This window comes from Streptopelia decaocto (assembly GCF_964273445.1).
Source record: "Streptopelia decaocto genome assembly, chromosome: 2".
NCBI classification, from domain to species: Eukaryota; Metazoa; Chordata; class Aves; order Columbiformes; family Columbidae; genus Streptopelia; species Streptopelia decaocto.
In genome coordinates this window covers 73010454-73243750 of record NC_138655.1, presented here as the reverse complement: position 1 = coordinate 73243750, position 233297 = coordinate 73010454, and the positions used below count along the sequence as shown (strand labels likewise).

Genomic DNA, 233297 nt, shown 5'->3' with positions numbered 1-233297 from the left:
GTGTACTGAGGGCAGATGCTGCCCTTCCAGGAACCTGACATCCTGCATCATTCTCTGAAAGACAGCCTAGAAAACTTCAGGGAGTTTTCAAATGTCTGGTTTTTCCTCCTTGCTAACTCTTTAGCAAACTTTCTCTTTTATTTGGGAGTGATCTTGATTTGTGTAGTCTTAAGAGACATCCCTTCCACCTCCAGCACAGGCAAACCTTTGTCAGCAGAAAGTGGCTAAGAAATGTCATTTTTTACTCTTGTTCAGTACTCAGAGAATACAGTATGGAGACAAAGTATGCAGAAGGAAGGAGAATCACTAGCATGTTTCATGTTAGATCCATTGCAACACATAATGGAGCAAAATACCTGCCTATAGCTTCTGCTGAATTCTAAGGGATAATATTTTCAGTTTCCCTCTGTCTGCAAAACACCAGTCTAAACCTCTTCCCATTGCCCACTGAAGGAAAAATCAAGAAAGCTGCTCTGCATCTACATTCCTGACTTGTGAATTATTTACAGGCAGTTAATATTTGACATTGCTTGCTACTTCTCTCTCTTGATATGTGTGTTCAGCATGTAAAATCACACTAACCTTTCATCAAAATTATGATTTATTTACCGTTATCTTGCACAATAATCCATAGTCTACATGTTATGTAACCACAGACGTCAAGAAAAGGAATTGAAGTAATAAATATACTGTATTAAAAAAAAATAATAAATAAAGCTTGACTCAAGATTCTTCAACTGCAAGTACAATGCATGTCAAGCATATTCCAAGCCTGCAACATTGCCAAGGTAAAGGAAGTAAGTGAATGTTATGTTAAACAGGGCATTAATTACATCACCGCCTTACAAGGGAAGACACTTCCTATTTACTGCAAAAACATTCAAAATAGTGTTATCTATTCAATGGACTCTTATAAAAAACCATTGGTTTCTACCAATCCTAGGACAGCAAGCTGTCACAAAAAGTCTGACAGTATTTCTAGATCCTCAGGACAGTTTCTCTTCAGCCATACAGCTTACAGCTCTGCTGGCTGCTGCTATTGCTACCCAGGAAGACAAGCTGTAAAACTGATGGCAAGGTGAGCAGAAGCACCCTCAGCCAGCATGTGGAATGAGGGACCCAGAACATGACACTACTTCTTGTACTTACTTTGTAAGATTAATGACGCTGGCTTCCTTATACCATTTTTAATACCTAACTGCTTTGGCCAGCTATGAAATTTGCCTATATTTATGTGTCTTTAAAATGACTACTCATGAAGAGGTCTTATGTCAAAAATTGCTGCTCCAAAATTGCACAACGTACTTTTAAGAAATATATATTGAAAAGGATAAGAGAGATGCTCTTGAATAATTAGAAAAATATTGGCCACAGGAGCCTCCAAAATAAAGAAAAAGTTATAACAACAAAGACTGAGGTTTTGTTTGTTTGGTTTTTTTAACCTTGGAAGGAAATGTGTGAGGAAGCCACAGTAGTAACAAATGAGTAGTTCCCCACTCAATCTTAAAGGCATTTAAGGACTAGTATGCAGTTATTACTAGAATGAACAGAACAACATTCAACATGGTAACAAATTAGTAAAAAAAGGAAAAAAAAATGATTTAAAAAAAAAAAAAATGAAGACTAAATAGGCAAAAAATATGTTTGTATCTCATATTCTTGAATAGTGCTAGAAAGGAAATCACCCAAAGCCAGGAGAATACTCATTAGGATGTACAATAGAAATATGCATCAATAACTTCAAAAAGGAAGAGGCAGGGGTAGGCACAAGAACAACCCAGGGCATGGATTCATGCAAAAGTTGTGTGCCATGGGCAAATATTCTTGAGTTCAGCCTTGTAACTACCTAAGTTGCTGGTAGGGCTACAAAAAATCCTTACACTTGCATACAATCATATATACAAATTTGTGTGTGTGTCTTATCTTTCATTAGCACAAAAGCTCTGGGTTTTATTTTTTTAATTTAAACTTTCCGTCACAATGAACATTATTTTCAGTAGCCTAGCACAATAAGGCACCTGTCCCAACAGGTGTGGCGGGCCCCAGACCCGTGGTCCCACAATACTTACTCTGGAATCAACACCCAGGTACCTGGTCTCCAGGTATCTGAACATAATGCCACAATATGAGCCCATTTAAAAGCTTGGCAGGCAGGTGGATGAGCAGACACGTCATCATCCCAGTCAGCAGGACCACAAGAAAATTTCTGGCATGTAACAGGAGTTTAACATATATCAGCATGTGTTTACATACCCACCTGAGTAAAGGCTGTAAAGTATTACAGTATGTCATCATTCTCAACAAACATGACAAGGAAGGCATCACTAAATAATTAAATTCTAGGAAATAGTAAAAAGAAGGATTGTAGGGACAGATGCCAACATTAAATATAAATTTCCTTGGAGCAAAAAGAATACTGGAGAGACAAAAGATTATGCCAGAAGAAAAACCATCAAAATGTTAAAACAACAGAAAGAATGGACAAACATGGGAGTACGTGGAATGTGTGCATCCAGTGAGAGCTGGCTGGTTTTCCTTCTGGCTCAGGCCACATGGCCAGTGGTGAAACTCTCAGGACTGAGACCAGGCCCTGCTGCCAGCTGGGCCTGTTTGGGGATGCCTGTGCTTGCACCTCTTGATTGGGGTGTGAAATGTTTTCTGTTTCAGTGTTCACATTCCTTACACATTTCAGCATGGATCACAATTATATTTGAAACTCAGTTTTCGTCACACTTTCATTAGGGTATCTGCCATATTTTTCCTTTTATTTACCATTGACTTGAACAGTAAATTTATGTAACATAAACAGTAAATGGTAAAAATTGTAATTTTATTCCCCTTTCCTTTTCCAGCTAAATCTCTACAGACAGTAGCTTTATTTTCATAATCTTCTTGCTCTCTGAGCCCCACCAGCATTGAAATAATTTTTGCTGTTCTACATTTAGCCACACACAAAATTGTAATGTCAATGTATGGAGATTGGTCACTCAGAATCACAGAAGTCTCTGTGTCACTATAAGAGAACAAGCCAAATGAAACCAGGCTACAGGAACGGAAGAAACAACTTTTCTAAACTCTTGACAATTTCAACAAAATTGGCTTAAGTACATGTCAATTAAAATAGAATTACATTTAGCATATTATTCTGCATTTCTAAACACTCACAAGCTTAATACTTAACAAATCATGTGGATTTGTCAGATCAGATTATCTGGTGAAAGTGCAGAGGTAACTTCACTTAGAGACATTAGTGAGTTTCTCCTTACCTGTTTGGAGATTTCACTCATTTTGCAGGCACTTTGGAAAGAGGTGTTTTCTGTTTCCTGTTCTGCGAGGAAGAGGTTACTATAAGCAACTAAGGAATTTAAATCTCAAGAAATTTATAGGGTTTTTCCAGTAACCCTCTGGTCTTCATTGCTACTGTGCTTGCCTTGTACTTTTTTGTTAATCATTAACCATGCATAGCATGTGTAGCATAGCTTTATCAGTCACTCTTTCTCAATAAGTGAAAAAAAGAAAACTTGTGAATTCATTTAGTGGCAGTTCATAGGCAATAGGATGGGAGGGACATGGGACTTAACACTTACAGAGTCTCAAGTGAAAATACACTGGGTGTCAATGAGACATGCAATAGAGAGACCCAGAAGCCCCATTAGATACTGGCTCTGCTGATTTGAAACCAGGGAATTACATTGACATAACCGTCTACAAAACTGAGATGTCTGGCAGTTCATGCTAGAAAGCAAGTGGGGCAATTAAGGACAAAGCAAAACCAAGTGGGACAATTAAGGGCACACCAAAGTCAGACCCCCCCAGGGCAGTGGGCATGTCCAGGTGCCTCCTGGCCGGGGTGAGGCTGGATGGCTGCCCCAGCTGCCCTGGTGCTGCAGAAAGGTGAAACCCTCACACTCACACACCAGAGATGTGCTGCCCTTGGCAGGGACTGGGGTGGGACATGAGGGGGCGGCCACCCTGCTCAGATGCAGTGGTGTCTGAGTTTACAGGGCAAGACTCCTTTGTTTACCTGATAGAATTCAACAAGCTGGATTAGATCACTGAATTTGGTGTTCCCATCATCCAGGCTGAAAAATATCTGTCCATCATCTTCACACTGGGGAAACAAAACATCCTTTTCAAGTTTAGGCTGCACATGAAGAGATGCAAGCGTGCCAAAACATAAAGAGTATGGGTGTGTGACATAAGATAAATGCCAGGCATTGCCCAAACAACCCAGTGCCCAGAGATCTTCACAGAACCATGCACAGCACTAGAAAGGGATGTACAATAACGCAACCTGAAATGGGCAGAGTAATTGAAAGTTATAGAGACAGCACCAGTCTTCATTATATAAAACAAAAACATCTCTAAAATATAACACATTAACAGCATATTAACAACATATTAACTCCTCCACGTTTTACCCTCTAGTAACGTGAACTTTAAAAAAAATTCTGCATAAGGCATTCAAACTTGGTTTTCATAGTGATGAGAAATAAGAACCTTTCCAAATCACTGGATCTTTTAATAAATTTCAGCAGGAAATAACAGTTCTGTTACTTTTCTCCTTATAAAAATGAGGTGATTGAATTCAAGTCATGCTCCTCATTGAACATGATAAGTTTTAGCCACACTAGGAGCTAGAATGGTGGGAAAACACCTACTCATTTTCTTCCCTAGAGGCACAGTGCTGAAGTATAACAACATTGCTTACTGAATATTCTAATTTAAATGGTGCAGATAATTTTTAAACAGGATAAGATATGACTATGGAAAGTTAATCAGTAAGTAAATAAAAAGCAGGGTCATGGGCACAGCCTTGGAGCATAGCCTTAATTTTCGCTGACTATACACCTTTAATGATATTTCAGTGTTCCTTATAATCAAACGCTTTCCATCCCCCACTAGTGTTAACTGTCTAAGGGTTAATGTTATGTGCCAGTACCATTGCATACAAGTACCATTGCTGCCACAGGCCACACTTCAAAGAAAGATTCCCATCAGGATGCATGTCTACCTATTGGGTAAGAATAGCTAATTCTGTACACTCTGAAGGTTTTTCCTTGCCATTTAGGAACATTAGTGCCTAGACCAGTGTAACCAATTTCTTCAGAGCAAGTGCCATATTCAAGGCACAATTCACTACAACTGTCTGATCCTCTGAGCGCTTTCCCCACTATGCAAAATTCTGTATAATTAGGAAAAGTAAAGGACAGCTGAGAAGAAGCACCTGGAATTGTCTGGGGACTCAAACTCTTACTATAATTGTTAATGTGTATTAAACATGAGTCAAGTCAAGTAACTGGAGAGTGGATTATGATAGTCAACAGAGTTATTAGCTCCACAGAAATCAAATATGCATCTTGTAACTGGGATTGCTTCTTTCATCTTGATTCACACTATGGTTAATGCACCAGCTTTTGTAACAACTTAAAATAATGATTTCCGTACTGTAACACAGAATCTCTTACAATTAACAAATGAGATAACATTTGGAGAACACTCAAAGAGATGTGCTCTGTCTTGGAAGGTGACCACTTAATTTAGGTGGAGAACAGGTGTTGTGTTTTCATACCCACAGGCCTAGGAGTCTGATTTTGCACATTCAGTAGAAAACCAACAACACTGTAAGTTTACTGCAGAGTAAAGGCAAGTGCACTATTAGTCCAAGAGCTGGCCAGGAAAGGTCACACCACTCTGAATTAAAGCTCAGGAGAAGCTGAGCATGCTATGAAAGACATCACTTTCTCAGCTGGGTCCAATAAGGTAAACATCAGCGCCTCCTTTGAAATACTCTGCAGCTCTGGCAGTTTGCAGCAACATGGTTCTCAGGCCCTGATAGAAATAGAATGAAGGGATTTGTTTTTTCTGGGTTTCAGAACTGTAAGTTTCATGAACCCCCACTTCATGATGAAGAACCAAAGTTTCCATAACTGAAGGTTAGTGCCAGTCTGCTTCCATAATTTCAGGATGTGTCCCGCAGCATCTCTACTCTCTGAGGCGAACACACTGTTGTCTGGAATGACTGCTGGGCAGGAGACTATTTCACTGCTGTCAATTTAACCAGCTCCCAGCCTTTTTTCTTCTCAGACAATTACATGGAGCTTTGAAATACTTTCCAAACCTATCCATTAGCACAGCAGTTTTTGAAATCCTCAAAGGCAACTGCTTATTCTTATTTCCATTTTCCAAGACAATCTTCTTTAACTAAATGCAGACATCTGGCCCATGATAAGGGTGCAATTAAACCAAATCAGAGCTTGTTATTGATGGAGTGATGAACTTCACTTGCAAGAGAGAAGCAGCAATGTGTTTATTGATAACAAAGTTTGACAGTAAATACAACAGTGGTTTAACAACATTCAGTGGCAGGGGACAGAGTCAGACAAGACTGTCAAGGAGACCCTCCCATTAAGTCATGAGGTTCAGAAAGGACCTGTTTGCTTTTTAAACTCTTTCTCAGAGAGGAGCCCAGGTGCAGCTGGATCCAGACTTAGCCTCAGACACGGTCAACAGTTTATGTCTAAAGGATTATATATGTGCAATCCATCCCTTATGTCACTTAGCTAAGATTACAAAGTTTCAGTGCACTTGCTCCGAATTCACTGACTGATACGATAAGGATTCTCTCAGCCTCAAGGAGTAACTTTGAGAAGTGTCCCTACCCAAGGGGAGATCCTGGTGTGCAGCCTGCTGCAGTGCAGGAGAGCTTAAAGGGCTCTGGACTGTCCACTATTAAGCAAGATGATTGACTCATGGTCATATTTCCATGCTGACCACAGATGTCAGTTTCTTCCACATATGGCTTGAGTCTGACATGGACTAGTGCTGTGGCCAGGTAGGTACATTATGACAAATTAGCCTACTGGCTGTTGTGCTTTTATCTGTCTCCCCCAAATCCACCTTGAGCCTTGAGATGGATGCAGCCATCAAACCAGAGGCACTCATCACAATCACCACAGGTGGTTATCACTTGATCAGAGTTATGGGAAAAGACAGGGTCAAGGGGGGTGGGAAGATGAGGGAAGCACACATCCACAGTCTCTTTTTGGACTTAAACATTTTCACCATTGAATGTTGATACCCATATAAGTGATGATATGATTGCACTCAGGACTTCTTATACACAGTATATGCTGCTATGCAAACACAATCTGGTAAATACTTCATGTTAACCATTAGTAAAATGGCTTTCTTGCCTGGATTCTTCTTCAGCAAGATCGAAGATAGGCAAAATTCTTCCCAAAAGGCTCATCTCTGTTGATATAATGAAAATGCTTTGTGTCTCATCCTGTCTGTATTGTTTACAGACACAGGGTAACAATCATCCCCTTTGCAGCAGGTACATTAAACAGTTGAGTTCTGTTGGCATTTGGCATTACAAAACTACCTAGACTAAATAAATGCCACTCTTCTACTCTTTCTAAGAACATTCTGTTGGTTAGGCTTGTGATCACTCCTGTGAGTTCACATCTATCCTGTGTTGTGGGACCCCAAACCAGACAGTGCTCATCGGTGATAAGGGATGAAACTCAAGCAAAGTAGAAGGACTGAATATGGGTGCCAGGGTGGAAGACAGGTGAGCTTTTCATTGGGACATGGCGCTTGTTTTCTCTTTTCAGTTTGTAGGCCATCTTCAGCAACATTGTTCTGAAGTTGCTGTGTTTTCTCATCTTTGTTTCAGCAGCAGAGTTATGCAGTGGAGCCTCTCTCTTCCATCACTGAAGTCACTAATGAAAATAGTGACACTGCTGCAGGACAGACCCAAGTGTGTTGTATCAGAAATAGTGTGGCCATCAGGACTAGGGAAGTGATCATCCCCCTGTACTCAGCACTGGTGAGGCTGCACCTCAATTACTATGTTCAGTTTTAGGCCCCTAGCTACAAGAAAGATATTGAGGTGCTGGAGTGCATACAAAGAAGACTAACAAAGCTGGTGAAGGGTCTGGAGCACAAGTCTGATGAGGAGCAGCTGAGGGACCTGGGGCTATTTAGCCTGGAGAAAAGGAGGCTGAGGGGAGATCTTATCACTGTCTACAACTACCTGAAAGGAGGCTGTAGCATGGAGGGTGTTGGTGCCTTCTCCCAAGTAGCAAGTGATAGGACAAGAAGAAATGGCCTCAAGTTGCACCAGGGGAGGTTTAAATTGGATATTAGGAAAAAATTCTTCACAGAAGGGGTCGTCGGGCATTGGAACAGGCTGCCCAGGGAAGTGGTTGAGTCACCATCCCTGGAGGTGTTTAAAAGACATGTAAATTAGGTTCTTAGTGACGTGTTTTAGTGATAGAGCTAGCTTAACGATCAGACTGGATGATCTTGAAGGTCTTTTCCAACCTAAATAATCCCAAGATTCTATGAAATGTTCTTTGATGTGGCCTTGACATTTGTCTATAACTGCAGTTGGAATATCATTTTACAATTAACTGTGCACTAGGGTTACAATAATTTAATAATTTCTGTCTTCAGAATATATCTTCTGAGAGTTATAAGATTCAGAGAAGGTAAGATATGTCTTGTATTCATATGCCAAGGCACATTACCTGTTCTAGAGGAATATTAGATTGTTTTCTTGTGAAGAAAGTTGCAGCAGCCAACAAAAGGCCATATTGTTCTCTTTCAGAAGCTGAAGGAAGAGGAAAGTGAATGACAGCTGCAGAGATGCTGACAAGATCACAGAATCACAGAATGTTAGGGACTGGAAGGGACCTCAGAAGATCATCTAGTCCAATCCCCCTGCTGGAGCAGGAACACCTAGATGAGGTGATACTGAATGTGCTTTTTGGCTGACAGGGAGATGAAACAGTGCTTCCTCACTCTGGGTTCTGGGAGAAAGGAGAACAACTGCAATTTCTCCACCCGGGCATGACCGGAGGTAACAGCTAATTTTTCTCAGGTTCTGTGATTAGTCTGAAATAATTGAGCCAGATGAGCTCAAGTGCTTTTGCTAGACATATATTTAGGACAGACATAGCAAGACTAAAAAATTCCTTGCTCAATCTATCATATATAAGGTTTAGAAATTTATGGAGAAAAAATTATCAACAACAAATGCACTGAATTTCTGAATTTTCAAGGGGAAGTAAAACACCTGTAGTGTTGACTTGATCTTTTTTATAGCCTGCCACCAGATGGAGATCTTTTCCCAAACAAGTCTACCCAGTTTCTTAAGGAAAGCCCAAGTGTAGTCAAAGTTATGTTGCCTTGTTTGGTCACTTAAAATCATACAGTATTAATGCCTCATTACTGGTATTTTATTAAGGATTATTTTTGGTTTGTTGGGTGGACTTCAATTTTTAAAAAGTTTTTTTGGGGAGCTCTGAAAACCAGTCAGACATCTCTATAAGGTCCTATGTAACAAAGACTGGATTTTTAAAGATTAATACTACCTTATGTCTCAGGTTGTAATATTACACTGAGGATAGGAAAAGAGGTGAAAATCCCAATACAGTGCATTTTTCTTGAAACAGGTCATCAGTCTCAGGAATATTTCTAGCAGAGTAAATGAGCAGCTATGAGCAGTGTCCCAGCCAGAAGATCCTGAAAATGCATTGAAATGTAGATACACAAGAGGTAGTTAAAAGGAGCTGAGTCCAATTAATTCAAGAATCTCAATTCATTTGAGTTTTGCTTGATAGCAGATGGCATTTATTGCTCTCCTCGTGTTGCCCCACAAATAGAAATCATCAGCAGTATCGTAAGAGGGTTGAACACTTGGCACTGCTCTTACCCCAGTGGTGCAGGGACCTTCTCCTGATCCACTTGACAGAAGTCCCAGAAGACAGAACTCCTACGTGCTGGGTAATTAGTTAACTTTCTGGGTGATCCTTTGGCTAATGTTTGACTGAGTTGTCTGGGCAGCATAAGCCGTGCCTGTTTGTGTTTGGCACTGTAGGCAGTTTTCGTGACTGAAGAAACCACTGGACTGATTTCTCCAGAGAAAGAATTCTCCAGAGTTGCTGAAGACACCAGGCCCTTGAGCACATTCTATGACCCCATGAAGATGATTAAGGGAGTGGAGCATCTCCCTTATGAGGAAAGGCTGAGGGAGCTAGGTCTCTTTAGCTTGGAGGAGACTATGGGGTGACCTCACTAGTTTTTACAAATATGTAAAGCGTGAGTGTCAGGAGGATGGAGCCAGGCTCTTCTCAATGACAACCAACAGTAGGACAAGGGGTAATGGGTTCAAATTGGAACACAAGAGATTCCACTTAAATATGAGAGGAAACTTCTTCACAGTGAGGGTGACAGAACATTGGAACAGGCTGCCCAGGAAAGTTATGGAGTCTCCCTCTCTGGAGACATTCAAAACCCACCTGGACGCCTTCCTGTGTAACCTCATCTAGGTGTTCCTGCTCTGGTGGGGGGATTGGACTAGATGATCTTTTGAGGTCCCTTCCAATCCCTAACAGTCTGTGATTCTGTGATTCTATGATCCTTGGGAACAACAGCTGCTCAGCGGGCCTTCTCGGGAGAACAGCTCTGCTCAAGGTCTCAGCAGCAGCAGCTGGACTCTCTGGCAGAGGGACGAGATGAGTAAAATGATGCCTCACAGGGAAAAAGATGGTCGCCCAGGGGGATGTCTCCTATGAGCTAAATCTGGTCGTGGAGTCCCTGGCTGGATCACACTAACACACGTTCAAATTAGAGCACCAACCTAGATGCAAATTAGCACACTACACTGCAGTTACACCTCTGGTATTAACATAGTCATTTCTGTGTGGGCGAACTTTTGATTTCTTATGAGAAACATTTCTTACAGTCACTGTCAGGTTTTTGTTAGATGTCAAGCTTGTTATACCATTAGTGCAGACAGCATATTAAATTGTCTGTGCTGCTATGCAAGGTGTCATCTAAGACCCAATCGGGCAAACATTTATAGCTCGTAACACTGCTGCTGTGAGGTTTCCACAGAGTTGTGCTCGCCTGATTTCCCTGGGGTGGGACAGGGGCAAGGAGTGAAGGCTCCTGCAGCTCGAGGTCCCCTCGGGGACACCGGCTGCAACCGGGCAGGGCTGACGAAACAGGACCCTGCCTTGTCCTGCCCGAGGGCACCTGAGCTGCAAACCAAAGCTGGAGCTGGGCAGCCGGTTCCAGTGGTAGATCCAGCTGCAGGAGTGCGCAGAACTTTACCCAAGGGTGGGTGTCCTGCTACACTCAGTGGGGTGAGGGCAAGGTTAATGTTGTTTTAATATTTTGTGCGGTTACCTGGAGTCATGACAATTACTCGAGAGGTTCAATCAAATAATGAATTTACTTAAAACTCAGCAGAATTACAGCAGATAGTGACTTGGCAAAACTAGTAACTATATCCTAAAACCTAACAAGATTTCAACAACATAACTTGTAAGGAAAAAGAAACCTTTATGTACTGAGAATGAAGTTAGAAACAGAGAGATAGATAAGAAAAGAGGAGATGAAAGTGAAGATATCACCACCCCAAGGATCCAGTGACACTCTCTGTTGTCTTCAGGTGGCGGGTATATGCTCAGCCTCCCGAGTGTTTTAAATACCTTCATCTGCATTCAAAATAGAAGACAGTGGCTCATCTTCTTCCTCCTCTTGCTTCTCGGCTAATTAAGGATGCTTCAGCAGTTGTAGACTTAGGTTGTTCCAGAAGTGAGTCAATGGTCCCAGAAATCAGTCAGTGGTCCCAGATGTGAGTCAGTTGGTCCTCTAGGGATCTCTAGTGGTTCATGATTCCCCCTGCAAAACGTGACCGCTGTACAACCCTGCTTTTGTACAAACGTGGTTGGTGCCTTCATTTCAAGGTTGGTTCCTACGTTTTGCAAAGAAGGAGTGGGCATCAAGGAAAGGATTCCGTTCTGCCTCCACAGCGCTTCTCTCTTCCTGCCCGGTAGAAGTTGCAAAACAAATCATTTAAGGCGTAACCAAATTCACATACTCTGTTTGTCACAGCGGACTTTGACCACTGTTATGGCCAGGCATTTTTCAGAATCATGTTGCTGAGGAGGAATCTTCCCACAAGAACTCTCATTTACAGAGTAATTTCTTCGAAGAACACATTGAGAAAAAATCACTGAAGGTGAAAAGCAGGACACTGACGTGCCTCGAATGGTAAAGCTGGTCCCCTTAGAGTGCATCTGCATGAACAAAATGGGAAAAGCTTGGTTAAGAGCAAAGACAGACAATAGTCATATTTTTTTTCCATTTATTAATGCTGCCAATTAAAACTATTATGTGTGTTTAATAGACTTTGGATACAGATTTTAAAGGAACTTAACAGCTCACAAATTATAATAAAAATACACTAAATGTCTGATTATTTTTCCGTTTAGGTCATACAGACTCTACATATGCTATGTAGATATTATTGTTGTTGTTGTTGTTGTTGTCGTTGTTATTAAATCTGCCCCTGCCACCCTGGTCTTCAGAGTTCTCAGTCTTATCTCTCATTTGCTCCTGTATTTCAGCAATTCAAGTTTACATGTCTCAAGGTTTAGACTGCTGTTGTAAGACAACTGCAATGTATTACTCATCAAATGTGGTATCCTTACAGGAGACAACAACAGAAAACAACAACCATGAGCAGAATCTTGTATGTAAAGGCAAGAGAAAATTAGCTGCTAAATAATCATCATGCAGTTCAGACTATAATATATTAGCAATACTTTCATAAATCCATATATTTTCAATATTTCACCATCAATAGTAAAATCTTTTAATACTCTGTCATTATTATTAAGAATATAAGTATTGTACTAGCACTCTACTAATTTAAAAAAATATGTATGGCTATGGAAAAGTTACTTTTTTCCTTCCATCTCTAGTATCTGCATTGTCTCCCTTGAGATATGGGCACTCTACTAAAGTACAATCCTGTGATTCTATAATTATTTTTAACATTAAACAATATTAATCGGCACAGACTGTATTAGCTTTTACACACAAGGACCTAACAATATGACTCTATGAATGAATTATCACGTGGGGAAAAGAGAGTATGAGAGACTAAATACAAAGGTGACCATCACTAATTACATATTAAAATCATCCAGAATTTCATAAAAACTAGAACGGTGAACTTCAGATTTCTATACTGGGCTGGCCATGTGGAAATGCAATTCCATGGGTCTTGTCACCGCTGTTTATTAGAAGATTTACTTATGGCACTTCTTCAAAAACAAAGTAATTTTTACTGCATTCATAATATTTTAAATTAACCCTTGTCCTAAATTCTTTACCAAAATGAGTTTTGGTGTCTGGACAACAGCCTCTTCTAAACCTGATACCCATAGGCTGAAAAATGTTTAGTTAAATGTCTGTTTTGGCAACATTTTCCCACAAATGTCTAGAGGGACCTGTGTCTAATTCTGGGCTGTTGGGGACATTTCGCCTTTCCTGGGTCTGGGTGTGCATCTTGCCCGCGTCCCTGTTCTGCAGCAGTTTGAGGCTCACACAGGCGGCATCATCCTCCTCTGCTCTGGTTTCCATGGAGAGGATTTCCACCAAAATCCTCTTACGTTCAGTCTAGTGTTGCCTTAACTTATGCATTTCTTTTCTAATACTTATTAGTCTGATCTTAATTTCAATTATAGTCTCATAAGCCCAAAGCAACTCCATTTCCTTTCAGTGGAATTACCCTGCATTTACCCTAGGATACCTTTGATCAGAATCTGACTTTTATTTTTTTCCCTGGACAGACCTGCTTATATATTTCACATCTAAAATACTGGTCTGTCTCATAGAGAAAGTGTAATTCTTCTGTGGCTCCTAGATTGTAGTGTTTTCATCATGTAAAAGCTGTAAAATTGTATCAGTGTGGACTAATGGATGAACATTGTTTCCCAAGTCATGAGAACAGAATAATGTTGCTTTAGAAAAACTAGTAACAAATAAAGGGAACAACTGCCAGCATTTTCCGCTCACTTCAGTCTGCCAACCTACAGCATTGTGCTACAGCAGAATAGCTTGATTTCATACTGGTTCTGTTAAAGTGCATGTTGCTATCAACATTTCTGATACTGTAGCTGAGAGTAGTGTCTTGCAGAAAGGCTCACTCAGCTGCTTGAATATTCCTTGTTTTTGCCAGTGTGCTGAGTTGGCCAAGAAAGGGTTAATTTCCATGGGAACCTGTGGGCACAATACAGCCAGGACACCTGACCCAAAACTTGTCAAAAGGATATTCTATAAGGTCATGCTTAGTTTAAAACTGGGGCGTGGCTTAGGGGGAGGAACTCTTGTTACTGGGGAAATTGTGGTGGTCCAGGGCACTCTTTCTTCTTGGTGCTATTGTGTTTTGAGCATGAGCTGCTACTCAGGATGGGCTAGGGGTTTTGGCATGAGCTGTGGTCTGGAGTTCGTGACTGCTGCTTGGGGGAATGGCTTCTCAGAAACAGGCTGCACATCAGTGTTGCCACATGGTGAGAGATTGCATTGTGTACCCCTTGCTTTGTTTATGCTTTCATTATTGTTATTATTGCTATTGGATTTTTTCCTTTCCTTTTTGCTATTCTGTTAAACTGTTCTTATCACAACCCATGAAATTTGCCCTTTGTTTCTTGATTCTTCCCCCCATCCAAGCAGGGGCAGGGGAGAGGTGAGCAAGGGGCATGTGCTTTTAGTTGCTGCTTGGGGGTGGGGGGACCTGGGGATAAACCACAGCAGTCCTTTTTGTCATCCCAACATGGGGCACAAGGGGTTGGGATAACCGAAGATCCAACCAGAGTGTGTTAAAATACATATTTACTGTGTTAGTTGTCATGATGTTGCTTTGTTTGTCCACATGGCTGTGTTATGTAAATTTTTACATGCCTTATGTATTCCCCACAGTGCTGTTTACCACCTTGGGCAGAAGGATTACAGTTACCTTATTGCTGTCCTGTGTAATATCAGCTTGCCATGTGGCTAGGCTGGTATTTATATGCAACACTGTTTTCATTTCTGTACCTCGGACACCATCTCTTGGAATTGATTAGTAATCACACCTAATTTAGAGGGGAGATAGAGGAGAGGAGGATCTTTGCCTCACTCTTTCACCTCTGCTTTCTCCTTCAGGATAGGTACAACAGTTTTTGAGAATTTCAAACACCCTAGGGATATTCAATCTAGCATACTCTTATTGCTGTGTCTCCTGAATGTGTTGTAAATCACAGATTACAAAAAGATTTCCCGGAGATTTCCCTTGAGGCAGGATGTTCATGGGTGGCATAGCATATGGGAGAATATGGGCAGGTGCCTAGAGAATTTCTCACCTCCAGTGGTCTGGAGTTTCACTCATGAACAACTACTGGACCCTGATGCAGTGACAGAATATATAAAATGAAAATGCCCTGGCTATTCCAAAGACACACAACATGGTGCACTGTGCTGGGCTCTGTCCATTGTCTACCAAACACGGCTCAACACCACACAGCACCCTCATAGGAAACAGAGGTCCCCTCTACACATCATGCAACTGATGCTACATGGAGTAAGTGGGTTGCACTGATCACACAACAGGCTTGAATGGGAAACACCAATCAACCAGGGCTCTTAGAAGTGATCACAAACTGACCAGAGGGCAAAGATTTCAGAATAGCACCAGAAAAGGAGGTGACAAATCCCAAAGAAGCCCCACTGTATTATAAACAGGGAAATGCCCTGTTCACTGATGGGTCCTGTTGTATTATGGGAAAGCATCGGGAAGTGGGAAGTTGCTGTGCAGAGTCCCACCCAATGAGTCGCAGAAGCCACTGAAGGACAACATGAATAGAATCAGTTTGCAGAGGTGAAAGGCATCCAGCTGGCTTTAGACATTGCTGAAAATGAGAAAAATGGCCAGTGCTTTATCTTTACACTGACTCATGGATGGTAGCAAATGCCCTGTAGGGGTGGCTACAGCAAGAGAAGCAAAGCAACTGGCAGCACAGAGGTAAACCCATCTGGACTGCTGAATTATGGCAAGATATTGCTGCCTGGCTAGAGAACCTGTCTGTAAAAGTGTACCACATAGATACCCATGTGCCTGAAAGCTGGTCCACTGAAGAACATCAAAACAACCACCAGGCAGATCAGGCTGCTAAGACTGAAGGAGCTGGAACAGATTTGGACTGACAACATAAAGATTAACTATTTCTAGCTCTGTGGGTCCATGATGCCTCAGGTCAACAAGGCGGGAATGCAACATATGGATAGGCTCACAATTGAGAGGTGGACTTGAAAATGGACATTCTTGCACAGGTGAAACATGTGCTACAATCAAACAAGCCAAACTTTTAAAGCCTGTATGGTATGGAGGGCAATGGCTAAAGTACAAATATGGAGAGGCCTGGCAGATGGACTATATTACACTCCCACAAACCTACCACAGCAAGCACTATGTGCTTACAATGGTGAAGGCAACCACCAGATGGCTAGAAACATAGGCTGTGCCCCATGCCACTGCGCAGAACATTATCCTGGGCCTTGAAAAGCAAGTCCTATGGCAACATGGCACCCCAGAAATAATCAGTCAGACTACAGGACTAATTTCTGAAACAACCTCATAGACACCTGGGCAAAAGAGCATGGCATTGAGTGGGTATATGACATCTCCTACATGCACCAGCCTCCAAGTGGTATAATGGACTGTTAAATACTACACATGGAGCAAAGAGTGGTGAAACCTTCAGAAACTGTGATTCAAATTTAGCATAGGTCATGTAGCTAGTTAACACTAGGGGATAATATTTGTGTGTATATGTGTGTGCATACATATATATATATGTGTATAGGAAAAATGGTACTAATTAACTATAATGTATTGGTAAGTGTAAGACCTGAGCATGACATAAGTGGTATAGAATAAGGGATGGAATGTGGTGGGTTGACTGAGATAAGGTTAACTTCCACAGGTAGTTGGGGGGATGACGCAGCCAGGACAGCTGACCCAAAACTAGCCACAGGGATATTCTATATGGTATAAGGTCATGCTCAGTTTAAAACTGAGGGCTGGCAAGGGGTATGGCAAGGGGGAGTGAATCAGTCTGGGGAGGTCTCAGTTCTCTCTGGACTGTGCACATCAGTGCTGTTGTGCTTTGAGTACATGCTGCTGTCTGGGACGGGGGAGGTTTTGGTGCAAACCGTGATCTGGAGTTTGTGATCCCTGCTCAGCAGAGTAACTTCTCAGAAATGGGCTTCACATCAGTGTTGCCACATGGTTAGAGATTGCATTGTGTATCCCTCACTTTGTATATGCTTTCATTATTATTATTGTTATTGTTGGGGTTTTTCTTTCCCTTTTGTTATTCTTTAAACTGTTCTTAAACCATGAATTTTGCCTTTTGTTTCCTGATTCTCTTCCTCATCCCACCAGAGGCAGGGGAGGAGTGAGCAAGTAGCATGTGGTTCTAGTAGCCAGCTGGGTGTAAGAGGAGTGGGGGCTAAATCACAACAGCCAGATTAATTTGTCTTGCCTCATCTGTTACCTCCAAGATCAATTCCTTAAATCAACAGTAATCAGCTTTTCCATCTGGGTGGGTAACATAGTCCCTGGCTAGCCTTACAGAGGGTGGAATGCCACTGCCTCCCCTAGTCACATAGCTTGACCTGCTGGAAATGCAGAGCTTGGTCTGTTTTTCAGAAGTGTATGGGTTTGTGCACATCTTTTATGTACCAATTGGATACACACTAATACTAATCCTTCCCCAGTTTGCACTGCAGAAGTCAGGTGATTAGGAATCACCAGAAAAATGCACATGGTCCATAGTCAGCTGCCTTAATCCCTTCTGGAGAGACAGTGGGTAGGAGCAGACTTTGTGCCAAATCCACCATTTGGGTCCATGTTTCATGGTCTACATGCAACTTTCCAAATGTAGGTAGTATACTTACAAGAGAGGGAGGAAGAAAGTTGAATAATTGTGCAAGTTGTTCAAGATGCTGCAGAAGTTAATATAGCCCCTAAAAGGGGAAAAGGAAAATAAATGCAAATGTAGAAATGGTTCCTACAGATTATTTTTTCTTGGAGTACCTATTTATTTTGTTCTTCTTTACAGAGAAATAACTGTTAGAAAATTATGCTTCCAAAATGGCAGAAGTACTTATTAAAGTCAAACACTGTTCCTGATTTGCATTTCACTTGACTTGCATTACTACACCTGCCTTTGACACAATGACATATCAATGGTTTGTGTCAAGTACACATTATTTGACTTCCTCTGAAGGTTAATTGTTTTTCAATATTTTCATATACCATGCTTCACACTTAATGGAAGAAAACCACTGATAGGGCCACCACAGTATATTTTGGGGTTCTCTTAATTTCTGGTTTTATTGTAATTTGTTATCTTGTTTGTTAGCTAATTTGAGAAACAAATAGTAACTTTTTTTCAATCACAGTTCTTAACATCCTTTGAAAAAGATTTATTACACAATTAATTAAGCAGAATAGTAGCCCGAAAAGAAGTCACAACTCTGTTTCACAGAACTTAGGTTTCAGGCTTTTTTCAAGTAGTCAATGCTTATAATAACTTGGCTAATATATGGAATACCAGGTAGGACATGGCTTTTAACAGAACTCTTAAGAAGGAGCTTTTAAGAGGCCTCACTAGGAACCATCAAAGGGAAACCCAACTATTTGCCAAGATGTGACAAAATGGCTGTTTTAAAAGCAAACCCTTTAGAAGAAAGTAGAGAACATGCCATAAGGCCAGCTAGAGTTCATTTAGTGCTCTCTCCCCTCAATATGAATATGTCACGAAGGAAGTCTTGAAGTCCTAACTTCACATATTAAATGACTGCAGCAAGTGTGTCGTGACTTGATAGTGCCCCAAATAATGAGAACATCTGTGTGTGCCTCTTTGGGTAGGACCTGAACGCTGTTAGCACCCAGTTACTGAACTTCCCCTAACTTCAATTCTTTCTGAAGTCACAGTAATGTTAAATTAATTGGTTACAACAGTTTCATCTGTGAAGAGAGGAGTGGCTGTGCTAGAGGTTAGTGGAGGGAGCACTAACCCTTCCATTTCCATTGCCTGGTTCAATAAATGCTCTTGATTACAAAGTGGTAAGAAGACAGCTCAAGCCCCCATGATTATGTGCATCCTGGAAACAGGCAAGAGAAGGAGTGCAGCACAGAGAAGGAATGAGTAAGGCTACAACACAACTTGCTGGCAAGGGGTTTGCAACTGCAGCCGGGCTATATAAGAACAGGTTTTGTATTTTTTTCCTACATAATTTCACTTTCCCACCTGCCCCTAAAATAAAGCTTGGTAACACAGAGAAAGCCAGTTGATTTCCTCCTCCCCACTGCTACTTCACTGCTGGTGCTGCTGGAGGTGTTTTTGCTCCCATGCTTTCAGAAGATCAGTTGCCAGCTGTGAGATGTGCTGCCAGGCAAACTTGACATGGGTGGATTCCACGGTGCGGGAACAAATAGCAAAACGTAGCACAAACTTCTCTCGCAGGTGGCACGGGACCAGATGAATCTTCTTGGCCTCATTTATGCTTTTAAGAAGCTCCTTATTTAGTTCATTTGAGCCCTGAAATCATTGTAATTCAATGGATATGGTGATAAATTCCAGAAGCAAGTTTCGAATATATAAATCGCACCAAGCAGCCAAGCCCAAGTGCCTCTAGTAACATGTAACCACTTTTGCATCTCCCAGTGCTTTGTCATCAAAGGATTACAAAAAGATAATGCTGCAAGAGAAAATTTTTCAGCCACAAAAAGACTCATGGATTAACTGGAGTTTAGAAGCAGTGTTCACTCTGGGGCAATTGTGATAGCCAACTGCTTTTTTGTGACCTAAGGATGTGAGCTGTGTAGCTTCATGTAGAAACATTCATTATCACATCCATTTCATTAAACATTCCTTAGATTAAATAAAACTAACATGGGAGGAAAGTTTGCAAAGAACTATACCAAGATTTGTAAGACAAACCCTCCAGTCTTCCTTTGAGCATGACTGCTGTGAGAGGGTCTTTTGAATATGAAGATGGAAATCTTACCCTTAGTAAAGAAATAATAAAGGTAATGTATCCCTCATACGAGTAAGCTTGATACTACCAGTAGAAACCCTAAAAAACTATTCACCTCCCCCTAAAAAACATTCACCTCTATAGGAAATATTCACTACAGAATCCTACAGAGTGAGTTTTTCAAGGGGTTTTAGAAACACGGTACACTGACCCTCCCTCTGGAAGTAAAGAGCCTTCTGCATTCCAGGAAACAAAGATATAAATGTTAAGTATCTCAGAGAAGGTCCAAGGGACTTTACACTCATGCAGTATTGAATTTTATCTCCTTCTTGTGTCCTTCATTCTCCCTGTGCTCAAATAGCGAATGTGAGGATTTCCCTTGGAGCAGCTGTAAGCATTTAGTATCAACCCCCAAAAGAAACAGGACTGCATCATTTGTAGGTTCAGCTCATGTTGAATCAATGTTTTTCCTAGTTTGAGTCCATTACTATTTGAGAAAATAACAAGAGATGTCATCAGATTTTCAAAAACAGAAGTAAATTGCTTTCAATGAAAACAATGAAAGAAGGGATCCCAAAAATCTTGGGATTTTTTCTCACCTAGCGACACAGAATATAGTGCTAGCTGCATGCCTTTTTCAGTCTTTGTTACCCAGAAGAGTGAGTGATGGCTTCAGCTTCTCTGGGTAGTTTGCCATAATAGCTTTGGACATATCACATTGATCTTGAGTTCTATATTTTTATTCTTTGGACAAGTATCTCAGCTATTATACAACCTTTGCTCTTTCTATTACACTGCTGGTAATACAGAATTGCAAGAGGTACTAGGAGCATCTGCACTTTTACCACAGTGTTCACTTACTGAATGTTGACTGCAGTAAAACAGGCATAACTGGACAAATCTGTCTGTTCAGCAGTAGCTTTGTTATTGTAGCAGTGTAGGTCTTCTTGAAAATATCCATATCAGGAAACATGTTCTACCAAATCTGCACAGTTGCACTTAGCTTTTTCTATGTAAAAACAAAGCATAAGGTAGACACAGTTTCCCATTGACATTGAGGATAAATGTATTATTCTCATGGTTTTTGACTGTACTAGTGTTCAAGCTGAACCTTGATCCTACATAGCACAAGTTGTCAGAGAATTTGGACAAGACCCTGAAACCCATGGCTTAGTCTTAGTCTTCAAGGAAATATTTATGCAATTGGAATGCTCCTAACTAAGAAAAATATCATCTTTGGTGTTTTCCAAGTCCCCAGCCATCATGGGTCACTCTGGTGACAATGATATACTACTTTCTTATCAAAGGCAATCCATCATTCAAATGATGATCCTTGCCTTTAATATGAAATGCACAGCACTAACTTTCAGGCAATACAAGGGGTTATATGACGTTAAGTTAATGCCTTTGGCTTGGGTGAATGGGAGAGTTGAGAAAGATTTATATATCTGTCTTCTGTTCTACTCTCACAGCTGCATGTAGGGGCTGCTGTGACACTTGGGTGTCACATCAAACTGAAGTTAGAAGTGACTAATCCTCTCCCAGAACTCTGAGAAGCAGCAGCCAGCTCTGATTGAGTCTGTCAGCTTCAACAAGACAGTATTCTCACTCCCTGGAGAAATGACTAGCTTGACTTGTGTTCATCTGCAGACATGACAAGGAGGCCAAAAATTAACCATTTTGCATGATACATTTGATGAAATAGTTATGATATGAGCAAAAAAAAATGAAAAATGATTTCTCAAGAACAAAGGAAGGAAAAATACTTCATACTTTTACAGCTGTGCAGCCTTGCAGTTCAAGTTCCCTGTCCCTCAGTCCTTCTGTATTTACATAAATGTTACAAGTATCCTATTTCTAAAATGCATTTTAATATGAATTACATAAATCACAGGAAGATTTATTAAAGAGTGATTTAAAAAATCAAATAAAGCTGAAAAAAATAACTATAAAATGTTCTTCATTTAAAAGCGTGTTAGTTTTGTTTTCTTTTTGTTGGACAGAGAAGACAAGCGATTAAAACACTGCTGTTTCAACATTGGTTATTCTACAACTTGTTCAAAAGTTTCTTAGCTAGGTGTCCAACAATTGCATCCTCTTTTAAAAAATTGTCTTTCCCTGTAGACCTGATTTTTTTCTATGGATCATCAGGGACAGGAGAACAGACATAGATCAACCACTGGTCTGATCAAAAGTGACAATTCCTGTGTTGCCATATTATATTTCACCAAGGCTGTTCCTTTAAAGTAAATGTAGAGCACTGACTAACAGCTGTCTCTGAATCTGAAAAACTAATGTTTGCTTGTTCCATGTGAGAAGGCAGGCGACAACTAACATTTTGTTTTGAGCAATAAAAGCCAGAGAACCTATTCCTCAAAATCTTTAAAAAGTTCTTGTTAGGAAAGAAATTCCATTCATGTTCCCACTTACAGGAAAATCTCCATGTTCTGTAATCAATTTGATTCCCTGCAACAGACCATTTATTTTTATTTTATTTTAAACAACATAAATTCAAGCAAATATATTTTCATATTCCAGAGAAATTCACCATTACCTCATTGCTAAAGATTCGTTAACTCCTTCAGCCAATTGCATCAAACTCAGGTAACTGGGGCAACTGAGTGACTGAGAAAAGAATTTGTGAGAAGAAGTGGTACCACACTACCCAGAAGGAGCCAAGATGCGCTTGTGAGCCTTCAGAAAAGCTATAAGCTGATTTAGGTATCATGTGAACCAGTGTTGTTATTATTATTATTATTGCTTGGTGTTCAGATTCAGTGTTACAATCCAGCCCTTCACAGAGGCTTTAGTTGCAAGCTCTTCTGTTAAATGAGTTCTTTACCCAAAACAACACATTGATCCCTTTGTAATGTCTGATGCAACAGGTGAACCCTCCCAGCTCCTGCAGCTCTTATGCCCTGAGTGTGGAGTGGGTTCTCTAATTTTCTCTTGGGGGAGGTCTCTATGTCAAGGAGTTTGGCACTTACAGAGATTTTGGGGAATGAAAGGCCAAGAGGGGCCGAAGGATCATGTTCAGCAAAAAAAGGAGACCAGGGCCAAGGGCAGCTGCAAATGTGGCTTCCTATGCAACCAGTTCTTACTCAGATTGTGCTCCAATTTGTCCAGTCTGACCGTAGGATTTTATAAATGAAAATGTATTCTTGAAAGAAAACTTTAAAATATTTACTACTCTAGTCTTCATCCATGATAGTCATTATATATATAAATATATATGTAATTATACATTAAATATACACACATAAAATTAAGTTGACAAGAAACATCTAATACACACACACACATCACATACAAAGGTCTAGGAAGATATTAATATGTTAAAATAATAAATTTCATCAAATCCATCAAACATACAACAGTAATTGTGTATGACTGTGTAGACTAAGACCATTTGTTTGTTCTTAAGCATATGATTAATTTTTAACAAAATTCTTAAGCTTCTTTCCTTAATCTGCTTTAATTTACATGAACTCCCACTACTTTCCTTAAAAAATAATTAAATATATTAACTACAAAGACTATGTTCTATTGCAGGTTATTCTGTTTCTATAAAACATGACAGAAGACATAGGAGGTCTCAGCTGCCTTACCTTTAGCCGAAAACAGACTAGTCCCAAGACAACCTCAGCACAGATCTCAAATCTTTCATCCTGAAAGACTAAATCTTCAAACTGATGTGACAGCCTGATGTGCTGAGAAGAGAAAGATAGTATCTGTGTTGTATAGATTTGATTCATCAGTAGAAAAGATGTCCTAAATTGTTTCAATTTCTAATCTTTCTTGGTTCCCTCGTCTGCTATGTGGTAATTTTCACGTTGCCATCTGTTTATGTTAACTTACGCCCTATTTATTACTTTCAGAGTTCATATTGATCCATTACTATATTAGCCATACTAGTCTGTTTCTTCATGAATCATTTCAGCTTGGTTTTATAACTGTCATGATACCAGATTAATAGTAAATAATTATTATAACTCTTCTTTAGGCCTTCTACCTCTCTCAGTTTTGGTTGAGAATGGCTGAAGAGTCCAAAACTTCTTGTGGGCAAAGAGGGAGGTGCACAGAGGTATATAGAGAAAATTATCATGATTCCAGTGCAAAATAAGCTGGAAAGATACGCTTTTTAAAACGGTTCACTTAATAGGAGAGTAAATGTGAAGGAGGATGGAATGCGCTCACTCCTCTGACCTGAGTGTTCAGGTTCCGTTGCAAAGTGGTGACAGTATAATCAGGAAAGAGGACAGTGAACCTCAGCCAACCTGTTTAAAAATTATTGGGGAATGAAAAGTGACATTGGACACCAAGACAGAGCAATTATTTTGAAGCATATGGAAAAAATACATGAAATATTCACATGTCATAATCATCTTTTACTGCCTCCTCCTTCCTCATATTCTATAGCCTTAACCAAACTTGTGTCTTTTATACAGCTCCACAACATTTCACACTGCATGTACTAGCTCCTGGAAAACAAAACCATGAAAAAAAAATCATGTTCAAGAAGATGAGAATCTCACAACTGTTCTTCTGAATGCAATCAGCAACTGAATTTAATTTCCATGGATAAATACTAAATAAAACAACAACAACAAAAGAGATTTGGTTTACTGCTTGTAGTTTGTAAAAAAAAAAAGACCAAAAAACTCTGGTATTTATTTGTCTATGTCTCACTCTTTGCACTGAAGAATTTTTCAGGGATTTGAAAGAAATAAAAGCTATGAAAAATAGAGAATAGTCAGTAATACACAAATCAAGCCTTTAAAAACTAAAATAAGTTCTGATTGAGAGGACATTCTCTGAAGCATCAGGGTACATTAATGTGTGTATGCAAATCAGCATACCTGCCTAGCCTTGACCACTTCATATGTTTCTTCCTATAGATTTCACCTCTCTGCCCACCTTAGCTCACATCCCACTACACACTGACAAAAGAGTCTTCTCAAGAGTCACTTGGACTGTTCCACTCCCCAGTTGGAACACTTTCTCTGGCATTGCTATTCTGTACATTTCCAGTTTCTCAGTCTCTGCTGTTAATTTGTAATGGAATTCATTATCCTCAGTGAAGAAAGAAGAATGCAGTACACTGATTTCTGCTGGTCCTATGGAGGATTTGTCTGAGTTTGAATACTTGTGGGGATCACATATAAAAATATTAACTGCTAAATTTCTCAAATTATTTCTGAGCTCTTGGAGGGCACTTAAACCAACAAAGGCATGACACACAGTCAAGCAGTTTGCAAATGGGCCATTTACAAATAAGCCATTGGGATGTCACGTTTATACTGACTTTCATTTGCAATCAGTCCAGAAGACTGCTGTTGTTGACATCTCCTCTGTGGTTGTGGGACTTACCTCCAAAATCTGTAATTTTCATTCCCCACATCCTTCAGAGATGACTGTCCTCCCCTTTACCACTGCTTTAAAGCCTATACTTTGCCATAGGTAAGTAAAAATTATGTGCTATGTGGGAAAGGAGTGCATAACTTGAAGGTTTGGAAAACAAAAGAAGTTACTGCATCTAAATCCAAGTCACACATTCTCGTCTCCCAGGAATATTTTAGTTCCTAAATGCCTTTCTGAGAAAAAGTAAATGCAAGGTTACATCTAGTCATTTTGATGCAGACCTTAAGGCTGCAAACATAACAAACATCTTTTTCATAAAACATACTAATAAAAGAGAGAGAGAAAAAAAAAAAAAGGAAAAAAGAAAGCGACAAATAGTTTTCTTGTGACAGTTCGTGAAGATATTATTGCAGATGTCTTTAGTCTTCCATGTAGAAGCTTGCCAATCACACAGCAAATAGTGTGGCTTCTTAAGGATATGCAGTGTTTCTTCCCCACTATATTGTTAGAAGCTCATCACTGTTGAAAATCTCAAATCACTCTGTAAGTAACACCTACTTGTGCAAAAGAAGCCTGACTAGCAGTCTATAAACACTGGACAAATCTTCCTAGATTTTCTGATTATAGCACAGCAAGCACTTTTGGGCTGGATAGTCAGGGAAATGTCTTGGAGACAGGGAAAGAGGGAACTCGTTGAATTTAAATACTGACCTGTGCAAATCAGCCTGATAAAAGACCATGTATTAATATGGGGTTTCCAACCTCCTCTTTTCCCAGTGAGAGATTTAGTGCTACTTAAAAACTTTTGGCATCGTATTAAAATAATTGTAGTCTCCAGAAATCTGATGTGAGAGAGAAACCCACTAGAAACTGTAATGGTGGCCTAGTACAGTGATAAAAAGTTCATTTTCCCTTGCCCTCCCACTGCGGGTTACCCAAGAAAGCAAATCGCAGTCACCTTGCGGATGTGCTCCTGCAGTCCCCTGACCCCGTACATCCTCAGCACAAACCAGAGCTTCAGGGAGCGGAACCGCCTGCCCAGGGGGATTTGCCAGTGCTGCAAGGCAAGGAGAAGGGAGGGCACCCACGTTAGAAATCACCACTACAGTGATGCTGCAGAAATAGTACATTCTGCAATGATTTGAGATGCTTCACATTGCCACATCGTACAGGCAGTTGCTGGAGGTGGGTCAGTTGGTAATAGAAATGTCAAGTCCTGGCTAATTCCCTGTGTGACTGTTTCATATTTAATATTTTCAAATGAAAATTAGAAAAGGAGGTTGGTGTCAGAATGGTAGGGTTACAAGGCAAATCAAATTTTCTTTGTGCATCCTGAATTCTCCTTGAAGCTCAGGTTGCTTACAGTTGTGGTGCTCACATCTACAATGACTGGCCCATTTTCCATTTCAAAACAACAGTGATTTTATTGGTTAAATGTTAAAACACAAGTGCATTTTAAAAAAATGTATTATTTACTCCATTATGGAAAAAAATCTTTAGGACATTTCCTTCTACTGCTTAAACCTTGAGACGTTACACATGCAAGATGATTTCTGCTTTTAAACAATTCCTTTCAAAAAGATAGAATTCACAGTTTTGGCTTGCAGAATTCTACAAATTTAGAAAGCTGCATCCTTCCTGGAAATAAACATCAAGTTTTGAGGTCTGTTATAGTAAGAGAAAATAAAAGTCCTAGACATATCGGTGCATACAAGTAATAGTGTGAGTTATTACATTGATGCTGTACTTACCCGATAATCTGTTACAAGGCCTAGAAGTTAAAGAGAAAAATGTTCATATTGCTTCATCACAACAGCCAAAACTTACAATCATTCTAATGCTATTAAAAAGCTATATCTTTGCTGTCCTTTATGTTTGCTACCAAGTTCAGCATCATCAGTGTCAACAGGAGCACTAACCACCTAGTAGGATACCTGGCAGCACAATAAATAGAGGTGCTTGTAAGTGAGCTTCATTCCTTAGCTGGTCAGAATATACCAGTAACAAGTTAAACAGTTTTCACAAGAAGAAACACAGTTTTCCTTTCTGTTGTACTTCAGATTCTGTGTAGACAATGGACTAAAAATTGTGTTTTCCTCTTGTAAGGAGAAGAATTGGTAGATTAAATTGCAATTATTCCATTTGTTCCCATTTGTGGACTTTAGGAAATGAACCTGGTTGTCTCAGCTCAGTAACAAGTTAATTTTATAACATTCATATTCTTCTGCATCGTAGCAGCCATTTTTATTTGATGGCTGCAGGACTAGTAGCAAAGAGAGTAAAGCAACTGGTGATAGATAAATAAACCTACATTCCTGCAAGGAGCTGTGTCTAATGATCCACAACAGCTTTCACAAGCTGTGGAGCAGAATACAGTCAATGATGAGTCCTTGATTACAGGCCTTAGTCTCACATCTGTATCGAACCAGGAGGAATTGCATTGTGGGAGCGTATGTGGCATTCACAACAGAGTGTAAAGCTGCATTCTTCCAGCAGTGCTACTAGAATCTGACCTAGATCCTGGGTTGCCATGAAGCTAGTATAATCTTCCTGGTGTGATGTGCAAATCACATAAAATTATAATTAATGACAAAATAAAGACTTTCCCCTTGGGGGCACACATAATTGCCAGATGGTTATTAAGAGTAATTGCTCACAGATAGAGATACTTTTCTGCTCACTTAAATTCTTGAGTGAGAGAAGAGCAAATTCAAAAATGCTGCTTCATTTGCCTTGTAAACCATGATGGGAATTCTCAGACCTGAGACCTACTCAGAAAATAAGACCCTGCATGAGACAATTCATGTTTCCAGGAGTGCTGACGTCCCATAAATCACAAAGGAATCAACAGGGATTTAATAGCCTAGCACCTTTGCAGATTTGGCTAATTTTATCCAAAGCATAAGTGTGTATTTGATTTAACAGTTTAACTAGAAGCACTTGCATTTGCAAAGTGTAGTCTAGCTCTTTGGAATATAGATATATAGATAATAGATAGTGATAAGTATATTTGCCATAACTTGTATTTTTCATTAAAAAGGCAGAAAATCAGAGTTAACAATTCTAGCCTTTGGAGGGTGAACCTATGCTCCAGAGTTACTACATTGTCATGTGTATTGCACTGTTTTATATTTGTGTTTCTTGGAAATGTAGAAAAGGAAGAAAATGCAGAATTTCAGTTAGTTCAGGACCAAGGCATGAGAATCCTCTTTTCCCAGGGCTTTTTAGTGAATGGTGGAATTCTGGATGGTATTAATTTATATGTCAATGAGGTCATAGCCATAATAGACAGAAAAGTACTCGGGATACACTTGTGAACACAGATCAGCACCAGCAATTCCAGGAAAAATAGGAGACTAAAGCATAAGAACATCCACTTGTGATTCACGCTCTAGAGAAAGTTATGAGGGAAAGCATAAGTGTGTGTTTGATTTAACAGTTTAACTAGAGGCATTTGCATTTGAAATGTGTAGTCTAGCTCTTTGGAAAATAGATATCAAATGGGAACAGACTGCAGAAAAATTTAGCATCACTAAACTGCTGGTACTCAGCTGATCTATTGGGAATCATTATGCCCAGACTGTATAAAATACTTTCACAGCTTCTGAAGGCAAGACAAAGGCTGAACAACTTATTATCCAACTGGGGAGATAAAGATTGCAGGTCAATTAGGTGGCCTCACTGAAAGCACGTAGTTTTAAGAAAGGTTTGATTTTCTTCTGGTGTTGCTTAACCTTGGGAAGACCCAAGGAGGCCAAGAAGGCTAACAGCATCCTGGCTTGTATCAGAAATAGCATGGTCAGCAGGATTAGGGAAGGGATTTTCCCACTGAACTCAGCACTGATAAGGCCACACCTCGAATCCTGTGTTCAGTTTTGGGCCCCTCACTGCAAGAAAGATACTGAGGTGCTGGAGTGCATCCGAAGAAGGGCAACGAAGCTGATGAAGTGCACATCTTATGAGGAGCAGCTGAGGGACCTGGGGTTGTTTATCCTGGAGAAAAGGAGGATGAGGAGAGACCTTATTGCTCTCTACAACTACCTGAAAGGGGGTTGTAGTATGGAGGGTGTTGGTCTCTTCTTCCAAGAAGCAAGTGATAGGACCAGAGGAAATGACCTCAAGTTGTATAAGGGGATATTTAGATTGGATATTAGGAAAATGTTCTTCACAGAAAGGGTTGTCAGGCATTGGAACAGGCTGCCCAGGGAAGTGGTTGAGTCAACATCCCTGGAGGTGTTTATAAGACATGTAGATGAGGTTCTTAGGGACAGGGGTTAGAGGTGGACTTGAAAATCCTAGGTTACCAGTTGGACTTGATGATCTTAAAGGTCTTTTCCAATCAAAACAATTCTATGATTCTGTAATTCTATGATTCTTAGATCAGCACTGTCAGTAGTCACATGAACATATTTTCACTTGTTTTTCTCCTGAATATTTTTCATGTTAAGTAAAAGCTAGTGACTTAAGTACATTTTCCATAACTTGTATTTTTCATTTTACAAAACAAAAAAGTAGTGTACATATATTTCCTTTAGCAATTCTAGTCCTTTGGAGGGTGAACGTCAGCTCCAGAGTTACTACATTGTGCTGTTTATTGTACTGCTCTATATTTGCATTTCTTGGAAACGCAGTAAAGGAATAAAAAGCAAAATATCTGCTAGTTCAGAATTAAGAAGCAGGAATGTATTTTTCCCAGAGCTTTTTAGCAAATGGTGGAATTCTGGATGGTATTAATTTAAATGTCAATAAGGTCATAGCCATAGTAGACAGAAAAGTACTCAGGATACACTCCTCAACACAGATCAGCACCAGCAATTCCGGGAAAGATAGGAGACTAAAGCATAAGAGCATCCACTTGTGATTCACCCTCTAGAGAAAGTTATGAGGGAACTTGCACCACATGCTGACACTGCGCTGCTGTGACCTTCTCCACAGTAGATCAGTTATTAACCAAATGTGTATAAACCATCTTTAGGATGGCAAATGCCGCTCTGCAGTGCCAGGTATGTGCATGGAGTGACACTAATCCATTAAGGAGCTTTGTGCAGGGCCTAAGATTTGTTGGTTCTTTGCCAGCATTTTGTGAAGAGCTTTCGTGAGCATTTTGTACTGGGCAGGCAGTCTGAACATACCTCCCTCTGCAATCAATGTAAGATCATGGCAGCAACAGGATAACGTCCCAGATTGCTGTAATTCAAACCAGAGCACAGGTATCAAACACAGCTCACCTTTGCTGTGTGGCTTCAGGGCATGTTTGGTCTTGACAGGGATATTTGAAAAATTGAATCAGAGCTCACATGCATAGATAAGAAAAAAGGTCACAGACCTCAGAAACTCGAAAACCAAACCAGATCCTGAAACCATTCTGGAGAAAGAGATGTTGGCAAGGGCAGGTGAAGGGACTCCATGCACAGCAGCCAATATGTTTATATGACTATCAAAAGATGATTAAGAATTTTCTCAATGCTTCTAAGAAGAGTCAGTGGTAAATCTGGAGCTGGGAAAATCACAATACAAAAATATTCATATGATGCTTTATAAAATGGCTTTCCATCAATTCCTTTTTTATACTAACTAAAGTCTCACTAGATATCTGTTTGTACTTCAGTAAGCTTTACTCCCTGGGACACTTGGAAATGGAAATAAATTCCTAAACAATTTAGGTAGTTTTAAGAATTTCAGTTTTGATCTTAAATTATTTTCCCCATTAAATATCAGTGTGCAAACAAAATAGTAACAATCTCATTTAATTACAAAATTACCGGAGTCCTGATGCTGATGCTGCAGGTAAAGAGGTTCCAATTTAAAGACACTTGTTATATCAGATCTTTTTTTCACCCTGTGTAAGAAACGGGGCGGGGGGGGGGGGGGGGGGGGGGGGGAGGGGGGGAAGGAATAAAATTGAGAAATTTAAAAATTAAAATTTAAGGGATTAAATTTCCACAAGAAGTGAAGGCAAATTGAATGTGTTTAAACTGGCGTATTTCCTGAGCACAGCCTGTGCCATTTTCAGTCCTTTTCACAGCCGTGTCATTACTGTACTTACAAGTAGTTAAGTGCAAGGCTCAGCAGGAATAGGCAGCATGACTGCATGACTGTATATTTAAAAACAGACAAGATACAGACACAGAGGATCTTTTTATGGTGATAGACACTCACACCAGAATGTGTGACTAGCTGAAGCAATGTTCATGTTTGCAGTCAACAGAAATTGCCTTGAAATTACTGCAGTACAAAGCTGTGTGGGAAGAGCTGTGGCTTCGTAGACACAGAGTGCAGATGCCCTGAGTCTTTAGGGGTGCTGAACATGGTCTGTCTGTGCTGGGCCACCCAGTGCAGACTTGGGCTCCCCTCTTGTACCACCATGCCCTTGGGTGGGTCCAATACGTGAGTACTGACTGACATACTACAGCACAAGGTGAAACTGAAGTGTCCTTCCTATTGCCAGCTTGTGGGTGGTGTAACTGGACTGAATATCAAAAGCCTTTTAGAAGGAATAAACTACATTTTGCCAGTGGGTGATAGCAAGATTTTGCTGATTTAATGATTCACTTAGATTTTATAATCTTTAAAGTCTTTTCCAACCAAAACAGTTCTCTGATACCACATGAAAGATTGACTCACCTCTACAAATTATGATGTTTACAGAAGCAGAAAAAGAAAAAAACAGAAATCAGGAAGGGAGAGACAGGTAAAATCATTCCAAATACTCTCAATAAAAACAATTAATAATGTATTTGTGTGTTGGAAATATCTTGTGGACAGAAGGAAGAAACTATTATGTGAAAACAGATTTCATTATGGTAGATGTTGTGAACAAACCCTAATTTGTTCTACTGTCATTTATTTGATACATTCATCTACTCTGGTATTTTTATGTTTCAGTAGTTCATTCCATATACAACTAACCTTCCCAACGAAAACTTAACACTTAAATCTTGAAAAGCGTAACAGAAGTAGATGATTATTTTCACTCTCTCTGAAAGAAGACACTTTCTCCTTTTTCATAATATTCCAGAGCACCAATTAAACAAGTCAGGCAAAACTGACTGGTAGTGTCAAGGTACAGTCTCCAAAGGACCCTAGCATTTGACTATGGAAAATATAACCCTCACAGAGTGGTAATCTTAAATTGCTTTTTTATAGGAAGTTGACTGCTCTTTTCCATACATTGAGAAGCCTGAGAATATTTTACAAAAGCTTTATAATGTAATTGCCTCCAAATCCCCAACAGTATCAGTGCTACATCTTGCACTAAGTAGTTAAATAATTACATTACAGATCTAATGGCTAGGTCGTCTTAATTAGCTGGCAGAAAAGAAATGGAAATGTTTATTGGAGAAGGCATTGAGGAGCCTGAGTGATTTAGAAGCCTGTCCGTCAATGGGTCTCAGTTTCGTGTGATTCTGAAATGGAGTTCACTGTCTACTGAGCTCTTTCTGTCTTATGACAATACCATGGTTAATACTTCTCATGGATCTGAAGAGGACTAAGTATCATTCACAGTTACTTTTTCTCACCAGGTTCCCTAATCATTTATTGTTCCATTGCACCTTTTCAGGCAGCATTACAGTTGATAAGAGAGGTGAATTTCGGACATGGGTCTTAGACATAGTTGGACAATGGATTTGGCTTCAAGTAAAAGAGTTTAAGTGTATGCTTCATTCTTTATTAAGTGAATAATGCCTTGCTGAAATGGAGCCTGAATGGCTACAGTTGTGAAGTTTCGCTTTGAGTGAGGAGACATGATGCAAGGTCTCTAGAGATTCATTGTAATGGAATCATCCTACATGTGAAAATTAGCATTTCTGCAATGGCTTATTAAAATTAAAAAAAAAAAAAAAAAAAAAAAAAAAAAAAGAGAGAGAGAGAAACAAAAAATGCCTTCCCAAGTCTTTCCAGATGGTGTGATTGTCTATACCTTGTTTTCCTGGAAAGCCAGGTAAACCACTTTTAACACAGTTCCACAGGTTTCAGTGGAAAGCAGACTTACCAAGAAATTAAGCTGGTAGGGACTAGACTCTGGGCCCTAACTGTCCTACAAATATTAAAAAGAATGATGGTGTATTTTCTCATTTCTGAGTAGCTACTTTGTTAACTATGTCTTGGAGTGCTAAGAAAAATAAGTGAGAAACTACCAATTATTTTCTCCCTGTTTCCGTGTACAGACGGCTAGTTAGGAGGTACCTATCAACTGGAGTCTTGGGTTAATCATTGCCACTACTGATGAATCAGGATCCAAATGTAAGCCACTTACTCTAAGGAGTACATTGGGAAAATTCTTAAATTCAAACATGTAATGTATTATCTAAATAATATACATATTTGTGCAAGAGCCAGCTTTGCTACGGATTTTTAAAAGATTGAAGGTTAACCAAAGGCAACTGAGAGATCACTGTTCCACATTTCTTCTTCTTTTAAATAAGCTGACCTATTTCTGGATGATGTTTTAGAGCCTTAACACTCAGTTTTTTCTTCTTTTTTCATTTTTGCAAGTTTTGTTCTATTATAACTGAAATTAATGTTTTCTTTTATTTTGATAAATAGTCTGCATTTACTGAATAGCTGTTTTGCTTATTATATCATTAGTTGTGACACTGGTAGACACTAGGTTCTAGAGATTCCAGTTTGAGACACAATCGTATCATCTATTATGGGATGTTGTTGTTACTGTTATTATTACAGCTATGATAGTTTGCTTCAAATTATGTCTATCTTCTTTGGTGTCTTTTTATATCAAAAGGTCATCTCTACTGTAATCTGGGGAAATTGAAATTCAGTACAAAATTGCATAAACAGTCCTTTTCAAAAACATGCTTTTCATCAGCAAATCCCAAGCACTTTTAGAAAGGCTTTTGAATCAAGGTTCAAATAAGAAGAAATCTTATGGAAAAGAAGAGAAGGTTCTGGCTAGCATGCTCTTCGCTGCATTAACATCCTTGATTTAAGTTTTTTTATTTACGTCCCAAATGGAGCAAGTATGAATCTGCAGACTTTTCAGGATTTCCCTGTCTCTGGAACATAAGGCAGACCTCATGCCTATTTTTAACCTCTATTTTTTTTGAAACATGGATTAAATGAAAGAGTGAATTTCGTACATAATTTACAAGAGTTAAAGCTATCCAGAACTCCTCATTTCAATCAAGAAATGTAAATAATGTCTACTGCTAGGAAGGCAGAATAATTTAACATGGGATTTTTGTCTCTTGGAAAGTTTTCTTTTACTGTCATACTTACCACATAGCAGAGCAGTCAAAATTCACTAGGAGCCATTTGTGAGGATTAAACATAAATGAATCTGCAAACTGAGAATGAATAAATAAAAAACAGAATTATGAAAGAGAAAAGAATCCATAAGCTAATAATACAAGTTTCTCAAATTGTCTGAGTACACCTTACCTACAAATGAATTCCCGAATTGGGGCTTTAAAGATAATATTCACGCCAACGTCACCTTGCTTAATAATTACTGTTATTAAATCTTCATTTATTTGGGTGCTGGAATTCAGGTTAGATGTGCAGCTAGGCTATCGGTATTATCAACATATTGAGAATTTGGTAACAGTTATATTTTTTAGATTCATATGTTATGGTAAAGTACATATCTGGGTGTAAACTAAAAAGAAGTCTGCATACTCAGGACCATCACCTGTGGTTCATATCCCAGTTTCCAAAAACAACTCAGTAAGCTTTCAATTTCAGGAATATTAAGCACATACACACAAAACTCATGCTTAGAGACAAATCATATCTTTAGTTCAGAATCTGCATATTGCATTCATTCATAAAACTACAACTGACCAGGAAATTACTTTTTTTTTTTTACACTTTCCTGACAGGGTGTTTTCCTTGAGTAGAAGTCATTTTTTCACCTAAGTCAAAAGAAAAACCAACATAGAATAAGCATTCACAATAGATGTTTATATAAATCATGTAACAGGCCCATTTCACTTGATGTGAGATTATCTGTCTGCCTGTCTATCTATCTCACTGTACTATGTAAGGCAGGAAACCTACTCATGATTGTTAATTATTTACACTTGTGACAAATGCTGGCCCAGACAAGGGATGCTGTTTCATCTCCTTGAGGAACCAATAACAATATTTTTAAAAATATTCCCCCACAGAAAATTACAAGCAGCTTCATTTGCTGATAAAAAATGAGTCAGAAAGAAATGCTTTATTTGTGAGGGGCTTTTCCCTCCCTTTCTTCATTAGCCACTGCATATCAGTGCTGTGTTTGAACTTCTGGCTTTACCAAACAGCAATATTTTCTCCACTGACATGGAAGACATGGACTTATCTGACTGTCTGAGGGAGCAGCAGGAAATTGAAGCATTCTTATCTGAGCAACTGAATGCCGAGTAGCTCAGCGAGTGGGGAAAAGGAGCAGGAGTGCTGTTGGGGGAATATTTCATTTAGTTCTCTTGGTTATTAAGCCCTGTCTGTTTGAGATATAGCTACTGGCTGTATCCTATATGATTTCCAGGATGAAAGCAAAATATCAGACATAATGAGCTCATTAGCTTGTTCATCTTTCCTTTTTTTTTTTCTTTTCCCATGTAATGTAGAATTAGGGAATTATAAACATGCCTTTTTTGATATCTGAGGAAAAAAACTCCTCTTTCTATTTTGTAAGACACTTTGTTGATTCATGACTACTTGCTATTCTGAATTACAAACTTTTACATTCTGTGGTACCTTGTATATTCCCAGGAAAAAAAAAAAAAAGTAAAAAATATATTACATTAGTGATATAGTAGAATATAGAGACAGGCTACTGTAGAAGAAACACTTCATTCACCTCTACTCCATTTAAAAGATGCCTGAATTCAGGGCAGATGAATGCACTCCCAGCATAGGCTGCATCAATATGCATCCAAATACTTTCCTTATTGCCTTTAAAAAAAAAAAAAAAAAAAAAAAAAAAAGAAAGGTAATTAAAGGGGAAATAAACTGAACAGCTGATTAAAAAACCCTTTTAATTTGCATCAAACCAATTACATGATAGGTTTTTCTTTGATGTTATTATTTTCCCAATTTAAAATTAAATTAAGGGATTAAATGTTTCTACCATATGGGTTTCTAAACAGTATGTTTTACATGTTGATAGATGTGCATGCACATGCTTTTGAACTATCTGCAGCAAAATAAGGACTGAGACACGTATGCAAGAGCAAGCTTTGGAAGGTTAGGAAAGCACTAGTTTTAATTAGTCACTGAATGGTTTCTGCAGAAATATTTTAGCATATGAGCCTCCCATATATTCTCTCTAATTTAGTATTCACACTCTGCTATACGTCATCTGTATTAATGCACACAGTAACAATTTTGGTCTCTGAGTTGACGATTGAAGCCCACATAAGATTTTTACACTGGTCACGAAATAATTCTGATGGTTATTTTCACATACAGAGATATATCTATTCAGATCTGCAATTAGGCACCATGTTCATACTGGAATTGGCATTCTTGTGAACTACATTTTCTTTATGCATAACTGTCTGGAAAAAGTTACTAAAATATTATGAATAAGATCCAGACATAGGTTTATTTGAAAATATGTTTGAAGTTCAACTCACTACTTATCTTTAGAAATACTTGGTTTGAGATACTGCCTTTATTTTATGGGAGTACTGCTCATGTATATGAAGATGAAAATTCACCTGCACGCCAAAAAGCTACCATGAAACTTGTGATTTGAGTAGTGCGTACATCTTCTGCTGGTTTCTGCTTCACTAGTAGGAAATCATTGAGAGCAAGTGGTGAAACACACAGGATTGGTTGCTGTTCCTAAAAGTATTGGTATCAGTATTTTAATAGGTCAGGTCTACAGGAATAACCTGAACAGCAGAATAACTTCTAGCTGCTAAGCAGACTACTAGAAAACTTTTTAGAAAGGAGGACTGAGAGAAACTGAGACTCTGGAGTTTATGCTGAAGGGCAGGAAATCTCCCAGAGCAAGTCACCACCTCACAAACCCCTGATGTTCTAAGCCCCACCTGAATAAATTAACAGAACATCAAATCGTTCTGTGTTCCTGTGAGGCTGCTTCCAATTGCTTGTAGCTATACATTTCCTGTTCTAAACATACACTTGACTAGACACGGTGCAGTTCTGTTTCATTGTTATCAGCTAGCAAGTGAGTTCTCTTGACCAGGCCTTGCTGCAGATCAAAGCTGGCACAACGGATAGAACAGAAATATTATGAAGAGTCCAGGGCTCGACCACTGTATTAAACACCCTGGTACCTGTCCTGTTTTCTCGCATGAGGAAGGAAATTGGGGAAGGGAGAGGAAGGATTAAGGAGATTACACGCAGGTTTTTTGAGCATATTTCCCTGCTTTTAATGGCCGTTAGATCCAGACAGAAAGGAAACACTTGGTGCAGAGGAACATTGGAGTTCAGCTTTTTCCTGATCTTCACCATTGCCTTAAATGTACTGTCAGGGAGATGGGCTTGAAGATAAATGTTACAAACCAATATGGTCTAACTGATAATTTTCCAACATACACCCCCCGAAAAAAAAAAAAAAAAAACCAAACAAAAAACACCAAACAAACAAACAAACAAACAAAAAAAAACAAACAAAAACAAACCCCCAAAAAAACACCCTTGAGGTTTTTTTGTCCTCTCTACTGTTTCACAAACTTGCTGCTTGGCCTAATGTTAGAAAGAGAACTGTAACTAAAGGTCTCATCTATAAGCAGCCTTATTGATTTTGGCCACTGACACTGCACAATGACTTGGAAATGGCTCAACATGGCTTAAACTGGTATCTGCAGTTTAAGAAAGTAGCAGTAAAGACTTACAAATAGGACCCAGGTCAAACAGTTTGTCAAAGGAGCAGCAAGGTGTGGTTCCAAGTGTTGCACAGAACTGCAGAGACCAAAAAAAAGGTAAAAAAAAAAAGTGTTACAGAGAGAACAGATTTCATAGGGAAAATAAAGTGATTTTAGCCAATACCCATCCTTCAGTGGAACTTTTGAGAATCTATTTTCTTTTTCAAAGCTCCCACAAGACAGATGCACATATTTGAATATTAATATGAAAGTGACCAATAGGTAATGTAATATAGTCACACTATTATATTCATGCTATCTCTTACATATATTCTATGTGTTCCACCTGCAAGGTGATCATGTTATATCAGCTTTATAATGGATAGGATTGTTAAATTATATTGTACTGTATCTATGCCAACTGCAGCATATCAGTGTTGATTTATGAAAGACAGCATAAAGCTCATAGGCCACTTATATACATTCAAGTGAACTAGGCTGGAATGCAGCAGACCTCTGAATTTAGCAGTGCTCAGCTTAGTGGTCTCCACAAATGAGAATCCAGCTCAACATCCATCCAACAGAAGCCTGTCTCAAGCTAGGAAAATAGGGCCCAACAGAGAGCAGCATTTACGCTTGTACTTAACCACCAGTTAGTATTAATTGAATGAACCTGACTTCAGTATATGCGTTACAGCTCCCCCTCAGCTGGTGGCCAGATGAAGGGCTGCATATCAGCCACACTTAGAAACTGCTCCTCAATAAATAGAGGCAAATTTACTGCCTCAACACCTTTAATCACCTACAGTATGTGGCATTGTTTTTTTGTTGGTGGTGGGTTTTTGTTTTATTTTGTTTTTTTTTTTTTGTTTTCTGATAAGGGAGACTGCATCAGCTTGGATACAACCATGGTCTCTTCATTAGGAATGATGTCTCTGCTGTTTCTTCTGGCAGAATTTCTCTTGTTAAACTTTCTGCTTTGATGCTGCATTGCTCCCCTTAGTGAAGGATCAGTGAATACAGGGAGACAAGGAATAAAGTGGCCTAAGGTGTTTCCTTGGCAATGCGCATATCCCTGTCACCAGAACAAAATAAAATAGCACCAAAGTACTCAAGAACAGAAGAAATGGAAAGGCTTTTGGAATCTACAAGCCAGGAAAAGGAGCCCCAATACAGTATGTGGACTGTTGCTCAGCACAACAGAGAATTAGCACACCTTTTGAGCTGAGGCCCACCATAAAGATAATAAGATCTAGTTTAATCTAAGCTGACATGTTTTGCATATACAAATAAATGGAAGACCTGGCACGGGCCATATTCACTCAGACTGAGCCTCTCCTGTCTTTGAAAGCCTGTTAGGCACAGCTAAGCAAACAGAGGAAGAAAAACAACAGTTAAATCATCCTTTGTAAAGGTGTCACTGAATGCATAAAACAGAATTTTTTATTTCTTCTTGCTACACATGGAAAAACTGATAAGGAACAAACATTTATGTGAGGCAAGTTGCATTTTTTTTGTTATTGGACCAAAGGTGAAGAAAACCACATTAAATTTGTATTTAGTGCACGGAAATGTGATATAGTGATATATTGTACTTTAAAATTAACAATAAGATAAACAAGTAGAATCTTATCTAGCATATTATGAGCTTGTACCGGGTAACAGAGAAATAAAACAAGCCTTGAGAAACATGTTCACTTCAATAGGTGCAGTGCAGAGAAAAAAGTTCATTTAGGCAGCCTCAGAGATGCTTTGTTTCTCAGTCATAGTCTTATTATATTGGAAAGCAATTGATGAGATGTGCTTGGACATCCCAAGGGATCACTAGTTACAGGCAGGCTAGAAATCTGCATTCTGCACATATGAAAAACACTTTTCACGCTAGTCATCTTCATACTACATAAAAACAGACACTAAAGGTTAACAACACGAAGAGGAAAAATATTACATTTTTAAAAGAGCTTGTCAAAACTTAAGCTTCTTTGTCCTATTTGGCATTTATCCATGACTACAAGCAAGCTTAATCTGCTATTTCTTCTGAAAATAGTTAATAGAAATATGTCACATTAGCCCTTTTCAAAATGTTACCACATGAAAGAAAAGAATAAACGTCCATCAGACATGACTTTTCTGAAAAAAAATTGTGACATATTTTAGACTCTTAAAAAATCCCATTTCTAAAGTTCTTGATTTCTAAAACAGGGGGTTTTTCTTCTATTTTTTTCTTCAGTGGAGACAAGTAAAAGCATAGTATTGGTACCATATTATACCCCTTTATAGATCTATGCAGATCATGGTCTATATAAAGATCAATAGATCAACAGATCAGTAGATTAAGGTCTAGATAAATACCTGGCTGCAAGACTGGTGTCACAGGCAGAATTTTGTGGTTTTTGGTTGTGGGTCAGTCTACATGACACCAGGCCTGCTGGTGACAAATGAAGTGCACCTGTCTCAAAGTGGGAAAAGGATCATTGGACGGGAGTTAGCGAGGCTCGTTAAAAGAGCTTTAAATTAGATTTGAAGGGGGAAGGGGAGAAGTCCAGATACAGCAGAGATGAGCCGGGGGATGGCATGCCAAAGTTTGAAGGATGGGGTGCTAGCAAGGTCCTTTGGTCTGCTGTCTCAGTGGAGGTAGATGATGGAGAGCTGTGTGGCATAATAGCAAAGACACAAGGATTATAGATGTGTTAGAAACCACGGAAGTGCCTGAGAAAGGTCACAAAGGAATCAGGGCTTCTCACTGCAAAAAAGGTGGCTGAAGTGCATCTATACCAATGCACACACCATGGGCAACAAACAAGAGGAGCTGGAAGCCACTGTGCAGCAGAAAAACTATGATATAGTTGCCATAACAGAAACATGCTGGGATGACTCACACAGCTGGAGTGCTGCAGTGGATGGCTATAAACTCTTCAGAAGGGACAGGCAAAGAAGGAGAAGAAGTGGGGTAGCCCTGTAGGTTAGGGAGGTGCTTTGGCTGTCTAGAGCTTAATAATGGTGACTAAAGGGTCAAGTTTTTATGGTATCATCAGAGGAAAGGCCAATAAAGCAGACGTCCTGGTGGGAGTCTGTTACAGATCACCCAACAGGATGAAGAGCCTGTTGAAATATTCTGCAGGCACCTGGGAGAAGTCTCATGATCATTAGTCCTAGTTCTCATGGAGGACTTCAACTTACCAGATGTCTACTGGAAATACAACACAGCAGAGATGAAACAGTCTAGGAGGCTCCTGGAGAGTATGGAAGACAACTTCTTGACACAACTGGTCAGTGAGCCAACTAGGGAAGGTGCCCCACTAGACCTGTTTTTTGTGAATAGAGGAACTCGTGGCTAATGTGTTGGTTGGAGGCCACCTTGGGCATATCGATCATGAAATGACTGAGTTTTCTTGGAGAAGTCAGGGAGGCAGACAGCAGAACTTTGGACTTCCAAAGGGCAGACTTTGATGTGTTTAAGAGGCTCATTGGCAGAGTCCCTTGGGAGGCAGCCCTGAAAGTCAAAGGAGTCCAGGAAGGGTGGTAGCTCTTCAAGAAGGAAGTCTTTGAGATGCAGGAGTAGGCTGTCCATATGTGCCAAAAGATGAGCTGGTGGGGAAGAAGATCGGCCTCACTGAACTCAGGAAAATATATGACCTTTGGAAGGAGGAACACACAACTCAGCAGGACTACAAGGATGTTGTGAGGTTATGCAGGGAGAAAATTAGAAGGACTAAAGCCCAACAAGAGCTTAATTTGGCTACTGCTGTCAAAGGGAACAAAAAATGTTTCTATGAAAACATGAATAACAAAAGGAGGGCTGAGGACAATCTCCATCCTTTAGTGGATGTGGGAGAAAAATATAGTGACAGAGGATGAGAGAAAGACTGAAGTCGTAAATGTCTTCTTTGCTTCAGTCTTTAGTAGTAAGACCAGTTGTGCTCAGGTAACCAGCCTCCTGAGCTGGAAGACAGTGATGGGGAGCAAAATGAAGCCCAAATAATCCAAGGAGTAATGGTTAATGACCTGCTACACCACTTAGACACACACAAGTCTATGGGGCCTGATGGGATTCACCCACCCATGGGTTCTGAGGGAGCTGGCAGAGGTGCTCACCAAGCCACTTGCAATTATTTATCAGCAGTCCTGGCCAACCAGGGAGGTCATGGTTGACTGGAATTTGGCAAATGTGATGCCCATCTACAAGAAGGTCCAGAAGGAGGATCTGAGGACTTACAGGCCTATCAGTCTGACCTCAGTGATGGGGAAGGTCATGGACCAGATCATCCTGAGTGACATCATGCGGCTCATACAAGACAATCATCAGGCCCAGTCAGCATAAGTTTATTAAAGGCAGGTCCTGCGTGAAACAACCTGATCTCCTTCAATGACAAGGTGACCTGCTTAGTGGAGGAGGGAAAAGCTGTGGATGTTGTCTACCTAGACTTCAGTAAAGCCCTTGACACTGTTTCCCACAGCATTCTCCTGGAGAAACTGGCTGCCTCATGGCTTGGACAGGCATACTCTTCACTGGGTAAAAAACTGTCTGGATGGCAGGGCTCAAAGAATTGTGGTGAATGGAGTCAAATCCAGTCTACAGCCAGTCACAAGTGGTGTTCCCCAGTATTCAATATTTGGGCCAGTTCTGTTTAATATCTTTATCAATGATCTGGATGAGGGGATTGAGTGCACCCTTAGTAAGTTTGCAGATGACACCAAATTGGGTAGAAGTGTTGATCTGCTTGAGTGTAGAAAGGAATCTGGACTGGCTGGATCATTGAGCTGAGGCCAATTGTATGAGGTTTAACAAGGCCAAGTGGTGGGTCCTGCATTTGTGTCACAACAACTCCATGCAATGCTACAGGCTTGTGGAAGAGTGGCTGGAAAGCTGCCCAGCAGAAAAGGATGTGGTGTTGTTTATCAACAGCCAGCTGAATATGAGCCAGCAGTGTGCCCAGGTGGCCAAAAAGGCCAACAGACTTGTATCAGAAAGAGTGAGGTCAGCAGGACCCAGGAAGTTATTGACCCCCTGTATGCAACATTACTGAGGACCCACCTCAAATACTGTGTTCAGTTTTGGATCCCTCACTAAAAGACAGGCATTAAAGTGCTGAAGCGTGTCCAAAGGAGACCAACAACGGTGGTGGGGCATCTGGAGCACAAGTCTTATGGGGAGCAGTTGAGGGAACTGGGGATTTTAACTTGAAGAAAAGGAGACTGTGGGGAAGGCCTTACAACCTCTCTACAACCACCTGAAAGGAGATTGTAGCATGGAGAATGTTGGTCTCTTCTCCCAAGAAACAAGCGAGAGGAAATGGCTTTAAGTTGCAGAAGTGGAAAAATAAGATGGTGTTTTAAACTGACAGGAGGAGTAGATCTGATGAATAAGTAAATATTTGTAAAAGAGGCGGTTTCGAATTCAAGTGTTAAGAGATTATAGCATTGCAGGATTACATACAACTACAAAATTTGCATTCATTTATTCAACTGTTTAATATAACTTTAAGTCATTTTAAAAATCATTTTTGCTGAGAAGTGCAACCAGCTACTCAAATCAGTGGCTTATACTTCACAGAAAGGTGTGTGAAGAACACTCATGGAACCTGTCCTAGCATTCGAGCTAAGCTGCCTATCGATCCCTGTGTTAGGGATGAGATCATCTACCCATGTCAAAAATAGCTTATCAGAAGCAATAAATCCACTGATAAATTAAAATCCAGTACTCACAAAGAAGGGGATAAGACCTGAAGCTTTGTCTTCATCCAAAACTTTCTTTAGGGATGAACCACAAACACTGAATTTATCATCTGAAGAAACTTTTTTAATCTTCACACCACCAATTAATGCAGCCTTTTCCACTGATGAATGAGCCTACAAAGAAATTCGCAGGTTTTAAGACAAATACATTTTATTAAAAAGTAAGAAGTTAATTTGTATTTGAAAAGACAACATAATTTCTTTCAAATGAAGCAAGTACTTGAGATCCTGGGTCTGTTGTCAATACATAACAGATATGTACACCTCCCTCTTTCATATAGATAGACAGACAGATAAACAGATACAAGTACATACACATATATATGCATACATACACACACACACTCACACAAATACCCTAATAGAATAATAGAAATCCTGAAGTATTCTTGAAACCATTGCCATGGCATCATTCAGGCAAGAGTTCAATTAACCTTAGTTAAAGCTTTAATTAACATGTTCACACTTAGGCAACATTGATTAAGAGCTTCAGGATTTGGCTCCAAATCAGTCAAAAGCAATGCAGATAGTCAGCTTGCCTAATAAGTATTAATTTGCTCCCTAGCATATTTTTATGGTGTACAGCATTGCTGAACCCTAAAAAAATATACATTATGGTATATTATACATTGAGATATTTTCTTATGTTATGCTTTTTTTAGATTGAGGTTCAGTCATTCATGCATTTTTGTAGACAATTAGGGATCATTTCCAATATGTTATTTGATTTACAACTCATCTTACTTGAACTGTCCTTAAATAATACTTTTTATAACATAAAGTGTCAGTAAATAAAAACCAAAATATCACTAATAAATTATTATGAAATTCTGAAGTATAATACTATAATAACTCAAGAACTCTATTAACAGTGAAAGGTATGCATAGCCACAAAATAATCTCCTTTAGAGCATGACTAAAACCAAACAAAAAAGAGCTATTTTTCCTTCCACACCTCCTACACTTCCATTAATCACAATTAATTTGAAAGAGAAAAATTCCCCATGTTTTCATATCATGACTCTTGTCATTCATAATCTCTGTCCTACTCTTGTACGGAGTGCTAGTGCCTCCAAGAGCACTAATTCTATTCTAACTTAGCACAGAATCACAGAAAAGATTAAGCCAAAACACAGGTTGAAGAAGACCACGTGAAGATAAAATTTATTCCTTTCTACTTCACATATCCCTGAAATGGCATACTACTAACTTGTATCTCAGCAGGGCCTTTTGTGAAAGTACTTTGCCAAACTAATTAGGCAACAGCTTGAGAAAGTATAGAAGTCTAGAGCCGAAATGAAACTAACTGCTTTTGAAGTGAAAAACTATTTATGTACCATACCAAACTTCATTCAACTGTACAATGGAAAGAGATATTTTATAACTGATTTATACAAGAATTAGAAATAGCAAACTATAATATTACACTGAGGTTGTTACCCAGTCAGAACCTCGGAATTCCTTCCTCAAGTCTCCAAAATCGTACTAAGGCTCTCTGGTAACTACAACCATTCACAAGCTTCAGGTTAAAACTGCCAAGATGCTTTCGCATTAGAACAAATCTTCGGTGACCTGATGCTGCACGGAATTCCTGGCGCTCATAAAAATACTCAGGAATCTCCCATCACCCTCAAGAAGAGCAAGGAACCAAACAGAAATGAAATGAGTGGGTAGCTGCTTAAAGTAGCCAAATAAACATGTCAAAAAAAAAAGACTGATAAAGAAAATGGCCTGAGAAAATTTGAGAATATCAAAAAGCTACCCTGACTTCTGTCCTGGTCCCACTCAGGTGTCTCCTGTCAGGGGTAACTGGATGTTCCTCTCAGCTCTGAGGATGTTCCTCTCAGCTCATATTGAGTATCCCTTGCAAGAGAAGCCTCAGCCAGGATAGCCCAAGCACTAAAACCAACAGGGATCCTCTTCTGTTGTCCCCAAATGCCCAAATAGTTATTGGGGAAAGCTTTGTTGCCAGTCCTGCTCTGTGCTCATTAACACACAGCAAAATCATTTCAATGGGATAAAGATTTTCCCAAAATGCCAAGAAGCTAAAACGATCTCCCCTCATTTCCAGCCAACTTGTTACCTCCCTCCTAGTGCATTCTTGCAGTCTTGTGCTCTGTCAGTGCATGGTTTTCTCTCCCTGTACTGGTTTAAGTGAAAGCAAGTTAATTTTCTTCATGCAGTTAGAAACTTTTCGTTTTCATAGCTAGCATGGTTGTTGTTTGGATTCGGTTTGAGAATAACGAGATAACACCCTGGGACACTTTCCAGTGTCTTTGAGTTCGAACAAAGAGAATATAAGAGCTTACTGTTACCTTAGTTGTTGTCTGAGAACCAAGGTCTTTGAGCTCTTTGCCTACAGGTTGGAAGCAGCTGGGAAGGGGGGCATAGATAGCGCAGAGCTTGGCTGACATCCAGACTGATCAGTAAGAATATTCCATGCCATTAGTGTCATGCTTCATACTTAATGAAAGTCAGATTTTCTGGCTAGGGAGACAGAGACCTGTTCTGGTTCTGCTCCATTGCGATTGAGTTCCATTCAGGAGTTTTCCTTTAGCTCGGCCTTTTGCCACCCTGCTGTTCAGCAGAAGCCTCTGGGCCTTTTTGTCTTTTTCTGTCTTCCCCCAGGATCAGCTGTTCAGGACCAGGGTGCTCTCTTCTTGGGAGTGGCTGCCCAGCACAGACAGAGTTCTTAAGGAATTGCACTGAGTATCTTTTATTTTATATTCTGTTTTCGATTTTATATATATAAGTAGTAGTAGTTATATATTAGTGTTATTTTGTTATTTTATTAAACTGTGTTAATCCATGAGTTTCTCCCTTCCCTTTCGATTCTCTCATATATTTGGGATGGGGGGTGGTGAGTGAGAGAGCAGATATCATGGTTAGATTTCTAATGTGGGTTAAACCGCAACACTCCTGCAGAATGGCTTAGGCTTACTTCCATTTGTGGATTACTGCTTATGAGTCACACAGGTCTGTTCTTAATGCAGAAGGACCGGTGAGCTCTGCAACAATCTGCTTCAAAAGGTCAACAATATCTTAAGGCAAATCCTCCTGTAAACATAAGATTGTCTGCCCTTCAGTGGATAGGAAGGCCTGTCTGTCCTCATTTCAGGTCAGCTATTTACATGGGAGAAAAACATGAAAAAAAAAAATAGAAGAATAGAAATACAAGAAGAATAGAAAGAATATAAATAGAAGAATAGAAAAGAGAAGCAACACAGACCTTTAGGTCCCAGAAAAAACAAAAAGGACAAATATCCTCTGTGCTTTTTGAAAACAGTTCTCTTTCCTCACATTTTCTTGTTCCGACTTTTCTCACGCTGCAAGGGTAGCCCCTCTTTGCACCAGCAATGGGCAAGTGCACTTTTAACTTGTTCTCCAGTGCTTTTTAACTTACATTTAGTATTAAATCAAGGTAAGCCTGAAACTTGGTCGTTTTATTATGCAGAATCAGATATTACTTAAGCTAAACATCAAGGATTAAGGAAATTTCTTCTATCTCATTGACATTTAAATAAGAAAATGTCACAGCTATCAAGAGAAGCAACATTGCTTGGCCCTTCAGTAGGATTAGGCAGTCAGAAAGATCTCACAAAACTAAAATTTGCTTTCATTAACAGTAAAAGCCTCTCATGGTCCTGGCCTGCTGAGAATTTACCCTATCTCAGTCTGCTAAATACCACTCACAATCAGAAATCAAGGATTATGTTTTCTGTTTTCTTACAAGATAGCTTAATAGATAACATGGAGTTTTTAGGAGTTGTTTTCTTTAAAAAATAATGATGTTTTGGACTTCTTCAAGTACTGTGACCAATTGGCTTTATATTCATGCACTACATTTTTCTGTGTGCATGCACCTGCACCCATGCATGCATAGAGGGGCAGAATGTATGTTTATTTGTTTGTCTGTGTATATGGGAGGAAAATAATGTGTGCACACACAGATACACAAGCCTAGATGTAACAAAAGATGGTCTAGACTTACTCAACACAACTGAATTTTAAAACCTTACTCAAGTATCTTTATTTACTTCAAACTAGCTCTTTTTATACAGAATCAATACTTCATAACACCGACCTCTGGATATTTGTTCTTTGTATTATGCTAGCACAGATGAGGTTCCAGCCTACTTATGATGTTCAGTAATATTTAAACAAGCAAAATCAATCAGTCACCAACACAAAGAGTTTATACTTAATTCACCGGCCTGTTGAGATGGCTGAAATGGTTAAGTATAGACCCCATATCTCCATGGTTTTGAGAGGTACTCACCTGATCAGATGCATAGGCCACCAGCCTGCCCATGATGTCAGCTTCTGTTAGCTCAGGCTTTTCTGACTGTACCAGTCTGATGGTTTTTGTCCTTGCAGCAAGCAGTGAAATCAGGGTGGCCTCGCTTGCACTTCCCTGTGGGACAAATTGAAGGACGGTTCAAAAGAAAGATATTCCAGAAGAAAGGCAACATTTTCTTCTGTATGAACCTGCAAAGTTGTTAGCAGAAACTACTTAGGAGAAAACATGCAATCTCATGTTCTTAAGGATATATGTGACAGCAAGGGAAGAATATTTGATCTTGGTCTCCTTGATGCCTCTGTCTGCTCTCTTTAATTTCTGTGCTTGTTCAGTTTAGGCAACAGCTTTGCAATCAGTGCCAGAAAGCTGAACACACAGACTAAAACATATGTGAAAAGGCTCTCAAGACAGCAATTAATAATTTGTTAACCAGTAACCATGGCAGAGTAACTGTTGATTTCTGTTACTCTGGATTTCCGCACAGTTAACTTCCATCAGAATCTGACTGTCAACTCTCATTTCTGTAAGCATTACCAATTGAAAGAATAAATCCTATCAGCAACTGCTAACCTAAAGATACATAAATCCTGTCAGCAATTACTAACCCAAGGATATGTAAATCAGTGGACAAGTTTTGGGTCAGTCTGCTCCTTTAACAAAGATAAGAGTGATTTGAAGAACTCCTTATGAGGAGCTCCTGTCCTTCCAGTTTGAACATCCTGGAAACTGCACAATTAGTTGAGTTTGTTTAACATATATCTTGTAAGCTGTCAGATAGAGTGTCATTTAGATGACCTTTGCTCATTATAAGCTCACTATAATACAAAAAATTGCACCCACAAGAGCAAAGACCCCTGCCCAAGTGAAGACCCTAACCCATGAGCATGCATATACTAGAAGAAAATAATTGTGTAACCATATGTAAATTACTCACCAGTACTGGAAAAAGGCATGTAAACCTGGGGCGGTACTAACCAAAATCAGAAGTATAAATTATGTAAATTCTGTGAAGGTGTGCTAGCTTTGTGGTTTTATCACCTAGCACACAACATCGTGCAATCTCATAATAAAACAATATCTCGACTCTTTGTGTATATTCAGCTGCTTGCACACCAGGCAAAGAACCCTGCTTTTGGGACATTTTCTGGCAACCCAGAAGGGACATGCTGACTGCCTTGCCTGGTTCATCTTCACACGTTTGCTGGGGAGCAGGACACTGTCTGGACTCCAGCACACACCGACGATGTTTGATCGGGGACTCCAGTGGTTCCAGCTCCACCTCAGTGCGCTAAGCAACACAAATGAGCAATGCCATAGAGATATCGACAACAGAGAGTAACGAGTAGGACCGGTGAGTAAGAAGATTTCTTTCTGGTTTTTGGATTCTCTATATAGCTCTGCATAGGACATTCCATTAAAGAATCACAGCAGGTACTTGAGCTTCTACATATAGACGGGAGGGAAGATAGAAGTATTCTGTGTTCTGGCTTTTGGATTGTGTGTTCTCTCTTCCTAAGTAGCCGAGTGTATGAAGTTTTGGCTAAAGAAATCTTTCCTAGGAAACACGGGCTCAACTTCCTCCAACAATATATCACTTTGTAACAATGGCAGAGTAACTGTTGATTTCTGTTACTCGGGATTTCCTCACATATGACTTCGATTAGAATCTGACTGTCAACTCTCATTTCTGTCAAGCAACATGCAAAATTATAACACTTATTTAATATTTAGAGTTACCCTGGGCAGGTCAGTTATTGTGGCTAAAAGAGAAAAAAAAAAAAAAAAAAAAAAAAAACACTGGAAAGGCAAAAAAGCTATGATCAAATATGGCTAACTGTATTTCAGAGTCTTAGTTATGTGTGTTTTCTTCAACAAAAACACACAGGTGAAATGAATAGTCACACGCTATTTCTAAATTGCACTTTGACTAACAAAATATGAGTTTAAATTGTGTCTTTGATACTTTGTGACAAGAAAGAGAGAAATTTTTTGTATCAATTGATCTGTAAATTTCACAAGAGAATACAAGTTCCTGCAAATTCTTTTTATGTTTTTCCTCTAGAAAAGGCAGATGGAATATGCTCTAAGCTGCTCTTCTAAACTATAAGGAACAATTTGTAAACACGTGTTCATAAATTTCAATGGTTTTGGGTGTTCATATACAAAATAAACTTTTTAGGTACTTTCAAAGTTGAATAACTGTCATGTGAATCTCCCTCTGCCAGGCACATAACGGTGCAATGAACAGTTGCTTATATTAATAAGTATGTCTCAGAAATATCCCCAGCATCAACAAGCTAAATTTCATAGAATGTCCTGAGTTGGAAGGGACCCACAAGGATCACCAAGTCCAACTCCTGTCCCTGCACAGGACAACCCCACAGTTCACACCATGTGCCTGAGGGTGTTGTCCAGTCTCTTCTTGAACACTGTCAGGCTTGAGGCTGTGACAGCTCCCTGGGGAGCCTGTTCCAGTGCTCCACCACCCTCTGGGGAAAGAAGAACCTTTTCCTAATGTCCAACCTAAACCTCCCTTCCTCCTGCCATTCTCTTGGGTACTGTTATTGGCCACCAAAGAGAAGAGATGGGTGCCTACCCTTCCTCCTCCTCTTGTGAGGAAGCTGTAGACCACAATGAAGTCTTCCATTAGTCTCCACAATTTGGAGTGATGTTTCTTTTCCTGTACCAAAATGTTATCCTCCCTCTGTTGAAAACCTGTGTATACTCACTAATTACAACAAACGTTTAAATATTTGGCAAGTCTTATTTCTCCCTCATGTGGGCCTGATCCTACAGATTTCATACATGAGAATGATCCCAGTGAAGTCATATTTTCTCCTAATACTGCAGTGACCCCAGCTTTTTATATGAGACAAAGCTGCTCTCACACACGTCGGTGTCTCAACAGTGAGTGAACTCAATGCAGCTGAAATTCAACAGCGTCATGAACAAAGTAATTAGGAAAAAGGATAGTCATTAAAAAAATGCATTGCTGTGACAAATGTATTTTATCTGCCTTTCCCGTGGTGTGGGACTTGAGGACTGTAGACCCCAGGGTCTACATCAGAGCACAAAGACAAGCTAGAGACAGTTTTGTGCATTTTTTTATAGCTACTGCTGCTGCATACAGCATTATGGCAACTGAGGCAAATGGTAGAGGTACAGAATGATACAGCAAAACAAATATCCCTCTTGGGTCGAGTAAGGTAGAGCTTTCTTGTGGAGGCAAGGGGTGAAGGAAATTCTGTCCATTAACTACAGAAAAGATAATTTGATAGTCTCCCACTTTAATCTTATTCTGCATGTGGTCTGTAGCCAGATACTTAGAATACTCATCAGAATATTGAGAAATCATGCCTGGCCGTAGTTCTCGAAACTCATGATGCAAGAGTATATACACAGAATTATATTCATCTTACACATAAAGAACTTCCAAGATCTGATTCATCTCACTGTATCTATCTAAAAAGTTAAATATCTGAGATTACATAATTGTTTAAGGTCCCTTGGTATTCAGTGCAGAGAGATAAGCGTATCCAAAAAGCAATAATTCCATCTATTTTGAGCTAATATTCTAGACTGAGATAAATGGTTCTTCTAAATGTACCTTCTTGTATGTGCAACTTTATCTGACAAAATGTGAGAGGAATCTCACACAGTGTAAGTTTCCTGAAGAGAAACTTCTCTCATCATGTCCATGTTAATAAAACAATTTCCACCATGCTCAGCACAAGATTATCTAAGTAACAGTGAAAAAATTACCTGTGCTTCCTGACAGTCAAGTGACTAGAATATAATGACTCAGGTCCTGGGCATCCAGCAAGTGTGAGAAATGTTTTACAGCAAAGAACATATCTTCTGTGAAGCTGGGATTTTTTTCCTGTTTTGTTTTGTTTTGTTTTCCAAGCAGTATATAACCTTCTAAAGAACTCTGCATAATCAGAAGACCAGTATAATGGCCATATACTCTCAGACAATGTTGCCTGAAATAATCCCCTTTCCAGCAGTTCAACAGCTGGCAATACTTTTCATTTGTGCAAACCACTGGAACTTATTGAGATGCTCATATAGGTTTTCAGGTAAGTTGTATGTCCTCATAATAAAGTTGGGCAAAATAAAGCCTGTGTGCAAGACCTAAAACCATCTTTTGTCAGGCAAATCACTCAAAACAACTTTAAACCTTTTTTTTTTCACACGAAAGATTTCTCTAGCACCTTTGCATTTAACATGTGAGAAACAACACTAATTAATAGTTTTATTACAATATATCTTTAAGAGGATACATAAAATCTTTAAAAGATATATGGAGAAAATGGGGTTATTCTTTTTTTTTTTTTTTTCTTGTAATGATAAGGCCCTGTAAAACCGGTAGAGTCTTTCCAGGACATGTAAGGAATATGCATATTGAAGCAATGCATGCAAATATATAAAATTAAATGGCTGTAGGAAATTCCAAAGGTTAAGGCATTAATTTGAGATCTGGAAATTTAAGCTTCTATTCTGGAGACTGCCTGGCTGGGTGAGAAAATGACCTAGAACAGCCTCAGCCTTCTGAGGAGAGCCACAAGATGTCCTGGGATCCTGGCTGTTCACCCAGGCTGGTGCACAGTTCACGTATGCGACAGTTCTTGTAGGAATTTCCTCACACAGACATAAAGATGAACAAGAAAGGGCCTGTTGCCTCCTGATCCAGAGCTGGGACACAACCTAAAGGCTGCTTGGCTATCTGACAAGAAAGATGCATCAGCAATGGCTTTTGCCAGGCCCAAGATAGACTGTCTCATTTTGTTTCACCCTTAAAATAATTTTTGTTGTAGAACAATAAAACAGTTTAAAATTTGAAGGAGGTACACTTTTCAGCAGTTTGTCTAGAATGAACAGCAGGACACAAGCTTCAAGAAGAAAGCTGGTTTCTCACTTATTTTTAAAAGCTGTTTTTTCTCCTCTTGAATGCTGTATTCTACATTAAGTGAAGGATGATGATACCTTTCCTTTTACCGTAAGCAAACAAAGGTTGCCATGGCAAGCAGGCTCAAGAAGTGGAAGAAATAGCAGCAAGAGCTGATGTTCATGTCCACCAGCAGTCTGAACTGAAATTTTCTTTCATCTTTTGCCATTTTCAAGTGTCATCCTGCACACAACAACAATGTGCTTCATAGTGACATAGGCTTTCAAATGTAATTAAGAGCCAATTTTCATAGGCTCGGTTTTACCATTATAATTACTTGGCATTTACCAAGAGAATGACTGCCACTTTCACATGCTCATGTTGTCTTTGCCTCACACTCTCTTCTTTGTGTTGGCTTCTTATGACCAGACTCCAGTGATTACCAAAGGAGAACAGAACAACTGCTTAAAATTCAGCCCTTTTCATAGTAAATATCTATTGTAGTTAGATTAAAAGCTGTGACCAGAGTCTGCAGAAAGACCATGTGCTAGTGGAGCTATGGTTGATAAACAACATAGCTTCATTATGCATGCAAGCTTTTCCATTGATGATATATTCATTATCCTACCGATAGTCTGTTCAGACATGGTAGGCATTCATTAAGCACTGAACATCAAAGTTTGGGCACTATGTTCTATTTCAGATTCTCCACCATAGTCTGAAAGTTGCATTATCTACTGATAGAACTGTTTGGGTCCAAATTTTAAACAGCTCTTCATTTTATTTTAATATTCCAATATTTTATTTTGTTATAGAAGGAAAACTTCATAAAATAATTTCCACTTCTTTGACAAAGATTGATAGACTCCCAATCACATTCTCTTACTTCTATTAATAGAAGATTCTCTCCTATGTTCTTATTCATTACTTGATCTCTGACACTTTTTTTTCTGAAGAAAAGGAAGTCTGTTTTGGAAACTGACTGAAGTAAACAACTGAACATGTCTAAGGTGGCTTCATGGAAGCCTTCGTAACCACTATTCTGGATGCTGTACTCAAAATCCTCAGATATATTTCTAGTTAATAAGCTTTTATTTCTTTTCAGCCATGAAACATTGCTGCACATTGTTGGTATGAGCTCACTTCACTTGTTTAACAAATGAAAGTTTTCATCCTACATCCTTTTAAACATTAAGATTTTAATTTTAAGCCCAAATTGTGCTGTTAAGTTGGGCTACTAACAATTCTTCACAGAGTGTTTCATAATTCAGCTGCTCTGAAAAGAAAACCATTACTTTCATCAACAATCCTATCTACCTATGAACACTCTCGCAGAGCATCAATCTTTCTGAAAATCTGAAAGGAACCCATGTGGCAGAAAAAATACACCTTTCCTCTATTAGTGTATTGGTATTAAGGTTTTACAGAATCCTGCAATCTACGAACTCATCCTGTGTTGTTTTTTCATTTCTCCCCTTACCTGAATGACTCCTCCACCTTGGCCACCCTTCTCAGCTAAAAATTCTTCAGGCAAATTAATCATCTTCCCTAGCCAATCCATCATGACAGTCTCCAGCTCTGTGCAAGCTGGACTTGCAGCCTGTGTTGAAAAAAAGAACAGAGGGAGTAACCTCACTAGACCATGAAGAGACATAAGATCCACAAGAGCAAGAACTTTCTGCCTTTTGACTATAGAGGAAGAGACTAGCTGACTAACTTTTACCAGCTCCATTAGGGACCTGAAGACCATTTTGTGCATGTTGTTTCTAATATTTACTAAAAAAAACCCATCAAACTGGGCCTCACATAGAAGCATGACTATCAAATGTCAAAGCTAGGATTTGCATCTTGTGTATTTTTTTTTTACATCAAGTACCAAGCTCTTTTGAGAAGAGCCAATCTCATATGAACATGGGGTTTTAAACACAGTTTTCTATTCATCCAGGTGGTAAGAGAAGTTAAAACACCAGGTGACAGGCAACAAGTCATACTGCTTAATGAATTAGTAGTAAGTTTGCACTGCTACCACTAATTCTAAATGCTGGTGATTTCTCAAAGGCAAAATTTCTAGGAGGTAATACCTTTTAATACTGGAATCCTTAGGGTGTCTATATGAAAACACTTAATTAGTCAAGGCAATTTTACCTATAAAAGTAGTCCTGTGACTTCACTGTTACCTATCAATAATTTCTTTGAAGAATGTTACTGAAATGCTTAGAATCTTGGCATGGTGAAGCACCGTTACCACATAGCAGTACACACCCCAGTAAACTTACCCAAGAGAAGCCCACACATCCTATTCCTCCACACAACATATCTGCAAGAAGAGCTGGGAAGGAAGAGGTTGAGGGGAAGTAGGCAAAAAAGTAGGGACTGTGCCAGTGAGTCACCTGTATTAAGGGAAAAATTGTTATTTTTAACTAATGCAGGAAGCAGAAACAAATTGTTACAAAATCAGAAAAGATTAGAGGTTTGGACCAGTTAACAGTTCTCTACTCCCTGGCTGTAACACAGGATGTCATTTTTCAGAAAATCTTGTCTTGCTTATTCTCAATTTTTTATCTATCTTTTAGGTAGAGTTCTTCACCCTACCTCTAAACAGTGCCAAAAACAGAGTTCTCCAGTTGTCTGCCTAGAAGACAAGAGTTACATCTGCAGTGGCAATGGGAGTTTCTGTGCACGGCACTGTTTTTGAACCTCTGCTTTCAGTGACTCTGGTGTTTTGTTCTTTCATCTCTGTCATGAGACTGACTTAGTAAGGGTGTCTTCAGTGCAGCTGAGCTCCATGGAACTCTCTTGGCCACTCTCTAGAGTTATTTGCTAAAATCCAGGCACTGAGTCTGTCCAAATCAGCCTCTGCAAGACAGCACTCCAGGAACACCTTATTGTGGCCTTTTGGTACTTAAAAGGGGCCTATTAGAAAGATGGGGACAGACTTTTTAGCAGGTCCTGATGTGATAAGACAAGGGGTAATGGTTTTAAACTAAGGGAGGGGAGATTCAGGCTAGACATGAGGAAGACGTTTTTTACAATGAGAGTGGTGAAACACTGGAGCAGTTTGCCCAGGGATGTGGTAGATGCCCCATCCCTGGAAACATTCAAGGCCAGGCTGGACAGGGCTCTGAGCAACCTGATCTAGTGGAGGATTTCCCTGCTCACTGTAGGCAGGTTGGACTAAATGACCTTCGAAGGTCCTTTCCAACCAAAACTATTCAATGATTCTATAATTCTATGATGCTATGACATGTTCCATGCTAAAGGGAAACTGTCTTAACTGTTGTATACACGATGAATCAGATATCACTTTCTCTGTTGTTGTATACCATTTACAATATTTTGGATTTCTCATATGAAACCAGCTCCTATCCACTACAACTTTCCACTGTATAAGCTAGCCCTGTACCTAGTATGTTCAAGATTTCAATTTAAACAGTAAATAGCTTCAAACCTACTCAAATCAGGTATCTGAAGACAAGACACTGTGAACATTTTAGCTGTAGCTCTTGTAACTGGCCAGGATCTCTTTGTTTGCTACAACAAAGTTTTAGAGGAATTGTGTAGACTTTCACTGACGTGCATAATGAGCCAGACCTGCCACTGCTCATCTCCCCAGTCCTAATCCTCTGTGATCTGTAAGGCTTGTGACATTCATCTTGGGTTAATCAAGTTAAACTGCCTACTTCCTGGGAGCCATTTGTTTGATGAAACACAGCAGATTCCAGTTGCACCACTCACACAAAGCAAAAAAGCCAAAAGCCCTAGGGCAAGTGCAGCTGCAGTTCTTCCTCCTGCTTCCTCTTCCACTTTGCTTGAAGCAGCTGTAAAATTCATTTATATTCATTTATTTTGCCATGTTGGAACAGACACAGTCAAATATTGCAAATAACATGACATGATTAATGCTTGTTTTTTCAACCCTCTGCCGACAAACTGTGGTACACAAGTGTCTTGGGGTCAGTAATTACCACTCTAATGCTACTCAGAAACATTTTATTTCCCAGATTTCTGGTAAGAATGTCTGTCTTTCTGTGTCTTGCTTAGTCTAAGCAAGAGCCTATCACACGCTAAGGACAGGCACTTCAGCTGAAAGGTCACAGATTAATGGATCCAATGTGAGGAAAATTAGCATCTTCAGTACTGCTATTTGTAGTCATGACTAAATTTGGTCATTTGGAGTTCTAAAAAAAGAGAAGATTTATTTCAAGAGAACAAAGCAAGTCTGAGGGAGAAAGGTGATATTTTTATATGCAGATCCCTTCCATTTTGGCTTCCTAATATGGCGATGAGAGTTCAGCAGCTGTTACCTCAGTCCCTTTGTTAATATTAGGAATGTAGCACCACTATGGCCATTGTCACTTAGTGGACGGCCTTTTGAAGGTCTACATCTAGTTTCACAAGAAGTCACCATGAAGAAGCTTTGCCACTCATGAAAGCTTGTTCTCCTATGGTGTAAAAATAGGAATGGACACTGCATTATTGCTTTACACAATTAATTGGTTCTTTCTCCTCTGAAGGAACACCATTTTCACATTTTCAGTCATCTAATAAGTAGCAAATATCTGAGTGAAGGAAACAAGAATCACTTATGGGACACTGACAGCTTATGGGCAAACCAAGGGTTTATGACCGCGGTCATACTACTTATTCTGTCTGAAGCCCAGTTCCTCATTTTTAAAATGGAGATAAGATGTTCCCTGGTGAAACACTGGGAAAGCACAACAGCTGAGAAACACTGGAAGTACCTATAAATGCTACCCTTGTCAGGAAAAAGATAGGAAGAAGATTATGGGAAAATGTAACGGGGATAGCACAACTACAGGCTCCCAAGCACAAATACAGGCTGGGTGGAGAAGGGATTGAGACCAGCCCTCAGGAGTAGGACTTGGTGGTGTTGACTGATGAGAACCTCAGCATGACCCTGCAATGTGCGTTTGCAGCCGAGAAAGCCAATGGTATCCTGGGCTGCATGAAAAGAACTGTGAACAACAGGTCAAGGGAGGTGTTTCTCCCACTCTGTTCTTGTGAAGCCCCACTTGGAGTCCTGTGTCTAGTTCTTGGGCCCCAAATATAAGAAAGACATGGACCTGTTGGAACGAGACACATGACATGGGACACGGCAACCCTGACTGTACATACAGACTGGGGGACAAGAGGCTGGAAAGCAGCTCCACGGAGAAGGGTCTGGGGGTTCTGGTCAATGGCAAGTTGAACATGAACCAACAGTGTGCCCTGGCAGCCAAGAGAGGCACCCCTGTCCTGGGGTGCATCAAGCACAGCATTGCCAGCGGGCGAGGGAGGTGATTGTCCCACTCTTCTCTGCACTGGTGTGGCCTCACCTGGAGCACTGTGTGCAGTTCTGGGCACCACAGGATAAAAAGGGTATAAAGCTGCTAGAGAGTGTCTAGAACAAAGCAACAAGGTTGATGAAGTGTTTGATGAGGAAGCCCTATGAGGAGCTGCTAAAGTCACTTGGTTTGTTCAGCCTGGAGAACATGAGACTAAGAGGAGACCTCATCGCAGTCTACAGCTTCCTCACAAGGGGAGGAGGAGGGGAAGGCACAGAACTCTTTAGTGACCAATGGCAGAACCCAAGGGAATGGCAGGAAGACGTGACAGGGGAGGTTTAGGTTGGACATTAGGAAAAGGTTCTTCCCCCGGAGAGTGGTGGAGCACTGGAACAGGCTCCCCAGGGAGTTGTCATGGCCCCAAGCCTGAGAGTGTTCAAGAAAAGACTGGACCACACCCTCAGACACATGGTGTGAACTGTGGGGTTGTGCTTTGCAGGGACAGAAGTTGGACTCAATGATCCTTGTGGGTCCTTTCCAACTCAGGACATTCTATGATTCTCAGAGGTAATGGCTTTAAACTGAAAGAGGGTAGATTTATATCAGATAGAAGGAAGAAATTCTTCACCATGTGGGTGGTGAGGCACTGGAACAGGCTGCCAAGAAAAGTTGTGAATGCCCCATCCCTGGAATTGTTCAAGGCCAGGATGGATGGAGTTTGAGCAACCTGGTCTAGTGAAAGGTGTCCCTGCCCATGGCAGTGGGTTTGGAACTAGATAATCTTTAATATCCCTTGCAACTCAAACTATTTTATGATTGTCCCTGCAGCTAATTTCAAAAGTCCCTGTGGCAGTTGCACTCTTCCCCCCTCTAAGAACTGCTATGGCAGTTGCACTTCCCCCCTCTGAGAACTGCTGTGGCAGTTGTACATCCCTTTCTCCTTCAATGGGGCAGTTAATGGTTCTTTTGTGGGACCCTGAGTCGGTTAGACAGGGTCGTTAGCAGAGTAGGGGGGTGCAGAGAAGCCAAAAACTTCTGGAATGCCCACAGCCAGATCTGATCAGACTACAAAACGGGGTTCCCACCGAAGATTCCCTTTGTGTGATCTTCTTGGAGCTGCGGGTCTGCCAAGCCGAGAGTCCTCCCCTTAGACTGGGACACCGTCTAAGGAAACTTCCCGGGATTGGAAGTCCCTCACCTCCTCATTTGGGTGAGTGATAATCTATGTCCTTGCCACGTCAGGCAAGTGTAATTCCTTGCCAAACTCAGGCAAGTGTAAGTCCTTGTCTAGCCAGTGTAGTCCTGGCTGGACAAGCAAGTGTAAGTCCTTGCCTAATTCAGGTGAGTGTAGTATCCTGGAGTCAGAGAGGTTTGGCTTTGTTTCTTGTGAGTGCGTGCATGCGCACTGTGGATCCCCATTATTCTCATTTTGCTGCACCCCAATAATCTCCTCAACTGATATATGAACCTGTATTTTATGTTACTGGAGTGCTAACTAATTGTATAAACCCTTTTTTGGTCAGCTTATTTGCTGTACTTTTTTGGCAAGAATAAAGTCTGTTTTGGACCTTGTTGTCCGCCTAAAACTGACTCTGGAGTGCCTCCATGACAGTACCTAAAACCAACTATAAATCATTTTAAAGGTCTCTCAACCAAACGTGAACAAGTCTTTCTATGCTACGTTCTTCTATGCTCCCTGCCTCCATGTGTTTGTACAGTACCATCATTTTCACACTTCAGTTTCAGTAAGCACAACTAAAATAGGCGGTCAACAGACAAAGCTGTTTGTGCAGCAGTATGCACAGAAGAGGTTCAGAAACCTTGCTAAGGTTAGTGTACGTGGTCTCTGCTGTGATGGTGACACTCCACAGGGCACATCACAGGTCTCAATCCAGACTAAGCTCTTGAGGCTTTGCAGCTTTTCAGGGTCTGTGTCACCATGTAAAGGAGCAGCATAAGGAGGTCAGCAGATAGTGTAGTATCAGAGATGACAACAAGGAGATTGAGTAGATATTCTCTGAGACATAACACAAGGTAGCTCAGAAACAAGAGCCTGAACCCTGAAATGTACCAAAGGAGATGCAATCAGAGTCTCTTCTTATTCAGTTGGAAAATGCAGTCCTGTGATAGTGAAGGACGAACCTTGCAACTATGGCACTAGAAAGAAGGCTTCTGCTCCACCTGCAACTTTCAGAACTGCAACTACAGAATAGGTTCAGTGTCCTGGTAGCAGATGGGTTGGGAGCCCCGCTGTGTCTCGTAAAACACTCAAGCAACATGAGTGTTGATCCTGGTGTTGACAACAGGGATCTAGATTTTAAGACCAGTGGGACCCTCTTTGAGGATCAACTGCTAGGAAGAGAGAGGATCCCCTGAACAATTGGGACAATGGATATTTGTAGACAGGCTGACTAACCTGTTAAGGACAGCTTCAAACTATGAATGATGTGAAAAGGAAATGAAAACCAACAGTCAAGACAGGAAGATAGACTGAGTTGGTAAGCAAAGGGTGAAGGGTAATGTGTACAAGAAAGATCTTGAAAACAAGATAGGGCTAAAGCAGACCCACCCCAGGTGTATGCACATAAATAAGGAAGTGCTGAGAGTATAGCATTAAAGAGGGAAGCTCTCATATCTTTTCCAGGAAATCAGCACAAGTGGGTGTCTCTCTGAAGCACCTGTATGCTACGGCATGACACACACAGAACAAACAGCTGGAGGCCAGTGGTATGCCCTAGGAATCAGTACCCTGGCGTATCTTTTTAATGTATACAAACACCTAATGGGAAGCTGTAATGAAGATGAAGCCAGATTCTTTTCAGTGGTATCCAGTGACAAGACAAGAAGAAATGTATACAAATTGAAATACAGAAAATCCCACTTAAACATAAGAAAAAGCTTTTTTGTTTTTACTGTGAAGGTGGTCAAAGTTTGGAACAGGAAAACAGAGAGATTGTGAAGACTGCATCTTTGGAGACATTCAACACCCAATTCAACAAGGTCCTGAGCAACTTGCTGTAACTGCCTCTGCTCAGAGCCGTGGGGTGAACTAATCTCTACAAATGCCATCCAAGCTCTACTAAGCTATGACCTTCTGATTGTGTGCTCATGTGAGTCTTCAGTATTTAGTAGAAACAACACAGGGATTTACGTCCTTCTGCTCTTTGTGTCACAAACACTAATATTTCACAAGAGCAAAAGATTGGATAGAACATTTCTTCTTCAGATTGTATCAATTTGTAAAAGTAAATTTTTTGCAGAACAGGTAAATATCAAGGAAAAACCAATTTAGTTGAAAGAGAACATCATATGTTGATGACTTAATTGGAATTGAATGTATCACTTTCTATACACAAATCATTCATTTCTTATTTTTTAATATGTTATTATTTTATTGAATGTTATCAAGTGTTCAAAACAAAGTGTTTTCTGTTCTACTTCACAAAAAAAAAAAAAAAAATTGATCAGTGTCTTCATTCAATGAAAAAGGAAAGGCAACCATACTTGGGACCAGCAATGCAAGTGTTTGCATGTGTTAGACATAATTCATTAATGTAGTCTACGTTGTTTTAATTCTCCAAAGGAGAGATTACATTTACTAATAATCCAGTCCTCTGTGAGCTGTTTACAGGCATTAGGATACAAGCATATATTTAGAATAAAGAATGTATATCATGAGTGGAAAATTAAGAAAGATTCAGAAATGGATACATGCCAGACACTGTATTTTACACTTTCTGTCCAACACTGTCTATCCAAGGACTAATCTTCGGTAGTGGCTGTCTGCCTTAAAAGGTACTAGAAGAAGCTGACATTTAGGAGAGTAAGTCAACAGAACAAGTATTGGGAAGAATCCTTTCTAGTCAGCTCTGCAATAAAAAGAAGTCTCCAAAGAGAATTTTAACATTTAAAGATCAGCTTGAAGGAACACGTGAGGCAGATCAGACCAATACGAATCCCATTCTATAAAATATTTACTGTGCTTTGCAAGTCACAAAAAAAACCCGACATGAAACTGAAAGTTATGAAGCTTTGCATTAAACAATTCAAGGGAAGAAATGGAATTATTTCCAAAAACAAGCCTTGCATGAAGCAAAAGAATGATTTGATAATTTCTATCAAGAACAGAAAACGTTAGTTCTGTAAAGTGTTAGATCATATTGAATTATGGATGTAAAGCAGACTCCCGCCTTCGCAAAGCTAGTCAGTGTGGACACTTATGTTCATAAGGTCCAGCTGCACAGGCTTCAATCTACACTTTCCTTAAAGTCTTTGAACACCTAAATGCAGTGTTGAACATTGCACTACAGATCCATTTTTCTTACCCCTGGCATAATGATCTTCTCAATGTCTTTAAAGACATCGTCAAAGCTCTCAGGATCCTGGGGTGCACAGTCTGGAATGAGGGGCCTTAGATATCCTGGTTCCACATCTGGGAAGACCTGTCTTTTATCTATGTTCTCCAGGTAATCTGCAATATAGTCCACCATCTCCTTCCCTCTCTTGCGGAACTCTGCAGCATCCATGGGTATCCCAGTATGGGAAAACCCTAAGGAAAAAAAAAAGGGGGGGGGGAAAAAAAGGTCACTTTAAGTGCTGCATGTAAGGCCAATGCCCATACAGTGTTGCATTTGCATTCTACAGTGTTGTATTTGCGTTCTGCTCCACTTCAGAATTACTTGGACATGGTACAGAAGTAATTCACACTGTTAAATCTTTGATGTCTGGATCCTGATGTAGATTAGACTAATACAGATAGGCTGGATCTTCAGCGGAAGAGGCACATTGTTGAAGATTCAGAAATCACGGATTTAATCCCTACTGTTGCTGGTTGACACAAGGATGCGGCACCATTATGTGGCACATAATCAGCTGCCTCCTGCCTTACAAAGAAGAGGTCTAAGGAAATAGTAACCTGTGTGTTTCTGTTAGAATCAATAATAGCAAGCTATAATAACCACAGTTATCACAGTGATCCACTGTGCTGCCCTGTCCTTTTATCTCCTTCTTGCCTCCTTTCTTGCCTCAAGATTTAGCTTCTTTACTCTTTTTCTGTAAATGCACATGCTGTGCCATTTACAAAACCTTATTTCTTACTGAGTTTTAAGTTAGAATCCACTTAGAGTTGATCTGTACTGAATTCTGCAGGAGGATGTGAGGAAGCTTCGTCTGGGGCTGTCCCTATTTCCAAGATGTTGGACTGGAGCTCTTCGTGTCCTTTGAGCCCAGCAGAGACTGTCTGAGCACACCCAAGCGATGTTTGGCTCAGCTGACATGAGCTGGACTTTGCCTGAAAAGTGCTTTGCAAACTTAAATCCATATTGCTGGGGTGCCTGCTCCTGCCATCCTGGCCCTCCCAGCTTCTTTAATGTATGTGCCTTTGAATTTTGAGAGCTCAGTGAATACAAGGTTGAGGCCACAGTGACTGAAAAGCATCCGAGAATCTTTATACACTCAGATCGAGTGAGTGATATTGTTCCTGGTGTCCAGTAAGAAAACTGACAAGTGAAACAAAGATTCTCACTGCTTGTGTAAAGAATTACTATACTTAGTTCACGTACCTTCAGATCTTCGCTTTGAGCACAGTGTGAATATTATGTTATAAAAGATAATTTCTTAGATATCAGTTATTTGTGCTAAGGATTTCTAACTAAGAACATCATTTCGAGAAAAAAGAGACCCTTCTAGGCTTCATTATGTTTAAGTTAGTACTGCCACATGACCAAAGAAAAACATAATTGATAAACACCATCCTAGAAACAGAGAATCTGGAATTTGTGTGCAGTGTCTGCAGCTGCTATTTAAGAAGGAAGGGTGCTGCTGTAGGTCAGGAACCACTGGGAAAGCAGGGATCTGCACAGGGGGGACTTCTAGATCCCCAGAGAAAAGCTGTTCTTGTTGCTGTTTTGTCAGATTTATATTACTCTATTTCGCCATGATGTTTATTTGGCCCTCTCTATGTCTTTCTGAAAGGGGAATTAGGGCCTTTCTCAGATCTTGCTGCTAAGTTGCCAGAAACGCATTACCAGGAGTTGTTATGGGTCTCAGAGGGTTCTGGTGGGCAGTGTTGTGTGTCATCTCCCCTTTGAAAGACTGTGTTTAAGCAATCAGATTTGTTGATTTTAGTTAACCTCTAATGAACTTTAAGTTCAGCTTCATCCAGTGAAATACATCTATCTGCTTCAATCTGAAGCAAAGTATTTCTTTCTTCTTTCCCCCAAAGACAATACTGAAAAATTAAAATTTTTCTAAACATCTGTTTTTCTGTAGCCATGCATGTTCTTTCCTAAAAGTCTTTGCCTGAAAATTTCTTACCTACCACAACACACAAATCTCACCAGACACTGTGAAGCCATTCTCCTTGCAGGAACAGAGTGGTCATCTAAATTTTCCTTTTCACTTCCCCTTTTACGTCTGTTCTTCTGTGAGTGACAAGACCCACTTACACTCTCATCCCTACTTGTATCCTATTCCTCGACTGCTCCTTATAGAGCTCACCTCATCTGCTTGAAAGTATTACTTGGTGCAGAGGCCGATAGACCAAATATCTGACAATTCTAATGCTTATCAGTTAGTACTCTAAAAATGCAAATTACTTCACCTCTTTACCAGTACAGAATATTTCTCTCTTCTACCTCTCACATGCATATTCAGCACACATACAATGCAGCAACACAATGCATAGAAGTACCATCTATGCCAGTATATTTTAAAAATACAGAATGTGATTTTCTAAGAATATATCTTAGTCACCTCAGCTGTTAGGGTCTAAAATGAAAACACTTTTTGAGAGCATCCATGTTTTCTGAAGGGCTGAGTGTTAGAATCTGTGTGTACTCAAAATATCCACTTAACTTGAAGGGACTTAAACAGCAAAATACCGCAGGCTGAGATTCCAAAACTAAATGCAAATTTCAGAGAAACTGAACCTCTCTCTAAAGTATCTAATAGTGGTCTGTTTTCCTGAAGGGCCATAAGGAGTGAGAAAGGCTCGATGCTGTCAGGGATGCCACACCTTCCAGGATGAATTTCATTATATTCAATGTCTGCCAGATGAACCCCAAGTGAGGAGAGCACAGCCTCTCAGAAGGCACCCTGCCTCATTATCAACCTCTACCACTTTGTAAGCACATTCTGTATCCAAGTTCATCATATTCATCACTCTGATTGATAAAATAAAATTTTACCAAACATATATTATGTCTGAGTGCTTTTGTTCCCAGCAAGAGTCAATGGATATTGTCACCACTGCATACTTCTTAAATTCAAGTCCTACTTTACTGAGGAAGATCGAGTTTTGCTCTTAACTTCAGATAAAAAGAAGAACAATCATGTTAAACTTTATATTATATCAATGTAACTTTCTGATTTTTATTATCATTCATCTATAAACTCTTTGCTCTATAATTTTGCTGGAATTTGTCACAGGTCAAGGACACAACACAATCTAAAGTTGGCGTATGCTTTGCTGCTTTGCTTAAACTATTCCTTCTACCTCAGTGCACAGAAATTAGAACATGGCAACATTTTATTTTAGTGAAGTCACTGAAACTACCTGTTAGTCTTTATATTGTATATTCAGTATAATGTAAGCAGTTTATGTACAATTACATGCTAAATACATTTATACTTTAAATATTATGTAGATAGCATTCAGCTTATTCATTATTCCTCTTAAAAAGTATTGTCTGTGATTTTAGACTCTGTTTTTCCTATCAGCTAAATAGAAATGTAAAAGATATCAAAATATTACCAGGATATATGTTATGAGGAAGAAAAAGAGAAAAAAAGGAAAAAAGAGGAAAAAGAGAACAAATTATGAGAGAGGTGTGTTCAACATATTATAGTTTTATGAGTGACTGTTCTCCAGTTCATCAAAGTACAATAAAAAATAGCTAAACAGAATAAAATCTTTTAGCAGCTCCTACTATTAGATACAGAAAGGAAGAAAGCAAAGACACATTAATAGCACCTCAAACTGATAGCTGCATTGGCTCAAAAAAAAGTAATAACTGTGTATCTTTCCAATAAATGAGACAAGTGCACTTTCTATTCTGCCAACTGATTGTTGCAGAATATAATGTAGTTTGAAGGCTTGTGGTGCTGTAGTGACACCACTGAAGCCATGAGGACTTTCTGCTGTTGAACACACCTGAAGGTTTTTGTAGCTCTTGTACAGTTAAGCTCAACTTCTACAATTGGCAATAGGAGTATTGCCTGAATAAGGACTGTAAGACGAATTCTATCTCAGCATGAGTAAAATGAACTGGATCTACTCTGTACTTCTACCTTTGCACAAGCCAAGAATTAAGTATAAATGTTAGAGGCCCTACATGTCATTTAAAAATTTCCTTTTCCAGTTAGAAGTTGCTGGTTTTATTCATTACTGTCACTGGCACAGAGCCTGTGATTTAGGAATTATCCTTTCTGAGGTGCTATTATAGTGATGGGAGAGGGTGATTTCTAAAGAAAACCTTACCCTAAAACGTCATGCATTAAATTTATCCTGAAAATATCAGTATTCAATATGTTGTGCAGAGAATTCCTCAAGGTCTGCTTAGTTGTTCGGACAAACTTTGGGAAACCTGGGATTCTGTATAAATGTACAGAAACAATTATAACTGACATACATCATATGTAAAATCAAGCAGACACAAAATGAGAGATGCACACTACATTGTGCAAATTTAGGTTAAAAAGAACTGCTTTTGAGCATCCCAGATTGTCCCTTAAATAGCAGAGTCTGTCTGTTTATTAGCAGAGCTCCACCTCTAAGTAACCAATTGTTGCATTAATCCAAAGGCACCTACTTGAATTAAACAATCACAAAGCTTTAAGGACAAACAATGTTACTTACAGTGAGCTGGTGAGGATTTTCCTTCTCCTCTGTCTTCTCACTGTCTTTCTTTGCTCCTCTGTGCCAGTTGTAAAGTGCAGAGGATGCAGCTGCCGGCAGATATAGGCAGAGAATCCACGTCCCTCAGCCTATCACAGCCAAGTGCTTTGCATTGAACATACAGCAGCATCTCCCCCTCCTCCCACGCCTCCTCCAAAATATCCTTGGCAAACAAGCTGCTGCCCGAGAGGCCGACGGAGCTGAGCGAGGAGCGGCCAGCGCCTTGTTAGCTGGGAAGTGGCTGGTGTGTGTTTCCTTCCATCAACCCATTAACGAGTCTGACAGCCAGTGTTCGGTCACACGCTCCAGGACATTTCTGCTCTGGCTGTTGCTGTTAAAAGCAAGTGCTTCAAACCACTCTGTGAAACCTTGTTTTCAGGACAGAAACACCGATACGGTGAAATAGCACTCAAGTGACTGCAGACTATGAACAGGGTACATGTGGGATTAACATCCTCGGCTATGCTGCATCTAACTTTTCCCCGTTCCTCCCTTTCATCATACATATACTTAAAAGCAATAGTAAATGTTCAAGTCAGTTTTATTTAGTTCAAGTTTGCTTTAAAGAAGACTGTCAGTGTTTCATGATTCTGAACAGCTTATAGGCAGGCAGTGCAGCAGGAGATCGGGACAGCCTCAGCTCCCAGACTGGTCTCTAGTGCACTGCAGAATTACAGCCAACCTTTTTGTGAAGGAGGAGGAAGTGCTGGCTGTCATATATTTTAAAGCTGTCATGGCTGTGTTTCCTCTTATAATGCTATAAGTCCAATTATAACTCTGCTACTATTCAGAAAAAAGCCTGTTCAAAATAGAAAAAGGACCTAAACTTCACAGATCAGCTTGAGGGTTTCGCTGCACTTGCTGTGCTAGATGTTACTCTGGTACTGACTTGCGTTTTCAGTTCTTGGAATGTGTCCGCATAGTGACCAGTCTATAATCTTGAAAGCATCCAGAAATCCCAGCGTTAGTTGCCACTGGCTCTCAGTTGTTTCTCATTGCAAATTAACTCCTGAGTGTGCTGGGTCACAGCCTGGGGAAAATGGGACCCCATCAGAATGGAGATTTTCCTATTTTTAATTTCTCCCTGAATTTGACTGAAAATGCTGAAAATTCAAAATACGCTGTAAGGGTATAAGAGATGCAGAAAATGAAGATGTCTCTAGTAAATATAAAGATAATTCAAATCTAACTTCAATGATTCATCCAAATGGCTTGGAAAAGGGAAATATCTTTCGTTTGTGATTCTGTGAAATTAAATTTAAAATTGAAACTAACATTAATATTGGAGTAATAAAATGCTGGTTTAATCAGAGTGTTGAAATACCACCTCAGAGTTATCTGATGTGTATTTACTTCTCTGCTCTATCTTTAAGTTACCTTAAAAGTTGCTGTGACCAGCCAAAACTGCATTTTATATTAAAATAAATTTTTTTTTAATTCCTCGGGAAGAAAAAGGAACTAAAATGTGAGAGGTACAACAGGCAAGTTGGAAAAAGGGAATTAAATGCCCGTCTAAAAGCCATATGCTATGTCTCTGTGTAATTCTAATAGTTCTTCTGGCTCATACTACTTTTCATAATTCTCCTTATCACTAATTCTTTCCTTAACAGAATCTTTCTGTTGGGGACAAAAGCAAGATCATGAGGTTTTCGCTAACAGGTGCTGGCTAAGGCAGAGCTGCTGTGGCCCCATGAATGTGCTCCAGACCCTTGGGTGTGCTGGCTGCTTCACAGAGAAGTTCTCTTACTGCTGCCACACAAGGAACAGAGATCTCCCCTGTACTGCCAAACTGTTTCAAAATTCAAGACACCAGCGCATGAGAAATAACAGATGACCCTAAAAAGTTTAAAGGATTGTTGATGAGCAACCAACAGGTCATATTAGTCACAGATAACACAAGACAGGCTTCAACATGATTTTGCTATGTCACCCTGTTGATGATATATAATGATGCTGTGCCCATGCAGTAATCACGCTGATTTGTTACCATTGCTGAACTCTTTAGTTTGCAACCAAGATGGGAGAGATAACGTGTTTGAACAGGATGCTCCAGCACAGCACTGGAGAGTGATGCAGACAATGTGTTATCCGTCACTTTGCAGTTCCCCTGCCAGTGCAAGTGCACAGCCATGGATCAAAGCAGATGGAGTTAAACAGTTTGTACCCAATTTCCAACACTTTTCCCCTCTTGCATCATTGTATAATGCAGATTAGAAATAAAAGCCAGTTTTCCCCAGCCTTAGGTTCAGTTATGGCTAGCATTACTACCACCGTTATTTTTCCCCCATGTGAATAGCACAACACCCACCTCATGCCAGCCTCCTAGTGTGACTCTGGTTACTAAATTGGGTCAAGATGTTTGTGCTGAGCCTAACATCATTTGAACAAACCTGTTCTGAGCTATAAACTGAAGGCTTCAAATTGACTCAGATATCATGTACATCTTAGGTGTTGAGGAAATAACTTGAAACAATTAATTAGGAATTGTACAAACACGATGTTTGTGCATGTTTTCAGCATTTGCTATCAAAGGAACAGTCAGTGTTGCCTAAGCATAAGGAAAGACATTTGTTGCTTAATATTATGTTGGTACAAAAGGAATTGCGTTTTTTTGCATTGTTGAAATTTGCCATTTGATATTACAACACATCCTGAAATAAATGTGGTTACGTTATACACCATTTTGATGCGCTTTTCCCGCTTTATGTATTTTTGCTACTAACTTCTTACTTGCTGTTTATTTTATATTTATTTTAGACTATGGAAATAATGTTAGACAAAAAGCAAATTCACGTGATTTTCTTATTTGAGTTAAAAATGGATGGTAAAGCAGCGGATACAACTCGCAAAGTCAACAAAGCATTTGGCCCAGGAACTGCTTATGAACGTATAGTGCAGCAGTGGTTCAAGAAGTTTCACAAAGGAGATGAGAGCCTTGAAAATGGGGAATATAGTGACCGGCCATGGAAAGCTGACAATGACCAATGGAGAGCAATCATCGAAGCCGATCCTCTTACAACCACATGTGAAGTTGCCAAATAACTTAGTGTCGACGTTTCTACAGTTGTTCAGCGTTTGAAGCAAATTGGAAAGGTGAAAAAGCTCAATAAGTGGGTGACTCATGAGCTGACCAAAACCCCAAAAAACTGTCATTTTGAAGTGTTGTCTTCTCTTATTCTACACAACAACAACACTTCTCAATTGGATGGTGACATGCGACGAAAAGCAGATTTTATATGACAAGAAATGACAACCTGCTCGGTGATTGAACCAAGAAGAACCTCCAAAGCTCTTCTCAAAGCAAAACTTGCACCAAAAATGGTCATGGTCACTGTTTGGTGATCTGTTGCTGATCTGATCCAATATAGCTTTCTGAATCCCAGTGAAACCATTGCATCTGAGAAGTATGCTTAGGAAATCGATGAGGTGCACTGAAAACTCCAACACCTGCAGCTGGCATTAGTCAACAGAAAGAGCCCAATTCTTCTCCACGGCAACACTGGACCACATGTCACACAAACAATGCTTCAAAAGTTGAATGAATTAGGCTATGAAGTTTTTCCTCCTCTGCCATCTTCACCTGACACCTCATCAACTCACTACCACTTGTTCAAGTTACTTGACAACTTGTGACAGGGAAAATGCTTCCACACCAGCAGGATGCAGAAAATTCTTTCCAAGAGTTTGTCAAATCCTGAAGCGTGGATTCTTATGTTACAGGAATAAACAAACTTATTTCTCATTGGCAAAAATGTTTTGATTGCAAAGGGTCCCTATTTTGATTAATAAAGTTGTATTTGAGCCTAGGTATAATGATTTCAATTTCACAGTCCAAAGCTGCAATTATTTTTGCACCAATCTAATATTTGGTTTACTCCTTATCTGTAGTTTGAGGATGCTATTTGGAAGTTGCAGGCCTTTTTTCCTGCTTCCCTCACTTGTTGCTACTAATAATTTTCTGGATCAAACAGAGGATGTGTTCTCTCTGGAAGAAAGTAAAGATTAAACAAAGCCTTCACACACAAATAGATGGATTACTTGCACTGTGTGAGGATGAAAACTAAGTCTTCTGCAGAACATAAGTAGACTTTGCAACAGATTAGCCAGGAGATGAATCTCAGACAGAGCTGACAAACTGGGGAAGTATCTGTCACATCTTTCTTGAATATTTTATGTGTGACTTGTTTTCCCAGTTCAGTTCCATATTGCTGTCTGTGTGAACATGTGAAGGTAAACCAAAGAAGGATAAAAAGGATAAAACTGGTAATGAAGTGAACATGGACGCAGACTCAAACAACAGCTTTGGAGGAGTTCATGTACCACTTGCTGGATGGAGGCAGCCTAAGCACTTTACTCTTCTGGAAGCAAGCCTACCGAAAAGAGAGAGGTTGTAATGAACCAAAAAAGTGTCAATAGAAAAATTGACAGGCTGTGAAGAGTCACAGAGACAGTGAGAACAGGCTGCAATCACAGCAGGCTCTTCCAACACAGAGGCAGGAATAGCTTCTGCTGTGAGCTGCGAAGATGTGCTTACCTTGGGGTGCAGGTGCTGCTGGGGCACTTGTCCAGGCAACTGTTGCTCACAGAAAGGATTTCCTCAAGTGTTGACCACTGTGAGCCTCACAGAAGCTGTGGCTGACAAATGAACTGCTATCAGGGCTTAAATGGAAGGAAAACAGCCAGCCAGGAAAGACAACAGCTCAAGCTGCTGCAGGTAGCCTCACTGCAGTACCGCCAGCCATATCGCCACTCAGAACTGCCTGCCCTCTGGTCCCCTTATGATGCTGTTCACTTCCACACCTCAGATAATCACAGCTTCCCCATTATCATTAGGAGACACAGGCTCCCATTTAAGCAGGATTTACATGTGACTGGAAGTGACAGGCAGTTAAATAAGAATAGTCTGATGCATCAATTACCTTTGTGCTCAGACACCTTAGTTCAAGTTCTTGTTATCAAGTACAGATGCAAGTCTTTGCAATATGCTGTACAATTCTGAGTAAACCCTCTGGGGCAGCTTCCATAAAATATTTTGCTAGGAAGGGTTGTTCTTTTCCAGTTTATTTTTCTGTGTTACCACATTTAGCTCCAACTTCATTTGGAATCCAAATGGCATAAATCTAAGCCAGGCGTGAAGTGGCAGCACCTCCACACCCACACGCCGGCAGAGTTTGTCTCTGCTCAGAGGCACCAACATTGAACCTCTGTGTACTGAGGGCAGATGCTGCCCTTCCAGGAACCTGACATCCTGCATCATTCTCTGAAAGACAGCCTAGAAAACTTCAGGGAGTTTTCAAATGTCTGGTTTTCCCTTCTTGCTAACTCTTTAGCAAACTTTCTCTTTTATTTGGGAGTGATCTTGATTTGTGTAGTCTTAAGAGACATCCCTTCCACCTCCAGCACCGGGCAAACTTTTGTCAGCAGAAAGTGGCCAAGAAATGTCATTTTTCACTCTTGTTCAGTACTCAGAGAATACAGAATGGAGAGAAAGTGCAGAGGGAAGGAGAATCACTACCACATTTCATGTTAGATCCATTGCAACACATAATGGAGCAAAATACCTGCCTATAGCTTCTGCTGAATTCTAAGGGATAATATTCTCAGTTTCCCTCTTTCAACAAGACATCAGTCTAAACCTATTCCCATTGCCCACTGAAGCAAAAAAAGTAAGAAAACTCCTCTGGATCTACATTCTGCACTTGAAAAAAATGGAAAAATGTTGACTGCAGGAACTTCCAAAATAAAGAAAAAGTTGTAAAAAAAAACCCTGAGATTTTATTTTACTTTTTTTCTTTCTTTCTTTCTTTTTTTTTTTTTTTTTTTAACCTTGGAAGGAAATGCGTGAGGAAGTCATAATAGTAGCAAATGATTAGTTCACTACTCAATCTTAAAGGTGTTTAGGGACTAGTACACAGTTAAATTATTACTGGGCTGAACAGAGCAACATTCAGCATGCTAACAAATTGCTGTAATGTTTTGGATTTGGTTTTTTGTTTGTTTGGTTGGTTGATTTTGGATTTTGGTCTTTTTAAATGGAAGACTAAATGGGAAAAAAAAAAAATCTGTTTGTGTCTCATATTCTTGGATAGTGTTAGAAAAGAAATCACCCAAAGCCAGGAGAATACTCATTAGGATGTACAATAGAAATATGCATCAATAACCTCAAAAAGGAAGAGGCAGGGGTAGGCACAAGAACAACCCAGGGCATGGATTCATGCAAAAGTTGTGTGCCATGGGCAGATATTCTTGAGATCAGTCTGGTAACTACCTAAGCTGCTGGTAGGGCTACAAAGAATCCTTACACTTGCATACAATCATAATAATGTATTCAAATTTATTTGTATGTCTCATCTTCCACTAACAACTAAGCAACTAAGGAATTTTAATCTCAAGAAATTTCTAGGGTTTTTTCCAGTAACTCTGTGGTCTTCATTGCTACTGTGCTTGCCCTGCACTTTTTTGTTAATCACTAACCATGTATAGCGCTATATTATTTAGCTTTATCCGTCACTCTTTCGCAATAAGTGAAAAAAAGAAAACTTGTGAATTCATTTAGTGGCAGTTCATAGGTAGTAGGATGGGAGGCACATGGGACTTTACATTTACTCACAGAGCCTCAAGTGAAAATACACTGGGTGCCAATGAGACATGCAATAGAGAGACCCAGAAGCCCCAGCAGATACTGGCTCTGCTGATCTGAAACCGGGGAATTACTTTGATGAAACCACCTACACAACTGAAAAGTCTGGCAGTTTACACTAGACAGCAAGTGGGACAATTAGGGACAACCCAAAGGCAAACTAACGGGTCAGCAGCTGCCCTCGCTGCACCCAAGGGTCTGTCAGTTGGCAGCTCCCATATCCCAGTGCCTCCTGGCCGCGGTGAGGCTGGATGGCTGCCCCAGCTGCCCTGGCACTGTCGAAAGGTGAAACCCTCACACTCACACACTAGAGACATGCTCCCCTTGGCAGGGACTGGGGTGGGACATGAGGGGACGGGCACCTTGCTGCTTTCAGGGTCGGCCTCACCCCAGGCAGCACTGCCAGCCGTTACCCAGCCGTTGGCCAGTGCCGCCATTTGCAGCAACTGCCACACAGGAGGCTGGTGAACACCCAACCTTTGCTTACAGCTGTTTTACTGCTGTAAACAGCCTGGGGTGCTGCCCTTCTCAGTGACTGTCATAAAACAAAGCAAACCAAAGAAAGAAAGAAAAAAAAACCCTCACATGTTTAACACAGGACCATGAGACCCCACTGACTTGGGGTCCATCACGGGGCCCATTCACAGCCAACCTCTGCCAGCCTGGCCTGGCTGCCGCGGGCAGTGGAGGAGACAGGTCAGGGGGACAGAGGAGTGGACAGGGGTTCCTCCCTGCCTGCAGCTCTGGCATGCAAACCCCAGCTTCCTTCAGATCGGGAATGACACAAAGTCCAGGCTATGTTTCAACTGGCGTGCACTGATGTGTCAGACATATCTATCTGTCTACCTATTTATTTACTTATTTTTTCTAAGGAGGGCTGACCATTTTGTCCTGAGTCACTCCTGGACATAAACCAGCTAGAAATGGAGACCAGGAATTAGCAAAATGGGATTTTCCTGTCCTTCCCCGCTGGACGGGTTCTGAGTCCCTCAAACAGCAGCAGGTGCCTGGGGCCAGAGACTACCTGGCAGGCCCTGTGCCCGACCACTGTATGGTGGGAGCTGTAGGGTGGCCCTTTGGAAGTCAGTGTTCCAGAGATACTCTGGGATGTAACTGGGGTGTGAACCAGCATTTGCTCTTTCCATTCTCTCCCTGTCCGAGCAGCAGTGGGTGGCTGGGGAGAGCCTCACAGGATGCCCTGGACCCACTCAGGTCTGGCCAGCCCCAGCGCCGGCCCTCTCTCCCTGTGCTGTTTCTGTGAGAAAACACTGGGCTCCAGCAGTTTTGTGCCCCATTCTCTTTCTCATCTCCCTCACAGGAGGAGAAAAAGCAGCATTTTACCTAGAAGAAGCCTTCACAACACAGGCCTGTGCACTACTGAACAAAGAAGTCCAGCGATACCCATTTGCGTGCACCTGTCAGGATACCTGCTCCTGACTTGCAAGTGAGCAGGATCTATTCTCAGTCTAGCGCTCATTTCAGAGGACGTGGCATAACTTTGCTCAGTTCCTGTCATTTATCACTTTGTTTTGGACCTAAATCAAGCCAAACACTACCCTTGTACAGCTTCAGGGCCCCAACGGGCTCTGCCCAGCTGTAGCAGCTGAACCAGGCAGCCCCTGTGCCCCAGCAAACCCTCCCAGTGGCAGGCTGGTGTGGGGGGGACAGCTGTTGCAGACCCTGGAGGCATCACCTTCTGGGGTGGTAGTGTGCAAATTCAACGCTTACATGGCTGTTTCTCTGAGGACAGCCTTAATTCAGTCAAAGGGAGCCTGCAGTTGATTGTAGCACAGGCTTTTCTTGGTCATTCCTCAGCTGTTAGCACTGCCTCCAGCTCTTCCTGTATGAGCTGGCCCTCCTGTGGACACGTACTGCATCAGATAAAAGATCTCCCTAGCCCAATACCTTCCCTAACACTTGGTAATGGACATACAAGGAAGAAAGAGTAGAAATATGGGCAGCAAGGTAATGATTCTTCCCCTAAAGGCTGCTCCTGGCACTTGGTGACATGTGGCCCATGATCTTCCAGAGTGAAAAATGGTATTTTGTAGTTAATGTCCATTAGCTGAGTTTTCACTGTCCTTATGTCTAAGCCCTCTGTGAACCCACATGAACTTTTGCCACATGCTACATTTTGTGGTAGAGAACACTGGAGCTTACACAAGCAATCTGTGAAAAAATACTTCTGGTTTTCCTGAACTGGGCCCCTGCACACTTCAGGTGATGCTCTGCAACATGTGTACTGAAAGGGATCATAATTAAATGTTTCGTATTCTGCTCATCTGCCTATGTTTTTCTGCAAGTCTGTTATACTACCCTTAGTCTCTGATTTCTGGTTGGCTGAGCCATCTCACTATATTTGATGGTTCCTCTAATCACCTTGTTTGCAATTCCTTGTACCTTTTCCATTGCTACTGCATCCTAAGCCTCCCTTCCTGCTCCCGTCCTAGGAGTTCCTGCTCCCTCATCCTTTCAATGGCAGCAGCTTCTGGGATTTTGTTTGTGAAGGTGCTCATGCAAGCAAGAGGATACAATGTCTTCTCAAACACACTCTGTTCTTCGCAGTGCTCTGTTTTCTAGAGAAGGTCAAGCACTTCTTCCAGCAATTGATTGTAAATATTTTGAGGCAAACTTTGTAAGCCTTCAACAATTTTCATCCTTGTTTAGCCAGCTGTTTTCGCAAACCACACAGTCTTCAGTGAAAAACCAAATTAATTATTCTACCTACCAATTCTGTAATTATTCCATGACTAGTTGTGTTGTGGGGTAATTTTTCAGGAAGCTCTAATTCTCACAGCTTGCCTCATTTCTGTGTTTGTTTTTGTCTTGGACCTGATTCTGAGACTGCTACGGTAACCTGAAAAACTAAGAACTGGTGAAAGTCACACAGAACACACTAATATCCTGCACAAATTCAGCAGCAGTATTATGGTATTCTTATGATACTTGCAAGTGTTACCGAAGAAATCAAATACTAACTAAAAAAATTTCAAAATAGGATGTATCTAGCATTCTTTGTAGGGCAATGAACTTGTGCATTTTCAGTACTGAGCTTAGCGATTTGCTTTAATTATTCTCACCATTGTTGGCAGAACCCTACTTTTACCTTCCTTTTCTCTTGATGGCTGTTGGACGGACTGTTTTGGAGAATGGGCAGGCTGTAGAGAACACCAATTTCATAGCTAATTCTATGCTCAGTAACCCAAAATGCCAACCCTCATACCTCTGGACAATGTGTTTCAAAAGGCAAATAGAAGTGGAAGCCTGTACGTAGAAGTGTCTTCACAAGTCTGAGGGAAGAAGAGGGGAAGCTGACTTCAAGGGACTGGTGAGCAGCACTCAGACGTCACACCACTGTCTTCACTGTGTTCCTAGTCACATCCACGCCATCACTTGGACCATGCTGCCCAAGAGTAATTCTTTTCTCCACTCCATTTCCCTCCCAGTCTAACTCTTCTGAGCTCTCTTTTCTTGAGAGTCACAGCTCTGATTGCAGCTGAGCTGAGGTTCAGAGCCCATGAACCCAGGCTGGATTTTGACTCAGAGCCAGAAGCTGCGCTGATAATTTCCCCATCCTGTTCCCCAATTGTAGGGCCATACTATTGCAGCCAACAGATAGAAAGCACCTGATCATAGTAAAACATCCAAACCTGGGTAAACAAACAAGTGTTGTAAGACCCTGTTAATCAGAGCTCAGTGTCTTGTGATGAACCAATCTTTCTTGCTTAAAAATCTGCAAGTGTCTGTTGAAAATGATGAGCAATGATAACAGAGTGTCTTCAGTCTGAGTCTGCAATATGAGTATTAAACAAAGTAATATATTTTGAAATCTCAGATGTGACTAATCACAATATGTAACAAAAATCCTATAGCCCTTGGACATAGTTGTGGTTGTATTTGCTTTTCAAATACTAACTACATTGTGCTACAAGCTAAGAAAGGAAGATGTAAGTTTTAGGATGCAGAAGCAACCCAATTTAAGGCAACATGGATATTTCAAAGGAAGATCTCTCTTTTCTCCATTTGCCGATGTTGTTACTGAAATTTCCAAGATGTTAGACAAACAATGCCCAAGACACAAAGCAATATACAAGGTGGACATTAACAAACCAGATAAAAACATCACTTGACAGGACAAGAGGTAATGGTTTTAAAGTAGAAGAGGGGAGGTTCAGGCTAGACATGAGGAAGAAATTTGTTACAATGAGGGTGGTAAAATACTGGCCCAGGTTGCCCAGAGAAGTGGTAGATGCCCCATCCCTGGAGACATTCCAGGCCAGGCTGGACGGGGCTCTGAGCAACCTGATCTAGTTGAAGATGTCCCTGCTCATTGCATGGGGTTGGACTAGATGATTTTTGAAGGTCCCTTTCAAACCATACCATTCTATGATTATTTTCTATGATTCTAAATTAGAAGTAACAATCCCACGGCCATCTAAAGTTCAGTTTACTTGAAGGGAAATGGCTCATCTCATGATGTTTTACTCATCTGGTTTTGCAGGTACAGGTCAAAGAAGCAATTTGGTGTTAACATAAACCAAACTTTGGGGTTCTGTGTATCCGGATAAAAGTGCTGCAGACACATGCTGTAAAACACTAGCCTGATATTCACTTACTCAGAGATCCAAATGCATTTAAGCTGTTTTGCCAGGTGAACTTCACACTAGGCTTCATGTGGAGTCAAGCGCCTGATTATATCTGTTGTCCTCCAACTAATATAAAAGCAAGTCATTAATTGAAATCTGTGCCATAGACCCATTTCTGAGCCAGACTGATTTTATTCTGATAGCACAGGTACCTGCTGTTAATATCTAGGGTCAGATTTTACAGGTAACATTTTGCACTGGCGACAGTTGTGGGAGTTTGGACAAACATGCAGGCAACTCTGACCTGCCACTGGGTGGGTTTACCAACACCTTGTTACCATGCTGCTTCTTTTTCATGCCATCTTCTTGTCTGCTCCAAACGTAATAAATGCAATAAAGTAAGGTGGGGCTTGGGGTTGGGTTTTTTTTTTATTACAGTTTTGTGTGGAATTATAGTCCTTGACTTTTAATGATTACAGAGGGGGGTGGTTTCAATGTCAGCACAGCTTCCTTTAGCTAAGCAAGAAGTAGGCACCTTCGAACTTTTTGTAAGCAAGCAGTTCCCTTTGCGCAACCCAGTGGAAGAATAAGTTGCTGCATGCAGGACAGCGAATGCTAAGCACTTTAACACATACTTCCAGATAGAAACATTTTTGGAGTGCATTTGATGGCCTCTATAGATTAGCAAGGCACAAACAGGAAAGGATTTTGTCCAACAAAAAAGCGAAACCTTGCCAACTGTCTATTATTGTATCTACCAGAAGAACCACCAGTCTCTGCCCCCTCCCTGTGGCTTTTCTAAGCAAAACCATGTTTTGTGCAGATGTGCTTTTCCACCCAAATGCTGATGGGCCACTCAAATATAAGGATTACAAGGGTAGATAAGTGCTTTCTGAAAGTACTATTGAAAAGTTTTCTGATCCAACAGTTATCATGCCAATAAACTGCTTTATGCAGAATGCACATTTTCAGTGAGTTATAGCTTTGGGTCATAAAACAATAGATGCTCATGCTGTATTTCCTGATTTGATTCTAGCAATCTTCCCAAATGAACATTGTACATATCATAGCAGAATATCCCCAACAATTTTCCTCAAATAAAAAGAGTGAACAAGTTATTTTTTAAATAAAGGTCGGTCTGTCATAATAGGAATCGTAAGACAGAACAATCAGAATAAAGATATCTTGGGGATTCTGTTTTCCTCTTAACTCTTCTTAAAGGCTGTTTAACATAACCCACCCCAAATCACTCAGCAGTCAGGCGAGAGACACGTGGTGTACAGATATATCCAAAAGAAGACATTCATTCCAATATAAAATGAATAGCATTGTATTAACGTTTATTTCTAATTACAAGAAACAGAATATCAGTCCCTTATTTGTACAAAAATACCTGAAAGATTACAATTAGGTTCACAAGCCAAAAAGCTATTTACAGTATGAAGCAAAGCATATTGAATAAAGGTTTTGTCTCTTAAGTTAATACCTTTTGCATTCCCTGAAACTTTAAACTTTATTCCATTTTACAGTCACTAAATCTTGCATTGTGACAATATAATTTACGATAAGCAAGTCTTGCCACTGGAAAGGTGCATTGATTGGTCAAACTGTCAGGTATTTAGTGCAGAAAAGATAAGACAAAACATCTAAACTGAGGCACGTGTTTCTTCAAGATTAATTAACAAATAAAAAGTTTTTTGTACTTTAACACCTATCGTAACATAACTTAACTAGTAACCTCATTACCAAAACGGTTTGGCATTTTCCTTCTCAACATATTCAAGATTGCTACATGAAGTATTTATTTAGAAAATAAAATCACAGGCAAAAAGATAAAAATTCAACAGGCTCCAAAACAACCCTGAGCATCCCCTTTACATTCATGTCATTTAAATACAAAAATAAGAGTCAAATGTCCTTCAGTCCTTGGTATTCTGAGCTGGCAGCCAGCTGAATCTGTTGGAAAACTAAGGTGGTATTGACTGTTTTCCAGCAGAAAGAACACAAAGCAGTGATCTGCTTAAGTAAGATTGTTGCCACTTAGAAGGTGGTCACTTTCTCTAAACAGCTCACTTTAGCTGGGAAAAGTACAAAATACTAAGTCAACCATCTACATAAAAAAATCATGATTCATAGTCAAACTTTTAGTCTCAATTTAAATAAGATGCAAGGTTTTTTTTATAAATATGAAACACTGCAAATACTATCCTCCTACTGGGAAAAATGCATGGTTGTCACTAAGCTATGTAAACAGAAGAACTTAAAACTACAGCATAAATGGTCTTATTTAACTGGTAATGTAGTCAATACAAGGATCTTTTTTTCTCCTAATAGGGGCCAAATAGAAGCATGCAAAGTGAAGTCAGACTTAAGTTAGCTTAATTTCAAGGTTTTAAAATACATTGTCTAGAAAGCAGGAACACTCATTTCACTATGTACAATTAAAAAAAAAAAACAAAAAAGGCTACTAAAAACAAAATCAAGTTTCTTCATTTTTAATATCTAGACATTAAATGGAAAAAAAAAATACTACATGTGTTCTGTAAACTAAAATACAGTGTTTCTATACCATTGACATAGTTACAAGCTGATATGGACAACTCAGGCAGGTTATGGTTTGTCTTGAGCTATTCTCAACACTACATGAAGACCTAAAGGTGTAGGATTGGTTTTCCTTCTTTACCCTTTCAGATGGCTAGGATTTCAAACCCAGTGGCAAATATCAGTATGGATGAAGTAGCCTGTGGAAATAATTTACCACCCTCAGAATGCTCCATTCTGCGCTACGCTCTGCAAGTTCCCAGAGTGGAATATCCTCGCTGTGGCCAACTGCACGAAGTACTGGGAAGTGAATTCAGTAGCAGTTCCTGCACCAACCGCATTGCTGAAAGAATCAAGGTGGGACGTGTCTAACTTTAATACTGCTTTATCATCAGAAAGAGTTATTGTGTAAACATTAAATAATCGATTTAAACATTAACAATAAAGTAGTTCTGATGACAAACCGGGACCAGAGCAGGATATGTGCTTGTCTGCCACAGGTACTGGCGTGCTTTAGCGTGTGTGACACAGGGATCACCAGTTCCCTCGATGGATGATACTGCCAGCAGCTAGTTTACAATCAAATATGTTTCCATTCCCAGTATGTTCCTTCTCATCATGTAAACTTTCATGGCCCTACCACAAACAGAAGGTGTACAGTTCTTTTTGTGCCCTATTCCCCAGGAGAGCTTTGTGTCACTGTAGCTTTACCGTATGGAAAAAGCTTTGAAACATTCTGCAAATTCAAGGAGCTATAAAGCTAAAAACACAGGTTGGTTTTTTGTGTGTGTGTTTTTGTCATACTAAGACTACTTGCAGAAAAATCTCCTCACAAAAAAATGGTTTCAAATGCAGGTGTAGTCACTCAGTCCTATTCTATTTAGTAACAGTAATTTTCCTCAGGAAAACAGACAAAAGGCTGTAAAAAACAAACCACCACTCCAATAATAAAAATTTGTGCATAGAATCTAATACAGTCTTTCCATGACCGGATGCCACTAGTATGCCATCAACATACTACAGCCATAATGCTACAAGTCAACAGTTTTAAGAGTATGTATATGGTGGTATGTTCTCTTAGAATTGTATCTTCATTGCTTCTTCAAAGACATCTGCAGATCAACGAACCTCAGGTCTCCAGAGAAGTTTGAGACACACAAGTGCGCGCGCTCACACACACACACACACACACACACACACACACACTTCTTGATTTTCTTCTAGATCCTTTTAGGCTGAAGCATTCCATACATTTTAGGGTGCAGATTACTACCCAACTCCTGCATGAATTTTAAAAGCCACATCAGCTCCTAATATAGGCTGCATACAATATCCGAAACAAAGTAGGAGTGCAAAAAAAGTGATCAATACAAAAAGTAAACACACTAGTCTTAAATTGTCAAGATTATTCCAGGGCAAGAGTTCTTTCCAAAGATTTCTCTTCACACTTGTTCCTGTTAAGTGGCCCAGCCAAGACAGTTTCCAGTTTTCTTTCAAATTTACTCATGGTTTCACATACCCTCCCCCCATTTTTGGGATGCTGGGACACTCAGCAGCAATCACTCTTAGGCGTTAGACAAACCAGCAAGCTTGGTCTGTTGCCACCTGTCAAATCCATCCCTTTCAGAGTCCCAAGGTGCATAATATTTTTATTTGTTTTTACCAGCTTACAAATCTGCCAATTCCCCAGTGTCAACGTTCTCTTACAATTACTCTTCTAGCAAATCCAGTCTTCAGTGAGAGTCAGATTTGAGGTCATAAGGCCACTCGGATGCAGTGGTGTTTGAGTTTGCAGGGCAAGACTCCTTTGTTTAGCTGATAGAATTCAACAAGCTGGATTAGATCACTGAATTTGGTGTTCCCATCATCCAGGCTGAAAAATATCTGTCCATCATCTTCACACTGGGGAAACAAAACATCCTTTTTAAGTTTAGGCTGCACATGAAGAGATGCAAGCGTGCCAAAACATAAAGAGTATGGGTGTGTGACATAAGATAAATACCAGGCACTGCCCTAACAACCCAGTGCCCAGAGATCTTCACAGAACCATGCACAGCACTAGAAAGGGACGTACAATAACGCAACTTGAAATGTTTTCTTAATTAAAGGGAAAGCTCATGGGGAGAGTAATTGAAAGTTGCATAGGTAGGCAAAGCAAGTTGCATTGGTAGTCAAAGCAAGGGTAGAAGGCTTGGACCAATAGAGAGGTCAGTGTGATCTTAAAACTTCTGGTGCTCTTTTTGATCAAGATAAAAATCAAATAGTTCATTGACATCTCAGTGTAACGTTACTTTAAGCCCAATGATACTGTATAACCTTCAGAATAAAAGTTTTTACAGTTTCCCTAAGTTATTCTACATTTGCCTAAGTGACAGGGTGACAACTGCCACTGTTGCTGCTCTCAGTCATAGAGAACAAGTTATTTGCATTACATCTGTATCTAAATGACTTACAGTGTTTTTTCAGGCAATGTTAACAAAGAATCTTAATCAGGCATTTGACAATTCTAAAGAATAGCTGCTAATATAGTTGCTAATGGAAACATCCCTGTTAATTACATCAGTAATTAATACGAGGTCTCTTCAGATGTTGGCAAAGCTTTCTAAGTTCTTTTTTTTGGTGATCAGTATCAAAAATAATCTGCTTACCGGCAAGATTTGAAAATGCTTTATTTTTTGATGATGGCACAGCGTAAGTACAAATGCCTTTGGATTGCTTTGGCTGTCCCGGAGAAGAAATAGTCTAGGAGAGAACATTTTTAAGTACACACTGAATAACACAATCCATTTCTTCATAAATAATCAGAACTACTAAGTCATTTTGTGCTATTGCCTAACTCTTCTTTAGTTGCGTTAACAGGCAACTGGTAATTTGCTTTCAATTTTTATACCATGGCTATATAACAGTAATAGATGAAGAAATTAGAACTGAAAGATACATGGCAGTAGTTCTTCCCCTACGAATGTATGTATGAGGCTTTTTAAAAGGGTCTCTAACTGAGCTTTCCGTTACTGATAAGGTACTCTTGTGAAGAAAATGTTCTCATTTAACTCCAAAGCAAATCTGGATTTCTGTAGATGGGAAAGTAATACATGAAAATCTCTTCCCACTCTCCAGGATCTTGCATCAGTTTACAGAAATCCAGTATTAGCAAAATTACGTTTAAAATAAATGGCCACAATTGCACAGAAACTCAATACTTTCTTAAAACAACTTATCAGTTAAGCAGCATCCACATAATCAAGATGGGGAAAAGACACACTGTTTTTTCCTCTAAAACAGTCACTGTCTTTTTCCTTCAGATCACTGGAAATAGGAGTATAGCTAGCACTATACAACATAACACTATGCAACTGTCAGTTTTAAGTCAACCCACAAAACTGGAGTCCTACCTCAAATAGTTAAATACATACTTGGAAGAGGAGAAAAAATTCTAGTAAAAAAATGTTTCCTCCCCATGACATTTATGAACTAAAGAACCTCTCCACGCCACAGGAAACAAGAATATACCTTTGGCATGAGTCTCACAGTGCTAATCACTAGTGGATTTGTGAGATGGCCAAGCACAGTGCTGGGGGAGGCCTCAAGTCCTCCTAATTGCTAACCACTAAGCCAGGAACACACCTGTCCAAGGCTGAGTTGCAAGAACTGCTTGTAGTCTTACGAACCCAACAGAACTTACTCCAGCTCCTCAGAACCAATTGAGCAATGTCAATACCACAAAAATGCACCATCTTAACCAGGGTCAGTGCACTACTCAGAGACAGGCATGTCTTGCCACCACCGGAAACCATGCATGGTATTTGAACATTCCTTTTTAGTCCTAGCAAGACCAGATGTGTGGAAAAGGGACCAAGGACTTTACACATCAAGATCCATCTCTTCCCTGCTCTGTGGCTGCTGCAGTTCATGCAGTTATCTCTACATTATCTTGCATCTAGCCATTTCAGATAACGCCCGGTATCATAAACTGGTGGTACAAAGCCAAGCTCAGCAAAATTGATCCTGCAGGTGTTTACTCAACCTCTGGAAAGCAACAGGCTGTCCACACAAATTATGACTATACAGATGGATGCATGCTCAACAATAGCTTCCAGAAACAGTCCAATGACAGCAGTATAGCTGTCTATATACATTGCTGAACATCTTACACGAACCATCAGAAGACTATTAACTTTCCCCCTTCTTTTGTTCAAGAACACACAGAGCAGGAAAACACAGACTGGACTTTTTCTGTCCTGAAAACCATGATCCTTAGAACTCAGAGCACACAGGTAACATGGTTCTTCTGCCACTGCTGACTGACCTTGTCACAGCCAAACTAACTAGTTTTCACCTTCCACAGTGAGTAAGATGGCTGGGCACCAATTCAACACCGTCTTGAAGGCATTAACACAGTTATGAAGACCCCAAGAAGGATGGCCCGCTAGATTCCTAAGGCAACCAGTCAAAATGAGCCTCAGATTGTAAAGACGATCTGTAGCGCGACAGAACCAGAAACCCAACAAGTCAGCAGTGGTCCTTTGCTTCCTCAGCTTTTCTGTTTGACCTGCTCAGCTAAAACCCAATAGCTTAAGCCCAGCAAAAAACTCAAAACAGTAAAAAAGCTCTTCTTGAGGAATATGCACATGCATTAGCAATTGCTACTTCTGCAATGTATTTCATCCTTCAAAGATTCGTGATGCTGCTGAATCAGAAAATGCCAAAGAAAGGTTTGAACGTGACTGTCTCCTGAGAAGCCAACATAAATTTCTACGTTAACCCTGTCAGCAGTGAGACGAATGAACTGAAGGCAACCGTGCTCTCCCCATTCCACAAATAAAGAACTGCTGAATACAGTTCAAGCAACTTCCCTTCTATAACCATAACTACATACAAATAAGGGAAACAGAGATGCTCAGAAGATACTTAAATAAGTACAGACATTTTAGAGACCGCTGGCACAGGTGCTTTCTTTGCTCTAGAACAGAAATAAATAGTGAGAAATCATTGTTAACTGCTCTGATTCATGTAAGAAAACCCAAATGGCTGATTACAAATTTGTGGGCAATTGGCTAGGTACCGCTTTGCCTGAAAAATGTGTCTTCTATGCAGATCACAGGAATTAATTATAAAGGGACTAGTCAAGAATCAGGCTACTCAAAAGTGCTCACAAGCTTGTAAATGCTTACAGCAGCAGTTTTGCTCTTGTCTGTAACACTTACCATCAGATCATAAATACTAAGCAACAGGAATACCTACCCATCCACAAGCCCTTGTTGCTTAATAATCCTGTGAGATTCTTCTCTAGAGATTCTGCCGTGAAACCAGTGCTGTGTCCTATGAATAACTGGAGGCAAGAGGGAAAAGAGGGAAAGAAAGGATGGTTAAAAACAGTAACGTGCAACAGTTTTTTCCACACACTAATTATTTAAACATTTTAAAAGTAGGTACAGTTTCATTACAGAATATAAAATATCTTTCACCTATCTATATAAAAATGAATCAAAACGAAAAAAAATGCATCAGCTACTGCACCTGCTTAATATACCAAGTAGATGGCATTATCTCCATGTATTTTCTGGTTTGCATTACTAAGTTACAATATTGCCTTTTCATAACTTCTTGAAAGTGTTGGGACTAAATTCTTAGAATACAATGTATAAGCTAACGAGTTAGAACTAAGTCACTTTAACTCTCAAATAATGAAAAGCACTGCAGTTTGTGCTTTCAAGGGTGGAGTTACTCCCAGATATTTTTATGTTTATTATTGTTTTTCAAATGGTATTTTAAAATTCTGTTCAACAGAACAGAAACAGGGAATAGCTGTGTTTCCTCCAAGAAGTCCAGCATATATTAATAATGCAATTTCCTATTATTTTGCAACCTCAAAGAGATATTCAGGACTCACATTAAAGGCATCCATAACTTTACATTATTCAATTAGTATGGAATGAATGCGATTTTGAAGATTTTTACTCTTTAAAGATTAAGAGATCACTCATTGACTTTCTTTGTCTAAAAAGAAGAAACGACTGGCGGTTTGTGTTAAATGTAACATTTATGGTGTCTTTATTTTTATAAAATCTGGATTTAGAAAGATTAATATTGAAGAAAAGCTTGAGCGTGCCTCCAAAGAAAAACAAGTTCCTTTTACTATCTCTGTACGGGTAAGCATGTTAATGACACAGAAGCTACCGATAAACATTGTATTTGACATTGTTGCATTAACACTACATGACTGTACTCTGTCTCTACATGAAATGTAACTTTTATTTACCACAGAGGCCTCTGATGTTATGCTTACAAACCAGCAGAATTTACCTGTACTCAGCGTGGAAGGATGGAGTGGACTTTGGCTACCCAAGATGTTCATTCTTGTGCTACGTTTCTATAGAGAAAATGAATTACCATTAAAACCACACTAAAGCTTTAACAGAAGAGAATTAGTGCACATGCAATACAGATTTAATTTACAGGAAACTGGGGGCTGGGCAAGTTTAATGCAAGAATGAGAAAAAGAAATGCAACTTTGAAGGGGGCTAATCTACAAGCAGCGGCTCATTTCAGTTGGCTTAAAACACAAGCCAGATGTTAATGATGAAAGCTCAGTATCTAAAAAAAAAAAAAAAAGGGAAAAAAGAAAATAAATTTTTAAAATGACAGAAAAAAGAAAAGTCTGATATGTTTCTGCTCAGGCAAAACACCAGGCACTCAGTAAACCAAGCAGTATTTCCCTCCCATACATAAAAGCACCAGGTAGTGCTTCAGTAATGACACCTATTCCCTAAGAGACGAGCATGTGGGAAAACTTATACTGCAGCTGTCTGTCCACAAGACACTATAAACAAGTTACATCAGTTTTCATTGCAAGAGGTCCTGCCTCTTGTATATTCTGCAGTTAAACTTACTGGGAGCAAGCCATTAGTCAGAGCCCCAGCCTCTTCCATGTGGGGAAGCATTTAATTTGACATATTCCTCCTCAGAGACTGGTTTTGCAAACTGGCAGTAAAGTTCTGGTGGGTCTGCTTTCCCCCTCAACTTTCCTCTGGACACTAGGGGGACAGAGAAGCAGTGGTAGAAGGTTGTTGTGAATGTGACAGTTTTGCTAAAGATGGATATTGACTTTCAGATCTGCATGCTTGCAGTGTGATTGCTTCAGGTTGGAGCTAAGCTAGACTGTGACCAGCACTGCACTAACATGATAGCACACTCCGTGGTTTGGCTCTCAACAGACACTAATACAAAAATAGAAAAGAAGAGAAGATAGCTACCCTCCAAGCATGTCCTTCTTCCAAGGCAGCACTCTGTGCTTCAGCAGGATTTTCAATAACTCTTCCTATTTGCCCCGAAAAATCCATTGCTACTAGTGAGTTTTCAGATACACTTCTCTGAAAAGGAATTTTCACTTGTTTCAAAAAACAGGGAAAGAAAAAACCAGCTTGAGAGTTTAATTTCAAAATGTTTTTGGTTTCAGAAGACTGTCCCAAGTTAGCCTTCAACAGCACAGAAAATACATCGCTTTTTTTTTTTCCCCTTCCAAAAGATTCACAAACACAAAAAAAAAGACGGCTTTTCTTTTTCGGCTGTAGGAGAGGGAGAGGATTCAATGGCTGAGAATAAAATCTGTCTTGCTCAAGTTGCCCACTTGCCCTGTTACTATACTCCAGTCATTTTCAGGGCCAGTTGGGATCCAAATTTACGATTTTCACTTCCAGATAGCTAACAGTCAGCTCTTGGCCCGACATATTTTAGGAAATGTACATGTTAGTTTTGCCAGACCCAAGCTGGCTTCTGCAGAGACAGCCAGATGTCTCTGTACTGTACTTCTCAAAGCGCCTGACGTACCCAGGATTTTTCAATCATGTGGATCACGTAAGCCTAAGATAATGGAGAGCCAACCATGTACACCGTACTCATGCAAAATGGGAACTTTACGTTGATTTGCTACACAATGCTGGATTTACATTTGTTAGCGTAAAATTTTCCACTTTTAAAATGCAAGAGCAAATGCATCTTTTCCAACATCATACATTAATGAGGTAAAGTTCATTACTTACTACAGGAGTGGAAAAGTGTGGAAGCATGGCTTTTCTCTGCTGAGGAATTCTGTAATTCTGATACAGTAGCATTCCATACTGCCAACAGAAATGCAAGGACATTATTATTCAAATATATACTCTAGGAAAAAAAAAACTGTAGTGGTTTCATAATACCACTTACACTGGAGCAAGGTATCACCAGTTTATTATTTTCAGGATCAGAAGCTGTCCTAAAGCAATTTGCACTGAGTAACAGTGATCGGCAGGTGGCAATTGAGCAGTAAATACGCACGACAAGTTTTACTTAAAAGACAACACTTTCACAAGCCTGAGTGAAATACACAGGTAATTTCTGCCACTATCAGATATCACCATGTTTACCTTGTAGAATATAAGCGCTCACTCGAGGTCAGAACACATATTTTAACTCCCTGTCTTTTTACTCTCCTAGTAATGTGAACTTCAAAAAATTCCTTGTAAGCCGTTCAAACTCAGTTTTCATAGTGATTAAAAACTAAGAACCCTTCTAATTCACTAGATCTTTTAATAAGTTTTGTCAGGAAATAACACTTTGGGTACTTCTCTCATCTTAGTAAAAATAAGGTGATTTAATTCCAGTCCTGTTCCTCATTGAACATGATAAATTTTAGCAACACTAGTAACTAGGGTGGTAGGAAAAAACCTACTCAGTGTCTTCTTTAGAGGCACAGTGCTGAGGTATAGCAACATTGCTTACTGACTGTTCTAACTGAAATGGTACAGATAATTTTTTAAACAGGGTAATATGTGACTACAGCAAGCTAAATCAATAGGTAAACAAAAAGGAGGGTCACAGCCACAGCCTTCTGGCACACCCTTAATTTTCCCCCTGCAGCATTAACAGCTTAAGGGTGACTGTTACGTGCCAGTATACAGTGCTGCCATACAGCACCGTTGCTGCCACAGGCCGCACTGCAAAGAAAGATTCCCAGAAAGACGCATGTCTACCTGCTGGGTAAGAAGAGCTAATTCTGTACACTCTGAAGGTTTTTCCTTGCCATTCAGGAACATTAGTGCCTAGACCAGTGTAGCCAATTTCTTCAGAGCAAGTGCCATCTTCAAGGCACAATTCACTACAATTGTCTGATCCTCTGAGCGCTTTCCCCACTATGCAAAATTCTGTGTCATTAGGAAAAGTAAAGGACAGCTGAGAAGAAGCACCTGGAATTGTCTGGGGACTCAAACTCTCACTATAATTGTTAATGTGTATTAAACATGTGTCAAGTCAAGTAACTGGAGAGTGAATTACGATAGTCAACAGAGGTATCAGCTCCATGGAGATCAAATATGCATCTTGTAACTGGGATTGCTCCTTGCATCCTGGCCCACACTATGGCTAACACACCTGCTTTTCTAACAACTTAAAATAGGAACTTCTGTACTGCAACACAGCACCTCTTACAATTAACAAATGAGGTAATATTTGGAGAACACTCAGAGATGTGCTCTGGCTTGGAAGGTGACCATTTAATGTAGATGGAGAACAGGTGTTGTGTTTTCACACTCACAGGCCCAGGAGTCTGATTTGCTTTCCCTAGAACAGGTAACTGTAGCAAACATTTGTCATGTCTTGACGATAAACAAATGAGAGAAACTATCTTCGAAAGGGAGGGGAGGAATAAACAATGCTTAGGCAGCAATGGGAATCTCTGTGGTTTCTCGCAGTCAATGCCACATGTGGACTTGGGAAGCGATAAACCTCATGCTCCTTCTGATGCCCCCACACCCTTTCAGCTCCTTGGACACGAGCTGCAGGACTGCACCTTCTTCAGCAGGTGGTTGTGAAATGCTGCTGGGGAAAGCGGCATTTTGGCAGAGAGGGGTGTGAAGGTTTTGCCGATGCGGGCTGCCACTTAAGCTGGAATAGTGACTGCTCATTCAGGACCGAGAGGACAACTGCTCACAGTGCCCCCGGGTTACACGTCCCATTTTGGGCACAGTCTGGCACACAGCAGCCACCAGCAGGACACTGGAGCATTGACCGCAGCAGACTGAGGAACAGCCGTGGCCTCATTTCCAAATCTGAAATATCTGTTTGCTACAGGGAGAACCAAAGATGACTGAGGTCAAGGTTCTCCACCCTGTTTTGGTGGACATGTACCCAGTATCAAGTACCACACTTTGTGCGTGTCTCTATTTTTTATCACATTTTGTATGCTGCACTCTAACACAGAATATTAGAGAGTGGGATAACTGTGCAGAAGAGAGGTGAGATTTTCATGTGAAACACATTAGCTATCATATTTCCTTTTTTTTTTTTGTTTTTTTTAATACATATGTATATTCCCTTTCACAAACAGCACCTTCAGGGAAAAATTTAAACCCAAACCAAAAACAAAATTCTGCACATTTTGCTATGAAGATCAGGAAGTTCTCTGCTTCAAAGAGCACAAAATAGCCAAACTTCTCAGTTCCTTCTGTGCTGATTTTGTTTGAAAGAAACCTGTGAAGCCTCCTACTATGTTACAAGAAATCTCATAATTTACTCTCAGATATGAATAACTTTCACCCAGAGACAGAGTTGCTTATTTTTGTTACTTTTTAAAACAGAACCTTCAGAAAACTGAGGCAAAGGCTCTAGAGAGCACTCTGTTCTAGTTAAGCTAAACACTTAGCATTTTCGAAACATTTTCTTTAGCTTTATGATAACTTGTGAATACCTTGTTAAGCAGTTTTTTGATTCATTCACATATATTAAAATTATACTTGATTCATAAATGGAAGGAAATGAGCTCAGTTCCTCCTTAAAAGCTTAGGAGGGACACGGCTGCCTGGCATTTTGCTCTTGGCTGTATTGCTTTGGAGGCAGATGATGTTTAAGAACATATAGGTATCTATTCACGAACAAAATGACCAATGCAACTTAACTACACGGGTAGCTCTATTCACACAGAAGAGAGGAGGTACCTTGAGGAGTCGAAAGGCAGTCATCCAGCACGTCCTGCTTTGCTCATCTTCAGCACACAACAACCTCAGTTCCTTAGTTTCATTTCTCACTCTGTTGGGCTATAAAATATTAGAAGGAAGTCAGATTAAATTCAGGAGAAAAAACAACAACATGTAAGTTCACTGCAGAGTAAAGGCAAGTACAGTATTAGTCAAGAACTGGCCAGGAAAAGGTCCCACCACTCTGAATTAAAGCTCAGGAGAAGCTGAGTATGCTTTGAAAGAAATAACTTTCTCAGCTGGGTCCAGTAAGATAAACATCAGTGCCTCCTTTGAAATACTCTGCAGCTCTGGCAGTTTGCAGCAACAAGGTACTCAGACCCTGCTAGAACCAGAATGAAGGCATTTGTAATTTTTGGTGGGTTTTGTTGTTGTTTTGTTTGTAGGTTTTTTTGTGGCTTTGTTGTTTTTTTGTTTTGGTTTTTTTTTTAAATGATTTTTATGAGCGCCCATTTTGAGATGAAGAACCAAAGTTTCCATAACTGAAGGTTAGTGCCAGTCTGCTTCCGTAATTTCAGGATGTGTCCCACAGCATTTCTACTCTCTGAGGCAAACCCACTGTTGTCTGGAACAACTGCTGGGAAGGAGACTATTTCACTGCTGTCAATTTAACCAGCTCCCAGCCTTTTTTTCTTCTCAGACAATTACATGGAGCTTTGAAATACTTTCCAAACCTATCCATCAGCACAGCAGTTTTTGAAATCCTCAAAGGCAACTGCTGCTTCTTATTTCCATTTTCCAGGGCAATACTCCTCTTTAAATAAACACAATTACACCCAATCGGAGCTTGGTCCTCCGTAGCTATATAGTTTTGGTGCTCACTGTCCAGACAAACTTTCCTATTCAATTAGAGTGATTGAAAAAAATAAATAATCTGTGAGGTCAGCCAAGGCCATCTCACAGGCACACCACACTTCAGCACTGAACTGCTCTTGCACAGAACTTCCCAAGCCAAAAGAGCACCAGATAAAGTGTTAAAAGTGTCACATAAAACGATGGCAAGATTCACAGGACATGCCTGCCAAATGAAAGATGTTAAAAATCAAGTCAGAAATGCTTGCAGAGTTTTACAGACAAACCCCATTTAGCTGCGGGCTGGGAGGACTCTAAGCTACCACCCCTGTCTGGAACTTTGGAAGAACTTCACGATAAGAATTACCTTTATACAAAATCCATACTCTGCAGGTGCATTGTACAACTTCTTGCCTGCTATCAATGAGAAGATATTGCTGTCTTCTAGGTCAGCCAACAGTTGCAAATGTCTTGGCTCCTGGGGAAATAACATGTTTTATCATAGGTGAGTGTACGATTTTGGAAGATTTTGCTGCAAGCTTTGCAGTCTCTCAGGACCAGCCTCCAACAGAGGGCAGTGTGTGAACACTGTGCTCCTCTCTCAGGCAGCCTGGAGCCCACAGGGCATGTCACCTTTCAAATATCAGCCTGCTAGCAGAAAGTGCTTTAGAGAAGCAGCTGACAAAACACTTATTCAAACACACCACATTAAAAACGGCACAGCCTATTACATTGCTCCTGAGAAATCTAAAAGTTCGAGAATATAAAATATTGTTTATGGTACCATTTAAACTAAATTCACGAGCCATATGCTAACCTTGTTAGCACAACTTCAGCAGCCACAATTGTGTTGCCCAGCTAGTTTGGTTTTATTATATAACAATGCTATATAGCTATTTTCATGCATTGAGAGCTCCGGGCTTGGCTGTCATTTGATCATGGCTTGCTTATCCTTTCCTATGAGATAAAAAAAGGGAATGCTGTGTGCAGATATTTAATCACCAGCAAAAAATCCCCACTGCAAAAGCAGAAAATGCTTTTACATACTAGTACTGTGCAACTTCTTTTTTAATCTTACCTTTGAAGTTCCTTTTGTAGAACAGTAAAGTCCCGATCTTCTCAAACACACATACAATTTCTTCCATGATTTCCTACCCAGTTCTTTCACATGCAAGAAACCTTGAATTTCCGGGCAGCTACTGGAGTTTAAAAAGTTCTGTTGGAGAAGAAAATGTAAATGAGAACTGTGTCCTATGGATGGATCATAAAATTGTCACTGTATTTTCAGAACAGAGAAGCAAACGGCAAATCACTTAGCTGACCTGGGGCACAGTTTCATATTATGCTTAAACTGACCTAGAAATTTTAAGAGATTTATGACGAAAACGGATATTTCTGCTCCTCCTGTTACATCTACCTAAGCTAACTCCTCCTGCCACTGACATTTTCCTGTTCTCTGTGTCAATACTTAAACCTCCAAAAGGCTAACCAGTTTTCTGTATCCTTGTTCCTCCTGCACTTAGCCTGAAGGGACATAAAGTAAGCTTATTAATTCTTAAAATAATACGCTGTCACAACAATTCAGACAACTAGTCTAACTTGGAAACATTGGCGAAAATCTTCAACTCCATCCCCAAATTTTAGAACGGGAACAACCTATTTTGGGATTTCCCACATTAAAGTCTTACACAGCACATGCACCTGTCCCAAGACAAGAGGTAGGACAGACAACAGAATATTTAACTCAAAATGAAACACAGAGCAGACAAATAAGTGTCAGTAATTACACTAGACTTCAAGATTCAGAAGTATTTAAGTTCTTGGCGTGATTAGAGGGACCACATACGGAATCATTTGATTTGCGATTCATCAAAGGAATAAAGTTTTAACTATGGTTAGTGAATTGAGGGACGGCTCCCATATTACAACGGGCCAGATTTTTACATGATAGAGGGCTTTCTCAGTAAGTTAAATGCCAAACTAATAAACTCAGTATTAGGAAGAAAAACGCATAAACCTGGTTGGCCTAGATGCCTCTGCAGTTCTTGGAAGTTGTGTTTTGGTGTTATTTAGTGGATAATGCTCACAGGAAACAAGACCAACAATAAGTGCGCTGTGTCAGAATTCTTAGTCGCATTAAAACCTTATTTCTTTTTTCCAGTCCTTCTCCCCACCTCTTCTAACAGAATGGAAAAGAATATTCAATCTTTAGTCAATCTTCCCACTATTTGTATTATGAATCCACTTCTCAACTGTGAGAAAGACCAAAAGAGGAATATATTCTCTGTGTCCAGCTAGATAAACCAAAAGTAAACTAAGATGCAAGCTTTTTGCACATCTGAGCCAGCCTGACACTAGCAAAAACAGATCTCACTGGTTTTAATGCTATTGTTAAGACTAAAAATACTAGCTCTTTATGACGCATATGAGATCATATTTAATATTCTTTCCTATTTAATGTGTAATCAAAAACAGCGTACTTGCTCAATGTTTGAGGTAGCCTCAGATGCAACATGTTACATGGCCACTAGACTGCAGGTAGTTTACCTACAACAAATTACAACTGTCTTTGAAATTATGAAAAAAGGTTGTGTGTTTTTTTAAAGGAAAGGGTATTCAATACAAAAGCTTTAAGGAAGACTGTTTTTTAGGGTTAAACAATAAACCAAAGAGAACGTACGCATCCTCTTTCCCCAACCCTCTCGCACTGTTAACCCCTGTGACCTATGTTTCTCCTGCACAGTACCTGACTGAGTCTTTCCAGGAACAACCTTGTATCTCACAAGGTTGTAAGGTTTTCCTTTCCCTACTGCTTGAGTTACCCTACATTCAAAATGCTTCTGTCTTCAAGAACATCTCGCTCTTTTTACGGAGTCCCACTGCTCATGTTAAAAAGTAAACTCAATTCTCCACTTTTGCTGCACAAAAAGGGCCCAAGGTGTGAACACCTCTGTTCCTACCAGTCTGTGGCAATGCCTGTTCATGCCAGTTTTGGTTCCTAACTGCAGCCTCGTTGCATGTGACTTTTATTTTTAATGCCAGATATTGGTCTGATTCTTATTTGGTTTCCCAGTGGGCAATATATGCTAATGTTTTAAATTCTTCTCAGTGAGTGTGGAGCCAGTATTTAATGGATTTAAGTGGTTACAGGACAAAATGAGCACACTGGTTCAAAAGTCAGTGGAAACTTGTATTTAAACAGAGAGTCAGTGCATATTTGTAAACATGCAAAATGACAGAAACCAAGCTAAAATCAGTTATTTGTACATACACTTTCTTCATCTATTTGTGCTACGATGCAGAGTATAGAAGAGCACTTCTGTTTTACTTTTTATAAGGTGTATTTGTTTTTCTAGAAATATATCTGCTGAGATCGTTTTAGGAACAACATTAGGTCGCCAAACCAGGTACCCACAGAGTTAAGCTGAGTATTAGCGGAACAAATATGTGTGAACATAGCTATGAATACGTTGTGCTTATAACTTACACCTCAGTGCCACTGGGTAAAATCTTGGTCGGATATTTTCAACATTAGTACCATATGCTAACTCACTACGCTGGTCTTTCTCTGACCAGTTATTTCCAGACCTTTGAATTCTCCCTTTTTTCCTCTCAACCTCTCCCCTCCAGCTCCAAAACTTTCTTTGTCCGTACAGGTAACTTACAGTACCTGCAAAAGCTGTGACTGTGGGATACTGCCATTTGTTTGCTGGCACCACGCAACCATTTGCTCTGGAAAGAAATTCTAGACACAAAAAGAGAAGACAATTGGAAATCACATCATATTTGAACACTTTCACACAGAACAAGTGGAATTTTCTTCCAGTCATCAATTTTGTGGAACTATCACCCTTAAATCAGTTTGGAGATCCCCTGACACAGAAAATCATACTAGGGCTTTCAAGTGCAAGTCTTCCCTTCTGCTCACCAAACGCCCATGCAGACAGAAGATGGATTTTTGAAATATCTGATATGCAGTATTTCATAAGTACATTTCCCCACTGTTTCCTCTTCTACTGAGGGCTTTGGGGGATCTCTAACAGCCTCTGCTTTCTAAGAAAGGACAAGATGAATGGACCTGCAGGTTGGGTACTCAGTGACTCCTTGATTACTGCATATTCTGCCACCAAATTTCTGGCTTCCCTCCTCATCCAGAAAGGCTGTTCAGCAAATAAACTCTCTGCAACTCCACTTGCCATGTGGAAGATGCAGAGAAGATGAAATAACAAGTTTTATCTACCCTCACAGGGGCAAGCTGGATGCAAAGGCATTAGAAGAAATCTCAGATGGGGATGCTGCAGGTTCTACAGAATGTACAACTTCACCTTTGATAACACTCTTTCTATCCAAAATACAGTTCGTCAGTGCTGTATCTGCTTGACATTAAAACCTGCTCAGTCCCTCAGAAGGCTCCATGCAAATTGCCATTTGCAGACCTGAATTATGACAAAGAGCTTATACGTGACTGTTGATGCTTCCATTTGGTTGTTCAACAGCCCGGTTACGCTCAAGGCTTGAAACCCTTCAATCTGTCAAGAGAAAAGCCCTTGGCAAAACCTACCCCTATATGTTCATATTTCAGGGCAAGATAAAAGAGCCCAGTGTTTTTTCTTGCAAGGATAGGCCAGTATACATTCCATGAAATGAACTAATGAAAACTGAACAAGCACACATGTAATAATTAGGCTCTGTATCACATGCCCTGTTTCACATGCTGGATTTGAATAACTGCAAAGCAGACATCTACCTCCTTTCCCCCGTCCCGCAAACACAGAAGTAAATATTGTTTAACACACAAACAGGTGCTTCTACAGAGCTTTTTGATTTCAGGCATCCGGTACAGTACCTCATTCATGCTGAATCTTTGCATGACAAAAGTCAGACAGTTTTCTGACTGCTAGATCGGTGACCTGACTTCCAATTTTTTCCCTTTAGTTCCCCTTTTCATTTGCCATGTTTATGTAATTTGGTACACTGAATTTACTATACGTGGCAAGTTCTTAAACATTTTATTTGAAGCATGAAGACATCCAGAAATAAATGCCTGAAATAAAATAACTGATCAACAGAATGAATCACAACAAAAATATTTCCAGTTTAGACCATTCATCATGCTTCAGGCAATATAAATTTCAGTCTTCAAAGCATAAAGAGAAGGGCTGAAGAGGAATCACCCTTCTGCCAGGTAAGTTGCACCATGAATTATGAAAGCTAACATTTACCAGCCTCTCTTGAGTAGAAACAGCACCATATGGCAACAGCTAATGCAACGGATAGGGAGCCTTCGCATTCTTACACCAGAAGAATGATTTATTCTCTGATTGCAGGAGCCTGGGACTGAATGCCAAGCATTCTGGGTTTTACTCTCATGCTCTGTTATTAATTAAAGTATGCCACATGAAATCAATGTGCTAGCTAGCTCCTATGATACCAAAATTTCTGTACAACACTCAGATGCTCATAGGTTATCAGATGGGAAGATCAACAGAAGTGAAAAATTACAAAAACTCTATGTACAGAAATGTTTCACACAGTAAGTCAAGGCACAGCCTCTGAAACAAGCACTGGCAGATGACAAATGTACGTGCAAGCACATGTGCGAGGATGCAGCAACTGTGCATTAGCGCCTATGAGGAAAGGAATTAATTTATCATCTGCAGTAATTTCAGCAGTGACTTTTCATGTGACCTCATGTATCTTTTTTCTTCTGGCACCACAAATGCCCGACTGACCCAAAATCTGTTCTCACCTAAGCCACCTCTGGATTATCCTTCTTTAGCTATCTAGATGGGTCACACCAGATGACACTGATTCATGTCAACGGCCTGTTCCAACTTGATTACTTAGATAAAATGTGAAAAATCATCCCCAAATAAGCAGTCAGACTGCAAACAGTTTTAAATTACAACATCCAAAGGAACTTACAAGTCCAGGAATAAGTATAGTTATGACATATAATACCTTTCAAGCACAGATACACATGAGGACAGAGAAGGTGAGTTACTGTGAGCAGTAGAGAAGGCAGAGCATGCTAGTAAAGCACATCCACAAGTGAGACAATGCCCAACATATATAACCATAAACTGAAAATTCCTTGTATGTAGTAAGTGTTTTAGGGGTTACCCAGAGGGTTTTTTTTTTTAATTATTACTGTCAGAAATTAAAAGGTTTGAATACAGCCTGCCACACGATCAAATTGCTTCAAATCAGGTAACTTTGAAGATAATGAGTAAATTGCACTTCTGATTGTTGTTCTTAAACTAATAAATGTTTCCCTGGCTTGGTTACTCTCCAACGCAACAATAGCCATTATGAAATAAGTATATTGGGTAACCTGAAAACACTTGAGATTTTTAGGCTGGGAGAAGAGTACAAGGAATTTAAACATTGGTTAAAATTTCTTCGGAAAGAATTCAGTTTGTTGATTTCCTTTTTTTTTTTTTTTTTTTTTAAATTATAATAGATGTTTAAGACATAAGAGTGCCCAGCAATGTTATTGCAATCCATCCCTCTCAGTGCGGTGTAAACAACTAAGCAATGAGACTCACCATGGGATTTTTGAAAAACTCATATTTTGCGTAATTCTTCCTGAACAAAAATTTACTTTCACTTCCCATTGTGGACTCGACTTGAACTATGAGCTCATGATCTTCCAAACACCTCTCTGTGCAAAAAGAACACAATGTCAACACACAGCCAACCAGCAGAAGCAGAGAGACCACCTTCCAAAGAACAGGAGTAAAACAACCCAGTGTAATTCCATTACCTTTTAAGAGGTTAACAAAACATATTGTAGTTTTCAAACCATACTGCCATGAGGCATCTAAAGGAACTAGGGCGTGAGTATTACAAAGTTTAATGCTAGACAGCAGTGTTTCTTCAAAAATTTCCTACACCAGGACTTTATAAACACAGACTTTTGAGAAATGGAAGAACATAAGGGTTTTTTGTGCATTAGCTTAAATAATACACATTGATGTCTTCTTTTGGTGCTGGTTATATGCTGTAGAACTGGCAAGGTGAACAGATTGAAGGGGAAAAAAGTTGTAGAAAGGCCACTATTAGGTCTTGAACTATCCCAGAAATACAGTGTCCTGTTTGATCACACTCTATAAAACCAGTTCATTTCAAGGTGAACTTCAGGCCTTTATTGTAGATGCTACACAATAGGGTTTATTATGAAAGAGGTCACAGGATCTACTTTACAGGAATACTGACAGAGACAAATGTTTTGTACACATGACAGGGCAATTTTCTGCTCTAGATTTGGTTACAAGGTAACTCCCCATAACCACCACTCCCCTGGTCAAAAGAATGGCACATCAAAGCATGAACAGATAGCTTAACAAATCCAATTCACTGAAAGCAGTAACTCGAAAGAAGGCAACTGGGCTAAGTGTGCACTACTTAATGAACTCATTATCTTGGCAAATCTTCAGAAGTTTCCGAGAAAATATTTAGATATTTTTCAAAAGTCCTTATAGTCAGTACTTCCATCCCTTATATAATAGGAAATAAAAAATGAGGTCAAACAAAAAATAACTTATGCAAAGCTCTATCCAAAATGCATGTGACCTGCTAGCTGAAGAAGTTTGGAGTGTCCCCTCCCCACTTGGTGTTCTGCATCCTCGCATTCCCACAGTGAGAAATGCCAGGCTGTCACCCAAATTCTCTTGGGGTGTTCTCAGGATAGAAAGCAAGCAGTCACTGGTATCTCAAAAAGCAGCAAGCTCTTGAATGTCACTCCAATTATTCAACTTAGCAGATTAATATAAGCTCTTTGATTGAAAGTTTAACCTATCTCTGAATGATCCCATAGTCTTTTTCACCTGCATTTAGATTGTCAGTCATGACCAACTCATTGATGACTTCATTTATCATGCATTTGCAGTGTCCAGCCTTGCTACAGTTGTGTTTCAAGGGGTTAACATTGAAGATTTTCCATACTGAGCTGCTCTCAAACAAATGCTTAGTACATCAGCTGTAACACCACTTTCAAGGAGTAGTTCTCTGAACAATGTATGCCACAATCCTGCTGTTGGTAGCAGTCAATTAAGGACATTTTTCCCCACCTGAGCATTCATCACCTAAACCTCCACATTATCTAGGGGCTTCACAGGTGAAGTTTCAGGTATTGCTGTCGTGGGCAACCAGTTAAGTTAAATCTCCTCCATGGTGTGAGGACAGTGGGCCTATGAGGATGGGAGGCCTTTCTGGGGTTTGTTTTTTGTTTGTGGGTTTTTTTGTTAGTTTGTTTTTTTTTTACATTATGATTCCTCCAAAAAGCATTTAATCATGTTGGTGTGAATCTTCATCACAGTAGGTACCCTGAAAGACCACGTCCTGCTTCTGTCATCACACTAAGCTGTGGTCTTTGCTTTCCTCGTGCACTGAAGATTGCTCAGCTAAGGGCAGGGACAAACCACATCCTATTCATTCTGTCCTGAGGAAATACAGTACAGATGAATGTCTGTCAATTTGTTTTGCATTTTGATCATTAGTTTGTGTAATATATCCAGTGACTGTTTCTTAGATGCTTTAGGCAACTGACATAGTTGTATTTCTTTACTGAATCAAGACCCTTTTGAGATTCTGTGGTTTACATTTCTATTTTGATGGTGAAAGCCACCTTGAAGAAAACAGGCAGCATTTCACAGCACGTGCACGGAAAAAGGAAGCCAGTCCTAGCCAGTTTGCTCCTACTTCATAGAAGTTGTACACTTGGGAAGTCATTGGTAATTTGCACTCGGTTGGTACAAATGGGATGAACTGCCTCTTGACACACCAGCAACTCCACCTCAGCCTTGCTCTGAGCTTCCTTCTACAAAGCAGACGCACAGATCTCGGTCTGTTCAGTAGGTCAGTCTATCTTCAGGTGGCACTGCAGCTGAATTGACCAGAAATGTCTCTTTTTAGTTTATCTGACAGGCTCAACTCAGTCTTCTCTACATACTTCCTAGAAGAACAGGACAGACTTTTTCTTTTCCCCAAAATTGCTGTGTATTATTATCTAAACTTCCACAGAACTGTAGAAGTAATACAAGATGGAAAAAGGAGCTGGATTCCAATATGAAAAACTCACGTGCATGGCCCAAAATTCCCCATTAGAGAATCACTACAAACGACCGGTGGACCGAAGTGTGAAACAGCCAGCCCTGTTTCTGTATTTTATCAAGTACTGTGTCTAACTGTTCCACTTTTAATTCATGCAGGTTAAGGCAAATAAAATTCAATGCACATGTAAACAAGAAAAATCTATGTACAAAACTATGCAGAAATTACTTCTTCTAATCTACATATATTTCAGAGCCCTACTACTTTTTTTTTTTTTTTTCCCTGCTTCAACTGTATTAAATAAGATGTACAGTCAGTTCTGGACCTGGAAAAATGAGATCTGTAAGTACGGATTCTTTCAGTGCCCAGACACATACTATCATGACAGCCTGACTTCATCATCATTATTTCTGTTCATGTCCAATATGGATATCTGAGTCCTCATCCTAAATTGACAATAATTAAGCATGGAGTGGCACATAGGGAGAATACCACATTTTATGAACAGGTTAGGTGTATTTCTATTTGCAAATGAAATAACGGAACCAATTCAAGTTTCACAGACTGCTTGAATCTTGACCACAAAGTGTTTTAGATACCAGTGGTACAGCACAGCAGAAACCATTTCCACATGTCAAATCTAAGCAAGTCTGATGGTAAATTGTCACACTATTGCCTTCAGTGAGAACACAAATAATTTGTGTAGTCCAATAGCTATTTGAAGTAATTTGCAAGCACACATGTTATTTGGAATACACTTGATTACGTGTGCAAAGTAAGCAGTCAGGTTCCTTAAAACTGGGACCTGAAAGATCACTACAATCATAAATATGCAGCTGGCTTCAAAAATTTGCTTGTACTCAGTCTGCCCAACAGTAAAAAGTTTAACCGGTTCTGCAAACTGAGCTCTTTTGAAAAGTAATATTAGGGAAGACCAGGGATAAAATAAACAGCAGTGAACTTAATGTATGAACTCGCCTCTTTTGGTGGGCTTCAAGATTACCACCTACAGCATTAAGTCAGCAAGGATGTCTTGAGTAAGAAACAATGTCTTCTGGAAACAAAGAATTCTCACTGCTTTTAAGCCGTATTTCTCTCCACACTGGTAAGTACCTATTCACCCATTGTTTCATACTTAATAACAGCAATCTTATTTCTAGAGGGAAAACTATGGAACATCAGACACCTGATAATAACTTCACCTAAGGTGCAGACAGATTACTACCTTGATCTGACAATCTCTGAAATACAGCGCAGCATTTGAGCTACTGAGAAGCTAGGAATAGGCAGCCGTAAAACAAAAAATTCAAACTGCAACCAAAACTGGGTGGACACATGAAAGCTAGTATTTGAAGTTTACTGAATATTTTACAGTGTATACTTTTTTTCCCCAAATACAAGAAATCGGATGCTGTTGTCTCTCATTAAATGAGCTCTTTTATTCCCTTTTCTGTCCACATCCTTTCAAATATGCAAAATTTGTATCATTGCATTTTTTTTTTGTCGCTTTAAAGACTTTTTTGTCTGTTCGCTTTGCACCCTGAGAGGCTGCATCGCTTTTCACGCAGATGTACTGCATGGCCTACAGAGGACAGCCCTGGAGCAGTCTCTGGGGAACAAAGTTTGGTGAGGCTGGTGAAGCCCCAACCTGCACACCCCATTTCTCTGGGACAGCCGAGGCCCCGCTTTGTGCTTCAGTGTGAAACAGGTCCAAGGCAGGCAGGTCCCCATGTATATAAATGCAGCCCGATAAGTATCTTGCTCTTTTCCCATCATTGTTAATTACCAAGTTACTTGTGTGTAAACAGAAGCTTTTGATTTCCTAATCAGCCTCCTGCCCGATTCATTCAGAGATGTCACACACCAGAGTTTGACAGCACAATTAGTCACCATGGAAGCTATTGTGATGTCACAAACACTGAATTGTGGCATCATTGAATGAATCTGGCAGGAGAAGGATGTTGGTTACAAAGGAGAAGGCTTCTGTTTACACAATACCTTGGTAATCAGCAATGATGGGAAAGAGAATATAGAAAAAGAGAGCCTGGTAGTTTAATGAGCATTGATAAAAGTGAAAATTTGCAAAGGTTGTTAGAAGCGCGCATGTGGTATATAAAGCTACGGAGATAAAGATTCTGTAATTTATACCTTAATTCTTCACCTCATCCTGTGTCCTCAGAACTGAAAGTATACCACAGACATATACAAATGGTGTTTCATGTTAACTTTTTCACATATTTCTATACTAGGAGAGATACCCAATAAAAGCATTAAACAATCAGGATATCCTATGATAATTTTTTTGAGGGCTATTCTGTAGAGCAGTGAATTTATCTGTGTTTAACAGTATCGGTTTAGGGCATTACTTCTCTGGGAAATCGTTTCCTTTTTTTATTTGTGAGGATTCTGAATTACATTTTCACACAGAAAAGGCCTCTGTCAGCTACAGACAGCATTCACAATTCCAGTGTCAGTGGTCGCAGCTTACGGTTTGTCTTCCTCTATTTTCTTGAAAAAATTCCCATGGGGTATATCAACTGATACTCCAAATGCTACACTTTCTAAAGCGTTATTGTATGGTACATGGAATTAGAGATAGCACATCTGAGCGATATGCAGTTGCAAGCTGCACAGCAGAACCCAGCAACTAATCAATGCCACAAAATAACAGGAAAAGCAAGACTGAATGACATTAGACTCTTTCAGGTACCGTAATTAAACCAACTCAGAGTATTATTTAATTCCCCACAGTTCTTCCTCTTGCTGCCTTCTTGAAACTGTAACCATGACACCTTAATTTCAATCAGGTGGAGGAGCTGCTGCCTAGAGAGCAGATGCCACTGCTGGTCCAGAAATTGCCAATGGATTTGAGGGTGGTGCCACCATTTTTTCCCTGCCTGAAGTTTAGCCAGCCCCCTCCCCCACCCTCAGCACGTCTAGCTTTCATAAGCATTACTGTAGGTATGCAAAGCTGAGTCTGTTCACCCAGGTCTCCCAGCTGGTGATGAGCTGAGCTGTTTCATAGGACCGGTACTCTAAGGATCAAGCTTAATTTGCCTAAGCTGTTTATTTGCAATAGCTTCAGACACAGCAAGGTAGCAACAGAGCAGTAGCGTGAAGATTACACAATTATTTTTTCTTTCTTTTTTTTTTTTTTTTTTTTGGTAATTAAAAAAAACAGAGGATGAGAAATAAAAGAAGGACTCAAAATGGCTTAAACGCTTAACATCAAATTGTAATATACAAAAAGCATGTACATGACTTCAGCTAATTGTACAAATAAAAGCAGTGGAAAGAAAATGTTCTTGCTGGAAGCACATTAATACGAATTATACATATTTTATGTTCCCAGGTAACCATGCCACCCCTTTGACCATTCCCTACCTAATCCTAGGTGAGGGTGATGCTCCACTAGAGTCCAGCTGTTATCATCCACACAATGACTTTTGTAAACGAGCAGCTGACAGAGGTCCCTGGCTGTCATGTCTGCTAGAATCTCGACCACTTTGCTTGTTCCATCTTCACTAAAGACTTTTACATCCTGCAACATAAAGGGTACACTTACAGATCAACAGCTCTGAACATAGGCAAACCACACAGCTACCATAGAAAAGCATCCTCTTGGCATGACGGTTCCAAGCACCTTGGCAGCCAGGACATAGGACATGGGTGATTCACTTTGTAACACTTTCTCTTGATACCCCCTTGCCCTATTTCCCCTCCCCCCTCCCCAACACCTCCCTGCACTAAACAAAGGTTCAGCAGGGTTAATATGACCACACACACAGAAAAGGTGAGAGAGCAGGTTCCATATAAAGCTGTGTAAGGTAAGCAAATGTGAAACAATATCGAGAGAGTACTTCGGCAACAGTGGGCGAGAGAAATTACCTCCAGTCAAACACACACAATTTTCTTTGCGATCCCATCACGGGCTTTTGAACATTTAAGGAGGAGCAGGCCGAGACCCCGAAGATTAAAAAATGGCTCTCTTGTTCCCCACTAACTTTTGATTGTTTCGCTCTGGGAAGTCCCACTTGCAGTTTGCCGGCGGATCACTCGTAGCTAGCACAGTCCACACATTTCCCTCCCTGCCCCGACTTCTCTTTTGATCCTAGCTTGGAAGTAGTTTGAAACTGAATGTGCATATGCTGCACATCCTAAATATTAATGGAGATGAGAGAACAAGTCAGGAACCTTCTCCCCACCTCCTGAATTATACAGATGCTTTCTTCTTTGTATTGTTCTGCTCAAACGAGAGACACTTGCCGCAAAATTATTTCTCCGGGCGAACGTGCAGGTCAGAGATTTAAATAGACCCTGCGTTTGAAACACTCCGCATCCTAGCAAAAGAAAGCGAATCTAACAAAAACCCGGAGGGTAATTTGATATGGAAAATCTTACCTCAACGGCATGTAAAAGGCAGCAGTCGGAAGAACAAGATGGCATTTTAAATAGAGATTGCCTCTTGGGAGAGAGTTTGTTCTCTGCCTCCGCCGACCCTTGGTAGCCTATGGCTGCGCACCCGGGGTGCCGGCGGTGTCAGCGGACGGCGGTACCGTACCTGTCACGTAGCCCCTGCTATGGGGACTGTTTCTGGGGAGGGAAACAACTCTGCCAGAGCTCCACTCAAAGGGTTACACGCAATCTTTGCGGTAGTGAATCAAACCACACCGGGTAGACCAATCCTAGCCCTCCCTCCGACTGATGTAATCATTTCCCACACACTATCAGACTTCCAAATTATTCCCGCCCCCCCCCGCCAAGCCCCCCCCTCCCCCCCCAAAAAAAATTACAAAGGAAATTTGTTTTTATGACCACCCACGGGTGTTCGAGACCCCTGAAGTTCAAAGGCGGGTTGTGGGGGGGCGGGGGGAGCCGAAGCCCCGGCGCCGAGCGCGGCCCGGCCGCGGCTGATGTCATCTGCCTGCAACTTCAGCACTTGAACTTCTCCTCCCGCCGCTCCCCGCCGGGCCGGGCCGGGCCGCCCCGCAGCCGGCTCCCGGGACGCGCTCCCCCCGGGGCTGGGTGCCGCGGGCCCGGGGGGGCGAGCAGGGGGGCGGCGGCCAGAGGCAGCGCCGCACGCCCCAGAGCCCGCCGGCCGCCTCCTCCCCCCAACACACACACACACCCCGCTCCCCCGGCTACGTACAAATTCAAGCCCAGTGAGGGAGGAGTTAAAGCCTCATCGAACCCAAGTGACTCCAACCCGCGCGTTCAGGAAACGGCTTCATCTGACAGCAGGGATGAGCCAGCTCTTTCAGAAGTAGGCTCTGGAGGAGAGGAGGGGAGGGGAGGGGGGAATCCCGGTTGCTGTAGCTCTGGGGAAGGCATGCATGCTGTACAATGTTACAGCTGCACTCCCACTCCTGCCAACGCCTAACCATCCCTGTAGACACAGAAATTTGTTGGGAGGGGGGTGGGGGGTGCTTTTTTGTCCTGCGGGCAAGTCTGATTTCTGTAATTAGCACCCATTTTACAGTAAACTGGCGCATTATACCCGCGATCTGAGTGCCCGGGCACCAGCAGCGGTGCCAGCCCGCTCCGCCACCCGGCAGCGCGCTGGTGGCACCGAGGGACACGGGTGAGCGGCCGAGACACCCAACAACCGGCGTGCGAACGCCCCAGATACCCAGCAGAAATTGCACCGGTTTGCAACAGCAGGGCACAGCGCTCGAGCTCCCTTCTCCAGGCATGTAAGCACGCTGAAAAGCCAGTGTTCAACAAGACAGAAAATCGCTATTTTATTTGGTTTTTAGTGGGGAATGGGGAGGGACTAATACACTTTTTTTTTTTTTTCTCTCTTCTATTTTTTTATCACAAGAAATTGGAAAGGAGTTCCACAACCAAAAAAAGGTGGTGGTGAAAGGAAATCCTTTCTACTTTTGGCTTACTCTGTGCAAGTAACTCCACTTTCTGTATTGAAACTAAACTATTTCGGATGGATTTCCTGCCTCAGGAACCAACCTAGTGATATCATTCATTCATTCGTTAGTCACCGAGATGCACAGCCCCACGCTCTTTGCCTCAGCCTGCACCAGGCACATGCCAGCAGAATCGACACTTTCTCAACACCTGGAGCACAAAACCACCTCTTTTCCTTCTCTGCAGTTCTGCTGGGAACAAGGCAGAGATATAGGACAGGTTGCACTTGATCCTTGTCGCTGCCAAGTCCCAGAAGAGAGGGAAAGCCATTCTGCCTCTCCAGTCCTTGCAGGTGGAAAAAGAGAGAGCTGCAAGACCAACAGCACACTTTTCCCTGCTCCTGAGCACGCAAAGACTGGATGGAGTACAGCCACTGGCAGAAAGCTGCGCTGTCCTTCATACTGGTTGATGCTCTGCTCCCTTGGTGTGAAGGGGTCATAGGTATGTATCCTACCCTCCCCGCTCTTCGCCCAGAGTCTGAGCCCAACGCCAGCCACCCTGAAGGTACAACAGCACTGGGGAGAAGGCACAGGATGGACAACGGCTGCTGTTCGCCGTGAGACTCTGCTGTGACACCACGTCGGCTTCTCCCACGAGCCAGGCCCCTCGCCATTCCCACACCACAGCGACTATGGGGGGCACGGTGCGGGGCACGGTGCAAACACGTATGGCCCTTCACAGGGCCCGTCAGTGGTGGGGTTTGTAATGATACCTTTAAAGCCGAGGGACTGGCGTGCAGCGGGCAGATGGCGTGAAAGCTGAAATGAGCAAGTTAACTTCACTGACTATTAATAGTGCTGTGTTCGCTATCAAGGACGGCGCAAGGCCGTGTATCGACGCTGACATCACGGATATAAAAGACTGCATCAGGAGGGGACAGAATGGCCTGAGCCGAACCCGGCCCTAGAGGACAGGGGAGAGACACAAGCGGGACAAAACCCCGTCCCTCTGCAGAGGCAAGTCTGCCACAGTCCCTAAGAGGCTTACGCAGAAGGTAAGGGGATTTTATGCCCCCACACAAAGTTGCAGAGCATGACGTATAACCACAAGTATGAAACCAGTTCGGTCACAAAGCTCTGGCTCAAACCTTTAGACGGTTTCCATGACAAAAAAGGCAGATAATATTCCTGTATCACAGAGGACTTAAATTTAAAGTCAACTGGTCAAATCCAACCCCTCTTGTATTTCCCTTCTTTTTTCTTTTTTTTTTTTTTTGGAAGCATCTCATACTTCAAGATGCTAAGTGCTCCCTATTCAAACTTCTTCCAGCAGAAACAGTCTTTCACTTGCAAAATTGATTTGGCAATTATTTTCTCTAAAGGAAAATGAAGCAGAATCAGTTCTGAATAAAATACTCCAGTAATGAAAACACTTAAACTGAGGAGAGGTTCAGAAAGTTAGTCTGACACTTCTGCCCTGCATCCCTCCAAGAAATGCAGTGAAATGCAACAGCAGACAGCCTACAACAGTGATTTACAAAAGGCCCTAATTACGTCAGCAGCACAAGGCACCTTCTATTCAAAATTAAGGTTAAGAATGCTAAGCCAACCAGAGCACTATATTGGCTGAACATTCAGTGCTTTACAGTGCACAGGAGCAGATAACAGACTGCACCATTGTTCTGGGAAGAACTCTTCCTCCAAGCTTTTTTTTTTTTTAATTTCTTTTTTGAAAGACAGACAGACTTGAAAATGAAAAATTTAAAAGAACATTAATATTCATCACTTCAGTGGTTTCACATAATGGGTCGTGTATCTTGAGTTACCTCATGGCTGTTTCATCTTCCAGCCTCAGTTCCTCAACCTCTCTGCAGTATTTTGTGTGCATCAAGTAACGCAACTGTTATTAGGAATGAGGATAGAAAAGCCCCAGTCATGTCATGGTCATGTTACTTCTTCTCCACTTTTCTATTTGTACTATTTTTTTCCCTTTTGCTGCAAAATAAAACCTATTACAATTTACAATTACCATAAAAATTCACGCTTTTAAATGATGTTATGCTGAAAATCTTCAACAAATAGATCCAAATTTGCATTCTGCAATCTGAAATTAATCACAGTGTAATTCATATCAGTGCAAACCAACCTTCGTTATCCTGCATTATGACTCCAAACAAAGTATAAGGAGAGAGGACCAGTTATCAGAAGGCTCTCTGACTGAAACCTAATAGAAAAAAGGTTTCAGTACAGTAGTTCTTCAAGAGTTTCCCTTTATAAGAGATGAAGATCAGAGACAACACAGAAAGCCATTAAAATACACTGAAGAGTGACTACTAAGAGCTGCACAAAGTAAAAATCAATCCAGCAAATTCTGACTTTCATCTCCCAGTTTCACTCATCAAGATTGTTCAGACATGAGAACTGTAACCACCAGTGAGGCAAACAGAAAGAAAATTCAATTGAAATGCATGTACCTTGTGCAAGCAGGAGGAGCCATTTATTGCAGAAGGCACCTACGTACCAGGCACACACGTACTGTTTTCACTGGAACCCTGTTTTGATGAGATCATTTTTCCCCAAGCTTTCTATACTCTAAGCTCATGGGCTCACAAGAGCAGAGTCACAGTCACTGGAGGAATGGGGAAGCTTTCAATTAGGATCAGTCAGCTCAAAGCTGCTGAAGACTCAAGCTCTGTGTGCAGGTTACCCTTGAACTGCTATTTGCCTAGTTGAAGACATAACAAAAAAGGAAGGTTTTGCTTCCCAAAGTTGCAAGCCTGTGATAAAAAAAAGTCCCTAAGTGTGCTCTGTGCACACCTGACAGGCAAGCAACTCAGTCTATCACATCTACATGCTGGAGCACCAGCCAGTCCCCCCTTACTTGCCCAACAGCATTAAGGCAGCTTTATAAGACACAGGAATTTCAACTGCTGCAATGAAATAAATATATAGGTCAACCCTATGGCTCTTTTTTCCTTCTGTGCTGCACAGCTCGAGCAGGAAAAGAGCCTTTCAGACAACAGCAGCAGTAACAGCAATACATTGCAGACAGGATCACTTATGTACAAGGCATCAGACAGTACTTCCTTATAAAAAAAAAACCAACTGTGAGTTATTTTGTTCATTGCCTTTTTTTTTTTTTCCCTACGTATAAACATAAAACCCTAGGAAAAGCTGAGGTTAAGGTTCTCATAGCAACATTAACTCTCTCCTCTGGCGTATACTATATTTAGGTACACATTTAAGAGCCTATGAACAACAAAGGAGAACGACTATTCTAAGATCAAGATCTCAGGCTTTGACTTTCACATTCAGAACAGCAATCTTTCAAAAAATAAAAAAAAAGGCTTAAGTTGGCCATGTTACAAACCCCCTGATTCTGTCCCTTTTTGCTGGGCTACTGAATTTTAAATCCATTTCCGCGAGTCAGAGGAATAACTTGACTTGAAGGGGAATCAACATCATTCTATGTTCAGCGGTCATCAAACAGCAATAGTAAAGGCATCAACTCTGTGAGGGTCGTACCAGCGAGACAGGTTTTGGGAATCCCAGCGGTGTGGGCAGAGAAGGGCAGGGCAGGATTAGCGCCAGGTTCATGTCAGCATCTATATTTGGATGGTTAGCGCTTCTGAACTCGGCATGTACAAACACCCAGGCCCACGTTCACTCCAGGTAATTTTAGAGAGTTAAATTCCTTCTGAAGCTAAGGGAGAGAGATGGGGTAACTTAAGATCTAAAGCACATGACAAAGGCATTTGTGTCTCTCTGCTGGCTGCAGAGGGAATCCAGGCTCCTGGCTCCGGACTTCAGCTGGATGCCGTAAGCTATATTGGCTGAATTCAGGCTGCGGTGACTAATCAAGCAAACATGTCTCTCTGCACTACTGGCATAATTACACACTGCAATTGTTGACAATTGAGCTTTAAAAAAAAAAAAAAAACTAAATTGTGTGATGTTGCATATACACAAAGCACATTTAAAGGAACATATACAATGAGCAAATAAAATAAAACGTAAACCCCAAATATTGTAAAAATAAACCAAAACTTTTCCTTCTCCAATTAAAAACTACATGTGAAAATGGTTACTTATTACGGAGACACTGGATGAAGTCTGCACTCATCTGTTTCTGTCTTCCTGTCTTCTCAAAACTTAAAGTATTAATGCCCTCTGTATAGAATTAGGCTTGTATAGCAACTGCATCGAAGCTTCTTCAAAAATATCAGCTGTTTACATAAAAAGGTGTTAACTGTGCAATGTACTTTTAAGAAAATACTGTACACAGAGCACGTTCTCAAGACATAACCACTGCCTGCATGAACAAAAGATTTATTCCAACATGTGTTCACATACTTAGAGGCTGAAGGTTTGGAAACTGTAAGCTGCTACCCTATAATTTCCATATTTTACAAATAAATAGCAGAATGCAGTTTTAGGTGATACGTATCTAAAACCAGACAATATACTGATTTTGTGACAGTATCTCCAAAACTGTTTCACACCTTCCCACTTCGGTTTAATGCTCACGTTCAGATACATCATTTGACCCGTTTGACATTTTCACGTCTTTCCCCCTTAATTCCTCATTTGCCTCTTGTTTTTAGGTAAAAGAAAGATGAAAGGCTATTTTTCAGTCCTTTCAAGAGTAACAGTAGGCCTTTATGAATTTTGCTGAAGCTTCTGGGTATTTGCAGGATGCTGGAAGAAAGCAAGCTTGGGAAGCAGGTTGGGGAGAGTACCAGTACACACCAGTAAGAAGGCAGCCCAACAACAGCCAGCTCACCCAGTCCCAAATCTGGGGGTCCAGGCTCTTCCTGTGGTCACAGCATGGACAAGCTCACATTTTCTTTTTCCTCTGCATCGTCCCTCACCCAGCATTTGCCATTAGTTTTGATTATAAGTCTGTGGATAAGCTCCCTTCTCACCACACACCTCCTCCCAACAGCAATTGCTTTTCATGCAAAAATCCTTCCTAGTTTTGAGATCCTTTATGTATGGGAAAAAAAATAAATAGTTACAGGCACTGTTACACTCCTTTGATTATGTAATGAAAGACATTAAGTGATGTTGCTGGCATTAACCTTTATCTTTCATGTATTTTACTGTGCAATTTATCCTAGATAGTTTGCAATCTTCTTCAGCTGTGCTTACAGAATGCATTATTTATCGTCTGAATTTGCTCCAAGAGAAAGGTTTAACAGAAAAGTTTTTGCAAACACAATTTAAGTCACTAACAACCATAGAAAGGGTAATACAAAGAAAAACCATAACAATTTCTTGATTAAAATTCTTAAGTAACCAAGCTAGTTACTGAGTATTTTAAATTGTTTTGCCATTATAAATTACTCTGTAGAAAAGAAATTATTACCACATCTTCCTTGCTGCACAGGCTTTCAACCACAAGAACCACATTAATTTGAAGCTTGGCAGACAGCGCAACAAGGCTCTGGGGAGCAGCTTCCCATAGGATTTAGAAAAATGGTGCAGGTCCTGAAGACCTGGATGGCTCCTTCTTCCTCAGTAGAACACTGTGACAACTGCAGCTGAGGCACTTGCCATCCAAGTGCCCAGACCACGCTATGAGCCAGAGATCCATTTCAGCACAGGGTCCGGCAACGTTCAATTGACTCCTCACTTTGATTTACTATTGTCCAAGTACAACTTCTGCATGGGTAGTCCACAAAACTCCCCTTTCCCTTGCACGCTCTTCCGAGGGGAAAAGAACAGAGGTTGCAGAACAGAAAGCAGGGACACCGCTAAGGGTTGTATATACAGCTGGACTTGGCTCCAGCCCTCCACTTGCATGCACCTGTCCAGCCACGTTTTATTAGGAAAGGCATCAGAGACCATTTTGAAAGACATCTTTGGAAAATGAGGATTAGTATTTGAAAATATGTGCATTTTTAATGCATAGGAAAACCTTTCAGGCAGTGACTGTCTCTTATCTGATACAATGGAACCCTGGGAGTTTGACTGTGCTTGATGTAGTAGGAGGAATAAAACAACAGCCAAACAATCAGAGACGATGTAAAATAAGCTGTATTTGGAACAGCCAGACATGACAAAACAAACACATTATTTTAAGAACAAGTAGTTATTAAATTTGTCTTGAACAACTGCAATCCAGTTTACCTATTCTAGTACCAAAGGAACCTAAGCAAGTGTAAGATGCAGAGCTGGACAGAAATCACAAACTTAGAAAGCAATGCAGAGGACGACAAACATATCCCCTCTTCTCACTCCTGTTTCTTCCTCCCTGCTCCCAAAAAAAGTAATCACAAGGAGTGAAAAAGCCAAGGATTTAAGGACTTGTGAGTTTGTTCCCTGGTACTTGAACGTGCAGAGTTCCCAAGGTTTTCTCTGCAGTCTTGAAGACTAAAATTAATTTTAAAAATAATGAAAACAAGGTCTTAGCTGAAGCCCCAGCTCCTAAATCTGAAAAGTCTTGCCAGAATTGACAACAGCAGGATAAAAAGTTTTCACAACACATACAGAGGTGCACTAGACTAAAAATAAAATAAATAAAATAAAATAAAATAAAATAATCAATTATCTGTCTTTACAAGAGCCCCTTTATTCCCCTCCACATCCCAATGAACCATCACTGACATGTCAGACTAGGCAGGCTACACCAAAGCTGACAGTAAAGACGGCGAAGCTGGAAATGAAAAAAAATGAAATGTTTTAAGAAAAACTCTATGAATTGAATACACATAGCTTGATTCGGGGAAGAATCAAGTATGGTATAGCCCTGAAAATACGAAGATGAGAGCAACTCAGGGCAGTGAAAAAGGTAATAGAAGAAAAGGCAAAACATGGAGAAAGACTCCTAACGAAGACTGGCTATAACCTACAGGCACTCAAAGAATGATGATCATTTAATGATGAAAACCTGAAGTATAAATACACTATGAAACTCACAGCCTTCATGAGCTGAAAATCCCAAAAGGTCAAGCACACCTTGGAAATATAAATTTCCTGCACTTTCATAGCATCAGTCGTAACCCACAAGTTTTTCCAGTATGGCTGAGTTCATACTGCTCTGACAATAAAACAGGGGTGCTTTGTAACACGTGGGTGACAGGCTTAACTACAGCAGCGTGGCAAAGCAACCCTAATGCCCAGCCATCAGCTGTCCCCTCACTGTACAGTATTCAGCAATATTGCTCAACTTCCCATCTCCCCAGCCACCAGCTCTGGAAGCCTGTGATTTCAAGCAGCCAGTATCAGCCAATTGTTGCTGCCTGCGACATTCAGGATGTTTTATGGGTCAGTTTGTCATGCGCACACAATAAATGCTTTTAACAGAGCTGCTGGCCTTGGGAGAGTATTTCTGCGCAACTGCGTAAGCATCGATTTTGTGGCCAGAATGAACCCCCTGCAGATCTCAACCCAGGAGAAGTTATGTCAGTGGGAGAGGAGGGTTCACGTTATCCTTTCCTCAGCGTGTGCCTAATTCTCATTTTCAGCAACTGCTTTAATGGGAAACTGCTCCATAAAACTGCTCTGCTGTTTATTTTTCAGTAAATTTACACATCAAACAATGGTTTTCCCTCAATTAAAGATTGACAGATCAAATGTTTCTGGGGCTGACGCAAAATCTGGGGTTATGTCATCATGACTAAGCTAGATATTCTCTCTTGAATGCAGCTAGCCCCGTGCAAATCTCACTCCCAACCTGCTAAGAATTACTCATTTTCAGTGGAAAAAAAGTGAGAAAAATATTGGAGAAAACCCAAACACAACCATGTGAGATTAATGAGCATACAGTGTCTAACCACCCTGCCCCGAGACATCTAGTGTAGTGAGACCAAGTTACCACGAAATTTTTCATGTCTCTCACTGCTCTGCTTCACGGCTGCACCCGTCCATCCCCTCACACTGCGGCAGGACCAACACAGGAGTTTTAACTCCACGGCAAGTGCCTCTGATTTATCTGCTCCAAGTTCCCTCTCCAGGGCTTGCTCCAGACCATTTTGCACACCCTTTCCCCCTAGTAGGGGCACCACAAACAAAAAAACAAACACAACAAAAACAAAAACAAAAAAACCCCCACACAACCCAACCCTTTGCTGAGCTTACAGGGACAAATTCCCTGCTGCCATGGTTACCACTCCAACTTCTCTTGTAGAACTAGAAATGAAAAAAAAAAAAGGCAGCACACAACTTCGCTGAGAACAGACGGCTATATAATGTTAGCTCTCCCTCCCCTCACTCGTCATTGTTAGCCACTAAATCAGCTACATCTGGCATATTTAATTTGGACTAAATAAAATGTCACTAATTAAAAAGATGCCAAACAAGCAATACATGACATTATAGAAACAGAGAGCTTAGTATCTGAACACAGCCTATTAGGAACTGAAATGATTCAACTAGTTTTTACCAGAAGCTGAGAAACAAAGGCAACTAAATGGTCCTCTATACAATCTTACAACAATATCCTCTAGAAGCTCTCCCCTATTGTCTAGGTGTACCGAGGTTTCCAAGCACTAATTCCTGGAGCAGCAGCAGCTCAAATACGAAGTAGTTAGCTCATTATAGACAGTATTATTCGGCTGGAAGTCTGCAGCCGTCACTCCAACTTTTTAAGAACAAGGTTACTTTGCTAGAGCTAAAGTGAATAAGATGTTCGGCAGATGTGCATACGATTTGCTTTAAAGCATCTGCGGCCACGTCGCTGCCTCTGAACAGTAGCAGCCTCTCCTCTCTCACTTTCTCCACACGGTTTCCAGCAGCCTAATTTGACGCATCACACACTGTTCTACCCTTACTCCTCTCCTGAGCCCATCCCTGAAGGCCACACCGTGCCAGCCCTCTGCATCTCCCATCACAGGTCACACCACAGAGACATGAGCACTGCTGTCTACTGCTGACCAACACAGACACCGATTCCAAAGCAGCTCCTCTTACCCTGGCATCAATGCACCCTCTCTCTCCAGCGATTCACATCATCCTCCCGGACCAGGCTTTCACCTCTGTGGGTACATCACTATCGGTATTCCACTGACACTTATCAAACAGATTTCAGTGCAAAGCTACATCATATCATATAAATCATATAAACCTCATTTCACAGCCCTTAAATGTTTTCCATCATCTTTTTTTCCAGCTGGCCATCTTTCATTCTAAAGCTGTACTATCCTTTATGATTAGTTGAATAAGCATTTGAGTGATTTCATTTTTAGTGCCTCCAAGGCTGAGGATTTCCCATGAGAAAGATCATCTTTAAGTGCTCTGCTCCAGGTTCTCAGCATTTATAAATCAGACGACTGGCTCCTCTCTATTTATTCCTGATGTATGAAGTACCACAGATATTTAGGTATACTTTGATTGCAATTTCCTCATTTCAGTACTGTTGATGGTCAAATAAGATTCAAACATGCAACACAGAAATCCTCCCACATAAAGTAAATTTTAACAGCATTCTTGCAAGATGATCGAGTGGATTATGTTGATAATGCTGGCACACACTAGGCAAGTAAAAAGATTACCCTTCTTAGAAACTCAGTAGTTATATATGAATTAACGGTGAACTTTATCCTCATAATTCCCTTAACTTAATATTGAAGACATAACACAGAGATGATATATTTCAAAATCATCATGGCTTTAACTCATCTCCCCCCCCTTATAAAAGTTTGAGAACAACCACAGGATCACAGAAGGCTTGAGGGTGGAAGTGACCTCTGGAGGTCATCTGGTCCACCCCCCGCTGCTCAAGCAGGGCCACCTAGAGCCTGTTGCCTGGACAACATCCAGATGCCTTTGGAACATCTCCAAGGACAGAGATCTCACAACCTCTCTGGGCAACCTGTGCCAGTGCTCAGTCACCCTCAGAGTTAAGAGTGTTTCCGGATGTTCAGAGGGAGCCTCCTGTGCTTCAGGTTGTGCCCGTTGCCTCTTGTCCTGTCACTGGGCACCACTGAAAAGAATCTGGCTCTGTCCTCTTTGCACCCTCCTTTCAGGTAGTTATACACATTTGTAAGATGGCCTCGAGATTTCTCTTTTCTAGGCTAAACAGTTGCAGCTCTCTCAGCCTTTCCTGTGGCCCTTTGTTAAACACTCCCCAGTATGTCCATGTCTCTGTTGTACTGGGGAGCCCAGAACTGGACCCAGTACTCCAGGTGTGGCCTCACCAGTGCCAAATAAAGGGGGAAGAATCACCACACTCAACCTGCTGGCAATGCTTTGCCTAATGCAGCCCAGGATACCATCAGCCACCTTTGCAGCAAGGGCACGTTGCTGGTTCATGTTCCACTTGGCGTCCACCAGGATACCCAGGGTCCTTTTTCTGTCAAACTGCCTTCCAGCTGGGCAGCTCCCACTGCCTGGGGTTGTTCCTCCCCAGGTGTAGGACTCTGCATTTGCCCTTGCTGAACTTCACGAGGTTTCTGGCAGCCCATTTCTCTAGCCTGTACTGCAATCTCTTATATAAATAGTGCAGAGTTACATAAATACCACAATATTAGCAAAAAGCATGAAAAAAATATCTAATGGTTTGATCATAGTTTAGGAACCCTAAACAGGTCTTTTTGTAGGATCTTTCATCATTATTTTCCCAAGCCATGCTACAGTGGTTCGAAATCGCCTTTAAGTGTTTCAGAAACACTTAAAGTCTGTTTCTCAAAGGCTGATGAACTTAACCGTGTAAGTCTAAATATAAGGTAGTGTGCTGAAACCAATGTCACAATAAAAAAATGATTCCTGATATAGAACTAGATAACATAATGCTAGAGATCTGATGCCAAAGCTTGCATGAAATAAAATGCTACTTCTTCATTCAGCATCTGCTTCAGATTATTTTACATGGAAGTCACTGCTGCTCTGAAACTGCCAAGGCACAGTCAGCTTCCAATTAAGCTACCTTATATTTGAAGTTGATTGGAAGCAAAGCTGTCTCCTCCCTATAGGCATATCTCCCAAAAAGTAAGTAATCTGATATAATCTCCAAATGTATTTATTCTGCGTTGTCCACCCAATTAAACATCTTGCACAAATGCAATCAACGAGCCTTCTCTCTAATTGAAACGTTTATGCAACAATTTTCATGTGACTCCCATTAAACATTTAAAATAATTAGCTGCATTAGAAAGACATTTATATTCAAATAGTTCATGTGCCAAGTTTCTTTGTTTAGCAAATGAATATGAAAAAGATTCCCAGAGGAAAAGACCAAATATTGGGCGAATCTATAAGACAAGACACTCCCAAGAAACCAGTTCCACAGACTATTAAATGGGAAATCTTTTAGCAGTGGCCTTACTACTGTTGCTGACTGTGGAGAAATCAACAATTTCCAAGACCCAGAAAGGCAATGACAAGGGAATTGACTCTGTATTTTTATACATTATCGATAACATAAACCAGACATCACCTTGAAGTGTGCTCCCCTCCTTCCTCTTCTCCCTCTCCCTACACTATTGGCAATAAGCTAAAGAAATCCACCATGAAAAGACACTAGCGACTTTATTTCCATCCTGGCACGAATAACAAGTTTTTTTAAAGGATTTTGATGGCTCTTTATTTACATCATGGATCTTCTTTAAGAATTATGCTGAGAAAAATCTAGGTCATTGAAAGCTTCTTAAACCGAGCCACAGAGAAACTGAAAAAGAATGTAAAGGCACTGATGCCAGGTTTATTTTGCCTTTTCACAAGCTCTTTTTTTTTCCAGATTGACTGGCAGAAGGTAGATCAACCTTTGGACATCTTTCTTATTCTGAAGTTTCTATTTCCATGAGTGAGTTAATTTCATTCCCATCCAAAATAAAACATTTTTTAAAAATGTTCTGCACTTGGCAAACAGATCCAGCTATGTAAGAACAACTTGAAGAAGGCTAGGCTTAAAGGGCAAAAGAACAACTTAGATCAACATATAACAAAAGACACGTAAACATCTCAGATTAGGATCCTGAGCAACATAATTTAATAGTCTCTTCTAGACAAAACTTTATAAATAAATATATATGAATGTAAACAGTGTTTTTCCTTATTCCCTTGCCTCACCTCTGCCCCAGCCATTAGCTTGGTTTTGGTATGAAACTGAATATTAAGGTCTGCTTCCTTTAAACTATGTGCTTATTGCAGTCTTCCATTTATGTAAACTAGTACCATACATTCAGATTTCATTGTATAGATTTCTTCTGTTCAACCACCATGTAGAATTTCTTAGGTTAAATACATAGTTATACAGGTCGACACTAATTTGTTTTGAAGTCAAAAGTGTCCATTAAAAGCAGATTGCATTAATAATTATAATTGGCAATAATTCAAAATTTATTATTAGCTATTAATAATTATTACTACATATCTAACACTGTGTCCAACACAAAACTTCTGACCTCAGCAAATGTCACTCTTTATCACTCTATTCATTTACGTAGAGATAATTGTACACATGGGGAACCCTTTATTGCCTTTTCCACCTTCCAAAGGTTTTGTCTTCGGATGGTGGTTTAGCATAACCACCATAAGGTTTCTTAATGGAGAAAAATCTATCTTGCCTTTTGTACAGTGGAGAAAAGTGTCACAACATTTGCTTCTTCCACAGCTCCCCCATCCCGTTGCACAAGAATTCACATGGCAAAAGTAAGAATTTTGCTTAGCTGCAGGGTATTAACAAAAATTACTCTGTACTGAAACTATTTTCAGTTCAACTGTTGCTCGTACACCCTTCAACATGACAGACGCTGATCAGGCCCGAAATGTAACTGGTAAGAAATAAGTGGTTTTGTGGGTTTGTTGCCAGAGTTCTGCAGGTTCTTCTTTCAGTACACCCAGCTGTACAGAAAAAAAACCCAAGTTTGCTTGGCTCCCATCAACTGAGGCTTTGCCAACCTATTACACTCCATGAATTTCACTTTTTGAAACGTAACAAAACAGCTAGTGCATGAACTTACTCAAGCTATACCATGAAAACTGTGTTTAAAGAGTAATTTAAAAAAGTTAAAAGGTTCATCCTGTTCTAGGTGCCATACAACTTATTTGCCCTTCCATGGATAGTGCTGCATTAAGCCTGACAGCTTAACCTTCTCTGTGAAGACCCTTATTTTCCATAGATATAGACTGATTTAGATAAATTACCAGGTAGCTTCATTCTGGGATTCAACACGGAAACCATCTTGTGACAGCAAATTCAGCTTTTCTATCTAAAATGTCAGAGACACCCTAATGATTTTGATAATCCCTTACAAAGATTATTAATTTAGGGAGTCGACCCTGCATGTGGTTTTCTACCAAAGACAAGAGCTGAGGATAGCTTTCCCTAGCACAAAATCAGTAGGTATATCAGAGGCCATTTATTTTCGGAAACGGTGGTTCAATTCCACAACCCTCTACCTTTGAAACTCCTGCTATTACTCTGCTCTATGGGCTTTACTGCCTCTTGAAGAGGAGATTCCCAGCCCACTCCTGCTTCTCACAGAATCCCATTTGTTCCTAAAAAATATATATATAAAAAAAAAATATATATATATATATATATGTATTTTTGCAAGAGTTGGCATCACTATTGTGTATCAAGTACCAATGGCCAAAAGTATCTGCTCGTGAAACTCTGTATTCCCTCCCCAAATTTTATATATCTATTGAAAATAGATATATATATATCTAATATAGATGCCTATCTAAATAGATATCTATAGATATAGATATCTATTGAAAATGGCTACCTCAGATGTCTGAACAATGCATACTGAAGTTAAAAGACCAAGGAGACGCACGAAAGAGCACTGACTTTAATTTGCAAAACAAGAATGCGGTTAGAAACTGATAATTTTTCACTGGCACTTAACAGATGATGGAAAAAATCAGCCCTGCAGCTGCCAGCATCTCTCCAGATAAACAAACTCTGCTGTTTCTGCTGGGCGAGTAACTGATGAGGAGGCTGGCCATTCAGGGGAATGGTCAACAAACATTTCCTATTTCAAATGAGGCCAGATTTGGTCCTAATTAAACAGTTCAGTAACTTAGGGGAAAGGAAAGGATATTCTCCATCACCACCTATTGTGTTCCACCAAAGCTACAGTCACTGTAGCCATTTCAGCTGTTACTAGCCACCTCAATCTGAGTACATTTAGTCCTCACTAATGATTCAGGTTCCCCCTGTATCTAGTGTAAAGGAGGCACTTCAGTGCATTTTATCATATTCTATAGTTTTGCTACCCTAAGGTAGCATGAATGTACTCAAAAGGTACTCTTACACACCACTGGCTGGAGATACCCAGAGAAGCAACTCAATACTTGACTTTTACAGAACTACAGTTCACAGAAATAACTTCCACCCAAAGGCTGTTTAAAGGTGGTCATATTTCTTGACACTGTGCAAAACTACCATAAGTGGTTGCCTAATACTACATTCCCTGGTCTCTTTATCATTAAATGTAAAAAAACTATTACCTTTGTTCAGTAGTAGTTATTTGTTAGAAAGTTTTGTTTCAGCTTTACAATGGAATAAATTTAAAAGCAAACGGATACAATTCCGTAAAGAAATTGTTATCCCTGCGTGGAGCAATGTAACTTAGAGTGGGATGAGTGGAGCACAAGCAAAGGTCCCTTGGTCAGATCTGAGCCTAATCAAGCAAAATGGGGAATGCAGCACCTTCCCAAAATAGCACTTGCTATTAAGTTGTTTTTAACATGAAGAAAGCAGCTACCTGAAGGGGTCTTTGAGCAGAACGACGGCAAAAGATTGGGACTGTCACGTCTGCCTCAAATGAATCTGACAGCATGAGTCTGATAACCTAAGGCTCATTAAATCCAGCTCCATGTCAAAGCCCATGTGTGACTTGTACATTGAGTTCAAGCCAACCACTAATGTGAACACTCACAATACCAAGTCAGACACAAAAAGTGAAGATTATCTTCAGCAAGAAATCCCAGTATCCTCCTCCAAAGTTAAAAGATTTTTCACCTCCACTTCTTGCAAGCCGAGATTCAAGAAAGGGTTGCTGATGGCTGGGAAACACAACTATGCTGTTCATTAGTCTATATGCCACTTTCCAGCAGCCAAAAAAAAAAAATACCACTGCATAGCAAATAATATGAAAAGCATGGCCATTCCTACTGTTTATCTGTTGTAGGTAAAGAGCTCTGAGTTTGTATTGTATGAATGCACTCATTTTATAGTTCAATGTGCAATCAACACAGGTACTTATTTGCAGATAGTGGTAGTTCAGCTGCAGCATACAAACCTAACTTGCAACCATGTCATCCAAAGTCAAATATATCCTTCCCAAAATACTTTATTATAGTTGTAGTGAAGAAGGAGAATTGCTCAGTAGAGAAAATAAATACTTTCCAACAACCTTTCAAAAGATCTGCTAAGTCACTGCAGCAAAACTGGCCCTATAAAAAACCGTGCACCAGCAGAGGTGGTTTTGTACACAACAGAAGAAGTCCTTTTATATCAGGGTCAGACTTCTGCATTGACATGCAAGTCTAAGCTAAGCAATCTGAGCTGCCACCAACTCAGACTTTATAAATATTTGAAGAGAAAATATTTAATGTATTTCTTGAACTCAGTGATCCCTTACTGGTTTGAAATTCCATTTAAACATTTTATTGCTATTTAAGAGAAAAAAAAATAGTTTCTCCTTCCCTACATTTACAGATTTTAGAAAGAGTATAATGAAGTAGTTAAAAAAAACCCACTAATTTCTCTATGTGCCATCAGTACTCATACGCAGATATTGCCTTTAAGTTGCACCTCCAGATACTTTGCAGATATATGTTCAGAAAATACATAATTGTAGGATATTAAATCAATTATGTAGAAAGCAGAGGTTGCTGCAAACTCATAAAGGAAGGCAGTCACTGTGAATATGTTTGGTGCTATGAACATTTTATTACATTATTTTTGCTGGAATTTTATTAGGGTCTTCCCTTCTTTAGTAGCTGCTACTTGAACAGAGGGCGATTACCCCTTGGAAGGCTCTGGCTTAGGGGAAAAACAAGCCATTTGCACGCACATAATCCTCTAGTATTTTACTAGACAAGAATCAGTTCACCACCACAGTTTTTACAGCTGCATGTTAGAGAAGGCTCGAGAAAGAGGCAAAGGGGAGAAATTGATGGGAGCACGTTTACAGTGCTGTAAAATTTATTTCATCATCTTCAGAACTACTAGCTTATTTATTTAAGGGATAAAAGTAACATATAGAAAGCTTTCTATAAAGTTCATTCAGCTCTTTCATTTTAATGGTTATACATCAACATAGCAGAGTCTTTCAACTTGGACCCGTTTGGACATCTCTTCGATGGATGAACTGCTGGAGACACTCAAAGCCAGCGTCTGCTGCACAAGCAATTTCCCTACCCACTGAAAGACTCCGCCATGCCCTTGCCCTGTCTCACTTCTTCAAGAATTTCCTGCAGTAGTTTAAATCCTAAAGGTTTCTCCTAGACAAAAAGTGCCTTCTGGAGATTGCCCAAGTGCTATTCCGTGCACTTAAGAGAGGGTAAGTGGCAATGAAACCTTGCAGCAGCTAGCACAACCTTGGGCAGAGTGCTAAGTTAATTTCCTGTTAGCCAGATCGGCTCCAAGTTCTTCTGTATTGCCTGAAGTGTTGCAATTAAGTACTGCTCTAAGCTATGCTTAATTAGCCTGCAAGCAAATGCTCATTTGTAGCTCGCATGCAGTGTAAAGCAGAACTAAATGTTCACTGAGAGCAAAGGGAAATTACACTAAAGGTACATTTACACAAATATAGCCTGCTGCCTCCCGATTCCCTCTACTTATTAATAACCTAGAAAATATTGAGAAATGTGTCACACTGTACAAATGGTTAGAAATATACGTTCTCTATCCCTGGCGCTGAATCTGCTGCTCTCCTGTGCCCCCCACCCCAGCTGATAAGCACTCTGCTCCCCTTGGAATGACAGCCTCCTTCTGCAGACAAAAGATTTAGGATTTGGATTATCTTTTTCATCTGTGCAGTCAAACAAACAAACAAATAATAGTAATAATAATAAAAAACAACACAAAGACAATCCACACAAAAAAAAAAGGAACAAAACAAGCAAACAGTAAAACCAACCAAACAAAAAACCAACCAAGAGCCCCCACAGACTAGGATGCAAATCATGATTGCTAAGTACACTCAAAGATAAACAAAGAGCATAAACAAAACTTCCACCAAATAGCATTTAAAACATTGACTGGATCCACATCCATGAGTAAAACCCAGCCTTGGCACCTCTTGTTAAGCAGACAAAAGAGGAAATTAATCGCAGGTTCTCCAATATATTTAGAACTTTTAAAATGCTACAAGTGGAACAACATTAGCTTCAAACACAGCAAGGACATTTTTAAGCTGGACATCATTTGAATCTGCCTATCAGGAGACCCTCATTTGACTCGGCTATAACACAAGGGGCAAGGCTCAGCCTCACTTGGACGAGCTTTACAAAGCTTTGCCAAGCTATATTTTCAAGCTGTTCCTTAAATCAATTACAAGGTGGATGACAGTATTTCAAGCAATCTTTTCATCTTCTCATATATGCATATTCATATATTCATATATATATATATATATATACATACACACACTTACAAACAACACTATTTTGGAGTCTGAGATAACTCAGTAAACATTTTTAATCTGAAGCACGGCAGGTATTTTTCAATGCTAAAACTGTCCACCTGATACCCATTGTTTAGAATAGACTCAGTTTAGTTTGTTCTACATAACTGAGTACTTGGGGAATGGGAATTGCTGCAAACATCTGTGAAGCTATTTATAAGGTCTGGAAATACTGTAGTTGGCCCGCTTTCAGTGGATTTTAGTAAGCAATAGGGAAAATAAGTGTGACCAGCAACAGTATGACAAGGAAGTTACTTCAGAGTAATTAGCTGCTCTTAATGGCTTTCAGGCAAGGACAAGCTCAAAACTGACTTATGGAAGCCCGAGGGCAAATTGTCTGTAAATTAAATCCTGGTGTTTTACTATCAGTATGCTGTTATTTAACTTAGAATATTCTTTACTGTCATGTTATGCACTTCATTTATTGGGTTTTTTTGGTTGTTGTTGTTGTTTTTAAGCAATATTATTTTATTCAGCAGTGGTTTGTTCCTACTCTCATTAGTTGTTTGGGCAAGGGTAGTGTGGTTTTTAGAAGCGAACCCAAAAAGGCAAGGGGAAGAACACATGCAATGTCACCGTACAGCGAGGCAGCCAGTCTTCCCTGGTGGCTGCAGAGCATGGACATCATTCCCACCATTAGAAGCCGCTTCCTCATGCTCGGGCCCTTTGCAGCTGCTGAGCTGGGTTTAGGGAGCCCAGTGCCTCCTGCCCTGGTGTGGGTGGGGATGATGCTCCCAGGTGTATCTGGATGGGCACTGCCCACCGTGGACACCAGGTATGTGCAGGGTAAGGCAGTTTCCATTAAGAATGTGTATAGCCCATATCTAAATATCCTCAAAAAGCAGAGCAGTTCCTCACTCTGGCCAGACTAGAGATCTAGGCAGATAAAAGGAGTGGCTGGAAAGATCCAGGTGCGTTAAGGTGGCACCTGTTTGGTGAGAAACAAAAACAGCTTTTAAAGGTCTCTCTTGCCCTTACCCCTTTCCCATATGAAAAAAAAAAAAACAACCAAACCTGCAGCACAGTTTTTGCTTTGCTTTTAATTAAATTTCACTTGTAATAAGTCTGCTGAAACAAAGTTGCTTTATCCACAAACCATCCCATGCTCAAGGTGAGATCTCACAACCAAAGTCCTCACTGTTAGTCAATCCATTTTGCTTCTGAGTGCTATTCATTGCCCCTCAGGAGGAAAACTACACACTTATGCTTTGTGCCACAGTGCAGGGATTTCCAACTCTGTTCCTTCCCGAAATGCACCAGAAGAAACCAGCTCCAGTAAGTCTTACATTAGGGCAGCAGGGTCTACCACTGGAGAGAACAAGAAATCCTAATGCCAATGGAGGAATGTGACATGTAGCTTTTCCACATCAGTGATACCTTTCCTTTTACAAGTGCAGATTAAACTCAGTTTTATGTAAGTTTTGTAAGTGATGTTCAGATTACAGCCAGGCTGAAGCAAAAGATTGGAGGTACTTACATTAATTAAACAAAATATCTTTTTAGTACAATAATTCTGCACTCCTATTAGAAAAAAAAAGAATAATAAAATAAGAATTTGATAGCAATAAAGAGACTATCAATCAAGAGAATAGAGAATTGAAACTCATCCCACAATGATTTAATTAACTCAGCAGTATTCTTCTAATGTAAAAACGTTATTAAATTCCAACGACATCCCCTCTGTTTATGGAATGGAACAAAACCATATCTGCAAGCTCTGGAGCAATGCATAAGCATCCCATTACCACACCAACAAACTTGGAAGTTCATTCTTCCCCTATGCGTCCACACACAAACACCGCCTAAGTAAAAACAGGCATTTCAAACAGATTTCCACTTTAACACGGGCACAGTTCACTGTCCAGGTCATTACAGCAAGCCCAAAGAAACCTTTTTCCTGCTGTGAATCAACAGCATCACTCCTGATACTTAAGCAACCACTGTGCTGATGGTTTGGAAATGAACAAAATGCTGGCTTTGCCTTCCATCCCTAGAAGTAGATGCCAGCACACAAGCAAGAAACTGGGTGTCTTCCCAATCCTGCACTACGTAAACCAGGGCATCCACGGGGGATCAGCTGCAGCTCAGCCACAGGTGCCAGCACAGCTCTGCGAGGGCTGCCTGGGCTCATCTCCGAAAGGACCTTGTGGTCAACTCACCCACCAGTTGCTGGCAGCAACGTGGTGCCGCAAGGTCACGTAGGATACGCAGCAGAGGTTCTGACCTATGAGGTGGTGCTTCCTTGCATCTGTCCTACTGGGTGGCAGAGGTCCAAAAAGGTTTCTATCCAAAGTGTCTAAAGTTGACCCAAGCTCACACCTCAATTCCTGACAGCAGGGAGAGCTGAGACAGCATAGCTATTCCCACTATGTTGAGCGACTCCTTAAAGGCTATCAGTATGAAGTTACGACATCTCTGATTCATCTCAACCATTCACTTATGGTATAATTACAGTCACTCAATATAGTTCTGTTGTTTGTTTGTTTGTTTGTTTTTAAATTCCCTACTGCACTGATGTTTACACCCAAACCCACTCCTGCCTGCCTTGCTAGGCACAGAGAGAATCAGCATTTCTCTCAGGTTACATTTTCCCATTTTTTCCCCACACTGTCCCACCTGATAGTTTGTCAGTTCCTAATCAAAGCATAAAACAGCTAAGTTATACTCTCACTGTACCATTAATAAAATATAGCAAGAATAACATTGCGCAACAAAAATATGCAAGGGCATGCGTAACCGAGATGCACACACAAAAATCTAGTGTGAACAGACTAGCTCACAGTTACTGCAGTTTAGACTACAGGCTGCTCAGTATTTACGAAAGGCAGTCCTAAAGGTTAATTGAAATGGTGTTATTACTGCAAAACAGCTTTTTAAAACAACCACAAGCATTACTGTGTGGCTGAACACCTGGTGTGGCTACCAGCAGATGCACAGTAGGGCAGGTTTGGGTCGGGCTGGTCCAGTCCCTCGGAGTGTGCCAGACCACCCTTGGCCGGGCAATGCGTTCCCCGGCACGCTGCCGCCGGTCCCAACCACGCTATGAAATTACAACATCCACTGCCGGAGCATCGCTTATGGATAGGGAGCCAAAACGCTCCCGGGAGTGTGGCCAGATCTGTGTCATTAAAAACAAACAAAAAATCCCAACAAATAACATACTTCCGGGTTTGAGCGTGAGGTGCCCTTAATATTTCCAGTAATTCATGTTGGGACTGTAACTACTACTGTTCTGGCACTACCCAAAAGCACAAATGAAGAGACTCATGTCTTTCTACCACTAAACTTCTTGCTGTAACGTGGAAGGAGAAACGGCAGCTTTGACTTCATGCTGACACCCAAGACCACGTGTGGGGCTCCGGCTGAAAAGCCTGCAGACCCACCGACTGCCCAGCACTGACAGGACTGAGGACTGTCTGTCTTCAGCTTAGCCCAGCAGACTCATTAGTCTTCAGTTATTCGTTACTCTCTTCTGCAGTAATGAGCAAATGAGACTTTCAAAACTACGTGAGCTCACCCACCCTGGTTTCTTCAGGAGTAACAGGACAAGATGTTCGCGTGACACAGGGGACAAGATGACAAGTAATGCAACATCTTTCCTAGACTGTCCATCAAATTTAGCTCATTTAGTGCAGGGAAAATGCTATACCTCCAAACAAGAAAAAGGCACCCAGGAAGCGCAAGGCCTGGTTTCTTGTTTGTTTTTTAATACAGTTAGATCACAGCCCTGCAGCAGAGGCCTGATCTTTCCCAATTTTTCCCAAACACAACAGCAATTTCCATAAAGAAAGGCATCAAACATGCCACAGAGCAATCTATATATTACTTATTTAGTTTAAGCACTATGCTTCAAATAAAGATCTGAGAGAAACAACAGGATATATCATGACAGATACATATAAAACCCCATATTTTAAAGCTGGGCCAAAGGGAGTGCCTGGACCTGGACCTAAAGAATTGTCCAGATTAATCCCACTACAGGATTTGGCCTCTTAAGAGAAAGTAAAGTCCTGTTGATTCAACCTGACGTCAGTATTTATTTTCAAAATGCCTTGTTGCTAAATGTTATTCACCCGCAGGATTAAGTACAAAATATGCTGTCACACGTGTAAAACCTAACTTAGTACAGAAAGTTTTCATTATAAAGAAGTTCATATTTTTATATGGCTTCTCTGTTGGAAATCAACATCCTTGTCTTCAAAAGAGCTTAATAGAAACATTTTACAGGAAGAAAAAAAAAACTAGAAGTGCATTATAGCATGTAATTAAAACAATTAAAACTAAGAAGCCTGTTTACAGGAGTTGCCTTGAAGGATAACTAAATCTGGAAAAAAGAATGGCATTAATTCATACCCATTTGTGAATTTAATTTGCTATAAAAGAGTAAATAATTTTGGTACATCAAACTGCTATTTGGAAGTTTGCCTGGGCTGTATAGAGGGGGGATGTGAGAAATTTGCCCTATTTTTACAGTTGAAAGCTTCATTGACTCACACAAGATACTTTAGCCTAATATCCTGTGGCATTGCAGTGACCTACATGTAATTATTGCATGCTTTTTCCAAAATATTTGTACACAACCAGAAATTATAACCTAACTTACCAACCAGTTCTTAGTTTATACCAGCAACACAAAGACGGACTTCAATTAGCGGTAACCTAGCTGTCTGAAGTTTTTAGCAATCTTTTGGACAAATATTTGGTCTTGGTTTGATGTAACTTTTTGGTTTCCATTTTTCTTAGACAAACATATTTATATTGTTAAGTAAATGATGTTTTAAAAACTTTCAGCTGTCCCTTCTCCCAGCCCACAATCACTGTCCCCCTCAGACACAGGCTGATCCCGTGTTTGTAGGTGCACAGGCATTTTACGAACAAAGATGTGGGGAAAACAGAGAGGAAAAAAATATCAAATGGTCTTGCAGTGCCCCATGGTGCCACCCAAAAAGTGTCTTTTCTGCTCTCACCTTTACCTGCCCTTCCCAGCACGGAAAGTGGGAACACCTACATGCTCACAGAGGTCTGAAGTTTCTCCCAGCTCGCAGCCAGGCTCTGTGGTGACAGACAGACAGGTGGCACTTAGAGGACAAAGGCACACGATGAAGGAGAAAATGCTTGGCATGCACTGATCAGGTAGCTGCTCTCCCACCAGCCTCCTCATGCCCAAGCTCAAGGACAATGCTGCTCTCCACTCAAGAACATAAGAGCTTTTTGGCAGCTACTGCTTGAACACTCATGCTTTCTCCAAACATGAGACATCTGCAATGTCCCACTCACCCCATCAGGAGCTGAAATAGCTATTGGCTCAATAGCACAGCAAGTTGGTACTTTTCACCCAGGTACCCACCGTCTGGTTGACCACGTTACAAAACTTTAGTGGTGCCATTATTTTCAGAACCACATGCCGTTCACTATCAACAGGTTGACATCTAATATTTCTCACTGTAAAATGGCTCAAAACAGGCTGTTTCCACCTGCAGAACTGTAATAAAGGACCGTAGCGCTGAACTCCCAAGGAGCGCATGTCTGTTTAATGCAAGTAATTTCTTAAGCTCTACCACCAGATGTGTTTGGTCACACAACTGTATGAGCCCAGACGCTGCCACTGTGGAGGCTGCTTCAGTGCAGGATAGCCTTCAAAATGTTACCTAAAGGGTCACAGCTATTTCCCATCTAAATCTTTTACTACTAAATTATGGGCTGGTTGAACTTAATGAACTTATGAACTATGAACTCAAAGAAAAAAAAAAAAAGTATGTACAAAATATTTTAATTTAGGCTTTTTTTTTTTCTAAAGCAGAGAAGATTATCCAGAGTCAAATTAAGAAAACCAAAATCTGCAATGATTTCAATAAGCCTAACATTCCAGTTTTACCTCCCAGATTGATATATTGATGCTCCCATTAAATGACTATCCCATTTGCCTACATGTGGTTTTAGTTTTGTGCTGGTACAGAAGACTCGTTATTTCTCCCTGTTCTTGGTCTTCTGGGGAACAGCTGGGGAAGCTCCTGCAGCCATCAGCTTTATAAGCAGCAGAGCTAGAGGTGGCATCCCACTTCTTGCTGTGGTGAAATCAGTACCATTACCCAACGGATCCCAGAAAACATATTTAAAAAAAATACATTATTCGTGACTTGCACTTCTTTGAATAAGACTTCATCATCAGGAGAAAACAAAAAGGAAACTACTCCAAAAATTTAAGAAAGGTTTATTACAGCTGTTTTTCATTGTTTTACCGATTTCACCTTTCTTTGCTGAGCCAAGAAAAAGCACGAAATAAATGCAGAGCAGTGCATAAGCAACATTGCGAACCACTTGTTAAAAATAGCAGTGGCAACTGCATGAAAAAAAATAATTAAAAGGATCAAAAGTATCTCAACAAGAAATATACGTCTTAAGCTCCAACTAAGCAAATAAAGCTTTGCATATGCAAAACAGCAACATCCATTATTTTCATCTGCAAATATAATTCAGGCTTTACGACCTGAAATCTCCTTCACTCAGTCTTTCATTCACATGTGCATCTTTCTCGTATAGGGAACAATACACCAGAAAAGAGTTTTAATTCAGTAGAACTTGGGACAGAAGTGGCATTTCTTTATGCCCAAGGCATGGCAATATGACATAAGATTCTTCTGTGTCTAACACCATCAGATATTTAAATTCCTCTTGCATAACCACTACTAGGTCTTATCATTGCAGAGGTGTATTTTTAAATTATTAAAAAATAAGACTGAGTTGTTCCACGAGGAACAATAATAATGACACTTTGTTTCTTATGAAGTTGTCTCAGACATCCCAGTTTCCCAGTGACCACCCACCGTTCCACAGGATCAGCAAACAAAATATCCACTCCTTTTTGAATTCCCCTAAGACTACTTTAACCTGGGACCCTCTCAGGTCCCCTAGATACGAGCTGTCAAAGGCAACAACATTTCCTCCATGCCACGCGTGTGCCGCGATGCCCTGCGTGATCAGAGCTGCAGCACTGCCAGTGGGAACCACTATTTGCCTATTTACCCACAAATGCTCAAGAGGCATGAAAGGAATTGCTTCTCACTAACACCTCATCTATCCCGTGTAGTCAGAATGGCTCACTCCAATCTCCAATTTTAATACTTGTTTGTAATGTGCAAGCAGAGAACCTTAAACTAAGCATCATTATGTTTAACCTTGGTTTACATTTAACATTGTAGTTATACTTTTTTCTTGAAACATAGCTCATTTTCACTAACTGCCAGCCATTACAATGTGCTGTTGCAGTCCTTTAACTAAACTCATCACTTATTTTGTTAACCAGTAGTTTATATTGTATGTATGGATGCTTATCTAAGCAAAAACATCTTAAAATAATTTACTAAATTCCCAAACTATATATTCTTTTAATGGGATGAAGTTGGAAAGATGTATAATATTTCTTAAGTTACTCATTTTTTATTCAGGATACTTGGCAGACTCTATTGAAGAGAATTAGAACTGAATTAAACACAACTACCATCCTATGAGGAGGCTGAACAGACAGATTGTTATCCAGCAACACTCCACATTTGAAGTATTAAAAATGTTTTCTTCCTTCATGAAGAAACCGAACCTACTCGCTTTTCTTACTTTTGTCTGTCAATACTTTAAAACTAGAGGTTTTTTTTTTTAGTTCTGTTCCTCTACTCCTTTATTAAAGAGAGGAAAATAATTCATTAGAGAGGAAAAGAACACTTTACTATCCTCTCACTTTGAGCCCATGTTGCTCATCTGCCCACGATCAGTCAATAAACAGTGTATCTACATCTACAGAAGAATCCACTATTGTCCAACAGGCTTTACCTCCTCGTCTCACATACTCAAAGGTTTTACCACTGTGATGGATTGTCTTTGATTAAAAACTTCAGCAGCAAGCATACCTAAGCAATATAAATATTTATTTCATTTTAGGCTTTCAAAAGGCTTGTGAAAACATTCCATTTTGAAATTAGGTAGATCAGGGCGGGGGGGGTGGTGGTGTTTGTTTTGTTTTTAAATTATAACGTAAAATTTAGGAAAAAAAATCTCCTTTTATTCTGCTTTTATAGCCATCTTCTTGTGTACATTAGAAGTTTGGGGTTTATATATTTTTATATTTATGTGCTGTTAAACCACTAGTTTCTAAATTCCATTGAAAACTGATGCACAGATCATTTAGGGTTCTTAATGCTTTACAGAGTGATCTTTAGGGTGGCTTGGGTTAATTCTAGGAAAACATAAAGCTAATGGGCAAAGAATCCCTGACCCTGGGGACTATTTGGAAAGGCAAACGTAGGTTCCTCAGCAACTTCAGTTGGTCTGAGACGGGCAGCTGCACTGCTATCCTGTCAGCAAGTGCCAGGAGGCAGAATTACCCCTTGTTTTGCCTCCCTGGAATCAGATTAGCACTCCCTTGGCAAAACAGCCTCTCTGCTTCGCCAGTACCCAGGCCTCTGATGAGGTTCTGCTGAATTCCCAAGGGGAGGACTCAATTTTTTTTCCTAGGGCATGATCTGGTTATCTGTCTTGTACGTATAGGAAACACATTAAAACCAATGAGGATGCACTGTCTTTCAAGAAAGCAGACTGTTTTCATGGTGATGTAAAGCAGTACAGAAGATACGAGGGTGTGTACATTAGGGTCTACTGCTTGTAGCTGAACTGTCCACCCAAACCCTTTTATCACTCAGAACAGACGCAGGAGCTACTTACAAACTGAGCAGTGATACAGAACATCATCACACTTGTGGGTGCCCAAGCACAGAACTGTCCTAAGCCAACAGTCAGTAAGAGCAACCCGTCTCTTCTTCCCCAAATAAGCCAGTACAGTTTACAAACTAAAGACTTTTGAGCCCAGCTTTACTCTTTAAACGTGCTCAACGTTCAATACAAAACAAGATGATTATTTCTCAGAGTGTAGAGTAGGACAGAGAAGAAAAACTGTCTGCAGTGTCATTGAGGTTATTGCTCTGGACCATGTGGGAGCTCGGTCTGTGCTAGCTTCACCAGCAAGAACCCAGAGAGCCACTCTACCAGCCTCCCGTGGGACAGTTCTCCCCTTAAGTCCCATTACAAGGAGCTGTGTCTAGTTACATGCTCTAAGAACATGATTTTGCTTTTTGAGCAGCCTCATGAAAAAGAGCAAAATAAAGCAGCACTATATCCTTAAAGAAAACAACCGTTCAGTGTCTTTGTGACATCTAGAATATGCAGTATAACATGCACAGATCCTCCTCCAACTCCAAGCTAATTAACTTGACTTCTGAATTAGTAAGTAATTACCTTGGATAACAAAATCTAAAAGATATTAAGCATTACTGCTTCACTCACAATATGCACATACCTGAAAGAGACTTGCTTAACTTTTACACTTCATTCTTACAAATCTTTTAAATAAGGTCTGAAATCTGTTTAAAGACACTCTCTCGGCCAGTGCTGCCCTACTCACACAACGCCTACAAGTGTACCTAGTTACCTGGAAACTTTCTTTCTGCCTCCAAAATGAAATAGTCCACTGCAGGTTTGAACTCAAACGGATGACCCAAAGCTTCGTCCCATACTCACATGCTTACTAGCAGGCTGACTCTGAGGTAAAGATCCTGGGGCCAGCACTGGAGAGCTTGCGGGGCTACAGAGTTCTGGGAAGGGATTTGGGATGGCCGGCAAAGACGATGTTCTGAATTGCTGTTCCTCTTCTTGAAGGCGCCTATAAACACAGAAGCACTAAGCATTAAGAGGAGCAAAGCGGCATAGCTAGACCTGCATCTCCCGCCACATCGTTTATGATAATGATCCTAATGAAAAGGCATCAAACCCTTTTTGTTTTTCTAAGCAACTCCTATACCGTTACTGTGACTGCAAGCACAAAGTAGGTAATTGCATATGAAAAATGACTTGTCAGGCATCTATGCCTGTTTTGTTGCTTATAACTTGATTACTTGGGTGAGGTAACTGCGTACGTAAAATAAACAGAAATACCCGTCTGTACTCACTGTTATAAGCACTAGTCTAAAGCTTAAGCTCTGTGTGCCAGAAAGTCAGTTAAGTGCTTCCAAACCAATGTGAAAGACAACTGCAGTCACTTGGGGCCAAATTCCATGTGGATCTGCAAATAAAGGCGTACCCCTTTGAAGTCTCTAAGCTGAAACTGAAACCAATATTGTCACTTCATCAGAATACCAGATTCCATCTCCAAGTAACTTGTCATTTCCTGGAGAAATCGAAATGCAAAGACTCAGCTTGAGCAATAAACTGTGATCAAACCATCCCATCTTATGCTAATTGTATGGTTACTATTCAGACAAGTTTGCACCTCCTGAGATATGCCTCATGAGTCTATGTAGGACCAACAGAGCTTCAAGTTCCAGTTTATATGATACACCTGTACTGCCACACCAATAAAAGGAAAACTAAGGCCTACCAGTTGCCACAGAAAAGCTTGAAAAGATACAAGACCCTACAGATTGCTTGAGGTTTCCCCACTGCTAGGGAATCACTGCTGAAGATGCACTGGGTGACTCTGCAGCAGGCTGGCCTGCAACACCTTTGCAGAAGGCACCATCTAGCGGCAATCCTTAAAGTTTCCAGAGAAAAATCAACTAACTCCTGGATTTGAAAGGCAAATCATTAAAAACCTCAATTTGCTTTCACTTTTTCCCATGTCTTTAGCAAGAAGAGCCTTCTTAACAGACCTGCCAGGGAAACAACTGCTGGGTTTGCCTCTGGCAACACATCCCACTCCGGGCACACTCACTGTCTCTGCCTGTCCCAGAACCCAGGGGCTGATAAATCAGCCACTGGGAAATCTGCTCCACTAGTGACTCTATCCTTCAATTTACTTGCCTTGGCATTCCATGAATGAGCCTTACAGATTTGGGTTATGCTATGAATGCAAGGTTCCGACCATAACTATGAGCCAAGCAAACAACTACTTTTGACATACTTGATTTTTTTTTGTGCCACCCGTGCATGCACTTCCCTACAGCACAGGGAAAAGGACAGTGCAAGGTTTCTTTAGCCCAGCAGACTTACCATCTCAGCAGCTGTGTAATAGTGCCCTCCACTGCAAGTTTTTGACTGACCTCCATTGTAAGAAGTGGAACTACAGACTCAGCACAATGAGAAAGGTGTGATTTTCTCAAAATGAGCATTCACTGTGCTGCGCTCTGCTCTGCCTGTACTGCCGCAGTGCATCGTTTACTCTCATGAATGATACACATATAAACCCGCGTTCTTAAGAAAATTGCGACAGTCACCCATCCTGTTCTGGCTGAAAAAAAGACGCCACCATCCCCCTCTATGGGGAAGGAGGTATAGATAACCCTGAATAAAAGTTTCACCATTATTTTCTTCAATGATAAACACACAATGTTCTTGTGCGTATGGAAGTACAGAGTTCAAAAAGGCAGAGTGTTCTCAGAAAAGAATTGCTAAGTCTTGAAATGCCAAAAATAGTTGAAATGAAGTGTTTTGATTAAGATATTTACAAAACATTGACAGTTATAATACTCTAGAGAGTACATTTTCTAGTACAGCCCTATTTAAGGTTAAATATGCAATACTTGTAAAAATGATTGCATCATTAGCTGACTTGGTTGTATTGCGGTTACTGCATACTACCCATTCATATAGAAAACCTGTCTTAAGAATACCATTCCTATAGGAGATACATCAACATAAAGAATTAGGAACAATCCTTTCCACATCTGGGATTTTTCTTGTACTATTATTATTATTGCTTACTTCTTTTGCAGAAGACACTGTTAACTCTAAATCTCTGATTTCAGCAATTTACCTAATCATGCCAACTGGAGCTCCCTTCCTCACACTGGCTGAAGACAAGATTCTAAGAACCTCAGCATCACCAACAGACTCTCCCATCACCACCAACAGTATTGCACTTGATCCTTGAATTCAAGCCCCCATCCTGACAACTGGGAGACAATTTAAACCGTTCATTTTTTTTGTAATGATGCACATAATGCACTCAAGTGAAAGAGCTGAAAGTGCTGTAGGAAGAACAGTTACACAACTTTGATGTGCTCTATTTTGTTTGCATTGGACCCTTAAGGAAACCTCTACAAAGAGGAGTATTTTTTGTATATCAAAACTAGCTGAATGCACCCTCATCTATCTACATGATCTCTTACGTTTTATAAAACCAAGAAGCTGTCAGTAAGCATCATACCTGAGAAAATAGTTCTTAACAGTTTGGAAATAAATCCAAATACGGGCATCATTTCTGTATATTGCTACCAATGACAAGCTTCTACACATGTGTGCTACTACAGGTACATCAAACATTGATTTAAAGAAGGTTGAGAATGTGACATTTTTGCGTTTTATAAAATACATGGAAAACTCATGTCCTTCACCTACCTGCTACATCTTTTTTTCCTTTGCAAAAGTCACATAATCACAGAATGTTAGGGATTAGAAGTGACCTTGAAAGATCATCTAGTCCCTGTCCTTTTTGAACTGAGGGGCCCAGAACTGGACAAAATATGCCCGATGTGGTCTCACCAGGGCAGAGTAGAGGGGCAGGAGAACCTCTCTCGACCTACTAAACCCCCCTCTTCTAATACACCCCAGGATGCCATTGGCCTTCCTGGCCACAAGGGCACAGTGCTGGCTCATGGTCATCCTGCTGTCCACCAGGACCCCCAGGTCCCTTTCCCCTACACTGCTCTTTAACAGGTCATTCCCCAACTTATACTGGTACCTGGGGTTGTTCCTGCCCAGATGCAAGACTCTACACTTGTCCTTCCAGTTTAACATTACGAGGCTCCCACAGAAGCCCACCTCCTATTTTAAAACACAGGTCTTTCGAAACCAGCTCAAGCCAACTTTTTGACAAAAAGGAGGCAAGTTCCTTGCTCCTACCTGACTGCCATGATGCGCACAGGCTGAGACCGCTGCACCTTCTGCCTGGGGGACAGCGGCTGTAGCGCGCCGGGTCCCGAGGAGCCCAGCTGGCTGCGGCTGAGCTGGCCGTTCTGGAGGAGCGGAGTGGATTCCGACTGCATGCTGCACGCAGAGTATAAACTTTCAAATGAGGAATTCATGTCGTTTACCAAAGCTTCCAGGTCCACATCGTCATCTGCAAGACAAAATAAAGGCAGTGTGACACATCTGGAAGTCACAGATACAAGAAGTCTGGAAAGACCAAAGACTAAGTTTCTGTGAAGTCATCAAGTAATTTTAGAATTATATTTTTCTGGTGCAAATTTTTATTGCAGAGGACATTTATTTTAGAGCAGAAAAATGCAGCTAGTAACAGTCAGTGATGGACATTTATTTTGTCATCCTTGGTGAAAAGCGACTGATAAAGAGAATTAAATATTTCTACTATAGTATTTACTATATATTCATAAATAAAATTTGGTGGGATTTTTAATAATGTCAGTGCTAATGTGAAGCACCACTTCACTTATTGATGAACTGACATATATTCCAAAAGTATATCACTTACAAATACCTTAGTTCTGCTTGTCAATCACTTACAAATACCTTAGTTCTGCTTGTCAGTGTATCAAGTTTGATTATCAAACACTTTGCAAGATCCAATAATTTAGAAGGAAAAATAAAAACAACCAACAAACCCACACAACACAAAAAACAAAACCAAACCACAAAAACAAACAAACAAAAAACCAATCAACCAACCAAAATGGTAGTGTTACAGAAGTCAACAGGCAGAAGACACACTCTGCTGTACACATTGGAAAGCAATCATTACAGTTTGATAAAAATCCTGTCTGTATTTCTGTTTGTTTTTGTGATACGGTAGTTTGAAGGGCAACGCAAGCTTTTAACTCTCACTCTAAGGAGATCTGTATCCTTGCTCTTGAAATGCGTTAGAGAAACCCCTACCTTAAAGAGCTCCAAGTACATTAACCAGGAATGTGGTGTGGGTGTTTGGAGAAACATCAGTCCCAAAAAAAAGTGCAGGAACCTTTCTATATACGCCACCTTACCTTGCAGTAAATAAGTTGTACATACTCGTTCCTCCTTAACAATCATAATTACTCAGCAAGACAACAAAACTCTGGGAGCCCTTTGCACTAACCACTCTCTGAACTCCTGTTGCAGAGCACTGTAATTATTCCCTCACCACAAGTTACATCACTCCCTATCAGGAGTTCAGCGGGCTGACGAACACACACATTGCTATCTGCTTCTGGTTACTGCACAGCCACTGCCTGAACAGCTACTTCAGACCAAGCACAACTTTGTGCATCCAAAATGTGCCCTTATTTTCCAGCTGTATCAATGGGCCTCAAAAAAAATACCATTACCATCTGAAAACCTTGTATCACACCAAATTCCTCATTACATGGATAGAAAGTAGAGCCAGGCAATGAAGCTAGCAGGCATTTACACAGTGCTATTGCTTTTCACCCCAAATAGCTTCTGATACCCATTCTTTTGCTATGTTTTCTAGGTAAATGATCCACCAGGAGCAGCTATTCAGCTTGTGACCAGTTACAGTACTTTCTTTGAGATGCCATGAATGATTTTGTACCAATATCACCTTTCGTGAGAATATAATCTGAAACAGCACCACTCAATTTCTGCCCACCACCACCAAGCCTCAGTAACCATAACGGGATCTGAACACGGCATTTACAAAGCAATTGTTTTGGATGCCGACACCACCAGTTCTCAGTGTTGGATGAACCAAAGATCTGCTGAGAATTAAACGAGTGCTGGTCATGCACCTACGTCTGAGCTCTAATTGATGAACTGATATACTACATTCCTCACTGAAAGTCAGTAGGTCCTTTACTAAAGTAAAAGCCACTTAGCCTTCACTGAAATGCACTTACAGGATTTCTAGGTTTGAACATGTGTTTAAAACCAAACAAAAACCATCAAGCCACAAATGAGTTTCTTCATTTCATTTCCTTATGGTTATTTCCTGTAGTCTCTGTAGCTAACAGCTATTAACACTGCTCTACTAAAACTCACCCTTACTGGGCAACACCATCTTCCTTTGTCTGTCAGCTAGTGCACGCATTTTCAATAATCTAGACTTTGCTTTCCTTGGACAAAGTCTACAATAATTTCCCTGCTATTTTTAGAAATCGCAAGACAAGTTGCAATTTAAGTTTCATTCCATCCTCCAGATTCTTATCCTATTTGGAGAGGACATATCGAAAACACTTCTTGAGCAATCACAAGGGAACCACAGGAGTAGGAATATAAAGACATAGAGGCTGAATTACAAGGCTTTTAAATTTTATCTTTCATCTCAAGTATCAGAAGATCGAGCCGTAGGGTGTCAGATGGCTGTCAAGTCAAAGCTTAGGGGTTGGAAGAAGGAGACATAGAAGACAGAGTCAGGGAGTAAATTACAGCAACTAACAGCAGTTGTTTAGCAGGGTAAAAAGCACAAAGAGCAGACAGACAAGACATACATTCTATGGAAGTCTGTACGGCTTGGTCCCCAAGGGTACTAATTTATTAACAACTTAGACAAAGCTACTAGCATGCAAGATCATTACATTTTCAGATGATTGCAACATGAGATAAATGATTAAGAATCAGCTAAAGCTATACCTGAATAATCAAGTAGGCACAAAGGTGTGATATGAAATCTAATATGCATAAAATTAGGTACTTCATGGAAAATACTAAGCAAACCAAGTACATAGTTTAAAGCATTGAATTACCATTAGCAGGTTTTTAAGCATATCAGTTACACACCTAAATTTGATTTTCAACAGGACGGGCACTGACAAGGTGCATACAGAGTTTTCCTAATAACATGTTGCACTGAAGCCCAGAATCTGGTTTCACTCCTCTGTCAGCTCCTCTTCTCCACGGGTGCAGCACTGCTAAAAACAGCCCTCAGTCTTGCTATGAAACTTTTGCAGGAGCGCAGATCCTTAAGCTTTTTGAGGACAAAGGCTTCAATCTTGGATTTCATACAATTTCATCTCTACACAACAGCATTTACTATTAAATACCATTATGATTTGTAAAGATTTCAATATGCTGCAATAGGAAACCTCGCTGCTGTAGCCTACCTGGGAAGCGCCAGCAGATGTCTCAGCCTGCCAAGTAATCCAGTGTGTTACTTGGGATGGCTCTCTACAGAGCTTAACTAAATGAAAATCAAGTAAGCCATCCATGGGATTTATAAGCCAATTCAACCATTTGCAGCTATACTATTCAAAAGGATATTTCATATACAGTGCAATTCTTCCAAGTATCTTCTTCTAATAAGAAGTGAGATCTGGCCTCTATCAATATCATCCTACATGAAAAAAAAAAAAAAACAAACCTGACAAAACTGATTTTGAGGAGGCTTACTATGTAACAGTAACATTTGCAGATCTGGCTTTGAGCCAGTATGGCATCATATTGGTCCTCTCAGTATGCACACACAAATTTTGCAGCTGACATGGGAGAGAATCACCTTTGCAGGTTCTAGCAGGCAGAACTGCAGGTAACAGAGGAGCCTCCAGTTTTCCAGCTATCTTGCAGACATGTGCTTCCAGGGATACTAAAGGCTATTTTCTTTCATCTTCACTGAATCCTGCCGTAAGATCAAGGAGTATAAAAGTGGATATTCCAGGTCTGTTTTTTTCTCTCTCAACTGAACGGCATAGAGGCTAGCTTATCACTTCCATGCACAAGCATGCAAGCAGCCTTTTGCTTTTGAAAGTAATTTTTAAAGGGAAACACTGGCAAAACCTAGCACTGATATAATTCTGGTGGCGGACAGGGTACTGGCAGTTTTCTAGATTTCTGATACAATAAGAAAATACTTGGTACGTCTGCAAGCAATGTTCCTTAAACTAGAACCAAAGTGCGCACACTGACAGCTGTCTGAACTTCATTTTGCTCCTTTGCCCACAACTTGTTAAACTTTGGCTTCGTTCACAAACCAGCTCCACTGGATGTTGCAAGTAATATTTTTGGTAAATCAAGATTTCAACTACAAGAAAAAAATTAAAGTTCAATTCAAGGAAAGAAAACTTTGTTATAAAAGCCCTATTGAGCTAGTGAGCTAACCTATCATGTTCCACAAAAACAAAAGCACTTTGAATATCATTTGAATGTTTTCGAGCATACCATAGGAGGGATGATAACCCCTCAATGAGCCCTGAACAAACTTTAATCTGTGTCTAAACATGTCCCACCCACTTGTCTGCTTCTAGCCCTTCTCTATCTCCTTGATCCTAATTTATTTACTAATTTTGGTGTTTGTTGGCTTAGATGTGTCAAGCTCAGCAAACAGGACTAAGCAGGATCTCACTTATTCTGAAGTGACGTAAAGCTGAAATGAGCCCTGCTCAGCTCCACCTGCGCCAACCTCCTGAAGAAAGCAGGTATTCCCACTGCTGTCAAGGGGCTCAGTGCACTGTTTATTGAAAACAAAAAAAAAGCTGAACACAGAAAGAATCCTGGACTATAGACCAGGATGAATTTTGTGTCTCCAAATGGCAGCCCTGCAAACGCCCTTCCCTTTTACACATGATCTGCAGTCCACAGTGTATACTATGAAAAACATTACAAGACTTAATTGAGCTGTGATTTAAGAGGATTTTACTGCATACATATAAAAATAATTTTCTTCTTGTTTGCTCATTTCAGAATTTAATTATCCAGCATTGTCTCAAATCAGTTCACAGAGAAGACTGATGTGAGTGCTATTAGGAATTCAGCAGATTTATAAAAAGGCTATACCACTTTTCACCACAGAACTAAGTCTGATACTAAATGAAGCATAACAGCACATATATAAACAAGTGTTTGATATTACAGTAAGGCAGCTGCTAATTGATCGCCTGTTACTATTTGACAGCCTAACACCGGCAGTTAGTCCCCCAAAACGAGTTTCAGTGCAGCATGTTCAAGATTCAGCTTGACAAAGCAAAGAAGCTAAGATATAACTAATGTAAGATTTCACTCAAGTTTAGCCCTGCCCACATTAATTAATCCTCAAACAGACAGATGGAAACAGCGATAGAAAAGGCACGTACAGTTGCATATGCCCCAGCACCTGGCATTGATGATGCAGTGAAACACTACAGAAATTATACGTAATACAGGGTAAATACATTTACATTAAAGTGAACAGAAAGACTTAACCAGAACTTAAAAGTGGAAAAAAGACATAGAAAAATACTTGTGGTATCTACCTCAACATCCTGTGCCAAATCTAAAACTACACATAAGTTATTCTGATTCATTTTGGTGATGCAAGTATGTTTTTCAAGGCTTTTGGTATTGTGGCAATCTCATGTTTTATCACAAAAAATGCAGGTAATGTATTCAGAACTGTAGTAATCTAACTCCTTTTACAAGATAATCCCTTATTAAGGGGTGTTTCAGCTTCCACTGATGCCATTCTTGTATACTCAAAACAGTTACTACAGCCCCCCTATGGATGCATCCATTTAGCACTTGGCAGCTTCCACACCTCTGAGAGACACATGCAACAGAAGGTGGATGATAATAAGCAGATTTCTTACAATTTTTTAAAAACCCCACAGTGACCTCTACAGTGATGCTGCAGCTGAATGACACCCACTGGTTCCTAATACCAACCACAACTCTCTCCTACTTTATTAAAAACTACATATAGATAGGAGTTCTGCACAAAAAAAAAAACCCAAAAAGACAACATGAAAACCATTTGCAAATCCTATCCTTTCACATTATTCTCCAGGTCTTCTACCAGAACCAATTATGAAAACACCAACATTGCCTCCATTGTACATCAGAAAATTAGATTTTTGTTCATTTCAAGTGAGCGCAGAAGACACAAACCAAACTTTGTATCCTAGAGACATCACCCACTCCAGAGTGGTCATAGTCTGAATTAAAAATGACAAGCCTGAACCCCAAAACTCCAGAACTCTGTGTTGCCTGTAAGTCCCCTTATGGGACTCCGCACTAAGAAGTCCTTTCCATTATTACTTTCTCACATTCACCAGCTTAAATAAAATATACTGTAACTATGGCACCTGGCCTACAAAATGACGCATCAGTACATATGCAGCTTCTAAAATGGTAAATGGACAATGCCATGGAAAGAAAAGCAAGAAGCAGAGATGTTGGTCGGTAAAAGAGCATGAAACTGATATAGGTATTTATGGTTTTTGAGCGCACTGAACACCACATAGAGAAGTCAACAGCAAACTTGTAACTGCTCCAGTATTCTCCAGGTAATTTTTAAATTCCACACACATCTATTCCTATTTCTGCCAGTAAGGCTGGGATAGCTAACACCAAATGAATGTACATTACTTACAGGTGCTAGAGAGAATTCACTTTATAAGCACCTCTTTACTAAAGGTTCATGGTTGGACTCCAGAAACGTTCTTAAAACACACCCGATAGATTTCTTGAAATAGAAGACAAACTAAACTGAACAAAATTAATGTTGCTAGGTAACAACTATAGGAATAAGCTACATATGAAAACTGTTAGTCAAAAAAAAAAAAAAAAAAATCAAAGCATTAACATGTAATGGGAGCAACTGGTTATAGGTGCCTGTCAGGAGGAAGGAATGAAGTTGTACCTTTGGATGAGTCCTTACCACATAAAACAAGTTTCAGGAATTCTGATGAAAAAAATTGATGTTTGAAAAATGGAAAATACAGCTCTTGTCTAGTTCACACATCTAAGGCTTGACATCATAAAGAGTAAAGATGATGAAAGCTAGGCATTTGCAGGGACAGACGGGGGGTAAGGAGGGTTTGTTTGTTTAATTCCAGACACAAACTAAGGTAAAGCATGTCTCTGATGAAGATTTTTAATGGTTTTGCCCCTTGATGAAGCTGCAGTTATTCACAGACAACATTCAGAGGCACCTCCCAGCATGCCTGTTCCCATTTCTAACCCAAGAACCACAGAGCCATGTTGGTGTTCTTGTGGAACGGATGGACATTTGTGACCTTGACAGACAATTGCTATAGGTGGGTATCACCACTACCACCAATGAGCCCTTGCTTGACTCTAAGGCACATTCAGGTATTGAAGCACTAATGGTGTTGCTATGAGAGATGGGTTTGAAACCCAAGGAAAACATCTAAAACATGTAGAATGCTGATTATGCATATACATACCAGCTTTATTACAACTATAAGAATAAGGTAAAATACATAAGTTATACCCAGTCCCCTTTCCAGACCTCCATACCCCATTTAGAAAACACAGAGCTGGGATTCTATCTTCCTGCTTCCTGATACCCATTTTCTAGTAGAAAACTTGCAGTGCTAAAAAAAAAAAAAAAAAAGTGCTTCAAAAACAGGAAAAAAGGATACATTCTTGAAAGAAACAATCAGGTGAAAGTTTGAACCCAAAGCCAAAGAGAATCACAGAGTAGTTAGAAGGGACCCCTGGAAATCATCTAGTCCAACTCCCTGGCTAAAGCAGGTACTAGAGCAGGTCGCACAGGAACGTGTCCAGGCGGGTTTTGAATGTCTCCAGAGAAGGAGACTCCATAACCTCCCTGGGCAGCCTGTTCCAGTGTTCTGCCACCCTTAAAATAAAGAAATTTCTCCTCCTCTTTTTCTGATGGAACTTTTTGTGTTTCAGTTTGTGCCCCTTGCCCCTTATCCTGTCACTGGGCACCACTTGAAAAGAGTCTGGTCCATCCGTCTTGACACCCACCCTTAATATATTGATAAGCATTGGTAAGATCCCCTCTCAGCCTTCTCTTCTAAAGGCTGAACAGACCCAGTTCTCTCTTTTAGGAAAGAAGCTCCAGACTCCTACTCATCTTTGTAGCCCTCTGCTGGACTCGCTCCAGTAATCCCTTGTCCTTCTTAAACTGGGGAGCCCAGAACTGGACACAGTACTCCAGATGCGGCTTCAGCAGGGCAGAGGGGGCCGATAACCTGCCCCAGCCTGCTGGTCACACTCTTCTTAATGCACCCCAGGATACAGCTGGTCTTCTTGCCCACAAGCGCACATTTCTGGCTCATGGTTCACTTCTTGTCCAACAAGACTCCCAGGTCTTTCTCCGCAGAGCTGCTTTCCAGCAGGCCAGCCCCTAAACTGTGCTGTCATACAGGGTTATTCCTCCCCAGGGACAGGACCCTACACTTGCTTTTGTTGAATTTCATTAGGACACCAGCTGATCCCATGTGACTGCACAGACAGTGGGGCTGACCAGCTCTTGTTCTATCCCACATCCTTGTCCAGCCATCACTTAACGGTGGAGTTCCTGATAACAGCAATTACCAGCAACTGCCGGCCTTTCAAGTCCTTCTTTGCAGTCCAACACTTGCAGAACCACTGCTGTATAGCAAATACTGAGTAAACACATCACTCAAAGCAGAATCTGAGGTTAAGTAGACCTCTGGGAAATTGTAATTTCTGAACTGATTACAAAATCCAGTCAGAAGACTCATTTTCAAGAAACTGGTAACATCTGCAGTTTTCTATGAAAATTAGGCTCAGTGGTTTCCCAGTACCATTTTCTAGTGTCACCTAATTTTTGTTTGTTAGTTTAAGGAAAAGACTGAGAAAGATGTTAATCAGAAAGCATTTGTTTGGTTTGGTTTATCACGACAGAAGAAAACCCAAAACAACCTCAGTTACCCAGAGGATAGAAAATAGCATTAACTGAGGAGAGAGGCAGTGCCACAGAGGGCAGAATGGGGTATTGCTCCAAGGCCAAACCTGAGGTCGGAGTAGACTAATCCTCAAAAAACACCCTGAGAAGGATGTAGTGGTTGCATCAGTGAAGGATGCCATATGCCACAGGCCAGATTGATTTTCCTGACCCAAAAGGAGATATGAACAGAGGGGAATCTAAAGCTTCAGTCATAGTTGTGCAAGGAATAGTCATGCACATATAGGCTTATTGTGGCCCTTTCTTTACTCAGGGACAAATAGGAAAAGAGAGTCAGCGTGAGTGAATGCATGAAACACAGATGGACTGACTTATTCAGGGATTCTCTATTCAAGTCTTATCTTCCTTGTAAGGTTAATTGGATGCCTCAGCCTTGGTTCCTCACCTCTATAGCAAAACCATGAAAGAGAGTTCTGGCAACATACCCCAAAGCAATACTTTTACCAAATAAAGTTGGACCAGATGATCCTTGAGGTCCCTACCAACCTGGTATTCTATGATTACAGAAAGATTGTCGCTCATCCTTCAAGAGGACATGGTCTTGGTAACACCTGGGCAGCAGAACAGCTCTTAGCCTGTGTATCCCACATAAAACCAAAGAGATAAAAGCCACTTTAGCTTTCCAGATAACAGGGCAAACCATGCTGACCTACTGAGCCATAAAGGTATTTCCAAGTCGTAACTTAGGAAGCACAATGTTGGATGGAAATTGATAGATGAAATGAAATACTGTCTACTGGCCACATGGTAAATGCTTGGCAGACTGCATCTTATATTAGACAGTCATATATATGTGTGAATGGCTTCAAGAGGATAACCTGTATTAGTGAGAGCTGCAATTTGACATAGCAAAGGTCAGGTTTACTTGCTTATTTATTAAGATTACATACTTTTACATTAGGGGAACTGAATAAAAAGCTTTAAAATACTGTGTGTTTTCCTTATGCTTGCATGAATGAAAATTACTATTTTTTTTCAAAATTTATTCTGCCATTTCCTATATACACATTTCTGCTTCTAATGCTTGTCTCAAATCTTACTTAGCTCTCTTCTTCTTATCGCCCATGTCAGAAAAAATAGTGAGAACCCAATATATACAAATAAACAACAGTAACAGACAAGTCACAGTTCAAAAAGGAGTTTAAAATTCAGGCAGATGAGAAGAGCTACCACATGTCTTACAAGTCTAAAGCTATTAATGGCAAAGTTAAAAACACAGTCAAAGCATCTATTGCTTTCCTTCAGAGAACCTGGGCTCTCCCTCCCTGATTAAACACCATAATACCCAGCTGAATAATCCCAGCAGAACAATCCTTACAAATCGATATAAGTACCGCTGCACGGATTAGTCCTTCCTGTCTTGCCAAGAAAGCCCAAGCTTTATCCCTGCTCCAGGAAACATCGTGCACAACCTCCTGACGTGCTGCTGCGCGGCTCCAGCTCCGGTGGCTGCTCGGTGCGAGCATCGCCTGCCTGCTGGGGGAAGTCCCACCGCCTGGCCAACAGTAAACTCCAGGCTTCTCGCACAGGGGATTTCACTCCAAAGCCACTTCACAACCACCTAAATAAAGCTTTCCAGTGAAAAGCGGTGCAATTAGCCCCAAAAGTCCGTTAGCATTTCTCTTCAGAAAGCGATGGGTCTGCAGAGCTGATGCTGAAACACTATTATTATTAAATTAAGTGCACACCTCATCACTTGATACCTAGGCTAACCTTTAATCCTACTAACTTTAAACCGTAAGTTTTAAAATTTGCTTTGAACAGGTTTATTGCTGGCTTATAAAGCATGTTTAAGAGGATGTAATATAAGTTCCAAAAGTGGCACACAGCAATTAATGAATCAGCTATTCCTCCAAGTTAATTAAAGATTGCGTTTTCAGCACATAATAGTTACCTAGCTGTGACCCATGTACTTACAAAGCAGACAACAGGAATATTTAATATTTAAGGTACTGCAAGTCAGTTTAGTTAACAGAACTGAAAGCATATAAAAAAGTAAAATGCTTTAACACCGGGGTCATTTTGGCTTCTTAGTTTAGTATTAACTCCAGTTGTCATTTTGGTAAATTATCTACAAGGGAGGGAGAGTTGTTTGGAACCGCAACACTGCATCAAAAAAGTCTCCTAAGACCCCCGACTTGGAACTTCCAAACCCAGCACCTGACATATATTAATAACAAGCAGCAGGCTTGCCTACCTTAGCTTTGCTTCACAGATGAGGGTGGCTGCCATCAGATGTGCTCTCATTGCCTTGGCAGCACCTCGATATACACTCTCCCTACGTTTCTTTGCCTTACTAAGGGAACGACGTTTTGGGGCATGCATTTAATTTCATGCGCACACAGACGCTCTGTCCTTGAGCCGGCTGTCTATTTCAGGCTCTCCTCTCACACAAGCCTAGCTGTTGTGTCAGAAAATCATGTAGTCCTCTTGGGTGAGGAACAAGATGATGTCCCCTGGCCCTGCCAGCAAAGGGCGGATAATTTGAGAGGAACCACTGCTGTAACGAAGAGCGAACCTCCGCCACGTGAGAAGGGAACACCACAGTCCTGCCGCACAGATGCCCAGATGGCAGAGCATATTGCTGCAGTCGCATCCCAAACGGCGGCGTGGAGCCGCTGCTGAAGGCGCCCGTACCCCACGTTGCCGATGCGGAAACCAGCCATCTATAAAAGCTCCGGTGGCACTTCCCTCTGCCGTGACTACACTGTCACCAAGAGCTCCTGTTAGCCAGCCTTTTTTTAAAAAACAAACAAACAAACAAACCCACACACCACAACAAACCAATAACTGAACAACAACAACAACAACAAACCCTGGGAAAGGCGGCGGGGGGGTGGGGGGGGAGGGGAGGGGAAGGGAAAAACAGCAACAACAAAAAAAGCCAACTAACCAACCAACCAAAACCAACACCCTGGGAGAGGGAAAATAAAAAAACAAACCAAACCAAAAAAAACAACACACGCGCACACACAAAAAACCCAAACATCACATCAAAACACAAAAGTGGAAAAAAAATAAAACAAAACCAGACCATTACAGTCAATCACCCGAGACTAGCAGTGATACAAAAGAAAAAGTATACTGAACTAAACTTACCCTTCATATAGTCAATAAAGAGCTATCACATCACATCAGCCTAAACTCATCTGGGCCCAAGAAAAATGGAAATGTATTTGTTTCTTCTAGACTCGCTGAATCAAATTTCCTTTTTCAAATCAGCTACTTGAATCGTGGCCCTTTGCAATTTAACATCCCACAGGTAAGCTGCACTGCTTAAAATAAGTCAGGATTAGGCTCACCCAAAAGTGAAAGCTACACGGGAGATTCAACACAGCTTGACGTGAGTCCAAACCAACTTGCCCCTTACACACATTTTCCTTAAGAGACCCACACGCCTGATTTTACATGGCATGTGCATTCCTGGTTGGGGTACTCAGGGTGGCCTGTGATTTTGGGAAGCCAGCCTGCTGCTCTTCTCTGCCTGGTGGGTTTTCACCAGGCTGTGGGCAGGGACCCCAAGCACCCGCCTAGACTTGCCTCCTCACACGTCCACAAAACAATGCTGGAAGCAGGACACAAGACATTTTTCCCCCAAGGGTACTCTGCCAACAGACCATCGCTTCTTACCAGGTAGTCTCCAGTTCCTTCACCCCGCATGACAAGATGTCATCGGTACACCCGCACAAGCTTGCAGGGCCCTGACATCCTGCACTGCACCTCCCAAAAATCAACCCCCAACACTCCTCTTAGGAAAGATGCCCCGAAAACCCACGGGTGCAGGTTCAGCGTTCGCAAGAGGTTAGAAAACCGGCTCACCTCGCTCCTTTTCACATCTGAAACACAGCCCAGAGAAGCAGAGAAGGCTGGTTCCTCTGCCAAAAGCACACCCACGCATTTACAGACCTAGAAAGCCTTAGACCTAGAAAGAGGCGACGCACGAATAGGACGGAGCTTAAGGTAGGCCAAAACTCTCGCTATAAAGACTTAATGCTGTGAAGGACTCTCTTGATGGTTTTTAACCATGTCAGCAGCTCCAGGTTAGCCACAGTGGTGGTAATTAATACCCACAGATGTCCCAGTAGGAAGCTTTCACTGCTCCGGTTACGTGACTGAATGAATCTTCAGTGATGCTACCCTGGTCTTGCAGGTGACTCATATTAGGAGTTGAGTATATTTCAGATACACTCTCTGATGCGTATTTGTTTTCCACCTAGCCTCTAAAACTCGTTGTCATCTTCTGAATAACGTTTCTGGCTATTCTTGAGGATAGAAGCTGCCTAACTGTGGCCACTGGGCACATCATCCACTTGTCTTCCAGTTGCAGACCTTGTAGTTTAGAAACCCATCATCTGCAGCACTTCAGATTCCAGAAAGACTTGGAATATTTTACTGTGCCTGAGCTCTCCAGGATTTTTCAACCACTTAAGGACAAACCACAAAAACATATACAAAGAAGTGTAATTCTCTTTTGCTTTTGAACAGCAGCAAGCTCATAACTGAATTGCAAAGATAAACAAAAAATCAGCAGCCCCCATGAAGCCTTTTTTCGCACATAAACTTACAAATATACAAGCTTATAAAAATTTGCAAGTGCATGTATATGTAAACTTGCAAGCAATGTACACCAATTAGGAGTGATAACAAGATACACAGCCAGTATAAGACATATTCTTGCGCAGTTACAAATCCACTCAGACAGTGGTGCTGTAACACACCATAACACCACACTGCTTCTAGCCTCACGTTGTACATGTCACAAATTGCCCGCAATCTTGATTTGGACAGAAAGACTTAAATATTGTTACTGCAATCCTAATACTATTAATGAAATTACATACTAATTGCTTTGGTCAGTAGCACCTTATATACTTTAATTACTTAAGCAGCTGCTTGCTGTTAAGAATTCCAAATTTAGCTACATATCATGCTTTTTTTTTTTCTTCCTGCTTTGCCCCATTTACGTCTGTGGGTTTGTTGGTTTGTTTGTTTTTGTTGTTGTTGTTTTGGGCTTTTTGTTGTTTGGTTTGTTTGTGGGTTTTGTTTGCTTGGTTTTTTGTTAGCTGAAAATACAGCCAGCTTGACAGAATCTTGTCCTTTTTAATATGCACAAAGAGAGGAATACTTTAACAAATTCAGATTGATTTTTCCCTTAAAGCTTCTTGGCTTTAAGAAAAGTGCCACCACCTTCTTCATCCTCGATGTAAGAATGCCAGCTGCTTTGAAATTATGCATTTCTAAAGTATCCTCACATGGCACAGCTTGCCATACTTAAGTGCTGTCATGAACCACTTGCAGCAGTGTTTACATAAAGGCAGAAATAAATACTGTACTGCTTATCATAGTCACATAAGTTCAAAGACAGTGATGACTGAGGTTTATTGTTAATGCTGCACTGTAATGAAAAATGTTAGTGCAGAACTGACACCAAATTACAGAACTGTTTTTCTACAGATTTTGCTTATTTCATTAAACTATGAAATGTGATTTCCCCCCCCCCCCTTATTATGTGAGCTACATACAAGACCCAGGCTTAGCATTTTATAGCTATGTAGCTTTATAGACAATGTAAGAAATCAGAGTTACAGAGTGTACTCTTCCAGGTCATTTTAGGGCAGTCTTAATACCGCAAGATTTTTTCAAAGCTACAGACACCATAAGTAATGCAACACTAGGATATTATCCTTCACTATTTTACTCCTTTTTCCTTATTTGACAAATATACAACTTAAAGCACAAGCCACAGCAGCTGCAGCATAACATCAGAATGTACAGTTACCTAAAAATATTTTAATGTTTTAATAGTAAAAAATACATGAAGGTTCTTCCTGTTGTCTGGTATGTCCATGCACCTATACATTCTTAACTCTAATTATAAAATGGATAAAACCCCAAAATGCAGTTTGAGAAGAGGAAAGACGTGCACTAAGAGCTTCTGCACTGTGTAACGCACTAGAAGCCGCTTCAAAGTCCTCTCTGTCACCGACAGTCCTCCAGAGTGGACATCCCACATTGGCTTCCTGTCAACTTCCAGTGAGCTAATTTTGAGTTATCTTGCATCAGCTGAAGAGCAATGTTGTCTTTTGTACTTGATTCAAATGAATTTCAGATTCTTACTGCCTTCCTCTTTTACCACAGTGGGTACCCATTTCATTAAGAGCCACTGATGCTCTTTCCTACCATATTAACCTCTGTAATGCACATTCTGCCAACAATACCCCTGAATTCTGCCCTCATTAGCTAGTCTGTCTGTTGGCCCCTCCAATACTGAGGATGCATTAGATTACTCTTTCCACATGCTCTCATTAAAATGCATCTTCAAGTAATCTAGATGCCTACATGAGGCATGTCAAGTACTTTGACCAGTGTTTTTCAGACAGACATTTACTAATGTGTGAAAAGCACTCATATTGCTTTGATCAGGTCAGGTATGATAAACAGCAGCATTTTTCCAGGACAACTGAATCTATATACAAGTACGCACTACAAGTATAAAATACTGCAAGCGGATCACAAACCTATACTGGTAATACCACATCCATAAAAGTTTTGGGAATAGATTAACCCTTATGTGTCTTCCAAGCCTATTTAAAAGCTATTTAACCCATGGCACTAAAAATCTCTCTTCGGTCGCACAGATTTGAAACCCACTGATTTAACAATACAAAAGCGTTTCTTCTCTGTCCCGTCTGTGTCAGAGTTGTCGGAAAGAGGCTGAACCTTCCTCCATGTTTGTATGGCAAAAACATCAATAGGACTAATTTCAGACTGGAGCTGACACACAACATTCATCATTAATTTCTTGAATTCACTGCCCTCACTCTCCATAGGTCTGCACATTTGCCTGAAATACAAGGAAAGGTTGCTCACAACCAGTTCAGTAGAAACAACTCCACATTTCAACTGTTTTTCCAGTTAAAATATCCATATTCCTAGTCCAGTATAAGTGTCTAAGAATGCTTTTACTGCCGCGTTTCATTTCACTTGTCAAACCACAATAAACTTCCTTTAGAGAAAGTGGTATCTTGCTATTACAAGTACATTAGGAAGTGTGCCAGCACAGCTGTACCATCAAACCCCTGGGAGACACCAGACCCTGGGGAATGTAAATGGTCTGAGAACAGCCTACATGAAAGGACATCTTATTTCAGGGCAAAGTCATCAATGCCGTGATCACCAAGTCCTCTTGCTCAGACATCCTCACTGTAAGAAAGGAGGCATTCACCCAATTCATGCCTTCAACAAATTTCTCTCCAGTTTGCCTTGGAGCCAGCAATCTGCCAGATTCATCTCTAAACTTGCTCTTCAGAAAGAGATCTCTCTGTTTTTCATTTCACCAGCCCAACACAGCAGAAGACATGTACCCTGGCCCAAAGAGCTCTGCATTACTGTCATACCAGGGGAGGATTGAGAGATTTTATTTGTTTTGTTTTGCTTTGTTTGGTCAGTTTTTTAAACAGAAGGTTTATAGAGATAGACAATGGTGGAAAGATATTACCACAAACATAAATATTCTATTAGCAGACATCTTGGCTCCTACAGTAATGAAAATGAATTACATCTCTTTCAATAGTTTCACTTTAACTACATACTAAAACTATCTTAGAGAAACTCCATGGCTTTTCACCATGCTTTATGCCTTAAGTGGTTTTCCCTTATCTCATTACTCCACATTTAATGTCAATTTTTTTTTTTCTTTTTTTTTTAGTAAATGTTCCAAGGTCAACTTGCAAGTCTGGTCATAGTTCCCAACTTTGATTTCAACCCCCATATGCACAAAAAGAAAGCTTCAACTACCCTTCAGAGTAACTCATGACCCCCTCCCTACTATGAGTCAAGGGTTATGCACCTTCAATCAAAGCACATTTATGGTACTTAGAAGCTGCATTATCTTTTACCACTTCCATGTCATACACTGCATACAAACAAGTCAATCTACAGTAAGTCTATCCATTATGTCAAAGTAACAGTCTACAGTTTACCCTATATATTAGGATACGATCTCTCATATGTTCACATTGCAGTTGTGATTTCATCTCTTCCGAACTGGCTCTCAACATAATACCATGAATAAAGAAGGACTTCACCTTCAGAAACAGCACTCACACTACAAAGCAAATCTCAGCCACATACTTGATAGAAGTTTTGCGATAGCAATATCTTCGTTTTGCTGATGGGCGAAAATGTAGGTAGACATCTACAGTTATTTGTTTCATCCCATGTAACAGCTAATTTGTTGAAAGAGCGCTTCTAACTCTTCATCCCACTCCACGCAGGGACAATGGCCAACCCCAGCAAGTATTTCTCATTTCCTGGTAGATGGGGTCATGGAGTGGAGAGCCCATTGCTGCTTCTGCACACTCACCCGAAGAAACGTACACTTTGCAGTGTCCCACAACAATTTCCATGGCCCAGTGTCATCAGCAACTTGGATAATTCCAACTATTCTGAGCAGTTATAGCTGCCTAAGGTATAGATGGCTAACTAACAACAAACACATGGGAGTCAGGTCTGCATATGAGCATAAGGGTCTTTGTGCAACTCCACAGTACAGACTTTGGAGGTTTGTTACTCCACACAACTTCCAAAAGGAGTGACAAAGGAACCATTCCCCCAAAGACCCTGCTATCAATAAAGTAGGCAACCGGCCCATGGGCACTCATTGCCATCAAATCACCTTCTTTCACTGAGGACTGACTGTGTGGACAAACAGTACAGTCCACAGAGACGTAGGGCTTACAGAAAGAACCAGCATGTTGCTGTAAACAAACCCTGTACCATTTTACATTATTCCTGCTATCTTAAGTCTGACTTCAGTCATGAACATTTAATAATTTTTAAACCCAGAAAATCACATTGATACTTCAATAAAAACAACATTGCCACTAAGAAAGCCTACTTTCACATTCACCTAACACCACAGAAATTTATTAGCCAGGTATTTTTAGTGACATCCATTTTTTCAGATATACCACCGTATATATTCTTCTTGACATAACTAAGTTAAGCTCTACTTGCTGATACAGACCATGAGCACATTCCAGTGCAACTTGTTTGTCTCAACTAAAGGAAATATGTTCCCATGCTGGAAAAAATCTTAAAATCCGCAGTCCTCAATTTCCCAGTCATCTGGCAGAACCAATCTCTTCTATAAACAGATTAGAAAAAACATTTCTAAGAAAGATGATGTTTAAGCTATAACTTGAATTGGGCATTTTCCTCTCAGTTATAAGACTTGTTACCTCTTTCCTGGTTTTCTAGTAGGTAAACTCACAAAAATTGTTCTAATATGCAGAAACAGATACTAAAACCTTGAACTAAATCTACGCTTAAGTGCTTAACTTAAATTTCCTGCAATAGTGTCAGCCAACTTTTCAAATCCATTCAATTTTTAAACACAAATCCAACTTTTGTTTAGTATTTATAATTCTTCCTCTAATTAAGACCAGCTAACAACTGAAAAGGGAGGGCAGCACATTTTTGAATCATGAGGAGTCCTAAAGCAACAGATGCCTTTGCCGGGAGAGCTGCTATATCCCAAACATGCCCCATTTCACTCTTGCAAACAAGTCTTACCTTGCTCTCGTTCTGTTTCTTACCCCTGGAAATGTTACAGATTTAGACAATGCTTATCTATTTTCTTCATTTAGTTATTTTTATACTTTAAAAAAAAAGGAGCAAAGTGAATTTCTGTATTCATTTTTAAGATTATAAAAGCTCTGCTTATAGGATGTAACTCATAAAAGAAGTAGATTAACTTATATTTTGCTCCACCTGCAGCACTGGAAAGAAGAGGCAGAAACCAAAGGTTAGGACACTTTTATCGTTAGGACAAACAATGGAAGGAAACCAAGAGCTGTACTGCCTGTTCTCCACCCTCTCACTACTTTGATAGAGACCAAAAATATAACCTTGAAGGTCAGGGGAAAACAAAAACCTAAAAAACTGAATACATGTCTCTCAGAATTGTTTGCAGACGAGAGGGTTGGATTGTGTCAGCTATTAGAAATCATCTGCCATCACAAAAGAGATCAAAGGTGCATGGCTGATCAGCAACAGGACACAAATGAGTTCAGAATGCTTTAAATGAGGGTGGGAGTAATTCAGGGCTTTATCTGAAGGAGCTAAATGGATTTCATTTGGAGGAAGGAAGGGGAGAATACAGCTAGTCCCAAAATTGCTAAGTATACTGGTGAACTAAGGCTACTGAAATGTTTCTTGCAAAGCTCAAGTCCAGACAATCTCAAGAATTCAGGGAGCAGTTTCTGGCATTACAACTGTCTCTACCACGCCATTGCCACCACACTCTTGGAAACAAGTTTCTTAGGAAAGGGTGTCTTTCTTCCCGCCCCGTTGCCTTCAGAAAGCACAGAAGTGTACAGCAAACCTGTGTTCCTTATACAGATTTTTCCAAGGTAGACAGATTTTAAAAAGAAAATTGCCCCCCCCATCAGTCACAGTAATTTCAGACGTTAGATGCATTGCAGATAACAGCAATCAATTTCTGATCTATTTATAGGTGACACTCTTAAATGTCCAAATACACAGAATAGATTTCAGACTTGAACACAAGTAATGAAACCAGATTATCACCCTAGAGCTTCCCATGTAATCAGATACCGAAAGGCAGTTCTCTCTCCATTAAAGCTGACCTTGCATCGTGACATTGTACTTTTATCTCAAAAATCAGATATACTTACACTTTTGAAAATGTCCTTTTAAGCAGTATTTCATAACAGGCAGTATAGCTGCAGTGAGTATAGGTTGTTTCCATCTCTAAATATACTTTTCCTCTTTACATGTCAAACTGCCTTTGAAATTTAGGATTTGATTTTGGTTAAGGCATCAGAATTTGAAGTTAATATTCTGATGCTGCACAGACGCTGTTTTTACAGAACAACTGCCATTGTTACAGCATGATTAAAAACCAGGCTACATAATAAATCAACTTTCCGAGATGGAAAGCTCATTAGTACTGAGATTATTCAAGTGCCCACAGCCATGTTTTGACATTTGGCTATAACACCTTCACTGAAATATTCAAAAGGTTCCTACATAAAGCCAAATACACTTAAAATGTGCCCGCTCACAGGGAAGAATATGCAGAACCCAGTGATGTAGAGGAAGGCAGTAGAGTGCCACAGTCAAGAATTCAGTTCAGCCACATTAAAAATGTCCCCCAGAAGCTATCCAAAGAGAGTAATAGTTTCCATCCTTTCACTCTCTTAACATCTTAACAGTACAAATTTAGTTGGATTACAAAAGAAAACATAAAGGCAATAAAGTTATTCCACAAAACATATGAGCTCATTCCAAGATCTTACAGTTATGTTGTATTGATTAAATTAGAAGAGGGCATTTCAGGTCACTAAGCTCTATTATGGACCATTAACTCAAATGGAAGAAATAAGCCACCTAGGGGGCACAGAACAAGCTGAGACCACAAGTCTCCACATGCATGCTGGACAGTAAATAAGTATATAAAACAATAAAACAAAACCAAACCAAACCAACAAACAAAAAAAGTAAATCTGTTGTACTTGACCGCTTTAGTGATGCTTACAGAAAGGATGGAGAGGATGCAAGTTGTTAAGTAAATACCTTTACACAGAACAGAGCATACTACCTATAGGATTTTGGACTTTTTTGATCACAAAAAACATGAGATAGGTGTGTAAGAAGTGAGCTCAGCCCAGGTACCTGGGTATCATGAGCAGATATTGAAACACTAGTTTGCCTCTGGTATCTGAACTTCCCCAAGCACATCATTGCCAACAGAAGCACTGGACTTAGCAGCTCAAGCCCTAAAAATGAAGAGCTCGGACAATGTCACCTGCCCAAAGGGCTTGCAGGTTGCTTTTTTCCTGCAGGAGGCCTGTCGCAGCCCACGCAAGGTGCTGTTCTCCTCCCAAGTGCTCACCAGCAAGGCTGTTCCATCAGGCTGCCGGCAAACAGGCGCTCGGCAAGCGGCCAGCTGCCCCGACACAACTGCGGTAGCCACACCAGGACAGGAATGATATCTGTGTCACCGGTGACATCACCTCACTGAGCTGATATTACCTCAGGGGAAGCGTGCCAGCAGTAAATAAACACATGAGGTAAACCTTTGCCTCTTGCTAACAGAGCAGACTCTTGTAACAGACAAATAGGTTTATGTACCTACCCCACGGCACCCCCTCTGCCCCCCAAAATATGCCGTTTCGCTCAGCTGGTTCTTGTGCAATAGCTGCAGCACAGAGAGTTTTCCAAAGATGCCCAAGAACGGACACCCCCAGACAAGAAGAGAGGACATTCCTACGCTACCCATTGCATTACCTAGCCAACAGATGCAAAATGATGACCGCTCCAACAGTCTTAGCTCTGCTTCAACTGTAGCAAAAGTGCACATCCCTTAATATTAAGGGCAGGGTGAGAGGAAATGGCCTCAAGTTGCACTGGGGAGGTTTAGATTGGATACGAGGAAATATTTTGTCATGGAAAGGGTGGTAGAAAAGGGAACAGGCTGCCCAGGAAGTAGTTGAGTCACCATCCCTGGAGGTGTTTAGAAGATGAGTAGATGAGGTTCTTAGGGACATGGTTTAGTGCCAGTTAGGTTATGGTTAGACTTGATGATCTTGAGGGTTTCTTCCAACCAAAATGATTCTATGATTCTAAGGACAAAAGTAAATGGAAAAGGACATTTTATTTTACAATTTATTTCAGTGCCTCCCTCTTCCTATTGGATTGGTGGCAAGTTTCTTAAAGAGTCATCATGTTAGGCTTATGCTAGCACTAAGGCAACTTGTTCTCCAATAGGGAACACATAATGGGTGACGGAGGGAAGCGCCCTCTTGCAGAAGAAGAATCTGGAAAGAAGCAACAGCATCACCCCAGCCAGGTGCCCAATTTACACCTTCCCCTCCTAAAGCCTTAGACAAGCATTTAACAGTAACAACAAGAAGCAGCTTCTAACCACCCTAAATTGACATCCTGTGAATCTACTCCCCACCGCCAAGATAGCTAGAGATCTCTTGAAAGAGAAGGTGGAAGAATGCTATCCCTGTATCTCCAATATGAAAAAAAGAAAAAACACTTTCTCAGACATCATACAGCTACACAGCTTCAGCCCCCAAGGGACAGATATGGGGTGTCACAGACTATCTCCAGCAAGGAGCCCAACTCCACCAGCTCTCCTAACGCAACCACTCTGCCCCACCAATTACCTCCCATCCAACAAGGCAAGAAGTTCATTACAAACCTGGTAGTAACTTTACCATTTCTGCACAGGCCACCAAAGAACATAGGCTTAAAATATACTTTGACCACCACATAAATAGGGAAAGATTAATTTTTAATACTGTAATACTTTCTGATTTAGGCTTACTTTAAAACTCTCTTTAGTTTTTCTATGCCTTCACTTGTAGAAATTCCAAATAATAAAGGCCCCAAGACAAACCATGTTACACCCTATACAACCAAGACAGAAGGCTCCTTCCCTGCACTGAATCCTACCTTGTCAAAATTTACACACTGAATCCTGAAAGATTATAAGCAGGCCTAAAATCCAATGCTTGTCAACTATATTGGAGCTTTTCTCACTCGGATCAGGTGGCTTCAGAGGAACACATTTTAAATGTGTCCAAAACTGAAGATTTGTGAAGCTGATACTAAAAAGTCGATATATGAAAATTAAAATCAAAAAATACAATAAAAATCAAAGAAAAACCCACCAGTCACCTGCAAATATTATTCTGAACACGCAGCATTTTAAACCATTTGTAGTCTGTTTCTTCTCATTTCATTGATTTCACTCAATCTTCGTTAGCAGCCTTACAGAGTCTTCCTGATAAACTCAATTAGTTGGTCTATTTTGTCCTCCTGTAGCTTGCTGCAAATCTCTGAAATTATCTGTACTAAACACCAACCTACTTTGTCTTATCTTTTCATCTTTTTTTTTTACTTTTTTTTTTTTTCCAGAGTTCTGTCAGCCCAAGGGTTTGGGAACTAATATAATGAGTGAAGTGAAACTTCTGTAGCTATTATGGGTATCCTCCTAGTAACTGTGCTAACAAGATTCATCACCAAGTACAATGGAAGCCTTCTCCCAAACAAGACAAAGGTACTGGAATGAGCTAGGCAGGAAGGGGGGGCTCATCCCTCTGCCTAAGGGTACTCAGTGTAAATCTTTTTGGCACTAATGATGGGGGTTTTTTTATAAGGCTGGACAATGACAACAACATTTATACAAAGCATGAGAATTCATGAATGTCTGGCAGCTTTTGGTATTGCCTCTGCAATACAAACAAGACTGTTTTTCACTCCACATTTTCAATTCAGTACCAGCTGGATTCTGCAAAAACGTGGGTTAGTTCTGATACACCAAATAACTGACTCATCCCAGTGGGATCCCATAACTGAAGCACATCAGAAGTAGCACTGGCCATTACTACACACACTGCACCTCAGCTACAGGACAAATAACAAAATCATCTCAACCTCATGTGCCTATCCTGAGACAGATATTAAAGAAAAGATATTACAAGCAAGTAATAATAGCAATGGTGGAGAAAAAGGACTACAGAAGATTATTTCTCTGGGCTAAACCCTAAGCATCATAATCACAGAATCAGAGAATGGTTGGGGTTGGAAGGGACCTCTGGAGACCACCTAGTCCAACCCGCCTGCTAAAGCAGGTTCACCCAGAGCAGATTGCACAGAAACATGTCCAGATGGGGCTGGAATGTCTCCAGAGAATGAGACTCCACAACCTCTCTGGGCAGCCTGTTCCAGGGCTCTGGCACCCTCAAAGTAAAGAAGTTTCTCCTCATATTCAGATGGGACCTCCTGTGCTTAAGTCTGTGCCCGTTGCCCCTCATCCCATCATTGGGCACCACTGGAAAGAGTCTGGTCCCATCCTCTTGACATCCAGCCTTCAGATAATACTTCATCTAAGCCCATACTCATTCAAAAGTCCATATTTACATAGGTTTGTGTTTTTTGGACACAGGCAGTGTATTAGAATGGTAGTTTCCACCATCGCTGACTGTTATCCTATCTATAAAAGTTAACGTATCAGTTACTAGCCAGCGAGATACAGCAGAGCCATCTGCCTCAAGAGCAGGCCTCAGTGTGACACAAGTTGGCGGCTGCTTTGCATCCCTTCAGGTTTGGTGTGAACAAGTCATTGTCCACAGGTGTAGGAACATCACAGAAACCTAACACCAACTGATTTGCAACCACAGCATCTCCATTGTCTCACTGTGCAGGCAACATTTCCTAGCATGACCAAGAAAGAAAGACCAAAGGACAGCTGTTCGCTACAACAACTCATATCACCTTTTTCTTTCTGCTGCTAGAGCCACCTGGCTATGGAGCCAGAGGTGCCACAATATTAGCCCAGATCTGCCTGCAAACTGCTGTGATAAAAAGGATCAAGTTGAGCAAGAGCCAAGAGCACTTCAGGAGAGGAAGCCCACATGAATATATTAATAAAAGGAAGATACATCTCTCAAAGGCCTATGGCAAAACACATTTGCACAGACAATAATCTCACAAGTACACACACACAGAAAGTGCCAGAACTGCATGTCTAATACTTCCACTAAAGTCAGATTGACAGAATACATCTTATTTATGCCTGGCTTCAAAATCCTGAATAAGAAGTAGCTACACAACCTCAAAAAGTACATGTCAAGTACTAATAAAAGGTACTGCCCATGAACTTTCTGACCGGGACTGGAGTTGGCACTATTTGCTCCTTGCTAGAAAAACAAACAAAAAAATGAGCTCCAAAACATGCCTCGACAAAGCAAAACCCAGAAGTTAATGGTGGTGGCACCACAGAGCAGTGCACTCAGCCAGGAGGAACGGAGGCTGCAGGGCGCAAGTGCTTGGGAAGACAGGAGAACCAGCAGCATCCTTTGGGACGGGACCAGGAGAACGAGTGCTGGAGCCCATCACCTCTACAAAAGGCCTCAGAACAGCACATCTGTGTCAATATGTTGTGACTAAAATCACCATTATGGTCCCCCAGCTCTGCCTCTCGCTACTGGATGGAGTACAAACACTGTAGGCTACACACTGCAGAGAACGTGCCACTGCATTGTGAGTGCTACACGTATTGCAAAGTGACACATGGCTGAGAAGGCTACAGTCTCCTTCATCTCCACACTCTACTCCTGAAGGGAAAATTTTAGAAAACTAACTATACTTGCCCCATCCTAAGCATGCTCTCACTTCCTCTTGGTGTTTTTAAAGATGGCAAATAATCGTTTTGATTGTTTCTTCACCTCCTTCCTTAACTCTTCAGGAAATGTCATATAGGTTATACATATTTTTCTTTGTCAAGCCTAGAGGCTTTACTACAGCTTCTGGAAGGACTGCTCAAGATATACTTGATTTGTTGTTTATTAAATGCCAAATCCTGCCTGGCTGTTGTTAATTTTCTATAACATTCAGTAGGCAGCTGAAGCGTACCTGTTCCTTTAAATCAGTAGATATTAGTATTGCTCAGCTGGATGAAAGTCACTCTTTCCTGTTGCATTTAATTTCTCAAGTAGCTTTTGAGGAACAGAGGTAAGAAATCCTAGTTCCTGCTCTCTGCATTTTATACTTTTACAAAATTTGCCCAACTAACAGAATCATTGAAAAGTTAATATTAAATAACGGCCTAGATATAGAAATACTTATTGTTAAAGTAAGAGTTTATCACCATACCCAGACATAAGCAGTTATTGAACTATTTCTAGGAAAAAATACTATTCCATCTGCACTTAACTTTTCACATCTGTTTCATAGGAAACCTGCCTATGTTAAAGACTCCTCACTTTAAAAAAAAAATATTCTCTGCTTCCCAACCTTTACAAGGTATTATTTTATAACAAAAAAGTTGAACAGTTCTAAAGCATCTGCTTGTGTAAAAAGAGTGATTCAGCAGGAAACATGTACTTGAAATACCCTTCACAAGAAAGAGCTTATTCACGCAGGGACAGTTGGCAGCGATATCTCTGTCTCCACTTGAATGCTCTTTTTCCAGCTTGTGTTGAAGGGATTCAGATGCCTGGGAGGAAGCTAATCACCATTTTTATAGGCCGTGGAAAGCAGTGTATAGTTCAGAATTGCAAGTGCCTGTACCAAAGCTCTCCCAGTGAAAAGCAAAGGGCTATAAGTTAATGTTCAACAGAAACTGGCAAATCCGCTGTGCTCACTGAGAAATGTGGGCAGGTATGAAATGGAAGTGCATACATAAAATAATGTAGTAAATACGGTTGTTCAACGTTCAGCTGCAGCATTTAAGGCCCAGCACGCTAAAGAAAAAAAGGCAGGGAGCACCTAACACATGAAATATTTTAGCCAATTCTAATGCTTCCACAATTTCTGCTCACAATAAGTATGTATTTAAACCATTTGCTTTGTGGCAAGGCTATCAGTTTCCCCTAAAAGTCTTGCAAAATACAAGAACAAAAGCTTTAGACCTTCTAGGCGGTATAAGATAAATAAAGTCAGTAAGTAATGTGGTATATAACAGGAAGCAAAATTTACCATGGTCTGTTGCAAGTATCTTTATCATCAGTATAATCAAGACATACCACCAGATTCAATTATTGAACACAAACAGTGGTCCTGCAAATTACTTCTGGACACGGGTTTACTTTTAAGTTTTTCATCAAAGTCAGTGCCAGCAAAGCTTTAATAGAAAGTAATGGACAACACAGTTCAAGGTAAGAGTACAAATCCAAAGCAAACAGCTGACATAGAACTTAAAAACCCACTTTATATTACTAATCTGGTTTTCCTATTTATTGTGTGATTAATACGACTGCATGGCAGCTAGTTCAGACCATGTCACGACTCCCACTGAAGCTCCTCATGTTATATTTTTCTATGTACTACTCATTAATCAGTTACTGGAATACACAGCACCTCTTAAAATACTTGCACTTTCAAGTTCTTAGACAAGAACATGTATTTTATATGCTATGAAATAGTGTAGACACACTTGGACAGAACAAACACAGAAGACGTGACATACATCACGCCTACAGTTACTTCCATTTTTAAAAAGATAACGAAGCAGCAGGTCTCATGCCTGCAAGGCACGTTGCTTCCCTCTGACACAGCAAAAAGACAGAAGTGCTACAGCCCAGCGCAGCATTAAAGGCCTCCTCTGGGAAGTCAGGTTTCAGTTCTTAATCCTCGTCACTTATGTAACAGCGTTTCACAGTCATGAGGGTGGGCAAGATTAATAATGTCCTAAAATACCTACTTCAGCAACAAAATAGGAAAGATTTTAGAAATACTGGATTTGATTGCTGTTGTAGGAAAAAAATGCTAAACCATTTGTCAGTGCAAAAGTGATCTCTACTTCAGAAACTACTGTGAAAAACATTAACAGGCTCTTTATAAACAGGCCTCAAACAGCCAGTGCCTCTGTGAAAAGCATTCTGTTTAAAGATAGCTGTTTCCTAAATTAATTTGGACCAGTTTGCATACAGACATGTGTCTCAAAGTAGCTGAGGCAGAGCCACACATCAGGTGACACTGTACAGATCCTTCTGCAGTACAGCAACATTGGCAGAGGAAAAGAAGAATCTGAAAAGGAAGTACTACTCTGTACGAAAAAATGTCAGGGTATAAAATTAGCCTTTTGCCACCAAAACGGAATACTACCTATCTCTTTAATAAGTGTTCAGACTTCATGAGCAGCAGCCCCGCATACTCTAACACATGAACTTAGACCACACATGATGTGTTCCCCCCAAAAATCCCTTGACTGAATGGCGATACTTACAAATAACTTCAGAAGTTACCTATATAGATCTGCTCCAGGATTTGCGCATCCCAAGTAGGTGAGATTAATGTAACAGTACCATTCGAATACGAATGAAAACTGGAATTTATAAACTTGGTTTTGTAAGCATGCAAGCATGGCACAACACACTGCCTGCGCTACTGTAAATTTTAGATTGGATAACATGACAACCTGTTATCTTCTATTTTCAACTGAAAGCAAAGCTTTAAAAAGCTGGAAGACTTGGAGGGCAAGGAGCGAATTAAAATAAAATCCTCACTACAGTCTGGGACTTGTTTGTAAAACTTCAATAGTCTCGAGGATCTACGAGTCATGAAATTCCAGTCTTGCTGCCCTTGGCAAACAAAAGCAGCTGAATTTTTAAAGGAAACTCTAAGCATATCATATTTGATAAATATTTTAAGTAATAAGTCTGTGATCTTTTTTGTTTCAATAGCCTTGTGCTGACTGGAATACTATTAGCTGTTGCACTGAAGAAACGACATTTGAAGATGCCCTTCAAGGACTTGGTTCCAAATTAAGCCATCATGAACCCTGAGAGTAAGGGGATTCACCCGTTAAGATGGCACTCTGTTATTAATTCTTTCAAAGCAAAACAAATAGAGCCGAGCCAAAACATTCCTGCTATAATAGTAACTGTCTTCCTTTACATATCCGAACAGACACAAATTGGCAAAGAAATACTTTTAAAATTTCTTTTACAACATCTAGTTCAGGACTTCCTTCCCTCGAATGAGCTGATTTCTGTCACACAAAGCAAGTAAACATACTTTTCTCCTACTGCAAAAGTTGACCACAGCCCTGAACCTTTCTTACAGCAATGAAAGATTTTTCAAATGCAACTTTAACGTTACAAATGTTGAATTCAATTTCAGTACTTTCTCCTCCCCCCTCCTAAAAATGGGAGAATATACCTGCCACGAGATGCACCAGTTCTTCATCATCTTTACCCACAGCTCACAGGACAGTTGTAACAAAAAAACCCCACTATTTCTTAGCTCTCCCCCTCCACCCATCTAGAACTTTTCTTTTTTTTTTTTAATGAGAAGGAGAAATGGGAATATGGAGGTAAAATTATCTCTGCATATACAGCACCCTGGCTTTCCCCCAATGAGCCTGGATGCCCACTCACTGTTCCCTACCTTGGTGACTGAGAGAGATGCGGTTAGATGGTTCTTGGAAACCCGGTTCCACCAGATCCCGCCGACCATGAGCCGAAGTCTGATCTACATTGTCCTAAAAACAGAAGAGAAGAAAATCAGGCATCCTGTACTCCCTATAAGCTACACTGTATAGAGCCAAACCACTGATACAAAAACATCCCTGACATACCTCTGAAAGAAGAAACCAACGTTAGAGAAGGAGGTGGAGAGGAGGGAAGGTTTTAGGGGGACACTAGACTATTACATCAATACAGGTGTCACAAATCCAGAATCAATAATTCTGCTGTTGGCTCATCTGTACATCAGTTTTGCATTTCAAACTGGGAAACATTGACGTTAGTGCAATTTCTAGCTTAACAAAAAGTTTCTTCTTGCATCAAATTATGTGGAGGCTTGGGGTTTTGTTTTCTTTAATTCCAAGTGTGTGGTTTAGGGGTTTGTAACTAATTAACTGGACTGAAACAGATTCAGTAGTGAACTACAAAACCTCAAGTGGAATCAGAAGTTCAATTTAGATACACATCCATAACTCTGGATGCCAACCTGTATTTTTTTTTCTTACTAGAACTCTCACAAGATCAGGTTTCAAGAAGTTTTAGCACAGATTGAATTTGGCTAAGTCTAAAATACCGCAGTTTCTCACAGAACTTGCCAAAAAAAGAAGACTAGGAGAAAGCAGGAAAATTGAAATATAAACAAAAAAATTACAAAAGCAAGATAAACCATGCTGAGTTTTAGAAATAAAAGGAGGAAATTTAGTGCAGGTGCACAGTTTTACAAAGTTGGCACACCTTTGCATATACCAGCTAAAGGTAGGTATGGAAAACCAGAAGCAAGTGCATAAAGTTGACCACATTAATGTATGACTGCCCATGAACCATGCTGCAGTGACATACGTGACTGGATACATGTTCCTGCTGTGCCCAAAGTGTGAGATAGATACATGACAGCATGACCTGCATTTATGTCAAAACATAGGAACCACCTTCACAGCAAATGACGTTGTAGTTATGGCAGAGCAACAACATGCACGCAGCGAGCAGCAATTCCACTATGTACACAACTGTGAGCTCTCAGCCCAACACTTCCAGTTGACAGAATACAAGCTAATGCTAAAAAAACATAATGGATGTAGTGTTTGGTGATAAGAACTGTATATAGTTATAAAGGATACAGAATAAATTACATTATCTCTTCTTTGGAGAGACCATCTCAAACAGCAGTTACTGAGCTTTGACTCAAGTACTCAAGCACCGCTCTTGAGTGCCTCCACCATCAGGGATCAATTCAGTAGCCCAAAGGCTTTTAAAAAGACAGAGACTGCCAACAGTGGTATGATTAACGGAGGTTTTAACAAGTAAACAATATATGATAAGATATGTACGGCATCCATCATTTTATGCCAGATATAAGTGGAACCACTCGGCCTTCTGCCTCCATATTGGCTACTTCCCGTTACAGCTCTTTACATCCCTGCCACCGATTTCCACAACACTGGCTGTTGTTTCATAAGCCACATCTAGTTAATCTCACAAGTTTTTGTACTTATCTCCCAGGAATTAAGAAAAATTAAAAAAAAAAAAAAAAAAAACAAAAAAGTCAGACTTCCTGTCAGTATGACTGTATTTGTTTTTACTGTCTTGAAACATGGCAATATTTGTTAGCTCTTTCCCTGAAGCTAACTGAATGGTGTTGGGAACACGCAGCTCCCGAGCTCCTGTCTGTGTCAAATCCCTTGCAACCACAGGGTATCACATCCTAACATTATTACCACTTTTGGAGCACTAGTCGTTTTCACTGGATGTATCTCATTTTCTCTGGGATACCACACAGTCAGCACTGACCTGGCCAATAACATCTCAATTTTAAATTTCAGGGACTTCCAGCACAAGAAGGCCACTGCAGGAAGCAGAAAGCACATACTAAATTAAGAGTCTGCTCCTCAGAAAGTTTAGCATAATTCTTTCAAAGGCTTCAAGGACAACAGTAGGGAGAAGATGCTTATCTAGAAAAAGTTGCAGTCAGAACTTAAAGCCAAAGTCAATTGTTCTTTAGTTATTTCAAACCTAGTACAAAGGTTGAGAGGTGAACATCGCAGAGATGAAGAACACAGCAGCAGAACATCCTTCATCCTAGCACAGAGCTTTCCTTGCGCGTTTCCTCCCATGCAATTCAACATCACATATTTATATCGGGTAGATAAAACTCCACTGACGCAGTTCAGTAGCCTTAGTGCCACTTCCCAGGAACAAGTCCGGATATCCAATGTGTGGATGCAGTTGCTTATTGCCTCTCCGCTGGGAAGGGTAACAGGGCATCCCAAAATAAACAGAAGGCTGAACACGAGAACCAGTTATAGGCTATTTGTTACACACCTAAATGTGTTTCCAGTTGTCACAAGACATAAAAGCCCCTAGTGGAAGGCTGGATTCATGCAATACTACGTAGAAATACAGGACAGGATGGCCAAGATGCATCTTTTTACCTTTGGGTTTCCCACAGCAGTAACACACAAACACTTAACTCAGAAGACCCTATTTCAGGCTTAGAGGTGGCTGCAAGTCCGTAACTCTTCAATGAAAACAGATTTTTTTTTTTTTTTTTTAACTAGCCATTGCCAATAATTTACAGGAATAGGATTAATCCTCTCTGGAACCACCTCACAGCTGTACCAGAAGATGCTGAGAACCACAGGTCTTATTCACAAAGCTTATGCCAAAGTCACAGTGAGATAATATCAAAGTTTTCAGAAGCAGAGGTTTCATTGACTAATGATTGCCAGTGCTGCCTTTACAAAGCTGATGCCCCTGCTCATTTTGTTAGATGCAAACCCCTGCCCAGAAGGTCCATGAGTTCTGCAGCTTGAGCAGACTGTAGAACCAGAGGTTTCCTCCGGCCACCGAGGGCCAGCACAACCCAAGTGCTAAAGTGAAGCGACAGACGTGCATAAACAAAGCCACACCTGTTAAAGCAATGCAGGTAGCAGAGAAGAAAAGGTAAGGGCGGTGTTATTTAAAGAGCTCAGGGTAGTTTCACATGACCCTCCAGAATCTGTTTGTGTCCGTTGTGCACAAACAGTGGCACCTGGCCAGCTGCAGCACAGATCAGACAGGCACTGGAACAAGGTTAAAAGAAGAAAGGGGGGGGGGAGGAGGAATTATACAATTGCTCCATGCCAGTGGCCTCATTTTTGGGCCCCACTTGGGGCCATGGCCAAGGCCCTCAGCAAGGTGGGCACCTGCTTTGGTCCATCACCGTCCCCCTCACTGCTGCTGAAACCAAGCTCCTGGTAAGTCATGTGTTTGCTCCGTGTTTTAATCCCCAGCTCTCCCTCCTCTTCCAATAAATGCTCTCAATATGAAATTAAAGCATGTTACTTAACTTACTGTACCGTCCAGCTATTGTAGTATTTTTAGAAGCTAGCTGAGCATTAGCCCTCGCTGACTTGTTTGCATGTACTATTTTCTCTGGCAGTCAGCATCTGTGACCAAGGATGATTTAACTGAGTGACTAGCAAGAGTGCTACAAGGATCTGAAGCAGGGTTTATTTTTTTTTCCAGAGTCTTTTAAAGCAACAGCATTTCATATAGCCCAACACACCATCATTACAGGTTAGATTTCAGTGTCCTTTTGTAAACCTACATTGCATGATGCAAAATGTGACATGCTTCCATTGCATTAAGAGCCAAAGTCCACTCATAGGCAGTATTATCTCTATGTATCAGTAACCAGGACAATCTGGATTTATTTTTCAATATATAACCAAGCCTTTCAAGTTGCACTCCTTCTACTATGACATACGATGTTTGCTCCTGTTTGTGCTAGCATGATAAGCATTTCAGTTATCAAAGAAAACATTAAATCTGGTGTTTTAATCAGAGAATCAGACAGCCATATACTATAGCAGCTCTGCTGTCTGCACGTGTGCTCTTTAATCACTTCTATAGCTCCAAGTGCTACTGTTCCCACCTGCAGGTCAGCTCAGAAGAGGACAAGACATTATTAGTCTGACCAGTGTGTTGCCACTGCTCTGTTCTTCTCTCATCTTGTTTTTTTCAGGACAGGTTATCCAGACAGTCATTTACGATAGTCTTACAGGTAAATAGGGCTTAGAAAAGCAGATACAAAAGTACAGACAACAAGCTCTCATATATACTTCCCCTCTGACTCTTTCTTTGTAAAGAAAGGGACCTGACATTAGCAGAGACAGAGCAGCTTTCTGTAGAGGTCTGGAAATCCCCTTTTACTGAAGGCTTCAACTTTTTCCAATTTGAGCAGTCACTGGATGTATATGTGATGAAGGAAGGCTACGAGTAGCAGCACAGCTTCTCGGAAGCTCCTGGGAGCATGGCCAGACCAAGGACGTCCAGACCACCAAGACAACAGTCCCCGGTTTTGCATTTACTGTAGCTGTCTACAAACCCACACAGCCGTGCCCCTTAACAAAAGGTTCAATTGAGCAAGAGTCATGCATACTCATGCCAGCAGTCCCACGGCGACAAATTAAGATCATGACATACTTCTGATGTTTGTACACCATCCAGCACAACAGTGAGTCAAGTCAGACGTGCTGACGGGTCCCACTGCGGTTTAGGAGAACATCAAGGCAGATACACCTCGATTTGCACAGAGGCACTCCTGCCGCCCCAGGAGCTCGCTGCCTACCTGGCAGGGCTACACCGAGGTAAATGTCTTGAAACAAGTCAAGCATAAAATTAGCCAGGTCATTACTTGAACCACCTTAGCTTTCCTCTGTTCAGGCAACGTGTAAACCAAAATGAAGTACCTTCTGCTAGCATAGACTGAGGAAATTATTGTGAAGTGTTCAAGTATAAGGGGTTTCCAGAAAAACACAGTTGTTAAAATTCACTGAAGATGGTGTTCCCCAAGGGCTGTGAAACAGTGGACACAGCTCTATGCTCCTGAAGCAGAAAGCGAGTACTTCCAGAAATTACGCTTTCTCTTTGTATCTGCAACTTGTTACTCTTACACAAAGGATACAGAACTAGATGAACACTTCTTTACCTGACCCAGTACTGTGATTCTTAACATGCTTCTGGATTTTCCTTAGGCAACAAACAGATAAAGCCACACTTCTTCTGAGGACCACTTCATATGATTCTTCACTTCCCAAACAAAAGACTATTTGCATGTATGTAAAGTAAATTTCTGCATTGTTTTCAAAGCGATGCTTCTTGTTTATGCCATAATTTTGCAGCTTTGGTTTACTTAAAGCATCAAATGTACAAAGAGGAAAATAGACTCAGTTATGATTAAATGCTGAGTGGCCAGCTATTCACCTTAACAAACTTTCCTATAAGTTACTGGTATGTGCAGCCATCCACAGAGTCTCTGTTCTGTCACTCAATTTGACTCTTAGCCCTGTGAATGCAAACACATAGGCTGTTACAGAAAGAACTCCACCTGACGGATCCAGACTAATGTTCAAGCTCCAATCCAAACTCCACAGTCTAGATCAGGTAGTAATGCACATGATGCTCCTTAAGTCACTGGGCTTTCTAGTGGCTAAAAACCAGCAGCACAGTCCCCTACCAGATATTTCTTTGATACAACATATTTTCAGCCTGCTGACACCCCAGAGCTTGAGGAAATTTGTCCCAAGTACAGTCACGAAGGAAGAGCAAGGCTCTTGGGTTTGCCTAAAGTCACTGCTTTGCAAATAATATCACGTTTACTCAAACACAGTTCATATTTTTCACTGTCTTCTCCTAGAGCTCCAATCACATCTTCCCTGGGCCAGTGCTTAACATGTCACAGAAATAAAGAAAAAGAAACAGGCTTTGCACACCAGGCAAAAAACTTTAAAGCGCATTCTCAGACAACACGCATATTACATAATTAAAGACCTGTAACTAGGTTTCCTGCCTCTTAACTATAGTCATTTGACTAGGTGAGAGCCAAGTGAAAGGCTCAGTAAGTCAACAGAGTAACCGTGACCCTAGAATTTTAGCATTCCCATTGCTAAGAGAGCTTGTACAAACAAGGGCTTAAAATAAAGCCACTTAGCTTTGTCAGGAGTCCCGCTCTCTCTCCTGAAGCAAAAAAGCCACTAACGGCACGAATCCTGATTTTACAGTACTGGCTGTCAAGACTGCGCGCGATAATCCTGGAGACCAGGAGCAAACAAGCCCAGCTTGGGATTACGGGAGCAGCAAAGGCAGCAGCACATTCCTCCCAAGACACCGCGGCACCTCCGATCCTCGCTGCTGCAAATCAGCAAAATCATGCGATAACCTGGCAGGGTGCACAGACCTATTTCTACCCACACATCCATACCACCCTCCGCAGACTTACCAGCACACCACACAACATATACAATAGCTACAAGAAACATAACATTAACAGGAATTAGCAAATAAAGAAGGAAAATTAGACTGACAGACAGACAGACCTGGGTCCACGGTCTGTGTCTCTGCGGTGGCTGGGAAATCCGTTAAATGAATCACAGGAATTATATTACATCCCATGATGCAGGGGAAGGCAGAAAGGGTTGCCAGTCTGACCTTGGAGGAACTCCCTCCAGACCCCTGTCTGGGTTTCAATAACCCACTGACCAGAAAGTCCTTCAATTCAGCAAAAAAATGGGGGGTTGGACCCTGTTGTCAGCACCAAAACCCTGCAGTGTACATGTTCTAAATCAGTGGTTTCTTCTCCAACACCAACAAAAAGCTTTATAAATTCACAGACTCTCACATTTATACAGTATACTGCTAAAGCTGAGCCAGAAATTTATTTTTATAAAGGTGTTTCAGATTTATTTTAAGGATTACCAGTTACAGGACTTGTCATACCTGCACTGCAACTGCTATCAGAGCAGTTTGGTTTCACATGGAAAACTGTTACCTACTAGCCATTTTTTTCCTTTTCCAAAAACAAAGTATCTCGTCAGCCACCCCAAGGAAAAAAGAAATAAGAAATTACTCTGGCAAGAGCGGGACCACAATTAGCAACCTCCAACAGTATCTGGTAGCAGCAGTTTATTCATAAAAGGCTTTTCTCTGGTAAGGCAGGAGGGAACATACCATGCTAGCTGACAGCTTCAGCAATGCACTTCTACAGCACGCATAGACGCCAGCTTTACAGATTCAGCTTCTCTAGGCTGGTCTTTGCAAAATTGGCATTATCACGGTTTTCAACACTACTGCACCAGAATTTGGCAAGAACTACATCAAATTAAATGTCTCTCATGAGATGCAGTCCTCTCTTAGTATAAACCGCGTTTGCAAGAATTCAGCTGTCTACCAGTACTCTGCACAGAGAAAATGGACAGTATATTACCACACTGTGCACTTTTTGGACCAGACTGCCACCTATTATGGTACAAAAAAATTCAATGCCATCAAGGTTGCTGTCTTTTAATCAGCTAGTAGGGAGGGAATCCAACTGACAGGCTCAGAAATGCTAAAGCCTTTGTTCTATTTTTAATAAGACTAAAACCACCGTGGCTGTTAGAGACAGTTTACATGGTTTACAGCTAAAATAAAGTCTTGAAATACAGAAAAGAACAAGTGCACAAGGCTCTTGGTGAAAGCAATCACTTCTTGGAGCTGTCTTCAGCTAGCAAGCACTTACAAAAATGAAACAGTTACTTCCTGATAAAATGCCTTTTTGATTCTTTTTTAGAACCATAAACTCAGTTCCTTTTCATTTCTAACAAAACACCATTAAATAAATGAAGTTTATATTAGGAAATTCTTCACAGTAGAAAATTATATGCTTCTGTAGAAATTCTGTTTCTTCTGCTGGTCCCCATAGATCCTGATAATGTATCTTTAGCTTGTACTTAATTTTCAGTTAGCCTTACCTCCAAAGCAAATCACTCTCACTGGCAAGGGACTGCCACTGACAAAGCTACCAAAACCCTAATTTATTGCATGTTCCAAGCTCTTTGGTTTTGGTCAATACCAACTTCACCAATGAAGTCTCTGAAAAATATCTTTTCTATGAGAGAGAATTGTATTTACCAATAGGAATTCAACAGAAAAAAAATAGAGTTTTGTTACTCTGATAAAGTATAAACTACAGTAATATGTCAGATTCCTTTTCTTTTTAAAAAGGCTTTTCAGTGAAATTTTGCATCATTCTCTTATCGAAGAATTGATACATAACACACATTTCACCAATTAAATTGAGCTAAAAGCACAGCAAGGCTTCAATGAACTTAATGATCCATATGTGTTAACTACTATAGTGGATGATGCTCATGCAATCTAAGGGAGTAATGCAACCCATATGAGTTGTTGCTCTTACCTTATTCAAGAATTTTTACCAGGGTCACTTTCTATGTTTTGTCCAAGTTTCTGGAGTACATTGTCAGACTATATTCCTTCCTCATCAGAAAGATGAAAAGAAACATAATGAGAATATCTGTACCCAGGTGCTGTGGAAAATTTCAGTATGTCACACACCTGCTAACACACCTGTAATGTCTTCAAAATTACCTTTTTAGCTTACATTAAAAAAAAAAAAAAGAAAAAATAAAAATCTTCACATGTTCTTTTGGGGGAAGTCGTAACATGCAACAAGAAGGTACAGGATATTTGATCCTTTCCAACCCGCTGGCCTTCCCATGCTCAGACCTGTGAAATACAAGGTAGCTCATCTGTTCTACTTGGCATTGAATCTACTAGAGCTCAGGTTATAGCAGCGCTGCCGGCCAGCTGCTTCCAGGAACATTGGCTTCGGGGGTCAGGTTTTGACAGCACCCTTGCACCAAGTGGAAGGGAGACGTTCTGTGAACTTTCTTGTACAGCCTGTCCCAGCGCAGGCTAAGGATGCCCTGCATTAACCTTGGAAGGCTCAATGCTTAAAAGGATGAGCCGAATGGACTCCGGGATCTGCCACTGCAGCAACATATGTGTGTTTCCTGCCCAGGCAGAGTGTAGAGAAGGAAGAAGTACTATATGCATATAAATACACTCTCTTTAAGAATAGATATTCAAACCTTTCTGCTTTGGGAAGTAGTAACCCCAACCAGATTTACATGAATTACATGAAACTGTAACAAAGGAATGAAAGTAGCGTGAAACACAGAGTAAAGCAATTTATCCAATCTGAAAGTGAGTCTGCTTTCTTAAAGGCAACACTGCTATCCCCTTCTGTCGTCTTCATGCTTCAGGTTCAAACTGAGGGTTCGAACAGGCCAATATGTGAGGATAATTGTTCGCAGCCCTCCACAGAGCTGATAAAATGATCAGCCTCCTGTGAGGCAAGAGCCACTGTGCTCACACAGACCATTAAAATTCACTTCAAACTGGAAACCTGATTAATTTCAAGTGTCACGTTGCACAACTTCATATACAATAATACTTTGCTATCCCTACTTGCTTCAACTATCAGCAATACGGACCTTATCTCCCTATTATCCAAATCACTGCAATTTAGGGTGTGCTCCCCTCCTTCCCTGAAGAGTGATCCTTAGCACTAGATAAGTAATTAACTAGGCCTAGAAATGGCTGTCCCATCTCATCAAACTTGTGATTCTGATTATCTTGACTACACAGCTTTCTGCTTAGATAAAGAACTGTCTACCTGCTACATGGTACAATCTGCCCCAGAACTAGCTGCCCACCCTCAGACAAGGACATTTGTACTTTAGGTGAGTTGCTTCCAGTTAGATACAGAACTAACTCCTTACACATCTCCAGAACAGCAAGCCTTACCAAAAATATTATACTTCAGAATCTCAGATATGGGGTAAAGATTTATACACCTCAGATGACAGCTCCATAACCTATTAAACAAACAAACCAACCCACAGAAATCACAAACACATCTCTGAAGCACAACAATCATGCCTTTTCATTATTAACAACCCAGCATCAGATCTTGTATTGGAACAGACAGCTATGCTCTCCTCTAACCAAACAGCAATGTTCCACACTCTCAGAGCAGATCAGTAACGTAATTTACGCAAAGAAAATGGAGTGCAAGAAATAGTTTACAATATAAGGGTACTTAAATAGTTCTTTTATACTGCCTACGTTGCAGTAATAGGTTACTTTGCAAGCCCTTGGGGAAAAAAAAAAAAAAACAACACACACACAAAAAACCTCACACCCAAAAAAAACCCCCACACAACTACCAACAATTGCCAATAAAACAAGGTCCCTGTATTTCTGCATTTAATCAGGTTTGAACCTCATTTGACCAGCAGTTTTAAGACAGTCACATCACCACACCTTTCACATTGATGCACCAATTTGTTTGTTTGTTTGTCTAGGAAAAACAACAAGAATTCGTTGTCAGTGATGCTCTGTTAGAGATCATACATAAAGCCACTGCTCCCAAGTGCTAGAAATAGTGGGACAATATTTCTAATACAAATTATGCTGCAGTGCTGCCTACGTACAAATTGTCAATTCACAGCAGTTGGAAAGAACACAAAATAAAAATTAAGCTAAGGCTAAGAACAGGGATTGTCCTGGATATTTCAGTGCACCACTGTCTTATCCCCATTTCTCAAAATGCAAGAAAATTGCAGTATTTTCTTCATCTTCAGGGTACTTATTAGAATTTTTTTAAAAAGTAGTAATTAGTGTGACTATAGTAAAACCCAAGCAGCTCAAAGGTACTTTTAGCCTGAGAACTTCTCTCAGTGCTCTGGGTACTTTACCGATCTCCCTCTGATTTTCAGAAATCTAGGTACAACATGAAATGTGCTTAATTGCTACGCTTGTTCGAGTATTACTAAATACATTTCTATATATATATATATTCATGTATTGGCTGCCATGTTCTGTCCTCCTTGAGGAAAGCAAGCTAACAAGAGATAGCTCTACCAGTTACCCAGCAGAAAGATGGCTTTATCAGAAAATATTTTTGACTTAACATTCTCAAAATGAAGAAAATTCACAAAAACTCAGTAATTTGCATTTAAATAGTAACAGGTTACATGTTTCAAGCTCCCCCAGGAAAACCCAATATAAAGTGTAAATCTTTTGCCCAAACCGGCACTCAGAAAAAAACCTGCTTGCTAAAAGTAAGCATGTCAATCCCCTCTCCATGCTTCGAAGGTTTTGCTTTTGTTTTATAACTAGTTGTTCACAGCATAAGTGTGTCAAGAGACCACTTATTTTGTATACCTTCTCCCCACTTCTTGCTAATGCCTGCTAGACACATCCAAGAAAGTTACCCACAACACATCAGAACATACATCGCAATGCTCCAACATGGTCAGTGGCAGCAGCTGCCTTAATTCTGCACAAATCCTCTGAATACTGGGCTATGTGAAGGCCTCAACAGATCAAAAAGCTTTCAAAACTACCAGTATGTTACTGGAGGAAGGTGCAGCATGCCAAAAATTACCCAGGCAGCATATGAAATGAAACAAGCAAACCAACCCAAACAAGACCTGCCCAGGTACAGGGTCTCCAAACAGAGAGAGATTTCAGAAATTGCAAAGCTGGTTAGCCAGAAGAAAAGTTCAAGAAATCCTAGTTATAATACTGCCATGTGTGCAACAATTGATCGTGTTGGCTTCAGCAATGCTGAAACACTACAGCTATGAACTACAAGAACATTTCTGCAAATGGTTTTCTACTGTTTGCTCCAAGGAAATAGGAAGCAATCAGATGAGCTGCTGTTAAATCAGTATTAAAGTGACTTTGAAACGCCTTTCTTTTTCTTCTTTTCTCTTCCTTGAAACCACTGCTAAGATGAGAGAAGAAAAAAAAAGTTATTTGTCCAAGGGGCTAGGATCTTGTGCATGGGCAGCTACCATGTGTCTACTGAGACGGCGATTAACTCCGGGGCTCAGGGGCTTTTGCAGCACAATCAGTATTTATTATACTGCTTCCTTTAGTGTTGAGCCATTCTTTCGAACACAAAAATGCAGATCTATGGAATAAAGGTAGTGGAAAAGACTCCTACTGAGATTAAAGTCAAAGCAGAGATCAAAAAAAAAAAAAACAAAACTTTGAACTAAGCTTTAGAAGCAAGCTGTGGGTGAGAGGAACAAGCCACTTTCTGGATACAGTTGAAATGAAGACCATTACATATCTAGTTAAAACAAGAAAATTAACTGTGGCAAGTTACCTGGGAGTTCATTATTACACCACCACAAAACTGACAGCACATGTGCAATCTTGCATTCTAATAACACACGTTATTGTATTAACATCCCTGTTGCAGGAGATGGCCAGTGGGACAGTTGATAAGAAGGCTCTGGTCTTGTGGGTTTGGGTTTATTTTAATCTGCAGGGCAAGTCACGCTCTAAAAGATACGCTGTCGGAAAACTATTTTTCCGATCTGCTCTCATCCAGCATAGCAGCTATGGTTTGCGACTAAACCATCCAACCAATTAATGTTCAACAGCCAGCAGTTTGTCATCATTTTGAGGACATAATGGACTCCAGAAAAAACAAGATTGCAAGAGATGCCTTTTTCAGAACATCTTTAGCACATTTGGTTAACCACTTGCTCATGTCATAAAAAAAAAAAAATTAAAAAAAAAATATATATATCTATATTTCATGCAGAAATTTCATCAGCACATATGTAGGAAGGTATTTTTCCCATTAAACTTACAACATGCTGCCCTATACTTCTGTATGGTCAGAAGTAGAGAAATGGGTACGCTGAAGTCTTAATAGGCTCTACAAGTGCCTTAAAAAATAGGCTCTACAAGTGCCTCCAGCTACAGAAGCCTGATGGTGATTGCCTCAAATGTTGACATTAATATTTGGGTTGAAAAATTCTGGGTCTGTCATGCATTTAAAAGAACAAAAAATTAACATACATTCAGTGTGCATGTGTGGGCAGGTAAACATGCTATAAGCTGCATTAATAAATGGGTATCTGCAACATTAAAGTGATCTAACACATCAAGTAACTGAAGTGATCCAACAAGTAAAAATAACACATGAAACATGGAGGAACGTTTATGTACACAGGATCCTAGAGAAATGATCCTGCAGAAATCTTTCCAACAGGTGAGGTCATGATGGTGTGATCATGGCAACCACTCCTGGCTTGCCAAGGAGTTCTTGCTTCCTTGCTAGTCAAGGAAGGATGACCCCAGGAGAGATGCTCTGGAAGAAGAAGGATATGCAGAGGTGGAACAGGACAAGAGCTCACAGGACTGTGGGAAAAAGCCCATGGAGGCAGACCAGCCACAGGTACAGTCATTGCCTCCTGACATCATCATTGCCAAGATGTCCTCCAGAAAAAGGCAGTGGTCTCCTTCCAGAAGGGTCAAGATGTCTCCTCCCAAGCTCCCCCAGGCACTGTTCTCCATCAGCCTGCACACAACCACTCCAGGAAACGCTGAACAGCTCATGTCCCTGCCAGGGGGGTGGAAGAGACAGAAAACCCACGGGCAGGCAAGGGAGATGTTACCCTTGCCAGGCCAAGCACAGCCTCTTTACAGTCAGTAAAACAATCAGTAAAACAGTTTGTGCATTTAAAGGCTTGTGTCAGCTCTTTCCTGACCTCCTCTGCCTTTTCACACTCCAGGCATGGGGGGCAGCGGAGATACTGCCCAAGCAGAAGAGCTGGAGCAAACAAAGGATTCCAAGAACAACAAGGAAAGCTTCTATAGGTTAGCAAGGGCAAAAAGATGGCTAATATTAATCTATTTTGTGCTCAGTTGTGCACAGGACCCAGCATCTAAGGACGCAAAAGATAGCAACTTCTTTGCCTCAATTTTTCCTAGGAAAGTTCATCCTCATATTTCCCATGTCTTTGAGCATACTGTCAGCATCATTTCTCACAGTGAAGGACAGTTATGGATCAACACAAGCTAGCTGGACCAAGTCCCTGGGATGAGATGGGATGCATTAGAAGATGCTAACGAAGCTGGCCAATACCACCCTGAGGCTGCTCCCCCCTATCTTCAAACAAATGTCACTGATCAGAGGAGGACCCTGACAACCACAGAGGCAAAAATCACATTCATTTTCAAAATGGGCAAGGACAAGAATAGGAGGAACCAGAAGCTGGGCAGCCTTGCCTGGTTTCTGGCAAGACTATGGAGCAAGCTCTCCTGGAAGTCATTGCCAGGCACATGAAGGACAAAAAAGCAATTTGTAAATCTATGTTGGGTGTTCCAAAGAACAAAGCATACTTGACATTTCTGCTCACAATTTTATACTGTTTATATTAAGGGTCTCATCTTCTCAGGAAACCAAAGCACTTACATGGATCATTGTGCTGCCTTTTGATTTCCTTATAATGTTGCATATGCTAGGTTCTTCAATTATCTAGTTAAGATTTTACAATATTGGACAATCTTATGGAATTCTAGAGTATCTAGTTATTTTTATCAGAAAAGCAGGCACTTCATTTGTACTCCCGACAGCCCAAAGCACTCTGCCTCAGATGAGGCTAAAGACTGTAGAAGTTAACTGCAAACTTGAGAAGGACCTACTGCAACAGCATAAAATTCATCAAAAACACTACTTTGCCTTCACTGAAGCATCAGTTTTACAAAAACCCACGTGAGCTGAAATAATGGTCTGTCACTCTCCTACAGTAATAGCTTCAAGAACTTCTTCAAGAAAGGTGCCAACACCACTTTGTCAGAAACCCCCTCCTGAACTGTGCAGAAGTATTCAGTATTCTGGGGAACTTGCCAGCATGACAGTATTTACTGTATGACTAATATGCATTAATGAAGCACAAATGGACAACTATTTACTTGTGCTAATAACTAAAGCGCTTTATTAGAGCTAAGGCCTCTAGCATGAAGGATTGCCAGGTTCCTCCACTTGCCAAAATTATGTCAAAAAATGGAGCCAGTGTGTAAGACATCAAGAGCTACAGCCAGTGTGTAGTAGAGTCTTAAGTTATTGTTTAACATTCAACTTGCAAAGGACAAGCATGCTCCAAAACCACTGGCTGTATCCGAGGGCTTGTCTTTTCATTGTAGAGGCTAGAATTTCAAATATGCACACTGGTCTTACCAGTACGCAAGCCAAAGCTATCTTAAAATAGCAGTAAAGCCTGAGAGCTTTGCTGGGCATTTGTGTTCTACCTTTGATTGCTTGTTGTTCTTTCAAAACCAGAAAGAAAAACACTGTATCTTAAGGCCTCAGATTAAAATATCAATACTATCTAGCATAAAAGGCCATTAATACCAATAATCTGGCCCTTTCTACATGAAGGATTCCTGAAAGCTGATCAGTTTGGTAAAATTCCATCCTGAAAAAGCAAGGCAAATTCATCCAGCACAAAGTCCTTGTTCTGTGCCCTGCTCTCCATGACACATCTCTGAGAAGGGAACGTACCTGCCACACTGGAAATACACCTGAAAAAAAGGGCAGAGTTTTGTGGGAACCTAGGGAGAACTTTTGAAACTGTATTTTAGGCTGCATTATATTAGAAATTAAAATATATATATATATATATATATATATATATCCTAGAGAACATAAAACAAGCAGCTGAAGATCCTTTTCAGTCATAGCTAGTGCTAGGTGGACTTGACTCATCTCTAGCTTCACAAAGCTGAGGGTCACACTCCACCACCAAAAACGTGGTGAGTTTAGGCTGTTCTTGGTGGAATCAGCAGCTTCAGTTCAAGACTCAGCTGCAGCATTATGATTAGATGTTCTGCAGGTGTAGAAACTAAGTGACCCCTACCATAGGACATCACACTAATAAACCACAGTTTCTTCTTAGAAACAAAAAAATTATACTCTCAAAGTTGATAACATTTAAACAACTTCCTGCAGAATTACAGGGGTTTGTTTTTTGTTTTTTGTTGTTTGTTTTCTCCCCTCCTTTTTCAGCTTCAAAAAATACAAAATCGTAAGTTCTTATGAAATAGTGTCCTTTGATCAAACAGACTCCCTTTAGACTGTGTAAGGCAAGATAACCTACTGTGCATAGCTTTTAGCAAAGGTCTGGATCTAGATATATTTCTTGGAAATACTTAAGTATAAGACATTATATCTCCAGTCTTTTCCAACGATAGAAAAGGCCTCTTTGAGCCAACTGGCATGGACAGCAACACCAAGAATTATCTGAGCCACAGCACTTTTCAAGAAAGTGACAGCTCCAAATGCACAGCAATCTTATCTTCCTCTTAAAAAAAAAATCGTCTTCTCTAGTGGTTATTATTTACTCATATGTAGAGCACAGAACATCTGTAGGAGGAAGATTCCTTAAAAGCACACAACCCCAAGCTATCACTAACACGATTCCAGTTGACTATTACAACGACAATTAAAAAAAAAATATACTTCCATTCTCTTACATTTCAGGTTTGTATTCTCTTACATTTACACAGACATTTTAAGTATGAAGCAGTCTTAGCACTGGTACATCAGCTTCACTCTTCCATCAAGTGAGAGCTGTTACGAACATGAAAACACTCATACTGGTAGTTCTCCAAAATAACCAGTTGGTTAACAGCTTGTTAAATATTTACTCATTTGGAAAAGATCCTATCTATTCATAAGAATAAAAAATATACTGGATTTAGTTTGGTGTTATAGTCTGCTAAACTGATTGTTACCATTAGTTCAGAGTGGTTTCATTAAGCGTTGTGAGAAAACACCAGAAAATGGCCTGTTGTTATCAACATGGGTGTTTTTACAATCTGGAAGCAGCATCGTAAAAGATGCACAGAAGTCAGAACCTAAAGAGATCTCTCTCTCTTGATTTTCACAAGACTACTGACCAATTGAGGTTGGAAAGGACCTCTGGAGGTCATCTCCACCCCCCTGCTCAAGCAGTGCCACTTACAGCCAAGTAGCCCAGGACCATGTCCAGATGGCTCTGATTTATCTCCAAGGATGTAGATTACACCACCTCTCTGGGCAACCTGTGCCAGTGCTTGACCATCCTCACATTGAAAAAGTATTTCCTGATGTTCAGAGGGAGCTTCCTGTGTTTCAGGTTGTGCCCATTCCCTCTTGTCCTGTCACTGGGCACCACTGAAAAGAATCTTGCTCTGCCACCTTTGCACCCTTCTTTCAGGTACTTATATACATTCATAAGATTCTGCCTCAGCTTTCTCTCAAGTAAAAAAGGAGTGAACTGTAGGTTTAAACATGTACCAAAACCAAGGCTAAATCAAGGGACAAATAAGAGACTGATTGTGTATAATGACATAAGATTAAAAGATAGGTTCAGTCTACTGTTCAAGCATGAGCATGAAACCATTAACAGGAAGATGCAAAATCAGGCTTCTTTATTTGTAATTGTTTCCTCACCACTGCTAGTACTAATGGAAGTAGTAAATGGTAAGATTGACCATTAGAGTGCTTTGAGTTGGTTGGGTATTTTTTTTTTTTTGGTGGGTTGAAAAATCTTATGTGATTGAAAAATGTGGACCCAGGCACTTGAAATTTCTTGCTCACATTTGCCTTCTAAAAAGACTTCATGTATTGCAAACCAACTGCTGTGTAAATTAGAATACAAAAGTAGAAATGCAAACAATTAAGTACAGACTTCCAATTGCAATTGCAGAAAGGTAAACTGGTACAGAAAAAAAAAAGTAATTTATGGGTATTTCTTGTAAGAAGGGAAACTAATAAACTGTAGAAAAGCTTAGTGAGATATACACATTCATTTGACACTGTTTTGCTTCTTATACAGTAGTCTGATGACACAACAGTGGGTCCAAATGCACTTCCAATGGCCTCCTTATGTATGTACGACACTTATTTCAATGTTAATGAAAACAACTGCTTTGGGGACAATTTTTTAAACATTTATTTTCAAGAAAAAGAGACAGAGGCTAGAAATCCAGCTCCAGTTCTTCTTCAACATAAGCCATCCAGCTGATACTCCAGCATCAACTCTATCTGTAAAAACATTTGCAGTCTACACTGAGGGAGACAGATTTCATAACTTCAAATTGGAGGCAACATGTCTTATAAAAACATTCACTAATGTTCTCACTACTTTGCACTTCATGTTTGCTGCAGTCCATCAACCCTCTATACCACATACATGTAAACTGTTAAAACAAGAACATCGTCAATGAAATATCTGTTGACTGACACCATATTTCACAAATCTGATGACTTTCTGCATTGACAGTAGCAACACTTCAGCTTCATTTCTTTATACAATATGCAGAAGAATGAAGCAATGCAGTAATGCCTCTGTTGTTTTTTCACTCAGCTATGTCCAAGGACTTGGAAAGCCTGCTTGTACACTCTGGTCCTTCCATATTACCTGTTAGCATGAAAAACCCAAACTCCGGGCCAAATTCTATACAAGCAACACCCTTTTACATTTAAAAACCTAATGAGAATAAATTAAGCTGCCATTTATATTGAATCTTAAAAATCATGTGGCAAGGTTTTGGTAGCGGGTGGGCTACAGGTGTGCCTTCTGTGAGAAGCTTCTAGAACAGGGGTGTCAAACTCATTTTCACCAGGGGCCACATCAGCCTTGCAGTTGCCTTCAAAGGCCTGAGTAGGAGTACATACATGTATACAGTCTTAAAATTACATTCTGTGCTAGAAGCTTCCCCCATGTCCGATGGAACTGAAGCCAGCCAGCTCCAAGACAGACCCACTGCTGGCCAACAACAAAACCATCACAAACGGTGGCAGTGTCCCTGCGATAACATATTTAAGAAGGGGAAAAAGTTGCTGTGCAATTGCAGTTGGAGAAAGGAGTGGGAATATGTGAGAGAAACAACTCTGGAGACACCAAGGCCAGTCAAGAAGGAGGGCAGGAGATGCTCCAGGTGCCGAGCAGAGATTCCCCTCCAGCCCATGGTGCAGCCCATGGTGAGGCCAGATGTCCCCCTGCAGCCCATGGAGGTTCACGGTGTAGCTGAGATCCACCTGCAGCCCATGGAGGACCCCACACCACAGCAGGGGATGCCCAAAGGAGGCTGTGACCCTGTAGGTAGCCCACACTGGAGCAGGCTCCTGGCAGGACCTGTGGGCCTCATGGAGAGAGGAACCCATATTGAAACAGGTTTGCTGGCAGGACTTGTGACCCCGTGGAGGACCCACACTGGAGCAGTCTGTTCCTGAAATGCTGCACCCTGTGGAAAAGGTCTACACTACAGCAGTTCATGAAGAGCTGCAGCCCAAGGGAAAGACTCACATTGGAGAAGTTCATGAAGAACTGTCTCCTGTGGGAGGGACCCCATGCTAGAACAGGGGAAGAGTGCGAGGAGTCATCCCCCTGAGGAGGAAGGAGTGGCAGAGACAATATGTGATGAACCGGCCACAATCCCTGTTCCCCGTTCCCTTGCGCCACTCAGGGTAGGAGGACACAGGGAAATTGTGAGTGAAATTGAGCCTGGGAAGAAGGGAGGGGTGAGGGGAAGGTGCTTAAGAATTGTTTTTTCTTCTCATTACCCTACTCTAATTTTAACCGGGAATAAATTAGATCAGTTTATCTGAGTTGAGTCTGTATTGGCCATGATGGTACCTGGTGAATGGTCTCTCCCTGTCCTTATCTCAACCCACCAGCCTTTTGTTACATCCCCTCTACCCTGTCCAGCTGAGGAGGGGAGTGATAGAGCAGCTTAGTGGCCACCTGGTGTCCAGCCAAGGTCAACCCACCACAAATTGTAAGACAGACCTCCATAGTCTCAATAAACAACTGTCAATAGCCAAGTGAATGAAGATTTTCATTGTCAGGCAGATGAATGCCAAAACACAGGTCTTGACAGCCCTTCCCATATAGGTTTTCAGTCTACTTAGACACAAATTCTGCAATTTAATTTTTTTTTTGCTGTGTTTTTTAAGACAAAAGATATTTTATTCACACAAACTATTTAACATCTTTACTGACGATTTAGATGAGGGGACTGAGACCATCATCAGCAAATTTGCTGATGACACCAAGTTGGGAGGGAGTGTCGACCTGCTGGAAGGCAGGAGGGCTCTGCAGAGGGATCTGGACAGACTGGAAAAATGGGCTGATTCCAATGGGATGAAGTTCAATAAGGCCAAGTGCCGGGTGCTGCACTTTGGTCACAACAACCCCCTGCAGCGCTACAGGCTGGGCGCAGAGTGGCTGGAGAGCAGTCAGACAGAAAGGGACCTGGGGGTACTAATTGACAGGAAGCTCAACATGAGCCATCAGTGTGCCCAGGTGGCCAAAAAGGCCAATGGTATCCTGTCCTGTATCAAAAATAGTGTGGTCAGCAGGACAAGGGAAGTGATCCTTCCCCTGTACTCTGCATTGGTGAGGCCACACCTGGAGTATTGTGTTCAGTTCTGGGCCCCTCAGTTCAGGAAAGACATTGAAGTGCTGGAGCGAGTCCAGAGAAGAGCAACAAGACTGGTGAAGGGACTTGAGCATAAGACCTATGGGGAGAGGCTGAGGGAGCTGGGGTTGTTTAGTCTGGAGAAGAGGAGGCTTAGAGGTGACCTCATCACTCTCTATAACTACCTGAAGGGAAGTTATAGCCAGGTGGGGATTGGTCTCTTCTCCCAGGCAGTTAGCAATAGGACAAGGGGGCATGGGCTTAAACTCTGCCAGGGGAAATTTAGGCTGGATATTAGAAAGAAATTCTTTACAGAGAGAGTGGTCAGGCATTGGAATGGCCTGCCCAGGGAGGTGGTGGACTCGCCGTCCCTGGAGGTTTTTAAACTGAGATTGGACATGGCACTTAGTGCCATGATCTAATAAACGGACTAGAGTTGGACCAAGGGTTGGACTCGATCTCTGAGGTCTTTTCCAACCCAGTCGATTCTATGATTCTGTGAAACTCAGACAGCAGCATGTATACCTAGATCAGACTGTTCAATTCTGAAGCTATATAGAAGGCATATGGATTCCATAGGGATGAGGACTCTGGAATCCACCAAGGTAACATGAGCATTTATTTTTTTTCTGCTAAAACAGAAACCCATTGTAACCACCCAAAGCAAACAACCCCTGAAAACATAAAAAGCAAGTCTCCTTAAACTCACACTCACCAAGACCAAGCACCCTAGGAAAACAAGTATAATCTCAATAAGCCGTGGACTTGGATCAGACAACCTCCAAAAGTGGCTTTTAACTTACTGTATCATTTTATGAAAAACAAGGATCAAAGCTGCCATACTAAAACCTGGAGAACCTGTGCCTAGCTGTTCCTTCAGCTGAAGGAAATGTACTCCCATAACTACAGCAGTCACATCATCTTTGCATCCAAAAACCTGACAACATTAAAGGAGGCTTCTATTACAGTAGCTAGCCTCTAACTGATTAATTCTCTTAGGTACTTACTTCCCTGGTCTTGAAGTGTACAAAGTTTCTCAAGTATGATGTGCAATATTCTGCTTTCTTATCCGGTCAAGAGGACTGTTATTAACAATCCTGAAATCCACAGCTCTGCACATGTAGGAAAAAGCAATTTCCATTTTTTCCCTGTTTTGTGACCAAGTGGTTGTGGTGCATTTTATGCCAAGTTAGACAATGAGTATGATGTGAACAAGTGCTTGCTCTAATCATAATTCAGCTCCCTGAAAACAAATCCTATTAATAATTAATCAAGTTGTGCCTGCATCTTGCTTATGAGAAAATAAATGGAAGTCAGAAAATAGATGAACAGAACATTCCCACATGCCCAGAATTTTATCTTCAGAAACTGAGAACAACAACATCCTTTTGCTATTTATGTCACTGAGACTTGCACAATTCATGCATCCAAGGGTTAAAGAACTAAATCTTCCCCAAGAGTTCAAGTCACTGCACATAAATACTGTTGTGACTACAGATTGCAAAAGAACGGAAACACAGTAAATCATCCCATTTTTTTCTGAGAAATTCTGGGACTATGTTCTGAATTTCCAGGAAAAGAAGATAAACACTGCCAATTCTCACTGCTGGATTTTTATTGAAGAGTTCGAGAATTTGGAAAGGGCTCCTGAAAGCCAATAAAAGGTAGTATTGATTTTTTTCCACAAAGCTAGAGATTGTTTCTAGGAGAATGCACTCAGTGTGACTGGTTTATGTGCTAACTCCTGAGAAAGTTTTTTTTTTTAAAAAAAAAGGAAGATCCGAAAGCTTCCAAAAGCAGCAAACACTGCAAACAAAGAGCCCAGTAAGAAATTCAGATATCCATACCTTGCCAGTCTTCCCAAAAACAGAAAAAGGAAGGGCAGAGGGGGTTGGCAACAAGGCATCCTAAAGGATATTCTGTAGTGCACATTTGCTTATCCAGGTTCTCATTTTCCCAAACTCTAATGTGACAATTTATTCTAAACACTGACATTACAGCATTAAGGCCCCAGCTTTGGGGACCCTGGAAGAAGGTTCTCTGTAGCCTTCCATTCATATGGAGTCAGAAAATGTACTGAAAAAAATAGAATACTTCTTCACACTCTAATGTAGAGCATATTTAGTTTAACCTTCTTTCAGCCCTTTACCAACACAATACTGGCACTGTAGCCAAATTTGAAAGACAAGTTGATGAAAGCTTCTATGTCAGATTTAGTAGGGGTGGAAAAACAGATGTTCAGGGTTTTTTTAATGAGAACTTCACTTCTGACAGAAGGCACAGTAGTTGTGAATGGGCTTTCAAAGATAGTCTTTAAACTGGCTACCAGCACTTAGGATAGTTAACACACAGCAAGTTATGAGCAAAAATAATTAATTAACAAGGACTCACTTTCCCACCAACTTAAATCACCCAAGTTGCTTTGACACTTCTAGTCTCTTGACTGCCCCAGACTAATGCAGATTATCTACAGGATTTATAAGAGCAGAAGGAAGTACCAAGGAAAATTCCCCTTCTTACTGCTTATGAACAAAAAAAGACACTATTTTAATGAGCAAGTTTGACAACCAGTAAAGAATTTGCAGTTGAAAAATGACTGCCTACAGTGTCAAGTTTCTCTTACATAGCTCTCCTCTCCCTCAGCTCCATATCATGACTCAGATAATGCTCTAAATGAAATGGAGGCATAATTTCACAGCATAATTTCTTGAAGTCCAGGCACATGTACTTAAGTGTTCTTTAAAAAAAAAAAATCATAGATCCATGTCTAGTAACAGATTTTTTGGGACATATAATTTCTCAAAGTCTATTCTGTTTTTATATCTGCAAAAGCACTTAAAAAGGAACTGTTCTGCTTTTCCTGTTATCAGAAAAAGCATTCAGGTACATTCAACTGACAACTCAGCATAAACTAACGTTAGTCTTAACTAATTCAAAGCTTCCTGTTGGAGAAAAAATTGGAAACTGGCATGATACAAAACAGATGTTTAAATCCTATAGAGTTTTGTTGGGGATTTTTTTTGTTGGTGGTTTTGTTTGTTTTTTTCTTTTAAATGAGTAGCACAACTGTAGTAACCACTACTAGTAATGTTTCTCTTGGGAAAAAAGAAAAATGTTTCAATGTCATATGATACTCTGTTTAATTATTATTGGTATATCTGCAGGGCCCAAAATCATAACTGAATCCTTAGGGCGGTAAACACACTATGAAAACAAGAGGAAAAAATAAAAGACAAAACACAGGTCATGCCCAAAATAACAAATTTGCAATTTCATATAAAATACAAATCATGCATTATGCCAACCACAACTGTCTGGGGACAAAAAAGGAAAAGAACTTTTAAGCAGATTTTTGCCTAGCACCTTTGAATTGAGCTGAGGTTGGGTTTTTATTTTAATATATTTTCTTTTTAATATGCCATATTGGCTGCGTAGATACAACAAAATGACTCTACAAACATAGGCTCTAACCAAGTGTAAAAATCTCTGCTTTTGTCCCTACAAATATATTAATAGCATCAGCAAACATTGCTGCTTTGTGGTGCAAGGCATTTCACTGGTATTGCAGCTTGACTTTTTTCTTTTTTTTTTTTTTAGGAAACAAGTGTTTTCTCCAAAATATGAACTACCAATTTTGCGAACAGATATCAAATCTTAATCAGTATATATCAGTGACCCTACTTTTTCAGCAGCAGGTCTTGAATACAAGATGGTAACAGAGCCTCTGTTCCCAAACATTATCAAAACCCAGAGAATTGCCAGACAGCTATTAGCAGTTTGATGAAAAGTTTGAATGCACAATCAATCACTGGCACACAGCAATATGATGCTACAAGCTGACAGGAACATGCAGTTTCATAACTTACTATCCGATAAGGAAGATGTAAAAAGGAGTCTGGGCAGCCAGCTAAAGCCATTTGTTCCTTCAAATTTTCTTCAAATTACATCTACTGCTTCACAGGACCTGCAGAGTACAAACAAACTGTCAGAAACCATACTGAAGACATTTCATCAACTTTTTATTGAAAACAGTTGGAAGGAGAAGAAGAGCAAGATGAGGTGATGAGGATTTGCATCAACTTGGAGTAGCAAATCTGCACACTTGCTGTCTGTAGCCTAGAAAACACATTCAACCCGATACTTTATTCAAAAGCCCAACATAACTATTCTCAGGCTGGATGGCTCCTTCTTTATTTCCACAGTCCAGACAAAAAGGTTAGTCTCTCTTCACACCTAGACCCTAACTGTTTGAAGACTGGCCCACCAACTGAGGGTATGTTTTCAATTATGGAAAGAAAACACTGAAACCTGGGAGTTAGGATGACAGTCACTTATCATAGAATCATTTAGGTTGGAAAAGACCCATCAGATCATTATGCAGCATTAGCCTTCAACACCTTGTTACACAACTACTTTTTCTGCCCTTTACCCTTTCCCACCTGCCTTCTCTCTCACGGCTTTATCCTCACACAGTATATCAAATCAGGTGTCCCACGCAAATCTGCATTCAAGTCTTGCATTTCCTCTTCTGAGTGATTATTAGCAGCAAATTTGCAAGGTAAGTAGTCTTTCTTTTCAGCATCACTTCTGTGATCAGATGGAGCTTGAAAAGAAATCTACTGCAAACATATTTAAAGGTGCATATGGCTAAAGAACTAAAAATGCAAAAGGAAAGGCAGTATTTAAGCCAATGACAATAAAGTGATTTTAAATGCTGCTCCATAAAGGAAACAAAACTAAACAAAAGCATATAAATATATAAAGTACTATTTGCTGGTCCCAGCTTTTCTCTCAACCAGCGACATTCATCTGGAGATATCTCTGCTGTATGAGACAAGTGATGCTCCCTCCAAGCAGATGAAAAAATGGTGACTGGTGGAGAAAGCAGACTGCAAACCAGAGCCAGAACTTCTACCACAAGCAAGCTCCTGTCTTGCTCATTGTTAATTATCAATTATGTATTAAAAACAAATGTCTGAGTTTTAAACAGACTGCTATCTGCTCTCTAGTAGATGTGAACTGTCACCAAACCAAAGCTCCCAGCAAGATCAATGGGAAAGTCAAATCATGGACAAAGGTAAAAGGCATCTCAGAAAAACTACTCCTGGAAGGGTTGCAGCGTATGGTCCACATAAACCAAGCACTCATCTAGAAAACTTTATTTTATCTAGTTCCATGATAAGTTGGGCTGAGGTATGGTCGGTAGCCTCCTCCTCCATCAGAAAGGGATGCAAACTTCTGGGAGCTTCTTTCCAGGAAGGAGTTACTGGGCTTCTGCAGTTTACCTGAGGTAGCAGCTTCCTAGGATCAATTCATATAGCCAAATACTTCAGGAGCAAACCGTTTTGGCAACAGCAAGTTTGAAAATCTATTTAACCCAATATGCATAAATCAAGTTGTTTATCCTTCATACTTTTTTTACTTAAGTTGAAAACCAAAATCTTACAGGATTCACAACGGGAAAGGAGGAAGACCATCTCAAACATATAACTCTGTGGGCATGATACCCAACTTGTATTTTTTGCTAGTCTTTAAACATATGAACAGTGGTCTACAGCCATCGAACTCACAGCTCCACACCTAGAAGTTTGCAGTCAGTTCTTAAGATGGATCTGAAGACTTAACTTTCAGGGCAAGATTTGCCTCAATGGCTCAGTTTGTTCTGGGAGAATTAAGTACAGATTTATAGAAACCTCTTATCTTGGCTGATGCATAAGAAGAAAAAAAAGGCGTCTTTTCACTTTGGGGAATACAGTTTTCCATAAGCACATGTGAAGTGAAATTGGGCAAACCACTGGAGTAGATGTTCTGAAGTTGGTACAATGCATCAAGAACAAAGAGAACAGTATTATTAACCCATAAACCCACCAAAATTAAATGAAGTTTAGGTAAAGGGATAAGGCAAAAGAATTCAGCCTTACATTGCAACAGTTTTATGATTATTATTATTTCAATATTTAGAGAACAGGAAAAGGCACCACTTGCATAAACTTAAATGCAGGTTATTTAGGACTGAATATCAAAATACTCATCTTTCTCTTGATGTTTCAGCAAAAGGCACTGATTCACTTATAGCAAGATAGATTAAATATGTTCCTGAACAATACCAGACCAATTTGTCTACTCTAGGGTGTGCTGCAGTATATGCCACAGCCCCATTACACCAATGGAAGATCATAAATTACCTCAAACAATAGTTGGAGTCAAGACTGCATAATTTATCAAGACCCATTTGCTTCACTGCCACATTCTTGAGTATTCATTTGTTAACACTGCAGAAACAGAGGAAAGCAATAATCTCTAGATGATATCATTCCTAGTCAGTCACACATTAACACTGATTTAAGTTCGCATCTCTTTTGTCTGTCTAAAAGTGGTTTATCAAAGTAGTCCTGCCCTAGGAATATAAAAAGCCTTTGCTCACCTTTAAGATCTAAGACCCTGTTGTACCACATCAACAAGTAATCAATTTTAGAGGGACAGAACTCTATACCAATTCATATGTTCAGCAGAAAAAAAAAGTATTTAAAAAGAAAAAAATAAACTTTTTTTTTTTCTGCTACTGTCTTTAAACTTTATTTTTAGTTCTCATCAGAGGCCATAACTGCATACACACTTATATGTCCCTTCCATGCAAGTTAAATATCTCTTTGTGATTTGTGCTGTTTACATGCTAAGTCACTGCCCTTTTCCTAAAATGCCTTAGACAGGGGACAGAAACTCCAAAGGACTGCAAATAGAAAAGCAGCTATGTAGTCAATCTTGTTACAAGACTCAGGACATTCAGTGGAGAGAACAACTTTTGTGCTGCCTCAAGCCAGATGGCCTGCGCACATTCAAAAGCAAGTGACTCCACATGCTCCTACTGGCTTAAGAGTCTTCCTGGGACAGAGCCTCCGAGAGAAGGACAGTCACAACAAACTGAGCTTCAAAGGTATGATATTCTCTATGGAACAGTCAATTGTGAGGCACAGCTTTGACATCTCCGTCTCTCAAAAGCATTAAACCAACCCGCGTTATCTAAACAAAGACTGATACTCATCCCACATGGAAAACATTGCGGGTACACATCCCTGAGAATGCCACTGCTCTGAATGAGTTGTTTCTAGTCACGATCAAATTACCCAGCTAACCAGTAGATTAAGTTATCTATTAACGGCAAATTAAGCCTATCACCAGGTATGCTTTTTGATTTATCACTTGCTTTCTGCATATTCCCAGTGGAGGTAGCAGTATCTCACCCAGCACTCTGGAAGCACAGGCAGCCTACGCACACACCGGTACCGCGGCAGGAGGATGGCAGGGGTATGGTCAACTCTGCCAATTCAGGAAGTTTTCCAGGTTCTACATGTGCCATCTGTCAAAGTCTTTAAATTCAAGAGAAAAATACATTTTTTTTTAAAGCAGGCACTTGTAGATTAGTTAGGAACAGGAGGAGAGGAAAAAAAAAAGGCAAAATATTTTAACCTGGCAGAGTTGCAAGACAAGCTCCAGAACTCTCGAAAGCTGGACTTAACATTCTTTTATGCAAGGTAACTTAACAAATTTTTTCAATACTATTCCATTTCAAGTCCCGGGCATTTCACTATTTTTATTCTGTCATGTTCTGCTTTCTGTAACCAAACTGCTATGGATGAGGGAGGGGAAATAAAACTTCAATATAGTCTTAAATTCTGACAAATGTGAACACCTTTCTCCAACACCTCAGGTTTAACATACACTTTAAAACTCTTTCCCTCTCTTATGCATCTTTTACTCTCTAGGACATTCAGTGTCACCACTTCATTTCTTCCCAGACTACAGCATGAAGCTTAGCAGACCAAACCCGAATTTCTATAAGAAATTAGAACAAAGTCTTAAAACAACCAATTTCACGCAATAGTCTCCCCTAAGTCACCTTCAGGACTGTCTGGGTCAACTCTACCGGACTTAAATTTTAACATCTTGAAGAGCCAGGAAAAAAGGAGCCTGTCTTGTTGGTCTATACAAAGAACAATCTGCATGATCACTTCAGACGGCCTCCAGATAAGGTAGTTAAATGGATGGTTCTAGCAATCCTCTACACCAACACAGGGCGTAAGGACGCATGCACCTTCTTACTAGTCTGCTGCTATTGCCATAGTTACAATGGAAATCAGATTTGGATACGAGCAGCATTAAGCATGCCAGTGAATTTTCTGTAGTTGAAAGACCTGACAGCTAGCAGTGTCCCCAGCTGCATTTTATCTGTGGGACCCAGATGTGCTTTTCCATGCAAGAACAAGATCGACACGGCTTCTGACAAGAAGGCAGCCTGACCATGTGGGCTGAAAAGAAAGTGCCACCAGATGCCCCAGATGGTTGGACCAAAGAGACTAGATGCTAAAGCACCGTTGGCGGCACAGGTGTTTGTCACGACATTCCATCATAGCTTCAGCAATCAGTACATTTAAGGATTTCTAAAGCAATTTCCCCTCTTTTGGTGGTGGTTTCAGGTAGAGATTGTGTCGTTTTACAAGACTGATGATGCCCTCCACCCCTCCATCAAGGTGATTGTTTGGTCAGCAGGACTCAAAGGTTTATTAGTCCAGGCCGCCACACACATACGGCCAAAAGACTCTGACTTCAAACCAATACTGGCAGCTTCCTACGCAAGGAACACCACAGCATTGCTCTGTTAGGCACTCAGAAGACTGGATTCATCATCTCGAAGCTTTTATTGTCCATGTCCCCATTTTACTCACTCCAAACATATGCTTGCTTGTCTCCCCGTCTCTGAACGTCCCTTCCCACATGCAAAGTCTCCAGTTTTCCCATGCTGAAAACTAATACTTGGGCAACTTCACTTCAACAAGTTCTTGTGCCGCCAAAACACCTTTCCAAACACTCCAGAATGCCACCAGTCTCCAAGTGCAAAAGATTAAGTGACATGGTTGTTGACATTCTGACAGCCTAATGAGGTTAGCAGCAGGTAATATTTATTAAGAATACTTGCAGATTTCAAAATTTCTTCCCACTTCCCTTACATGAGCTGGTACGTGCACACACATTGTGTTACGCAAACATACCCAAAAGGCATTTGCAGTCTATGATACAGAGCAAGTTCCTAACCAGAGTAATACTTTGAACATCTTTGAAAACAAAGCATTGTTCTAGTTAAAATTTCAAGTGAGTGTTGCGCACTAAAATGAAAAGCACTGTTCAAAATATAAACCATCAATCAAAAGCACTTCAGTTACGTCCAAACACTCCCACGATCCCATACTAAAAAATCTGGTCTTATAAAAAAAAAAAAAAAAAGGAATATAATTCTCTTTGCCATTCTTAATTGCAAAGCTGTTAGTCTAAATATTACACCTTGTAAAGGAAGCCATTTGCCATTGTAATTTTGCCAGAAAGTGAAGAATCTTGGCAACAGCAATTCAGCTTTTGAAAGCCAAAACAGATACATACTGTAGAAGAAGCACAGAAGAGCTGATGCCATCCCACTTCAAGTCTTGCAAAATAAAATTGAATAAAATATATGCAGTTCAGAATATCCTGGTTTCCTGAAGCTGCCTAAAATTCTAAAAAGGCTCCTCAAAACTCAAAGCCCTTGAATTCATGCTCACCTCTTGACAGGGCAGCTTCACTGACAGCAAGGATAAAAAGTCCTGGGAGAAAAATAGTTACTCTGCAACTAGCCCATTTAAATAAGGATTTTCCCTGCTGTCCCTGAAGGAAGTCTTCCAGTTCAAAAAACAAACCTATAATGAACTTTGGAAATATTTATGAAACTCTGCAGTTTCACTGTCTCCCTTGATCACTGAAAATTCTCTTCTGCCTCTTAATAGCTCAATCCATAGACTTTGAAGCAGGAACTTTTACAACTAAACAGACTGTACCCAAGTCTAAACAAAATGGTAATTAGAGAGAAACTGAAATAAAGAGCTATGTAGTACACAGTACACAATCCCATCAGCAAGCCATATGCAAAAGTAGGGCAGGTCCACAGATGCACGACTGGGACAAGAGGTGCATAGTAAAGCAACCCAAAGACAACTTCTGCTGAAAATGCCATGACTAATGGTCTCTAATTTTGTATATACAATTCCTCACTACCTTCTTTGCTTCCAGAAAACAAAACAAAAAAAATACTGCCCCTATCCTCTGTGGCATCATTTTCTTGCCTTTTTTCCCCACGCACACAATCTAGTCACATTTCTCATTACACAGAACCCAAAGTTTTATAATTTTGGGAAGCACTCTAATTATTTCCTTCTGTTATTTTAGGCTTTTATTATCCAACCTGAAGACTTGGAGTGAAGTTATACAACAGTTAAAATGATTTAATAGCTTGTTACTGCCAAGAACAGGACAGACATCCCACTCTCTTCATCAGCCTTTGCTCAGCTTTCTTCCTCCACTTCCTCCCAGCAACTGCATGGTACTCTTTTCTTCTCCTGCTTTGTGCCATGTATCGTCCTTAAATGAGTTAATTAACACAAGCTGAACTCGTTGTTTTGCTGGGTTAGTTGTCTGCTAAGGAAGCAAGCACAATAAACCTAGATCTGACAAGCAGCTCAGCTGGCACAATGTGAATGGCAGGACAGCATGAGCTGGGGATGGGAACAGGATCACCCCTTTCCAGTGGCAAACCATTACAACTATTACACTGGCCAAGGCAACCTGTGAACTTTCATTTTCTTTGTTTACTGCCATTAGGAGCTGGCAAACCTTTCCTGCTGCATGTCCATGAGAATTACTGCTTTCCAGGCATCTCACAGAAGAAAAACATTTGGGTAAGACTCCAAACAAAACAGTTGCATTTTCTAGATGGCACTTTCCCCCTTGTGGTACTGACTCAAGTCTGCTTTTGTTGCATACTTAACAAAACATTGCTTTTCGCATCTGGAACACTAGTAAGCCTTTATGCTTTCAACCTGCCACTGGTGTGAATGGTCCTTCCCCCTCCACGGGGGTAAGATTTGAAAGCCAATCCCCAACCCAGAGACTAAACTACACGCAAGACATTTTTCTACTTAACTCCTGTATGAGCACAGCAAGTTCATCAGCCTTTGTACAATGCACTTTTGCTGAAGAAAGTCACATTGTTACAGATTCTGGGTGAAACCACATGCCTCTCTATAAGCATTGCAGTGGAAAGATTTAGCCAGCTTGCTCAACTGCCCTTTACTAAGGTGGCAAGATGGTGGGATGCTCCCCACAGTTTTAACTTCTACAGCCTCCCGACAGCAAAAGCTCAGAGAGCATGCAGTTGAAACGTGTATACACAGCTGTGACAGAGGGACTCAGAGCAGCTACCTCTAGCACTCACACCCTATTCCCAGCTTCTGTTCCCTCATTTCTCTGAAACACTCCTTTATTGTGGAGGAGAATCTTCCAGAGCTTGCAGAAGCCTTTCCTCCCCTTCTGACTGATGCAAAAGACAAAGATATGTATGAAAAAAAAAAAAGAAACAAAGAACAAAAGGCAATATTTTATCACATGACCAGCTGATCTGTTTTCCAAGCATTTTAAAGTCTGTTTCATTCAAATGATTCATTCATCAATCACTGCAGTTATTCAAAGTCTATTTTCCTTTGCTTGGATGCTTTTTACAAGGAAGTTTCCTTCTCAGTAAGATTTACGTAGGGGGCTCAGTAAAACTTCTCACCGAACCTAGCAGGTTTTTTAACACAGTACTGGCTACAGAGCTGACCACAAGACTGACCTCAGAACTAAATGCACACTCATGCACAGAAAGCTATATAGACAGATATCTATAAATACCATTCGCATTCCTCCTTAGGTCTCTCTTGCTCTCCAAAGTTTTCAAGTGGGTTAAAATACTTTTCTCTGATTGAAAAAAAAAAAAAATAATAAACATCATTGTGGAGCAAGGACATTAGACAGGTTTTTCATTGTGATGATTTACAGGGTTTAATACCAATAGTTAACACAATAAGTGTACATGTGCCACTTGCTGTTCTCTTAGTACAAGATTTTTTTTTTTGAAGAGTTATTAACTAGGATTATCAGAAGCTTTTATTTAGACAGCAAGGTTCCTGGTTTTAAAGCAAATCAATTGACATAAGCTTTTACAGTTATCTATAATTTATGTTAGTGAATAAGCACTAGTTTATTTACATTGTCTAATACCATATAAGTAGTTGAAGCTGGAAGGCAAGTTTAGACATTTCAAGTCAAACAGCAAGCTACTCCCTAAGATGGTATCTTTTTGAGATACCATAAGAGGTAGACTTAAGTGCACAGGTTATTTTCAACATACCTCTTGTTCACACAGTTAGAACACTCAAAAGAAAGCTTCTCTGCTTAACCTCTGGAAAAAAAACACATGCTGTGAGCAGAGGCGTATTCCCTGATACCAACAGTACGTTAATTCACCCTCTAAAGAATTTTGCAGTGACATATTCCCAAATACAGTTTATTCTGAACAATTCAACTGTTCAAACAATTAAGACAAGCACACAACTCAGCTGAAATGCAGCAAAGAGTAAGTAATGGTAGTAAGTAGCAAAAATAAACAAGCAAACCCATTTTACCTCTCATGCACAGGGAGGCAGGAGTTAGCATAGTATAGCTGGTAAGAGATAACTAATTAAAGCCATCAGTAACTCAACCATGAAAGCGAGCCCTGGACTGTATCAACCCCAAGCAAGCTGATGGCAGCCAACTCTGCTGCTAGTTGGAAAGAGTGTTTTAAGTCCAACAAGTACTGTGTTGCTCTCAAGAATCACAGAGAAAATCTCATTTATTCAAGAGGGATATAGTAAAGAAGTGCAAGAAAGGCAAAAGATAACCCAAAGAAACCTAAAGCAATACATATACCCTTGACTGACCAGAACATAAAAACTGTGCCAGTCCAGCCTGGAGTACACAATTTGGAGGCTGCACCCATTCAACTCCTGTGCAGTGAAGCACCAGCAGTGCCAGAGTACACTCAGATGCCAAAAACTACTTGCAATGTTAAGATCCTGATGTCATAGACACCTCACGAGTATTTTCATACTGCCTTAATAACAAATCGCAACAATATCTTCTTAGAGCAAAGAGACCATTTTGTAATCTCAGATGCATTTGCTGGGGTTATGCAACACGCCAGCTCCAAATCCACGGGTGGCTTACGGTTAGCAGCAGGCAATCCGAGCTGCTGCAGCGCCTGACTGACACAACCAAAATGCTACTGGTGCTCTACGCTTGAATACAGGCTGGGAATTTCTAAAAAATAAATAAAAATAAATAGACTTCTGCATTTCCTATCTCCTTTCCTACACCCTTATGCTTTTCAGCCCTTGAAAAGCAGTTTCGAGCTGACATCTCAAAAGCAACTGTGTTGACCTACTTGCAAATATACCACCCTGGGACAAACAGGGCATAGCTTTTCCTACTAAGTGTAAACAAAACAGAAAATAAACTTACAGAACAGGTTAATATTTTGTAGAATGGTTAATGTGTTAATGTTCAACGGAAAGCTGAAGTCTGGCCAACTGATCACATGTTTCATGTGCATTAGCGTACATTTATTTATTGCTATTAACTTGCACCTGCAGAGAGAGGAAGAAAGAGAATATTCCTTCCTTTGATCCTGAAGGTCACAAGGTGACTGAAATCCCAGCTTAATGAAGACTCTGGTGAGTTTGCAAGTGTCACAGCTTCCTTCCATCAGCCCTTTCAAAACGCAGCATTGGAAAGCACAGCAAAGAAGACTGAAGTAATACCACCCAGGCTTCATAGACTATGTCAACTTAATTAGAATGGTATTTTGGCAGCACCCAAAGATTACATATCGAAGGCTGGGTAGCAGGCCAAATACTTGACTTGACTATAATATTTTGCCAAGCCACCTACATTAAGAGCTACTTCCCTGTTTTTTCAGGGTGCCATAAAGGAAATATGTTGTTTCAGGCATTATAAGACTTAAAAGAGGCATGAAACAGTGAATGTCACCAGCACTGAAGGTTAACTAGATACGCGTTAAACGAGAAACATCCCTAAGTAACCTTCAGACTACAGAGCCACTGAAGGGGAACGTTTGTTCTCAAAGGGTGTAGGCTCCAGATGTAGCCAAGGTTCCTTGCCTACCTATTGATGTATTTTAACCCACAAAATGCCTGTTCTCCAAGCCTGGAACCCACACACAGGTACCATCTGCATTCTCCCACCCTCGAGGTCGTCCAACTGGTACTGGCAGTGGTAAAAAGCAGGGAGAAGACAGCACATAAGCGTCCCCACACACAACATCATTTTACAGACCTGCAGTACGTTGTCCACAGAAACAAAGCAACACCCAAGGCTACACACAGAGCTGCCTATTACCCTATTATAGGACATGAAGGAAGTCACATACCCAGTGTGGTGGCACGTCTACAAGGCACATGGGAAATGCACATCCCTGCACTGTCACACTAGTCTGCGAGGAGAAACAGGTACTCCTCACATGCAGTTCATCTCACCCCATGGCAGCTACCTAGAAAAGGTCAGAGAAAGCTGGATAATCTCAAGAGGCCCCTTCCAACCTACTTGATGCAGCAAAGTGCACCACTGGAGCACCTGCTTCTCTTTTCTGACTACAAAGGGAATTTAGAAAACTGGCTCAGATGTAGACATCCAGGATCCAGAGGCACAAAACCAGCCTGAGGAATCCCTCCCCAGTCTACAGCACCATAACCTCAAACTCTCAGCACCTCTGGACAAGACTGACAACTATGCCAGACCAGTCCCATGGTATCCCCAGACTCTCAGTCTCTGTATTGCAAAGTCAATCTTGACAAAGCTTTAGCTTCTCCCAGCAACATTTAATTTCACTGTGTACATGCACATATACATATATTATACACACGCACTTGTATACATACATGACCTCAATAAGCAGATGAAGAGCTTCCTTAGCAGCAGTGCAGAAAGCAAAACAGAACTCCTTCAGCCAACATGGCAGAACTCAGCATTGTAAATGCTCCTCTACAAAAAAAAAAATTAAAAAAAAAAAATATATATATATAGAGAGAGAGAGCGCGAGCTTGGTTCTCTTTCCTGAATTTCCTTTACTGTTTGAGGCAGAGATTTTGTTCATACTTTGCTCTTCCAAAAAGTTCTCCTCTTCCCAAAATACACTGCAGTATAATAAAAGATTTGTGAAAAAAGCAGCAGATAAGCTATCTTGCAAAAGCCTCTCTGAATACCAGAAATTTGAAATTTCCAATTGCTACTGTTAATTGATGAAATAAAGATTTAAAAGTTTCTTTTTTGTTCCTTTTTATTTTGATCTATAAAAGCATTCACTCATCATTAATACAATCAATTTGACAGATGCACCAGAAAAGTCTTGATTTTCATTTCAGCCTCACTAATTAGCAGTAGTATTTTATTAAAACACAATTCTGCATGAAGACATGGCTTCACACAACTGCCTGCTTTACATAAATACTCACCACAGGCTTTCATGCTACTTTCTGCATTTGTGTCATCTTCACCTAAGGCTCTGATGCTTACAGATCTCAGCAATCCCTAGTTTGTAGTATTTTCCACCCCTCTTCCATTGGGCAGCAGTACCACAGAATTTGCCACCAACACCTGATACTCTTTATGACATTCTTTGTCTTGGGCAAATTACACCATGGCTTGAGAACCCTCAGATTTCTTTTCTGCACCATTTTTGCCTACACATCTTTTCTAGTCCAATAAACTCATCAGTCAACAGCCTAAAATAAGCAGCAGAGTTTTCATGAGGACTGTCTCATTTAACTAAATGAGAACCTCTTCATTATACAAAACCAAAAAGCTTCCCTCACACACAAGACAGAAGCAGAAGTTCGCTGAAGCTGGATGCCTTTCCAGAGCCAGGTTTGAGAAGGCTGCCCCATAGGAAAGAAGTGCTCTCCATGTCAGAGGAAGACAGCCATGGTTCCCAGAGAAGCTCCCACCTGTAAACCTTCCCAGTGTAGTCCCCTGAACCACAGGCATACCCTCGTACTCTGCTCCTGCTGAAGGGCAATAACACGTTGCCCAGTAGGGCAGCACTCTGGTCAGACTCAGTGGGACTACACAGAATGGTGAAGCAAGTAGCAGGAATAACATGGGTATAATTTTTCCCATGACAGCAGTAGCAGCACTGACCAGAAAACCAGAAATCACTACCAACAGATGAAGAAAGATAAATACTGAGCAAACCAAGGAGCACCACACTTGAATTTCTCCCATGGTCTGAGGGATAGAAAGGCATGTCTGTTTTCTACCAGACTTTGATGACAGATCCCTAAGAGTCTTCTGATACAGATCTCTCTCTAGCAGGTTAAGCCTTTTAAGGTTCAATGCTTCATGAGATAGATACATTTTAAACAGGAAAAAAAAAGACCCTGGAAAGGGCAGAATCACTCCAGCTTTGCACTGAGTCAGAACATAAAGCATTCCCTCTCTAAAGACAACATGTGACAAGAAGGACTAGGCTCCAGCTCCCAGCACTTCAGCAGCACTGAAGTTTTAATTCTCTGAAAGGAAAGTACCACACGTTTTCAGAGCAAATGATCAGCAAAGTTAAGAAATCACACCGTATAGTCAGACAGAATTAAGTAAATATGTGATTCCTACTTACTGGAAACCTTCTCCCTGGTATCCAGTGACAGGATGTGTGGGAATCGTTCAAAGCTGCGTCAGCGGAGGTTCACACTAGATATTCAGATGTATTTCCTTTACCAAGAGGGTGGTCAAACACTGGAACAGGCTTCCTAGAGAGGTGGCTGACACCCTAAGCCTGTCAGTGCTTAAGAGACTTTTGGACAGTGCCCTTAATAATATGCTTTAACCTTTGGTCAGCCCCGAAGCAGTCAGACAGTTGGACTAGATTATCGTTGCAGGTCCCTTCCAACTGAAATATTCTTATTCCATTCACAGGAGAACATTCCTTTATCCCAAAATGTCTTTATCTGAATGAATGCTCCAAAAGTGAAGTTCAGAACATTCTCTTCAATTTGTAATTTTTTTCCTGATAGATATATCTATTTTTAGCAAAAGGTCCACATGCATTGTAAGTCAGTTATTTCCAGTGCTGCCTCAATGCCTACTTCTAGAAAAGTCCCTCTCAAAACACACTCAGGTGCTCTCATACCATCAAATTTAAGGAGCTTATGGAAAAAAACAGTCAGCTGAGACACAGTAAATTACCCAACAACTCTATTCTGTCTCAAAGCAAGAGTAAAACCAGTCAGAGTCAACAGCAGTTTAGAAAAACCAGTTTTATTTGACATTGAAATGGCCTGGGAAGTTCAGGGGGTCAACTGCCATGCTTGAGGTGCGAGGGTGACTACATCCCATGGCCACTTTAGGAGCCACCTAACCACCGCTGCCATGGCGAGGTTCACAGTGCCCTGAATTTTATACAGGATTCCTACTTCTCAACCTGCAACCTCAGTGTCAGCACGTAGCTCTTGGGCAAACCACTACTTGCACCGACCACTGATCATTTGCATTGGTCAGCGAGGGACTGGTTAACAGTATGAATTTCAGAAGCCCGCAACTACAAAACAGATATGAGCAAGTACTCTGCTGGCAATTAGAGCTCCAGCTTTATTTTATTTATTCTAGCATAAGAGCAGATGTTGCAGTTATTTGAAGGTTTTCACAATCTTAATTGTTGACCTTAATTGTTGTTAATCTTTCCCATGAAGTGGAGACAGACAGACGCCACTCGTGTTTTGTGAAGAGGATAGTGTCCTGCGGGGTATGAGTAATAAAAGACAGTATTGTCTGCCTTCTCCCTCCTGTGTGAAATACAAGGGTATTGGGATTGGTCGGCAGCATGGAAGAAAAAGAACGAATTAATGACTCAGCTGTTTTATTTATTTTCTTGGAGGATACATCTGCTACAGGATTGCGCTGTGACACTGAGATTTCTTTCCCCTCCCTGGGAGCGGGTGAAGGTCCCAAGTGCCAGCTAAGGAAGTGCCGTATTTAGACTTGATGACGCCTGAAACAGCTGATACATAAAGCGCCCTGTCCACCTCATTGAGCATCACTCAGGCTGTAGTATTAAGACGCAAAGTGTTGAGTTTCACAGGGCAATATTAGGTTTCATAAACAAGTTCTCACACTGGACAAGAAAGCAGCATTTCATGACGTGCTTGGAACACAGCAAAAGACACATAAGGTCTTTTCCTTTGCTAGTGGGAGGCTTGCCTGAGATTTCTTGCTCAGGCGGGGAAATTTTGTATTCATCTTTTTGCTGCAAAGCTTGAAGATGAGGTTTGCTAACCAAGAAGTACATTCCTCCGACTTTGTTCTGCCAAGTGTACTGGAAGATGTTAACTTGGTGTCCCAGTAACTTGAGAACAGGCAACGCAGAGGAGGGACACTGAAGTTCAGAAATGAAACACAGGATGTACTGATGCTGCAACAGGCACTCCCTATAACCTAAGGCAAAAGACCCAGAAGTCAGGATAGTGAAGATCAGTTTCATGTTTATGGTTACCCTGAAACACTTCCCAGAGTGAAAATGGACATCAGTCTGAACCCAAAGACTGGACTGGAATGGCATCTGCTATCAATTCTAATGCAAAATACAGTGAATCAACTCTTTCCTTCCTCTTACCCCAGAACTCACCTTAGCTGCAAACACCTTGAGGGTTTCTTGCCAGGAAGAAAACATTGTTTTAGTTCCTTAAGAGATGTTATATTTGTTCATTAAAAAATAAAAAAAAATAAAAAAAAAAAAAATCAATGTCAATCTGCAAAAGTTCACCAGGCACCATATATATATATACACATATATACATATATACACACACTAAGCAACTGCTGATAGACGACATTTTAAGATCAGCATAAAGAGACTGTAATAAGTTGCTAGAATGGAAAGAATTCAGCCAAGATGTCTGAAGGGAAACATCAAACTGCCAAGCTGTTAATTGCCACATATACTCTGTCACACCTAAATTGATTTGGACATAGCATGAAAGATGGTAAGTCAGATCAGTTTTCAGAGCAAGTGCAAGGTAAATTCAGGGAACTGAAAAATCAGGAAGTGACTTATTTGCCAAAAGAACCAGTTAAAACTAGATAGACATGGACAATAAATAAGATGGCATGAGGAAGAGTCAGTACAGCTTTTGCAGAAGTTACGACTCAAATCTACTCAAGGCTTATGACAGTGTAAGGAAAAAAGACATATTTGGATGTTATCCTTAACCAGGGACTCCTAAAAGAACCTGAGCGGCTGTACTTTGCAGGAGTGGTTCCCCCCTTAACAGCTAATTGAAGGATGAGAATTAAAGGTAGGAAAACATGGTGGGGTTTTTTTTTTCCATACAGGGAGTCTCAAGAGTGATTGTAGTGACCATCCTTTTCAATATATCCATAAGCTCTCTGAAACATGATGAAGAGTAAGACAACACAAAGTTTGCAGGCAGTATGATATGTTCAGTCTTTGGAGCTGGAGCTTCATGCAAAACACAGTGAAACGATCCCATGATCACGAGCAAATGGGCAACCAAACGGGCAACACTGATTTCCACAAACTCAAACCAATGTGCAAAAAGAAAAATAACCCTGCCTGTGTGTACCACTGAACTAAGTGTCAGAAATCTTAAGTCTTCCTTGGAAGTATCATCGTAGAAAAAAAAAATAAATAAATAAAAAGGCAGACGACGCTTCACAAGGAGTAGTAATGGAGATGCACGCTCCAGAGCACTGCAGCACAGTAGGATATGAAGCAGCAGGGCCCAAAAGCAGAGGGAAACTCTTTGCAGACCTTCTACATAAGCAACCACTACCAATGGTACAGAGACACACAAAACTGTTCTTGATTAACCCACTGTCTGACCCACTATGGCTAGGCTCATCGAGAGGAACAGCCAAAACCATGCTCACCCTTCAACAGATTATAGCCCTTTTCTGCCCTAAAAGAGTACTGTACTAACTCCATTTTCAAACAGAGAAACCCAAAAAGGATTTTGAGGTCATCGAGCAGGCAGAGGTACCAGCAGAAAGCAGGCTTCTGAGCCACGAGCTCTGCATTCAAGACACTGCTATTCCCAGCAGCCAGCCCCAGGTCCCTCTGCTCCAGGTCACGTCCCCCACTGGCGACAGCAGGACAGAGAGCTACCTGCCCCTCAGCTAGGCTCATTAACATAGCCTTTTGCGACAAATTACATTTGCCATTCAAATTAAAATCATTAGCTACTTTAAAGAAAAAATAATATTCCTGGCTGTGAATTGCAGGTGCTAGATATTAACCTAATGGGGATGGTGAAGGAGAGTTGGAGGGACAGCCACATCACAGAGGTCCAAAAGTGCAACTTCAGCATCACCACATTGCATCCTCCAGAAAACGCTGCATCAATTTAACAGATTTGCACCTTGAACAATTTGGCACAGACCTAAAAGCTACAGTTGCTAGGCATCCTCCATGTAACATTTACTTTTAACAGCAAGTCCCGCAGGCTCCTGCACTATGCAGATGGTAGAATACATGTAGCTTGCAAGCTGACAAGCACATGCCTAAATGCTGGCTCTCTACAACACAAAACATGAACCACTTCACCAGGGTGCTTCTCCCACAATTTCCATGGGAATTTGATATGTCCAGGATGCAAGACGTTTCAGCACTGAATAAGAAAGGTGCCATTTTCATAATAGGCACCTAGGAGGTCTCTTCCTTCGCGTTTCAGGCCAGGACAAGAGCGAATCAAAATTTAAGATTTTGAAGAACATGAAGCTTCCTGCACAAATTGCAAAATCACGACGTAAGCCCAACATTATACTGAAAGCTGTTAAGAGACCACAACTGAGCAACGCCTTGAACACCTCATCAGCTTCTTATTTTGAATAAAATGAAAAGCTACTTTCCAAATAGCATGAAAGTCACAACACCAAAAAGATTCTGGCTTTTTCATATTCTCAAAATAGCATGCTAGAAAGCAGACTACAAAAATAGAAATTTTAGGTGCATTTAGCTTTCATCTCAAGCATCAGCACAAGCCTATCCAATCCAGCATTTCCATGAGGCTCTGTAAAGCTTTCCCTCATCCGCAAACCTGTCTTGACGAGCAGCAAAGAACTGGGACCAAATGCAGCTGATCACCCAAGAGCCCTTCAAAACCAGAAGATTCAGATGCTAGAGCAGGCTCATTCCTTTCCCACCACCCCAGATGCTTGTGCATGGAGAAATTGAGATCCCCCTAATTCACTTCACTGAAATCCACGCAAACTAATAGAAGGTGGCAGCAAGCAGCATCACCAAAAATAAAACCATCAGAGAGAAACTACTGATGGGTAAAGTAATGTGGTTTTTTGATGCTTAAACTTGCAAGTTATTTTCACTGTACTTACTAACACAGGAAAGTGAGCAGCAGCACATTTTGGGAACAGTGCTACCTTCTCCTCCATGGGCAGTAGGCAAACCAGGGGAAAAGTGACCATCTTCAAATCAGCCTCTCTGCTCCCTGGCTGTCCAGATTCACCCTCACTGCCCTTCCACAGGGCAGGGAGGAGTTTGCTCACTGCGATGGGGAGGGCACCACGCAGCAACTCTTGTCTCTCATTCCCTGCCTTCTAGGAATTTCCTAAGTGACTACTGGAGGATTAGGAGCTCTACGTAATGCTATTAAACACTGCAATATTAAAATCTGCACTAAAGCACACAGTCTGTCTTAAGAGGATGATTTTTAAATTTATTTTTTTTTAACCTCTGGAAAAGCACGTGAGGAACACAGTGAGAAAGCAGCATCAAAACTGGCAACTCTGCAAGCAAAACAGTCAGGTTTACTTGCACACTGCAGCCTGCCTGCTACTTCAGATTACTGACTGCAGAGCAAGAAGTTATTCTCTCCCTAATTGGGTCCCAGTCTAAAATAGTTCCGTTATTTTTAGTATAGTACTTAAGTATCTGAACTGTGCCCTGTACTGCCAAAGCTGGCATGCATCCCTGGCCATACCAGGAATTACAATATTAAACAAGAGCACACATGCCACATATCCAGGCTGACTTTTGTTCTTCTGCGTTGTCTTTAGTGGGTGACTTTAAAGACTTTAAATACTAACAGCTGGCCAAAAATGGCACAGGCTTATATGTTAATTCTGCATTTAAAGCCTCTCTACCAGCTACTGTGCAACAGAAAAAAACCCAGCAAGGAAAAAAAAAGGGTTGCAATATTATCGATTAGCTAAAGAGACAGTCAGTTTGCTCTTAACAGGGTAGGGCATGGATAGAAGATAACGATGACATTATTTCACCTCCGTTTTGCTTGCTGTGAGTCCATACGTGTTCTGGGGGACTAGAGGAGAGAAGAAATACAAAATGCGCCCTGTTACTCATCCCTCTTCTATCCCCTTCCACGCTGCACGTACACTATGGATAAATTTAAACTAGTCAAGAAACAAAAGGCCTGTGTTAAATACGTTTACACACATACACACAGAAGGAGGATTATGTAAGCTCTGTCTAACAAACAATATGCTTCTTCTGCAGAAGAAATGAGAGATGATCAAAGAAAGACTTTTGCATGTTTCCAAGTCAGTCTTCCCACCTTCCATCAAAGGGGTGACAACCGTCCTGCAGCATGCTAATTCTAGAGCATGGAGAGCAGAACAAAATCTGAAATAGCCACAGGCTGCTCCAACAATGTCTACCTGCCTCCATGAGCTTACGGCCGCTTATTTTGCACCTTCATCATAAGCTCGTTTTTGTTAGACCTGGAAGAACAAGTTCCCGTGAGGAATTTACTCTGCCCTTTTATCAAGTATTTTGCAGAAGGGATGTCAACTGTATGACAGAGCTTTCAAGACAAGATCCTAACCTGAAAGACAGCTGCGAGCCAACAAAAATTTGTTACCACTAGACCATCTGTTCTTGAAACTGTATGTGCCTTTTCAGAAGAGTTCTTACTTTGTGAACAGTATTAGCATTGTTCACTGTCTCTGCTCTCTGAACATCCCCTTATCCAACACTTTTCTAGACCTAGTGGTGAAACAGGACCAAACCTCCAATTTATCATATGATAATCTAGCCATTTTGGGTTCAGCAGTGTTTTCCAATACTTTCTATTTTAAGCCATTTTAGCTTCAGACAGCAGCAGAAGCACCATATATAAAACCTGACATGGCTTCTGAAGTATAGCTGAGCTGATCAACTAAATGATGTTCGCCAACCCAGAACCAGCTGAGGTAAAGATTCAGCCTTCTGGCATCTGCCCACTAACTGTTTCAACGGGTTGATTCTGCACGAAAGAACTTGCCTTTGTATTTGAAGAGAGCTTTCTCTGCCACTGACTGTTCTCTCTCATCTCCAGTTTTTAACTGGCTTCCAGTTAATCCTCAGACCAAACATGTTTAAGTTTTGCTGTTGCCCATATATGACCAAAAGCAAGCAACAGTTAGTTCTTCTCCCCTCAGTAGCTGAAGAGGTCAAGCAAAGTCCATTCATCTGCACTCCTCTAAAAGCAATAGCCTGAAAACAATTATTGCAATACCAAAATAAGTGAAGGTGAAGCAAGAGGCATAAAAATATTAAAAAATTATTCTATAATTCCACAGCAATAAAATAATCATTAAGGGAAAGCTCAGTCCACTCATCACTTTCTGAAGAAAGCTACAGGTAACAAGGCCAAAACAAAACAGAAAACAGAAAGCACAGACACTAATTGGATGAATCAGCTTTCTCTCAGATTAGCTGGATTTCATGACATTTGGTCATGAACATGTTGAGCAGTTCAGGTTTTTCTTCATGCTTCAAGCCATTAGCAGTGATTTTTGAAAGTTCATAGAGGATTTACAAGGTAGGAGAATGGCAAACAGTGATATCCTAAAGAAATGGGAGGGAAAAGGAGTGGAAAGAACCTGAAGAAAGAGAGTTGTTGCTTATTTGCATATGGATTGCCATTAAACCCGTGTGCTAGCACCAAGAAGAAAATAAAAGATCTAACTCAACAAAAACTGATTGTTCATGGATAAACCAGGTCAAACCAACTCAACTTCCTACTACAGCAAAATAAGAAAAATATATTTTAGGAACAGCAAAGCAGTAGACATTGCATCTTGATAGTAGCAAAACCATGTCAAAAGATTCAAACTGCATTCTAAAGAAAAATTAAGAAAACTTTGTCAGTTATCAATGTAGTCATCTTATGGCAGATTGGAAAGTGACTGGATAACTGCATTTACCAGTTGCTTGGAATTGAAAAAAACTGAAATACTGAAAAAATAGCCTGACACACTGAACAACCTCTGCAGAGATCTGGCCTGGTCCCACGCTATTCTAATACTGATGATCTAGCTAACGAAGGAGATAATGACACTTACTAAACTTGAGGAAGCTGCTACAGTAAAGCTGCCACCTTGCTGGAAGACCAAATTCAAAGCAACTTTTCGAAACTGGAAAATTCTTGGTTGAGAAACAAGCAAATGCCATACAGGAACAAACAGAGGAACATACTTGAGAATCGTGGAGCAACGGTTCTGTTCTACTTGTGGCTGATAAAGCTTCCAGCACGATGTTGTATCCAGTCTTCAGCAAATTTCAGAAAAGATCAGCTGGAAAGAATCCAACCAAAAGCAACAGGATCGTCACAGAATTAGAAAAACATGACATCTGGGAGGAAAAAAAGAAAAAACAGAATGAACTGGAGCTCAGCCAAAATAAGAGAAAGTAAGGGTCATGATGATATCTTTTCAACTATATGAAACCCTGCTGCAAATAAAAGAAGGAAGAGTGTTCTCTGTGCCCTCAATTTTCAGAAGCAGCAGCAGAAAGGTTTAAAAAGCAACAAAAAAGATGTAGGAAAACATTACTGGGTGGAGTGGCAGGAAGGGTGTGGTGTGAGGGCACTGGGGAAAGAGAAAAGAAAAACACCAAGTCAAAATTGCTAAAAGGAAAAAAACCAATGAGTCAACAGACAGACTGTCTGGGGAGTACACAGAGTTTCCCCATCACTGTCACCAAACTGCCGTCAAAAAACACAACTATGAACCAGCTTTTCATTGACTAGTTGACCTCTCTGAAGTTTCCACTGCAGATCTAAGAGTGTGCTACAAGAAAAAGAAGCTTAACATGGATGCGTTGTCTCCTCTCATATAAAGACATTACCCATAGTGAGAATACCAATGAGCTGCATGCCAGCTGTAACCTTCACAGCTGAAATGTCTTCAAAAAAACAACAAAACACATGCAACCACCAAACAAAAAAAACAACCCACTGCAAACCTTACATGTTAAAATATCCTTTTTAGAAGTCTAACACATGCACTTGCCTCTGTTGACAGAAGGATCCAACTACATCCTAATGCTACAAACAAAGCAGAACCTGACAGAGAGGTATGTGGCAAACACCCTGTGGAGAACAGTGCTGGGAATTTTGCTCTCAAGTCTCACTCTGGAAGACAAACAGCAGAAACATCACTTTGATTCTAGGATCTTGAATATTATGAGCTGTAGATCTTAAGGTCTCACTGGCTGTCAGGTTTTTGGAGGGTACAAGAAGGAGAAATTTCTTCTTCCAGAAGGGTATAGAAAGAGAATCACCTACACCAGCACCAGCACAACTGGCCAAAGTCAGTGCTGCAAGGTGCAACTCCATCATTCTACAGCTTAATGTTAACACTTACTCAGTAGCAAGCACCTCTGGAGGTTTGGGAGGAAAAAAATACATATTAAATAAAAACAAAACACACTCACCCTACCACACCAAACCTCAATCCCCCCTTTTTTTTTAGCTCATGGATTGTGAACATTGAGCTGTACCCACCAGCATATTCCAAACTGCATTTGCATTTGTTCTCACTATGTAAAACCTCTGGGAGTATTTACAGGAAACAAACTCTCATTAGCCATAACTGCACGCATTATCATCTTATTCAGCCAGTCTGCTCTCTCCAGTTCCCCTCCCCACACACCACAGCCTGGCCTCTACCATTTGCATCAATGGAAGTAGCTGGGGACAGGCATTTCACAAATCTCCCACATCCACTACTCCTGGGTACAAGACTTATTTTAGCCTTTAACCACGCAACTGGAAGATATTTAAGCATGCCACAGAGGCTTAAGGGAGGCTTAGGAATTGCATTTGCTTTATATTGTACACTGTCAAAGAGACAGCCATTTGTCATCTTTTCTTGAGTAACCCAAAGTCAGATACTGATGCCGAGATAAACATCTATAAGTCTAGTTCATACAGTTCTCCTTAAATCTGATTAGATCTATCCCCCTTCCACCTTGTTTTAAGAAGTAGGAATTATATTTAAGTATCACAGCAACAGCGAGGAGGATCTAAGAGTTAAGATCAGGTTTCTACACACGGGAGGGGCCCGCTGTGGATTTACGGGATTAGCACCAGTGCCCTTCTCTCACTATCAGGAACTGCTGCCTGCTCCCCACTTTGCATCTTTACAGCTGCAGATACTGAGATCTTGGAGTACAAGACTGACAGCCAGCAGAGGCAAAGCACTAGTCATTTCTAAAGACTGTCAAGGCTGGAAAATTATAAAGAAGGGAAAACATTAAAAAAAAAAAAATTGTAGACTTTTAAAATCAAGATAGTTGAGCAGGCATTGCCATTTCATGGAGATCATACGTGTCACCATTTACATTCAGAGCTGCAGTGGTTTTGCGTTTGCGCCTCACCATGTGGTAAACCCTGGAATCCCCAACTGTCCAAATGGCCAGCAGACCACAGGCCATGGCAAATAAACATCTACTCAAAAGTGACACTTGTGGTTTAGACCAGGACTGAAGTCAGGCCAAGTTTTGGATGTGAATTAGCTACCTGTATTACAATTGGGACGTTGACTATGCATTGTGGTATAAATATTCTGTTCTCTCCTGATTTTTTTTTTCTTCTTCCTGACACTTCCTCCACATTTGAAGAGGCAGTCATCATCCCTGAGAGTTTAATTTCCAGGAGCTGGGACACAGTAGTGAACAAAGAGCAATACAGCCATCATATGGGCAAAAAAACATTGCCCAGAAACAGCAGGCTCTTCCCACACAGATACTCAATAGCAGTTCCAAGGAAGTGTTAGCATGACTCCAAAAAGATAATCATATCAGTAGTTTTCAGAGCTATGATCTAGCTATGCTGTGAGCTAAGACACTCCCCCACCCAACAGATCACCTTCACCTGAGGCAGGGGGAGCTGCCGCCTTTGCCTTTTCTCTCCATCACACCAGAAATACCTACATGACTATGGACACCAATCTGACTCCTCTCACATTGCTGAAAAGTGAGTGCATTGAAAAAAAAAAAAATCAATTAAGAAATTGAGAGTTGTCTCAATGTTGCCCTTCTTTGTGCCTTCTCTTCTAGGCTTTCACCACATCTCTCAAACTATCTCTTTTAAAGCAGCTTTCCCTCTCCCCTTCCACTGCTACAAAACACATACATGAGCAGAGATGTCACTTAGAAAATGTCAATCAGATTTTCAAAAACAGCCTCGAATGGCTTCTAATCTTTCTTTTACAGTAAGTATCACAAAAACAAGAAAAACACACCACACACAACCATTTTTAGTTGGTGTTCATTTATATCCAAAATCCAGGGCAATTTTAAACTTAGTTAAATTTTAGGTCTTTAGGTTGTATTCACTCTTTCTTCCCTAACAATGGGATGGCTTAGTCCCTTCTTACAGGATGCAGAAGGGCAGGGAGACTTTGCAGGGCTCCCTGGTGGCAGATGACATTGTAATTCAAAGCTTTATTGGTTACATCAGTTTTAGGATATAGGTGCTTTGGGCTACTATGTTTTGATTTATACAAATCCTGTTATTTCTTCATTAAGCAGACACATCTTTAGGGAGATTACAGCCATGCTGCAAAATCATCTTCATTGATCAAAAAAAAAAAAAATTTGCAATCCAGGCCACAAGGTTGTAAACGGACTCTTCTAATAAAAGTGGCAGAAAGTCACTGAGATTCATTTAAGCTACCTAGAGTATCTGGCTAATTTTAAACTGCTAATGGATTTCAGATGCAGCATCTCCAGTGAAAGTCACTTTTGAAACAATCCTTTCAGCCCACTGATTTTTCTAGGGACCTCACTCAATATGGCTAGGGTGCCAGGTAGCACGAGATATCCCATTACAGCAGCACTTCTAAAAGGATCTCAGAAGACAGTAGGAAGACACAACCTGAAGCTCTTTCCTCCAAGCCCCTCAGCTCCACACATGCCACAACCCTGAAAAGCTTCCACAGCGTCACCATGCCAAACATCCCCAGGCCTAGCTTGGAACTACAGCTCCCATTGCACACTCCGACACGAACCAGTCCTTCGCACATCACATTGCTGAAAGGCTGCGTTGTAAGGTCCCAGGGACACCAACGAAGTGTTTAATGTGTGTGAGATGCAGCATGGAAACCCTGGGTGTCTTTAAGGATCTGCAGAGGAGATATGTTCCACTCAGGCACCATAAAGGGGCTGTATAATACAGTAAATATGTTCGGAGTACATACTGTGCTCACTAAATCAGTAATTTTCAACTGGAACCATGCTGATGATGCCCTAAATCCTGACCTGCAGAAGGATGTTTGTCACCCTGACCAGGAGAAGCAATGCATTCTTCCGTTCACCTTTTCCCTCATCTTCCCACACCACAGTCAGATTTATCTACAGATGAATTGTAAGCCCTATACTAAACTCCAGCATACCACTGAACTACATCAGTGTTCACAGATCCTTCATGAGCAAGTCACCAATATCCCAGAGATACTCCCGAAACTTTCTACCCCCAACACAGTCTCTACCACAAAATCCTGCTTTAACTCACAGCATCAGCACAGCATGGTCACACAGTGCAAAGCACAAGGGGCAAACTGCTCTTACTGTTCTATCATCTCCCTCTTGGTACATTTGAGATGGTTCCTCTTCTACTTTACTACACTGGTGCTCACCAACAACTCCAGCTCCCTGTATTTAGTCACCACTAGGGACTTCTGGTAGTTGTCAGAGCCTTGAGATGCGCTCGCTCCACCCAACCCCAAAAGAGAAATGGGATATTTGGGTAGCCAGGAGGGGAGACAGCATGGCCACAAGACTGCTGGAAGCAGATGATGATACTGCTGAAGAAGGAGCTGCAGGAAGGCAGCCCTGGCCACAGGACAGGATGGGGAGCAGAGAAAGTAATTTTGGGAACATCTCCTCCTTCTGCATAGCAAGCCAGGATTTAGAATTTTCACAAGCTCCTCACACAAAGCACATGCTTCCTTGCTTGGTTTCACAGAGTTACGATTGCAGAGTTAGAGAATACTGGTAGGAAGGGGGGAGCTAAGACCATCTACTGGACGAAAGCATCATTGCCCGCACAGTGCAATGATTCATGGTTCAACCATAGGTTTAGGCAAAAATTCACTCTGCCTATGCAGCTTGAATGTAGATCCACCACACTCAACAGATCAGCTTCAGACAAGCCACAGTTGCACTCAGTAAGAAAGCTTCAGTCCTCACACACTTAAAAAAAAATAAATAAAATGGGGAAAAAAAAAAAAAAAAAAGTTGTCCCATGGATGCTTCTCTGGCTGGATGAGTCTTCTCTGAATCACTGCCAAAGTCAGTACAGATACGACATGGCTGAAGTCAAGCATACAAGTTGGCCAGATATCCTGAAAAAAGGAAGAAACTTGGCATTTGTATGCAACAATGCTGTATAAATGGGCATGTAGCATGCCCATAAAATTACTTCTCATTCATTACTTCCTTCATCTCAACAGCCCAAAAACCTAATACAGCTATGCAAAGCGATTGAAGTATTATGAGTAGCACTTGTTATAAAACCTGAATTTCACTCAGCAGCTGGTATAGTGTAAAACACAGAGGATGTGGAAAACATTTAATATGTCTTGTCACTTTCCAAATACCTTTGCAAAAGACAAACTGTTTCTAGATGGAGGCAGACCCCTGTAACGAAGGCTCAGACAAGATCTCTTCCTCAGTCCATCTCAGAGTTCACATACAATGGAGTTGGTACCCAACCAGAAAGACTGAGCTAGTCAATTAGCTCAACCTTTTTTTGTATTACAATTATGGAAAAAGCCAACCAGAAATGTTTCTGAAGAGAAATGCCAGTCACTCCTGTGCAATCCAGAACCCAAGAACCCGAACTCCAGGTCTTCCCAAACTCTGTTTGGTAAAACAAAAGAAAAGATGTGATATGTCACCTTGCCCCCAGAATGATACCACTTCTAACACAGGCAAGAATAATAACCAAAATTACTGAATTACTAAAGAACTTATTTTGGTTTTCAGTTTGCAAGGAAGTTTTTTGTTGTTTTGTTTGGGGTTTTTTTGTTGTTGTTTGTGTTGTTTGGTTTGGGGTGTGTTGGTTTTTTGGTGGTGTTTTGGTTGGTTCGTTTTGGGTTTTTGGGTTTGTTGTTTGGTTGGTTATTTTTTTTCAGACAAAAAGCTACTATCTTTAGCAAGGGTGAAAAATTTGCAGCTCTATCCAAGGCAGCCCCTCAAGAGTCACAGGAGTTTATAGGCAAGTTCTGCCCAACAGCCACCAAGACCATTTCCTACTAGACATAAGAGCCGACACCTCTAGTGCCTCCATTTGGCTATAGAAACCCTTCTCAGTCAGAGCAGAGTGGCTGAACCAGCTCACAGGCAGCTCTGGGATCATGAGACTGGGAATTGTCAAGATGTTCCAGGAAAAAAACATTTCAGCCCGTAACTGGCCTGAAACAAGTATGTTTTACCACAACATTTCAGGGCAAGTCAACCAAATCTCCAGTGTTCCTCACAGCACTGTCGTAAGTATGAACAGCTATTACGCTCGATATTTCTCATAGTATGAATAATGATGGATTTGTTACCAGTTACTTCCTCAGTTGCTCTGGTTTCTCATGATCATATAATAAAATACAGCTACACATACTTTATATAATCTTTTGAAGCTGTGAAGGTGCTATTTTTATCTTTTTTAAACATACAAGAGCAATACTAACATTTTTGTTATGATTGAGTTGCTCAATAAAAAAAACCCACCTAGCACTGACATTTCTTGCTCATTTTAAGAAAACAACCCAGCAACATGTCTGTTTAAAAAAAAAAAATAATAAAAAAATGACATGAATAAAGACATCATCACTTAGATTCACATTTCAGGGCATCATAAGGATTAGATGCAAGGTTAACAGCAGTTCTTTTCCCTAAATCCTCCCTTCAACAGGTAAACCTTGCAAACACAGGCAGGCTCTGGAGACGTTCTGCAAAGACAGGTCTAGTTGTTAGCTTGTTTGCTTGAATAGCTCCTTAACATTTCTTTGAACTCACAGAGAAAAACCCTCTGTTAAGACTTCAGAAAAATAATTAGGCTTCCCTGGCCAAGCTGACCCAGCAGTTTGCTACCACCAAAAGGAGAGGGGACCCATTCTTCTCTTGCCCATTTCTTTCCCTTCCTTTACCTGGAAGGGCACCTCATCTCAACTACACCACCACATGCTTCCAAGACCTGGTCCCATCCTCTAATCCAGAAGAAAACCAATCCCAGAAAAAACAAGTACACAGGACACCCTTCTACTTGGTTAGAGTCAGCCACGAACATGTGTAGTAAACAACCAAAACAGCCCAAGGAAAGAGACCAAAACACTCTTACGAAAACAACATCTTTCAGCAGCAGTGAGCTCTTAGCATGGCCCACATCTTCTGAGAAATTAAGAACTATCTTCCAGGCGAAAAGCTTCTCCACCTATTCACATTGCAAATTTTTCACAACAGAAATTTGTATTTCAGCACACTACAAAAGGAAAAAGTGACTTGTATGACTGATGGTTGCACACTAGCTGTCTCCCTGAAACTCTACCAAGAGCTGCCAAATTGACCTGATAGGCTACTTCAAGTCACCTACAGAAATGTCACCTTAGCTCATCTGATTTTTAAATGAGATAGACCAGGGGAACAAACCTTATAAGGAAGAGTTGGACATGAAAGTCCCGAAAAGTTCTCAGAGACAAATAAAAGAAAAACTACAAGTCAGGCTGTTACAGCACAAGACTCCTTCATTCACTTTGCTTTTCAAAATCGCCTGTTTCCCAAACACCCGCAAGAACTTCTCCCACTGATGGGTAGAGGACTTGAACAAGTAAACCAGGATAAATTACACACTTAGCAAAATTAGCTCAGGTTAAAACTAGCAAAGCATATTGCATTGTCATTCTCCTACCAAAGACTGTATAAGCAGGACTATTTTCCAAAGGACACTGGGAGAAAACAGGGGGAGGGGGAAGTCACGGGACCTCAACTCAACCAAGTGTTGCAAGCATCATCACACACCTGAAGTCATCCTGTCATGCACAGCATCACCTGCAACATTCTTTGCAACGTTCCTCCGACTTTCCATGTGTTAACAATGCAATCCACCTTTGCTAGCAAGGAACTCCACAGAGATTTTTCCTGACCTTTTTAGCAGTAGCTCTAGAACAAAAAAAAAAAAAAAACATGCTGAATGCAAAACAAGCTTGAGCATAAGTCAGAGATGCCAGCAACCCAAACAGCATTTGCTCTGCACTCCCGCAGCTCATGTCGTAGCCCCCTTCCTCAGTTCTCCTGAAGCCTTTTAGAAAAACACCCCAATGCCTCTTCTGTAACCTTTCAAATGTTAAATGTCATGACTATGTGTAATGCTATAATAGCCTACCAGTAAAGAACACCAAATGCTATCCGTTCTTGAAAATCATGTATAATCTGTGACATTCTATTTTGATCATTTCTAGAGCACAATAATGGGCTATTTTGATTGCTTTCGCCCCAGAGAGCCCTCATTAGTAACCACCATTTAAAAACCAAAAATAAAGGTAGGTACCCAGCAGCCAGGGAAGAAAAACAAAACAAAACATAAAAAGAGAGGAAAAAAAAGAAACTTTCAGTCTCAACTTTTTGGACTTCAGGATTCCTGGAATTAAACATTTCATCACAGCAGAAAATAAAACAAACAAAAAAAGAGATTTAAAAGTTGGTGAGCTCTTTTATAATGTGTTAAAAATGCATTCATTTCTGTGTTTAGATTATAGACGCTGCTAGCAAATCTGCCTCTAACATAAGATTTAGCAGCAAGTAGTATTTTGTCCTCACAACAGTGCTGCACTGATACCTTTCTCTTGGAAATTTTGTTTACTATACTCCTTGCTGTGACCAAGTAACTGGAACATCACAGTTCGAGCTGGACAGGAAAAACAAAAGCAACCTGACCCACCAAGAAAGCGTCTGCCAGCGCCCAAGCCATTGTTCTGCAAAATATCAAGGCTTGAATTCTGACAGTTGCCTGACATCTCGGGTGATGTCAGCATAAGCGGCTATTAGCATGAAGAATGATCACCCACAAGACTCTAATTCGGCAAGAATCAATACCCTTGTAATACATATTTCTCCCTTAACATTCTCCTAAATGGACTTTAATACATTTGAGCCAAAAGGGAAAACAGGCCTTCTAGGAAAGGCTTTGGCACAAGATAAAAATATCGCAAGCTTCTGAATTTTTAGCTTTTCCAGTTCCTTGAAGTTTAATTCCACACTTGTGCTTTGGTATAATAAAAGGCTCCTCATTCCTTCCCAAGGATGCTTAGAGCTCTAGGAAGATCAGCCTATAGATTTTACTTTCCCCTAGGCCTTTGCACCCCCCATCCCAATTCCCATTTAAGAAAAGAAAATGTTCTATCTGAATCTGTACCTAGTAGTCTGGCAGAGATGAACATCACTGGAAAGAAGGAAAGAGAAAGGGGAGGAAAAATAAAAAGAAAATCACTTCCCCATTTTCCCCCATTTTTATTTCAGCTCTTGAAAGCCTCTGGTCTGATCCTTTCTAATATCTAACTACTTTGTCCCCCTGTCCTCCGTTAAAACAAAGGCCTGGAAAATTTTTCTAAGAGTATGTCCTTTTCTAAAGGATCTAAATTCCTGATGCCAGTGAGTTTTGAAATCTAAAGCACCCTAAAAACACGTGAAGCACGCACAGAGCCCAGCTGCAACTCCCTGACCAAGAATATGTTTAAGTGCCAAATTGTTCTGTAATGGGAGCATCTGCAGTGAAAGATATTTGGGTGATATTTCAAGGATTCCCTTCCCCATCGTTTCAAAACAAAAAATAGCATCTGAAGATGACCCAGAAATAAAGTTAATTGAAGATAAAAAAAGAGTTTCAGAAAACTCAGGCCTGTAGTACAAACCAACAACAGGAGTTAGAGTAGAGCAGCAGCCACTTGATCAAGTCATCAGAATGGCAGAATTCAAATCCCAGGCATTGAAAGAAGTTTCCAAGTGTTCATCAAGTGCTAATCTCCACCATGAAAAGAGTCTACGGACTTAGAGATTCTCTCTGCTTATTGTTTTTCTCACCAGGGATGCATACAGAAAGAACGATACTGGTGTCATGGAGTATTATCCACCCTTACTTATGTGCAGCCTTCAGCAACCACAAGCTCGGCTTCACGGTGGCTGCTCAGTTTCTCCAATTTCCCTGTTGACACAAATTCTGCAGCAGTAAGCGTGAAGGGAGCACAAGGACCGTGCTCTGAACTTTTACTTTGTGAACAAATGTAGAAATCCCCATCGCTGCTCAGCAGCAGAGTTCCTTCCCACCAAGGCCACAGGTTTATTCCAACGAGATGGCATGGCATTTCCTCTACAGTTTGCCTGCCAGGAAAGTAATTTCCTATTTTTGTCCTGTTGAGAACTAGCAGAAGCTGGCATTGATGGAGGCTGGGAAGAATCAGAGACTGGTTTGCTAGTGGTTTAACCAAACATGTGTTTACAATTACCCCATTCATCATGACCTGCCTGTGTAAAACTGCCTTTTTGGAATTTGCCCATGTTCCTTGGGTTTGGCCTCCAAAAAAAGCTGAAACAGACTCACTAAGAAATACATTGTTTGAATAGCACTGCTGGAGCAACAAGACTGTCCAATAGTTAATATTGTAATCATTAATGCAACTGTTGGGCATTAAGATCAACACAGCTGCTGAACTTGTTGCTGTTGGCCTACGGATGACAGCTTAGCAGCAGGAGGGTAAGATAATGACAAAACCTCTTGCAGTCTCCTGGAGTCCAACAAAAGAGTACAACAGCAATAGAACACTGCGTTTCTTTCTCAGATACTCTACAGTATCTGCCCACAAAAAGAGAATGCAAGGAGGGCTGCAGTGTTCCCAGCAAACTTGTCCAGGGCACTCATCACCTCTGCACCCAAGGACCATAACTATCACCATGGTCTCAAAGCTCCTCTCAGAAATACAACACACAGTATAATTAAATTGCATCTCCTCTCACCCTTTCCCCCATTCTCCCTCCACAAAAGAATAAGTAGGGTCTGTCCTACCGTCATGTTTTAAAGGGAAATTTCTCGCTGCTGATCCATTCTCCAAGAACAGGTCAATTGGCCTTATCCCACCATACCCAAACCAGTCTTGAAAGCTGCAAAGAGCTCCAAGAGGGACACGTTTCACCTCTCTCCGTACCTATGGACGCAGACTTTCATGCCATGAGCGTAGATTATGGCAGACCTAGCCTAGCAATCTACAAGCCTGATACACAGAACTATACATTTTCCTTGCTCTAAAGTTATCACTTGATACCCAAAGATCTAATGACTTACCAAAAGGTAGTCAAAGGTTTCTGAAAGGCTTTGAGAAGGAAAAGGTCCCTCACACTAACATAGCATTAGTCATGTGCTGTATTATCCATGCTGCTGGAGAAGGTCTACTCTGCTAAAAAGATCACCCACTAAGAACAACCAGTCTCCACAACAGCCAGATTTTGCTGTAGCCATTCAGGAGTGGCTATCTTCATCTGCCTCTGTGTTAACTAATTAGGATGCAATTAGCAGGTTTCATCAAAAGCTCTCTTGGCTTGTAAATGAGCATTCATGTTGGGTTTTGAAGAACCCACCTGATTCATCCTGTCTATACTTTTGTTCAATCCACACTTGAGTCTTTGTTCCTGGTCCTTTCCACTACGGGTAGTTTGCCTGTAAAAACCCAAGCAGCCACGTAGCAATCACCACCTTCTACTTACAAAAGATGACTCACCCAGTGCTCAAAACCTCACACTTTCATGAGAGTGTCTTCCAACAAGTTTTCAAGTTCATTCACAACACTGGCTCTCCACCATTAAACTGAAATTGCTGACACTTTCAGTTACAGAGTCCAGGAAAGACAAAACTATTCACAGGGGCACTACTCTAAAGTAGAGCTTGAATTTGCAATATCTTCAGTCCTGATAACCATGTCCACTCACTCTGCATGAACTGATCAATCTGAGACTTATGAAAGACTTTAAGAAAGCAAAGAGGGAGATGAGTTTTCAGGCAACAGGTGCACATCAGCATGAATGTGAAGATCTCTTAGAATTAAGAGTTTCATGATAACTTGGCACTGGTGGTGACTCAATGAATCCTTCAGTCTTCAGTGCTCCTATGCACATTCCAAAAGCTGACAGAAACCACAAACACTATCACTTTAAGATTAGCATACCTGCATGAAAAATGTAGTGCCTGTCTCTCACATCAGGTATCTGGTGAAGAGACAGTACCCAGGGGAATAAAGCATGCCAGCAAAAGGATTGTAGAGTATATCCAACCACATCTCATAAAGTCAGGCTATTCTGGTTGTTTCACCACTGAAGAGATTGAAAGCCTGTTTGTAGACACGATGCCTCACGCTGATCAACAGTTTTCTTTTACGCTGCACTCACAGTGGAATCTGGCTCCCCTGGATAGTCCTCTCCACATCCCCAACACAACAGAGGAGCCATACTGAGCTAAGGGGAGAACTGCTGTTCAAAAAGATTATCTGATTCAACAGATGGCATGAGAATAGGAAAGACCTGGCACAGGACTAGTTTAGAAGCGCACAGCTCAACAACTATAAAGAAAGAGAAGTCGATGAGGTGACATCTGTTTACTTGATAGTATTATGTTTCATAACAACCACTGGTTTGGGAGAAAAAGTGAAACAAGAAAACAAGACTACTTTGCCACATCCAAGTTGAGGTTGCGAAGTGCTCTCCTGACCAGCAGGCAGTGCAACGATAACAAATCTGCAAATAAAGTTCAACACTTGTAAAAAGGATTCCTTGGCAACCTCATTCCTCATAATTCCTAAAAAGATTCTGGAGTTTCACCTTTCAGAAAAAGGATCTCCATTCCTAGATTTCCCTAGGTGAAGAGTCACAACTGGCATATTTTGGACATGCCCAGGAGCAGGTCCAGTTTCCAAGAAAAACAATCCTAACTTCTTAGTCTGCTTTCCTACAGAAGGAGGCTTATGCAATCACACTGTAGCCAAGCCATTTGGCAAGCTTCATGCAAGCCTGACAGAGGCAGAGGTCTCAAGAGTTATCTTCCTTGTTTGCAAAAACAGCAGACCAGGTGGGCACATGCAAGAAATGCAGCACTGTGAACCAGCATCAACACCCTCATAGTTGAGACAAATCCGAAGAAAAGCGGGCTTCTTTAGTCTTAGTTTGTACAGAAGCGCTGGCTTAAAATGAAGAAAACCATTTCCCTCATCCTTACTAATAAAGTTCATTTAGAGGTTTAGCCAGCAGAAACTGGTAAGGTTTTTGTGCCAGAGTGTTTGCTGTAACCAGTGAGATTTCTACCTACGCAAATGTTTAAGTGCACTCTAAAAACGCATACCCCGGTCATCAAAAGGCACCTCCTTCATCTCTCCCCCTTCTCCAGTTTCCAGGTCTCTGAAGAAGCACCCGAGTGCATTTCCCCACAAGTACACCTCCAAAGACAGAGCTCAGCTGGTCTAAGGAAAAGTTTTGCCTGGAAATCTGGCCTCATTTAGCGTTATCGCCATAAACGCCCATAACCACGCACACAGGAGCATGGCAGAAGGGAGGAGAGGAGCAACAGCACGGTCCCACCCAGTGTGACACCACTCGGCAGCCCCCCGGCTAGCCCGCTGCCACTGCTACGCGCACCCAGGGAAGCTGACGGTGCCTCACAGTCTAGAGGGACATCTGTTAGCTTGGTGCTGTCAGAAAACAAACTCACGGCGCAACACTCCCATGCTGCTGGCAGAAGCGGCGCATGACCCAGCTATGCCTCTCCTCTGCCAGCTGGGAACTCCCCGCCTTGGAAGGATCCCTTCGCCACAGCGATCCAAATACTTTTCGCCCATTTACACCCCGAGCGCAGCTGAGAACACGACCAAAGATTTCTAAAAAAACCTTTGTGACAATTCTTGCTGGAGTCATTTAAGTGCTCGCAAGATAGAGGGCTGCAAATACTTGTTTTATTCACAGAGCATGTGGCATATGCTTCAGCAGAACTGAAATGCAGAGATCCATTTTGCATTTAGGGAGCACTTTTGGAGCACACAATAAAGAACACAGGAATACACTATTGAAACCCAGGTGTGGCAGTATCTGAGGAAGAAAGCCAACTCACACAGTGGTAAAGGAGGGGATATTTTGATTAACAAAACCAAGGAAAACCATGGAAGTACCACAAGATCTTTAATATGTAGCCAGGGCAAACAAAACCTACTTTAAGAACAAATAGAGTCCAAGTGAAGAAAATAAATCAGAGTATAACACGGTAAAATGACTACTGGAGGCAAGCGTCAGGGTCTGCTGCTCTGTCAGTTTACTGTTTGCAATAAGGCTAACAAACACTGCTCTTCAGGCCTTGTCTTTTGTTCTACGTTGTGCTGAATTTTTAAAGAGTTCTCCTTTGGAGAACGAAAACCCGAACAGCCTTGATATTAGCATCTAGCAATACAAAGATAGCCAAAGGAATACAGCTCTGGAACAGCTCTTCCCCTTCTGCTCCACTGTGAGATAAGCTCTCCAGAAAGACTGGCACACCACATGAGGAGCATCCTGCTGACCCCCTACGCCTTTCCCTAGCCCTAAAATGATCATGAAGCACAGCCAGAGCTGCCATTTAAAGTTTCAAGTGTATTTCCTTTTTCCATGCAGGTTTTCTAATCTCCATACATTTGCAGTGGGTTTTTTTTAACCCGTCCTCATAACTCACTCCTTTTAATCCTCGGATTAGCCTCATTGGCCTTCTCCATACCTTTTCTAGAGCTTTAAGTACAACTAGTCTGTAGACGCAGGAATACACCTAGTTGGAGTGTTAACACATCACTGCTACACATCCTACCAAATCTCTGTTAGAATGAGTAATTGCTCAGCACTTTTACAAGGCAACACAATTTCAACTGTCCCTTAGAAGTATAATTTAAGCTGCGCCTCTCCTTATCCCACTCTCACCTCCCCCACAACCCGAAGTTCATTCTTTTTTAGTGAAGAGAAAAGCAAACCACATTCTTAGGGGTTGTTTTAGAAAACCTGATCAATGCTGTTTTGACATACCAGCAACACATGTTCCCATTTCAACAAATGGGAACATTTCAGGCAGACCACCACTTCAGATGGAGTGGGGCTCCAGACTGCTGAATCAGCACTTTCCATCCTGCTGGCAACACAGATTTATGCGACGCTTCAAAGGAAAGCAAGGGGAAAAGGGGGAAGGGGCAGGGGGGGCGCTGGCACTTAAGCAACAGAAGTGGGCAAGAGGATTTTGCAGGAGTTCATCTGCCAAACCAATTAACTGCAAACTGCTCTTATAAAGATGCCACAGTTTCAGCTTGCAGTACCACAGTTATACAATGAGAGAGCCATGTGTGTGCGGCTCTCCCCGCCAGGGAGCAGGGGCAGAAGAAACCGAGCACCTCCCTCCCGATGTCGGGTCCCCGGGGCCAGCGAGGGGCTCCCCGGGGAGGCGGCGGTGCGGTGCGCACGGCTGCTCTCCGCACACACACGGCTCCTCCGGATGCCGCCGTGGATCCGCACAGCGGAGGAGCAGGAAGGTGGCAGCACTCCGCGGTGGCACTTCTGTAAAGTGCCCATCCGCCAGCACCGAACGGCGAGCGGCGGAGCAAGGTGGCGGGACACGGGGAAGTGTCGGCAGCACGGCCAGCGGCCGGCAGGGCAGGTCTTCGCACACTTCCAGCGCGGGGCGACGGGAAAGCCCGGCTGCCGGCGCCGCTGGGGAGAGGCACGAAGCAGGAGAGCAAACAAAACGCGGCAAGGAAGCCCTGAGCCGGGGGAAAGGGCCGCTCTCCCGAGCCCCGCCGCGAGTAGCCGCCGGCCGCCCCCCGCCCGGCCTCGGGGGCTCCCCGCCGGGCGGCGGGAGGTGCGCGGAGGCCGCTCCCCGCGGGGACGGGGGGCTCGCCGACGGCCCCAGGAAAAGGAAGTTTGCTCTCGTCCTTCTCCTCCCACCGGCCCCCGCCACCGAGGAGCCGGCAAGAGCCCCCTCCTCCCCCCGCTGTGGCTCCCCAGGGGCAGCAGCGGCCGCGCCCCCTGCGCACCCCACACCGCCCCCGGCCCCTTACCTGCTGGGCGGCCGGCCGGCACCCTCCCCGCCAGGCGCCGCGCACCCGCCAACTTTCGGGCGAGCGTAGGGGGTCGGGGGAAAGGGTCGTGCGCGGCGGTGGAAACGGGAGGGCGGGCGGAGTGCGGGTCCTCCGGGCAGCGGGGTGGAGGTGACACAGGCAGAGGAGGGCAAGCCCCCGGAGCCACGCGGCTCAAAAAGCAACAAATAAAAAAAAATTTTAAAGCAATTAAGCAAACAAGCAAACAAACAAAAAAGCAAAACACACCCAACGGGGATGTCGGCGCCTCCGCAAGACGACCCCAGGCTGCGGGAGGGATCTGCGGAGAAAACTTCTGCCGGCCCGCGCCGCTGCTGCCACCGCCGCCAGCAGCTCCCGGTGCTGAGGGCGCCGCGCTCTCGCCCCGCGCCCAGCTGACTCCCGGCGGCGCCCCGCCCCGCTCCCGCCCCGCTCCCGCCCCCGCCGCACGCAGCCGCAGCCCCGGCCCGCGCCCGCTGCCGCCGCCGGCCCGCCGAGGGCAGGGGGCGGCCGGGAGTCCCGGCGGCGGCGGGGTGGTGCGGCCCGGCTGCGGAGCGTCCCCGGGGTGAGAGGCTGGGGGCAGCAGGTTAGAAGGCTGTTAGCAGGGCTCCCCTCCCTCCCACAAAAGCTCACCAACAGGTAGTACCGGCGCATGCTTTTGTTGCGGGGAGGAGGGCTGTTTTTCCTTGAAAATAAAGCCAGGGCCATCTGCAAACATCAGACATTCACGCGTGGACTTTTTCTTTAACCTCATCTGCCCACCCTGTTCTGACATTTTTTTCCCCTCAAGACTGCCCAGGGAAGATTTCTCGACTGTCCGTCCTGCACTCCAGATAACACCGAGCAGTAAGGTGGACTATCTTATATGTTCCAAAACAACCTTATCTCCTTGGATGCTCACGCTGCCACCAGCTCCCTTACAGACTGCTGCTTCTAACTTTTGCACAGTAGGACCTTTGGTATTTCGCTCGGTGGATCACCAGAGCTTCACCGTAGCTCCAAGCAATCCTGTTCACAAGTAGCTTGCAAATAGCTTGGACTGCAAAAAGCTCTTTTAGACGTGAAGCTGCACGCTCCCGTAAGAGCTACTGTTTTGAAGTGTATAGACTTCAACACAAGGCACCGCACTGCAGGAGGAGAGGAATATTCTGTTCACCAGATGCAAAAAACGCTTCTTGTAAGTGGTCAGGACTATAAAAGGAAATCAAGGAGAAGCGGAAGAAATCTCTGGGCTTTTCCTCTGAAGACAATTGCATGTACACTCACAGGGAACATTACGGCTGAGCACCCAAGCTGAATGTATTTTGAAATGTAACATGATACCTTCCTTGCTCTTGCTCTTTCTTCCTCCATGGCTCTTCTTTTCTGTATTTAAAGGAATGTTTTTGATATCAGCCATCCCTGTGCTTCCAGCCCTGCTCCAACCTCACTCTGTCCTCACCACTCACTCTCCCTGTCCGCCTCCTCAAATAACCTCTTTGGTTTCCTCATCTGTGTCACCTCAGCCTCTCAGAGGCATGTGCCGCTCTGCTGCCCACCCTCCTCATGCCGCCAGCCTCCGGGCCTCTCCCCAGGACCATACTTCCCTCGGCTGTCTCCCCTTGACGCGGTGCTGAGTGTTGCTCTTCAACCTGTCAGCACCTCTTGTCCCATCCCATCCCAGCCTGGCCCTCTGGGAGCTTGCTCCATGCGCTGCTGCTTCTCAGCCCCTAGTTCACCCCTCTCCTCCCACCGCCTGGCTGGTCTGCCCTGGCTTGCTGTGAGGCATCGTTCAACCCTGCTCGTGCTTACAAAAGAAAATTTCTGCGCGTGTAGATCGTAGCACGGTAGGGCAGCCCAGCTTGGAAGGGACCTCCAAAGATCATCTGGTCCAAACTTTCATGGGAAAAGAAGCCTAGATGGGATTATCTGGCACCTTGTGCAATCGTGTCTTGAAAACCTCCAGTGATGGGGACTCCACCATATCACTGGGGACGTTGTTCCAGTGGATGATTGTTCTCATTGCAAACAATTCATTTCTTACATCAAAATGAAACATTTGTTGCTGCAACTTGTACCTTTTACCCCTTGTCTGCTCCCTGTGGCTCCTTGTAAAAAGAAAGCCTCCGTCCTCTCTGTAGCTGTACCTGTAAGATTTGACCAGTTTTTGTACAACAGATGTTTGGGTTCTTGCTGCTTTTGCAGAACCTGCTGCCGTGGGCAGGGCCAAGGGCTTCAATACACGCCTCTTCTACACACTGTTTAATGGTATTTGCCCTGGCACATTCTTTAGCTGCGCAATGAGATGATTATACTTTGTCATCCATAGTATTTCCACCCTAGAATATCAATTTACAGCCCGGCGTTACAGGGTGTCCTCAAAAAGTGAGAAGTAAAAGGAGGGAAGTTATATAACTGGGCTGGGGCTGCAGAGCCAGCCAGCCACTGTCAGGATTGCATTGCAGGGATTCCCACCTTCCAAAACATCCCCCTTCTGTCCCCAAAGTCCTACTGCCCCATCCTCAAAGGCACTTCACACATTTAACCTTAAAACCAGAGACCACCCTCACAAGCGCAATGTGCCACAGTCCAGCACTGAGGGGAAACTGGAGGGATAAAGCCCAGGTATTTTTGAACCATCACGCAGACAACTACCTGGCTGTCTTCCAGCGTGCTCTTTCTTTAAGTGTGCTCACTGTTTCTCTATATAAGACTGCTGATCCATCAGTTAATCATATTGAGTAAGTACCTAAAATTAACTTTTAAATTATTAATGCATGAGAACATATCCGTTTGCCATGTACATTAGTTTAAAGGATTACAGTGTGTACACTGAGTGCCATTAACGTTACATTTCGAAGACAGTAAATTGAATTGTATGGAAATCAGAAGAGTTGATGGATTCCTCTACAAATGCCTTTGACAATGATAAAATGTTCAATTGTATTATTATTAAGCATGTGTCTGTACTTAAATTTCTTTCTAATACATACAAAAGTAAGACACTGCCCAAGTCTTAGTGGTATAATATTTTTCGGTTTGTGATGGGTTAAAAAAATAGATACACGTGAGTATTGAAAGTACTCCTATGACAAATAAAAACATTAGGAAAGACATGTTTAGTTTCCTAGGCTACAGCTGTGTCGTTCAAGACAAAACTGTACTGTCATAAAATTGTTTATCCAAAATAGCACCATTAAAACTGTTAAATGCAGAAGTAGCAATGCATCCTTTCAGTGGCAGTGAAGGATGTACTTATGATAATCATCTTCTTTTCCCTTAACTAACGAATCTCTGAAAAAACCCTACAGTAAGCCATATCATGAAAATAACAGCCTAAAATACCAATTATTTTATCTAACGCAAAAAAAATGTTGTCATTTTCTGCAAGAAAAACCACACAAGAAATTATGATGGCAATAACGTTCTGCAACTGTGTAAACATTATTCCTACTCAAGGACAGTCCAAAAATTAAAGGCAAACATCAGCGCGGAAGCCTTGGTGCCTTTGGGATTTCTGTGCTAGGGAATTGCATCCAAGAGAAGTTCATCCCAACTCCCTGTTTTCTTCTTCTTTGCAGTGGTTAAGGTTGAGGTTAGAGAAGACAAATTGCATTGACCTCTGATGGAAGAACTAATGAGAGGATCGAGGGTTCTGGGGGAGAAGAGGATGGGGCGTGCAGTCCTCCCCTGGCTGGAAAGGGTCCTGCTGCTTCATGGCTACCAAGCTCAGGGCCTGTGGTACAGCTGAGCTTAGGCCGTCCTTTTATCCTCCAATTTACTATTCTCAAAATATCAGAAAATGCCCTCTTTGACATTTTTACTCCTCAGAAAATTTGCAGTGTGTTAAAACTTCAGAAACAGGCCCAAAATATAAGCAGAATATAGGCATTCTCTATCTATTTAGCACTACATTAAAGACGCAAGACCTAATAATACATGGCAGTTAGAGTTCAAGTGCAGTGGACTTGGTTTGCTTTCCACTGAGACTTGAACTCTGCAGGGTGACTTTCCTTTTTGGAACTTATCCAAAGGACATTGAGCTCTACAATTCAGTTAGCTCCAAGACAGAAAAAGGTCATTTTAAAGTTTTATTAAATTGACTGATGAAAACTGGTAGATACGATGTTTTCTATAGAAACGTTCTTAGATTTCATATATATTCAGAGAACGAGCATAATTTTCTCTTCTATTATGTTGATTTAGGAAATGAAAATCCAATAGCAGAAGATCTGAAGAGGAGAGATTGGAATCTGGCCACTGCTTTCATTCTCAAAGGCACTTTCATGAAAGCACTGTATGAAAGTCAGCATTGAGCATCATCTTTAACTAGTATGAATGCACTGATAAAAGACTTCAGTGATCAAAAAAGGGTCAACATGATCATTATGACCTAGTAGGTATATAGGCAAAAACGCTGACCAACCTTTGAAATGGTAATAAGTTTCTTTTGTCATGGATAAGGCTTTTCACCTTAAATAGATGGGAAGTCTTCTAACATATTAGAATTTTAATAAGGCTTGATCTGGGGAAAATAAATAGATAGATAAATAAATAAATAACATTCCTGTTGCTTGTGCTTTTAGTTGAAACATATATTTCAAATATTTTGTAAAGCTATCAAGAAAAAAAGAAATCTTTTTGATATTAAGATGAGGGTAAAAAACCTTCTCCCTCCTTTCTGTCTATATCCTTTTCCATTATTCCATGATACTTATTTTGTCACTGTGTGGCAGAGATTGAAAGCTGAAAGGGGAAAGGGAAGCGCTAAGGAAGAAACTAAATATGTTCATAAAAACATTCACTAAATATAGCTGTATGAGCTAAAAGATACAGATTGTACTTCAATATTCACCAAAAGACTGATGTTTTTAGAGCTTCATATGTTTTTCCCCCAGTATTCATTCAATTCTGTTTTTACCTGACCCAGCAGAAACTCTACCGACTCCATTAATTTCAGAAGTTTAGATAGTTCATCTTCTGCCCAGTTGTTGTCAAGAGGATTGCTTAACATTATCTGAGTATAGAAAAGATTTTTTCTGTAGTCTGTCTCTAGAAGACTAGCGACAGAAAAACGAGACCTACGGCATGACCATACCTGAATAAACTCACTGTGTTCATAGACTGCATTGTGGAGATCTACTTTTTGTTGCTAGGTAAGTTATATCTCTATTTACAGCTTTTTCAAAAGGCTGAATAGTCAGGGACATTTTGTAATCTGAGAGGGAGTCCTAAGCTCCAGTGAGAGAGATGTGCTCTTTCTGGGCTGTGCAAAATAGAGCAGTTACACAAGGTGGTTGAGAGAAGGGAATTTTAAGAAATACTGATGATCCAAACAGCAACAGCATTAAAAAGATGAATACATTCAGCCCACCCTTCTACAAAAAACGCATCTGTTCCCAGTACTAGCCCCACAATTAACACATTGACTGTTTCAACATTAATAGCTAAAAATTGGCATATTCTCTCAGTTCCAATAAAGTGATAAAGAAAATGGGTACTTTTGGACACCAAAGATGTTAAGTGAAATTACACGGTAAAAATGTTTAGCTTTTTCCAAATCGAAGTCAGCAGCTTTCCAGATGCATAATAAGTTTTCAACTAGGATGCCAGATAACACTAGATGGGAAGAAAAAAAAACCAAAATTATACTGCAATAGGAGGAGATTCAGTTCAAGCTATACTACATATTCTGATTTTTGACATGAGAAATCGGGATTTATTCAAAACATGTAGCACTCATTCACAGCTTTGCCACAGAGGAGGAGAGAACACAACAAGAACTGTGACTCAGAATGAAATCCAGCCATGCTACAGTCAATGGCAAAACTCTTCGGTAGCTTAGTGCGACTGTGTTTTCATCTCAAGTCTTTCTTGGTTCCTGGGTCGAAAAATAAAATAAAATTAAAATAAAGACAAAAAGGTAATTTCTAATGCCATCGCTTGCCCCACATGCTGAAGCTTTTAGGAGCATATTTTCACCACTGCTGTAGCAGGATCTTCCAGTTAGTGCCATCCAAAAACCAGAAACGTTTTGTCAATGTAAACAAGAAGGGATTATATAGAGGTAGATTTTACCAAGCTGAGACAAGAGACA

General features: G+C 40.9%; 2 protein-coding genes across 18 annotated transcripts; both read right to left on the bottom strand.

Annotated features, from left to right (window-relative positions):
- Positions 1-18876: 18876 nt before the first annotated feature.
- On the bottom strand, positions 18877-62771 carry DDC (dopa decarboxylase; the record flags this gene model as incomplete). Of its 5 annotated transcripts, XM_082045185.1 has the most annotated exons (13): positions 18877-19454; positions 23502-23603; positions 26213-26311; positions 27006-27025; positions 31017-31093; positions 34492-34559; positions 36059-36153; positions 38067-38133; positions 43743-43886; positions 48052-48186; positions 54441-54560; positions 55237-55350; positions 62571-62771. In XM_082045185.1, 13 exons carry the CDS (start codon positions 62769-62771, stop codon positions 19230-19232), a joined length of 1467 nt encoding a protein of 488 aa, XP_081901311.1. In that variant the 3' UTR covers positions 18877-19229. The 5 variants fall into 5 exon arrangements, with proteins under 5 accessions (XP_081901311.1, XP_081901312.1, XP_081901313.1 ...); XM_082045186.1 differs by lacking the exon at positions 43743-43886; XM_082045187.1 differs by lacking the exon at positions 55237-55350.
- Positions 62772-79690: 16919 nt separating this feature from the next.
- On the bottom strand, positions 79691-227609 carry GRB10 (growth factor receptor bound protein 10). 13 transcript variants are annotated; one of them, XM_082047052.1, is made up of 19 exons: positions 227204-227579; positions 211311-211466; positions 201748-201850; positions 190777-190874; positions 166737-166830; positions 138089-138305; positions 134771-134912; positions 105145-105301; positions 99255-99370; positions 96377-96451; positions 93785-93922; positions 93074-93184; positions 91876-91974; positions 88948-89025; positions 88162-88278; positions 87212-87278; positions 86150-86237; positions 83557-83650; positions 79691-82810 (listed from the first exon to the last, which is right to left on the bottom strand). In XM_082047052.1, the coding sequence occupies exons 4-19, from the start codon at positions 190825-190827 to the stop codon at positions 82664-82666; spliced, it is 1791 nt and encodes a 596-aa protein (XP_081903178.1). In that variant the 5' UTR covers positions 190828-190874; positions 201748-201850; positions 211311-211466; positions 227204-227579; the 3' UTR covers positions 79691-82663. The 13 variants fall into 13 exon arrangements, with proteins under 13 accessions (XP_081903178.1, XP_081903176.1, XP_081903171.1 ...); XM_082047050.1 differs by lacking the exon at positions 201748-201850 and having other exon boundaries at positions 227471-227595; XM_082047045.1 differs by lacking the exon at positions 201748-201850.
- Positions 227610-233297: the final 5688 nt, after the last annotated feature.

What these genes read in the sequence shown, in the direction of transcription:
- GRB10 (XM_082047053.1), bottom strand. Translation starts at nt 190,827, where the DNA reads ATGGCTTTAGCTGGCTGCCCAGACTCCTTTTTACATCTTCCTTATCGG. An exon ending in CACAGTCACAGCTTTTGCAG is followed by an intron (nt 93,923 to 96,376) that starts GTACTGTAAGTT and finishes CTTCTCCAACAG; the next exon opens with AACTTTTTAAACTCCAGTAG. An exon ending in AGTATGGATTTTGTATAAAG is followed by an intron (nt 91,975 to 93,073) that starts GTAATTCTTATC and finishes AATATTTTATAG; the next exon opens with CCCAACAGAGTGAGAAATGA.